Source organism: Dipteris shenzhenensis, chromosome 11, assembly GCF_047967505.1.
Source record: "Dipteris shenzhenensis isolate YYH24624 ecotype China chromosome 11, Dip_SZ_1.0, whole genome shotgun sequence".
Taxonomy (NCBI): Eukaryota; Viridiplantae; Streptophyta; class Polypodiopsida; order Gleicheniales; family Dipteridaceae; genus Dipteris; species Dipteris shenzhenensis.
Window position 1 is genome coordinate 50,419,182 of NC_141606.1, and position 288,358 is coordinate 50,707,539.

General features: G+C 42.6%; 5 protein-coding genes and 1 pseudogene across 10 annotated transcripts in view; 4 read left to right on the forward strand and 2 right to left on the reverse strand.

Moving 5' to 3' along the window:
- The first annotated feature begins 31,956 nt into the window (after window positions 1-31,956).
- Window positions 31,957-34,471, forward strand: LOC147897132 (pentatricopeptide repeat-containing protein At3g16610-like). The gene has a single exon (XM_087382070.1). The coding sequence runs from the start codon at window positions 31,979-31,981 to the stop codon at window positions 34,319-34,321; it is 2,343 nt and encodes a 780-aa protein (XP_087238196.1). The 5' UTR covers window positions 31,957-31,978; the 3' UTR covers window positions 34,322-34,471.
- A 14,721-nt stretch (window positions 34,472-49,192) lies between these two features.
- LOC147897133 (PH, RCC1 and FYVE domains-containing protein 1-like) lies at window positions 49,193-157,006 on the forward strand. Of its 6 annotated transcripts, XM_087381280.1 has the most exons (13): window positions 49,193-49,593; window positions 49,866-49,958; window positions 50,141-50,203; window positions 50,337-50,453; window positions 50,544-50,693; window positions 71,960-72,046; window positions 76,221-76,310; window positions 76,454-76,540; window positions 76,636-76,824; window positions 95,317-97,452; window positions 98,506-98,652; window positions 106,940-107,577; window positions 155,991-157,006. In XM_087381280.1, the coding sequence occupies exons 5-13, from the start codon at window positions 50,646-50,648 to the stop codon at window positions 156,127-156,129; spliced, it is 3,561 nt and encodes a 1,186-aa protein (XP_087237406.1). In that variant the 5' UTR covers window positions 49,193-49,593; window positions 49,866-49,958; window positions 50,141-50,203; window positions 50,337-50,453; window positions 50,544-50,645; the 3' UTR covers window positions 156,130-157,006. The 6 variants fall into 6 exon arrangements, with proteins under 6 accessions (XP_087237406.1, XP_087237403.1, XP_087237407.1 ...); XM_087381277.1 differs by having other exon boundaries at window positions 49,866-50,203; XM_087381281.1 differs by having other exon boundaries at window positions 49,866-50,203; window positions 50,585-50,693.
- Window positions 157,007-175,436: 18,430 nt separating this feature from the next.
- On the forward strand, window positions 175,437-180,563 carry GLDH (L-galactono-1,4-lactone dehydrogenase). Its single transcript, XM_087381475.1, has 6 exons — window positions 175,437-176,364; window positions 177,146-177,396; window positions 177,499-177,684; window positions 177,862-178,360; window positions 179,984-180,124; window positions 180,212-180,563. The coding sequence occupies exons 1-6, from the start codon at window positions 175,600-175,602 to the stop codon at window positions 180,380-180,382; spliced, it is 2,013 nt and encodes a 670-aa protein (XP_087237601.1). The 5' UTR covers window positions 175,437-175,599; the 3' UTR covers window positions 180,383-180,563.
- Window positions 180,564-224,459: 43,896 nt separating this feature from the next.
- On the reverse strand, window positions 224,460-236,291 carry LOC147897135 (Acyl-CoA N-acyltransferases (NAT) superfamily protein). The gene is made up of 6 exons (XM_087381790.1): window positions 236,136-236,291; window positions 235,920-236,010; window positions 225,519-225,651; window positions 225,225-225,294; window positions 224,970-225,030; window positions 224,460-224,761 (listed from the first exon to the last, which is right to left on the reverse strand). The coding sequence occupies exons 1-6, from the start codon at window positions 236,211-236,213 to the stop codon at window positions 224,670-224,672; spliced, it is 525 nt and encodes a 174-aa protein (XP_087237916.1). The 5' UTR covers window positions 236,214-236,291; the 3' UTR covers window positions 224,460-224,669.
- A 21,339-nt stretch (window positions 236,292-257,630) lies between these two features.
- On the reverse strand, window positions 257,631-259,347 carry LOC147897136 (serine/threonine-protein kinase OXI1-like; annotated as a pseudogene).
- A 28,853-nt stretch (window positions 259,348-288,200) lies between these two features.
- Window positions 288,201-288,358, forward strand: part of LOC147897137 (pentatricopeptide repeat-containing protein At2g39620-like) — a 4,646-nt gene continuing 4,488 nt past the window's right edge. Inside the window, exon 1 of the mRNA XM_087381951.1 lies at window positions 288,201-288,358. This exon is cut by the window's right edge and continues 411 nt beyond it. The gene's annotated coding sequence lies outside the window, so the exon portion shown is untranslated.

Here is a 288,358-nt window from a genome sequence, read left to right on the forward strand (position 1 = left end):
CTGCTGCGACATCCCAGAAATGGGATCTGGGAACAGTAGCCCATGCCATTTTGTTCAGCTTTGGTAGTAACATCAAAAGCTATGCGTACACACAGTATAGTGGCAAGCAGAGTAAGCTAGCAAGGGGCCTCTTCGAATATGCTCCCTGGAAAATAATGGTACACACTTGGAGCGCTGGCATGGAACAATTCTCATGTTCACGAATGAAGTATGAGCATGGGCAGTAGCATGTCTACCTTCTATTTTGCTCTTGGACCAGCCCCATATCATTAGATGCTAACCTCGTCTGGCCCTACAAAACCCCCGGTCTACAGTAACTCGTTTTTTGCATACTGCTTTTGCCTCGTCCTCCTTAGTTTCTATTTTTTCAACTTCGCTCCTTCTTTCCCATGGCTAACTTTAACGATGTCCAAGCGAGATCCGATGACTCCATCAACACTAGCAGCAGTGAATTTGAAAAAGGTCCCTATTTCTCCCTGCCTATGTAACACAAGTCGTGATCATGTTTTTGTGTTTCATCAATTTGTCATTTCCTCTTTCAAACTTTACATCATCCACCACCTCCCTCTACTAAAAAAATCTATCTTTTGGGCCTCCTCCTTCCATCTCACTTCCATCACCCTCACTCTCACTGCTCAATGCTCGCCTCATCTTCTGATCCATAGCCATTCTTCTAGTCTACTCTTCTCGAGCTCTTTATCCTTGATTCAATGCCATCAAATCCACCCTCCACCCATTCTTTCTTCACCAATGCACACCCATACCAGACATTGCAACTTGCAAAATAGTCCGCTCTCTCTCATTCGTTAGTTACCTGGCTAGCTATGCTAACTAGTAGCCCTGCCTCCTCTTAAGTCCTCCATGACTCCATGTGTCCCACATCCAATTTCTATCTTCTTTCTAGGCTACCGCTGGAGTACAGCTTCTACAAACACTGCTTTTGCCGATCCTACACATGCTTTGAGAGCGCTTCCGAATCCGTTTTGTTAATAATTCTTTTCAAATTTTCCTTTCTCATTGTGCAGATACAAGCCAAAAGCTGGGGACCCAAGCAGAGCCCAAAAATGCATCATGTGGAAAGCAATAGATCACGCACGACCATTTGATCATGGCTCTAGAAGCCCCAAATAACCAAGGTCGTCAACATGCACTGTAGCTCCGTTCTGCCCACATCCTTCTTTCTCACGCCCTTCTGTTGCTCACCTATTTCTGGCTGTTCTTCAATTTGTTGGAACAACTTGTGATGCATCTCTCCAAAATCCATCATTCCTATCCAAGCTTTGCGGTGTGTGCCCTCGTGTCTTTTTTTTTTACAACCAACCTTTCAAAATATCCAAATGTTGCAATGTCTTATGATAGGCTTTTTTCAAAAAAGCTCCAATTCAGAAACTGTACATAATTTAATTTGAAACTTGTAAAATTTTTCAAGTATAACGACCAATTTGCATCGTCTGAGTTTTAACTTTCCATACCAACAACCCAATTGCATTGTTGACCTACACAAACCTTCGATAGTAGACAATGAAGTAAAGAAAATCTAAATCTTGAGGTTGTTGGAGTTGCATGGAGACCATTTGGAGAGAGCAAGATGATGAAAAAGGGAGAGTGTCTATTCATGAGAGATATGCCCAATATATAGGCACAAGTTACATAGAGTAGTGACATCATATGTGAGCTCAGTAGAGCATCTAGATCCACAAATCTCTCAATCAGTTCCATGATTCTCTCAAACACACACCACACACCTAGATTCACTCAATCACACCTACTAACAAAATGAAGTAAAGAAAAACTAAATCTTGCGTGTCACACTTTCGCTATAACTACTACTAACCCATGGCATTGCTTCCTTTGATTTTTCAGTGGTCGCAAATGATAAAATTCGTGCTTTGGCTATCTACATTGTGCTTCACCTTATAAACCCACTTCCATCCAATTGCATTCTTGTCTTTAGGGAAAGGCACCAATTCCCATGTAGCATTTGCTTCCAAGCCATCCATTTCTTCATCCATGGCTTTCTCCCATTTTTCTTTTCCCATGGCTTGCTCAAAAGAAGTGGGTTCTAGTTCATGTATCACTTTGACCATATAAGCATAGTGAATGGCTATAAATCCATCATATTTTATCCTATCCACATGATACTTAACTTTGGTAGACCTACACAAAATAGGCTCACTACCAGGAGCTCTCAAAACATCCCTTGTCTTCCTTACTCTAGGTGAAACAACAGAAGGAATACCCAACTCATCATCAAGGCTCTATTCTGAGCCACTAGATTCACCATCCACATAAGAGTCACATGCATTCACATCAACCATGGGCTGATCTACTTTCTCTTTTCCCTTTCGTGGTACTTGCATACCACTATCTACATTGCTTTGAGGAGATTCTCCTAATCTCAATCTACCTATCCATGGCGAAGTATGTGAACCACTGCTAGAGGACACTACAGGTCCACTAATATTTTTTGATTGCTACTGTGAATTATGTGCAGCATTACCATTTTGTGCATCTACATCAATCAATTACATTTACTGGTTTATACCAGCTGCTCATCTCATCAAAAACAACATCTCTACTCACTGTAAACTTACGAGTAGAAGGATTATAGCATCTATACCCTTTCTGCTACAAAGAATAACCAATAAAGATGCACTTCTCAGCTTTTGGATCCAACTTGGATCTCAACTCATCTGGCACATGAACATAGGCAATGCAACCAAAAACTTTCAAATGAGAAATATCTTGTTTCCTACCACTATACCTCTCCTCTGGCGTCATGCCATGTATTGCTATAGTGTGAGTCCTGTTCATTATGTAGACTGCTGTAGCAACTGCTTCAGCCCAATAATAATGTGGCAGGTTTTTTTCATTGAGCGTGGCATGAGATACCTCTCCAATATGCTTGTTTTTTCTTTCTGCAAGTCCATTTACATAAGGATGTTATGTTATCAACCAAACCATCATCAGTGACTTTTAGAATCCTCATCCATGCAAATGACCATTGAATTTTTCACGGACGGCAATAGATGTTCGGAATTGTGCATAATCCTTTCCTAGACCATTCAAGGTCACAGAAACTAAATCATCATCTTCCACTGGCGACCCAATGGAAGCAAGTGCATCTGCAATCTTCTTCACCTTCATGTGGTAGTCATTGATGCTCATATTTTCTCTCTGCACATTATGCAAGAGTTGCATTTTCCTGGCTTGCGTATTTGTGCTGTACATTTTTGTCAAAGTATCCCATGCCTCCTTCGACGTGCTTGCATCCTGAATATGCACAATCATAGAATCTAAAATACTGATGGACAGCCAGTACATAACTTTTTTGGCTCTCTCATGCCATCCTCTAAATGCCTACAACTTCTATTGATTGGGAACATTAGGAATAACTAGTTCATGTTCAGCTCTAGTAATGAACTCCCACTAGCCTTTTCCCTTAAGGAAATTCGTTAGTCTAAACTTCCATGCTTGGAAGTTGTTCTTGTCAATCTTTTCACTGACTATCTATGAAAGAGCATTAGATGCCATAACAGAACACTGCAAAATATTCTGTCACTGCAAAAAACACAACTTCTGCATCACAATGGCAAATCTGCAAAATTGATGAAAGTGGCATTTGACCACACAGTCACTTCTAGTGACGATTTTGCATCAATAGGCAATAAGAATGATTTTGTCACTCCCAATATCTCTGTGCATAGGCATACGATGCCATTTCTGTGGCAACTTCTCACCGACCTGCAGAACTGTGGTCGCACGTCAAAAACAGGGCACCTTTATGAGTGCGTGCAGAAAACTTCCACCACCAAAATGGGCCTCGAAATGCCCTCTTGCCACATCGTGAAGGGCATCCCAATCGGAGACAATGCACTCTTGCACTTTCTAGCTATGCTACCTGCAAAGATTTGCTCCTAAACTCCAAAAAGGAAAGCAACATTGATCCTCTTACCAAGACATTGTGAACTTGGTTTGCTTTCTTGAGCTCCTTACTACGAACCGAGCTCTGATACCATGTGAAGAAAGTGGGAGAAAGTAAGGAGTCTCACTTGTAGCTTTCTCACATACACAATGGGGGAATAGACACAAAGGTGGAGGCTGAAAACAGTTTTCCTCTTCTTAGTTGTAAAAGCCAAAAGAACTCTCTCTTTTAGTACAAAAGGAATAGGTGAACCCTATATGTGGGTCTCAAACCAAACTCAGCTAACTAAGGTAGCATACTAACTGAGCCACTAACTAGAGTACATAAATATATCTGTCATCCAGCTATTATTCATGGGCGGTGTACCAATCGCATCTGCAGCTAACAAGTTGGTGACATAAATGCACAGCAGTCACCCTAGCATATCACGAGTGGAGCTCGATATCTCAACAATTCACTATTCCATCCTCGATGTTGATATTATCGGAGCAAATTTCAATTACCATGCCTATTTTTAGTCTCAGTTTCGTGTAAGCCTGATGTTTTCCATGGGTCCATATGTATTTTGATGCCCTTGTTGCATGTCTTGTGCTTATGGTCGATCGATGATAGAAAGTGTGAAACTCCTTTGGAAATTTGAAAGATGATGTCATTATGCTCGTCCTTTGTAGCATTTGTGTAAAAAAGATGTGGTGTTTCTTCTTTTTTAGGTGGAGGCCAAACATAGGCGCTGTTAAACACATCCAGCTCTTGATTTGTTTGCGTGCCAACTCGTATTTTGTTTAACATTTCCAGGAAGCGAACATTGTCTTGCCGCATCAGTTGCTCAAGCTCATAGTACCTTATTATTGTTGCCCAGCATGACCCCAGCAATGATGCTATTGCCAGTTGTTGTAAGAATAGCCATGAGTCCTTAATGGGGCTGGCCTGACAAAATTCACCACAAAAGAGGAGGTCCACTCTGCCAAAAGGCTCATTGTGCCTGTGCCTTATTTCGCACATGCATAAGTATGGTGCCCTGAGTGTGTTTGCACCAACCATTGATATTTCGTCGATGACTACTAGTTCAGCGTTTTTGTAGAGTGCGAATAGTGTTTACATCTTCTCTGCCGAAAGAACTATGTAGTTGTTTGTGAGAAGAGGCAAATGTAGGGCTACGTGTATCGTGCTTCCACCAATACCTCTTGCTGCTTTCCCTATGTAGGCTAGTAAGAGTGCTCTTGCCAATTCTGTGTCTGTTGTTTCCTTGTGTGAGTACAGCCGAATTAGTGCTTGCACTATCAACATCGCTACAAATGTTTTTCCTAACCCTGCATTCCCAGAAATGAATATTTGAAAGATTTCTTCTGGTCTGAGTCTTTTCTTTAGTAATGTGTCATCGACAATGGCGTGCTGCCCTTTGTTTGTTTGTTGGTACATTTGATAGTACGCTTTGTTTAAGAGAAGGTTGAGTGGAAGGTGTTGCAATGTTGCGGAAGTGCCCATGCCCCCCACATTTTGCATTTCATGCAGCAGGTCAAACATGTTTGCTTCAAGCACGACACTTGATACCTTTGACAAAGCTTTCGTAGTGTTGGACGAGCTCAAGATGCAGTTGTCCTTAAATTTGGCTTGTGTGTTGAACTTTTCCTTGTTCTCCATGATTATTTATTCGCACTCTGAGTACATGTCATGCCAGGTCGAGTGTAAGGGATCCAATGAGTGCTCTACACCAATGAATGTTAGGTAGATGAGGCACTTCTCTCTAGAGTGGTCCTCTGGTTTTGTATGCTTATTATAGTTGTTGAACCATATTATCTTGCTGCATCTCCTTTTTTGCATTTGCCCTCCGTTGTTGTCATACACACTTGCAAAAGTTGCTAAGCATAGGCTTTGCAATGTGGATGGTTGCTTCATGTACTTGCTAATTATATCATCAAAGAATACGTCTGTGCTTTCAGGGTCAAGAGTCTCGAGTTGTGAACATCTCTTTAGCAAGAGAGTACGCTCTTCTGTTGTGCTTGTGTTTATATAAATGAATTCTCTTGTGGCACTTGTGAGTGGTAATGAAAGGCATAGGTAAACGACTTGTTGTGTGCTGATATGCTGTGTGTTTAGTATGGCATTTTCCACTTTTCTTATCCATGTATTTGCAGGCAAATTGTTCTCCATAGTCTACCTGATTGCTTCCTTTCTCTAAGTGGTGGGTGCGGGATCCCAAATTGGCACTTTCTTTTGTTTTTAGAGCATGTTTTTATGTGCCTGTGTGTCTGAATGTCTCTTAAATGCAGAGGAAGTTGTGTAGAGTCTTTGCATATGTGGATGTCCACAAACCTCTCGACTTTGCATGCATTACTACCATTCTATGTGGGAGCTTTTGCACCCCATATCAGCCCATGGTCGTGCTGGCTACCTCTGTTCTAAAATTCTGTTATGAAAAAATAATCGGATACAGGCCCTAGATTGTTGTTGTCCTAACGCAACAAAGTTTTGAGTGCTCTAAATTTTTGGGCATAATATTGTGCTATAGTGACAGGGTTTGACCTCACCATGTTTTGTACTGTGATGCCAAAAATTGATATTTTTTATTTGGCATTGGTATTGTTTTCTTCTATGTTTGATAAGAGTTTGAGTATCACGTGATAGCCTAGCGGCTCTCACTTATTTCTATTTTCTAAGATATTGTATGGGATTGAGAGGATGAGTGGAATGGATCATTGTAAAATACCATAGGTATGAATTATAAATACCTTGGTATGGGGAGAGTTATTTCTGTATGGGATATTATGGGGTTTTTAGAAAATAGGAAGAGTGAGTCATATAAAGAGGTGGGCTCATGTCCATGTGTTCCAATAATATAGGAGAGGCCACATGCCAATGGTGTGAAAGGCATGTGGAGGAGTGTGGAGTCAAGAGGAATCCTTCTAGAATTCCTATGTGGAATAAGGAGGATGTGGACATATGGAAAAGAGAGGGTCCCTATGGGCTCCATGTGGGGAGACTCTTGACTTTCTCAATATTTTAAGAGTCTTAAGCATCTTTTGATGGGACACATTGCAAGAGTAGCCAAAAAGGACATGGGTAGCGATATACGGGCTTATGTGATTGATGGGGAAAAGAATCTACAAGCAACAATTGTAAATGGGTGAAGGAGGGTGACAAAATCTCTATAAAGGGAGCCCTCCTCTCCCTTGTTCATCATCTCTTCCACCATTAGGCCTCATGTTGCTGTAGCTCTAGTTTCCTCAAGCCTCTTCCATGAGCCTTCTCTCCCTCTTGTAGATATTCTCTTATGTAGACTCTTGAGTCCATCTCTCTCTAGTTTATTCTCTCTATGAGTAGTCTTGGAGCTTCCGCTCCCTCTTGTATGTACAAAACCTTTTCTTCTCCCTTGTGTTTGTAGTATTTTGAGTGTATTTGAGTGGATTCTCACTCTCATGGCAATGAAAGTCACTTCTTATCATTTTCCTTGAGTCTCCATTCCTTTTCTCCATTCCTATGTTCTTTCTCTCTCCATTCAAGTCTCTAAAGTAGTTCTTGTTTGGCCGCTCACTATGCACACATGGTCCATCCATTTCCAGAGCCACCATGTAATCTTCTTCCTCTCTTTGCGGCAAATTCTAGGGGTATTGGATCATTGATAATTGTGGAGCAAGTTCGCTCAGGTGAAATTAGCATGGGTGGAGGGTAGTTTTGATGATAGTTTGACCCCCTATTAGTATTTTGCTTATGACTTTCTGCTCGGTAGTCCGATTTTGATGAAACTTATATCCGTGAAAAGCTCTCTTCAAGACGCATGTTCTATGTGATTAGATCTTGAATTAGATACTACTGTAAAAAGTTATGAGTCTCTGTGTTTGATAGTCTATCTTCATGATAGTTTTTACCCCCTTTCACTAAACTATCCATATTTCTTCAACCGGTTATCTGTTTTCAATGAAACTTATATCAGTGCGAAGATCTCTTCGAGGTGCATTTATAAATTAGATGTTGAATTAGATGCTATTGTAAAAAGTTATGAGTCTTTGTGTTTAACAATCTGTTTTCATGATAGTTTTACCCCCTTTCAGTAAACTGTCCATATCTCTTTAACCGGTTATCTATTTTCAATGAAATCATATCAGCGCAAAGCTCACTTCAAGATGCATGTTCCTATGTGATTAGATCTTGAATCAAATAATCTGTAAAAAGTTATGAGTCTCTGTGTATGACTGTTCATTTCTATGGCAGTTTTTACCCCCTTGGAAGCTAAGAGGTGCGTGAAGTTTCATTACCCCCAACTTCATGTCACATCTTTTGGTGGAGACGCCGGGTATGTTTGGTATTGGATTCATCCCACCCTACTAAACGGTCTCGAGTGTACTTGATTGCATGTTATGCCTAGTATAGGCATGTGTTTTCTGATGTGATAAAGAAGATGCCTGGAAGAAGTCCATTAGAAGAGATTGCAACCCGTTTAAGAGAACTAGAAGATTGTGAAGGTGATGCTCAAGCTATTTGCATAGTCATCATGATCATATCCTTTATGTTTGTACTCTTGAATATGTTGGTTAATCGACAACGCCTTCAGCAGGCACAATGATAGATTGGGGATTGTTTCATGCACTAGCAGCTTGGTGTGAAGAAGAGTTGAGTCTTTGGGTAGTTTTTGACTATAACAGTGGAGTGGTGATTCTCAATGCTTTCAACTTCTTTTGCTATGCAAATGATGAAAAGTACAATATCTTGAAGCTGTTATGTGCACTTTCGATTGTGAGAAGGGTGATTCTTGAATGCATGTATACACAATGTTTTCATGGTGCTGGTTGGTCACTTATTTTTAAAGATTTTGTTGAGGATCACATTGTGGAGGGTTTTCAACAAGTGGTTATGCATAATAAGTTGGTCTTGGTATACTAAGGCTCTATGGGATCTTGTTTGGATCTTGTTTGGGATATTAGTTAGATCTTGGTGTTTCCTTTTTGTGTTTCATCATGGTGAAGATTCCAGTGTTTTGAGGGACCCAAGGGAAAGACCCGGAGTCTTATCTTTGGGATTTTGTTCGAGGATGTCGGCTTTCTGGATGGTCCATGAAGGATCGGGTGGAGATTTTGCCCGATTTTCTTGAGGGTGTAGCCTTGAGTTAGCATGAGGCCTTGTCAGACTCTACCAAGGAGGACTGGGACCAACAAGTGGTGGGAGCAATGAAGCAGAGATTTGGGGCAGTGGAGTCGCCAAATGCTTTGATGTTGCAGTTGGACCAGTTCTATCAAGGAGAGGGTGAGATGGTCTCTACATTGGCAATCCGAACTTTATGGACAAAGTATGAAAGGGCAACTTTGGGAGCTATGGCATCTACATCACCGGCCCCTCAAAGTCTCTCAGGGAGTCTCTCAGGGATGGAGCCTAGCAAGTGTCATTTGGCTCAAAAAAAAGTAGTCTTGTTGGGGAATATTATGTCTGAAGAAAGCCTGCAAATGGATCCTTACAAGGTTCAAGCAATCATGGCATTGCCAAGTCCTGAGAGTGTCACTGGTGTTCACAAAATTCTAGGAAAGAGCAAGTATTATCAACGCTTTTGTGATGATTTCATAGAGATAGTGCATCCCATGAACTTGTTGACAAGAAAAGGAGTTTCTTTCCAATGGGGTGTGGAGCAACAAGAGTCTTTTCAACAACTTAAGGAGGCCATGAGTGAGGGCCCAATATTGAAGCCCCCTGATTGGTCTCAAGACTTTGGACGGGAGGATCTAGGAGAAGAAAAGAAATATAAGGAGAACATTAAAGATGAAAGAGATACACCACCAATAACTTTTGTTTTGTATTTTGATGGGGCTTTTAGTCCTTCATGCCAACAAGGAGCCCATGGGATGTGCTTAATGAATTCTGAAGGTTCAGAAGTATGGGCAAGAGAACAAGAGTTTCCAGGTATCATAACTAACAATGCATCTGAGCATAATGCTTTGATTCTTGGTTTGGAAGGTTGTCTTCAAAGTCAAGTTAAAGAATTGGAAGTAAGAGGAGATTCTCAGCTTATTATAAAGCAAATGCAAGGGCATTACAAGACAAGAAGTCCTCATTTGAAGGAGCTTAGTCAAAAGGCTATGGCACTATGTAGTCAGTTTGATTTTTGCAAGTTTGTTCATATAAACAGAAAAGAAAATCAAAGGGCAAATGAGTTAGCTACTCAAGCCATTGTAGTACAAGACCGGGGGGTGGTTTCTTTGGTAGACACTGGATGGCTAGAACTGCAAGATGTTTAACAATATGTGGAAGAAGGCATGTTTCCTTGAGGGTTAACTCCACAACAGAAGTAGAGATTGGTAAGGAAGCCTTGTCCCTATACTATTGTTGATGACATTCTTTATAAATTGGGAAAAGATAAGGTGCTCTATCACGTGGTCCATCCCATGGAGACTAGGAGAATCCTAGAAATGTGTCATGAATGCTCTTGTCATTTTGCTTCAGCAAGCACATCTAGGAGAATTCTTAATGTAGGTTACTTTGCGCCACACCTCCATAAGGATGTATATGAATGGTGTCAAAGTTGTAAAGTATGCCAAAAGTTTGGAAGGCGACAGTTGATTCTTGGGCCCTTGAAGCCTATTCCAGCATATGGACCATTTGAGAAGTGGGGGTTGGACTTTGTGGGACCACTCCCTCGCCCATCTCAGGGCAAGCATTATTTATTGGTGGCCATAGATTATGCGACTCGATAGGCAGAGGCCAACGCCACAGTCAATAGCAAGGCATGCACATTTGTAAAATTTCTCTTTGATCAAATTTGTTCACGCTTTGGTTGTCCTTTGGAAATTCTCACTGATGGAGGAACCTCTTTTAGAAATGAACTAATTGAAGATGTGGTGCATAAGATAAAGATAAATCATAGCATGTCCATGCCATACTATCCCCAATGTAATGGCTTGGCTGAGAAAACAAATGGATTGTCGTGCAATTCAATGGGAAAGCTTGTAGACACCAAGAAAAGGCATTGGGATAGGCACTTGACAGAAGTTTTATGAGCTTACAAAACCACACACAAGCTAGCTATTGGGTTTACAGCATTCCAACTAGTGTATGGAATAGAAGCCATTTTGCCCATTGAATTGGAGATACATAGTCTTCGCACTACTGTTACAAGAAAAGAAGGACAGGAGGATGCCTATGCTCAATGCTTGGTACAACTAGAAGCCTTGGATGAATGCAAATTACAAGCCTTACAAGACTCGGAAGCTTCTCAAATAAGGGGCAAGGCCCATTTTTACACCAAACTACGCAAGAAGAAAGATATTGCAAAAGGAGATTTGGTAATGAGATTTGATAGCCGTCTGGACAAGCGGCTAGATAAAAAGTTTATCGACCGATGGGAGGGACCATATCAAGTCAAAAAGAAGTTCACGAATGAAACCTATCAGCTTGAGAATGTTGATGGCATGGTGATACCCGAATGCACCAATGAGTATCGCCTTAAATTCTTCTATGCTCAGCCACCTTGAGGGCTAGCAGACCCTCTCTGTCGCTAGAGAGGATCTGCTAGGGGGGGAAAGATGTGACGCCAAAATTTGATATTTTTTATTTGGCATTGGTATTGTTTTCTTCTATGTTTGATAAGAGTTTGAGTATCAAGTGATAGCCTAGCGGCTCTTACTTATTTTTATTTTCTAAGATATTGTATGGGATTGAGAGGATGAGTGGAATGGATCATTGTAAAATACCTAGGCAACAATTGTAAATGGGTGAAGGAGGGTGACAAAATCTCTATAAAAGGAGCCCTCCTCTCCCTTGTTCATTATCTCTTCCACCATTAGGCCTCATGTTGCTATAGCTCTAGCTTCCTCAAGCCTCTTCCATGAGCCTTCTCTCCCTCTTGTAGATATTCTCTTATGTAGACTCTTGAGTCCATCTCTCTCTAGTTTATTCTCTCTATGAGTAGTCTTGGAGATTCCGCTGCCTCTTGTATGTATGAAACCTCTTCTTCTCCCTTGTGTTTGTAGTATTTTGAGTGTATTTGAGTGGAGTCTCACTCTCATGGCAATGAAAGTCACTTCTTATCATTTTCCTTGAGTCTCCATTCCTTTTCTCCATTCCTATGTTCTTTCTCTCTCTATTCAAGTCTCTAAAGTAGTTCTTGTTCGGCTGCTCACTGTGCACACATGGTCCATCCATTTCTCGAGCCACCATGCAAGCTTCTTCCTCTCTTTTAGCGAATTCTAGGGGTATTGGATCGTTGATAATTATGGATCCTTGAGGGAGTAGTTCGCTCATGCGAAATTAGCATGGGTGGAGGGTAGTTTTGATGACAATTTGACCCCCTATTAGTATTTTGCTCATAACTTTCTGCTGGGTAGTTCTATTTTGAATGAAACTTATATCAGCGTGAAGCTCTCTTCAAGGCGCATGTTCCTATGTGATTAGATCTTGAATCAGATACTAATATAAGAAGTTATGAGTCTCTATGTTTGACAGTCTATTTTCATGATAGTTTTTACCCCCTTTCAGTAAACTATCCATATCTCTCCAACCGGTTATCTGTTTTCAATGAAACTTATATCAGCGCGAAGATCTCTTCAAGGGCATGTTCTTTGTGATTAGATCTTGAATCAGATGCTACTGTAAAAAGTTATGAGTCTCTGTGTTTGACAGTCTGTTTTCATCACAGTTTTACCCCCTTTCAGTAAACTGTCCATATCTCTTCAACCGGTTATCTATTTTCAATGAAACTCCTATCAGCGCGAAGCTCTCTTCAAGGCACATGCTTTTATGTGATTATATCTTGAATCAGATACTATTGTAAAAGGTTATGAGTCTCGGCGTATGACTATTTATTTCTATGACAGTTTTTATCCCCTTGGAAGCTAAGAGGTGCGTGAAGTTTCATTACCCCCAACTTCATGTCACAGTACAGCACTAGCGTCACTGTATTTTGGTTTTGCCCAGTGCCAAATGTGGTCTTGTGCAAGCATGCAACCAATGGCTCCCAGCGCTTCTCTACTGCCGAGAATGTCAAGAAGAATGTCGGTGGTCGTTGTTGTCTGAGTATGGCGAACGCATTCTGTTTTATCCTTATCTTGTAATCGGCTGATGTTCGTAAGCAAACAAAGTCACAAAACCCTATTTTTGATTGCAGCATTTGTTCTATGTTTGTGTCAACCATTGCGTCCTGAGCTCTCAACAAAATCCCTTGCAGTTGACCCTTTTGCATTATTCTGACCAAGCTGGAGGATACTATTTGTTGGACCAGGATTGTCATCGTTTTAAAGAACAAGTTTTCAATGCATAGGGCGAAACGTTGGTCCTTGTGTTTGAGTTCCCACTTGACTATGTCATGGTATATTGTTTTTCTTGTAGGGCCATAATCTCTCTTTTGCCCATAGAAAAGACACGGGAATGCCAATTCCTCGAAGTGCTTATCATAAAGTAGACCTAGTGGGGTAAAACTCTCTGATTGCAACATTCAGGGTTTTGTCTTCAAAGTCAACCGCTTGTGCTGTGTAGATGCCATGTACCAAGGTGTCAGTCCCCTCGTTCTCGTCTAGTTCGCCTTCAGCATTGTCATTAATAAATGCATCTATGCCACTCGCATTGTTTTGCATGGGATGCGTCAATTTTACGAGCAAAAACCTATGAGCAAGTTTATACAAGCGTGTTTTTCAAGAGATTTTAAAAATAGTATTTCTTTAGGAAACATGGTTTTTACACTTTTATTTTCATTAGAACTAGATCCCTTTATCATAAAAATATACAAACTAGCCACTCATTCATTTTTACATAACATAAATCTTCTTATTCATAGACATCCCTTTGTACCCTTGTTATTACCTTAAAAAAGTATTGAAAAATAATTCATTTAAGAAACGTCCCTCATAATCACTCTCAACATAATAATATTATACATAAATAATTACTTATTAAACACATTTATATCATATGGCAATATCTTTCAAGTGTTTTTATAGTATTAATAACAATATGATTATGGACATGTTTCTACAGAAGTTTAAATTACTTTAAATAAGTATTAACTTGGGCTTATATATCACTCTCATAAAATACATGTAATATTTAATACTATATATGCAAGGTTTTCCAAAATATAACCCCATAGATGTGCTCAAATGGGGTTTTCCGATCAATTTGAGTGGCTGAATGACTATATTTGGACATTGGATGTGAAAGTTATGTCACTTTTAAAAGTGCTGTCCAAGGTAGTTTCGCCAGCGAAACTACCTTGTAAGACCTTGTTCAAAGGGGTTTCGCTGGCGAAACTACCTTGATGGCTTGCTTCAATGAGTTTTCTTTGGAGAAACCCTCTCATGAAGATAGGGTGAGAGAGGTTTTTCAATGTCACCCCCTATTAAGTAAAAAGTAGTAAGAAGGATCATAAGGGAATTTTCATAGAGAAGTCTACTCTACATGTGGGTTTCTTCAAAAGCCATCCCATTATGTTCTCACCATTCCCAAAGATTCACATAAATATTCGTGTATAAAATAGGCATTCCTATAATACTTTTCATATTTCTAAGTGAAACTATGTTTTCTTCTGATCCATTTTTGTCATATTTTTGCATAGTTGGAAGCTTTTTTTTCCTTCGCTCGGACGCTCGGAAGATTTCGCTCGGAAAATGCTCGTCCCCGTTTTGCATGCTTTGGATGTGATGTGTCCATAGTTTGTTCACACGGACGTTGTTCTCCTTATACAAGGGGGTGTTTATGAGCTCAAGCAGAGTACACATGGTAATGCTCGGGTGCACCAGGCCATAGGCGTAGTTGTGGTTGTATTACAAGCAACATTTTATGGCCACAATGACCATACCACTATCATTGATGAACCGGGGTAAGACTCTATGCCTTGTTGTCATCTACGAACACGTTGACGACACTACCGTGCAGCTAGAGCTGGCCCTCGTACAACAATTGTCATATTTGCGCAACTGTTATACGTACAGATATTAGGCATTCCTCGACCTTGTTTAGAGTGGCCATTGTGCTTTTTTTTGTTGTGAGCTTTGTTAAGAGAACTAAATTTAGGTGCAAAGCCAGCATTCACGCGGCTGTAACAGAGGGAGCATAGATATGCCTCTTCAAATGTTTCCTTTCGGACCCAGAGGCTGTGTTGGTTCATAAAATCTTTGTGCTGATCTTTCGCCCACCTTAATTTGGATTTGAATGTCAAGCAACCACACCCTGCACACTAAAAACTTGGTGTGTCGTTGACTTTATCCAAGTAGCTGTGTTGTTCTGACAATGTTTTCTTGGTGTTGCATTTCCTTTTGTTGCTAGGACTTCCTTGTTGTACATTTGTGTTGGGAGCAGATGCGCTTCTTGCATGAGGCTTTCTCGGGACAGTGGCAATTGTGGATGCCTGCTGTGCCCATGTTCGGTATATCTTTCCACAAATATTTTGAAAATCGTATCTCGCATGGCCTGCTTTCACTTGAAACATGCATGCTATTGCCTTTGCTATTGCTCTGGATGTGCTTCCATCACTTGGATTAGTGCTTGCTCATCCTCGCTACTCCAAGCTTTGTAGGTGCGCTTTTGCTTTGTACTGACCATTGGTATGATTGTTGGTGGCATTCTTGTCTCATTAAGCATGATAACATGTAGCCTTTGCCTGGCTTTATGACCAATCTCAAACTCCTCAGCTATGTGTTTGCCGTTCTGTACCAGTAGTTTGAATGAAGAACCAAAAGTATGTTGGATAACTTCTAAAGTGTTGAGCACTGTTTGCAGTGTGCACCTGGTTGCCATGTCCCTAACTGAGGAGCCCTCCCCCATATTTGTGATTGTTGTAGAGGAGGCATTGCTATTCACAAGGACAGTCTATAGGCTAGAGTAGCTAGTCGTTGGTTGTAAGGACACGATACAAAGGCAAATGTCCATGTTGGTTGGGTTATTTGCCAGGAACAACTCGTCGAGCTATACATTGTGTGGTGCAATAGCGTCGTGTATGCCCATGGCGAGGAATGCTTTCGATTATTTGCTCGTTGATTAGTAGACCAGTTTGAGAAGTGTCACTCAATTGTTCATGTGGTTATTTCAAGCATGCTTGCTTCAATTCGAACCATTGGCTAAGATGTTGTACAAAATGTTATACAGGAGTTTTGGTTTCAAAAAGGGGCTAGATTGCAATGAGGTTGAGCTTTTTCATTTATTTAGATGCTTCCACTTTTTTTTTAATTCATTAATTTGACCCTACACATTTACAATATGGCTTTCAATTGCATGGAAGTAAGTTTTTTTTGCCGTACATGGAGTGTGTACAAATCAAATGAGACATTGAAATACACCAAGAAAGGCTTTTTAAAGTGTATCTATGGCATGTACAGTGGAATCTTTATTGTGTATGTCGGTATTTACAACATGTGGCTCCAGTGATGGAGTGCCAAAGGATGTTTTGCATCACGCGTGCTCGAAAAAACCATAGTGCAAGACCCAAAGGTTGAGAAAGCATGAAAATATGTACAATCAAAAGTGCAATGACATCAACCTAGGCACCCACCATGAAGTCAGTCACAAAACCTGCATTGTTCACAGTGAACTCTCCTGAGGGTTTTTTATCAAACAGCATGTTTCACCACACTATGGCTATGAAGGGCGATTCATCTTCAACACTTCATCGACATGGTTGCCACGGAGTCATATAGCAACCTGGGAACTGTCATGATCCACAACACAACCTTTCAAGGATGGGATGCAAGAGAGTGTTTGGACACTGTCGCAAGTGTAGCAAAATACGTGCAAGATCTGCTCACACTAGGGCCTCCGCAACTTCCACACTAAAACTCGACCAGAGGGGCATTGAGGCCTATAAAGTGCAAAACGCCAGCCACCTGCAAGGTAACTGAGCAAAAAAAAGTAAGAAAGGTTTTACTAGTAATTTGTTTGAGCCAAAGTATTGTTTATACCTTTTTACTGTAGCCTAGTTGTGATACTTGGTGTATAAAGGTATCTTGGCATGATGCATGTAAGTTTCCTTCCGGGATTAGTGCGAGGATGGTGAAGTCAAACACAACAAGGGCATGCCTCGCGTGCATAAAGGAAATGTTCTTCACAACATACATGACGCCTTCGTCTATGAATTCCTCGACCAGCCACGCCAATGTGTCTTCTCTCCGACACAAAAGTCAGCTACAAGGAGCGAGGTTGCTTAATACAAATTAGCCTAGTAATTTTTAGGTTCCCTAGAAGGTATTCAATGGTGTACTTACAGTCCAACGGTCTTCAGCATTTGGGTCATCAGCTATAATTATATTGGTTTAATGGAGGGCCATCTAGGTCAACCTTCACAATCACAAAAGCTATGGTAGCCATCCATGATACAAAAGACGTCTTGGTTGATTCGACATGGTTTACAGCCCATGGGACATACAATCGTATTGGTTTTTTCAGAACAAATGAGATGTCGCCTTCGAATGGTTCTCCTTTGATAATTGTCATCGTAGCATCAACACGAAGAGATAAGAAAGATGTTCCTCCTTCACCAGAGACACGCTTTGCAATGGCTGGCCCATCCACGTGGAAGAAGCTATCAATCTGGAGAAAATCTTTCAATTGTGAAACATATGCGTGAGGGACGTGCAAAGTTATGGTCTCGCAGCACTCTGGATCAGTCCCAGTCATGTCCACACGCATGAAGATAGGGTACAAGACATCTCATGCCTTAAATGTCTCGTACTTTAAAAACACCTTGCCCTCAAATGCGAAACAATACAGCACATACTCCGCGCAACACTCTGGATCAGTCATGTCCACACGCATGAAGAAAGGATACGAGATATCTCATGCCTTAAATGTCTCGTACTTTGACAACACCTTGCCCTCAAATGCGAAACAATACAGCACATACTCCGACGAGTTCATAAGCAATGCTGGCAAAGCTCCTGAACATGGAAATGGAAGATCTCTTTGAACAATCACTCCTACTTGGTGTGGCTCAATGGGGGAATAGCATGACGGCCCTGGTTGTTGAGTTGTGGCGATACCGCATGGTTTTTATGAAGCCGATGAGCTTGCTGAAAAAGGAGAAGATTGGTTTTCATGAGTGAAGGTGGAATCCTTTGAATCAAACGTTGAAAATAACTAAAGTCTCAATCTTTCTTTTTGCTGTGCCAAATAGCCATCTTAAAATGGCCATTATAGTAAGTCCAAGAAGAAAGCATTGTTATGTCGCTCTTTTGTCCATTACACACTTTGACAATACTATGTACATGCATTCTCGTTGAGTTGCTACGCTCCACTTCTCCATTGCGATTGCGCAACCACTCTTGAACCTATGGTGTGAGGATTTAATTTGCTCTTGAATCGTAGGAGATGGTGGAAGATGCTGTGCCATTTTATGGAAGCAAATAAATTCTCTTACACTCAATAAAAAATGAAATTTGCTCAGTCATTATACTTATCTCTTGTGCGCTCGCCACCCAAGTTGAGAATGTCTACACGTGTTGCCAATCGTCTTTGCCAAGATCCACAATACCAATTTTATGATGCTATCAGTATGTGAGAAAACCTTCTCGATGCTTAGTGACAAGAGCTTTTATGGCTTGTGGATGTTGTCACATATAACGTTGCTGGAGTAGAGGAGCCTCCAAGAATCAGCTTGAGGAGAGCTAGCCGTAAGCTCAAGATATGAGAAATAGCACAGAAATAAGAGGGGTAGAAATACGCTCCATGAGGACTGAGATTGAGAGGTACTTCTCCAAGAAATTCATGGAAAGAGAGCTGAAGGATTTGTCGACTGAGATTTTGAAAAGAGAGCTCCAAATGTACTTGGGAGGTTGGGAGAGTGGTAAAATTGTGAGTGAATTCTTGGGGGGCCTTAAGACTTTGATCAAACTCTTCCTCTTTGAAGAAAAACGAAAACAGAGAGCATTCTCCATTCCGTGACGATTCGTGACGCCTCTCATCTCCTTGCTTCTCCAAAGCTTCCTCCATTCCTCCTTCCATTGCTCTAGCCTCTCCAAACATCAAGCAACGATTCGGGGTGCAAAAATTTGTTTGGTTTCTCTTCCTATCACGAACAGCCGCGCGGAATCAAGGGAGAGTAGCCCATAAAATTTTGGTGACGAAATTGCTTCTAAAGCTGACTACAGGGTTTTTGGACCCTCCAAATACATTCCCCCGGTCCATTCAGGCTAATTTTGAGCACATCAGCAGGTTCAAACATGCTCTTCAAGGTGAAAACGTTGAAGAAGAAGATAAGAAGAGTCTTTTGAATGATAAGAGGATGGGAATTGCTTGATAAGTTATCAAAGTCTCTCAACAACTTATCAAAAAGAGGATGGGCATTGGTGGTGGGGTGCGTGTATTTCTCGCTCTAGGTCAAAAGAAAGTGTTAGCTATGGATCCACAATGGAACTAGTGTGGCTTATTGTGTCATTTGAAGTATCTTCGTGTTCTTCAAAGGGTGGCTCGATATCGAGCTCTATCTTGCAGCGCATCTTCAACAGGCATCCCTGCTTAGGGACTTTTTTCTGAACTGACTAATTGAAAACCACAAGCCCTAGGTCAACACGTGCATTTCTTTGACTTGGGAAATGCGATGTGAAGGTTAGTGTTTACCTTCAAAGTAAGCTTGCTCTGCTACAACGTGAAAGGCCATCTTGAGCGTCTTCTTGCTAACCTTTTTGATACTAGAATGCTTAGATAAGGAGGCATCTTTCATAAACTCTTTCGCTTCGATAAACACGATAGGAACATCGATGGTGGGAGATGGCCCTGGTGAGGTTGTTTAGAACAAACATCCTCCAAAAATTGAAACAAAACCTTGGCTAGCCAAAGCACATATTTTATCATTTGCGACCACTGAAAAATAAAAGCAAGCAATGCCATGGGTTACTAGTTACAGCGAAACTGTGACACCTCTAAAGGACGAATTGATGTAATGGGACCATATCTAGAGTCCTAAGGTCTAAGGTTGTGAGTGTGTGAACACATGGTGTACCTAGTTAGGTGTCACTAGGTGTGATTGAGTGAATCTAGGTGTGTGTTTGAGAGAATCATGGAGCTGTTTGAGAGATTTGTGGATCTCAGCTCACATATGATGTCACTAGGCATATTCTCATAAATAGACTCTCCCTTTTTCATCATCTTACTATCGAAGGTTTGTGTAGGTCAACTACGCAATTTGACTATTGAGTTAAAACTCAGACGATGCAAATTGGTCGTTATAGTTGAAAAATTTTACAAGTTTCAAATTTTATGTACAGTTTCTAAATTGGAGGTTTTTCAAAAAAAGCCTGTCATAAGACGTTGCAACGCTCGGATATTTTGAAAGGTTGGTTGTAAAAAAAACAGACAGGAGGGCGCACGCAACAAAGCTTGGACAGGAACGATGGATTTCGGAGAGATGGGTCACAAGTTGTTCCAACGAATTGAAGAACCACCAGAAATAGGTGCGCAACAGAAGGGCGTCAGAACGAAGGACATGGGCAGAACGGAGCTACAGTGCATGTTGACGACCTTGGTTATTTGGGGCTTCCAGAGCCATCATCAAATGGTCGTGTGTGATCTGTTGCTTTCCACGGGATGCATTTTTGGGCTCTGCTTGGGTCCCCAGTTTTTGGCTTGTATCTACACAAGGAGAAAGGAAAATTTGAAAATAATTATTAACATAACGGATTCGGAAGCGCTTTCAAAGCATGTGCAGGATCGGCGAAAGTAGTGTTTGTAGAAGCTGTACTCCAGCGGTAGCCTAGAAAGAAGACAGAAACCGGACGTGGGACGCATGGAGTCGTGGACGACTCAGGAGGAGGCAGAGCTACCAGTTAGCGTAGCTAGCCAGGTAACTAACGAGTGAGAGAGAGGGGACTATTTTGCAAGTTACAACGTCCGGTATGGGTGTGCGCGGATGAAGAACGAATGGGTGGAGGGTGGATTTGATGGCGATGAATCAAGGATAAAGCCTCTCGAGAAGACTAGACTGGAAGAATGGCTATGGATCAGAAGATGAGGGTGAGCACTGAGCAGTGAGAGTGAAGGCGATGGAAGTGAGACGGAAGGAGGAGGCCCATAAGACAGATTTTTTCAGTAGAGGGAGGTGGTGAATGATGCAAAGTTTGCAGTTGATTTTCTGCTGTTGTGGAAATATCGAGCAGAGAAAATCGTTAGATAATAGACTGGAGAAGGGTGAACCATTTTTGTCACTTTCCCGATGGGAAGTCGCTTTGTCGGCATCCAGGGCGGGGCTCTGCAATGCTCGTCAATCCTGCCAAAAAACTCGAACAGTTTAGTACGAAAATCAAAAGTTCTCAAAGTTTGAAAGAGGAAACGACAAATTGACGAAACGCAGAACGTGATCACGACTTGTGTTACACAGGCGGGGAGAAACAGGGACCTTTGGGCCTTTCTCAAATTCACCGCTGCTGGTGTCCATGGAGTCATCGGATTTGGCCTCGACATCGTCAAAGTTAGCCATGGGAAAGAAGGAGGGAATTCGGAAAAACAGAAACTAAGGAGGACGAGGCAAAAGCAGTATGCGGAAAGCGAGTTGTTGTAGCACCGGGGCTTTTGTAGGGCCAGACGACGTTAGCTCTACTGATATGGGACTGGTCCAAGAGCAAAATAGAAGGTAGACATGCTGCTGCCCATGCTCATGCTTCGTTCGCGAACAGGAGAATTGTTCCATGCCAGCGCTCCAAGTGTGTACCATTATTTTTCGGGGAGCATATTCGAAGAGGCCTAACGCTAGCTTACTTTGCTTGCTACAATACCGTGCATATGCATAGCTTTTGACGTTACTACCAAACCTGAACAAAATGGTGTGGGCTACTGTTCCCAGATCTCATTTCTAGGAGCGTTGACAGCAGCATCGATTACCTTGGCGGAGGATCGAAATTCTTCATTCTGCTCTGACACTTGCACGAGAGGCTGGGGGGAAGCCCAAGCGGAGACGCGGCATGTATTACGGCTCATTGAGAGAAAAGCATTGTAGTTCCTGGATCGAAAACCTCTTGAAGGGTCCAAATACCAATCTAAGATAAAGCGAAATGTGACAACAATCGGCAAATCCAAGCAGCAGAAACGAATGGCATATGAAGCCAAAGCCCGTAGGCGCCCACAACTTCGTTGATGTGAATTCGAAAGAATGAAAACACCATCCATGTTCCTTGTCTTTCAGATCGTCAAACAGATTGCCAGCATCTCACCTGCAAATGGGATTGTAACTTAGGACGATTGCCTTTGATGAAAATTATGCTAAATATGATGAAGAAGAAGACCACCTGTGCCTTCGATTCTGCATCCAATTCTCGGAAGGCTGAATTTATGTACTTGTATCGTTTGTGCAAAGAGGAAGCGTCTGGTCAAGTGACCATTCTCCTAGAGAAGGATCGCAGTGCTCTGGGATCGCAAAAGCCATAGTTAAATGACAAGCTTGAGAGCAAATACATGAACAAGCTTGCGGGCAAAGTTCTGACCAAATACCTGAACAGTGCGAGCAAGATCGGGTCGAATGAATGCAGTTGCTGCTGCGAATGTGGGTGCCGATGGATGCAGCCAAAGGATTGCAGGAAATACTGGACGAGGCGCAGGAAGAGTTTTTATAGGAATGGGTCTAGGGTTAGGGTCAAACAATAAACTCTTCTTTGACCATAACTTTTCGTGGTTAGCTCTAATCCCTCTTTTGTAAAAAAGTGAAATCATCAAAATTGCAAGCTCTAAGCATTCCTATCCATTACTTAGCCGGATTTGTTTTTTAAGTGGCTTCTTTTTAAGAAATAAAGAAAATTTCTTAAGGTAGTAACCCAAGGTTGATGCTTAGGGTTGATATGTTTGGCTAGGGTTGGAAAAAAAAAATTTACTCTCGTTGCCCAAACTCTTCCCGAGCCATAACTTTTCGTGGTTAGCTCGGATCGCTCTTTTGTAAAAGATGAAATGATCAAAATTGCAAGCTCTACTCATTTCTATCCATTACCTAGCCTAATCTGTTTTTCAAGTGGCTTCTTTTTAAGAAATAAAGAAAATTTCTTAAGGTAGTAACCCAAGATTGATGCTTGGGATTGATATGTTTGGCTAGGGTTGGAAAAAAAAATTTACTCTCCTTGCCCTTGAGTGTTATGTTCATGAAAGTTCGTAGTAGTTCGTTTTTTACACATACTTCCATAAGTTTACTCGTTACTTGAGACACTAGTCTCCCCGACAGGCAGCGCCAAATGTTGGCTCTTTTCCACGGCTTCCGTAGGAAGAGTAGGACATTCTCAGTATGCAGGGTTCGAAGGCTTTTTATCACCTACAAATATATCGATGTTGTCGATTGTAGTATAAGTGTAGCTTGGGACCTCGAGTCGTATTTCGGTGATTCTCAGTATGCAGGGTTCCAAGGCTTTTTATCACCTACAAATATATCGGTGTTGTCGATTGTAGTATAAGTGTAGCTTGGGACCTCGAGTCGTATTTCGGTGAGAGATGTAGGCTTAAGTGTGGTAAGCAAACATACTGAATGCATGTGTGAAAGCAACGTGCATCATCATGGTTGGGGTAATGAGGGCTTTCGCCTTCATCGAGGGTTGAAAGATTTAGGAGAAGTTTAAGGATTAGAGGGAGGTTCAGGGTTTAGGAAGAGGTTTCAAGGTTCAGAGAGAGGTTCAGATTTTAGGAGAGGTTCAAGGGTTAGAAGGAGGATCCAAGGTTTAGGGTAGAGCATGATGGAGAACTCGTCTCCCTCGTAAATCATGGAGGTTAAGGGTTGAGGAACTAAGGGTTTAGGGGGAGCATAGGAGTGGGAGAGGAAGAACATGTAAGAGCATGGGGGGAAAGGAGAGAGAGAAGAAGGGAGGAGGAGGAGGAGGAGGAGGGGGGGGGAGGAGGAGAGGGAGAGGATGGGTTGCAAGGTTGGAGGAGAGGGGAGGAGGAGTTGCAAGGTTAGGACATTCTTTTGGATGTGGAGTGCAAGGAAGCATGGACACTTGAGACAATTGCTTGGAATACCAAAGTAGAACTCAACACAATGCCCCAAAGAGTGTGGGCTTCATTTCATTATGGGATATTTATAAGTTGGAGATCTTCTCTCTCTACATGTAGGAATTGTAAGACATTCTCTTTCTACATGTAGAACTTGCATATAGAAGTTGCATGTTGCATGTAGAAGTTACATGTAGAACTCGCATGTTGCATGTTACATGTAGGAGTTGCATGTTGAACTTGCATGTAGGAATCGCAAGTAGGACTTGCATGTAGAACATGCATGTAGGAGTTACAAGTAGAACTTGCATGTAGGAATCGCATGTAGGACTTGCATGTAGGAGTTGCATGTAGAACTCCCATGTTGCATGTAGGAATCGTATGTAGAACTTGTATGTAGAACATGCATCTAGGATTCCTAAGAGGTATTATTTCTAGCCTTATGCAAGTACAAGTGGAGCTATGCCACTACACACACATTCTGTGCTACCTAAGTCCATGTTGGCACAGAGATAACAGAGATGAAGTAATGGCTTGCTCCCAGATCCGTGAGTACCTCGATGCTTGTACTTGGGCGTTGCAATTGGACAACCAACCTAGCTAGATCTACTCTTAATTCATTAGTCAATCCTAGGCGTTCTACTGTTGCTCTAAACAAAGCCATTTGCTTTCGTGTCTGATTTTGGCATTATGTGCCTTGGCTTCTTCTATGGCCTGGCGTTTCATCCGGGCTATCTCGACCCTGAGCTCCTTTTCCCTATGTATACCCTAGAGGGTCTATAGAGTGAGCGGGCCATAGTATCTTTTCAATTTGCTACCATTAAGGAAGCCATCCATCTCTACCGCATCTAGGGTGACGATTCTACATGCGCCTTGCAAAGTAATCTCCACTATGTGGTAGGGACCCATGCCCCTATATTTAAGTTTGCACTTGGTGTTATGGATGCTATAGAGGAGTGCTAGATCCCCCTCCTCGAGGTCCTTGTTCTTGAGGTTGCGGTAAAACCATTTTTTACACCGTGCCTTCTCCACACGAAGGCAATATGTAGCATGTAATTTCGTCTCATCTAGTCATTTAAGATCGATTAAGCGCTCCGCCAAAGCATTTTCAGTGAGCCTTTCCTTGACTGTGATGCAAAGGCTGGGCAGTACATACTCCATAGGCATAAGTGCTTTCACCCCAAAGGCTAAGCTGAAGGGGGTGGAGTTCATTACCACTTTGTAAGATGTTCGGTAGACCCACAATGTTGCAATGAGCTTGTGCTCCCAGTCAGTGTTTGCATGCACATGTGCATGATGCCATCCTTGACCATGCAATAGAGTTGGCATGCAATTAGCTGGTATGGCATTGCGTCTTTAATGAGTTTGCAGGATCTGTCCCTCTTGAGGGATTTACCCAAGGGTAACCCATTTGCCAGGTAATGGCCTATTTCGCTTGCCCATTATTATGTCAATGAGAAATAGGGAGCATCTAGGAGGTCATCCTTGACTCCCATTGGAGCTTCCCCGTTGGGAATCCTCAAGAGGTGGTATGCTAGGATGTGGGTCTTTCCTTTATGCACCGTGATTGTGAAGTCGAGAACTCCAGGAGGATCAACATACACCTTGTTATGTGTCCTGTCATGCAAGGAATTGAGATCCTTTGCAAGGGTGACATATTGCCAAGGCTCAAGCCTAGAAGTGTTGATAAGGAGGCTCTACAAACTTGCTACAATTTGGTGTTCAGAAAACAGGGTGCAGATTATGGTTAGAATGATGTCAGTGTCCCATTCATGGAATCTATTCATGTAGAACACCTCTAATTGAGAAGAGCTAGAAAGATGTTTGCCAACGGGTTGTAAAGGAGTTTTGCATGAGGTGTCTAACATTTTGACATTATCCTCGACAAGATGAAGGTGAGGCTTTCATGGATGCACCATCGGTGTCGATTTGATGGAGTAGTGGATAACACCTTGATTAAGATCTAGCCTCGAAAATAGGTACACCCAACCATGCTAAATTGATATATAGGCATTCATGGCTAATTGGTGAGGATTCTAGTATTGAAACCTAGCCTCGGATCTTGATGCGGCAAAAATGTGATTCGCATAAATATGTATTAGGTCTTGGATTTTAGACTCTAGGTCTCATTTTAGCTTCAAAGAGTTGGCCATGAATTCTTGTATTGAAGGTGAACCATCAGGTTAGCATCTTTGAAGATGAGTTTTCAAGTCTATGTCAATGAAATTTCTAGATACAAGCATAAAGATGGCCACATAGATTTGGCCTCTGATGTCACACCACATATCTTAGCCTTGAACTTGGTGGCCAGATCCTAGCTTTTTTTTGTTTATCGGGTACAAATTTTGAAATAGGCTAATGAATGGGAGTTGGTTCTAGGTATTCAGGCTCTACTAGACCTCATCATTGAATGATGACCATGGGGATGTAGCCCCTTAGCCTGAGCTACTAGTCCCATCCAGAAACTTGATAGTAGGTAGATCTTAACTACCCACTTATGTGACACACACACGTGCATCTAAGGTGGCAAAGGCTCTTAAAGAGTGATATAAATGTGGATTTGGGACTCTTGATTTAGATAGAAATGGAATTTGGAGGCCAAAGCCTAGCCCCCAAACTTGGTCTTCATCATTGGGGCCACTAACCTATCAAATTTGGCTAGCATTCGGATGTAGATTAAAGAATTGTTTCAAACCTTAGACTTGAACCTATCTTCCTAAGTTGGGTACGAACTGTGGCATCTAAAGCTTATCCTTTGATAGGGGAATAGGTTCCAAATTTGGAAGTCAATATGAAGTGTGGCATCCAAATCTTATGCTCTGATATGGCACTAGATTCTAACTCTAGAAGGCAAAATCCAACTCTTAGACTTGTACGTGTCTTCAAGAATCAACCTTCAAGGGTTGACACGTGCATATGGACCTAGATTTTTCATCATATTCAAGTCCCAAATATGACTTAGACCTAGATTTTGGGCCTTCAAATTCCAATTCATGAAACTTTGTGGATGGGCATAGCTTTGAGTGCCTTGACAATGGTTAAGGAAGCATACTTCATATCTACTGCAATGATAACTACTATGGTATGAACCATCTATAAAGATGATGCACTCCTATAGATCTAATACCTAAAGCATTTTGTACAAAGAGGTCTAGTAGCAAATCAAGGTGAAATCTTGGATTTGGAGGACCATGCAAGGGGTTGCTTCATCCCTTAAACTCTTGCCAAAGTCCCTTTGGAGTATGATGGGATGTGCAGAACTAGATCCCACTAATATGATACATAAAATTATAGATTTGACCTAGATTTTGACCCACGATGCCACCCACCTCTAGCATTGTAAAGGCCTATTTGACTACAATAAGAGAAGGGGGAATCACTATAAATGGCAACTTTGGAGAGCCAATGTCGATCTCAAATGCTCAAATCCATCATATTTCTAGAATTCCATGATACACCCATATAGCTTCCCAAATCCAAGGTTATAAGATTAGGGAATCTCATTGGTTGATGTTGAGCATAATGAGGACGATCCCAAAGATCACCTACTGCACAATTTGAACAAATGTATAGATGCATTGGGAAAAGATTTTCTTGAGTAAATGAACTATACATACCCCCAAAATTATCGAACATCCTAGGACAATATATTCCCGCTAAGTACTTGTTGTCCCCTAAGGAAAAGGATTGGAAAGGAAGCTTCCTAAATCAATCCCAAAAAAAGTCAAAAAAAGGATTTGGTAATTCAATAGCTGACCCAAAAGTAGTTGGCAATTCAAACTTTTCCATGTGATGGACAAGGTTCTTGTCATTGTTAATGCGGTCTTCCCTCACAGAGTTGCACATTTGTTGGAACATCAAATCATTTCAAAAATTAAATAAGGGTATTTTGCAACCAAGGACTGTGACACAGAATCTCACAAAAAGGACAGACAAACTCAGCTTGTGCAAGTGATTACTCTGTGCATTTTATTTCAGCTTCAGATACAATCCAATAGTATACTATATGACTTTGAGACAATGGACTATCGACTACAACAAAGTGAGACTTACACAATATGAATAGTGAACCCTTCAACTGAGCAACATGCTCCTTTTAAAGATATGCTCACTCACTCAACCAACAGTTATTCTTCAAAGCAAAACACTGGGCATACAAAGATTAAAGCCTAAAAGGTTATTTACATTAAAGGCCTCTGGTAGGTCTATGATGGTAATTCGATTTAATCTCCCATGGACTAATAGGGGTTTGATCCTTCTGACAATTCCTTCTCTTGCACTTGAAATATTTGGTAGTCCATAGATCGAATGGGATACATATAGACCTAGTCAATAGTGGCACTCACGGTGCAACAAGAAATCTTTTGAGAATGCAAAATGACTTTTAAAGGTATTGCTAAATATTTGGTAGAGGATACTCTGTTATATGGTTTGGAAGTTTGAGTATACTCCTGCTTCCCTACCAAGTGTTCTAACTTTAAGAAGTTCTGGAATTGGGAAGGTGTTCCCCCAAACTGCCTATGCATGGTGGCTAAAACCAAAACCTGTTTGGCCAAAATTGACCAGCTCCTAAGCCTCACATCAACACCTTCTCCAAGAATTTCATCCAAGGTCCCATCAAAGACTGGGGTAGCAATAGGAGCATGAATAGGAGCCATGGCAAGAGCTAGAGGAATTAGAGGTCAATGTTGTAGTGAAAGGGCTAGATTCTGGTCCCAATGCTGCATGAACCCAAATAGTATGAGCTTGTGAAAGTAGCTCGACCCAAGGTGATTTAAGTGCATTGCTACCCAAGAAAAGAGACTCAAACGATATCTCGACCATATTTGTATGTGAGAGTCTAGGGAAAAACTCAACTAAACATTGTAACAAATCAGTGTTGTGGGGGTGCGTTCTCTTAAATACCTCTTGTTTATCTGAGTCAAATCTATGAAGATAATCTCAAACTTCCATTAATAAAAGTAGTGTGTTTAATGGAAGTACAATCATGCATTCGTCTCAAAGGTAACCAGATGACCAAAACTATTGATTGTGAAACTACCACTAGGTCTAATGCCTGAAAGCAAGGACCTCACACGAAGCACATCCTCGCTATACAAGTCCAAGAAAGGTGACTCGAACCCAAACAATTTGTCAACCTATGAGCCACAAATCTGCCCTACCACATCCGAACCATCATGCATGAAAATGCATCCTTTCAAGAGAGGCACAATGGTTGCATGACTCAGGTGCCTTGCAAGTGTAACAAAAAGGTCCAAATGGATCACGGCTGACACGAACTGCTCCACAAATGCTACACTCGTACTCTACAAGTTGAGCATTCAAGTTCGTGAGAGGCGCAAGACTCCTAAAACCTGCAAGCAACAAAGAGACTGTGTTATGTTCAAGAATGGAGCTAGCCCATATAAAAGAAATCAAGCCAATTACCTTTTGCCCATAGCCAAAAGCTAAGACACTTGGCTCACAAATGCTTCCTGCAATTCATCGCACCGCTCTCCATCAGGCAGCTCCGCAAGAATAGTAGAGTCATAGAAGCCCAAGGTATTCATAAATGTCATGTATGAGCAATTTTTCATTGTGTACATAATAATACCGTCATCATTGTACTCTTGGATCAAGCATGTGGGGACATTCTTGCATTCACTAACAAATGAGAGTTGCACAAAGACCATGTGAGGTAGTTTTAAACGTCAGTCAATAAGAAATGAGAATCAAGCAAGAAGAGTTTTTACAATGGTGCAGTCTTTGTCTCATGGACCATCTACTATAATTATTTGATCAGATCCTCCCTCAGCATCCACCTTGATCATCCACCTTGATGATGCTGACAAAGCTTATAGTGCCCACTACAGTGGAGATGGTGCCCCTCCGCAAAGCAAGCATCTCTATGGTCGAAGGAATAAACAAAAATATGGAAGTCTTAGAGACGAAACTCATAGCCCCCTCAAAAGGCTCCTTCGCCTTGCCCTCTCTTGCGTGGGATGACACCTTCGATCCAATAGAAAAAGTCAAGTGCTAAGCTGTCCTTGTATTGGTCCACAAAGCTGTGTGGATGGACTAGAGTGATGGTTTGGCAATTGTTTCTATCTATGAAGTCAGCTAGAAGCCTAGTTGCGTATGTTGCGTTCTTAGCTTTGAAGGTGCCATACTTCACTAGAAGCTTCCACTCGAAATCGAAATCTATATGGGATCACATCGCTCATAAGGTCAATGTCAAGGATGGGCAAGCTATTTCCTCCCCCTATGCACTTTCCTTGACTCGGAACCGAAGCCTTGTCCTCTAAAGCTCTTGCACTATCCTCTTGGGAGTTGACTTCATGATCACCTACTGGGTTCTCGTACTCATCACATCCTCCTTACTTATGGGAAGAGGCCCTACTTGCTACAAAGAAAACAATTTGGAATTTTTTATGTTGGACGCTATAGAAGAGAGTGTAAGGCAAACCCATCTCAAAGCCCAAGAGCCCTCTAAAGCTTTACTAAATTAATTTTATGAAGCTTCATAACAAGTGTTGTGCCTTTCCAAGAGTGTATTTTTTTCCAATAATTTTGTAAAGTAGGTATCATGGTGTGGAATATGTTAGTAGGTATGTTGGTTTCAAATTGCAAATGGAAAATTATCTTTGACTATATTAAAGAGCTCTTAACAAAACTAAGACTAAGATGTTCTCAAAGTAAAGCCTTATTGCTCTTCCATAGGCAAATATAGTTTTGTTTAGAGAGGTTTTCATTTATAAATACAATTAATAAAACGAATGCAAAAAATGTGTCCATGTATTCCATTTAGGCCTTTAAAAATCAAGACACAATTCCAAGTACGTGCAAACATAAAACAAAGCCCTTCGTGGGATTTAACATTTGGGATTTACAAAACAAGCCCCATTCAATTTTTGAAAGGGAATTCGGTGAAAATTTTGTCTACGTACTTCCTAACTAGTTCCACCAGCCATCTGTTTAGAGAGGATTGGCATTGTACAATAAATTCATTCTTTACACTTGTCCATGTATCTTGCTTTATTTTTTTATTTCATATTTCTCAATGTAAGTGCAATTCTTTATATATATATATATATACATATATACATATATGACTAGATTGTGTCCTCCCCGCGCCAGTCAGTAGCGCTGGGAGCCTCACTAGCTAAATATATATGCAGCCTATAGCTCAGCAAATGTTGAACGATAGATATATACATATATATTTTTTATTTATTTAATTATAATTATATTTATATTTTTCCAAGGTGATTGAAGTGATGTTTTCTCAGCTATGTGACTAGATTGTGTCCTCCTCGCCGCAGTCAGTGGTGCTGGGGAGCCTCACTAGCTGAATATATTTGCAGCCTATAGCTCAGCAAATGTTGAACGATATAGTTCTAGTGGCAATGGATTGCTACACTGGCGGCCTCGATTTCATCAATTCCAATCGTCGCTAGATTGGATCAACCGGCTTGAAATGCAACACTTTTGGCTCGGGGAGCAAGGTATCTCCAATGTGCTCCACCGAGTGAAGTCTTTCACTTTTGTGAGGATGCAAATAAAGCTAAAGCGTCCCCTGCTGAATTTGGGACGCGGGGAGGCCCTCTTAGTACTCATGCGTGATAAGAGATTTTTTGGGTACGTTGCTACATTCATTACACGTCGCCAATTTGCCACGTGTCGTTCCTGATTTATGGCATGTAGAGTTGTATTTAATGTTTGGTTTCGTCGGTGCTGGAGAAAGTGGTCGTAGCCCAATAATGGTGACCACATAGACAACAACAACAGGACGGTGGTGGGGAAGAAGAGTTCAAGCATTTGTAATCCAACAACCATAGGCCGATAGTTTGGAAGAAGATTTCATGCATGTGAAATTTGCGAAGGAAATCTTGCTAGTGGTATTGATCTGGGAGATATCAAACTAAAGACACCACAGAGGAGGCCCATCAGGGTGCGCAGCCAAGCAGGGAGTGGAGAGACAGTCCGTCAGGACGCACGGTTCCCCATGCTCAAACCACTGGAGGAGGGCTCGGTTGAACATGCGAGTGCAGGTACTGCTGGACCGACCTCAGGTTTGAGTTTCAACCACCTACAAGCTTTGGCAACTGGTTTTCATTGTGATCATGCTGCCCAGGTAGGTTAATGACAGAGCGCTTATGCCAAGACCACTTCAAGGGTCCTTCCTTGTCGTGGGACAAACCAGGTTCTATCAAAGACATGCTTGAGAAAAAGGAGTCCCTCGGCGCTAAAGAATCCACTGGTAGGGCTCGGTGGGATTTTGAAGACCGTGGCTTGGTGGAGGGTATCAGCAATTGCAAGGCCAAAGTACAGGTGAACTCGTGTAAAGCAAAAGAACTGCATGAGAACATTGACTGGGAGATGCTGAGCTTAGAGGAGGCACTCACTTGTGTGGAGCGGATGCCCCAGCTGCCTTCTGTTGATAACTTTAAATGCGCCTTGCAGAAGTGCAGAAAGGAGAAAAACCTTTGGGCTGCTAAGCGCTTGCATGCCTACATGTGCAAAAGAGGGCTGGAAGCTCATAGATCTCTCGGGAACTACCTTGTCCCCGTGTTGGTGGAATGTGGAAGCATCGGCGATGGTTTGCATGTTTTTAACAGGTTGGTTTATCCCAACGAGTACTCATGGACTTCTCTGATTATGGGTTATATTGTACGTGGGGAATCACAGCACGCCCTCGATCTGTACCAGAAAATGCAACAGGGTTGTGTACATCCTAGCAAGCATACGTTTGTTGCCCTAGTGAAAGCTTGTGCTAAGCTGAAAGATATTAAAAGAGGCTGGGAAATACATGCTGAGGTCGCCAGAAAGGGTTTTGAAACAGACCCTTTTGTTGGCAGCAGCTTAGTAGATATGTATGCCAAGTGCGGGGTTCTTGCAAAAGCACGGAAAGTGTTTGACAAGCTTCCAGTTCGAGAAGTAGTCTCATGGACTGCACTAATTACAGGGTATGCCCAACATGGCCTTGGAGAGGAAGCTCTAAATTGTTTTGAACAGATGCAACTGGAGGGAGTGTCTCCAAATGCTGTTACGTTTGTTTCCAGCTTAAAAGCATGTGGAATCCTAGGAGCCATAGACAAGGGACAAGAAATACACATAGATATTGCCAGAAAGGGGTTGGAAAGAGATCCTTTTGTTGGCAGCACTTTGGTTGATATGTACGCCCAATGTGGCTCTCCCGCAAAAGCACAGGAAGTGTTTGATAAGCTTTCAGTTCAAGACGTAGTCTCGTGGACGGCGTTAATTGCAGGATATGCTGAACGTGGCCTTGGTGAGGAAGCGCTTAATTGTTTCAGAAAGATGCAACTGGAGGGTGTATCTCCGGATGCTGTCACGTTTTCTTGCAGCTTGAAAGCTTGTGGCAGCTTAGGAGCCTTAGATAAGGGCCGTGAAATACACACAGTGATTGCCAGACGGGGGTTGGAAATCGATCCTTTTGTTGGCAGCACTTTGGTTGATATGTATTCCAAATGTGGTTCGCCTTCAAAAGCACAGGAAGTGTTTGACAAGCTTCTAATTCGGGATGTAGTCTCATGGACTGCACTAGTGGCAGGATATGCCGAACAAGGGTTTGGTGAGGAAGCACTGAACTGTTTTGAGCAGATGCAACAAGAGGGTGTGGCTCCAAATACTGTCACATTTGTTTGCAGCTTGAAAGCTTGTGGCAGAGTAGGAGCAATGGACAAGGGCCATGATGTACATGCAGAGATTTCCAGAAAGGGGTTGGAAAGAGATCCTTGTGTTGGGAACAGCTTAGTCGACATGTATGTCAAATGTGACGGTCTTACAAAAGCACAGGAGGTGTTTGACAAGCTTCCAGTCCGAGATGTAGTCTCCTGGACTGCACTAATGACAGGGTATGCCCAACACGGCCTTGCTGAGGAAGCGCTGAACTCTTTCCAACAGATGCAACTGGAGGGTGTCTCCCCGAATGTAGTCTCGTGGACTGCACTAATTGCAGGCTATGCCCAGCTAGGAGAGAGTGAAATTGTTTTCCATATGCTTGAGAGAATGAGAGACGATGGGGTAAAGCCAGATGGGGCTACATTCCTTAATGTTCTTACGGTATGCAGTCACACTGGTCTAGTGGATAAGGGCCAGACATACTTTGAGGCCATGGGCAAAGACTACGGCATCATTCCAACAATTGAGCACCACAATTGCATTGTTGATCTCCTTAGCCGTGCAGGCCAAATAGATAAGGCGATCTCAATGGCAGAGAAGATGCCTGTCCAGCCTGACCTTGCAGTGTGGCATACTGTGCTGGGTGCTTGTCAAAAGTGGAGAAACGTGGAGCTTGGAAGTCAAGCTTTTGAACGTGCAGTGGGACTGGGTGAAAAGGACAGTGCAGCTTATATCCTGATGTCTAACATATATGCAGGTGCTCACATGCAGGAGGGTGAAAAAGCGGAGGCTACGAGAGTAAAAGACCATGCATGGAAGCAGCCAGAAGAGAGTTGGACTGAAGCTTATGGAATTGTGCGTACGTTTGAGGTGGGGATACAAGACATTCCCAAAGTAAAGATATATATGCAAAGCTAGAAGACCGTTCCCACAAAATATCTATACTTTCCCCTTGTGAGCTAACATACCTCTTATACAAGTCGTGTTGAATAATTTCACTATGCAACATCCCATTTCATTTTTGTAAGCACCTATCAGAATTGTACATGATGAGTTTATATGCTCCAATTTGAATGAAACGAAAGAAATTGGTTGCTGATTTGTTATACTCTCTGTTGAAGCAATACTCAAGTCTTGAAAAACAATGACAAAAAAGGTATCAATGGTTAGCCACCTCCTAAAGCGATCTTGACTTCCTGGTCCATTTATGCATTTCATTTTTGTAAGCTTCTATCAAAATTGCACATGATTGTGTATATGCTCCAATATTTGAAAGAAATGAAAGAAATCACTTGGTGATTTGTTATATTGTCTGTTGAAGCAATACTCAAGTCTTGAAAAACAATGACAAGAAGTATGTCAATGATTGGCCTCCTCCTAAAGCTGTCTTGACTACCTAGTCTATGAAGACTCAATAGCAGTCATGGTGCTTGAGAAAAACTCTCTCTCTCTCTCTCTCTCTCTCTCTCTCTCTCTCTTTCTCTCTCTCTCTCTCAGTTACAAATTGTGGAACTTAGGAGGTTGGACCGTGGACAAAGTCATCACACTAGAAGAGGAAATAGCTGAGACAGACATACTGATAATCTTGGAGATATGGGATTGTAAGGGGAACACATTTCCAGAAATTCAAGGATTCATAATAACATCAATCTAGAATGCAAAACACACATAGGGGGACGAGGGTTTGGTGGGATAGCATGCTACATAAGGATTACATGCGAAAAAACAGAAAAAGTTGTAAAAGAGGACCCACACAAACAATACATGTGGCTGGATATCATGGCAAAGGAGGGGAATAGCATATATATATTATTTTGCATCTCCACAATCACCCATCTACAAAAAAAACGGCAATATATCCCGAGAAGACCTCTCATGCATTTAAGGGAGGATATAGCCAGGTTCTCTAAAGATAACACAATTATTCTAGCAGGAGACTTCAATGCACGAACAAGATAAATGCAACAACGGAGGGGAGAGACCCCATATGGATGAACAAAGTGGAAGAAGATAATGAAGAAAGAAGAAGATGGAAGAGGACATTAAAGGATGCACGGGGAATCACTCATATGGGAAGGCAACTCCTCGTATTGTGTGGATGCTTTGGGTTGCAAATATGCAATGGCACAACGAATGTTCAAAACACAGGAGGGTAGAACGAATGCAGGAGGGTACACATGCAAGACAGCCCAAGGGTCAAGTGTAGGTGATTATGTGATCACAAACTCGTATGCAAAGCACATGATTGATTACATCAAGATTGAGGAGTCGTCTCTCACGTTAGACCATACAGCAATGTCTATAGGCATGATGGGGACAAGCAATGTTGTGAAAACATAGAATATTGAATCCAGTACAAAAGAGTGCATATTTATGAAAAGGAGATAGAGGTGGCAATGGCACAAGGGAAAATACCAACAAATATGTTGTTGGCAACATCACAAAAATGCTTCACTAAAAGCAAGGGAGTGCGAGGATGCCATGCAATTATTGGTACGACCAGGATTGCAAGGATGCAAATAGAGCCCGAAAAACAGCAAATCCAATAGAGGAGGAGGACAAAGCCCAAACATATAGATATGTAGTAAGACACAAGAAAAGGATATATCTTAAAAGCAAGCAGCTTGAGAGCTTTGAGGAGCTGAAACAAAACCCCATAAAGTTTTGCCAGAAACTACACGGCAACAAACCCTAAGAAAGGAAGGCAGGCACAATGGGAAGACATGATACATTTTGCCAAAAGCCTCTTTGAAAGAGATGGAGAAGAAAAGATCAACCACAACTATACTATCAAAGCAACAAATGGAATCATAACAAAGGAAGACATGGAAAACGGCCTTTAAAAACTAGCCAATGGGAAAGCTCCAGACACACAAGGGCTAGTAGCAGAGATGTCAACATGGGGAGGTGTGAAAAACAAAGAAAATGCATACAAGGTTTATGAATATGGCTCTAGAGGAAGGGTTTACATTCGATTGGCAGATAAGCAGGATTGTACCAATTTGTATGGGGGAAGATAGCAAGATGGCAAAGAATTATTGGTAAGCAGCCTAATGGAAAAGTTATATGGCACTATCCTTGAGCAAAAAATCAGCAAATAGGCAGAGGAGCAAGAAGAAGGAAGGGCACCATCCTAGGCAAGGTTCACATCCCATGTTCTCTATTCTCATCGAGTTTTTTGCAAAGATTTCTTCTACCCTCTGTATGACCCATTCTCTCACAAGAGATTAAGGTCCTCTACTATGACAATGACGGATAGTACAAGGCATAGAGCTCAATGCCTTTTGCAACCATTTTTGGAATCTAACACCAGGTTACATGCAGATATACTACATGACAGAATGGAGTCTTTGAGTGCAAGGACAGAGTGATTACAAAGTTAGCTAGATGCATGCTCGATGAGAAGGTTCCAAGACAATATTAGGCCAAAGCATGTGACATTGTTGTGTACTTGATGAATAGAAGCCCCATCGCTCTGCCCTCTATCAACCACTTGAGAGTGTTTGGATCTCTTTCTTATGCTCATGTTCCTGATGCACATATGAATAAACTTGATGAACAAGTCAATCAAGTGCATCTCCATAAGGCATATAGACTCTATGATCCATTCAAACAACAATTGATCACATTTAGGGATGTTATCATTGATGAGTCTTCGTCGTACTTTGACAATCTGACTATAGTTTTTGTTCTGCCTCAACCAGCAGTGCTAATGATATAACGGATTTCTTTGCCTACACTGTGTGATAGTGCACAATCCACGATGACCATTGAGAGAAAGGCAAAGTGAAGGTCTTTGACAGTGTGGATGCACCCTGTTGGAAATAGAGGATAGAATCACTCACACCTCACTCCCAATCTAGCTCATACAACACTCAAAGAGATGGAACGAGAGATAGCAAACTAACTCAGATATATTCTTCCACAATCGTGGGCAGACAAAAGCTCAAAGGATGAGTGTGTACAAACAGCCAAGTGAAGCTATCAAATGCTGAACCTACTCCTCTCCCTCTGCGCGCTTGCCGGTGCAATGCAATCTATGCAAGTGATGAGAAATGAGGGGGGGAGGGGGCTTTTTATAGGCCTTTGCTTGGGCTGAAGAAAACCGACCAACAGGGGGTTGGCGGCCCCTTGCTTATTGCAGTACTGACCTCAAGGCCACCTCCACCGACCAGGTTGGTTGGCTTGGGCCATGCCTATAAATAGGCCCATGTGCCTAGCACATGGGCTATTGATGCAAATCGTAGGCCCCGCCATTTCCTGCTCCATGAGTCGCATAAAAGGCCATGCCAATCTCCCTTATTACATTGGTTCCAGCTAGGTGGGTCTTTGCCCTTTTCTTCCCCTGTCCCCTATAGTCTCCCGCCCCCTTGTCCCCTGAAAACGGGGGCTCACAGGTGGGGCAATGACTTTTCTAAAACCCCCTCTCAATGACACAAGTGCGGGCCGATCCCCATGCGTCGAATGAGGTGTTCCATCTACTTCCTGGGAAGCGCCTTTGTGGAGACAGCTGAGATGTCATTGCATTGGTCGGGCAGTATATCAACTCTATGACTTCTTTGTCGATGAGTTCTCAAACAAAGTGGTAGTGGACCTCGATGTGCTTCGTCCGTGTGTGAAACACAGAATTGTTGGTGATCGCTATGCAACTCTGGTTGTCGCACATAACCACAGCCGCATCTTCTTGGGCCACATTCATGTCCTCCAAGATCCACCTAAGCCACAATGCTTCACATGCCGCTGTACAGGCAGCCCTGTACTCTGTCTCTATAAATGAAAGGGCAACCGAGGTTCACAAATTCTAGTATCTCCATATGCCTTTGGTAGGGCTGATCAACCTTATGCTTTCTCTGTAATTGTCATTCTTTCTTAGCTCTTAAAATGGTGCCATGTCTACCTATAGTTTTTTCATGACTATGCTTGACTAAAGCATGTTTGTGTATGAATAGAGAATGAAACTTGTCAAGGTTTCACTCTTTAACCCACCAACTTAATTCATATGTGTTAGAATCTTCTATCCCACCGGTCAGACAGGCGTTGACCCATCACCTTGAGCCTATGCCCATGAATTGTTGGCTTACTGTCAACCCTATGACTGTTGCCATACTTGCATCCCTCCGAGGCACCTAACCCACCGACCGTCAGTTTACATCTATCCCTGCACCCTTAGCCTTATAGTAGCTAACCCTTCAACCGTCGCCATATTGACATCCCGATGACCTGATCATCCCGCCGCCCATCGCTTTAGTGCTCACCCCATGACTGTGGGCATACCATCCTCACCCCAACCCATTAACACATGTCAATAGTCTATCCCTATGCCCATCATGCCATGCTTCTACCCCATAGCCGTCGCCTTACATCTAACCCTACGATTGTGGGGATAGCTCTAGGAATAGACCCGCTGTCAAAAAAAATTGCAAAATTAGATTTGAGGCAGAACGTACTCCGCGAAGATCTTATACATGTACTTGAGGTCTGAAAGAATTTTGTTCAAGGAACTCAAGCGCAAGGACAGTGTTTTGAACTACACTCAACTCACTTTTTGCCCTAGTTTGGGATCGGCTCCATTCCATTCCTAGCTCTCACTCAGTGTTAGGGCCTCGACATGAGGACCCCTCTAGTTCCGACAAGACAAAGAGCTTGAACGAGGAGATGCAAGACCCCGCAGTCCCGAGGGCTTCCAAAGCCCCCTACACCAACTTAGCTCCACCTAATTCTCCTATTCCTTCCTAGGCCTCTAGGTTAAGAGGTACGATATCCAACATGTTTGGACGGTTGGGCCGAACGAATTCAACAGATATGGAGTACCCTTTTGCCAATATGTCCACAGAAAGGGGAGGCCAGCAAACAACCAGCCCCTAAGCCACAGGTAGGGATTGAGGATGCCTTTGTGGACTCAGGAACCACAGTCTTCATAGGGCACCCTAACTTGGAATACATGGATGACGAAGACCCATGGGATGAGGGACTTTCGCAGGGCGGCAAAACCCTAGCCGAGGAAACGCACGCGATTTCCAAGGGGGAAACTCTTATGAACTTCTGACCTTTCAAGTGCCCCCGACATTTGCCAGCTACGTGGTCCCGCAAGCTCCACCTTACCCTCCAATTCAAGGAACCTCCACGCCCCCAGTCAGATGCTGCATTACATCCACCACAAGCACCAATGCACCCACGCCCCTAGTCATATGTCTCATTGCACCCAACGTAGCTGCAAGCACCACTGCAGCCACGCCACGTGTATGCACCAGTGCATTAACCACAACATGTCTTTCCTCGTATCCCTTTTTTCCAAGATCTTTCATACCCAGAAGTTCCTCCTCCTTTTTCACCTCTCTCACCACATGCACGATCACATTTCACCACATCTTTTGTGCCTCCATTTGTGCCTCATACCACACGCGTAGACCAGTTTCCATCTCCTACATTTTCGCCTACACCACAAATGCACAATCTATCTGCACAAGTAGATACATTCCCATCTCCTTCATTCTCGCGTGCACAAGCACCATGCACATCACATGGCATGCATGATCATGTAGCAGTGCCAACACCCATGCGGCCCATACTGCTTCAGTGATGAGACATCCGATTCACGCCTAGTGCAGCTGTGGGCATAGGCACGAAAGGAACAGTCAACATGTGTAATATTCTTGTCACTCGCTTTGAAAGGGATAAGACTTATGCATGTAAGGTGCTGAGGGTTTCTATGCTCATTGATGCATTGAAGGCCAGAGCATTGGAAGAAGCCACATGCTTGGGCGATGTCATACATCCAAGCATCATTCGAGAAATAGGTCTAGTCCATGATGATAACCCAATGATACTATTTCCGTTCTGGAATGGAAATCATTTGGAAAGATGGCTAACCTACCCAATGATACTATTTCCGTTCTGAAATGGAAATCATTTGGAAAGATGGCTAACCTACCTCGGACATGACGGAAAGGGACCATCGCCGATGTTTCACAGAGATGATGCGAAAATGCCTGCTAGAGCTCCACGGGTCCGTCGTCAGCATGTATTTGATATTTTAAGTGCACTAGTTTGCACTATTCATTACATGCACCAACACAATGTCCTGCATAATGATTTGCATGTGCAAAACATTATGCTACACTTCTCGGAGTCATCCGAGGAGGTGTATCTGGGCATTTATGATTGGGGAATGATGACCCCATGCAGCACTAGAAAGCACTATCCCGCATTACTCAGTGACAGCACTCCCATCACCTGCAATAATTTAGAAACAATAGTGTCAGTGTATAGATGTGCTAACCACCAAACGGGTTGCCTCTGGACAAGGCCCTCAAGTGGGACAGAGCCTGCAAACTCATCAAGGATGTAGCACCATATCAGCTAATTGCAGGCCAACTATACCACATGGGCAAGGATGGCATCATGCACAGGAGCATGTGCAAACGTGAATATATCGACGTGCTCGAAGAAGCCCATTTGGGGATAGCAGGCAGTCACTTTGTTGCTGACATTACAGCATGCAAAGTGTTGTAGGCAGGCCTCTGGTGGCCAACTCTCTTTGGAGATGCAACATCCTAATCAGTGAATTCATGAGCATACATAGGAAGGCAATTTCATACTACCCCAGAACAAATGGCCTAGCTGAGAGCTCGAACAAGACATGCTACAAGATTATAACTTGCACTGTTAAAGCCAGTCGTACTGATTGGGAGCACAAGCTCATTGTTGCATTGTGGGCCTACCGAACATCTTACAAAGTGGTCACGAGCTGCACCCCCTTCAGCCTAGCCTTTGGGGTGGAAGCAGTTATGCCAATGGAATATGTAGTGCCCAGCCTTCGCATCATGGTCAAGGAAAGGCTCACCGAAAATGCTTTGGCATAGTGCTTAATCGATCTCAAACGGCTAGATGAAACAAGATTTCATGCAGCCTATTACCTCTGAATGGAGAAGGTATGGCAGAAAAAATGGTTCGACCACAACCTCAAAAACAAGGACCTTGAAGAAGGAGATCTCACACTCCTCTATAGCATCCGCAACACCAAACATAAACTTAAATATAGGGGCATGGGACCCTACCGTGTAGTGGAGATTACTCCGCAAGGCTGCTCGTGAATCCGAGAGCAAGCGATAACTTCATCTCCCTTGAAGTATGCAAAGTACTATAGGTATCCCTAAACCTTACTCTGGCCTCAGTTTGTGCAATCAATAGTCAACTCTTAAGCACATTGGGGTATATGGACTTGAAACTAATGGTTGTTCATCAAAAAGTAGAGATTCATTTTTATGTTCTCCCCACAAAGGCGATAGATGAGCAGATGATATTGGGAAGGACCTGGTGCTATGCCGTGAACTGCCAAATTGATTGGAGGGCCAGAACAACAACTCTCATGGAACAGGGTCAGAACTACAGTAATTATGCTTTGTGGAGTTCATCCCACCGCCCCCATAGTACCACCACTTGTTGCAAAAGAAAAATAAAATTTAAACGAAGGCAATTCCAATGCCCGAGCAACCCCCAGCGCTTTTGGCTCCGACCCTCAAAAGGAAGTCCAGGCAAAGATAGCACAAAGTTCCAATCTCAGTAACAGCAAGGCCATGGTGCAAGCTACTCTTCCACCCCTACCTCCTACACCCAACGCCAGGTGCCCCACCCAGAAATGTCGTGAACAACAGGTATAAGAAGCCATTCTCTGTGCACGACGCCACTTTGACAGACGTCAACGGCCTTAGAGGATCGAAGCACGGGGAGGCTTCTTGGCCAGTACATTTCTTGTGCATTTTCTTCATGTTTCAGATCCTTGCATGTTGACCCCAGGAATCTATGCATCACCTAGTCCATTCACCCCATTTTTCCCTTTGCACGACACCCTTAACATCAATAGCCACCTATTTTTCCTTTTTTTTCTTTTTTCCTTTTCCCTTCTTTCCCTCTTTATCTTTTTTCCCCTCCCCCCCCTCTCTCTCTCTCTCACAAATTCTGACAACTGCTATCCCCACAGCCATCGCCCTTCTGCTATCCCCACAGCCATCGTCTTTCAGCTATCCCCACGGTCGTCACCCTTCTGCTACCCCACGGCCATCACCTTTCTGCTATCCCACCAACCCATTGCCATAGCTCCCATCCCACTGACCCACGGCCATAGATCCTATCCCAATGACCCGTCGCCTTACGCTATCCCCTAGTCATAGGCATACCAAAATCTATAAAAGGCCACCCTATCCCCCTGAGTTGTCACCTTAGCAAAAAGAGCAAAACTCTATCAAAATTTTGCCGACCCTCCTCATCTCTTTGCCCCTTCCAGCCTGCATTCCAACCCCCATTGAATGTCCATAGCCTCATCCTCCTCCACCGACTCTCTTCTCATGCAATTGCCCTCCTTTTTCCCCATGGACCCTAACAACAAATTCTTTGAATTTGAGACAGAACTCGGCCTCCACCCCCAAATCCACAACCTACTGACCCCTTTGAATTTTAGAGTACATCCTCAAGGACAAATCTGGATGCCCTCCGTGTGTTCCAGCTGAGGAACTGCAAACAGAGGAGGAAATCTCGACGCAATAGGCCTCTCAAGAAGCATCAGCAATGGCTTTGACCACCCCCTCAAAGACATCCAGGAAGCATATCCCAGCTCCAATGTAGGAGGAGTACAAGATTGTGAGGTCCTAGATGCACTCATCGCTCGGAGAAGCCTGGGTGCAACAATTCAACGGTTGCGCAATCCACTCCAGATATGCCTATGAGGGGCATGACTATACCCTCCACTACCACAACGTGGCCGCATACCAATCCCTCAAGGAGCGAGAGGTACAAGCCTCCCTGGCTCTGCCAGACCTTGGACCCATTGTGGACCGCCTTCCTTGTCACCTCGACATGAAGCTGCTCGGGAAATTCCTCCAGGCCTACAACTCAAACACCAAATCGACATCCTCCACGAGCAATGCAACCAGCACCCCGGACCTCAATGTGGACATGGTGTGTGCTGCCTGCAACCTCCCCTTCATTGCTGAAAAGTAATCCCAAAAGAAAAAACTACACGAGGCCTCTTGTAAAGGTCACCTCCCCATCTATAAGCCCCCATGATGCAACTATGGGTTAATGTAGTTAAGGGATTCTTTGCTAGAGCAACTTCACGATGTGACAAGCTATTGTATTTTAAACCAACAATCATAAAATATTATAATCTGGTTAGTATGGCAGATTCTTACTTGAAAGATGTCCTCATTCACGTAGAGTGGACGATTCGGTAAAATGTGGATATTCATCTTTTTGATAAGGCAACTTGGGGCTAGTTTGGTGGTCCAAGGTTTGGAGGGTTTCAATGCATTTAGAAGTATCAAGCTCTATGAGAGGAAGGATGTGTGGGAAGCCTACTACCAAGAATTTGATGAGCTAGGAAGATGCCAAGAACAAGCTGTGGAGATTTTATGCTCAACAAATGATGGAGGGAATTTCTAGCTTTTGGCCTACCAACACAACTTTCAATTTATTCATGGTGGCAAAGGTGTTGGAGATCAGCCTTTTCAAGAAAAGTAAAGGTTCTACACTATGACTTTACAAGATGACTTGCTTGTCCATAGGCTTAATAGATATTGAAGGTGCGAGGCTAGGGAGGAAGGGTGGAAGGAAATACTTTAAGCCATATGGAAGGGGCTACTTCCTACTTAAATCAAAGTACCACTTTGGGAAATAATGTGGCAATGGAGTGTCTTAAAGGCGAATTGAATAGGTGGTTTAATGCTTGTCTTGTGTGTCCACTATGTCATAGATTTAGAATAAGATGTGATTGATCTAGTAGTGCCCTCAAGTTAAGCCAATGTAGTTTAAGCCTAGAGATTGGATGGTTGATGTAGTGCTTATAAGAATTCAATAGAAACACAATCTGCAATGTTGCAAGCATTTGGCTTACACTGAGAGGTGCAATGATAAATCGCGTGGAAAGTCAAGATTGCCACATTATTTGGGAAGCCAAATGCCCACAGATCCTTGCAAATGAGTGTATTATCCAAATTAACCTACAAATTCCTCAATCACAAGCTGATGCTAAAAGTCTAAAATGTAATAGAATATATCAACTACATCTCCCAAAATGAAATGGAGACTCACAAATAACTTGAAAATCTTTTGGATGTTTTTGTTATAGAGTTCTCACTCAAAAGTGACTTGCAAATAGGCTCACCAGGACTAGATCCTAGTATCTCAATTCTTGTAAATGTATTGTGGAATGCAATCTTTAAAAAAAATAGTGAGATAACTTTAATTCATTCATGACAAAATATTTTATGTGGCTGGCAATGACCGTGACTAATTGATTTGCTCACTTACACTCTATATTTATTTATTTCAAAGGCCATTAGTCTGACCAAACTATTCCATTTCCCTCATTTCTCTTATGGAGAGGGGCTTTTTTTGTTTGTTTGAGGAATTCAATGAATTACTTGGCTGAAATAAGTGGATTAATTCAAGAAAATTAAGGTTTTGAGGCATGCAAGACCCAAAGGGATAGCTTCAAAACTTTACCTTGAAAGCATATTTACAAATTCTCAATCATAAGCTAGTGCTTTAAATCTAGACATGTAACAAAATATATCAACTACATCTCATGAAATGAAATGCCAACTCACAAATACCCTTGATAATATTTTGGGTGTTTCTATCATAGTGTGCTCACTCAAAATAATTTGCAAATAGGCTCAGACTTAATATAATATTGATAAAAAAAGTGGTGAAATAACTTCAATGCATGATAAAGTATTTTCAAGAGGCTCCAATGAATCTCAACTAGTTCCACCATAAATTTGCTCACTTACACTCTACATTTATATCTTTTCAAGGCCTTTAGTTTCACTAAACTATTCCATTCCCCTCATTTATCTTATGGAGAGAGGCATTTATCTTTGTTTGAGGAAATTTTTGAGGAATGCAATCACCCAAAGGGATAGCCTCAAAACTTCACCTTAAAGATTAATAGAAATAAGAGGGGAGTGCCCCCCAACCACCCCCTCGTGAATGGAGGCTATTCCTCTTCTGCTATCCACTTACCCCCCTCACCCTCTCCCTCGATCAAATCAAACCCATATAAACACCCCACACCTCCCCCCCCCTTTCCTCTCTCACTCCCTCCCTCCATGTGACATTGGACACTAGATGTTCAAAATGAGCAAGAAGTACTATCATGACCTTGGAGTGATAGTATTTAACCTTGAGCATCTTATGGTATTTCTTGCAAGAAATGAGCTGACTTATTAAGAGCTTGTCACACCACATGAAGCTATGATGAGATTGAATTGTTTTTATAGTCTTGCTTTTAACCTTTTTTTTTTAATTTTGACAAGGCAATCTATGAGGGCAACGTGCACATCATATTCAAGTTAGATGCAATAGTTTGCTTTCCACCATCCAAGACAATACAACCACCAATAAGGGCAAGAGGATCTCTGATCTAAGAGTTAATTAGAATATACATAATTAGATGTGCACAACCTCTCTAATAGATCCAAATAGTGATACTTAGGATGAAAACATGGCGATTTCAGCTTATTTATTTGTGAGAGATTGTAAATCAAATATATGATTGATGGCATGCATTATTTTTTTCATAAGAATGCTAGATGATGTATAACCTCCCCTTGGTGTTGTGAAATTGGTGTAAGTATTTTACTGTACTAGTTTGATCTTAACAAATCATATACTTACGTGGCCTTTGGTCCGTAATCTTCATTTTTTATGTTATGCCTATTAAGGTTTGGCAATTGGGGGAGTGTAGACAGGCCCATAAAGATGGTGTGCCTATTATGCAAAAGAAGGCAAACTATCCCTTACATGGCAAAATATATCAATAAGGTGAAATTAACAATTATCTTTACAGACAAGATGAAGATTTGTTAAGCTTGGCTTTGATGCTGATGATGTTTATGTTTGCATGCAAAAGGCGATGACTATTGAATCTTAAAACCCATGTAATGTGGCATGAAGAGAACAATGCTAGTTAGGGTGACATAAATGATCGCATAAATCGTTACTAGTAGGTTATAAAGCTTTTGTCTTTCAACTTTAGTGATTTTACATAAGAGCAATGTTTGGGCATACAAGGTGGTAGACCTTGTTCACGATTTCTATAAAAGTTCATATTTAGCAAATAATTCATGATGTGACCAAATTCTTTAGAAGCGAATATACAATAAGGTAATGTCACCTGATTTCATTTGGCACCTCTTAATTTAATGGTCCCATTTCTTAAGTAAAAGACGCCATCTCGCTTTACTCCACAAAAAGTAAAACCAAACATGACAAGTGAGATTCGAAACATGCATATTAGCATCATCCATGAGTGATCCCACAAATCCACGTGCATGGGAGCAAGCTTTTTCATGCAAATGTAGCTTTTAAGTGAGAAACATACATTTCAAGGGTCCCTACTAAGTTCTTGATCGACGACAAAGAACAAACCTTATAACAAATGCTACTTGGAAAGTGAGAAACATACATTTCAAATGTCCTTGCTGAGTTCTTGCTCAATGATGTAAACAAAGAGCAAAAGTTATAACAAATGCTACTTTGAAAGTGACATACTTTCATGATAATATGAACACATGCTACTTTGAAAGCGACATACTTTCATGATAATACTGACATAGGCTACTTTGAAAATGATATACTTTCAAGTTGATTTGGACATAAGAACCATCAAGTTGCATTACAAGTATCAATTAAGACCGCTCATGCATAGGGGATGCATTCAATTGTGCATAAGAGAGACATGCAATGGTGTCAACAATAATATTATACTTCTAAAATGCACAAAATGGAAGATATTAATATTCTCTAACTAGAAAATACAATAAACTTATATTCTTTTATAGTGTGGTCTTTGAAGTACTAGACTAATCCTTCCAATAATTTTACTTTATGTGAAGACCTATGCAAATTGCAAAGATGATGCAGATAAATGACCACACATACATAGACGGCCCTAGTAGGGAAGTAGGACACTTAGTTCAACCATGGTGATAGTATACTCAAGTTGTCAAGACTAGAAATCGGTATTCATACTATATTGAGAGTATATCATTCAAACACCTTTGATCCTTCTACACACATGTGCTTTAAGTATCATCCCAAATTTGTGATGTGGAAACTTTAAGAAGGCTGTGATAGAGTTATGACATGAGGATTTAATTCATGGTGCAATCCTGTTCAAGGCACGAAAAATTAAGGGAGAAGATAAAGAAATTGTGGTGCCCACATAACAAAATGGATATGGTAGGAAGTGTGTCCAAAATGGCACTTTTCAAGTAAATAACCGAGTAGAAGCCGACATGCGATTACACATGTCAGGGAAAGAGAGACCTATGAATAATGGTGCTAGACTTCAACCACTCAAAGAGCGTGCTATGCTTTCAAGGGTTGAACCTCATAATTTAAGTTACTAGGAGGAGAGGAATGCAAGGAGTGAGTGACAGTGGACAAGGTGCATGATGAGAAGGAGTTAAAAATTTAAAGAAATCATATCGAAGGAAACCATGGAAGGTCTTTCCACATAGTAGGCATTGGGGAACCTTTACACCTAGCATTGGTGCTCCATTGTGTAAAAGTAACTTTGACAGCTAAGGTTGAAAGGCTCTTCTTTTAGGGGACATGTATAAAGAGGGGATAAGAGTGTGTGTACCCATGTGTGGGATGTGCGATGGGGTGAGAGTTTATGATGACCATCAATATATTATGATCCATGGCTTTCAAGGCCACCCTCCCCTTGTTATTAGCCATCCTTCTATTGCTCAAGTCTTGTCTTTACAAATTTGTAGTAAAATGGTAAGAGTGCTCAATGAGCCTTTTAGCTCATCCAATCGAGTTGCAAATTTGTATTGAATTTCACAATAAATTTGATGACTGTGAGGATGGTCAGCTCGCTTGTAGGTGATTGGACATGCAAAGAAATCCTAGATGTGTGTTATTGTGTGTCTCTTTCCTAATGGGAGGTGCTATCCGTAATATTTCACACAATCCAGCACATAGTACCGAAAGCTATAAATTACACCATATCCTAGGCATAGCCTCATGATTGACCGTAGCAATTTGTTATAAATCTAGACAATATGATCGGAATTACTCATGAATTCTATGCTTGAGTTGCATATTGACACTTGGTTGTTGTAGCTAGCTTAAGTCTAACTAAAGTTTGCTTCTTGAGGCAACTCCTGTCATAGTTGTCGACTCTCCTAAAGGAATATGAGTTGCATACTCACATCTGGTTGCTATTGCAACTAGTTTAAGTTTAACAAAAGTTTGGTTCTCGAGGCAGCTCCTGTCCTAGTTATTAATTCTCATAAAGGAATATGAGCCGACATTGTAGGGATTACAATGATCTAATGTGGAAGGGCGAGAGTTTGTTTACAAAATCGAAGGAAACGAGAGGAGGTTTGCCCCGCACCCGCACTCACATACCCACTCACACATAGAAGGCCATTTACGAGGGGCACATCCGTGCACGGTCTGTGCTTGCTAAGGGAATCAAATGTGGGCAGCGAGAGCGGGTGGGCGAGCAGCTGCCCAACTAGTTGCCTCGGCGGAGGGAGGGCTGGGCAAATGAGAGGAGGATGTGAGGGAGTGGGAGTGTGTTGGTTTGTCGGGAGTGAAAGGCTTCCAACAAGGGGAAAAATGTTTGGGACAACGGATTTTGTAAAAAAAAAGAAAAAAAGAAAGATGGGACAACGGATTTTATGAGGAAATTTAAAAGGGGACAAAAAGATGCAATATATGGACTTGTTAATAATCATCTTCGTCTAACTCGTCCTGCTGTTCTTCTCTTCCTCATCTTCTGTTTCTTCTTCTTCTTCTTCTGTTTCTTCTTCTTCTGCTGCTGTTGCCATTTTCTCCTCCCTCTTTAGGGTTTCCTTCGTCCTTCTCTCCATTTCCAGATCTCTCCCTTCTCCATTCCTCTCCATCTCTGCTCTCCTCGCCATATCTCCATTCCTCCCTCCCCATCCTCGCTCAATTTCCCCCCTCGTTTCCCCACATGCCGCTCAATTTCCCCCCTGCTTTCCCCAAATGCCCTTGCTTCCAATTGCAGCTGCCTCCAATCATGCAGCACCCACTTTGGGGGAATTGAATGCAGACACTGCAGCTCACGCGCACACGTTTGTGGACAAGCAGTGGAGTGTAATTCGGCCAGGAGGCACATGCTTGTACCCTTTTCGAAGCGCTTGGAGCAAGTTACTTCTCGGACCCTCAGCTTTTGTTCCTCCCTGTAATTGCTTCTATGGGCGCATCGCTGCCTCAATGTGTACCGCCAATGAAACAGTTTCTCGCGTCCTTGCGTCTGTTGGCGTGCTGTTGGTGATCGAATTTGTTCTTAGCTGAAATATGCCGTACCAATGGTCGCTTTTGTGTAGGGAAATTTTTTACTGCTACGTAGAGTTGCCCTGGCAGAGCTTGTTTCTCCCTTTTCCTGATAATACAACGGTCTTTTTTTTTTTTGAAGCAGAGCGTTTATTTCCAGATGTGCGTGCACGTTTCCTTGATGCTATCCTGTGCGGCTCCAGCCCTTCCATGCCTCTCTGTTTTTGAGTAAGACAAGGTTTGGGATTTTTTAGTGGTATCCCCTCCGCAATTGTGCTCAGAGTGAGCACTGAACATCTGTCAACTATGAATGGACAATGCGGATAGCGTATGAGGATGTCATCGGACATTTAATGCGAAGGTTGAAAACTCTGAGCTTTCTGTTCATGATCGAATTGCCCTTACAATGTGGGCCTTCAGATGGGCCCGCCGCTGGGATACTGAGGCTTTAAAATGTAACGAGCTCTTTGAACCAGATTTAAGGTCTCGTAGAGTAGCCTGTCTCCCACATTCACATTTCTAAAATCGTTTGCATGAAAAAATGTTTGCAAACAAGAGACCGAATAAGGCTGATGTCAGGATCCTTACCAGCGGGGGGCTATTGTTTGTACTACAGGTGGAGGAAGCGTAGTGTTATCTCCAGTTGCTAAAGGATGGCAGACTCTAGTGAACGCCTTACTCTTTCTGGTGATCTTGGCATCGTAACTAGTTGTTGACACACAAGTGAAGACAAGTTGAGTTATCTTATTCTCTTACATGTGGATTCTCAAATTTTCAAGCAGAACAATGACCATGTTCTCTGAAGCTGGTTTTTCATCTCAAGGTCTCACTGTTTTCCGCTTCACTTTTGGAGGGGGTCTTAAGAGCATAAGTGCCTTTTTGTTTTGAGGAGCCACTCAGACAGAGCTGGATCTCAGTTGCTCGTATGGCAGAGGTTGGCCGGACAGGGACTTTTGAACGAGACATTGAACAGGTCTGATAATTTTTGGTTGTATATCCTGCATAATAATATAAAAATGCTCAGAGAATCGAGATACTACTTTTCCACAGCTTGGTTTCACATCCTAAAAGTAGAGGGTGTGCTGGAAAATGTTCTTTTGCAGGCATGATGCTTTGCACTGTGTCCCATGGTTGCTTTCTGTAATGAAGTGTACATTCGATCACTGTATACGGCACACTCTTTCTTGAAAGGGTGTATCTCGTCATTTCTGCACTATTTGGTCATTTCTTTTGTAGGATATTCCCCTGTACTCCCATTCCCTACTGGGGTCCTGGTTTGCATCAAAATTTTCCTCTTTTAGATAATTTGCATTGTTGGAACTGGTTTCTTGCTTCAGTCAAAGGTTTCGAATAAATGTGAATTTATCCTATGTGGTAAACGCTCACATTTATATGGCCAGCGGGAAGAGCTCTATAGCTCATCACTTGGTGTTTGGTAAAGCATTTGGATGACATGCACATTGTGGTGAGAACTATTTTGACCGCAGAATCATGGTCGTGGAAATTCCTGCTCACACTTTATGTTCCGAGTCCTGACTGATAGCAGAACTGGCTGGCAGCTCTCTGTTGTGTCACAACTGGGGTCTGCACTTGCTCATCGGTTGTGTGAAAAGCTAGCAATGAGCAGTGTTTTTTTTGGGACGACCCCCTGGAAAATGGAGCACCTAATCCTTACCCTTGAGAAATGATAGCCTAAAATGGGTTATCGTGCTCTAAACTTGGTGGATAACATAAGCCATAGCTTCATAAAATGCTTATTTTGATGCATGCAACTTTACTCAATGGTGCAACAAACATGATAAATATCTAAATCATGTCTACAATTTGATTTGATATGCTACATGACCCAATGTGCATTTGTCAATCAAAAGATACAGGTTTTTAAAGTTTGGCAGTTTTTGATGATAAACATAGATTTTCCAAAATAATTTGAATGCCATGGTCGCCCAACTTTTTGTGCCAAACCTAAACTAGCGCCTAATTCACCTTAAAAAAACGTTGTGCGAATGAGTAAAAAGGATATGCAGTTGTGTGAAATGCTAGGACCGACATCCAAGTGACTATGCAGCATGAGAATGCTAAGTTACTAGCAGGACGTCAAATGTATCATATCTCCTTTTTGAAAATGCATCATGACCCCTGGAAGTCCTCCTTCTTTGAGCACCAGGATGTTCGCAGGGCGCAGGGCAGCATTGCCGAAAGCACTTGGTTGAAGGCTTGGATCAGCTGAAGCTGACACGGCGAAGCCAAGTTGGGCTACTGGTTGCATAGCAACATGGTGGGGTAAAACAAAGGAGAAGGAAAGAACCTGATGAGAAGCATTTTGGAGCTGTGGTTCTGAATTTCAGGACCCGCAGGAGCATTTATCTTCAAAATTGGGCCTTATTGGGCAACCGAATCCTCCAGATAAAGCTGAGATTTACATTTAGTATGCGACTTGTTACTTGTAACTGAGCACCTGCTCCATGGATTCAACTTGAGTTCAACTTTTGCATGGTTCAGTCCTACCTTTAAGTATTCCAAAGCTTGCTGACCCTGGGGTCTCTAAGTTACTAGATAACATCACATTTATCATATCTCCTTATGAACATGCATCATGACGTCATTCATCTTCAAAATTGGGCCTTATAGGTAACCGAGTCCTCCAGATAAAGTTGAGATTCGCATTTAGTATGCTACTTGTTACAGAAACTAAGCACGTGCTGCAAAATCAAAAAGTTTGCTGCTCCATGGATTCAACCTGAGTTCATAGTTCAGGTCCCCCTGTGCGGGCAAGTATTCCAAAGCTTGCTAACCCTGTGGTCTCTAAGTGGTTTGCATACTTCAGGAAGCTGATATCTGGTGTGTAGCTCTCGCATGAGGATTTCATAGAAATAGTGTAGTTTCTCTCTGAGGCTGCACAGAAGGGGTCTGCTATTATTGGGAAAGTCCAGTTGCTTCTTTTAGTGTTGCTTGCTAAATTTAGTAAGTCTTGGTAGGGAATTACGAGTGTTTTCGAATCTCCCTGCTTTCCCACCATTAGCATTCCAAATGTGCTGCTCACTTCCTTTTTCTGCAATTTATGCTGAGCACTTTTGAAAATAACCAGTAATAGGGCACTGGTCTATTCATGAATATTGGAGTAGACACCACATCTATACTATTATAATAATGAAGAAACAATGCAAGAAGTGGTGTGAAGGGCTTGCCATGTGGTACCTCCCCCCTCAAGCCTTGCCCAACACGCTCCCACCCCCTCCCGCCCATTTTTGGATTTTTGAGAAGCTTCTGAGAAATTCTGGAGAAGGTGTGGTGGTGACACAAGAACGTTTAATGCACATGGGTTTGTTCCTCCTTCTAGTATAATCATGTTGTGCCACAGGGTCCCATACTAGTAAAGTACAATTCATGCTCTAAAAGGAGGCAATGGCAGCCTAACCCATCTGCGTCAGCTAGTATTAAAATTTTCATTATCATCACACTTTCCTGCTCATCGCTTACGAACCTTAGCATGACAACATCCACTTTCTGTTTCCTCTGTTATACTCCATTAAATAACCTGGATTGGTGAGGAGATTTGGAATGAAATTTCCCCCTTTTATGAAGAGCTGTGCTCTACCACCCATCTTATTCTATGCATTATTAAGCATGAAGAGGGTGTTCCATGCTGGCTCCCCCTGAACTCATGCCCAAGATTATATACTGCGAGTGGTTTTGTAGCTTAAGCTGATATTTTACTTAACAGAACCTTCGTGATGGTTTTTGGCGCTTAAAAGAGTTTATAAGGGAGAAAATGATGACAAGAGACTTTGGCTGAGCTATATCCTTGAAAACTTTTTCAGAAGAAATTGAAATGGCTATGAATCTGAAAGTGATACTTGATCCTTCCTCATTATCTGAAGGTTTTGATGTACCATGGATCTGTCTGAACATTTCTAAAATTTTGAATTTGTCTGCAATTAGCTAGCGCAGGCTTTCCGCAATGTCTAAAAGGCATGCCTACTGGTGCTTGAATAGGTATATGCAGAAGCGAGTGCACCTTGCTTATTCCATTGAATATCAGCTTTGATTGAGAGACTTCTGGGTGGATTCAGCTTATGGCTGTTCTGCATGTCACTGATATGATTCTCCCCATAATTGCCTTCCCAAAGCTGGGGTTGATGCCAGCTTAAGCTATTGTATGAAGGCCTCCTCGATTTCTCTTAATACACAGTTTTATCCAAAAATCTTCAGAATTTACCTGTTCTTTGAGTGACCCTGATCCACTAGTTTCTGAAGGCATCCTCTTCTAGTGATCTGCGAATGAAAAGTTCTAATTTGTCCAACTTTAATGCAACCGGGATGCTTGGTATGGTGGTAATAACCCATATAAGGGCTCAATCTGATCGGCCTATGCGGCACTCCCGCACAATGCTCTTTGGCTGCCATGATTGTTCATCCTCCGGTAATCCCTTCCATTTGATGAGGTACTCAATCACCTTTTTATGCAGTACTGTCTCTGAAACCCACAATGAGCGTAGGGATGTAGAGGATATGGCCTTCCTCATCGATGCGTGGCATGTATTGCTTCTGGCACATCCAGAGTTCACGTTGCTCTTGTCAGAGCTCACTGACCCCACCTGTGAGCTCCCAGATGGGGAGGTTAACGGGGCAGTAGATCTGTAGGTCAGGCTGGCTGGGACAGGGATGGTGAGCAACTTCTGTAGTCCTCAGAAAGAGGCGACTGCCAGCAAAGCAGGGTTGCAGATACCAGTAGGAGCAGCATATCTGGATCAGATTTGCAGCAGATGCAGGCGCCTGGAAGGCATGCATGACTGACCTGTTAACGGGGCAGTAGATCTGTAGGTCAGGCTGGCTGGGACAGGGATGGTGAGCAACTTCTGTAGTCCTCAGAAAGAGGCGACTGTCAGCAAAGCAGGGTTGCAGATACCAGTAGGAGCAGCATATCTGGAGCAGATTTGCAGCAGATGCAGGCGCCTGGAAGGCATGCAGGACTGACCTGTTAAGTCAGCGAAACTGACAGGTAGGGTCAGCCACCTGGTCGGGTCAACGTGTTGACCAAGTTGGTTGACTTCTTCACAGACCAAGTCGGCTGCATCTGGCCCAGATCTGGTCAGCTGGTTGGCTGAACTTAGTCAGCCAGGTTGGGGGCTAGATGCCCTATAAAAGGGAGGCTCTTTTCTCAGTTATGGATCCCATTGAAGCCCTCTCCACCAAGGCACGTGGGAGCATACACACGCAGCAACAACCTTCCTCTTCTCTTGAGTCTTCTGTCAGCCACACCTGGCTATGTTTACCCAGCATCAGCTGGAGGTCTTGGGCTCATCCTCGAGGAATAGACTAAGTATTTTGTGAAGTTCTTTCTGCTGCTATATGTCCTGCATATCTGTGCTACTGTGGGTTCATTTATAGCGTACCCTTGGGTGTGTTTTGAAAAGAGTTCGCGATCGTCTTCTGTTGCATACAGGTGCTACAACGAGCACTTGACCTTTGACTTGCTATTAGAGTCTCATATGCAACTCTGTAATACATGTCACGATCTGTGACGTATTCCTTTCTCTATTTCTAGACTTATGGATGGTTTGATGAATGGACACTTGTGGAAGGGTATGCCCTTTCGACGGGACACTTCCTAAGAGGCACAACCTTTGCCCTTTCGACGGGACACTTCCTAATGAGGCACAACCCTTCACAAGAGACATCCTATTGAAGAGACATTCCTATTGTAATGTACCCTCTCATCAAAGGTCACACCCTTCACAAGGGGTACACACCTCTTCATGCACATACCCTTTGGAGTACACACCTTTTCATGTGTGACTCTTCACTCTCTATATAAGAGAGGCCCAATTGTATGGATGACATCACATCCACCCTACAGACATTCAAGCAATACAATTATTCCTTGTTCTCTGCTATCTCAGTCTCCTTTCTGTTCCTTAGCACATTTCTAAATATAGTAAATCTAGGATTTCTTACAGTGGTATCAGAGCAAAATTCGCTCCTGCCTGTAGGAAATGCCCCCCACCTTCTAGCGCCGATCTGATACATCTTTTCCGCTAGAAGGATATTTCGTGCACATTGTGCATGGAAGAGATGGAGAGGATGAGCGTAAGAATTTTAAACGCCTACCCTGCCTAAAGTCATCTATGGCCTCTCCATCTCCCACACATCACAAGTTGATGTGAATGGACACGACAAAAATCGTGTCTTTTCAGGTGCTTGGGCTGTCCCAAAACCAAGGGACACACCTTTTCCACCATGGGACACACCTTTTGGTGACGAGTCGCGACTCCTCACTCACAGGACTCCGTAAGCAGTTTATACCTGCCAATGCGGACTTCCAAGCACGTTCAAAACTCCGACAGTTGGAGCAAACGGGTTCCCTGTCTTCGTACATCTCTCAGTTCACCACATTGGTGCTGGAGATTGGTGGTTTAACTGAGGATGATCGCCTTCATGCTTTCATCTCAGGCCTAAATCCCTCGTTACGCATTGATGTTCTTAAAGCAAACATCACCACCACAGATGGCGCTATTGCTTACGTAGAGCGCATTACTGATTTCCTAAACACAGGGAAGCAGAGTGCTAATCGCACACAGAACTCTCCTATGGCCAAAGGTGCTCGCCCTCAAGATAACACCAGGTTTCGAAAAAACTTCGGTAATCAAGGTCAGCGACAGTCTCAAGATCCCCAGAAGCCTCAGAAATCATTTGCTGGATTCCAACAGAAGCACTCCCCCAAGGATCGTGTTTCTTCTTCTTCACAAAGTCATTACCGACATCCCCAACATAAAGGTGTGGCCACTGACAAGAAGAACAGCTCCGGCACAAAAGGACTTTGTACCATCTGTACAGGCGACCATAGATGGTTCGATTGTCCCAAGCGACCAAAGCAAAATTCCAATATGGAACCTAGCACCTCCCAAAAAGAAGATGCTACCTCAGCACAAGACAAGAAAGGCAAAGTTGTTCGAATGGCGAATACCATCCACCTGAGCCTCGCCAGCAACCCCGAACCTTCCCTGGCCACTCAAGTACTTTGTGTTCAAGGATTGATTCGTGGAACAACGGTCACCATCTTCATCGACAGTGGCTGTTCTCATAATTTCCTAGCCAGTTCTGTGGTCGATAAACTTCGGTTGACCACCAGTCCTAGTCTCATGGACTATCAGATTGAACTCGCAAATGGAATAACTTTCTTGTGCAACACCAGGATCAAAAACTTGTCTTTTCGCATCCAACATTATACAGACAAGTTGAACTTCGACATCATGCCTCTTTCTCGGTACGATGTCATACTCGGACAACAGTGGCTATACGATTATGATCCATCAATCAGCTTTCGCAGCCATACTATCCAGTTTGTCCACCAGGGAAAACTTATTGAGCTAACTGGTTCTAGGGACTCTCCTTCAACCCCAGTTGCCTCTGCCCTACAAGTAAAGAAGTGGGTTCGTAAACGCCAAGTAAAGACTTCACTTCTGTTGGTTACGGCAGTAGAGGAGACACCAACAAAGGATCCTCCTGAATACCTCAACCAACCTTTTTTCCAGCCCTACCTGGATCTTTTTCCACAGGAATTGCCAAAGCAGCTACCACCTCGACGACCAGTGGATCACCCAATCGAACTTATTCCCGGCAGTAATCCACCGTCGAAACCTCCCTATCGGGTTTCTTACACTCAAAATGAAGAAATCCAAAGATAGGTCACCGAGCTACTCGACAAAGGTCACATTCGGCCTAGTTGCAACCCTTTCGGATCTCCTGTACTACTTGTGGAAAAAAAGAACAAGTCTATGCGCCTCTGCATCGACTACCGAGCCCTCAACAAGCTCACTATCAAAAACAAGTATCCATTGCCTCGCATCGATGACCTCTTCGATCAACTTCTACACGCAACATAATATTGATCTTCGTTCAGGTTATCATCAAATTCGCATACGAGAAGGCGATGAGTACAAGATAGCTTTTCGAACAAAGTATGGACACTATGAATGTTTGGTCATGCCTTTTGGGTTAAACAATGCCCCGGCCACATTCATGACATTAATGAACGACATCTTCAGGCCTTTCCTCGATAAGTTCGTCATCGTTTACCTCGATGACGTTTACCTCGATGACATTCTCGTTTTCAGTAGATCCCTACATGAGCACAAACAACATCTTCACCAAGTTTTTGAAGTTCTCCGCACAAATTCTCTCTACATCAACATTGAGAAGAGTGAGTTCTTCAAGACCCAACTTGAATATTTGGGACATGTTATTTCAGCTCAAGGTATCTCTGTGGATCCCAAGAAGGTCGAGGTAATAAGAAACTGGCCTACTCCTAAGAATGTTCATGATGTCCGCTCTTTTCTCGGATTGGCAAACTTCTACCATACAAAGGTCTATTAGTTTTCCGAAATCGCAGCTCCTATGTCCGAATTATTGAAAAGCACAGCAATTTTTCAGTGGCTTCCCGAAACAGAGTATAGTTTCCAACAACTCAAGCAAGCACTCACTACCACACCAGTTATGGCTATTGCTGACCCAAACCTTCCATTTGAGGTCATGACCGACGCTTCCGACATCGCTACAGGAGCAATCTTGATGCACGAAGGCAGAGTTATTGCTTTTGACAGCCATAAACATTCTGATATCCAAACCCGATACCCGGTTTATGATAAGGAGTTTCTTGCCGTTGTACATGCTTATCGCTCTTGGAAACATTATCTCATGGGAGCCGACTCTGTGGTCAAGACAGACCATCACTCTCTAAAGTATATCTTTACTCAGCGAGTCATGAACGCTCGAGATCTGAAAGACTCCGACGCTACTTGGCAGTCTGATGAAGACTTACAGCAGTACCCTGATCTTTTACAGCAGTATTTTCAGAATCTACCATGATATTTTCTACATCAGTTCATTATCTCCACCAGGGTCCTCTTTTGAGTGGGAGGGGATGTCACGATCTGTGAGGTATTCCTTTCTCTATTTCTAGACTTATGGATGGTTTGATGAATGGACACTTGTGGAAGGGTATGCCCTTTCGACGGGACACTTCCTAAGAGGCACAACCTTTGCCCTTTCGACGGGACACTTTCTAATGAGGCACAACCCTTCACAAGAGACATCCTATTGAAGAGACATTCCTATTGTAATGTACCCTCTCATCAAAGGTCACACCCTTCACAAGGGGTACACACCTCTTCATGCACATACCCTTTGGAGTACACACCTTTTCATGTGTGACTCTTCACTCTCTATATAAGAGAGGCCCAATTGTATGGATGACATCACATCCACCCTACAGACATTCAAGCAATACAATTATTCCTTGTTCTCTGCTATCTCAGTCTCCTTTCTGTTCCTTAGCACATTTCTAAATATAGTAAATCTAGGATTTCTTACAATACACCCCAAGCACTGAAGGAAGGAGACCCTCTGGTGTCATCCTGCTTCAACATGTATCCACTTGCTTGGTACTATTTCTTTTTGTTTTTCAATAGTATGCTTATTAAGAAATGAAATGTTTTCCTACTGTTTAGTTACGGACAATGGGGACTAGGTCTAGCATTTGAGGGTGGACCCCCTTGCTTGGGGTTATGGGCATTAGTGACCCACAAGAGTGATGGCCTCTCTTTGAGAGGAACATCTAGGAACCACACCCCACCTGAGTACCCAAACATGGGACCAATCAAATGCACAGATTGCATACCGACCTAGGAACCATTCAAGAGAATGTTCCCTGAGCTTTGGGTGTGGGCTTGGCAGCATGCCAAGAGTAATGGAGATACAAGATAAGACGACAAACAAATGAGCTCAGTATGGCTCAATTATGACCTTAGAGTACGTCAATAGATAGTCTAAGCTGTTAGGAACCCGTGGGTGCGATCAGAATTAAATTTTGACAACTTTGAAATTTTAGGGTTTTTGGGAGTGACGTGGCAGCTGACACGTGGCAGACTGCCACATGGAATCTGAGCTGGCAGGTCAGTCCACCTGTCCCACACATGTGGCAGCATGCATGGCAAGTGGCAGGGCATGCAGGCCAAGTGTTTGGCCCCAAATCTGGTAGATTTGGGGCAGGTTGTGGGCTGTCCTCTTTGGGACTGCAGCCCACCAAAAATCTGGGACAAGTGTCCACCTTCCACTCTAGGCCTAGGGGGGGGGCTGAGCCTATAAAAGAAGGCCTCTCCCCTTCATTCCTCACATGAAAATTTCGTCACTTTTCTTCTCCCTCCTTTTGGATGATGCAGCAGAACCTCTCCAGCTCCTTGAGTGCAGCCAGCTTCTCCCCAGGCCATTCTCTCACCTCAGCAACACTTTCTCTCTCTACAACAGCACATTCTCTCTCTACAGTTCCAGCCCCCCCTCTCCAGAAATCTGCCCCCTCTCAGCTCTTCTGGAACAGCAGCAGCATCCTCTCTCCTTCACCTAGCTTGGAGCAGCCACAGCCCCTTTCTCTCTCCTGCTGCAGTATTTCTCTCTCTACTGCAGAATTTCTCTCTCTACTGTTCCAGCCCATTTCCCTTGCAGAAATCTGCCTTTCTGTGCACCTCTGGAACAGCAGCAGGTCCTCTCTTACATCTCCTCCCTTGGGATCAGCATTGGCACTCTCTCTCTACAGCTATCACTCCATAAAAGCTTTCTCTCTCTAGCCTACAGGCTGTTTTTCTAAGCTGTTCTCATTCCAGCCCCATTTCCACACTCTCCTCACCCAAGGTAGCTTCAGAGGCATCAAGGACTTCATCTACAAAAGGGTCAAGTCACGAAGGGAGCCTGTATTGCCAGGTTTATCTCATTTACAGCACTATTTCATGTTGTTTCTACTATCTTTCTAGAAACTAGTGCTTGTCTCTAATGTTGGATGTAAGTGGTGATTGTTGCAGGCTTCTTCCTTGTGGATTGGGCAAGCCAAGAGTTGAAACCTGAGCTTGGAGTCCTCTTTTTTTTGTTGTCTACCTTGTACATATGCTCTTGAGTCTTGTATCTAGGTCCTAGGTTTTCACTGAGTTCATCAGTTTGGAAGGTGCATTGCACCTTGGTCTTGTATCTCCATTTTCAAGAATAAAGTGAGCCTGGATAAGGGGGGGGGGGGCGTCTTGGCCCCTCAAATCATATTGCATTTTCCAATGATGTCACTTTGTGTTTAAGCTGTATAAGTCTTAATTCCAGCTTAATTGCAAACTCTTAAGTTCAAGTATATGTGTTTGGCAACTCGCAATCATCTCATTCAAATGCCTCTGCAAAATCCGTTGTCTGAATTGATAGAAAGCACCGAGTAGTTTACATTGGTATCAGAGCTTGGTATCAGAGCTTAGGCAGTGGTCCTGTACTCTGTGCTTTCTCTCCTTCATTGAGTTATCTTGTCATCATGGCAGCCAATGGACCTGACCCTCCTCCTAACCTGCATGAGTTGAGTGCTCTCTTGGCAAACATTGCTCAACAGGTTCAAGTGCTGGAAAGCAGCCAAGCAGAAACTCATGACATAGGGCTCCAATCCCAAGGAAGAGGCCGTGCGAACAACACCAACTCCAACAAGGAGGGAAGATCATCCTCTTCTTCTCCTTCTCGAGGTAGACGGCGTCATCGGAGTCCATCTCCTTCGAGACGTCCACGGAGACGAAGGTATGCAAAGCATAAGGTACCTCTTGGAGATAAGCTCTTCAAGTTTACCAAGTACAAGGGAGAGGACAAGCCCGAGGTCTTGCTGGCTTGGATCCGAGACCTCGAGTATTTCTTTGAGGGGGACGAGTACGAAGACAAGGCGGAGATCCGGTTTGCCGTCCTGCACATGCAAGACCGTGCTTCACTCTGGTGGGCAGCTATGGTCAACACTGGACAGCAAGCCCACACCTGGAAGCGCTTCAAGAAGAACTTGATGAGGCACTTCCTGCCTAAGGAGTTTAAGAGAGATACAATGGTGCAGTGGGACATCCTCCGCCAACGCCAAGAAGAGAAAGTCAGTGAGTATGTTGATCGTTTTTGGGATACTTTGTTAAAAGTTCAAGCATTCAGTAGGAAGGATAAAAAAGAGCAGCAAAGGAAGTTCTTTGCTGGCCTACGGTATATTGTTCAGCATGAGGTGGACATTGCCACTCCTACTTCTCTCGAAGACACCATCAACATCGCCTTGAAGGTGGAGAAGAAACAATCTTTGTCCAACAAGCGGAATGGCAGCAACAACAAGCGAAAGTCCCAGGGAACCTCTTCCAAGGAACAAAAGGGTAAGGAGACAGCAAAGGACGCACCAAAAGAGCAAAAGTCAGCCAGCCAGCCTCCTTCGAAGAAAGCAGCCCGCACTTTCAGCTCATTGTCTCCACAATAGAAGCAAAAGTATTACTCCGAAGGGCGGTGTTTCAAGTGTGACGATCGAGGCCACAACTTCTACGAATGCCCTCAAGCTGCCAAAAACAGCAGCAACAAAGAAGCAGCCCTCAAAAAGCCAGTTTTGGTAGTCAACAAGGTGGAAGCACCTCCAAAAAAGGGAGCTATAAACGACACCCATAGTTTGTTGAAAACATGGGGTCAGGTAAAGGATCAATCCGCTTTGTTTTTGTTCGATAGTGGAGCTACTCACAACTTTATTTCTCATGAGATTGCACAGAACTTGGGGATAGCCCCAGAGGATAAAGGAGAAGCCTTGGAGGCAACTGCAGCCTTCAAGAACCAAGAAGAGAAGGTGTACCCCATCATCGGCAAGCTTCGGGTACACATCCAGGGGTACTTGGATCATCTACCCTTCATGGTGGCACCACTTCAAGGATCAGATGTAATTCTCGGCATGCCCTGGCATAAGCAAGTCAACCCCCGAATTGATTATGTGAAGAATATTCTAACCCTCCAACATAAGGGTAGAGATGTGAGCATTACAGCGGGAGTTTCAGGAAACACCATTCCTATGGTAAGTCATGCACGATCTCCCAATTTGCTTAAGAAAGGAGTATGTTCTTTTCTAGTGTTTGTACGCGATAAGCAACCAAGTGAAGAAAAGTCAGATCCTCTCACAAAAGAAAGATTAGATTTCCTTCAGGAATTCTCTAGTTGCTTCTCTCAGAAACTTCCTAGTCACCTCCCTCCTGAGAGACCAGAGGATCACAAAACTGACATAGTTCCAGGGTCTTCACCTCCAAATAGACCCCCATATAGAGTTAGTCAATCTCAACAAGATGAAATCTTCAAGCAAGTCCAAGAACTCTTGGACAAGGGATTGATCCAACCCAGTAGTTCTTCTTTTTGCTCTCCTGTCTTACTAGTCCAAAAGAAGGATAAAACCTTCAGGATGTGCATAGACTATAGAGCCTTAAACAAACAGACGGTTAAGAATCGTTTCCCAATTCCTCGTATAGACGATATCTTTGATCGTTTAGGAGGATTTGAAATTTTCAGCCGCATAGATCTTAAGAGTGGCTACCATCAGGTACGAGTTGTACCTGAGGACATTCATAAAACAGCCTTCCGAACCACATTTGGGCTGTATGAATATATGGTAATGCCATTTGGCCTTACTAATGCCCCAGCCACGTTCAATCGACTGATGGAACGGTTGTTCAGGAACTATAGACAGTTCACTGCCGTCTTCTTTGATGACATCCTCATTTTCAGCAAGAATGAGGAAGAGCATAAGGAACATCTAAAGATTGTATTTCAAATCTTAGCTGAAAATGCTCTTTACATCAATGAGAAGAAAAGTGAGTTCTTTCTTCCTGAGATTCACTATCTTGGTCACATTATCTCACGAGAAGGTGTCCGTATGGACCCAGCCAAGATACAGACAATTGTAGAGTGGCATGACTTGAAGAATGCCCATGAGGTAAGGTCTTTTCTAGGCCTATGCTCATATTACCGAAGGTTTATTTGGCATTTTGCTGAACTTGCAGCCCCTCTACATGATCTCACTAAGAAAAATCTGAAGTTCAGATGGACCCAAAAAGAAAAGGACTCTTTTAATGCTCTAAAGCATGCCCTGACTACAGCTCCTGTACTTATCATTCCTGACTTAAGGAAACCATTCCTAGTAGCAGCTGATGCCAGTGGCGATTGCCTTGGGGCTTCTCTTACCCAGGATGGTCATGCTGTGGCCTTTGAAAGCCGACGACTAAGAGATGCTGAACTTCATTATGATATCTATGAAAAAGAACTCTTAGCTGTAATTCATGCTCTCAAACTTTGGAAACATTATCTTTTAGGGATAGATTTTCTTGTAAAAACTGATCATGAAAGTCTTAAATATTTTCTAACTCAACCTCTGATCAGAGAGAGACATATGAAATGGTCTACCTTTCTGCAATCATTTCATTTTCAGATACAATATACTCCTGGAAAAGAGAATGTAGTGGCTGATGCCCTTTCTCGTAGACCACGGCTTCACCATATTTCAGTTCCCTATCATGATGAGCTAATAGCCCTCAAAGAATTCTATGAGGGAGATGCTGATTTTGCTCAGCCATGGGCACATTTGAAAGATGGAGGCACCCATCATGCCTACCACATCAGGGATGGCTATTTATTCATGGAGAACAAACTATGTATCACAAAGCAGCTTAGATCTAAAGTGATTGAGGAAAGCCATAACCCACCCTATGCTGGTCATAGGGGTATTGTGGCCACTTTTCAGCCATGGATAAATTTTTCTACTGGCCTAATATGAAAAAGGACACTGCTGCCTACATTTCAGCTTGTCTCGCATGTCAAAAAGCTAAGTATGAGAGAGGAAAACCCAAGGATTTACTTCAGCCCCTACCCATTCCTGAGAGACCATGGGAACACATCACCATGGACTTCATTACAGGAATTCCGAGGACCAATCAAAATCATGACATGATTTGGGTGATAGTAGATCGATTCAGCAAGCAAACCCACTTCATTCCTTGCAGAAAGAATCTCAAGGCACCTGAAGCTGCCCATTTATTTATTAGATACATCTTTAGACACCACGGCATGCCCAAGTCTATAGTATCAGATAGAGACTCAAAGTTCACTAGTAACTTCTGGCAGGCTTTGTTTGAGAACCTTGGAACTCTTCTAAGTTTCTCCTCAGCTTTTCATCCTCAAACGGATGGCCAAACTGAAGTTACGAATAGTACACTCTTGGATTTGCTGAAATTTTATGTGCATGACCAGCAAACCTTTTGGGAGAAATTTCCTCCTCTTGTGGAGTTTGCTTATAACAACACAATTCATTCCTCCACTGGAAAAGCTCCTTTCGAAATTGTATATGGTAGATCTTTACCAACTCCACTCATGCAAACAAAAGAGAAAATCTTTGCCGCTGATCAATTCGTGGAGGATTATGACTCTGCTTATGCCACAGTTCGAGCAGCCATTCAAAAGGCACAGGAGAAACAAAGAGCAGCTGCAAATAAAAGACGGAGGGCGTTTGCAGTGAAAGAAGGCCAATGGGTCTTATTGAAATTTGAGAAAGCCCGGTTAAAAACCAAAGTGGGCAAAAAGCGCATCTACTTCAAGCTATCCTTTCGATATTATGGTCCTTTTCAGGTGTTGCAGGTAATAAATGATGTCTCAGTCCGATTGAGACTTCCAGAGCATTGGAAGATCCACAATGTCTTCCACGTAAGCTTGGTGAAACCCTTCATTGGGGAACCACCTCAAGAGCCCACACTGGACGATGCACCTGAAGTAGAGGACACTGAGATCTTGTTGATCCCAGAGCAAATTATTTTGCATAACTTCACTACGGGACGTCGAGGCACGACTCGCAAAATGTACCTTTTGAAGTTCAGAGGGCTCCCATCCACCGATGCCCAATGGGTGGACAGAGCTACATTTCAGGAGTGTCCTGAAATCCTGGATGCTTATGAGGAAGCATTTCAGTTGCGGACAACCGAATGAAAGACCGAGGGAATGTCATCCTGCTTCAACATGTATCCACTTGCTTGGTACTATTTCTTTTTGTTTTTCAATAGTATGCTTATTAAGAAATGAAATGTTTTCCTACTGTTTAGTTACGGACAATGGGGACTAGGTCTAGCATTTGAGGGTGGACCCCCTTGCTTGGGGTTATGGGCATTAGTGACCCACAAGAGTGATGGCCTCTCTTTGAGAGGAACGTCTAGGAACCACACCCCACCTGAGTACCCAAACATGGGACCAATCAAATGCACAGATTGCATACCGACCTAGGAACCATTCAAGAGAATGTTCCCTGAGCTTTGGGTGTGGGCCTGGCAGCATGCCAAGAGTAATGGAGATACAAGATAAGACGACAAACAAATGAGCTCAGTATGGCTCAATTATGACCTTAGAGTACGTCAATAGATAGTCTAAGCTGTTAGGAACTCGTGGGTACGATCAGAATTAAATTCTGACAACTTTGAAATTTTAGGGTTTTTGGGAGTGACGTGGCAGCTGACACGTGGCAGACTGCCACATGGAATCTGAGCTGGCAGGTCAGTCCACCTGTCCCACACATGTGGCAGCATGCATGGCAAGTGGCAGGGCATGCAGGCCAAGTGTTTGGCCCCAAATCTGGTAGATTTGGGGCAGGTTGTGGGCTGTCCTCTTTGGGACTGCAGCCCACCAAAAATCTGGGACAAGTGTCCACCTTCCACTCTAGGCCTAGGGGGGGGGCTGAGCCTATAAAAGAAGGCCTCTCCCCTTCATTCCTCACATGAAAATTTCGTCACTTTTCTTCTCCCTCCTTTTGGATGATGCAGCAGAACCTCTCCAGCTCCTTGAGTGCAGCCAGCTTCTCCCCTGGCCATTCTCTCACCTCAGCAACACTTTCTCTCTCTACAACAGCACATTCTCTCTCTACAGTTCCAGCCCCTCCTCTCCATAAATCTGCCCCCTCTCAGCTCTTCTGGAACAGCAGCAGCATCCTCTCTCCTTCACCTAGCCTGGAGCAGCCACAGCCCCTTTCTCTCTCCTGCTGCAGTATTTCTCTCTCTACTGCAGAATTTCTCTCTCTACTGTTCCAGCCCATTTCCCTTGCAGAAATCTGCCTTTCTGTGCACCTCTGGAACAGCAGCAGCTCCTCTCTTACATCTCCTCCCTTGGGATCAGCATTGGCACTCTCTCTCTGCAGCTCTCACTCCATAAAAGCTTTCTATCTCTAGCCTACAGGCTGTTTTTCTAAGCTGTTCTCATTCCAGCCCCATTTCCACACTCTCCTCACCCAAGGTAGCTTCAGAGGCATCAAGGACTTCATCTACAAAAGGGTCAAGTCACGAAGGGAGCCTGTATTGTCAAGTTTATCTCATTTACAGCACTATTTCATGTTGTTTCTACTATCTTTCTAGAAACTAGTGCTTGTCTCTAATGTTGGATGTAAGTGGTGATTGTTGCAGGCTTCTTCCTTGTGGATTGGGCAAGCCAAGAGTTGAAACCTGAGCTTGGAGTCCTCTTTTTTTTGTTGTCTACCTTGTACATATGCTCTTGAGTCTTGTATCTAGGTCCCAGGTTTTCACTGAGTTCATCAGTTTGGAAGGTGCATTGCACCTTGGTCTTGTATCTCCATTTCCAAGAATAAAGTGAGCCTGGATAAGGGGGGGGGGCCGTCTTGGCCCCTCAATCATATTGCATTTTCCAATGATGTCACTTTGTGTTTAAGCTGTATAAGTCTTAATTCCAGCTTAATTGCAAACTCTTAAGTTCAAGTATATGTGTTTGGCAACTCGCAATCATCTCATTCAAATGCCTCTGCAAAATCCGTTGTCTGAATTGATAGAAAGCACCGAGTAGTTTACATCTGGAGAAAGGGGCGACTCCGTTTTCAGCAACGTACGATAATTGACACCTTCGAAAGAAGTATTCACTCACCTCCCGAGTCCTAAGCCGTTCATATCTCGTATGGCCAATAAACTACCCATACCAAGCTTTAGGGATTTGGGATAGCTTGATGGTACAAACTACCCACTTTGAAAGATGAAGATTCGGAGCCATCTTGTGAGGGTGATTTGGGAGAGTAGAGCTGAGGCCCGAAGACATCAAGAATGATATCGACGTAGTGGTGACATTAGTAAGAGATTGGGTATTGTGTGATGCAAAGGCCCTAGCCATAATCATCGGCACAAAATTAGAGTTGGTCCTCCTGCACATTCAGCTTGTGGATAAAAGTGTTTCAAGCTCGGCCATTCTGGAGGACACATATGAGATCAACAACGCAGCCAAAGTCCTCAACCTTGATTTGAATTCTTAACCTTTGAGATACTTGAGTACATTGATTTGGCCTTTTCACCCTTAGCTTGGATGAAAAGTGGCATAGTAACCCCACATAGTTTGGGACTAGATCAAGCGACCTACCAACTTCGTTGATAGTGAATGAAGTGAGATGCATTCTATTTGCTTAGCTTGGCTCCAACATCCATTGGGGTCATAGCTTCTATGTAGTTCTCCATTCTTGAAACTTTTGAGAACCTTGAGTCGTTACTTTGTGAGAAGTTGAAGATCCTTTTGCCTTCACCTCCATGTCGTAGAGGGGCCACTAGTGATGTGCTGTCAAAGCCTGGAATGTTATGCTCAAACCAAGATAACATGACCTTGGAAGGGTCGGTGTACATTTTCCTTTAGAGGACCAACTTTCTGTGGTATATTTCATTGCGCTTCAAGTATATGGTTAAAGGAACCAATGTCAAGGTCCTTGGTGAGGGAGAATTGGCACTGAATAGGTGGTCCTAAGGTCAGGGGCCTAGGTGCACTGAAATATGTGATTGCCAAGAGGCAAATGGAATTAAATGATACTCCAAGAGAGGGGTAAATGGTGTACCAAAGGATGGACCTAGGAAATGTGACATGTGGCATGCAGAACCATCTAGGGACTTGTGGGATTTGTGTATAGCTTGCGAGGTGAAAAAAGGTGAGAGATGTTTATACGTTAGCTTACTATTGCAAAGGTTGGCTGGGATATCTGAGAGATAGTTACGTTTTAGTGTTTCATTTGGTATCGGACCTCAAGGTAGTGCATCTTATGCATAGTGTGACAGAGGTTGTGTGTGATGGTCATTGTGGTTTGGAGCTGCACGTTAGATGGATGAGGGTTGATGTTCGGTTGTGATTAGTTGCAATTGGGCATGCACTTTCGTATTGACGCTGTAAAGAATTAGGCAAATAGTGCAACGATGATGCATGTCAGGAAGTTGGGAGTGCATGGATGGTTGGCTTGGTGTCTGAGTAATTGGTGACGGAATGCTAGAAAATTAACGAAGGCACTACGTTTGTAAGCGCAGAAGCACCGTTGGCGTTGTTGTCATTCATAGTCGTCCAAGCTCAGCCATCACTCTTCCATCTGGTTATTCGTCGTTCGTAGTTGTGGTGGCTTGTAGATTGTCAAATAAATGGCAGTTGAGCACAAGGAGCTTCGTGGACGTTGATTATAGAAAGGAGCTTTAGATGACGATATTTGTCATACGTAAGATGGATATGTGACCATCAAAACCACAGCATGGAATTTCGATCTGCTTATGGGATTATGATCTCCTTGTTCACAGCCCCATACGGGTTTGGCCTGGAAGCACTAATTGCGATTGAGTTGGCAGAGATTGCGATCCGCTTTGTAGAGGTTTTATAGGCTGATCACACAGCTTCGTCAATTGCAGAAGGCTTGAGTGGAATCGTCAACGATGAGTTTCTGTGGCAAACACAAAGCGGTTATACAGACGAGGCAGAGAAATTGCAACGATGAATTGAAGCAAACTTTAACAAGGAGCTTCCTTTCCTTATCTAAATTTCAGTTGGCAGTGTTATAAAATATTTGAGTTTTTACCGCAGCAATAGTTTTTTTGGGTTATTTGGGGTTGCAGGAAATTCCCTAGTACAGGGAAATTGTCGATGGTTTGCAGCTGAGATATCCGGCACATAGTAGAAGTACCTTGTGGTAAGATCAACCACACCATTGGTGGGACTTTGGATCTATCTCTTTTGTTGTGTCCATAGTTTTGGACGGAAATATATAGTTAGCTTCTGTATCTGTTTGGTTCATTGTCTATTGATGACTCTGCACATTTATGTGATGCACATTAAGTAAAGAAGTTTGTGATTCCACTCCCCCCCACACACCGTGTGAGCTCGTGGGCTATTCTATCAGTCTTGCGCTGTGCGTACCCTCTGTTGGGTCCATTTCTAACAGGTTGTGTCTGCTGCCTCCCCATCACAAGGATGCACCTAGCAACCCAAATCTTTTAATTTGTGATGCTGGCTGGCTGCCATTTGCTCTTAAACATCATTAGCGGGTATATGGAATTGATGCTACGAGGGTATCAGAGTGACCTGGTGCACTACTGAGTCGCCACCTATTTTGTAAGTTGGGGAGCCTACTTTGAAGCCTTTGCAAGGCTTAGGCTTGGAACCTATGGCTCAAATGAGCCTCAACCTCACACACACTTTACACGGCCATCTTAAGCTCTTCAGACAATGACGGGTCAAAGCATGAGACCTCAACTAGACTCTCCCCACGCAGATTTATACGCAATCCCTCTCCCTTACACACTCCTTAGTGCTCAGACTATGAGGCAATGTAAGCTTCCACGACTTGGAATCATGAGCTCTCTAGCTAGAATGCACAGCTTGGTCTCCTCTTAAGGATGGCCACTTCAAGAGAGGGATGGGCTGGAGCAACTAGCTTTGATACTAGGAGGTGTAAAACAGAGCCCCGCCTCCCCCCCCCCCTCCATTTGCCAAAAAAAAGAAGCAAAAGAAACACACTTTTTTTTTGGGGGTGAAATCCATTTGCCTTTATATTACAAAAAACAGTCCCCTAGAAGGGGACATGCATATATAAACATCAAAAGATCTTATTATATGACAAGAATGCAGGACAATCAAGATCCCGCGCATGTAGGTAGTCAAAGAAGGATTGCCACAAGGATGCTCGAAAGAAATGATACTTAGCCAAGGATGGATCACCAAAGATCCCGGTTCCACAGAGTCCAGAGTGCCCAATAAGGAACCCAAATAAAGAAAAGATCATACCCTGCATGATAGGATGAAACCAAACAATGTGAGTGCTTCTCAACGTTTTTTCCTTAATACTAGGGGGCAGCACTCCAGTTCTCTACCCATCTTAAACTTCTGGAGGCATTGATACATGCAGGAGGTTGAGACAAAGGAGCATTTCATCTTCAAGTGTCCTGTGTACCATGAGATCCGCCGGCGTTTCCAGTGCCTCTTCAGGGATAGTTATGGGATTTTGGCTCATTTCCTCTCCTACCCAAACCAGTGGTGTTTGGCAGGTTTCATTCATGAGGCACTTAGACACCGTGAGAGGATACTCCGAGCACGGAGACAGGAGCATACTTCTTCCTCGGCTGATCCCTCTCAGAGCTCTATCACGGAGTTCTTTCAGCTAGATCACATGGACCCCCACGAGACGAGGCCTCGACATGGCCGTGACCCGAAGCCTGTGACCCAACAGCTCAGACAGAGGATTGACACACAGATCACACTTGGGGACATCCCCTCCTTGTTAGGGTTGGAGCCCGACCGACGGGGGTCACAGTAGCCCTGGTCAGACGCAGAGCTATGACCAGGAGCCATGCCAGGACCGCACCTCTGAGTGGCCGACAGCACTCTATTGCTGACTTCATGCCTCCATTGCCTCATCCATCCTGATATCTTGCTGCTGCCGATGATGATGATGCTGAGATTGATATATAGTCGACCATCGACATGACTATGTTGTACTTAGGACTTAGTACTGCCATTCTGCATTTTTGCATTTTGCATTGGTATGGATGCTCGTTTAGTAGCTCCACTACCACAGCTTGTTGTATCAGGATTTTCGCAGTCTCATAGACCCATCGGTCTTCCAAAGACTTTAATAAACTTTCTTTCTTTTTTTTCTTTCTTGCACCCTCCTCCTTTATTCCAATGGAGGAGAAGACTTTTATCCTGAGTGTGGGTAAAATGATTTAGCAACAGGGGAGAATGTATAACATATTGGCTGATCTTGGAGGTTTTCAATGGAGGACATGAAGGTTAGTGTCATGTGGCACTGTATTTGTGACAGCCATAGTCAGCTTTGTCTGATTTCTAATGACATGAGTACATGATTTGGCAAAAATTGGCTATGTTTAGCAACATAAGTGCATATTCTCTTTAGAAATGCCCATTAACTTGCAGGTTCTTCTATTGTAATTGTCACAAAATGTCATTTTTAGTGATATTCTTCTTTTGAAAGTTCTGTTTGTTTTAATTTGAAATAGTTTGTTCTAGCTTCAGCTTATTTTGAGGTAAAGCATAGGCAAAGGGATGCTCAATCGCTTTAGTTGGCAACATCTATGTGTGAGTTACTGATTTCATGAATGTTTCTGGTTGAAGGCCATAACAGCATTGAAGAAAGGTGCACATTTATTGAAGTACAGTCGCAAGGGGAAGCCCAGGTTCTGTCCATGTCGGCTTTCTAATGTGAGTGTAGCACTTTCTTTTTTTGTTCGATCACACTATCATGTCATTGCTTTAAAAATGTATTCTAATGCTTGGTGGCCACAGATTTTTAAAGATGTAGGTAAGTGTACACCTGTTAATATTTTCTTATGCTTTTGGTGTATTGAAGTGATATTGAGTCTATTTTCTTCTTTTTTGGGTCACAGGGATGTGAGGATAAAGATAGTAATTTTTTACCATAGGTTATGTTCTAGTCTTATGGATGTAAATGGTTCCAGATATGGGAGGATAGATGCTAAAGACCGACAAGGGAGTCAGTACATCATAAAATTTTGATCAAGCATTGGCAGAATTGAAATGGAAACATGGCCTTTTTTCAAGGAAAGCAAACCCAATGCTGAGCTTACTTGGGAGAGGACATGGTTATGTCCAAAGAGCACCTCATAAGAAAATAAGAGCTGGATGCCATGATTTAGATATAGAAGCTGGTGGTTGGAGAAGAATTGACAAGCAAAGCAAGTTTTTAAAGATATTTAGCTCCAATTAGGCTGAGATGAGGGCATGCGGTCCTTTGGTGTGAAGAGCATGAGCACCTGGACACACTTTTAATAACTGGCTACCAAAGGACATCTTTAGTCTCCTTAAGCAGCCACTTAAATAATGGGGTTCCTATATTGACAATTTCATAAGCTCCAGGGAAAGCTATTGGAAAGTCAAAAAATGTCTTTCGTTCAAGCAATCCATATGGGTATGAAAAATGGGTCCTGATAGAAAGATAGTTCTCTAGAGCTACTCTCTGAACTTATACTCTTACACTTGGCTGCCCAATGGATCACAGTGGGTAGTTTGTAGAGCATCTCTCTCTATTAATAAGCTGCCCTGGTGTATTGTGATCCGAGGTAGATTCTATTGTCTCTTTGAGTAGAGTACTCATTTAATGTTGAGACCAGCATTGTAATGCTAGAGGTCACTAAGCATACAGGCATACACTCAGGCAACCAGTAGCTGACCAGGGAACCAGACAGCAGACGATCACATGCATCTTTACAGGAGAAGAGACCAAATTAGTGGCCATCATAGGGCATGAGATCCTAGACTCAGCACACTGAGGGAGAGGATGATGGATCGGACACATCCTCCCCTTCTACTAGTGTTATTTCTAGCATAGATGGCTTCTCAGATGAGTCAGATCGGGAGCGGTTCATTGTTACTAGATTGGCCATGCGCCATGGCTTTCAAACTTATTATTCTTTCATATGTTTTGTTCTTTAAAATTTTGTTTCATGGCACATGCGTATGAGTCATGAGACATTGTGATGCTGGATTTGGAATGTCATTATCATCAGTCATCTAATGATCTATGTTTTATCTATTTTAATTCTACTTACATGCTAGAAGTTCAAACTACCTACATGTTTTATGTTAAATTTTTATTAGCAGTATGGAAAAAATTACATGTGTTTTGACTCCCGTTCATACTACCAGTACCTATATTGGAAGTATGGGTCAACAGTGCAAAGCCTTGAACCTCAAGAAGGTGGGTAAGAAGGAAGGTGCAGTCAGCTTTCAGGAAACAGCCTGGCATATTCCTCCATGGGTCACAACAGATGAGATTGAGAATGTTGGAGGAGGGAGAATTGATCATCAAATTCAAGCATGCTAAAGTGAGACAAGAGGTCCTCAGAAAGAGTGCAAATCGAAAGGGGAACCCAATCTTCATCAATGAAGGTCTCACATTTACACAGATTTAGCAACGGAAGTAGAGTATCAAGAGGGTGATGGAGGTGTACACACTGAATCCAGAGTCACACAGTCTGGGAGATATTTACTGGAGATTGTTGGAGATCACTGCCCATATGTGAGCCCCTATATGAGGAGTACTCGGGGTGGTAGGTCAGGGTTGGCAGGGGTAGGCAGTAGAGGATTCGTAGGACTTGCACAAGCTTGAACTGAGATCTCCTTCCAAAACTTCTCACCTGCAAGCTTCCTGCATTTGTGAGTCTTCCTCAGGGCTCTGATAGCATGTTACCCAACACTCCCGCAGCGGAAGATTGTGAAAAACGTTCACCAGAAATCATACAGTGCTAACTCAAATCTCAATTCTTTTCCTATTGTGTACACCTGTGAATATAGATAGATGCAGACAGTTAATGAATCCATGCACATGAGAGTAGAAACATTAAATATGTATTGCTCCAAAGATGGACAAAACCTTGTACAAAGGTGTGCACAGTGTGCCACCCTCTAGCAGAGAAGGTACTGCCTAGATGTGGACCCCTGGCACTGCAAAATTTTTCTCCCACCTCCTCCTGGCACCTTCAAAACTCTGTCAGCCTGCATGCTCTCCAAGAGCTGACGGTGGCTGAGCAGATGCTCTTCAAACAGACTTCCTTGCTGCTCCGGGGGACAGCCAAAGGTGAGGTACTGTTGTGTTCCGTTCCTTGACCTCCTTGCTGCTTCCGTCTGCAGCCAATGGATGAGGCACGGGGGCCTTCAATGATCCTCTTCAATGCACTGCTCTTCATCCTGGAAGGTGATCTGCAGACTAGACTATTGAATCCTTGGGCCTCCCTATGCAGCCTATACTGAGGCACCTGTGGATAACTCCTGGCCTCCCTGCTGCTCTCCAAGGCAGCCTGTTGTAAGACACAAGGAATGGAGGAGAGGGCCCAAGGCTTTGACCCTTTATATAGGGCTGGAATGCCCTCATAAACAACCAACCAGGTCTGCAGACTGGCCGACCAGTCTGCAGACCAGCCTAACCAGATTGCCGACCCAAGGTCTGTTCCAGGCTGCCGTGTGACAGTCACCTGTTGGTCCAACCTGCTCTGGCACAACTCGACCTGCTACACTTCCATGACCAGCTGCTGTACATTTCGTGTGGACCTCATGTTGCTCTTTGCTGTTGCTGTCTGCAGGGCCAAAATATGGCCCTGGCAGCTGCCCTATACGCAGCCCTTGCAGGGCCTTCTGCTCCAGCCATCTGCTGATAATCTCTCAGCGTCCTGTCTGCTTCAGTATGTGCTGCTGCTGACCAGGTACAGGTTCTAGAATGACCCCGCACAGTCTATACTTTGCTGCTGCCCTGTAGGTCCTTCCAGGCAAACATATCTGCTGCTCACATGGCGGCCTACATGCTGCCCGTGTGACAGCCCTGCTGCTGTCGGATCTTCCCACATGGAAGTCTTTCTCTCTGCCCACATGGTATCCCTCTTCCCCTCTTCCCCATAAGATGCTGCTGGTGCACCCCCCAAGGATGTGGGGGCTCACAGGTGGGGAGGTGACCACGATAATCCCAACCTATCTTCCAATCATAGTTAAGCTCTAGTTAGTCCTGTCAGGGACATAAAAAGATGTGTGCGAACATGGTGAACACGTTTGAGAGAGCAAAGTTATTGCGCAAAGAACTGCAAAAAGAAAGTTACTTTCTCCTTGAAGAACCAGATTTCTGGCAATCCATATTGTAGTGGAAGATTATATACAGCACGTTTGAATGTGGGAAACCAGGATATTTAAAAGAATATATACATTCAAGCATTAGTTTTTGTACACAAATATTATTTAGAAATACTTGACATCGTTTCCCTTATAGAGATTGTTGACATTGTTTCCCTTTGAAGCATAGAGACCTTTTGGATTCGTATGATGTTTCAAGCTGAAACCGCAGAGGGGGTACTTCTCTTATTTGCAGGACCTGTTGTTTTTTGCCTCGCTAAGCATATCAAGGAAGTCAGAAAAGGCCCTCCATGATAGCCCTCCACTAGGGGGCAGTCATTCAATATCTAAGTCCCTCTTTCTTTCTTGAAGGAGTGAGCAAACAATGCGTTACATTCATGTAGCCATACTTTGCTTTCTTGAATTTTAGCAAATCTATTATCCTAAGGTGGTTGGGTGCTCAGGGATAAACTTAGGTGCTGTATTCTTATTGTTAAGTCCAGCAAGTATTTGAAGCTTCCAAAATATTAACTTGTGCCATATTTATTGGTTCTGGATATTGACAATTGAATCACATCATCATTGGATATCCTATTTTTCAGGGTGTCAGAGTAATTTAGAATGCGTTGTTTGCCTCATGTGTCTTTCTGGAACTATGTCAAAGCTTGTTAAGTGTGAGCTTTATGTATCTTGGATATTGGCATCTTCATTCTGTCTTTTTTTTTTTGGGGTGTTTGAAGTGAGAACCCTATGTTTGCAGGATGAGAAGACCTTGATATGGTTATCGGGAAAAGAAGAGATGCACTTGAGCTTGAGCTCTGTCTTCAGAATCGTTCCTGGCCAGCGCACTGTGAGACGATTTTCACACATGCTCATATCTAAATGGCTCATTTTTAATTGTAAACACAATATTTTTTGCAGGCTTCCTTGCATTGGTTATATCTTTTGCCTATCATTGTCAGGAGACTGAGATAAATCTGTTGGGATTGACAGGCGAGTTTCCAGCGGAATCCCACACCTGAGAAAGAATACCAATCTTTCTCTCTTATATACGGCCAAGATGAACAGTCACTTGATCTTGTATGTGTCTGTATATTACGTACACCATTTCAAGTCGGAAAAGTTCCAGATAGGAGTCTGATTGTTGTAAGCATTGTTTTTATGAATGGTTTCAGGTCTGCAAAGACAAAGATCAAGCAGAATTGTGGTTTGTTGGCTTAAAGGCCTTGATAAATGGTGGGCAGATGCACAGGTTATGGGTAGACACGAAGAGCAATGGGGCCATGTCATCAGATGGAAGTAGCCCTATTGGTCTTGTTCGCAAAAAGTATGCTACTGGGGTCTTTAATGGTGATGGCTTGCAGGTATACAAGCCATTTTCCTTGTCCATAGATGAAATTGAGATGTACAGTTTTTAGGTTAAATACTAAATTGGGTTGTCTAAGTAACGGAACGGTGAACTCAACAGCTTGCTTTGCAATGTTCTAACCTCATCGTTGGCAATCATGTTTTCAGCTGTACTTGGTGTAAGTTCATAGTGAACAGTGACGTGGTTGAATTGCTTTTCAATCCTGAGTTGTTTTGTGGTAATTTAACCCAAGGATTAGACAGTTTTTTAATATCACTGTTTGTTTAAGTACATGTCCGAACTGGTCATGTAAAGGGAAAACAAAACATTGCAGCTTTTTACGTGTTTTTTGTCGCCCAGAAGCTCAAAAGCCATCTACCTACTCATCATGCATCGTAGGGTCTAGTTACTATGACATTTGGGGTCACATCCCACCACCTTCATCAGCATCCAATGATTAGTGGCTAATCCGTACAACCCCAATAAAGACCTGGACCCATCGTTAATTGCAGCTGCCACCAACTTCTTTAGTGCCCGTTGAGCAAAATATGATAGTAGCTAATCCCTACTGACATGAATTGATCATATAAAATAAAGAAAATGGCAAATCACCGATGATGTAGAGCTGAAGGTGTAACTTTTTTATGTTTGCTTTTTGGCTCGTTTGTACTCTTTTAAAGTGTCTTGCCTTTTAAAAGCTATTGATAAGGGAATCTCAAAGTTTGCTTTGCAAATAGAATAAAGTTTAAGAGTTCAAAATATTTTATCAGAATGGAAAGGGGAAGAGTTGCTTTGAAACTAGAAGAAGTCCTTTTAGTGTATTGCTCAAAGTAAAGTAATCATCTTTCTAAAGAAGATGAAACTCTTCTTTGAAAATTCCATTGGAAATTTGTCATTTCTTATATGGACAAATGTTCCAATAACTCTGTTTTTATTTGCAAAAAGTTTTACTTAGAATGTCTTTTGAGAGAATTGAACCCATTTGTCAAAACTTACGCCGCTGCCTTAGTTTCTCAAAAAGATATGATCTCAAGACACCAAAGTTTTTGCAATTCTTCAGGGTTTGTTTGCAATCCAAGTATCCCTTTTCTTTGTGCTGCTTGGAAGTTTCACAAAACTCCAAAAAAACCAAGATCTATTGCAACTTCTTGTGAGACTACTTTGACATATGTCTCTAAATGGCTAAGCTATCGCTTCAAAGCCATGTTGCCTAGTGTCCATGAACTTTGGAGGCGCTTATTAAAGGAGGCAGATTTCCCCTCGCATTCAAGCTGGATTTTAAATGACTTTGTAGGAGTGATTCTTGTTGTAAAATTTTTAAATTCCTCTCTAAGCATTCAAGAAAAAGTCTCCTATTCTCCTTCAAACCTATGATTTTACTATGCTTTATACAACGATCGAGCTAGACGATCTGAAGTTTAGAATCGAAAAGCTAATGGATTAAGTTTTTAAGTTGAGATATGACAAAGATAGACGCAAAGTGCTAAAAGTTGAGAAAATAGCTTTATGTTTTGACTTTTTTTGGCTAAATAATAAAGATCATGACATTGATACTAAAAAGATGTTAAACAAAGAGAGAGTAGGAGAGACAGAGGGCTAAACATAAGTTGCAATAGATGAAGTGAGTAATACAAAAGCAGGGAAACATTTTGTCTAAGTGACAAAATCATATCCTTCGAAGACTAACCGTAGTTAGTCAACTAACTGGGGTTAGGGGAAAAAACCTCTAAAGAGGGAAAAGTGTCCCTAACCTACTTATTACATTACATTGGTCACTGCTAGAATATAATAATAATTCTAACACCCCCCTGCAGTGCCAATGTCATGTACAAGGAAATGATCAATCACCAAAAGGAGATAAGTTCAGGGCACTGCGAAATGCCTCAAACTTTTCACGTGGAAGTGCTTTGGTGAAGATGTCTGCAACATTGTCATGTGTTGACACATAGATCATACTGATCTCTCCTGCATGCAACTTCTCTCTGACATAGTGATAGTGAACCTCAATGTGCTTCGTGCGAGCATGAAACACATGACTCTTTGCCACTGCTATAGCACTCTGACTATTAGTGAGGATTGGAGAAGGACCCTCCAATAAACGATGAAGATCAGCAAACAAATGACGCAGCCAAACGCATTCAACTGTCGCTGTGAAAGCTGCCCTGTACTCAGCTTCACATGAGGAGGTAGCCACTGTAGATTGTTTCTTGCTCAACCAAGAAATGCAAGCATGTCCTAGAAAGAAACAATTCCCACTGGGACTGCCTAGTATCATAGTCTCTAGCCCAATCTGAGTCACTGTAAGCAATCTTTGGGCTGTGCATATACCTGCTCACCTGAGAAACTGAAAATTGAATATCAGGTCGTGTATTGCAGAGATAAATGCGGCATCCAACAGCCTGGCTATAGAGTGTGACATCAATTGATTCACCTGCATCATGCGTTGTAAGTTTCAGCCCCGGCTCCATGGGAGTGGACATAGGCTTGCAATCATGCATGTTGAATGTGTCCAAGAGCTTTTGAACATACTTGGACTGAGACATAACAATGCCACGTTTCTTTTGAATAAACTGGATCCCGAAATAAAAATGTAACAAGCCCAAGTCTGACATATAAAATGTAGCTTTCAATTGGACTTTGAAATCTACAATTACTTCTTCATGTGATCTGGTGAGCAGCATGTCATCTACATAATGAATGATGACCAAAATATCCCCCCCATCCTTCTGGATGTAGAGGGTGATCTCAGTTGGACTATTGTGCAGTCCCTTGCTGGTTAGAAAAGCATCAATTTTTGCATATCATGCATGTGGGGCTTGTTTTAGTCCATACAAAGCCTTATTCATCTTGCATACTTAATGTGCATTTCTTGAAATTTCAAGGCCCGGAGGTTGTTTGACATAAACCTCTTCCAACACGTCTCCATTAAGGAAAGTTGTTTTAATGTCCAATTGATGAACATTCCATTCAAAATTTGCAGCCATTGCTATAATTGACCTTATGGTGGTCATCCTAGATGTAGTAGCAAAAGTCTCCTCATATTCTATGCCCTTTTTTTGAGCATATCCTTTTGCAACCAGCCTTGCCTTGTACCGATCAATGGATCCATCTGACTTTCTTTTGACTTTAAAAACCCAACGTGTACCTATGGCATTCTTGCCTGGTGGCATATCCACGACATCCCTAGTCTGATTTTTATGAATGGACTGCAATTCATCGTGCATGGCATTCATTTAATGCACATTATCCTTTGCTTCTTTAAATGTCTCAGGCTCCTCGTCATCAAGAAGAGTACCAGCATAAGCTGATTCAATTGAAAGAGCCCCCCCTGTGTGCCTTACTGCACTACGAGTCCTGCGAGGCAATGGAGCCTCAAGCTTACTCTCCCTGAGAGTCTGAAGCAGCCAATTCGAGATTGTTTTGGCGGCGTGTATCTCTTGAATTTCTTGCCTGATAACTTCATCCACACCCTGAGGTTGTACTAAATCAGCTCGGGGCTGAATCTGTACATGTGGATCTGGCGGAGGTTGCTGTAAATTTTGAGTTTCAATGGGGGAACCAAATGCTGTAGGAAGCATCCCCTCAAACACATCATCTGAAGAGGCTGGAATCTGAGATTCAGCATGTGTATGTGCGGAATTTTCAGAGAATATAACATGTCTACTAACAAAAATCTTCCGTGTAGCAGGATTGTAGAGACGATAGCCTTTGCTTTGTGAACTATATCCCACAAAAATGCATTTGAGTGCCTTATCTGACAACTTGTGTCTAAACTCCACAGGCACGTGGGCATATGCAACACAATTAAAATCTCTGAAATGGTCCACTGAAGGCTTTCTCCCATGCCATGCCTCATAGGGAGTGATTGTCTTTAAAGCTTTTGTAGGAGACCGATTTAAAATATAGTTGGCACACATGAGGCCTTGTAGCCAAAACATGTGAGGCAACTTCTTACTTGTGAGCATGCATCTATCCATTTCCATGGGAGTGCGATTCTTCTGCTCAGCTTTGCCATTTCGTGGAGGTGTGGGCCTCAGTGTAAGCTGATGCATGATGCCTTTTTCTTAAAAAAATGTCTCAAATTCATGAGACGTATACTCCCCCCCTCGATCTGTTCGAAGTGTATGCACCTTGAGTCCTGTCTCATTCTCAACCATAGCCACAAAGTGTTTGAAATGCATAAACACTTAGGATTTTGCCTTGAGACCATGGACCCAAGTGTAGTTGGTAAAGTCATCTATGAATGTAACAAAATAGAGATAACCCGTAAAAGTAGGTGTCCTCATGGGACCGCAGACATCACTGTGAATAAGCTGTAATTTTCGTGTAGCATTCACTGCACCATCCTTTTTGAAGGGAAGTCTATGCATTTTGCCAAGAATGCAGCCTTCAGATGCATGAGGAGGAGGCGACTCCAAAGGAGGCAATGCATCAACCATATCATGCCTTTGAAGTGTCATTAAGCTACCATAGCTCATGTGCCCATACCTGGCATGCCATAACTCCGCATCTGCATCGCAACAGTGGGAGTGTTAATTGATAATGCAAGATGGGATCTTTTTTAATATAGATGAAGCTGAAAAAGACCCCGATACAAAGTGCCAGAGAACGTCAAAGCATAGTCATTTTCTTTGTCTCTGATTGCACACTTGTCATCATAAAAAACAACCTGAAATCCTCCTCTATTGAGTGAGGACACTGAAAGCAAATTCTTCTTTATCCTTGGCACATAGAGAATATCTGAAATTCTGAAATCTGTGTTACCAGTGGATGTGAGAATAATGTCTCCCACTCCACACACTGAATAAGAAGAATTATTCGCACAAGTTACCTTGTTTTTGGTGGGTGGAGAATGTAGAGATACAAACAGACTCTTCTTGGAAGTGATGTGCTTTGAAGCACCACTGTGAAAATACCAAGTATGAAGTGTCTCATCGACGCTAAAAGAGCATGCATCCTTTGAAGGATCATGACTGCAAGTCAAGAAAGCATATAGGTCATCATCATTAGTGGCTGTAATATCAGAACTATTGGCTGAAAAATCTGAAGTGCAAGATAGAAAGGCATAGTGCTCTTCAACAAAGTTGGCTGCAACATCTCCTCCATCATGAGAATGTGGAATTGAAATCTGTGCCATCAGTGGATGTGAGAATAATGTCTCCCACTCCACACAATGAATAAGAAGAATTATTCGCACAAGTTACCTTCTTCTTGGTGGGTGACGAATGCAGAGTTACAAACAGACTCTTCTTGGAAGTGATGTGCTTTGAAGCACCACTGTCAAAATACCAAGTGTGAAGTGTCTCATCAACACTAAAGGAGCATTCATCCTTTGAAGAATCGTAACTACAAGTCAAGAAAGCATATGGGTCATCATCTTTAGTGGCAATAATATCATAACTACACACCACTGAAAGATCTGAAGTGCAAGACAAAAAGGCATAGTGCTCTTCAATAAAGTTGGCTGCAACATCTCCTCCATCATGAGAATGTGGCACTGATGCATCTGACATAGCCATACCGGAATCCCTTTCTTCTCTTTGGCTATGCGCTTCTTGCACTCTCCAATATAATGACCTGGCTTCTTGCAATAATGACAGATGCCCTTCTTTTTCTGCTTATTTGTATCACCCTTTGCCTTATAAGAAAGCTGTCCAGAATCAGCTTTATGCTGATGTGTGGGCTGATTGGCATGTGGCTTTTGCTGCCCTTTACCCTTGGGCTTGAACTTGGAGAGCATAGCATGCTCCCCAGCCCGGGTTGCCATATTTCTGCGAGTTTGTTCCTCTTGTAACAGAAGTCCTACCAACTCGTGAAAAGAGAGAGGATTGCTGCCCCCCCTCAATGACAAATTCAGCGAGGTGTGGAAACCGAGATAGGACTCAAGAAGAGAGTTCAGAGTGGTGGTGATCATCTCTGAATTCGGAATGACTTCATCAATATTCAACAATTGTTCCCTGAGGTTCTGAAGCTTTGTGAGGTGAGAATTCATGGAATCTTCCTCCTCCATATGCGTATGGGAAAGTTCTCGCTTCAGAAAGGAAACCCTGGCATCATTTCTTGCTGCTGCAAACGTACTCTCTAGTATCTCCCAAGCTGCCATAGATGTCTTGCATGATCGAATATGAGGTATAATGAACATCTTGACAAAAAGAGAAATTATTGAAAGAGCTTGTGCATCTCTAGAGTCCCATCTTTTCTGCTCTGCTGTGGGAGCTCCTGGAGCACTTGCTCCAACTACTTGTGCTGCATTTGTACCTCTACTCCTACCTCTAGCTGTAGGAGTGACAGGTGTAGTCGCTGTATTTGGTCTTTGCTTCATCTCCATTGACATAATCCCAAAGATGTCTGCCAACCAAGATATTGCGAACCATGAAACTCCACAAGGAGTAGTTGGTGCGATCCAACTTATCCTCCTGTATGAGAACCCCGAACACCTCATTTGAGTTGTTCTGAGCCATTTTCACCAGATAATCTCAAAAAAAAAATACAGCAAACTGATCAAGTGAAATCCCTTCCTGGGATATAAAATGCACAAGTAAAATCTGCCCACAGTGACAAATACTGTTACAGCCTGTCAAAGGCTCAGAGTGCACTTCAACTATCTTGCAAAAGCTCTCCAAAACTGTCTGCAAAACTCCCAAAATGCTTTTACACTGCCAAATTGTATCCGAATGCCAAAAGCCCCAATTTCTTCAGGGAAATTGCATCCAAAAGAGGTCAAATTGCCTGAAAGCCCCAAAGATGCAAGAAATTGTTAGAATTATTATTATATTCTAGCAGTGACCAATGTAATGTAATAAGTAGGTTAGGGGCACTTTTCCCTCCTTTGAGGTTTTTCCCCCTAACCTCAGTTAGGTCACTAACTACGGTTAGTGAAGGAAAAGGTTTTGTCACTTAGACAAAACCTTTCCCTCTTCGTGTATTACTTCACTTCATCTATTGCAAACCGACGTTTGGCTCTCTTGCTCTCTCACTCTCCTCTTTCTGACATTTGGTATTTTAGCTTCTTGCTCCTTGCCCGCAAGCTCTTCCTGCTCCAAGCATCCTGCTCGTAGCTCTCGTGCGTACAATCTGTACGGACTGATTCCATACAGCCATATAGCAGCCCACGCTGGTGTTTGTATGCCCGTACTAGCGACGAAGCTCCAACCATACAACTTGTTGTACATCAGCTCGTGAACATGTCCGTACAACTTTTGTGGGATGTTTCGTACGTTCATACCACGCCCAGCTGCTCTGCGTCGTACTGCAGTTCCTACGCAGTACTAGTCGTGCACCGTCTGTACTTGCAGGTGTACACGTGCGCACAAGCAATCGTACAACGTCCGTATGTTGCACGGATTTCGAGTTTGTTGTCCGTACATTCGTTGTACTTGCCATCCGTACAGTACCTACGATGACTGTCCATATTGTCTTGCGTCAGCCAGCCGTACAGAGCCGTATAGTCATGTGTCAGCCAACCATACATCCATTCAGCACCAGTCGTACTTCCGTACAGAAGCAGCTCGTACAATTATTTGCCGTACAATTGTCTGGACTGTCAGTCGTGTCGTTGCTGTCCGTATAGGATACATATGTTTTCGTTGATTCCTACAATTCTATTCTAGCAGATTTTGTTTCAGAGCAGATTTTCTTTGCAGACTATTTGCAGGCAACTGTGCATTTCAATTTGGGCAGGCTGATTTGAGAAGAAAGTTGGGCATTTTGTTAAATTTGGGGCTTTTGTCAAACTGCCCCAAGTTGTGCTCAATTTCATTTTGAAGCTTGGGGCTTCTATCCATTTTTTGGCACACATTGCAAGCAAATTGCAAAGATTGTCCAAGAATTTGGGGCTTTTGTAGGAGATACTATTTGGGGTGAAACTTGGCTCAATTTCAGCTTAGAATTTGGGGCTTTTAGTTTTGCACTGCAATATCTTGCATCTTTGGGGCTTTCAGGTAATTTTCCCTCTTTTGGATGCAATTTCCCTAAAGAAATTGGGGCTTTTGGCATTCTGATGCAATTTGGCAGTGTACAGGCATTTTGGGACTGTTGTAGGCAATTTTGGACTCATTCTGAGTGACATTACAGACATTGCAGTGTTTTTTTGGAAGTTTTGGAGAGATTTGCAGGATAATTGAAGTGCATTCTGAGCCTTTGACAGGCGGTGACAGTATTTGTCACTGTGGGCATATTTTTTTCTTTGCATATTTTACTTGTGCATTTTATATCCCAGGAAGGGATTTCACTTGGTCAGTTTGCTGTATTTTTGAGATTATCTAGTGAAAATGGCTCATAACAACTCAAATGAGGTGTTCGGGGTTCTCGCACAGGCGGATAAGTTGGATGGCACCAACTACTCCTTGTGGAGTTTCATGGTTCGCAATATCTTGGTTGGTAGACATCTTTGGAATTATGTCAATGGAGATGAAGCAAGACTAGATACAACAACTACACCTGTCACTCCTACAGCTAGAGGTAGGGCTAGAGGTACAAATGCAGCACAAGTAGTTGGAGCAGGCGCTCCAGGAGCTCCCACAGCAAGCAGAAAAGATGGGACTCTAGAGATGCACAAGCTCTTTTAGTAATTTCTCTTTCTGTCAAGATGTTCATTATACCTCATATTCGGTCATGCAAGACATCTATGGCAGCTTGGGAGATACTAGAGAGTATGTTTGCAACAGCAAGAAATGATGCCAGGGTTTCCTTTCTGAAGCGAGAACTTTCCCATACGCATATGGAGGAGGAAGATTCCATGAATTCTCACCTTACAAAGCTTCAGGACCTCAGGGAACAATTGTTGAATATTGATGAAGTCATTCCGAATTCAGAGATGATCACCACCACTCTGAACTCTCTTCTTGAGTCCTATCTCGGTTTCCACACCTCGCTGAATTTGTCATTGAGGGGGGGCAGCAATCCTCTCTCTTTTCACGAGTTGGTAGGACTTCTGTTACAAGAGGAACAAACTCGCAGAAATATGGCAACCCGGGCTGGGGAGCATGCTATGCTCTCCAAGTTCAAGCCCAAGGGTAAAGGGCAGCAAAAGCCACATGCCAATCAGCCCACACATCAGCATAAAGCTGATTCTGGACAGCTTTCTTATAAGGCAAAGGGTGATACAAATAAGCAGAAAAAGAAGGGCATTTGTCATTATTGCAATAAGACAGGTCATTATATTGGAGAGTGCAAGAAGCGCATAGCCAAAGAGAAGAAAGGGATTCCGGTATGGCTGTGTCAGATGCATCAGTGCCACATTCTCATGATGGAGGAGATGTTGCAGCCAACTTTATTGAAGAGCACTATGCCTTTTTGTCTTGCACTTCAGATCTTTCAGTGGTGTGTAGTTCTGATATTATTGCCACTAAAGATGATGACCCATATGCTTTCTTGACTTGTAGTTACGATTCTTCAAAGGATGAATGCTCCTTTAGTGTTGATGAGACACTTCATACTTGGTATTTTGACAGTGGTGCTTCAAAGCACGTCACTTCCAAGAAGAGTCTGTTTGTAACTCTGCATTCGTCACCCACCAAGAAGAAGGTAACTTGTGCGAATAATTCTTCTTATTCATTGTGTGGAGTGGGAGACATTATTCTCACATCCACTGAGGGCACAGATTTCAGAATTTCAGATGTACTCTATGTGCCAGGGATAAAGAAGAATTTGCTTGGAGTGTCCTCACTCAATAGAGGAGGATTTCAGGTTGTTTTTAATGATGACAAGTGTGCAGTCAGAGACAAAGAAAATGACTATGCTGTGATGTTGTCTGGCACTTTGTATCGGGGTCTTTTTTAGCTTGATCTATATGAAAAAAGATCCCATCTTGCATTATCACTCCCACTGCTGTATTTGAAAAAAGATCCCATCTTGCATTATCGGTTAATTAGCACTTCCACTGTTGCGATGCAGAATGCGGAGTTATGGCACGCCAGGTATGGGCACATGAACTATGGCAGCTGAATGACACTTCAGAGGCATAATATGGTTGATGCATTGCCTTCCTTGGAGTCTCCTTCTCCTCATGCATGTGAAGGCTGCATTCTTGGCAAAATGCATAGACTTCCCTTCAAAAAGGATGGTGCAGTGAAAGCTACACGGAAATTATAGCTTATTCACAGTGATGTCTGCGGTCCCATGACGACACCTGCTTTTGGGGGTTATCTCTATTTTGTTACATTCATAGATGACTTTACCAACTACACTTGGGTCTATGGTCTCAAGGCAAAATTAGACGTGTTTATGCATTTCAAACACTTTGTGGCTATGGTTGAGAATGAGACAGGACTCAAGGTGCATACACTTCGAACAGATCGAGGGGGGGAGTTCACAAAGCAAAGGCTATCGTCTCTACAATCCTGCTACACGCAAGATTTTTGTTAGTAGAGATGTTATATTCTCTAAAAATTCAGCACATACACTTGCTGAATTTCAGATTCCAGCCTCTTCAGATGATGTGTTTGAGGGGATGCTTCCTATAGCATTTGGTTCCCCCATTGAAACACAGAATTTACAGCAACCTCTGCCAGATCCAACCTGAATTAGTACAACCTCAGGGTGTCGATGAAGTTGTCACGCAAGAAATTCAAGAGATACACGCAGCCAAAACAGTCTTGCATTGGTTTTTTCAGACTCTCAGGGAGAGTAAGCTTGAAGCTCCATTGCTTGGCAGGACTCGTAGTGCAGTAAGGCACATGGGGGGGGCTCTTTCAGTTGAATCAGCTTATGCAGGTACACTTCTTGATGAGGAGGAGCTTGAGACATTTGAAGAAGCAAAGGATAATGTGCATTGGATGACTGCCATGCATGATGAATTGCAGTCCATTCATAAAAATCAGAGTTGGGATGTCATGGATTTGCCACCAGGTAAGAATGCCATAGGTACACGTTGGGTTTTCAAAGTCCAAGGAAAGCCAGATGGGTCCATTGATCGGTACAAGGCAAGGCTGGTTGCAAAAGGATATGCTTAGAAAAAGGGCAGATTATGAGGAGAGTTTTGCTCCTATATCCAGAATGACCACGATCAGGTCAGTTATAGCAATGGCTGCAAATTTTGAATGGAATGTTCGTCAGTTGGACATTAAAACAACTTTCCTTAATGGAGACTTGTTGGAAGAGGTTTATGTCAAACAACCTCCGGGCTTTGAAATTTCAAGAAATGCACATCAGGTATGCAAGCTGAATAAAGCTTTGTATGGGCTGAAGCAAGCCCCACGTGCATGGTATGCCAAAATTGATGCCTTTCTAACCAGCAAGGGGCTGCACAATAGTCCAACTGAGAGCACCCTCTACATCAAGAAGGATGGGGGGGATATTTTGGTCATCATTCTTTATGTAGATGACATGCTGCTCACCGGATCAAATGAGGAAGTAACTACAGATTTCAAAGTCCAATTGAAAGCTACATTGATATGTCAGACTTGGGCTTGTTACACTTCTTTTTGGGGATCCGGATTATTCAAGAGAAACGTGGCATTGTTATGTCTCAGTCCAAGTATGTTCAAAAACTCTTAGACAGATTCAACATGCATGATTGCAAGCCTATGTCCACTCCCATGGAGCCGGGGCTGAAGCTTACGATGCATGATGCAAGTGAATCAATTGATGTCACAGTCTATAGCCAGGCTGTTGGATGCCGCATTTATCTCTGCAATACACGACCTGATATTTAGTTTTCAGTTTCTCAGGTGAGCAGGTATATGCACAGCCCAAAGATTATGCATTGACAGGTTGTAAAACCCATCTTCCGTTACTTGCAAGGTACAAAGTCTTTTGGCTTGATGTTTCCCGGGGGGGTGACTTGCAGATGCATGCTTACAGTGACTCAGATTGGGCTGGAGACTATGATACTAGGCAGTCCACCAGTGGGAATTGTTTCTTTCTAGGACATGCTTGCATTTCTTGGTTGAGCAAGAAACAATCTACAGTGGCTACCTCCTCATGTGAAGCTGAGTACAGGGTAGCTTTCACAGCGACAGTTGAATGTGTTTGGCTGCGTTGTTTGTTTGCTGATCTTCATCTTTCATTGGAGGGTCCTTCTCCGATTCTCACTAATAGTCAGAGTGCTATAGCAGTGGCAAAGAATGTTGTGTTTCATGCTCGCATGAAGCACATTGAGGGTCACTATCACTATGTCAGAGAGAAGTTGCATGCAGGAGAGATCAGTATGATCTATGTGTCAACACATGACAATGTTGCAGACATCTTCACCAAAGCACTTCCACGTGAAAAGTTTGAGGCATTTCGCAGTGCCCTGAACTTATCTCCTTTTGGTGATTGATCATTTCCTTGTACATGACATTGGCACTGCAGGGGGTTGTTAGAATTATTATTATATTATAGCGGTGACCAATGTAATGTAATAAGTAGGTTAGGGGCACTTTTCCCTCCTTTGAGGTTTTTCCCTTTAACCACAGTTAGTTCACTAACTACGGTTAGTGAAGGATAAGGTTTTGTCACTTAGACAAAACCTTTCCCTGTTCTTGTATTACTTCACTTCATCTATTGCAAACCGACGTTCAGCTCTCTTGCTCTCTCACTCTGCTCTTTTTGACATTATTGCAGTGCAAAACTAAAAGCTCCAAATTTTGAGCTGAAATTGAGCCAAATTTCACCCAAATAGTAAATCTCTTGCAGAAGCCCCAATTTCTTGGCCAATCTTTAGAATTTGCTTGCAATGTGTGCAAAAAATGAACAAAAGCCCCAAACTTGCAATGTCCCTGCAAATGATTCAGAAGTCCCAATTTCTCTGCATACAGAGATACTTGCTCAGAAGACCTGCAAATGCACTGAAAGAAGTACGGACTCCTGCAAGTGTACGGAATGCAGGGGTGTGTACGGAGACCTGTACGGTGCACTGACATCAAATGTACGGAACAATACGGCGGAACTAACTGCGGGTCAGCCGTACTGTTGTACGGCGGAATGCAGTAAGGGATCCGTACGTTGTACGGATGGCGGCGCAGATGTACGGCTATTGTACGGATTGCAGGTATGGACTGGCGACTTGAATGCAGGACCGAAGTACGGACGTCGTATAATGTACGGATGGGAGATTGCGTAGGTACAACTGTACGGACGAGCAAGTACCACTGCACTGCGGCTGATGCACAGCAGGTGTACGGAAGGTACGGGCGATGCACAGCAGGTGTACGGAAGGCGTTGCAGGTGTACGGACGGAAATCCGTACAGTCGTATGGACTGTACGGACGTGCATGAGTGGGAGCTTGCGAGCAATGGAGCAGTTGAAGCACGAGCTGTTGAGCAGGGAGCAGGTCCGGAAAGAAGACTCTGCCCTGATACCAAATGTGAAACAAAGAGAGAGTAGGAGAGACAGAGTGCTAAACATAAGTTGCAATAGATGAAGTGAGTAATACAAAAGCAGGGAAAGGTTTTGTCTAAGTGACAAAACCTTATCCTTCACTAACCGTAGTTAGTGAACTAACTGGGGTTAGGGGGAAAAACTTCTAAAGAGGGAAAAGTGTCCCTAACCTACTTATTACATGCTAGAATATAATAATAATTCTAACAAAAGAAACAATACAAAAAGGTAGTAAGTGTTGAAGATGTTTGCTCTTGGATAGATTGTCTTTTAGATAAACTTTATATCACAATATGTGATTCTTTGTTTCAACAAATTATAGGAATCCCTATGGGCACTAATTGTGCTGTCTTTTTAGCAAACTTTTATATTTTCACTTGTGAATTTGAGTTTATGCGACTTCTTATTTCTATCAGTACCTCCCTATCATTTTACATAAGCTTAGCCAAGTTAGGCGTTTTATAGATGATTTATTTGTACCTGACGTTCTTGACTTTCAAGACTTTTATGTACAAAGACGCTTGTGCTTTTGGAGAAGGAATCTATCCTGGTGACTCTTGTGAACTGAACTGCACTTTAAGAGGGGATTCTTGTGTTTTCTTAGAGCTCAGACTTTCTCAATCTACGGTAGGATTAGAGGTTGATATATATGGTAAACGTGACCAACCACAATATAGTGGTTACACATCATAAAAATGCCTCACATTTATTCAAACATTTCAGATTTGGCAAAATATGGAGTCATTTCTTCCCAATTACATAGATTTTTGCACCTTTGTACAACAACTGGGTCTTTTATCACTTAATGTATTTATTTGATTACTTTACTAATACACAAGAGGTATAATCCAAGAAAAATAATGAAAAAAGTATGCACGATCTTAGATATGAAGTCTTTTATCTATGGTGTATTGGCCTTAGGCATGTTTAGAATGATTGAACATAAGCTGAAAACAAAAAGTGGGGAGCTGGATAGCCCATTTTTCTTTTAGTTTCAAAAGAGAGTTTGATTGAGTATGCATGTGCTTTCTAAGCTAGGAATGTAATTTTGCATCTTTGTAGGAAGTGGTACATAACTGTAAGGGGTTCATATAGTTAAAAAAAAAGAAAATGGTTTAAATAATTCATTCATTCTATAAATTCTTTCTTTCATTCCTACATGAGAGAGAGAGAGAGAGAGAGAAAGAAAGAAAAATATATTAACGTCCTCGGGGGGGCCTCACGGGCCTATGGGACAAAACACACACCAACAGGATAAACACCAAACATCAGTTTTAGATTGAGAGTCTCTTGGGATTGTGTACCACACTCACAAAGTTGTTATAGGTAACTATGGTCTACTACAAAAGGTGATTAGCCTGCATTACATCAGTTTAAGACTGAGAGTCTTTGGGTTTGGATTTGAAGTCTTTCATAAGTGCTTTTCCGTCTCTATAAACAGCCCATTTTCCTTCCTTGCAGGCTCCCTTCATTTTAGTCAATTCTGTTGCTTTCATCTTGAGCTGAGTAGGATTGAGCTCCTTTGAGATCCATATTTTTGTGCCTCTCAGCTTGTTGGTTTGTTTGAGAATCTTACTTCTTGCCTTCCTATCTCATGTAAATGTACTCCACAATGTGTTGCTGGATATCAAATACATTACCTACTACCATATTAAGGTCACCTCAATTAACTTCGGGTCCATAATATGCCGTACTTCACAATGTGTCGCTAGATAGCAAATACATCAGCTACTGCGTGTTCAGGCCATCACAATTAACTTACCTTGGCTTCCAATTAATGAAGCCAAATCCAATGTGAGATCTCAAGCTCTCCAAAACACAAAAGTTGGCATTCCGATAGACTGATTTGGTGATCTGAGTGGTACTCAACCCATGTCATGAAAGGTCAATATTATCTCCATTACAATCCGAAAAGTGATGAAAGGCCACTGAGAAAAGAAACAAGTACCATCTTTTCTTCGTATGGATGTTTGATCAATATTGAGAATATTGAACTTCTCCCATTAAGTGATAGATAGCAAGCAAATTTCTCTTTTCATTTACACGAGAAAACTTGCCCATGTCCTTATGAAGCTCCACCATGTCATCCTGCAAAATCCAACCAATAACCAGTTACTCCAAGGTAAATGTTCAATTATCATTGGAGAATCGAGATCCTTGACAAAAAAGGAACTTAAATTGATGGGGCCATGGCTTAAAAATATTTGAGTTGTAGACTCTTCCAAGATGGCTTGGCTACTCATTGACAAGCACTTGATTGTTCCATTGTGCTAGTTGCTTCCACAAGGGATGTAGCATGCTAGCACTGGAGTTGCTATCGTTGCGGGACTTCTCGATGTCATTCTCAATTCTAATTTGCAAAATCCAACCAATTACCAATTATTCCAAGGTAAGTGCTCAATTATATTGGAAAATCAAGATCCTTGAGTAAGTGCTCAATTATTGTTTATTACCCCTTAGCCAGAGCAAGGTCTATAAGATGATCCAGAAGTTGATGATGAGCCCTACAACAGGAGGAGGCTCAGGGTTCTCGTTGTGTTCCATCAAGTGACGGATATCCCTTCTGAATGGCTCACGGAGGAGGAGGGGCCACACAAATCTCATTGAGATAAACAAAAACTCTTGAATGGGAAAGCCTGAGAAAGAAAGAGAACCTCCTGAATGGGGATAAGAGAATAATAAAGAGGCTCTGAGGGTCTAAGAAATGGAAGGGGGGAATGCAAGGGTCCTAGTGGGTTTATGGGAGGAAAGGAGATGAAATGCACTGCAAGGAGGCAAGGAGTGGAAGCATATAGAGTAGGGGAAGGAGAATGAGTCGCGAAGGTGTCCCTTTGATGAGAGAACACATACAAAATACAAAGGTAGCATTTTCCTAGCCACCTCCTCTACCACCGAGCCACCACACTTTGCTTTGGAAAGTTGTCTCTCTGTTTCGAAAACTCACAGCTAAGGTAGCAGGCTCCTTATTTCTATTGGGGTCCATGAAAACATACAAGAAAACCAGGAAACTTGTTGATGTGTGATACCTATGATGCAGATGTCCTCCATGCCTTTGGTGAGGATGAGCATAATTTCCAGAAGTAGCATGAGAGTGATCACTCATACATTGCAGGTGAGAGTTGTCTACTCTCAATGTGTATGCATGACGCACGTTTGATAGACTCTTAGTGCTAGCAAGCACATACAGGTAAAAGAAATTAGTTTCATTATTATCAGTCCATTGAGGGTGTTGTTGAGGTTGCAAATGCTTTATGAGTTGGACATGAAAGGTAGTGGTACTTGGCTTCACACCCTTATGATGAATATTTGCATGATACAACTCCTGATGAATGAAAGCTTCCAACATACAGCGTCCTCTTGGAGGACAGGCCATGTACATTCTAGGATGCAATGGAGAGTCTCATAAAGAAGAGGAAGGGGGATGGTATCTCGTACTACACCAGTAAACCTTACACTAAGTGAGGGAGAATAGCTATACAGTGTCAAGTGGCAGTTGCTGAATATGATTGATAGCTTTAGTTCCTCTGCTACTCTCCGTATAAAATTCCTACCCTCTAGACTCGAAGTTCTGATCTTATCAGCATTTTTCTGTACCATAATCCAATTTACAAAGAGTGCCCTATTGTACCACATAAACAAAAACCATTTGGGAAACAATGTGAATCAAAATTGACTATTCCAAGCATATCTAGTGGAATGCGTTTTTGGGAACAACATAAATCAATGTAAATCAAATTGACTATTCCAAGCATATTTAGGGGAAGGTGTTTTGGGAACAACATAAATCAATTTGACTTGTGTGTGTGTGTGTGTGTGCATGCGCGTGTGCACACACACACACACACATGTATGCTTACATGCATGTGTGCGTGAGTGTGAGTGTGGGCATGTGATTGTCTGTGCATGTGTGTGCCCCATCTCTCTCTCTCTCTCTCTCTCTCTCTCTCTCTCTCTCTCATGATAACACGAAAAATGAGCTATAATTTATTAATGTTTTCAATGCCCTATGTAAAGAAAAATTAGAATTCGACGTGGTTAGTTTGATTCATTACTAAAGCATGAAAGCGTTTAGATAATGCAATAAACCCTTTTATTCTTTCTCTCTGATGATACGTTTTAGTGGGAGATTTTTAACAAATGCAATGTAAATGCTGCTTTGGTAAAACCATATGTTTTTCTCAAGAAAGGCAAAGCAACACAATTATATATCCAATTCTTGTGCTTTGTTGCTAACGAATTCAATTTGGAATTAAACACTCATTTGTGAGTTTCAGTAAATTTTAGACTCTTCATGAGTGGATTCTGTATCTAGGGAGGAAACTAGTGCTTATAAATATATAGAAAAAAGGGGGCAAACTTCAAGAATGATTTTGACCTTGTGATGGTGAATGGATAGCTGCAAGCCTTTTTGCAAGGATTTCTTACCTTGGCAGATATGCTTAGGATGTACTGTAGATGTGATTTCTTCCGTTTTTCCGGATTAGGAACTTAAGTCCTGAGCTCAGGTTAGTTGACTTTTTTCAGTTCTATGCTTCTCCATTATAATTCTGACTCTATAAGGTTGCATCACATATGATTAAACATGCCTCTGTGCACGTAATGCTTGCAGTTTCAAGTTTTACTCAGAGAAATTGAATTTGCTTTGTGATCTAGCAAACTTTTCTACCTCAAATAAGTGTTTAGGGGAGCACTTTATCATTGATTTTATATCTATGTTGAACCTCTTCTGCCCTGTGCTATGCATGACGTGTGCATGTATGCCACAGATAAATTTATTTAGTATTGTGTTCATGTAGTCACTCACATCTATATGCTGTGCATTCATGTATTTGAATAAGCATGTATACATTGCGTTTCGACCTTTAGTTAAATACGGCCAAAGTCATGTGCTATGATGTTAGATTGCTTTTATGAGTTGGGCTATAGTTATATGGTGCATCCTTGCATATCAACAAGCATGACCTTTGCACCTTTATTAGTTACACAGACAATTTTTTCCTACTGTGTAGGTAGTTGCTGCAGGCTTTACCGGAATTAGTGTATTTATGAGCCAGTGTTTTTAACGCTTTTCCTCAATAACAATAGCTAAATGCTAATGTATCAGATTGTGAACATATTTTATCTTGGTGTTTTCTTTCACTGGGTTTTGTTTTTTAAACAAGGTGACTTGTGGTTTTTTCTAAAAACCATTGAACGTTATTTCAGGATTGTGGGAGGAACACATATGGGAGTCCTCCTCATCGCAGTTTAGAAAAGACATTTTCAACTGCCTCTGTAAATTCTACTGACTTAAGAAAGAGCTACCCGGATGGCAGTTCGATTGGAGACTCATTGAATTCTGGTGATTCAGATGTAATATCAGAGAACTTGAAAGTGCATCTGAAGGAGAATAATGTAGAGGCATTTAGAGTGAGCCTGTCAAGCATCGTAAGCGCATCCAGTCATGGGTCTGGACATGATGATGCTGATGCTTTAGGTGATGTGTATATGTGGGGTGAAGGTGTCGGAGATGGCATATTGGGTGGTGGCTCAAGCAGATCTGAGAGCAGTCTGGGTTTGAAGATGGATGCTTTGCTCCCGAAACATTTAGAATCAGCTGTTGTATTAGATGTGCACAACATTGCTTGTGGAAGCAAGCATGCTGCTCTAGTTAACAGACAAGGGGAAGTTTTCTGCTGGGGAGAGGAATATGGAGGTAGGCTTGGGCATGGTGTTGATGCAGATGTAGCTCATCCACAGTTAGTGGAGACTTTAGCAAACACCAGCATTGAGCATGTTGTTTGTGGGGAATATCACACTTGTGCTGTGACACTCAGTGGAGATCTTTATACTTGGGGCAATGGCACACGGAGTTTTGGGCTTCTTGGCCAAGGTAACGATTTCAGTCACTGGATTCCTAGAAGAGTGCATCTTTCAGAGGGGATCAGGATATCAAGCGTTTCTTGTGGTCCTTGGCATACGGCTTTAGTGACATCTGCAGGGCAACTTTTAACTTTTGGTGATGGAACATTTGGAGCCCTAGGACATGGGGACAAGGCCAGTGTCTATTTCCCTAAAGAAGTGGAATCTTTAAGGGGATTGAAAACTGTTAGGGTGGCATGTGGAGTCTGGCACACAGCAGCTGTAGTGGAGGTTATCATGGGCTACTCTGAGGCTAACAGTTGCTCTTCTGGGAAGCTTTTTAGTTGGGGTGATGGTGACAAGGGCCGCCTTGGGCATGGGGATAAAGAGCAAAAGCTTGTTCCAACATGTGTAGCTGCTCTTGTAGACAACGATTTCCGACAGGTGGCTTGTGGAGACAGCCTAACTGTTGCTCTTACGACATCAGGTCAAGTCTATACCATGGGAAGCAGTGTGTATGGCCAGTTAGGAGACCCACATGTAACTGGTCAGCATCCTCTACTAGTAGAAGGCAAGCTTTGGGAAGAGTTTGTGGAGGAAATATCCTGTGGATCACATCATGTGGCTGTGTTAACATCAAAGACAGAGGTTTATACTTGGGGAAAGGGTGCCAATGGGAGGCTTGGGCATGGTGATGTTCAAGACAGGCACACTCCAACATTAGTCGAGGTACTAAAAGACAAGCAGGTCAAAAGCATTTCGTGTGGGTCAAGCTTCACAGCTGCTGTTTGTTTGCATAAATGGCTTTCAGGAGCAGACCAATCAGTTTGTTCCGGATGTCGGTTATCTTTTGGGTTTACTCGGAAGCGACATAATTGTTACAATTGTGGGCATGTCTTCTGCCATGCATGCAGTAGCAAAAAGGCTGCTAAAGCAACATTAGCTCCCACCCCAAAAAAAACCTACCGTGTCTGTGATCCTTGCTACACAAAATTGAAGCTGGCAACAAGTTCTGGAATGGGATCCCAGGTTGGAGGACAGAAAAAAAGTAGTGCCATACAACAGTCTTTGGAGACCAAGGAGAGACCAGAGAAAACAGAATTAAAACATCTGAAGGTTCAAATGTCTTTGCCTAGGCTTCCCCTTGTTGAACAGAGTACACAGTTTGAGGAGAAATCTCCCTTGAAGCAAACAAAAAAGCCAGAGTCTCTGCGGCGTGTCTCACCTGCTCCAAGTGACACTAGTGTGAGAAACACTGGGAGTTTGCCTGCCTTTTCGGACTCGAATCCATTAGTGCACAAATATCCTGTGTCTCCTATCTCTGTTGGTCCATCAAGGAGTTTTGCATCAGTGATTTCACCTCTATCAAGGCGGTCCAGCCCCCCACGCTCTACAATTCTGAGCTCAACTCTGTCTGGACTCACTTCTTCAGACATAATTGATGAACTAAAGATAACAAACAGAAGTCTGACTCAAGAAGTTTTAACGCTGCAGGCACAGGTATTTTAACGTTTCTGCATACATTCTCAGTCATTTCAGCGAGAAAATGATTTGTTGAGGATATCGATATGGGTAGCACGAATACTTAATTTATGCGTTCCTGTTTTTTACAAAAGATTTGTCTGGATAGTTTTCCAGAATGGTCTTTTGATTTTTCATTGAAAACAGTAATGCTCTACCTCAATTGTAAGAATATGCACAAACGCTTTCTGAAAGTTTTAAACTTCATGATACTTACTGGTTAAAAGGTTCATTTGTCAGGTAGGTTTTGAAGGCAGCAATTTCTAGAGCATTGATTTTCCCGGGAGGGGGGGGGGAGTAGAGAGAAGGGGAGCCATTTGTGAAATATTGAGTGTCCAATAGAGATTAGGAAAGGGTAGTCTGAAGCTCACAAGAGGAGAGAATGCGGCAATTAGTATGAAAGTAAGTTATTATTCCCATGAAATAAACTCCCTTGTGATCAAGAAAACAAAATAAGTAATTTTGTATAGGAGAGGCCTTGCAACTCACTTGAATTTTCATCTGTGCATGCGCCTGCGTGCACTGATCTGCACTAGTCTTCTTGGTGTAAATCATGTTTTGAAATGTCTTGTATCAGTCGTAAATTATAGGCCAATAGTGACTTATCTAATGAGAGGACAAGAATACCATTTACAAATCCAAGGGTTCTTCTTTCAAGCTCAGCATTCTACTGCCAATCCTTATGTTTTGCACAACCTCTGTGAACTTACATTTTTTGTTAATTTGCAAAGGGGTTTGTTCCTTCACCCTACATGTGAATGGCATACACTTATTTGTTTTGCGCAAAGAGTAATAATTTGCCCCACGGGTTGAATCCCTTCCTCAGCATTATCAGGCCAAATCAAAGGGTTCTTCTTTCAAGCTCATCATTCAACTGCCAATCTTTATGTTTTGCATGTCTGTGAACTTACATCTTTATTAATTTGCAGAGGGTTTTGTTCCTTCACCCTGCATGTGGATGATAGGCAGTAGGAGTACAGGAAATGGCATACTTTATTTGTTTTGCACAACAACTAATCATCTGCCCTACAGGTCGAATCCCTTACTGAGCATTATCAGGCCAAAGAAGCTCAATTACAGCAGGTTACGAGTGAGCTGCATGAAGCCCATACATTGGCAGCCGATGAAGCTGCAAAATGCAAGGCTGCAAAAGAAGTTATAAAATGTCTTACATTACAGGTTCATTCCTGAATTGCAACTCACTGAATTTCAATGCTTGCCTTATTGTGATTGGTTTCTTGACTTGTGTATTATTAGGTGCTAAGCACGAGTGATCATTGTCAAACTTTATTTGACTACAGAAGACATATTTCGTAGTCAACATAAGGGAATGTGGTTGTCTGGGAATATTTTTAATCGCCTTATGAGAATACTTCCAAACTCTTTGAAAATCATAACACTTTTTATTGTCTAACTTTGCCTTACTTTCTTCTATATGCCACACAGTTCTGAAAGTGGGCTTTTAGCTCTCAATGTCCTTCCTGACATTTATATCTTTGAGTCTGTTCCTATACATTTTCTTTAAGGAACATAAAGCTAGATTTATGTTTGAAAGTCATGTAATGAGCTATGTGCTTTTATTACGTAGGAGTAGTTTATTACATATGAGCAGGAGCTGGACGTTTGTGCCAAGGGACTAATGCTACTCTTGCATGGTTGGAAAGGTCAACTTAACAATGATTCTTATCACGTTTTTTGTAGGCACACCAGTTTGAGTGCAATGAGGCTTTGTGCAATACTTACTTCATTGCTAAGTTCTGTGAGAGAGTCGTGTCAATGCCTACAAATATCACATTAAAAATTGAACATAGGACTTTGAGAAAACATCTTTAAAAAGCTACATTTTCTTATCTTGACCAATAAGGAAGGGAAAGCAAACCTTGGCATGCACAGCACAGATATTTGTGGTGTTGGCACATATATGGTTCAAATGGTGAATACATTGATCGTGCTTGCCTAAGGAAGCCATATGTTTTAGCTGATATACCTTTCTAATCATTTTATCTTTTTCCATTAGAAGGTTTCTTTTTGAATAGTCATTGTTTTGAACTTTACAAAATGCATAGGCATGCAAATCAAAATAAAAAAACTGATTTGTAGTTTAGGGTATATCATGTTGAATTGGATGCTCCAACACATTTGCATCTAAGAAAGTACAATAACAAATCCAAAAGGACAAACCAACAATCCAAACCTATCAATGAAAATGCTTAAACATTTTATAGAAAGGGTGTCTTTTCTTAGTTGGACTAGAAATCTAATTTGCAAAAGATGGTCAACAAGCTATGCCAACAATTGTACTTTTGGTTCGGTTCAGTAATACAGGAAGATGACAAAGTTGGTAAAGTTGTCTAGTGGTGCAGTTGTGCTAGTATTGGTGATAGATATATCACTTATCATTCAAAGCTTAGACATTGCCTTAGAATGACCATTGTATTGATCTATGAAATCCCAGGTATTGAAAGATAGTCTGTCTTTCCCAAAGTGTAAAGAAGTTCCTCGAAAGCTCGCTATGGTGGTTCTCATGCTACATTCAATCTTGCAATTGTTAGAGCTGTGGGTACCCACGGCCAGAAGCATAATTTCCAGTGAATTCAATCTTGCAATTGTCTGAGTCCTTACTTACTCGGAGGTGTGATTTCTAGTGATTAACCTAATTGTTTGTTGGAATAGCCATGAGAACTGGAAGGAGCTTAACATCATAAATAATTCAAAAGCCATGCGAGCAATAGGGTTCAATGAAACATTGAGATATTGAATTATTTCCCACTTGCCATCCTTGTCATTTAAAGCCATAATAGGGTGAAGAGCATCCTTTACAAGAAATGCAACCCTCGAAAAAGAATGCTCTCTAGCATAGAGGATATCATAACCGGCAAAGTGACTTGTCTTTCCGGCATACATATGCTGATTATGCTCTTGCAAAGCCACTATATGAGGTTGTGGCTCATTCACATAAGCCCACACAAGCTTCCATTTCCGAGTGTCACACAAACCTTGTACATTAATAGTCAAGCACTTGATGTGTTAGAGCACATTTAAGGATGTGTACTTATCACGGCTAGTAGTCAAGATACAATAAAGTTCTTTTTTTTCTATTCTCATAGATGATAGTACTGATATCAGTCTTTAGGAGCACGTGATTATTTACGTTTCATATCTCACAAAAGAAGGAAGAGGACCATCAGTTTGCAAGTTCATCTCGGGACCCAAACTTTGATGGTCCACCCCAATGATGCCGATGGGGATGTCGGGCTTAATTTCTGTTTGTTTTGGGACCTTATTTTTCATGAGACAATCCATACAGGCATGTCCTATGCCACAATCTCTGCAAAGTTGTTGGAAAGTAGCTGGGCTACCACGATGAGGGCACTCTGCGATCCGGTGATTTTCTCCACAACCGTAGCACTTGATTGGGGTGCGATATGTGTTGGGACGTACTTGATTTGCATAAACTGGGATTAGACCCTCTGCACCTTCTACATAGTACACTGGGTACTCTGCTTTATAGAAAGTGAAAAAAGTTACTTTGGCCCAAAGTGTTGCCCGCTTGTTGATTATGAGTTTGTAGTCCCAAGACAGCCTGAAAGCATTCTAGTTCAGTTTATGTGACTAGCGTGTTCCGTGTGCTCACAAAAGGTACAGTGCTAGGTGAAGGCCGGAGCGAGCTTGAAAACTTAGCAGATCAGGCTCAAAGCATCAAAATGCATCTGACTCATGTGCATATACTATGAATCCATTTGAGAAAATCTAGGCCAAAAGAAAATGTCAACCCACAATGACAAAATAATGGCAAATATAATGCCAATAAGAGCCAAATGCCTCAAGCATAAACACCGTCCATGGGCATAAGTATCAATAATGTCTCATCCAAAAGATCATAGCACAACCTGTGCATCCACAGCAATATGTCGACACATTCCCAGCCTGTTTGAGGCTCTTTAGTTGCTGTCCAAGATCCAGGCGTCCAGCTTCCCAAACAAAAGGTGTAACTGCATTCCCTTCCGTACAGTGGTACGGAAGGCCTGGTATTTGCGTTCGTACTACACGGCCGTACCTACGCGTTGCTTTGCTGTATTGTACGTCCGTACCTACGCGTCGCTTTGCCGTACTGCACGTCCGTACCTGCATCGCCGTACCTTTAGTTCGCCGTACAAGGTAAAAATTTCCTATGCACTACTATAAAGTGAAGAATGTGCCGGCTCTTTGCCACAGTAGCTACCACCCTATTGGAAATAAACTCTAGCAGATTTCTTTTTTTACAATGATTCTTAGCTTGTAATTACAATGCGATTTTTGATTCGAGTCAGAACCAAAGAAACTAGAAGCCCTATAAATAAATAATGATCTATCCTTGGAAAAAGGACAAGTGAAGAATATATAGATGCCTTTGTCAAAACCCCATCTATGACAACATCTTCAAAATTGCCAAGGTGGACCCAAAAACTCATCCAAGAGTCAAAGCTGAGATATAAAAGATCACGCAGTAGGTGCAAGTCCATTCTTGCACTTCAACATAAGTAACAACAATTCCATGATCCTTGTAAAGAAGATCAATTCTTGAACAACTAAAACGATTGTAGGAGAAAAAAACGATTTATCCACACCCTGAACGGAAAATTTACCAATCCATGACACTAATATTCTCCCCATTTACCTCCCGAAGCTCGCGTTTACTCTTGTTGGAATGGGATCTGGTATCGATTCTATCTTGATCTTCATAAAAGGAATTCCCATTGGAATCACTAGAGATTCCTGAAAGGACCCGTACATGACCGCTATGCACGACATGAATATTACTAACTGCTTCGAACATGGAAACAGTAATAGAGAATTGCTAGATAATGTTCAAAATTCTATTGCAATCTAGGAATATGCTCATGGTTATAATTGCCAATTGTCTGGGATTTCGCTTGGATTGAATCCGAATTTGATCTTGGAACGAAATGTCAACTTTTGATGCCTTAGACTTTAAAATGCTTATAGAAATCACTTGTGAGTTTGTGTGTAAGCCAAATATCATCAATATCAGTGATGTCTAGGTTCAAGCTTTGGCTTGGCTGTGGCAAGCTGAATTGAGATTGCTGTGATTTTGTGTTGGAAAAGTGGACAAAATTGATAAACCACTGTACAATATTGTAGGAGAAACACACATGGAATGGATCCAGAAATGGATATTGGATGAGAAAGACCCCCCCCCTTCCTTCTACCCTCCCTTCCCCCCGCCCACGTGAGAAAAAATCTCCCACCCACCCCCCAAAAAAAAACATTATCCAAGAGTGCTTGGGACAGCTGCTAGATGACCTCAGAGGGAGAAAGCAAGGAGCAACTTTATAGACACGTTGAGGGAGCAAAAGACAACCAACCCTTGGAACAACCTTTGGATGAAGGAGTCATGGTCGAATTGGAAATTGAGCTTGACGGAAGCTTGACACCTTGAGGGAGCAAGAGAGCAAGGTGGTAGCAAGAAGATGGCCTTAGCAAACTCCAATTTATGGAACTGATGGAGAAAGTGAACTGACTAGATAGATGTTCTAAGTTAGAAAAGCTACAAAAAGCATGCAAGCCAGCTTTCAAGGGAAATTAAATTAATGAACATGAATAAGGTAAAATAAATAAAATAACTAGCAAAACCTAAATTGCTTTTAATAAATAGAAGTATTCAAAGAATAAATGATTAATGTTGCATTAAAAGCTTTACCGCATGACCCTTGATTCATGCACACAACCAATTAGCTAGAGGCCTAGAACAGAAAGACTAACCCAAGATTGCTACGCTTATAACTTGAGTTAGAAAAACCTTGGTTTAAGCAACCATTTACTCATTTTTTGTACAACCACTCTAAAGTGTATGTAGATCTGGATCTCCAAATCTGCCATGCAATGATTTTTACAATGATCTCCTAAGCCAAGTCTACATAAGGAGAATGAGGTCTATGCATAGATGTAGGTATTGCATCTAGGATGATAAGAGGAGGGGCTCCTTTGTGGATCAAGATGGCCTTGTTCGAATGGACTTCCTCGTAAAACCTCTGAGGACCTGACTGTGGAAGTCAGGCTAGAGATCCCCAAGGGATGTAGCAAGTCCCTCTCCTCATCTTGGCAAGCAAGTGTGTAATGCCTCGCCATATCGTTTGGGACTCTCTACAACCCCATGTGCAATGCTAAATAGACTCTAGAGTTATGAAGCATCCTGCTATCTAGGTTGATTGCAAGTCCACGGTGTTGGAAGAGCCATAAGAACATGGATATGTGTCTCTTTCAGTAGGATCTCCAAAGTCATCCCAGAAAAAGAGCCCGCGTGGGTAGTGTAATGCCAATGGCCTTGATTGTGCTTTGTGGGTGCCATTGCGTAGGTATCCACTGTAGGTTCTGAGTATGGGGTCATCTAGTGTTTGCGACTATGTAGCAATTTGTTCATTTGATTGGTCCCATGCATGAGAACTCAGGTGGGATGTGGTTCATTCTCCCCAATGGAGTACGAGTACTTGTGGGGCACTATCGTTCATAACCTCTCTTAGAGAGGTCTACCCTCAAAGGCTAGACTCCAATCGCACAAAATGACGTGTGGAAATGTTAATCCCCATTACAAAATGTGCAATTTGTAGTTCTAAACTATAGACTATGATGGTGGAGTCTTGTTCTTACCCATAGCCACATTTGTTGGGAGTGAGAAGGACTCCTAAGGTTGGATAGGCAACAGGTTTGGGCCCTGCCTGTGGTGTGCCGATGGAAATGATTGGCCCTCTTGGGGTGTGCAATTGATAGCAAAGCATAATCTCTATCGTCGAAGGACACCAGTAGAGGATGTGACAAGTACATTGTATTCAAACATATGCTCTACTTACCATGACTATATGGGTTCTTTTATCTTCAAAGAAAAGAACCTTCTATTAATGCTTGAGAGAAAACCAACCATGCAAGTCGGCTGATCATGGAAGAAAGTAAAAAGAAGTGTTGGTTGTCCATCCTACTTCTGCAGAGCTCCTTCTGTAGGCAGTTGCTCAGCATTGAAGTGTTGGATCTTCAGGAGAGTTGCATTGATGTTGCTGCTGATCAGACTACAAGTGATAAAATACTTTTTGTGGTGATGCTGCTGGCTTTTGCCGAGACATCGCTGTCTCATATTTCTGTTACTCTGATACAACATGCATGGCCCACATCTTTTGACCATAAATCCATGTCTGTTCCATATACAGTTTCAAGCTTCCTCTTTGTGGTCTTACAATAGATTGTCATCATGCTGCAGGGTATTCTAAACCATACTTTTTTCTAATAACAGTCTGAGCTGGTTGAAGCAATTCCTCTTTTGGTTAGCTTTAGGAGATCAGTGGTGTGTGTTGGAATGGTCACCTCCCCATCTGTAAGCCCCCATATGAGGAGAGCGTGGGGGAGGGATACCTTGGGCAGGATGTGCCCCAAAAGAAGAGAGGAAGGTACCTGGCTGATCTGCAGGAGCATAAGGCGGAGCAGAGGACAGCAGCAGGGACCCAAGAGAAGAGGCCATGAGCTCACGGATGACGTCAGCAACAGTACGGAACAGTACGGAGCTGAGGCGCACACATGTGGGCAGATCAGGGAGCCAAGAAATAGCGCAGCATAGTGGGGGTCTATGGGCAGGTATACAGCCTGCAGGAGGGTCTCCAGCAGCAGCAAAGGGGAGCCTAGCAGCAGCCCAAAAGGGCCTGGCTAGGGCCCTTATATAGGGCTGGTTGGGCTGAGCCAACCAGGTCTGTCCAGTTGGCCCATTTAGGGCTGGCTGTCAGTTCATTTGAAAGGGCCTTGTTCCCTATAAAAGGAGAGGCACTTGCCTCATTTTATGATCCAGCAGCCAGCAATCCAGGAGGCAGAAAGGAGCAGCAGGAAGCCACCCTCTGGGCCTATATCCTGGAGGTGAGAGAGTGCTTGAAGGGCTGGACCTTGGCTGTCTTCTAGGGCAGCAAGGTGCTGAGATCATCATCACTTGCAGCAGCAAACAGCCAGCAGATAGGAGCAGCAGAGGAGCTTCCCTTGGGCGTATGTTCAGGAGGTGAAGGGAGCACAAGGAGCTGCAGACTAAGAGCTGAGAGAGCTGCCCACCTAGGCTGGTGCAAAGACAGCAAGGTGGAAGGGATCTGGACGGATAGTCTACAAAAGCTCGAGGTGGAGCATGCGGACTCGAGTGGAGAGATAACTGGCTGATAGGAGGACCTTGTGATATTTTGGTGGTTTCTCTATCTGGCTGGTTCATTGTCTATTGATGAGTCTACACATCTATTTTATGCACATAAGTTAAGAAGTTTGTGATTCCACATCCCACACCACACTGTGTGAGCTCCTGGGCATTACTATCAGTCTTCTGCTGTGTGTACCCTCTGTTGGCTTATTTCTAACAGTGTGGAGGCATGTTCATGGTCAATTTTCTCAAACAGACTGAGTTTAAGGAGGGCCAGCCTCTGTTACAGATAATCTGATCTATGGGGTGGCTGATACTATTCAGGTTGCTAATGAGGAAAAGAATAATGCTGCGTGTTTGGCATTGTTGCATCACATACTAGGTGTTTACAATAAATTTATTGGCTTGGCAAGCTCTTGTGATATATTGGCTGATAGAATAGGTGATGTGCAACAAGCTTGTTGATAATTACTGACTCATTTCTATTTCTGTATTCATGCGGCCTACTTGCAAGATGATGTGTCATCAAAGTATAGTTACATATGTGTTGTCATATTGGTGAGAGAACAAGTGTTGGGCAATGGGCCTGTTGATAATCACTTGAATAGGTGACATATGTGTCATCATATTGGCTGAGAAAAGTAAAATAACACTAATGTTGTTTGTATCGATAAAGACACATTGGGAATAAGGCTGGCCTTTCCATAAGTTATGAATGGATGCACACAGTTTGATATGAAGGGTCCATGGTGTTGGAGACACTGGTGACACTTGAAGTGGGAGGTACTGTTTTGTAGCAGGTTCCAATATTGAGTTGACGTAATCCTCTCTATGCATTTTGCTTGATGCCTTGCTTTCTCCTCTTGTAAATTCATGATTGCATGCATTTTGGTTAATTTATACGATGATAGTTTGGTAAGCTCCCTTTGCAAATTTAATAGTGCTTGCCTTTCTATTCTTTCCTTTTTGTATTTCTGTTTTTTTCATTCTTATTTCCTTAAAAATTGTGTGCTCAAGGATGCCATAAATATCACAAAAATTATGATCACATAGAAGAGCCTCAGAAGGAATGCTTTGTTCATGAAAAGATGCAATAAAACCCAAGCCTGAGTTATTGGGTGCCTTGATTTATTTCCATGTTGTAGTGACTCGGTAACCATTTGATTTTGGGTAAGGCACCCATGTATGCTTGAGATAGTTCATATCATCTTCTAGTTCATCACGGTCGGTATGTAAAAAAATGATACTTGAATCCTGCTTTCAAATGGGTACTTGGATAAAGGTCTGATGTGATTTCTCTGCTTGCTGCAGCTAAAAGACATGGCAGTTAAACTTCCTGCTCAGATACATGATCGCGGTGGGACCGAAGAAGCCTCCTGTCCAGTTGTTGATTTGGAAGGGGCTTCACATCAAGTGGCTCTTGAATCCCTTGGGTTACCAGAGTTGGAAGGCATTTGTTTCCATGACCAGAAGGGTGGCAACCAAACCATTCGAATTGTTCGCGATTATGAATCCAACGGTGCATCCAGCCCTTATGCAACACCCAATGGAGCTTTACACTTACCACAAAGGGTTGTTTCACAGCATGTAACGCCTAGAGTTCATACCCTAGAGACTGAAGATAGTGCAGATGTTGGAAATGGTGGATGTAAACCTGCCAACGCATGTAGAGTCTCGGATGATGTTCATGTGGATGAAAAGGGAATGGCAGCTGCAAACAATGGAACTAGAGTAGTCTTATCGCATGCAACGGTGGGATCCTTGCAGGATAGCAAAGGAACTGTAGAGGACACTGGTGCTTCAAATGGTGGAAACATCTCTCTTACAAATGGCAATCACTTAAAACAGCATGTGGAGACAGAATGGGTTGAGCAAGACGAGCCTGGAGTGTACATCACATTCACATCTTTACCAGGTGGTGGCAAAGATTTGAAGCGAGTTAGATTCAGGTCAGTAGTATAATTTTAGTAATGTGCACGCTGTTGTTCGTGTGTGTGTGTGCGCGTGTGTTGGGGCGCGCATATGTGCGTGTGTGCACACGTGGAGAGAGAGAGAGAGAGAGAGAGAGATTAACATCCACGGGAGACCTCGCGGGCCTATGGGACAAAGTGCACGGAAAAGCGAACTCATACAAGCCTCAGTGGGCTGAAGCAAAGGGTACGCTAGGACCCTTGCTGAGTACTACTAAGTACTAGTCTATGCTAACAAAATCATAATCATAATGATAATCATAATCATATCAATCAATCTATCCAGGTGCTGGGACGAAACCGAAGCCTGGTAGAAAGACCGATGGGTCTATGAGACTGAAGAAAAACCTGATACAGTGAGAAAAAGGGTGGAGCTACTAAGTGAGCATCCTAACCCATGCTAGAAAACTGTGTAGACATAGTTAGTGATATCATAGTATATGTCCAGAAAACCTAAACAGCCATCGTGGATCATCATTCTCATGTGGAGACACAGTCTGATCCAATACAATACAATAGGCATATAGAACATCAAGATACACTTGACGGCGGACTTGGCAGTGCAGTGAGGAAGCCACTAATGGATCGCTGTTTGCTATCTGGATGAGTAACCTGTCGTGTCCTCCTAGCCGCTACTCGGCGTCTGATGAGCGCCACTGTAAACCGGTCAGCTGCCTCCCCGGCTTGAAGAGAGAGGAGATGTCAGTGAGTGTGATCTGTGAAGGACAAATTGATGTATGTGTATGTGTGTGCCTATAGGCTAGGAGTCCTATGCAAGGAGTGTGTGAGTGTAGGTGTGCTAGAAGGTTCTAGTGACTTGGCAGTTAGGTATGTCAGGTTGGTGTGATGTGTGGATTTGGAGTGATCATAGGAGGTGACTGATTGAGATAATCATGGAGATGATTGTGGCCACATCTGGGATCTACCAACATGGAGGCAGTTGCCTATATATGTAACCACTCATGAATAAAGAAGTGTTCATTGTGATTTATCTTTGCCTCATTGTTCAATCCATGAACCAACATGTGGTATTAGAGCCATACTTCTCTCCTTAGTGCCTAGGAAGAGAACTCACGAGATTCTTTGAAGATTCTTCTTCTTCCCCAATTGTTCTTCATGCTTCCCTCTTCTATCTCGACATTGGGAAGTCGAATTCTTCTCATCCAACCGATGGATTGAGAAACCCTTATAGCTGGAGCTTCCCCATGCCTAGGCGACCTCTCTGACCGGAGGGATCTCCCAAATTCATCTCCGATCTCCCGTGCCGACACTATCTTTTCCTGCTGATGATTCGATTGGTTCAGCCTGCACACGAAAAATTTGGCTAATTCCTTCAAGCGACAGTTGGGCGACGCCTAGAGCAGACTGCTGTCCAAATCTGAGCCAAAATGGTCCATTAATTGAGGAGAAAACACAGAAAAACCAGTCGGATTTGCAGCAGCTCTCACCAATGACCTGGCGCAACATTTCGCCCTTTCTTGGCTGAGGATAATCCCTGGTTTGTGAGCTTTCTTTTTTCTGTAAAAACCCTTTGAATGCTGCTACTGATTGTTCGAATTTTGCTCTCCAATCTTCCACTGTTTCTGCAAGCCTATTTTGACAGTTTTGACTTGTTAATGCTTGACTAGTCAACCAAACAATTCGGGCTTTTGCTGTTGACTGATTGTTTACTGTGCATTCACTTTGACTGAGCACTATAAGAGAGCAGACACTGCCCTACATATTGGCTAAGACCCTCTCATAAAGATGCAAAGTGATATATATGCATTATAGATTTTGGTGCTACACTTGGAACTCACTCAAGATGACGTAGTGGCTGTTTTCCTTCAAAGTATGAATGCAATGATTCTTATTTATGAGTATCATGTGATGAACTTCAAGCAAGCCAAAGATGATCATATTGATGCAAAGGATTGTGACAATGTTATTGTTTCAAAGTATGTGCTCTTTTGGAATACCTATGAAATGATGGACAAATGTTTTGCACTTTTGAAGTGGAACATGCTTTCACTGATGCTCTTGGTGCTACTATTGAAAAAGGGATATTTACTCTCTTTACATTTAAATTCCATTCCAACTCAATTGGCAAATGTCAAAATGTACATCGATGAAATTATCAACATTGAAGAAGATGCCATGAAGGACAAGATGAAGTTAAAGACCTTGCGGGAAAAGTATCCAAGCAACAAAAAGTATGAAGTCTACTGTGATGATATGATTGTCATCAATAAGGGATATTTTATCCAGGGGGGCATTGGCCCTACATTTTAGATTAAGATTGAGTGTTAGGTCAATAATGGTTCTCTGCCATGGATAGTCCATCCTTAAACGATTGTTAGTCTTTTGTTTGAGTTTTTTTCTTGTTGGACTCATGGGGATTTCCATACATAGTCATTGTCTATCTCCTAGTTGTAAACCAAGAATCCTAGAAGTGAGTCACAGGTTGGGGCCATGTGTGTTGCCACATGATGGTGGGCAAGCCATGGAGGATCCCATGTACAATTGTTGAAGGATGAGGTCATCAATTTGTGGGGGGGGAATGAAGGACAAATTGATGTATGTGTGTGTGTGTGCCTATGGGCTAGGAGTCCTATGCAAGGAGTGTGTGAGTGTAGGTGTGCTAGAAGGTTCTAGTGACTTGGCAGTTAGGTATGTCAGGTTGGTGTGATGTGTGGATTTGGAGTGATCATAGGAGGTGACTGATTGAGATAGTCATGGAGATGCCTATATATGTAACCACTCATGCATTAAGAAGTGTTCATTGTGATTCATCTTTGCCTCATTGTTCAATCCATGAACGAACACTCTGTGTGTCTGTCCTCTGCTTGGTGTGTCGCGTCTCGGTCTCAGGATTTGCGTCTCCTGCTAACCGTGACAACAACATGCTTTGCCTGGAAGAACTGTGTGATTGTACTCTGGGATGGGCCGGGCACGGTCTCCTGCTCCTGTCTCCTCGATCTGATAAGATGATCTCTATGTCGGACCACATCGTGAATAAAAGCTGCCAGGCATCTTTGGTCTGGGTATAGGAGTAGTCTGGAGAGGCCGTCGAACCCGTCTCTCAAAAGGCAATGGTATCGTCCACAAACCTCATAGTAGACTGGGCAACGGAAAATAAAGTGCTCCTTTGACTCCACCTCATGGCGCTCACACAATGTGGAGATGCGACTCTCCCTGGGTATCCCCTTTGCACGCTCGCTCTCGATACGAAGCCGGTGCGATGACACATGTAACTTTCCAAGGGCAATCTTGAGTGAATGTGGTAGGTGGATTTGGGTGTATCCTGGTGGAATGATGAAACCCTCTATTGAAATGTGCAAGCAGTGGTCCCGATAGAAGCTGAGCTCACAGGGAGCTTTGTATGTGCTATCCATGTTCTGAATGTTTGTACCTGTAGGAGATCCTCCGGATGATTGTAGGGCATCTCTTGGTGGTTCTAGTGATGTCCTATAGGCCATGGTATGTGCCTTGAAGGCATAAATATAGGCACTTATAGTGTTAGTGCCTTTTAGGCCACATAGGACACTTAGTCCTATGTGACACCTAGGACACTTAGTCCTAGGTCTAGGTACAAGTACCTTGTACTCTCTTTTTCTATTACACTAGTTAACGTGACGGCTAAGACGTCTGCAACTCTTTGCAACCTGCACTCTCTCTTTCATTTGATCCTACAGTGGTATCAGAGCTAGGTTCAACCTACCTGTCTTCCTGCCCTCGGACTCCCTGCTGTACCTATCCGTACTGGGTTCCGTACCTGCGTCATAAAGAACCGTACCTGACATCGTACTTGCATAGTAAAACTCCCGTATCTGCGTCACCGTATGTTGGACTCTGTACACAGTACTTGTTACGTACCTGCATTGTACTTGTCCGTTCCGTACTAGAGCCAACGTACCTGCGTCGCCGTGCAGATCAGTACTTGCATCGTTGTACTGTCTGTACTGATTGTCGTACTACACTACATACATCTCCCGTACGTGCACGTGGGAGCCTCCGTACAATTGCCATACTTTAGGGTTCCGTACAACGTCCACTGTACTTCTTTCGTACGACCGTAGAGCCATACACCGTACATCGTACGGTGTACTTGGTATGTACAGTCATTGTAAATTGTACTTGAGCTGTCCGTACAGCTAGTACTTCTTTCGAGATCTCCGTACAGGTTTTGCATGTACAAGGTCATATTCAGGACATTGGTAATTTTTGGGGCTTCCAATTCTTTTCACCTTCTTTGGTTGGAATTTCTTGCAAGTAACATTGGGGCTTTGGAGTTTGGTCTGCAATCTCTTGTTTGTTTGCAGTACATTGGGTCAGATTGCATGACATTGAGTCACTTTTGCAGGACATTGAGTCAGATTATCATACATTGGGTCACATTTGCAAAAATTTCAGCAAATTTTGGGGCTTTTCTGCATTTGCCCTCTTTTTGGCCCTTTTGCCCTCATTAAATTTGGGGCTTTTGCCAGATTTGCTATTTTTGCAGTGAACATTTCCTGCCACAGTCACATTTGGGTCAGATCTGCATTTGGCTCTTGATTTGGGTTGGAAATTTGCTGATATTTGCTGTCATTTTTTGGACAGCCAGCTCTTTGCAGTGATAGCCTTGAGGCTTTTGGGTTTTCAGGTCTTTTTCAAGGTATAACATTTGCTATGGCTCGGAACAATCAAGATCTATTTGGTGTTCTTCGTGAAGATGATAAGTTGGATGGCACCAACTATCCGATGTCGTCTTATCTCATGAGACATATTCTTGTTGCAAAGCATTTGTGGAATATTGTTTCCGGGTTGATCTGAGGCCAGCCAATGCTACAGTGCTTGCCTCTACTGCTGGTCCCTTTGTAGGGGGTACTCCTCTTGATGCCTCATCCTCTAGCACTTCTGCTGCTGCTCTTCCAACTCAGGAACAGTCAAGATGGGATGCAAGAGATGCAAATGCACATTCATGTATTGCTTTATCATGCAAGAGAATCATTATTCCACACATCCGGTCTTGCAGGACAGCAAATGATGCTTGGGATAAATTGGCTTCTCTCTATTAGATTCGCAATGAAGCTCTTGTTGCATATTTGAGAAGGCAATTACAGGAAGTCAGTATGCATGAAGGTGACTCTATGGATGCATACCTTATAAAGGTCAAGGACCTCATGGAACAACTTGCGAACATTCATGAGGTGGTGCCAAATACACAGCTTGTTAGTACCACATTGAGTGGATTGCCAGATACATATCAAGGGTTTGCTACAACCCTTCGATTAGTGGCCATGGGTAATCCAGACCACTATTCTTTTGATCAGCTAGTTACTTTGCTTTCGCAGGAAGAGCAAAGTCGAGCTAATAGACAAGCCATTATTCCTGATCATGCATTTGCTTCACAGCAGATGGCAAATGTTGTACCTCAAACTCACACAGCTTCAAAACATGTTTGTGAGGGTTGTCTTTTGGGTAAGATGCATCGGTTTGCTTTTCAAAAGAATTGTCCAAAACTTTCACAAAGGAAATTGCAGCTAGTGCACAGTGATGTCTGTGGCCCAATGAGGACAAATGCCATTGGGGGGTACGAATATTTCATGACTCTCATTGATGATTTTGTTGGAAACGAGCAAGCTGAGCAAAATGGAGACAAGAAGATGGACACAAATGAAGAACTGTCTCATAGAATGAAGAGAAATGAGGGCCATATGTAGGCTACCTCTACATCCATACTGACATCATAGATGACCTCATACCAAAGGCCACCAAGCTCCTAGAATCTCTCCCCTATCCTCTAGAAGCATCTAGCTCCACCTAACACACCTAACTACCCCTCTAGCACACACATAGGATCACAAGTGTGCCTATGGAGAGGCAGGACATTGACAAACCCCAACAAACCCCCCCTCAAGGGACTGCTGCCTCAAGCTATGTCAAGGATACAGCTAGCACAAGGTGTCACATGCCATCTCATGGTGGTCATGGATTTATCACTGGCTAGGATCTCAAGCTAGCAAGGGTTCCCATGGGTGTAAGGTATACAGAGTGGGGAACACAACCCCCCCACTGGTTATCTCCCTTGCATGTACAAACAAAATGTCTGCAAGAGGTACCATGAGGGCAAAAAACAAACCCCCCCCTAATGGTTATCTCCCATGCATGTACAAACACAAGTCTGCAGGAGGTACCAAGGGGACAACACATACTCACATGGACTACATCATAGGTGACTAGAGGTGAGGACAAAGAATTCACAGTTTATTACAATCATTTTGGAGGACTATCCAGGCAGAGTACCTTGACAACTAGGGGAGATACAAGTGGAGCTTAAAAAAAAACATACTCATCATTTCCTGGATGATGTGGGCTTGACAAGAAGCCTCTTCTTGTAGCAAAGCAAAATATCCATGTCAAGGCAAGGTCTTACCACATGGGCAGTGTCTAGTGCCTTATAAGATGGTACCATGATAAAAGAAGTAAAACAAGTGGATGTGAAAATCATATCCTTCGAGAGAACAATTATCTTGTCATCTCCATAGTTGTGTAGAGAAGCATATCTTAGGTATGTGACCTTCATCTTTTTCTTGTACTTGGAGTCAAATGAAGGTGCCATGAGAGGGTAGATCTCTGTCAAACTTTGACCACAATTTTTTAATGCATATGCTTGTAGTTTAGCGCTGCTTCAACTCGCGGGGACCCAGGCCGGGCTACAAATATTGATAAGGAATGGACTTCTTCCAGCAACCCGCTGTCGAGGGCGGAACGGATCATGAGCTCCCAAAGCCGCTGAAGAGGGCCAAAGAATCACAAGGTGTGGTTACGGTGCAGCAGGCCTTTTTTCCTTTCGACAATGGTAGAACAAATCAACCAATGACTTCAACGAGCGGAAGGAGCAATACTGAATCGGCTGTGATATTTCAGAAGGATGAGATGGAACAGCTGATCAAAATCCAGAGTGAGATTCGCCTGTCTACTTCACCGTTAGCGTAGACCTCCCGGTGTGAAAGAACGCTTGCAGCTTGCTGAAGTCGATCTTATGGACTACTGTAGTCTGTAGGAGCTGTTCGCAGGCTGTGACGGAATTTTTTACATGCCCTCTCCGAACTATGACATAAATGGGAACCGAGACTACCTGGCTGAAATTATTGATAACGAGGCCAGGGGCGTGCTTAACCTCGTGGAGGCTTGTGCCAATACATCATCCGTGAAGAAACTCGTCCTCACCTCGTGCTTATCATCTGTTATGTGGAACAAGCAATACTATTCTACTGGTGTTGTCCTTGACGAGAGAAATTGGAGCGATTTAGACTTCTGCAGAAAGGAGAAGATGTGGTCTGCGTTATGCAAGACACTGGCGGAGAAGGCTGCTTGGGCTTGTGGTTGCTGCTGCTGCTTTTTACCGAAGAGGCCTCCGAAAAGGCAAGGAGGACGAGGAGGGGGGAGACGCCATAGCTGAGGGTCGCGAGCTCTGATGAGCAAAAGACGATGCAAAGAGTGAGAGTGAGCAACGGGGGAGAGGAGAAGATGATGATGAGGTGGTGGGATCAGGCTCAAGGAGGCTGGTACTGCTCTAATACCATGTTGGAAACGAGCAAGCTGAGCAAAATGGAGACAAGAAGATGGACACAAATGAAGAACTGTCTCATAGAATGAAGAGAAATGAGGGCCATATGTAGGCTACCTCTACATCCATACTGACATCATAGATGACCTCATACCAAAGGCCACCAAGCTCCTAGAATCTCTCCCCTATCCTCTAGAAGCATCTAGCTCCACCTAACACACCTAACTACCCCTCTAGCACACACATAGGATCACAAGTGTGCCTATGGAGAGGCAGGACATTGACAAACCCCAACAGATTTCACAAGATATTGCTGGATATATCCTTTAAAAGCCAAATCTGAAGTTTTCTTATGTTTTCAGAGGTGGCTGAATATGGTTGAGAATGAATCAGGATGCAAGCTTGTCACCCTCAACACAGATAGGGGGGGAGAGTATATGTCTAAGGAGTTTGATGCATTTCTGTCTTCACGGGGCATTATTCACTCATGCACTACTCCTTACCGTCCTCAGCAGAATCCTGTTTTTGAAAGGAAAAACAGGTCCACAATGGAGATGGCCAAAATTTTTTGGGCAAAGACTTGGCCTTAAGGATGCATCTGGCCTGACAGGAAGAGGCAAGGATTCCAAGCCTATGGGCAAGCCAAAATCTGCACATAGCAGCTGCAATTCCTCCCATGCATCGAAAAATACAGCAGATAAGTCAAAGAAGAAAAGATGCAACTATTGTCGCAAGCCTGGACATGACATTTCAGAATGCAGGAAGCGTATTGCTTCAGAGAAAAAGAAAGCAGGATTGACAGTTAATGCCTCACATGCTATTGAATCCCATAAGCCAGCAGATGCTTCACATGCACATGCTCTCCAGGATGATTGGGCATTGGCTGTCCATTGCTCATTTGACCCCTCCAAAGCTGATGCACTCTTTACTGCTAATGATGCTCAGTCTTGGTATTTTGATAGTGGTGCTTCCAAGCACATCACATCTTGCAGACAGTTGTTTCATTCTTTAGCTGATGCACCTTGAGGGGGGACTGTCACATGTGCTAATAATGCTTCATATGTTGTAAAAGGATGTGCAGCTCACATCTATTTCAAGTCATCCTGTCACTTTGACAAATGTTCTCTTTGTGCCTGGAATTGACGTCAACTTGATCTCAATTTCAGCAATTGCTACTTCAAGTTTATGATCTTCGTGATGACAATGCCATAGTTCTCACTGGCACCTTGCAAAAGGGGCTTTATCACCTTGATCATCACTCAACTACACTTTCTACTGAAGCATTTGCTATTTCAGATTCACAGCTTGCTGAAACTCATCTTTGGCATGAGAGAATGGGTCATCTCAATTATAGAGCTCTTGCAAAGCTACATTCACAGCAGATGGCAAATGATGTACATCAAGCTCACACAGTTTCAAAACATGTGTGTGAGGGTTGTCCTTTGGGTAAGATGCATCGGTTTCCTTTTCAAAAGAATTGTCTAAAACTTTCACAAAGGAAATTGCAGCTAGTGCACAGTGATGTCTGTGCCCGAATGAGGACGAATGCCATTGGGGGGTACAAATATTTTATGACACTCATTGATGATTTCACAAGATATTATTGGATATATCCTTTAAAAGCCAAATCTGAAGTTTTCTTATGCTTTCAGAGGTGGCTGAATATGGTTGAGAATGAATCAGGATGCAAGCTTGCCACCCTCAACACAGATAGGGGGGAAGAGTATATGTCTAAGGAGTTTGATGCATTTTTGTTATTCAGTCATGTACTACTCCTTACACTCCTCAGCAGAATCCTGTTTCTGAAAGGTAAAACAGGTCCACAATGGAGATGGCCAGATGCATGCTTAAGGCCAAGTCTTTGCCCAATAAATTTTGGCTTGATGCAGTGATGGGTGCCAACTATGTGCTGAATAGATCACCTACACGGGCATTGAAGACTGTTACACCTTATGAAGCATGGAAAGGCAGCAAGCCTCCACTTTCACACCTGAGAGTTTTTGGGTCTCTTGCATATGTTCATGTACCATCTCAGTTGAGACATAAGCTTGAAGACAAGGCAATCAAATGCATATTTATTGGTTACAGCAAGGAGAGCAGAGGCGATCGGTTATATCAACCAAATACTGGGAAGATTATTGTCAGTAAAGATGTAATCTTTGCTGAACATTCAGCTTCTCCTCTTGTGGACTACAAAGCTAAGCCAGATGGTGACATGTTTGATGCCTTTGAATCTTGGTTACCTCTACCATCATTAGAAGAGGACTTTGACCAGCAACATGAGCCTCCTGCAGGCCCTCCAATAGCAATGATCAGCCACTACCCGATGCTGATTTACAGGTTTCTCTTCCAGCACAAAATGATCCCACTATTCATGATGCAGTCATAGAAGAAAGAGCTGTCAATAGACAGCAAAGGCAAGTTCCCAGATGGCTTCTTGATACATTGAGGGACAGCAAACAAGATCAGCCTTTTGCTGCCCGGACAAGATCAGGGAATAGACAGATGCATGGTCACTTTCTTGAGTTTGCACTCCTTGCTAGAGCTTGCAATGAAGAGCCATTGTGCCATAAAGATGCTTTTGACAGCAAAGAGTGGATGGATGCAATGAAAGCTGAGTTACAATCCATTGCCAAAAATGACACATGGGAATTAGTAGATCTCCCTCCCGGCAAGCATGCCATTTGTACCCGATGGGTCTACAAATTAAAAAGAAAATCTGATGGCAGTATAGATCGCCACAAAGCCCGTCTTGTTGCAGAAGGGTATGCCCAACAACAAGGCATTGACTTTGAGGAGACCTTTGCTCCCACATCAAGGAGTACTACCATTAGATGTGTCATTGCCATTGCAGCCCATCATCATTGGCAAGTGCACCAGCTTGACATCAAAACTGCTTTTCTTCATGGGGATCTGCAGGAAGAAGTCTAGGCCACCCAACCTCCTTGCTTTGAGGTTGTTAATTCTGAAAACAAGGTATGCCGGCTGAGAAAAGACTTTTATGGTTTGAAGCAGGCACCCAGGGCATGGTATGCCAAAATTCATGCACACTTACTATCTCTTGGTTTTTAGAATAGCCCCACAGAACCCACTCTTTATGTCCGAGGGAGTGGATCTGATTTTTTAGTGCTGATTTTATATGTGGATGATATGCTCATCACGGGCCCAGATACTCAGCATATTTCAGCTTTCAAGGTTGATTTGCAGCAGGTTTTTGAAATGTCAGACATGGGAAAGCTCCACTATTATTTGGGTATTCAGTTTGCTCATGTTGAGGGGGGTATCATGATGTCACAATCCAAGTATATTGGACAGCTCCTTGATCGTTTTTAGTTCGAGGATTGCAAGCCAATTTCTACTCCAGTGGACCCTGGCTTCAAATTCTCAGCTCATGATGGGAGCCCACCATGTGATATCACTCTTTATCAATAGGCTGTTGGACGCCTTATTTATTTATGTCACACCAGACCTGACTTACAATATGTAGTATCTCAGCTCAGCAGATTCATGCACATGCCTAGTTCTTCACAGCATTGGCAGGCAATGAAGAGAGTCTTCAAATTTCTTAGAGGCACTCAGGATTTAGCCCTCTTCCATGGTGATCAGGGTTCACTTACCATGCATGCTTACACGGATAGTGATTGGGTAGGTTGTTCAGACACCAGAGTGTCGCATACTGGCAATTGTTTTTTGCTTGGCAATTCATGTATCTCTTTGCTTAGCAAGAAGCAACCAACAGTTGCCACATCTAGCTGTGAGGCTGAGTACAGGGCAGCTTTCACTGCTATAGTAGGGTGTGTTTGGCTTCGACACTTACTTACAGATCTTGGTATTCGCCAGACATCCTCCACTATGGTCTACACTGATAGCCAGAGTGCTTTGGCCATTGCGCGTAACCCAGTGTTTCATGCGCGTACCAAGCATATTGAAGTTGACTATCATTATGTTCGGGAGTAGTTGTCAGTAGGAGACATAGAGTTCTCCTATCTTGCCAGAGAGGACAACATAGCAGATATGTTTACAAAGGCACTTCCTCGTCCCAAGTTCGAAGTCTTCCGACAGGCTTTACACTTGGTTTCCTTTGTTACATGATCTGTCATTGCTTGTACATTCATAGGTGGCTATATCCTTTTGGATGAACATGTGCCACCATGATCAGAAAATACCAGGTATTCTGAGACATTTTCAGAATACTTCAGCCCATCCCATGGAGGGGGGTTTGTAGGCCATCTCCTAGTGGTTCTAGTGATGCCCTATAAGCCATGGTATGTGCCTTGTAGGCATAAATATAGGCACTTATAGTGTTAGTGCCTTTTAGGCCACATAGGACACTTAGTCCTATGTGACACCTAGGACACCTACCTGCACTCTCTCTTTCATTTTTGTAGGCCATCTCTCTGTGGTTCTAGTGATGCCCTATAGGCCATGGTATGTGCCTTGTAGGCATAAATGTAGGCACTTATAGTGTAAGTGCCTTTTAGGCCACATAGGACACTTAGTCCTAGGTCTAGGTACAAGTACCTTGTACTCTCTTTTTCTATTACACTAGTTGACGTGACGGCTAAGATGTGTGCAACTCTTTGCAACCTGCACTCTCTCTTTCATTCGATCCTACAATGATTGGGTTGAATTCATTGCCCCGGAACGAGACAAATGGAGCGTCAATGCTGGATTGGAAGGGTGGCAGCCTATCTATATGAAAACCCAATCTCTCAAACCACCCGCATGTGCGTGCGTACCAACATCTGTGATTACCCTGAGCTGCAAGTGCTATAGAAGATGCTAGTGCCAGCCAAGGTAGCCTGCGTCGCCCTGTGGTACATGAGCCGTATGCGTGCACTCGATATAGATAAGTGATAGTCTGGAATGCTAGATATAACTGCAGAGGAGATACCTCGAACTCAGCTTGGATGATCTGATGAGGGACAAATGGCTTGCTGCGTATCATCCGTGAGAGTAGGAGAACCTGTAATCTCTCCACTTGAGCCCACTATGTGTCGGAGAGGTCCGGTCAAGTGCTACTGTGCATGCCCGCAGGCCGGACCAAGGAGTCAAAAAGGAGAACCTTGGTCCGCGGGTCCCAAAGTGAGAGTGGAAACTCTGTCTCTCCAGTCAGGTCAGGGAAGCGTAACCTCTACTCGGTCTCATTGTGAAGATAGGTCCTGAAAACAAGACCCCCCCAAGTATGTGTAGGATGAAACAATCTCAACTGGTGCCCCGTCAAAAGTAAACTGCTCTCTGTGTGCGGCTGCTCTGGAGATGTTGAAGATCATAACCTTGGTTTTACCTAGGTTGACCCTCAAGTCATGAGACTCACAAAAAGCCAATAGTGCATCTAAATGTCTCTGGAGCCCCTCAGCGGACGAGGATAATAGCACCACATCATCAGCATCCAGAAGGATTTGGAGCAAGTAACTGGCGAGAGAAAAACCAGCACCTCCCAGTGTCCTCATAAAAGACTCAAGCTCGTTTATGTAGAGGCCAAACAAGGTTGGGGAGAGAGAGAGAGAGATGTACTACCGTCTTCGGGAGGCCTTGCGGGCCTAGGAGACAAAGTACAATCATAGAAAGAAAGAAAGACATATTATATATATATGAACGTCTTCGGGAGGCCTCACTGTCATATGGGACAAAGTACATCAAGAGAGAAACTCATACAAGCCTTTGTGGGCTGAAGCAGAGGTCACACTAGGGCCCTTACTGAGTGGGTATACTAAACTAAAGAGCTCAAGAGCTCGAACTTGAAAATTAAAGGCTGAGAACTGAGAATTGAGTCTTAGAAACCAAAGCCCGGTGCCGTGGCGGCTTTTTGGTGGCCTTGTAAAGATATCCTAGATCTGCGTCTGTCACTGTGGCGGCGGACGTGGTCTCCTCGACCTTTGTAACAATAATCCGATGGGCTATGTCTAGAGTGGCGCATCGTCTCTAGCGGTCTCCTCCAAGAAGAGTTGGTTAGATCGAACCTCAATTGTGCAAGCTATGGTTACTCTCCTTGTCGCGTGTGGCCTCTGCGTCTCTAGCTTGATTGGTGTCGTGTCGCCCCTCCCCACTGACCCACATTATCCTTATGTCAGCTAGCTTCTCCTCCTCCACCCCACTATGTCGTGGAGCTGACTCAAATGCATAAAAATCCGTATCATGTCACTCTGCTTGGTCTAACTCAATCTCATGTGGTGCAGTCGCCTCCTGCTGCTGTCTGATCTGTCGCAGTAGCATTTCTCTATGTCATTGCATCTGAATTAGATAGAGCCCAATGCTGACCTGGTCATGGAAGTGGATTAGTCGTGAGAGTGGGTTGAAGCCGTATCGTGATATCGTCCTCGAATCTCATAATAGACTGGGAAGACACATAAGAAATGCTCCTCTATCTCAACCTCCCCTAACATCCATAACTTGCAGGTCCGCTTCTCTCTGGTATGCCCGCAGCGCTCCTTGAATCCTCACAGTTGATGGACGAGACCCGCATGTGTCCAATGGCAATCCTCAGTGCATGTGAGATTCCTCTGTCCTCAAGAGACTGGGGTCTGATGATAAGTCCATCATTTGATACTCTCAAGAAGTGATCACAATAAAAGCGGATTTTGGTGGGGAACTCCTAGTGCCCCCCCCCCCCCCCCCTTCAAGTCCGAGACGTATGAAGCTAGAGCTGTATGATATGGTTAATCTCATCTTGAGGGACCAGCTGGGGTGGTGCATCCATGCTATACTGAAAGGGGAGAAGCAGGTCCATCTGGAGAATTGTGATTGGTAAAACCAAGTGGATACGCATGCATACCACACAATACCAACCCCGCTTGCTGCTAACTGTCTGGATGTGGGGTAAGGCCCAAACCCTGTGGAGGAATGCCACTGTCTGAAAAATGGCGTCAACTTGGAGAGGTGTCATGGCGAACTCTCCCTGTACTATCGGGTGGGGGACTGAGGGCTTCCTGCATTGTGCTCGTCTTTCTCCAAGCCTACATGTTCCTCCTCCTCCTCCTCCTTCTCTTGCTACTGCATGCCTACATTTTGCTTGTCTAGCTCCATGCCTACATTCTCCTCCTCCTCCTCCTCCTCCTCCTCCTCCTCCTCCTCCTATTGCATGCCTACATGCCTGCATTCTATTCCTCCTCCATGCCTACTGCTCTAGATCTCCATTCTACTCCTCCTCCATTCTTGCTACTCCATGCCTACATTATGCTCCCTCTCCATGGTTTTTGCTCCACATCTCCTCCTTCCTCCTTTGCATTCCTACCTTACCTTGCATCAGGGCCTCCCGAGCTCTCCCTTCACTCTATGACTACATCCAAATCATCCTTAACATTCCCTTGAATTTTAAAGGCTAAATCATTGTGTGTGTGTGTGTGTGAGAGAGAGAGAGAGAGAGAGAGAGAGAGAGAGAGAGTTTATTAAAGTCTTCGGAAGACCGATGGGTCTATGAAACTGTGAAAATCCTGGTACAAGCGAGCTGTGAGGGTGGAGCTACTAAACGAGCATCCACACCAATGCAGAATGCAAAAAAATGCAGAATGGTAGTACTAAGTACAACATAGTCATGTCGGTGGTCGACTACATATCAGTCACATCATCATCATCATCATCATCATCATCATCAAGACATCAGGGGTGGATGAGGCACTGGAAGCATGAAGTCAGTGATAGAGTGCTGTTGACCCCTCAAGGGTGCGGTCCTGTGACATCTCCTAGTCATAGCTCTACGCCTAACAAGGGCTATAGTAACCCTTGTCGGCCGGGCTCCAATGCGAAACATGGAGGGGATATCCCCAAGTGTAATGTATGCTTCCATCCTCTGTCTGAGCTGTCGAGTCACTAGCTCTGGGTCCCAATTATGTCGAGGTCTCGTCTCAGGGAAGTCCAGGTGATATGGCTGAAAGAACTCCGTCATAGAGCTCTGAGAGGATCTACCAAGGAGTCAAAGAGCAGCCCCTTGGTCCATGGATCCTGAAAGTGCGAGCGGAAGCATTGCCTCTTTAGTCTGGCCAATGAAGCAAATCCTCTGCCCAGGCGTGCCTGCATCCCGGGTCTCATAGTGAAGATGGGTCCGGAGAAGACAACCCCAAGATACATGTAAGATGAAACTATCTCAACAGGTGACCCATCAAACGTGAATTGCTCGTGGCGCATGACGGCTCGAGATGTATTGAAGATCATAACCTTGGTTTTACCTAGGTTGACCTTCAAATCATGAGACTCACAAAAAGGTTGCAGTGCATCAAGGTGTCTCTGGAGTGCCTCTGCGGAGGAAGACAGAAGAGCCATGTCATCGGCATAAAGCAATATCCGGATCAACGTGCCAGCAAGAGAGCAACCATGCCCTCCTTGTGTCTACATCACTCTCTCGAGCTCGTCTATGTAAAGGCCAAACAGGGTAGGTGATAAAGGACACCCCTGTTTGACCCCAATAGTGCTTGTGATCTTCGGAAGACTGAAGGGCTACAATGACCCCTGTCAATTGAGCCGGAATATCCCCAAGTGTAATCTATGCGTCAATCTTGTGTCTGAGCTGTCGTGTCGTTGGCTTTGAATCTCGATCATGTTCGGGCCTTGTAGTATGGGGGTCCACATGCTTTGGCTGGAAGAACTCCGTGATCGAGCTCTGAGAAGGGTCTACTAAGGCAGAGGTCTACTCTTGTCTCCGAGCCTGAAGTAGATGCTCGTGCTGCTTGAATGCGTCATGGATGAAAGCCGCCAAGCATCGTTGGTCTGGATGGGAGAGAAACCGAGACAACACTGCCTCATGGATGAAAACCACCAAGCGTCTCTGGTCTGGATGGGAGAAAGAAAGAAAGAAAGAAAGTTTATTAAAGTCTTTGGAAGACCGATGGGTCTATGAGATTGTGAAAAACCTGATACAATGAGCTGTGGTAGTGGAGCTACTAAACGAGCATCCACACCAATGCAAAATGCAAAAAATGCAAAATGGCAGTACTAATTCCTAAGTACAACATAGTCATAGTGATAGTTGACTATATATATTAATCTCCACATCATCATTGACATCATCATAATCATCATCAGCATCATCAGCAGCAGCAACAGGACATCAGGATGGATGAGGCTGTGGAAGTGGAGGCATGAGGCCAGCAATAGAGGGCTGTCGGCCCCTCAAGGGTGCAGTCCTGGTATGCCTCTTGGTCGTAGCTCTGTGTCTAACCAAGCCACTGTGACCCTGGTCGGTTGGGCTCCGACCCTAAACAAGGAGGGGATGTCCCCAAGTATGATCTGCGTGTCAACCCTCTGTCTGAGTTGTCGGGTCACAGGCTCCAGGTCACTGTCATGTCGAGGTCTCGTCTCGTGGGGGTCTATGTGATCTGGTTGAAAGAACTCCGTGATAGAGCTCTGAGAGGTATTAGTCGAGAAAGAAGTCTGCTCCTATCCGCGTGCTCGGAGTATCCTCTCGCAGTGTCTGAGCACCTCATGAATGAAATCAGCCAAACACCGCTGGTCTGGGTAGGAGAGGAAACATGCCAAAACCCCATAACTATCTCTGAAGAGGCAGTAGAAACGCCCTCGGATCTCATAGTAAACAGGACATCTGAAGATGAAATGCTTCTTTGTCTCAACCTCCTGCATGTCACACAGTGTGCGTATGCTCCTCTCCGTGGGTAACCGCTTTGCTCTGCTGCTCTCGATACGAAGTCTGTGTTAAGAGACCCGGAACTGCCCAAGAGAGATCCTCAGCGAGTAGGGTAGGTGAATCTGCGTGTATTCTGGTGGATCAATGAAACCCTCCGCTGTGATATTTAAGAAGTGATCTCTGTAGATGCCGAGCTTCACTGGAAGATCACTTGGGCCCAACCAAGTCCGGAATGTGTGTAGCTGTACTAGATCCTGAGGGATAACCTGGTTGACCTCGTGTGATAGGAGGGGAGAGAAATCGAGACAACACCCAAGAACTGTCTCTGAAGAGGTAGTAGAAGCGTCCTCGGATCTCATAGTAGGCTAGGCACCTAAAAATGTAATGCTTCTTCGACTCGACCTTCTGTATGTCACATAATGTGCATATGCGTCTCGGGGTAGACACTCTGCCGTGCCACTCTCAATGCGCAGTCTATGTGAAGAGACCCGAAACTGCCCAATAGAGATCCTCAATGAGTGGGGTAAGTGGATCTTTGTGTATCCTGGTGGGTCAATGAAGCCCTCCTCTGTGATATGTAAACAATGATTCTGTAGAAGCTGAGCTTAAGTGGAAGCTGTGCATATGCGTCTCTCTCGGGGTAGACCCTCTGCCCTGCCACTCTCAATGCGCAGTCTATGTGAAGAGACCCGAAACTGCCCAATAGAGATCCTCAATGAGTGGGGTAAGTGGATCTGTGTGTAGCCTGGTGGGTCAATGAAGCCCTCCTCTGTGATACGTAAACAATGATTCTGTAGAAGCTGAGCTTCAGTGGAAGCTCGCTTGGTCCCAACCAGGTCGGAAATGTGTGTAGCTGTAAGAGATCCTTGCGGATGATCTAGTTGACCTCATGTGACAGGAGAGGAGAGAACGGTGCGTCAATGTTGTACTGGAAGGGAGGGAGTCTGTCCATGTGGATCTCCAATCGCTCAAACCATCTCTCTATGCGTGCATACGAGCATCTCTGGTCGTTTAATGCTGATAGTGCCATAGACGAGGACAATGCTTGCCAAGGTAATGTGTTGTGCCCAGAAGTGCAATCCTCGTACCGCTTGATCCAGTATATATATATATATAGAGAGAGAGAGAGAGAGAGAGAGAGAGAGAGAGAGAGAGAGATGTATTAAGGTCCGTGGGAGGCCTTGTAGGCCTTTGGGACAAAGGGTGCAAAAAAAGTAGACTCTTACAAGCCTCAGTGGGCTAGAGCAAAGGGTGCACTAGGGCCCTTGCTGAGCACTAATCTATGCTAGCAAAATTGTGAGTATTTGGGGAGAGAGAGAGAGAGAGAGCAAGAGAGTGAGCTTGAGAGCTGAAAGCTTGATAGCTTGGTTGCAATAGAAGAGTGTGAGAGTGTACAACTGAAAGAGTTAGAGATAAGGTTTTGTCCTAGTGACAAAACCTTAGTAGTCACTAACCATAGTTAGTGAACTAACTGCGGTTAGGGGGAAAAACCTCTTAAAGAGGGAAAAGTGCCCCTAACTAGCTTATTAAATTGCATTGGTCACTGCTGAATTATATCTATAATTCTAACACCCCCCTACAGTGCCAATGTCATGTACAAGGCTAATCAATCACCAAACGGATATAAGTTCAGGGCACTGCGAAATGCCTCAAACTTTTCACGTGGTAGTGCTTTGGTGAAAATATCTGCAACGTTGTCATGTGTGGACACAAAGATCATACTGATCTCTCCTGCATGCAACTTCTCTCTGACGTAGTGATAGTGAACCTCAATGTGCTTCGTGCGAGCATGAAACACTGGATTCTTTGCCACTGCAATGGCACTCTGACTATCAGTGAGAATTGGAGAAGGACCCTCCAAAGACAGATGAAGATCAGCATATAGACGTCGCAGCCAGACACATTCAACTGTTGCTGTGAAAGCTGCCCTGTACTCAGCTTCACATGATGAGGTAGCCATTGTAGATTGTTTCTTGCTTAGCCAGGAAATGCAAGATTTACCCAAAAAGAAACAATTGCCACTAGTGGACTGCCTAGTGTCATAATCACCAGCCCAGTCTGAATCACTGTAGGCATGAATCTGCAAGTCACCCCCCCTGGGAAATAACAAGCCAAAAGACTTCGTGCCCTGCAAATAACGGAAGATGCGCTTAACTGCCTGCCAATGCATAGTTTTTGGGCTGTGCATGTACCTGCTCACCTGAGATATTGCAAACTGAATATCAGGTCTAGTGTTGCAGAGATATATGAGGCATCCAACAGCCTGACTGTAAGATGTGGCATCAACTGATTCTCCTGCATCATGCATTGTGAGTTTCAGCCCCGGCTCCATGGGAGTGGCTATGGGCTTACAATCATGCATGTTAAATCTGTCCAAGAGTTTCTGCACATACTTGGACTGAGATATATAACAGTGCCACGTCTCTCTTGAGAGAACTGGATCCCCAAATAAAAGTGAAGCAGCCCCAAATGTGACATGTCAAAGGTGGTCTGCAAATCAGCTTTGAAATCTGCAATTTTATCTTCATTGGACCCTGTGAGCAGTAAGTCATCGACATAAAGAAGGATGACTAAAATTTCCCCCCCATCCATCTTGATGTAGAGGGTGCTCTCAGTAGGACTATTGTGCAGCCCGTTGCTGGTCAAAAAGGCATGAATCTTGGCATACCATGCACGAGGAGCCTGTTTCAGCCCATACAAAGCTTTGTTTAGCTTGCATACCTGAAGTGCATTTGCTGTAATTTCAAAGCCTGGAGGTTGTTTGACATACACCTCTTCCAGCAAGTCTCCATTTAAGAAGGCTGTTTTTATGTCCAACTGATGACCATTCCACTCAAAATGTGCAGCCATTGCAATAACAGATCGAATGGTGGTCATCCGGGATGTAGGAGCAAATGTCTCCTCATAATCTATGCCCTTTTTATGAGCATAGCCTTTAGCAACCAACCTTGCCTTGTATCTTTCAATGGAGCCATCGGGCTTCCGTTTCACCTTGAAAACCCATCGTGTGCCAATGGCATGTTTACCTGGTGGCAAGTCTACAACATCCCAAGTCTGATTTTTTTTAATGGACTGCAACTCATCGTGCATGGCATTCATCCAATGCACATTGTCCTTTGCTTCTTTGAATGTTGCAGGCTCCTCTTCATCAAGAAGAGTACCTGCATATGCTGATTCCACTGAATTAGCACCTTCCATGTGCCTTGCTGCACTGCGAGTCCTGCTAGGTAATGGAGCATCAATCTTGCCAGTTTGGGACTGTTTTTGCTGCATGTATGTCTGCAATTTCTTGCTGCACCACCTGTTCCACTGCCCGTGGAGGTGGCAAGACATCCTGTGGCTGAACTGAAGCATCGGGAGGTGCCTGTAAATTCTGATTTGCATCAGAAATATCAGTAGGGGAACCCAAGGCAATGGGTAGCAACCCCTCAAAAACATCCTCTGAAGAAGAAGGCATATGAAATTCAGCCTGAGTGTGAGCTGAATTTTCTGCAAATATCACATCTCTACTGACAATGATCTTGCGTGTAGCAGGATTGTAGAGACGGTACCCCTTGCTTTCTGCACTGTACCCAACAAATATGCACTTAATTGCCTTATCTGACAACTTGTGCCTAAATTCAACTGGCACATGAGCATATGCAAGGCATCCAAAGACTCGGAAATGATCCACTGAAGGCTTTCTTCCATTCCAGACCTCATAGGGAGTTTTTGTTTTCAAAGCCTTAGTGGGAGCCCGATTTAAAATGTAGTTGGCACACATCAGACCTTCAAGCCAGAATTTGTGAGGCATGTGTTTGCTTTTCAGCATACATCTGTCCATCTCCATAAGAGTTCTATTTTTCCTCTCAGCTTTGCCATTTTGCTGAGGGGTCAGCCTCACTGTGAGCTCATGCACAATACCCTTGCCTTTCAGAAAAGCATCAAAATCTGCAGACAAGTATTCCCCACCTCTATCTGTGCGCAATGTCTGTATCTTGAGTTTGGTTTCATTTTCAACCATGGCTGAAAAGTGTTTAAACACCATGAACACTTCTGATTTGCGCTTCAGCCCAAAGACCCAAGTGAAATTGGAGTAATCATCAATAAAGGTAACAAAGTAGAGATGACCACCCAATGATGGAGTCCTCATGGGACCACAGACCTCACTGTGTATAAGCTGTAATTTGCGTACAGCTTTAACTGAACCATCCTTTTTGAAGGGGAATCTATGCATCTTGCCTAAAATGCACCCTTCACAGGCATGTGGAGGAGGTATCTCAAGAGGTGGCAATGTATCAACCATAGAGTGCTTCTGAAGTGTCATCAAGCTGTTGTAATGCATGTGGCCATATCGAGCATGCCATAATTCTGCATTTTGCATGGCAGCAGTAGGGGTAGAAACTGCAAGAGCATGGGCTGCTCTTTTCTAAAAAAGATCAAGCTGAAAAAGCCCACGCAGCAGAGTACCAGATAATCTTAAGGCATAATCATTTTCCCTGTCTCGGACAGCACATTTGTCATCCTCAAAGATGACCTGAAATCCAGCTCTGTTAAGAGTGGACACTGAAAGAAGATTCTTGGTGATACCAGGCACTCATAAGACATCTGAAAGTCTGAAAACTGAGCCATCAATGGCAGTAAGCTCAACTTCTCCTGTGCCACGTACTGAATATGACGAGTCATTGGCACAAGTGACTTTCTTACAAAAGTGCTGCAAAACACTTCAAGAAAGGCAATATGAACTGAAAACTCCAAAATTGCTCTCCCAACACAAAAGCCCCAAAATAGGCCCGAAATTGCAACCGGAAAGGGGCAAATTGATTAAAAGCCCCAAATGTTGCAAGAATTGCGCTATGTCTGCAAAAGCCTTAAATTTCACTGTGAAATTGCAGTGTAATTACAAAATCTCCAAATTCTTCAAGAAATTGTACTGTAAAACTGAAAGCCCCAAATTTCGAGCTTGAAATTGCAACCAGAAAGGGGCAAATTTACTAAAAGCCCCAAACTTGCAATTTCTGAACAAAAGCCCCAAATTTCAGACCAAATCTGCAGATCTGTCTGCAATGTTTGCTTCACAAGTAACTGTGAACCTGAAAATACCCAAATGACTGCAGATGTCTGCTGGTACAATGAGTACAGATGAGCAGATTCGGGATGTACGTAGAAGTACTGATGTACGGTGCAGTTATGTATGACGAACTGTACTAAAGCAGGACCTGTACGAAAACAGGTAGGATGACCTGTTGTACGGTGTGTACGCGCAGGTATGGCAGTAGCAGGTACAACAGGTACAGCGCTCATACGGAAGGTATGGCGACGAATTGTACGGTCGCTGGTACGGACGGCGATTCGTACGGTCGCAGGTACGGACGGGGCAGGCGTACGACGTAGACACGTACGTGCCTTCAGGCTGTACGGCGACAAATGTGCAGTACGTGCTGCACGGTGCTGGTCTTGCTGTACGGTCAGGTGCGAGCAGTTCTTGCTGTACGGTCAGATGCAGGTACAAGCAGATATGGCAAACTGATTGCAGGTATTCTGGTACGGCGTCAGCGCAAATACGTAGGTGCTGGAGTAGAATGTCCGTATGGACCTGTATGGAATGTACGGCACTGTACGAGCGACGAGATTGCAACTGACGAAAGTACAAGCAGCAAAAGAGAGCTCGTAGGAGCTAGAGTCCGGGAGCAGAGAGCAGGTCCTCGAGCACGATCTGCTCTGATACCAAATGTGAGTATTTGGGGGGAGAGAGAGAGAGAGAGAGAGAGAGAGAGAGAGAGAACAAGAGAGAGTGAGCTTGAGAGCTGAAAGCTTGATAGCTTGGTTGCAATAGAAGAGTGTGAGAGTGTACAACTGAAAGAGTTAGAGATAAGGTTTTGTCCTAGTGACAAAACCTTAGTAGTCACTAACCATAGTTAGTGAACTAACTGCGGTTAGGGGGAAATACCTCTTAAAGAGGGAAAAGTGCCCCTAACTAGCTTATTAAATTACATTGGTCACTGCTGAATTATATCTATAATTCTAACAAAAATCATAACCATAACCAGTCAAGCACAAGCTGAATCAAGTCGATCTTAGAGCTGGGACTTAGAAACCGAAGCCTAGAACAGTGATGGTTCTCTGGTGAGCTGTGAAAATATATTGTATCTGTGTCTGTCAAGCCATCTCGCGCTGTGGCGTGGGGCGCGCTCTCCTCGATCTCTAAACTCTCTGGGCTATGTCTAGGGTGACCCCTCGTCTCTGTCAGTTTCCCATGAGGAAAGCTGTGATAGTCCGACTTCAATAGAATGTGCTCTGGTAATTCTCTGTCTCGTGTGTGATCTCTACGTCCCTCTCTCAGTGGCACCTTGTTGGCTCTCTCTGCTGGTCTAGACCGCCCTCACATTAGCTAGCCCCTCCTCCGCTACTCCACTGTGTCTTGGAGCTGACTCACATGTATGGAAGTCTGTGAGGCATCGCCGTGATCGGACAACCTCCATGTCTTGTGGTCTAGGTGCCTTCTGCTGCTCTCTGATCCGTCGCAGGAGTGTCTCCTTGTGCCGGCACGTCTCCATTAGAGAGAGCCCAATACAAACCTGGTCATGGAAATGGATCAGTTGTAATAGTGGACCGAAGCTATTCCCCTCTAGGTAGAGACAGTGGTAGTGTCCCCGTATCTCATAATAGGCTGGGCAAATACAGAGAAAAGGCTCCTCTGTCTCAACCGCCTCCAGCGTACATAGCATGCAATTCCTCTGCTCTCTCGGTAGACTTGCAGCTCTCACTGCCTCAATCCTCAGCTGATGGGATGAAACACACATCTGTCCAATGGCAATCCTCAGTGCATGTGAGATTCGTATGTCCTCGAGGTAGTGGGGTTTGATGATGAATCCCTCCTCCGACACTCTCAGGAAGTGCTCGCGATGGAACTGGATCTTGGTAGGGAACTCCTGGTCCCCTCCCCAAGTCCGAGATGTGTGGAGTTGGAGGAGATCTAACTGTATGATACGATTGATCTCATCTCGTGGGATTGACTCAGGAGACACGTCCGTGCTGTACTGAAAGGGAGGAAGTCTGTCCATCTTGATATCGTGACTCGCAAGTCAGGTGGATATACGTGCATACCATGTGGCTGCCCTGCCCTCTGCTAGTCGTTTGGATGACTCTAGGGCCAGCCTCGAAAGTCCCCAGTGAGGGAAGTCCCAACTTTGTGGATGAAAGTCACTGTCTGAAAGATGGCATTAACTTGAAGAGATGTCATGGTGAATTCTGCCTGTACTATCTCATGTGGAACTGAGGGCTTACACCGAATCATCGTGGACCCCATGATCACCTATATCCACTCAAATTTCCTCCACTTTGCCTTCGGGAGATCACATCCCCAGAAGGGCGTTGCATACATGGCAGTTGGCCGCACTTGTGTATCGAAAAGCCAGCCCTTCGTTGGTGGATCTTGGAAGTTTGCCTGGAAGCACTGTCGCTCTAGTTGAGCCAAAGCACTCCGCCCCTGTGTGAGTTGTGCCTGGGCTTCATGGGTCATCGTGAAGAGGGGTCTTGTGAAGACTGCTCCCAAATACATGTAGGGGCTACGAAAGACCAAAGAGTCTATGAGATCGAAAGAAAGCAGATACAATAGTAGGGCCACTAAAATGGGCTCCTCTACCCAAGGTTGATGCTTGTGATGAGAAATAAAAAGAGTACAGCATGCTATCGCTTGCGAGAGGAAGTCAACGCCGAGGACAATCCCCAGATCGTCTATCAGGTCACCCGTCCCTGAGTGATTGGACTTGTGTATGCTGTTTGAGACAGAGAGAGAGAAAGAAAGAAAGAAAGACGTATTAACATCCTCGGGAGGCCTCGCGGGCCTATGGGACAAAGTGCACAAAAAGAAGACTCATACAAGCCCCAATGGGCTGGAGCAAAGGGCACGCTAGTGCCCTTGCTGAGTACTAATCTATGCTGATCTACTGAGCTAGTCCCTGCTATGAGTGATGGAGTTTATGGTTTTCAATCTTATGAGTGACTATCGGGAGATTGAAATTGCACTATATCGTGTTTTTAGAGGATGAGTTTGGGATGAGTTTGGGAATGTTCCTGGATTCATCTAGGTATATGCTTTTGCCATATTAGCGGACATGCAAATTTCACCTTGTGAACTTTTCGTCCAAGTTGCAGCTTGCTGGTATTGCAATAATTCTTTCCATCTTAAATGGTGCGTTGCCCTATCAGCTAGATTTAGATTTAGATGCTCGTTTGGGAGAGACTAAAATGAAATCGTTTAGACTTCACAAGCAGTTGTAGCTTGAATGAAAAGATTTGGACTACTTTTTGATTAGCCTTCTCCTTTAGTGCTAGCCTTCGTCATGGCTGAGTTTGCCCTTCATCTCCGGAGTGCCGACAGAAACTCAGTACAAAGACTTTGTATAAATGGATGCTCAAGTATGTGGGTGTGTGGATTTGTATGTGTGAGAGCATACTTTTATACTATGGTCTACACCCACTGTTGGGCGTTGATGACGTCAGTGGGGATGTCATAGTAGCTAGTCCTTGCTATGCATGATGGAGTTTATGGTTTTCAATCTTATGAGTGACTATCGTGAGATTGAAATTGCACTATGTTGTGTTTTTAGAGGATGAGTTTGGGAATGTCCCTGGATTCATCTAGGTATATGCTTCTGTTGTATTAGCGGACATGCAAATTTCACCTTGTGAAGTTTTCGTCCAAGTTGCAGCCTACTGGTATTGCGATAATTCTTTCTATCTTAAATGGTGTGTTGCCCTATCAGCTAGATTTAGATTTAGATGCTTGTTTGGGAGAGACTAAAATGAAATCGTTTAGACTTCACAAGGAGTTGTAGCTTGAATGAAGAGATTTGGATTACTTTTTTATTAGCCTTCTCCTTTAGTGCTAGCCTTCGTCATGGCTGAGTTTGCGCTTCACCTTCGGAGTGCCGACAGAAACTCAGTATGAAGACTTTGTATAAATGGATGCTCAAGTATGTGTGGGTGTGTGGATTTGTATGTGTGAGAGCATACTTTTATACTATGGTCTACACCCACTGTTGGGCGTTGATGACGTCAGTGGGGATGTCATAGTAGCTAGTCCCTCCTATGCGTGATGGAGTTTATGGTTTTCAATTGAGATTGAAACTGCACTTTGTTGTGTTTTTAGAGAGTGAGTTTGGGAATGTTTCTGGATTCATCTAGGTATATGCTTCTGCCGTATTAGCGGACATGCAAATTTCACCTTGTGAAGTTTTCGTCCAAGTTGCGGCCTGCTGGTATTGCAATAATTCTTTCTATCTTAAATAGTGCGTTGCCCTATTAGCTAGATTTAGATTTAGATGCTCATTTGGGATAGACTAAAATGAAATCGTTTAGACTTCACAAGCAGTTGTAGCTTGAATGAAGAGATTTGGACTACTTTTTGATTAGCCTTCTCCTTTAGTGCTAGCCTTCGTCATGGCTGAGTTTGCCCTTCACCTCCGGAGTGCCGACAGAAACTGAGTACGAAGACTTTGTATAAATGGATGCTCAGGTGTGTGTGGGTGTGTGGATTTGTATGTGTGAGAGCATACTTTTATACTATGGTCTACACCCATTGTTGGGCGCTGATGATGTAAGTGGGGATGTCATAGTAGCTAGTCCCTGCTATGCGTGATGGAGTTTATGGTTTTCGATCTTATGAGTGACTATCGTGAGATTGAAACTGCACTATGTTGTGTTTTTAGAGGATGAGTTTGGGAATGTTCCTGGATTCATCTAGGTATATGATCTATTGAGATCAAGAGCCCTAGCAAAATCAGAATCAATCAATCAAGTACAAGCTGAAACCAATCCAATCAATCTCAGAGCTGGGACTTAGAATCCTAAGCCCAGCGCAGTAGTGGTTCTGTGGTGAGCTGTGAAGATGATCTCGGATTTGCGCCTGTCAAGTTGTCTCACGTTGTGCTGGGCAACTCAGTCTCCTCTATCTTTGAACTCTATGAGCTATGTCCAGAGTTTGCCCCTCGCCTCTGTCGATCTCCCTTGAGGAAAGTTGTAATAGGTTGGACCTCAATAGAATGTGCTCTGGGCACTTTCTGTCTCGCACGTGGTCTGTGCGTCCTTCTCTTGGCAGCACCATGTCGGCTTTCTCTGCTAATCTAGGCTGCTCTCATGTCAGCTTGCTCCTCCTCTACTCCGTTGTGTCCTGCAACTGACTCAAATGTAGTATAGAAGTCTGTGACGCGTTGCGCGCGGTCAGTCTCTATATCATGTGGCCTAGACGCCTCCTGCTGTTCTTTGATCTGTCGTAGTAGTGTCTCCCTGTGGCAGCGCATCTCCATCGTGTAGAGCCCAATGCAGACCTGGTCATGGAAGTGGCTCAGTTGTGAGAGTGGACTGAAGCCGCTCCCCTCCAAGTAGAGACAATGTTAGCATCCCCCGATGGGCAGGCACAAAGAAAATGCTACTCTTTCTCAACCACCCCCAATGTGCATAATATGTAGATCCGATGCTCTCTGAGTATACATGTAGCTCTCCCTGCCTCAATTCTCAGCTGATGGGACGAAACCTGCATCCGCCAATGGGATCCTTAGTGCATGTGAGACTCCTCTATCCTCAAGATACTGGGGTCTGATGATGAATCCCTCCTTCGATAATCTCAGGAAGTGGTCATGATAGAAGTGGATCTTGGTGGGGAGCTCCTAGTCCCCCCCCCCAAAGTCTAAGATGTATGGAGCTGGAGGAGATCTAACCGTATGATACGGTTGATCTGTTCTCGTGGGATCGACTTAGGAGACACGTCCATGTTGTACTAAAAGGAGGGAAGTCTACCCATCTAGATACCATGCCTGGCAAGCCATGCTGATATACTTGCATACCATGTGTCTGCTCCGCTCTTTGCTAGTTGTGTGGATGACTCCACGGCTAGGATCGGAAGTCTCCAGTGAGGGAAGTCCCAAACTCTGTGGATGAATGTAACTGTCTGAAAGATGGCATCAACCTGGAGGTGTCATGGTGAACTCTGCTTGTACTATCTCATGTGGGACTAAGGGCTTACTCCGAATCATCCTAGATCCCATAATCACCTGTAGCCGCTCAAATTTCCTCCACTCAGTCTTCGAGAGATCACCTCCCCAAAAGGGTGCTGCATACATGGTAGTCGGCCGCACTAAAGTGTCGAAGAGCGAGCCCTTTGGAGAGAGAAAGAAAGAAAGAAAGAAAAATTAACGTCCATGGGAGGCCTCACTAGCCTATGGGACAGAGTGCAAACTACACCAAAGGGAAAAGCCTAATACAAGCCACAAAGGACTGGAGCAAAGGGTGCGCTAAGGCCCTTGTTGAGTACTATGCTGAAATAAAGAGCTAAAAAGCTCAAGCAAAATCAAGTACAAAACATGTCATATCTATCATATCATGTACTATTTGAGAGAGAGAGAGAGAGAGAGAGAGAGAGAGAGAGAGAGAGAGTTTATTAAAGTCTTCGGAAGACCGATGGGTCTATGAGACTGTGAAAATCCTGATACAACGAGCTGTGGTAGTGGAGCTACTAAACGAGCGTCCATACCAATGCAAAATGCAAAATGCCAAAAATGCAGAATGGCAGTACTAAGTCCTAAGTACAACATAGTGATGTCGGTGGTCGACTATATATCAATCTCAGCATCATCATCAATATCATCATCATCCCCAGCAACAACAAGATATCAGGATGGATGAGGCAGTGGAGGCATGAAGTCGGCAATAGAGTGCTGTCGGCCACTCAGAGGTGTGGTCTTGGCACGTCTCTTGGTTGTAGCTCTACGTCTAACCAGGGTTACTGTGACCCCCGTCGGTCGGGCTCCAACTCTAAACAAGGAGGGGATGTCTCCAAGTGTGATCTGTGTGTCGACCCTCTGTCTGAGCTGTCGGGTCACGGGTTCCGGGTCACGGTCATGTCGAGGCCTCGTCTTGTTGGGGTCCATGTGATCTAGCTGAAAGAACTCCGTGATAGAGCTCTGAGAGGGATCAACTGAGGAAAAAGTCTGCTCCTATCTCCGCGCTCGGAGTATCCTCTCGCAATGTCTAAGTGCCTCATGAATGAAACCTGCCAAACATCGTTGGTCTGGGTAGGAGAGGAAATGGGCTAAAATCCCATAACTATCTTTGAAGAGGCGGTGGAAACTTCCTCGGATCTCATAGTACACAGGACACCTGAAGATGAAATGCTCCTTTGTCTTAACCTCCTGTATGTCACATAGTGTGCATATGCGCCGCTCCCTGGGTAGTCGCTCTGCTCTGCCGCTCTCGATGTGAAGTCTGTGTGAAGAGACCCGGAACTGCCCAAGAGAGATCCTCATGGAGTGGGGTAGGTGAATCTGTGTGTATTCTGGTGGGTCAATGAAACCCTCCGCTGTGATATGTAAGAAGTGATCTCTGTAGAAGCTAAGCTTCACTGTGAGTTCACTCGGTTCCAACCAGGTCCGAAAAGTGTGTAGGTGTCCGAAAAGTGTGTAGGTGTAGTAGATCCTCACGGATAACGTGGTTGACCTCGTGTGATAAGAGGGGAGAGAACGGAGCATCCATGCTATACTGGAAGGGAGATAGTCTATCCATGTGGAGCCCCAGTTGCTCAAACCATGCATACCAGCACCTTTGATCTCCTCCTGCTGCAAGTGCCATAGAAGAGGATAAAGCTATCCATGGTAGCCTGCTACGCCTCGAGGTATAATCCCCATATTCCCTAACTCGGTACAGATATGTGATGGCCTGAAATGCAGCATCTAGCTGTAAAGGGGGTGACCCAGCCTGAATGATCTGGTGAGGAACGGATGACTTACCACGAAGCATCCGTGATAGCATGAGAACTTGTAGCCGCTCCACACGGGCCCACTCTGTATCCGACAAGTCTGGTCCCCAACAAGGACTGCCGTACATCCCCGCTGGGCGAGCCAAGGAGTCAAAAAGCAACCCCTTGGTGCGTGGATCCTGAAAGTGTGAGCGGAAGCACCGCCTCTCTAGCCTGGCCAATGAGGCATACCCTCTAGTCAAGCATGCTTGCATCGTGGGTCTCATAGTGAAGCTCGGTCCGGAGAAGCACTGTCTCAAGCTCGTCAATGTAGAGGCCAAACAAGGTAGGTGACAAAGGACACCCTTGTTTGACCCCGATGGTACTCATGATCTCGTCTGTCCACCCGGATCCTACCTGAACTCTGCCAGAAACTCTCTCGTAAAGTGTCATGGCAGCCCAAATGATCTCCTGGTCATAACCTAAGTCCTGTAGGCGCTGTATGAGGCGGGCTCTCGGGACTGTGTCAAATGCCTTGCGAAAATCCACAAAGCAACAATAAACCCTCTGCTTCCGTGATCTCGCCTCCTCGATGATACGGTTCCATGATCACGTCGGAATCCGGCTTGTCTTGTTGCTCTGAGTCCTCGACACTCTGCAAGTCTGCTAACCTCGGAGTCAAGTACTGATGCATAAATCTTGGACATGACATGTCCAATCATAATGGTCCTGTGGTTCTCCGGGCTCATGGGATCCCCTGCCTTGTGGATGGGTGCGATAGTGTTAATGGTCCAAGTGTGTGGAAATCCCAAACAAACCGCTTCATTAAAAAGCTTTGCTAAGATCGGGGCTAGGAGGTTAATCCCATATGCAATGAATTCAGTACATAGTCCCTCATGATCCTTCGCTCGGCCATTATGAAGTTTCATTACAGCATCCTTTACCCCTCCTCTAGTGAAGACGGTGAAGGATGTGGGACGAGGCATGTGTGAGAGGCTAGGGACTGGCTGATTTGGGATGTCATAAAGTGTGCGTGCATAATCAAACCAGATCTGGGTGTCAGTGAGTGGCGGAGGGGACCATCCTTCTAGAAATCTCCGCTAGAAGTCCTTAGAGTTATAACTAAACAAAATGTTCAGTAGCTCCTCGTTTCGACGAACGAAGTCTAGTTTCTTCCTTCGTACCAGTCTACGGTATTCACGTAGCGTATTTGGTGCGCTCGGAAGATTGTTTTTGGTTTCGAATCTGAGTTGACGGCGTAAGGCCTTACATCATCATCGTACCAACTATTACATGGTACGGTTCCAAGGAGTGGTGGGCGGGTGGAGCGGGTGGTATGGGGAAAGGCGTGAATGGCAGCCTCGTGTAGTGAGCGGGTGACAAGGGCAGCACGATCCTCTAAAAGGGGTATGAAGTCAATATAAGCGAGAAGTATGTACAGACGGCCAGAGTAAGAAGGTGAGTGATCCCGATTAAAGCGTATATCGTGGTAGGTGGAGTAAGCACTGAGTGGGGTGGAAGGTGCTGTGCGAAGGGAGGTGGAGATGCGAAAGAAAAGGTATGTGTGATCAGCCCCTGGGGGGAGAGGTGCTACAGTGAAGTCAGTAATGCGAGATGTGAAGACAGGGGATCCCATGATGTAGTCAACAACACTGGAGCCCCCCCCATGTGGAAAGCATGTGAAACCACCTGAAGCGGGCCATCTGTCAAGACCATTATAGATAATGAGATCATGTATTCTGCCTAGGTCTAATAGGGCTTGCCAATAGGATGAAAGTGGACCTCGCCTATCAGCCGAAACCCGTAGCATACCTGCCTCCTCAAGGTCAACATCTGCCAGTGGAGTGGAATCATCTCTGAAATCAAGAAGTGGTACCTGACGGGTCCTTGTCCTCGCGTTGAAGTCCCCCACTAGAAGGACTTCTCCGCGGCCAGAAAAGTCAACAATGGACTGATAAAGGGCAGCAAATGGGGATGTCTCATCATCACCTCGAATATCTCTGGCAAAGTGGGAGGTCTCCGGGGGGAAGTAGCAAACTGCGACAAAGAGATCCTGGCTATCCATGTGTCGTATCCGGATCCAAAGAAATCTGGAATGTGTATCTCTCTGCTCTACTAAAATGATCCCCCGAAGCGTGGATCTGAAAAGGACTGCAACTCCACCTGAGCCTCGAACTCCTCCTGTACCCCTCGTCTCATCTCTGTAGGCAGACTCCCATGTCCGAGAAGTTCCTTGGTTCTGACCATAAGGTACCATTACAGTTCCAAATGGTGCAGGACAGGGTCTCGGATATCTGAGTCTCATAGGCCCCGCTTTCCTATGTAGGGGAGGGGGCAGGTGTCCTACGGGGGCCTGTAAGAAGTCGTCCCTCTCGTACCACTACCCACTTTCCCTCCTTTCGGGCCTGATCCCGCTGCTGCAGCAAAGAGCGCCTGTCAACCTGTAGAGGTGTGAGATCCTCATCCATAGAGATCGCTGGCTTATCTCGAAGGACTGACCTGCGTCGTAGAGCTGAAAGTCGTGCCTGAGTGTCATGAAATCGTATGCTCAGGGGTTGCTCTCGGTTGGGATCTCTCCCCACCCGCCATGCCCTCTCTATCCTGTGCTCAGCCACACCCAGGGTAGCGGTCACGAACGCAGTCGCATCTACCATCGGTGTAGCCTCAGTGCATGGGATCCCGCGTACTCTGATGTTGAGAGCCTTACTGGCTCTCTGCTGCTGCTCCATGAGGGTAGCCGAAACGGTGACCCTTGCGAGTTCCCATTTGGCCACGTCAACCCATTTGGAAGTCTCCTCAATAGCAGATTGCATGCTCGCAATCTGTGCCTCGACCACCGGGGTACTCCCTGGGACAGTGTGTATGGCTGTTACCTCCTGTCGGAGCTGCATGATATCGTGTCTGAGTCCCTGAATAAGACCCGCCTGCTCCTGAATGGCCCTAGCCTGCTCTTGTATGATGCGGCTCTGCTCCTGGTTGAAGCGGACCTGCTCCCGTGCGAAGCGAGCCAGCTCCATCTCACGCTCACGAAAATTATGTATCTCCGTGAGTAGGGTCTCACGGGCCTCTGGTGTGTCAGTCCACCCATGTCCATGCTGAAACTGTGGTGAGTGTGGCATGAAAGAGTGGGACTGAGTCCGAAAACTGGACGGTGGCTGAGTGAGGAACGGAGGTGACAGTGGAATGGGTGAGGCAGTCCCAACGGGGTGTGGGTGGATGGGCTGACTGAGAGGGAGAGGGGAGAGTGAAGCGTAATGCGGCACAGTGTATGACACCTCGGAAGTAGGTGTCATAAGCTGTGTGAGAGCTGTAATAGGAGAAGAGGGAAAGGGAACAACAACCGGCGCCATGGGCATGAGTATGTCACTGATCGTAGATGTAGATGAAGCTGAGACTGGAACTAGAGCTGGGCCTGAAGCGGTGACTGAAGTCGAAGTAGAGATAGAGATAGAGATAGAGGGAGCTGAGGTTGGAGCTGAAAACGAAACTGACATTGTAGTGGGAGTTGAGGTTGAGGTTGAGGTAGAGATAGATGCTGAAGAAGCTGAGGCGGGTCCTAACTTTGCCTTGCTGTTTACCCTGAGTCCACTTCGGTTGTAACGTGTGTTCACATCCTCCAAATTCAGTTGTGTCGTTTGCTTTTTTTTGTTGTTGTTATTTTCGTCTGTCTTGGCTTTGTCTCCCATTCTCTTGGGGTGCGGGTGCAAATCGTAGTGTTAATGTTCAACCGGGAGCGGGAGCACCAGTTCCCCCCCCATAATGGGAGGCACGTCCAGTGCGAGGTGGTGGAGAGGTAGTGCGGAAGCCTGAAGTGGAGAGAGAGAGAGAGTGTATTATTGTCCACTAAAGGCCAAAATGGGCCCATGGGACATCAAGAACTCTGCATACAAGATAGCACAAAATCAACGTGCCACAAAGAAGAGGCATCGTCGAATATCATCTAAGTGCTACGCAATACAATGCAAGTGAAAGTACATAATGTCAAATCTGAGCCTAAATACAAAGTAAACTAGATGCAAGGAAACCGTCCTTGGGTGCAAAATGGGGGGATGAGTACAATATGCCAATGCAAAGATACAAGTCCAGGTGTCACGGAGTCTGAGAACCAAAATAATACTGGAAATCCTGTCCATCGACTTTGCCTCCTGCTATGAGAGTACAAATCTGAGCAAAGGTGAGGTGAGTGGCTGGTGGGGCGAGATCTCCATGAGTAAGTCTCCTCCGAAAAGCTGCCATCATCCTGGATCGTCTAGAGATGAAGCGGCGAGTACGTCCCCTATGTAACAAGATCCTGCGGTGTCTACAAACCATCTCATATGTACATCCACAGGGTGGAGGCATGTGTCCTGTGTGAGCTCTGACCTCCTCGTGCTCCTCCTGGTCTCTGTCCTCTGGTATAGCGTGTGCCTAAGCTCTATCAGGCTGGGCTCTATCACGCTCCGGTCTGTGCTGATGGTCTGTGAGGTAGTCTCGTCGAAGCATAGTGGCCTCCCTGACATAAAGAGCTAGGCAATGCTGATCCTCGTAGTCCATCACTCGTGAGAGAGGTCCAAAGCCATCTGTGAAGAGACAGTGGAATCTACCTCTGAGCTCATAATATAGCGGGCATTTGCAAATGAAGTGCTCCTCTGACTCCACCTCTCCCATGGTGCAACAAGGGCAGATCCTGGTCTCTCGGCCTGGTCGCCGTCCATCCTCCATGCGTCGCATCCTACCAGCCTCTATCGCGAGCTGATGCGAAGAGACTCTAAGCTGGCCAAGGGCAATCCTCAGTGAGTGGGACATGTGGATAGTTGTATAGCCTGGTGGAATGACAAATCCATCCTCTGAGATCCGAAGGAAGTGGTCACGATATGTGGCCATCTTCGTCGGAAGCTGCGTGGGATAAATCCAAGTGCGATACGTATGAAGCTGCAGCAAGTCTACTCTCGTGACCTGGCTAAGCTCGTGGTGAGTCAACTCGGGATGAGGGGCATCTATGCTGTATCGGAAGGGAGGCAGTCTATCCATGTCTAGTCCAAGAGATGTGAGCGACCTAGTGAGTCTGAAGTACCAGCAGTATCGGGCCCTAGATCATGCCAGCTCCATAGAAGATGCAAGTGCTAACCATTGCAACCGAGCTCTGCCAGCTGATGAGTCTCCAAACTCCCTAACCCTGTGCAAATACATGACCGACTGAAACGCTGCATCCAATGCAAGGGGAGTAGCTCCAAACTCTGCTAGCATGATCTCGTGCGGAACTGTAGCCTTGGCCCTAATGAGCCGAGAGAACATGATGATCTGTAACCTCTCTACTCGTCTCCAATCTGCAGCGCCGAGGTCTCCTGCCCAGAAAGGAGCTGCATACATCGCAGCTGGTCTCACCAATGTATCAAAAAGCAAGGATTTCGTATCGGGATGCTGAAACTGGGACTGAAATCACTAACGCTCAAGATGAGCCAAGGAAGCATACCCTTTACTAATCCTATCTCGTGCTGCATATGTCGTGGTGAAGACCGGTCCCCTGAAAACTGCCCCCAAATAAGTGTACTCTCTAACAAGCTCAATGGGCTGTCCGTCATAAGTGAAGCAAAACTCATCTGTGCTGTAAATACGATCAGAGGTGTTGAAAACCATAACCTTGGTCTTGCCAAGGTTTACGGTCAACCCCCTGTCCTGGCAAAACCTGTGGAGTGCCTCAATATGTGGCTGGAGGCCCTGAGCAGTAGAGGAAATGAGAACCACATCGTCCGCATATAGGAGGATAGGAATGGAGGATCCTGAGAGAGTAGAGCCCACACCGCCTGTCATCTGTACAAACATCTCTAGCTCATCAATATATAATCCAAAGAGAGTAGGAGAGAGCGGGCAACCCTGCTTCACCCCAATCGTGCTGCATACCTCCTCTAAGAGCCCCTCACGTGTCCGAACCCGACCAGTGACCCTCTCATACAAAGCCATGATAGCCCACTGTATCTCTCCATTGAAGCCCATCTGGCGAATCCTCTGAAACAATCTGAATCGCGGAACTGTGTCAAATGCCTTCCTGAAGTCCACGAAGCAACAATAAAGCCGTTGCCTTCGTGACTTCGCCTCCTCTACCAGTGCCCTGAGTGTGAGGATGTGGTCAAGTGTCGAATGATCCCAGCGAAATCCAGCCTGCCCTCTGGCTCTGAGTCCTGTCGTCTCGGCCATAACTGATGCATAGCTCTTGGCCATAACGTGGCCAATCATGATGGTCGTGTAATTCGACGGCTCCATAGGGTCCCCCGACTTGTGGATAGGTACTATGGTATTGCCTAACCAGGACTGTGGTAGGCCTGTACAAACAGACTCATTGAAGAGACGGGAAAGAACAAAATCTAAGGCATCAATCCCATGGATTACATACTCCGCTTGCAATCCATCATGATCCTTAGCTCTCCCGTTCTTCAATCGGTGGACTGCTGCACGGACATTCTCTGGTGTGAAGAGACTAGATGAAGCTGGCCTAGGGGAATGGGATAAATCGATGGCTGGCTGATCTGGAACATCGTATAGAGCTGAAGTGTATGCAGACCAGACACGTGGATCTGTGAGGGGGCTCTGAGACTTTGAGCGGAGGAATTTTCTCCAGAATTCCTTGGAGTCACAGCTGAAAAGCAAGCTTCTCAGCTCCTCCTCATTCCGGGCTAGAAATTGGCGTTTCTTGCACCTAACCAACCACTTGTAGTCTCTCTTGCTTAAGGCAAGGAGGGGAGACTTCTCCTTGGTCTCAAGGTGAAGTTTCCTGCGGAGTTCCTTACACTCCTCGTCATACCAACCGTTGCAAGGAACAAGACCAACCGGTGGGGGACTAGACGAATGACATGTGGCAGGGAACGACATGTGAGCGGCAGAAACGAGTGAAGTATGTACAAGTTCCCACCGGTCTTGCGTGGATGGTAGAGCATCTAATAGATGAGGACGGAGTAGGCGGCTGAGGTTCTGGCTATATACATCATCGAACTGGTGGTCGAAATGAACCTCATAATAGGGTTGGCGGTCATGATAACGAGGGGGGGGTGGGTCATGGGAGACATGAGTCAAAGTAAAGTGGATGAGTGCATGGTCGGCAGAGGGCATGAAGGGGCTAACAGTAAGGCTATGGATGGAAGGGACTAGAGTTGGGGGACCTATGATGTAGTCGATCACACTAGTACCACGCCCAGAAGCAGAAGAGAATGTAGGCATGGAAGACTGTGGCCACCTGGACAAGCCGTTATAAATGACCATACTGTGCGAGGTGAGGAGCTCCAGTAACTGACGTCCCTGATCTGTGGGCTGTACTGTGCAGTCTGATGAAGTCCGACAGAGGCTATCATCGTGAAATGCTGGGAGTATGACCGGATCCTCCATGAAGTCATAAGTGAGGGCCTGTCTGTCTGAGGTCCTCGCGTTGAAGTCTCCTAAAAGGATGACTTCTCCGCGATGTGAAAAATCCGCAATGTCCGCTGAGAGATCCTCAAATATGGACTGGCGTGGTCCAGTGGAAGAATAGATCGACTGCGCCGGGGGGAAGTAGCAAGCTGCAATAAAAAGATCTCGCTGAGGGGCTCTGCGGCGGATGCGTACCCACAAGAATCGGGCATGTGAATCCGCTCTCTCCACTGTGATGATCCGATCGAGATGCTCTCTGTACAAAATGGCCTTTCCTCCAGATCCTCTCACTCCAAATGTTCGAGTGTGCTGCCTGAAGGCAGATCTCCATGTATACCCTGTCACTCGTGGCAAAGGTCTCTCTGGACTCTCGTGTGTCTTCGTGAAAAAGATGATATCTCTCCCAAAGAATGCCCCCCGTAGATTGCCTGGCTGTGTTGTAAAAGAACCATTGCAGTTCCATACAGCGATGCGTAGACTTCTAACAGGTGGTGTGTCCCATGGGCCCTGTCCCGTCAAGCGGTCGGAGCAGGAGGTGGAGGTGGGGCTATATCTGCTGGTCTGCCATCTCTAAGCACTGTGGGAGCACGCCTCAAGGTGCCTGTGATGAGTCTGCCATCCCTGATCACTGCCCACTTGCCCTGAGCTCGGGCTGCATCTCTTTGAGGCATGAGCGCCTTACGCTCCTCAACCTGTATCTGAGTCAGATCCTCGTCCATGGAAATCTGTGGGTGGTCTCTGAGTGTCCCTCTCCTCCTGAGGGCAGCTAGACGTGCCTGGGCGTCTCTGAATCTGATAATGAGGGGCTGCTCTCTAGTACGATCCCTCCCGACTCTATATGCTCCTACTATGCCATGATCCTGTACTCCCAATGTCTGAGAGACAAAGGTCACAGCCTGTGTCATTGTGGACTCTGTCGCCGAGGGCAAGATACCACGAATGCGAATGTTGAGGGCCTTTGTGGCCCTCTGCTGTGACTCGGCCAATGTAGCTGATACAGTCGATCTCTGAGGCTGTGATGGCTGACGGCGGACGACATCCACCCACTCTGTGGCTCTCTGGACCTCTGTCTGAAGGGAGGTCAAACGCTCCTCAACCGCTGCTACTGCTGTAGTGGGAGATGTGTGTCTGTGCTGAACGCGAGTCTCGATCTGCTGCACTCGCTCTGTGTGTCCATGAATCTCTCCAGCAAGAGTCCTATGAGTCGCCTGTAAGACCTGAAGATCTGTCCTAATAGACAAGATCTCCCGATCCTGCTGTGTCACTCGATCAGCAAGAGATGCAACCTGAGCTGTAAGTAGAGCAATGGTCTCGTCCTTCCTGTGAAGCATCTGAAGGGCAGCTCGGAGGTGGGTCTCAAAGTGCTGAAGCTCTGGTAGGATGTGGCGGCAAGGACAAACAGTGCAAGGCATGGAAGGAGAAAGAGAGGGAGAAAGGGGGGAAACCGGTAAGGTGGGTAGCGGGGATGAAGGAGAAGGCTGGAAAGGGGGAGAGAAAGCGGGTACCGGGGATGGAGAGGAGGGGATGGGTAAAGTCTGTAGAGAGGATGAGGAGAGAGAGAGAGAGAGAGATGATGGTGTGATGTGATATGACTATATGAAAGTCAGCTTGAGACCCCTCACGATCTATGGGACTAAAAACCTGTATTAACTAATAGTGGTTCTTTTACATCTGAAAATTGAAAAGAAATCTTTACAAAACTTGCTATGTTGTGAGTATTTGCTTAGCTAGTTGGTGTGCTAGCCTAGGACTTTGTTGAGGTGTCCCCAAAACTTCCTTTAGGTAGCCTCCTGACTGTTTGGCTGGTTGTTCCAAGAGGGTTTAGGTTGTTAGTGCTCCTGCTATTTTTCATCTTATGTGTGCATAGGCTCAAGATTGTAGCGGCACATGCTGCCCATTCTCTCTCCCCTGTGAGGCAAATTTTGCAGATTCTTTCTTCTCTTGGGCTTGGGTCTTGCCCACCGGCACCCCTTTCCACCTATTGGTCATGGGAGCTGGTTCTTATTTTGTAGATTAAATGCCTTTTGAGCATTGACATATCCTCCCTGAGGTATTTTTGCATTTCACATATTTCCATTGGATTTGTTTTTGTTTGTAGAGCTGCATTTTCGCCCTTGGGCCTTGCCATATTTTCTGTAGCATTTTCGGCATGACCAAAATTCCAATTTTCCCCATATCTTCTGGGATATCAGCAGCCTGTATGCCCCATCCATTTCCCCCCTCCCTGTGTGAAACCCCGAAGGCTTGTAAAACCTCTCGCTCTGGAAAGACAGCAATTATAATTTCATTTATGAAACCTCCTTCGTAAAATACAGTAAAGACACTATCATTTGCTCTCCCTCTCTCCCTCTCTCAACAAATACACTAGGGCCAGGACAATCGTCGGGCTGGAACCCCCCCCCCCCCCCCAAAAAGGTTTTTATTCATCAGAGAGGAAATGGAGTACATGGTTCAGCGTGGAAGCTGTTCATACAAAATTCAAACGTGAATGAATATACATGAGCTCTTAGGCTCTCTTTCTTGGCAACAAGCCACTTGTCAAACTCTACATTACTTTCCTAATTACATGCCACTAAGGGCAACTCTGGAGTCTTCGAAGCACTTGGTCATGCGAACCGCCTCCTAGACTCTTGTTAGGCTCCATTGCGCTTAGGAAAATCACTCTTCCTAGTACCTGCAACAATTAATTAAAGCGCACCATCATGGTACCTATTAATTGTTAGTGCTTTGCATGCAAATAACACACTGTGGACTAATTCTAGTCACGGTGGGCGTCCCCACTGAACACATGCGCACACATAACAAATATAAAAAAATATATTTATTCTCTGGTTGACCGGAGTCAACACTCTTGATTATAATTAAGAGGCTTTGACCAAGGGTCAAGGCGCCTTAATTATAGTCAAGTCTCTCCAATCGAAGTTGGCACAACTCTCCAACCGAAGTTGGCACATCTTGGTTAACTGTAGTTAACCCTCTTGGCGTATGCCAAGTCTCGTTGATCGAAGTCAACACTCTCTGACTGTAGTCAGCTCTGTGGTTCTCTGGGTAACCGTAGTTAACCCTCTTGGTAATAAACCAAGTCTCCTCGATTGAAGTCAGGTTTACTTGACCAGAGTCAAGTATCTTTGATCGTAGTGAATTCTTTGACCATTAAAAGAACTCTCTGACCATAATTAACACATATGAAAACTCTTTAATTATGATCAAATAAATGATCAACTGTACTTTGACTTAGGATATTTACATCGTGCTGACATCCCTTCGGCTTCTATTCAGTTGACCTCAACTGAAAAGCTTCTTTGTAAACATCCAAAAGCTATGGATGATCGGACAACATGTCTTCATCCATCCACTTAGCGTCTAATGCCGTATAATTCTTGAATTTTATAAGATACCTGTAAAACTCCTTGCCCTGAGGGCCTTTGCGTACAGTATGGTACACAATCTGCTCTAGCTGAAGGACCTCCTCCAGCTCATCCACTTCTGGTGGATCCTCTTATACTGGCTCTGTAGGCTCTGGCCCTTGGAATTTCTTTAGAAGACTCACATGGAATGCATTGTGAATCCTCCAATGCTCTGGCAATGCTAACCTGTATGCAACCTCATTTATTCTTTCTGTAATCCTGAAAGGGCCATAGTACCTGGGAGATAACTTTGCATACACTTTCTGTTTGCCTTTAAACTTACGGAGCCTAGCTTTCTCGAACTTCAAAAGTACTCAATCCCCTTCCTTGAGATCTAACTATCTCCTATGCTTATCTGCAGCTCTTTTATGTTTCTCTTGAGACCTTTCGATTGCTGTCCGGACTTGGCTATAAGTTGTCTGGAGGTCTCTCACAAACTGATCAGCTGCAACTATTTCGTCCTTGGTCCTCAGGATAGGTGGCAGAATCACCTTTCCATAGATGACTACAAAGGGGGCTTTCCTTGTAGAGCTGTGTACTGTATTATTGTAAGCAAACTCTACCAATGGTAGGTACTTTTCCCATTCTGAACCTTGGTCACCCACGTAGCATTTCAGCATATCCAATGCTGTAGAATTTGCTACTTCACTTTGACCATCTGTCTGGGGATGGAAAGAAGAAGAAAAATTCAGATTCGTTCCCATATTATCAAATAAAGCTCTCCAGAATAGACTGGTCATTTGGGGATCTCGATCACTGACAATGGACTTAGACATACCATGGTGCTTAAAGATCTGTGCCATGAAAAGCTTAGCCATATGGTCTGCCTTTATGGTTTTGCAAGCCGGAATGAAATGAGCTTGCTTGCTGAATCTATCAATGATAGTCCAAATCCCATCATTCCTTGACTTTGATCTTGGCAAATAAAAAATGAAGTCCATTGTAATACTTTCCCATGGTGCCTGAGGCACGGGAAGAGGCATAAGTAGGCCAGGTGCCTTCCGTCTATAATACTTCACTTTCTGAGGCGTAAGACATTCAGTAACAAATTGATGTATATCTTTCCGCATCCCTGGCCAAAAGAAATACCTCTCTAGTGCTAGAGTTGTTGCTGTAATTCCTCTATGTCCAGCATAGGGAGGTGCATGGCATTCCTCCAAAATCTTTTTCCTCATCTCTTGGGTGATGCATAGGCAGTCATCTTTCATTAGATACCCATCTTTCAGGGAATAGTGACTGGTGGACTGCCCCTCTTGCATTTGCTGTAAAATCTTGCCAAAATCTGCATCATTAGCATATTGCTCCCTCATGCTCTGGGACTGCTTCCTGTTGGAGATAAGTGCACACTAAGTGTACTATTTCCTAGTCTAAGTCTAAGTCTAGTCTTTATGTCTTGAGTGTGTGCCATGTGGCACTTCTACAATTATCCCATAAACACTCTTGCATTATGTCTTGTACTTTGGCCCATATATTCAATGGGTCACATCATTCTAATCTATCTGTCTAGCTTGTGTCTTGTCTACACTCTTCTCAAGGTATTTCTTATCTTTCAGTCTTGTCATCTCATTTCCATTTCCAGTTTCTAGTTCTAGTTCTTTTTCCATATTCCAACATGGTATCAGAGCTAGGTTGATCCCTCTTCTCCCTCTTCTCTCCCCTCAAGTCTGTCTTCTCTCAGAACTCTCCCCCGCTGCAGTCTGCCTTTTTCTCAGATCTGTGTGTTCCTGCTCCAGATCTGCGCCAGATCTGCGCTCCAGATCTGCGCATCATTTCTGCCAGATCTGAGCGCCAGATCTGCGCAGAACCTGCTGTCATCGACAGATCTGCGCACCGCCCCTCTTCTCCACGCTGCTGACCCTGCTGCCGCTGTAGATCTGCTCGCCATCCCTCTTCCAGATCTGCGCACCATTGCGCTGCAGATCTGCGCACCATTGCGCTGTAGATCTGCGCTCTGCTCTCCGTACGACCGCCGTACGCCGCCGTACGCCGTCTTCGTCAGCGTCCGTACAGTCCGTACAGTCCGTACGACTGTACGGAATCTGTACCTGCACCCGTTGTCCCAGTTCAGGTGGCCTCTACTGCTGCAGATCTGTCTGCCATTTCTGCCCTGACTTTTTGAAGCTGCTGCCCGTACCTTTTCTGTTCGAAATAAAGGAGGAGCTGAAGTTTTTTTTATCTCTGCCCAACCTGCATTCAGTTCTGCATTCAGTTCTTGCTAAGGTACTGTACATTGTCTCTTTCAGTTTGCTGAGCAGTCTTTGTTAATCCTCATATCTGCAAACTGCTGGTTCCTCCTGCTTCGATGGGCTGTCATATGCTATGGCCCTGACAAAGTGGTGAGAGAACTGGCTTCTAGGATCTCTTCTTCTCATTTATTTCTACAATATTGTAAGGGAATAGACACTGCCCTTGCATCCTAGCAAGAGGTAAGACCTTCCCACATGGCATCCTCCTCTCATTCTCTCATGTCTATCGACAAATTCAATGGGTCCAATTTTCATACTTGGCAGATCAAACTCAAGTGCCATCTTATGAAAGAAGGCCTTTGGGACATTGTTCACCGTGATGCCCCCGAAGGTCCATCTGAGCAAATTGTTACTGCCAAGAACGACAAAGCCTATGCTATCATATTGCTTGGCCTTGGAGATGATTACATTCATCACATCTCCGACATACAGTCTACTCCTCAAGCATGGATCACTCTGGATACTCTTTTTGGAGCCCGATCTAAAAACTCTAAAATTGCACTTATGATCTCACTCTTTGATCTACATATGCAGGAAGGAGCTACTATAGCCTCTCATGTTAATTATCTTCGCAGTCTTATGGTTCAGCTTGCGTCAGTCAAGTCTCCCATCTCCGAAGATATTGCTATTGCCGTGCTTCTCAAAAGCTTACCTGACTCCTATGCTACTCTTGTCACTACCTTCAAGTATCATAATAATCCTTCTCTTGAGGGTATCATCAATGCTCTCCAAGAGGAAGAAAGAACTCAACAATGCAAGGTAACTGACACTGCCTTTTTAGCAAAGAAAGGCAGTTCTAAGGTAAGAAAGCCTTGCACCCATTGTGGGAAGACTAATCATCTGGAGAAGGACTGTTTCAAGGCTCATCCATGCACCATTTGTGGCCGTGATAATCACCGGGAGAGGGACTGCTACTCCAAAACCTCTACATCAGCTCCTGGATCTACCTCAGCCCATGTTGCTGCAACATCTCCATCAGCTGATCCTGCTGTTCCTTCCTTACATGATGAAAAATGGGCTTTCTGATTACTTCTATGTTTTGTCTACCACCTTGACCACCGATGATGTAGGTCAAGGGGTTCTAATGTCTTGGTCTTTCTATTTGTCTACAGTCAGTCTTCTGTCTATCTAGTCTTGTCTGTCTGTCTATTTGTCTATCAATCTGACTATGTTTTAGATCCATCTTGTCCCTACCCTTGTGGACCCATATGAGGATATCACTTGAGGAGGGGTGTCTCAGGATCTTTTGTCTGTCATGTCTTCTATCTTGTCTCTCAGTCTATCAATCTTTATGTCTGTCCTCTAGTCTTGTCTTTCTTACTCCTAGTGTCCACTTAAGGAGGGTGTTGGAGATAAGTGCACACTAAGTGTACTATTTCCTAGTCTAAGTCTAAGTCTAGTCTTTATGTCTTGAGTGTGTGCCATGTGGCACTTCTACAATTATCCCATAAACACTCTTGCATTATGTCTTGTACTTTGGCCCATATATTCAATGGGTCACATCATTCTAATCTATCTGTCTAGCTTGTGTCTTGTCTACACTCTTCTCAAGGTATTTCTTATCTTTCAGTCTTGTCATCTCATTTCCATTTCCAGTTTCTAGTTCTAGTTCTTTTTCCATATTCCAACACTTCCACCATTGGCCTCGATGGTACTTGTGGCTTTTTCTGCTCCTTAGAACCCGAAGGCTTCTCAGGCACTGGGCAGCCATATGCCCCTCTTTCCCACATTTAAAGCATTTCCCATCTCTGCGGAATTCAGCTATCTATTCAGGAGTGAATGGGGATTTGCCTTTATATGACTTTGAAAACTGAGTACCCCTCGGCTTCTGAGGCTGAAACCCTTTCTTTTCAACCTTGGGATACTCTTTCTTTTCTGATTTTGAAAAATCAGTTTTCTTTCTTTCAGCACGTCCTGCATGCAAGGATAGTACCATGGATGGATCTTGTAACGGTACAAGACTAGCTACTGAAGCTGAATGCATAAGGTCTTGAATGTTCTTTGCCCCCAAAGCATTCACTACTGCCTGAATTCTTGGACTGAGACCTGCTCTGTACTTTCTCATTTAGGTTCCATTGGAGATCTTTTTGAAAGGTGCAACCTGCAAATAAGCATCCCAAAACTTCTGGTTGTACACATCCACTGTATCTCCTGCATCCATATGCAAACCGTCCCAATCTTGAAGAACATGATCTCTAAACTGTTTAGGCATAGAGTGCTCGTAGAAGGCTTGCTTGAAGTCCTTCCACCTCTTTGGGGCTGACCCATCTGTGGTCTGTGCACTCCACCGTGCACTAGCTGTCGCTGTCAAGTGTAGACTGACCATTCTTAACTTGGAGGATTCTGAAAACTTTTCTGTACCGAATGCAGCATCAAATTGCTGATGAACTGCAATGCTTTGTCTGTATGACCATATTGTCCATTATAGGTCATAAACTTGACAGATTTACCTCCCTCTTTGAATTCCTTGGTCTCTCTGAAAGACTTACTCTTCCTAGACTTCTTGTGTTTCCTTCTTTTCTTGGATGGTTTATCTGATAAAGAAGAAGATACAGAAGTTGAGCTCGAGGTAGACGGTGAAGGACTGGGAGATCGGTGATGATGCCTTGATCTCTTCCTGCTATGAGACTATCCCCTATGAGATCTCTCTCTCTCGGGCTGTACACGAGAGTGTGCCTCTGGCATTGGCACATCATAAGCTGCATTAGGCATATTTTATGCTTGAAACAAATGCTGAGCTCTTGGATCCCTTCTGAGATTTTTCATCTCCTGCATATGAGTGCGTACCATCTGCTCAAATTCTTGCTGAGTTTGTTGCACACTTCTCTGTCTTGGATGTGCATCCCTATCTTGTGAATCCCACTGGATAGGTGATTGAGCCATTTTCTTACAACTCGTTTGAGATCTGCAAGTTTCTCACACACTGTGTATGCAACTGATGCACGCAACCTTTGCTTTTCAAAGAGAAAAATTACCTCAACAAGAGGTGTCTTGCATTCACAATGCTAGTACCGGGCTGTCAACTCAAGGCATATACCCACAAGGTTGCCAAGGCATCAACAACTATATTGCCCCTTTTCTGGCTGCTGCAAAAAGCACTGAGTATGCATCTGATTCCCTTTTTCCTGAGCACAAAGGCATGCATTCCTTTTTTTATGCAAATCTCTGATTTTTGCTTTTTTTATGCTTATGCTTATGCATGAGCATATGTCTCCTTCTCCTTCTCCTTCTCCTCTTTTCCTCCTTTAGTAAATAATGTCTCTAACAGACAAAGAAAACTGTCAGTAATTCTGCTCTGTCAGACTGTTTTTTTTTTTGACAGTAACTAGATTTGTAACCGGCTAGTTACACTAACTGGACTGACTTTTTTTTTTCTGGTCTGGTTAGTTGAGCAGGCCAGTTAGTCTGTAACTGAGAGTAACTAAATACAGTTGAGTAGACCAAGCTTACACCAACCAGTTTGGTTTGGTTGGCCCACTTACTGAACCTCTAACTAGAGTCCAACAAACCAGGGTTAGTCTAGCCACTAGTTTGCCATCTCAGCAGTCCAGCTGGCTGCCACATCAGCAGCTGACATGTCTGCCATGTGTCAGTGCCATGTCAGCTTCCTGTCAGCCCTGCCATGTCAGCACCTACCACGTGTCCTGCCTACATGGACTGCCACGTGTCACACAAGCATGCACCGCCACGTCATCTGCTGAGCTGGGTGTGCAACGTCACACGTCAGTGCTTGAGCGGGGTGCCTTCCCAAATCTTCACGTGCCTTCACATAGATATGTGGATAATATGCTGCTCATAGGCACAAGTGAAGAGGAAATTGCAGATTTCAAGAACGACCTTGAAGCTTCATTCAAGATGTCTATTCTGGGGCAATTACACTATTATTTGGGCATTCAGTTTATGCAATCAGATGAATTACGATACCAGACACTCCACCAATTGAAGTTGTTTCTTTATTGGTAATTGATGCATTTCTTTGTTGAGCAAGAAACAATCCACTTTGGCAGCATCATCTCATGAACTTGAATATATGGCAGCCTTCACAACTAAACTAGAATGTGTATGGCTCAGAAGATTGATGGTAGATCTTCGTGGTGGTTTGCAACCATCTGCACCCATACTCACTGATAGGGAGAGTGCTATTGCATTGGCATAAGATTCTATGTTTCATGCATGCACAAGGCACATTGAGATACACTATCGTTTATGTTAGGGAGATTGCATGCAAGAGAGATCAGTTTGATTTTTGTCCTACGCATCAAAATGTTGCAGATCTTTCCACCAAGGTTCGATAGTTTTTAGGAGTTTCAGAAATGGTGATATGGAGCATGGCGGGAAACGATGTTTCAGAGTTTTGGCTACCGGAAGAAACGGTGGAAACAGAGTTTCGGATTTTAAGGTTGCGAATGTATATATATTTTACATAAATATATCATTAGTGAAGTCAGAAAATGCTGGCTGTGTAGGGGCAGTGAACTAGGAGCTTGCAGAGGCTGCAAGCAGGATGCAACAGCCTGTTTTTAGGCCAAGAAGACGCCTATATATGCATGAGGAGAGCGGGTGGGGCAGGGGTGCAGAAAATGGGCCGAAGGTGGCAGGAAAATGAAACGCAGGCGCCGCACAAGAGAAAATAATGGCAAGAAAAACGGAGGCCCAAAACAGCGTTTTGCTTTTTCAGAAATGTTGCCGAAACGGTTTTCCGTGGAAGGTTCTATTCGAAGAAAAGTTTGAAGCTTTCCGCAAAGCTTTCGGCTTACTGCCATTTGGTGATTGAGATGACTCCTAGTACACCAGGAGGATGTCACTGCAGGGGGTGTTGGAAATATACTGTAATGCTTAAGGCAATTGCTAATGTACTAATTAGTTAGGAGGGTTAGGGGTACTTTATGGTCTAAGGTCTTGCCCCTTAACCACAATTAGTGATTGGTTTAGGTTTGTATGAGTTTTAATCCTAGTCTGGGTTTAACATAGGGTGTAAGGTTTTGTCATGTTGACAGTCCCTTGTATCTTCATTCTTGCAACTTATTTTCAGCAGAGGCTCCACCATCTCCATCTCTCACAATCTTCTCTTAGGGTCATGTCATATCTTGTCTATGAATTTATGTCACAAGCTCTAAGAAGTAATAATTTTATTTATAAATGTTTGTTGGATCTATCCTCCATATTACTTTCATCGCTCAGTGCCTGCCTTGTACTGTTCTTGTGTTTGATTGGTTTCATTGCCTTGCAAGGGAGTCTATTCAGTGTCTATTCTTGAGGGGTTTCAAGCCATATTATTTGCTTCCTTCGGTACCATGTTAAATGCTTTCTTTAAGTCTATGAAACAACGTTAGAGTGCATTGTTTTCACCCGTTTTCCTCTCTGTTATTGCTTTTATTGTGTCTAGATGGTCAGCTGTGGAATGCTTTGGTCTGCAACCTGCTTTTGTTTGTCCTCCAGCACCACTGCTTTTAATGTGTGTGCTGTTTCCACATTTGAGTTTGTCATATATTCAGTTAACCCAGGTCTAACATATTTGCATACTTGTTTTTGGTTGCAGCCGCAGGAAATTCAGTGAAAAGCAGGCTGAACATTGGTGGGCAGAAAACCGTGGTCGGGTATATGAACAGTACAATGTCCGGGGGGTGAATAATTTTCCTTCAGGAGCTCCAGTAGCACACAGGTCAGGCGATTCTTGAGTGACATTAATGTTTTCTTAACATTTTGAGAAGCAGCCATGTTTCAGAGGTCAGGCATTGCTCGAGTACTGTTACTTTCATTAGCATTTTGAGAAGCGGCCATGATATCTATGCTTGATGCAACTGGTCCAAAGACTGGTTTCATTGACAAGAATTGGGAGTCAAAAGGTGAAAATTAATCTGCGAATGTGGAATTGGATCTGAGCTGAATATTTTATGCTCGGTGAAGCTGGATTTGTAAGGTTTTGGTGGGATGTTGGATAGCTGCGTCCGACTGAAGTTGGCGTCTTCCAAGGGGTTGTACTCGTAACTGTATAACTACTCTCTCTTACGGGTCACAAAGCAACAAAATTGTATTATGAGGGAGCTTGATATATACAAGCGATTCCACATTTATGGAGGGTTGGCAGACCTGGCACAGATTTGCAAAGAAGCGTACTAGGAAATGTGCACCGCTGCCGATTGGGTCCCATTTATATGTACAATATAATCTCATTAATAGCTTTTGTAACTTACGGGATGGTGAGAAGCAAGCCATTATTTCTTTGTCAATAAAATATGGATCTGACCAATTGTCATCTTCCATTCCCACACCGACATCGGTTTCTTTGTAGCTCCGAGAGTGGGCCTTTGCAGTAAAAGGCCTCCTAAGAACATGGGATGGGCAGGATGATGTTGTAACATGTTGTAATGGTACAAATCTTTATGTGATTTGCACCTGAATCTAGTCAAGACGGTTAGGGAAGAAGCATCAAATATGGGCTAAGGGCCTCTAAACATCAGCCATAATGCATTGGCAATGTGTCTACATCAACATTTAAAGTTCAATTCGATGACCTCAAATTTCAGTACTGAAATGATTGTTTTTTAGAGATGTAGCCATTTTATGTAGGGTTAAGGATTTCCACTGTGACTAATTCTCCTATTCTCTAGCTCTATTGCCTTTAATAATGGCTACTACGCTCCATGGATGTTCTTGTTGGGGGAGAATGTTTTCCATCCCAATGGTTCCCTCTGACGATTGCTTTACCCCATGGTTCCATCAACCCTCGTGATATGTATTGAACTCACTTCAATGACACCCCGTTTGGAGCTTATTTGGGCTTGAACTTGTGTAAAACCTTAACGAATAGGGCCTTTTTACGGAGAAGTATCCATTTTTAAGGGTTTCCAGGTGTTCACAGTCCCATATTGTATTTGTTGGGTCCAATGGCTCTAGTATGATGTAAAGGGGAGAATTGAACTTTCTTTGAATACTCTATTGCATAGCAACAGACTCCATGAAGGTGCATGACTACATCTCTTGTCCTTGTGTAGGACCTCTGGTTGCCACATTTATTTATAGGAAGGATACCCCTTCATTTTTCCATACTTTCATCTTCTTTTCTTTTTATCTTTCTTTTTCATCACTCTTAATACAAAATTTCCTTCTTTTTATCACTCTTATTACAAAATTTCATCACAATAACATATCGCTCTTTACAATATTATAAAGCAATATTGGCTACCTTTTGTTCCATCATTCATATGTAAAGTTTTGCTTGTCTCTTTCTAACATGTTCCTCACGCAACTTTTTGCGCACAGGTAGCTAAAAAAGTTTTCCTTGCTTGTATTGCTCTATGACATGTTAGATGTTGGGATGGATGATATTGATGTGCACATATTTGTGTTGACTTCACTTATCACAATCCCTCAAATACGGGCACTTGCTGCTTGATTAGTTAATTTGATACAATGACTTTACTTGGGCATGATGATCAATCTAGCGATTGTAAATCTTGGTGCGTTGTTGCTTGAAAGTTGAACGTTGCCATAAAATTATGATAGATGCTAACATTAGTTGGTAGATATTCAAGGGGGATCACTAGGAGTAGATATGCTTGCACATTGATCAACTTGGAGGGTGTGCTTCAAGAAAAGTAAAGGTAAGAAGAGGGAGCAAAAGCATGCAGGGACTTAACTGTTATCGTTGCCATAAGATTAGATGTAACGATTCTATACATCCAATCGGCGGATGCCAACAACTGCCTAAAAGACACAACATTGGCGAAGTGAACAGGGAGGAAAAAGATTTGATAAGGGAGTGAGATCAAAATTATCAAGGATTAGATTGTTGCTATAGGTCAAATGGTCAATTAGTTAGCATTGTGTTAGTGTGGATAGAACTTCCCTAGAGCTTTACCAAAAAACATGATCATAGGTAAAGTGTCGTATTGTTAAGTTTTTTGTCGAAATGGCGATAGAACGCTATTGCTTCTAGCCTTGATAAGTCTTATGGAGCTTATTGCTTATAGCCTTGCCAAGTCATACAGAGCTTATCGCTTCTAGTCTTGCCACGTGTTGTTCTCCTTAATCCATTTGTGGCTTCCATCTTTGTCACTTTCTTGAGGTTGCAAAAGTGGTTCCTTTCTAACTTTGCCAAATAGCTTTTGAGCTTGTGGGAATAGGTGCCCCTAACATTCAAAAAATCATATTAATTAATTAGTTGCGGGAGGGGAGGAGAGGGGAGTGGTATATGATGACAAAATATTTAAGCATAAAGGGTGGAGGAGGGGCAATAATTACTCACATGGGGAAGGGGGAGAGCTTGAATTAAATAAAAGAGGGGGGGGCATTAAAGAGGGAGGTACTTGCAGATTGGGGAGGGGGGGACCACTTATGAAGGGCATTAAAGAGGAAAGGACATCCCAAAGGGAGAGGGGAATGAGGGAGGATTTATAATACTATTATAAGGAAAGAGGACTTAATAGCCTAGTGGTAGGGCTCACGCTCGAGGAAAAGAAGGTTTTGAGGAAAATAAGGTTTTGGGTTCAGTCTTGGTATTGGCTTCTTGAACGTTTGGGGAAGCCCCCCTTGGACATTGTCTTTGCATAAAATAAAATAAGCTATGGAGAGACATAGTTTAATTAATGCATGAATAAATTAAGCTAGAGAGAAAAGCTAAGCCATAGATAAACATAACTTAATTAACCCTCCATGCACCAAAAACTAATTAATTAATTGAATTTGGTAAGAGAGTGGTTGCAAGGAATAAAGTCATAAACGAAGCCTACCTATGCAAAAACATTATGATATTACTACCACCAAGCTAGCTTGGATTGCTTGTATGTACTTAACATTTTTGGGCCTTTAGTTGGCTCAAGATGCATGCCTAATGAAGCACTTTTTGCCCAAAAGGAGAGCCATCCATCCATTTTAGATGTCATCCTTTTTCTTTTTAATAGATAGTACTAGACCAACTTGTGGATATGCCATCAGATCTAGAGGGTCCAATACAATTGAACCACATCTACTTCGTACCTGCAAAACCATCTCATCATTTTGTTTCAATATCAACGCTAGATCTAAGATGCACTTTAGTTCTTGATGGTTTTTAAACAATATTGACACGTGCATGAACAATCGAAGCACAAATATTGTCGCCATCAGTGGGGTTCTCTTCCACCTTAATCTTTCTCATGTGACATGAATAGCTCTTTTCAATCATGGTGGCTTCCAAAACAATAATTGTAGGAAATCAAATGTGCAAACCATGCCTAACCCATTCACTATTCCATTTGTTAATGAAATTTGTATTGTCAAAAGGTAAAAGCTATATTCCTTTATAGATTAGTAAAGTGCTTATAATTAGATCTAGACTATTAAGAAAGATAAGCAAAATATGGTGTTTATCATCAAATGGGCAGCATAAACATGTAAGGTGATGTCATTCGGGCTATGAATGCCACATCAATATTTCAAAAGTTACGGTCGAAGCCTTAGATACTACTTGACCAAGTTCATGGCAATATTCAGCAACCAATTCAATGTATACATTCCATATTCAGCAACCAATTCAGTGTATATACTTTTGCCAATACTATCAACAACTTATGTGTATAAATGATTGACACTCATCTCTTATGTCTTCATAAAGCCTTTAAGTTATACAAAAAAAAAATTATTTCCTCAAACCTAAGAAAACGTTCCTTTTGTGTGATACTGCTTGCTTGGAAACACATTTTTAAAGGGGGCATAATGGCTAAACATCCAAGATTGAAGCCATTGAAGAGATTCCCAAAGCTAATCAATTTTCATGATAAACATAAGTCATTCATTATGTCCATCAGCTTATATCAACAATTCATTGAGGAATTTTATGAAGTTGTTAATACACTCTATGAATTAACCAGGAAAGGAACCTAGTTGTTCTAGACTTTGAAATGCGCATAAGCATTCTAAGAGCTTAAAGGTTGAGCTATGAAGTCATTGATTTTGTTGAATCACGATGGAACATCATTTTCCTTATTCATGTGGTTCCTCGACATGTTCCATCGAGACTATATTCACATGATTAGAAGGAAGGTTAAATTACCCCATCTACTATGCTAGTAGAATGTAAAGACCACCCAAGTTCAATCATAGCACCAACGAGCATGAAGGACTTTGTATGGTTTAAAGGATGCAAAAGTTTAGCATTATCTACTTGGGATCCCATTGTAGTTCCTCAAGCTTTGCTCTATGTATTCAACAAAATGATTGTCTAATGGTTGTTTATAGATGGACACTAGTATTGCAAGAGTTCAATTTTAAGATAATGCATAAGCCTGTAAACTCAATGTGGGCAAGATTGCCTATCTTTAGCCTATGGCACAATCCAATCCAATCAAGGTATACCACTGGTAATACCATAACGGAAGCTCCCCAAGATGCTACGGTGGACACTTTTGGTAAGATGTAAAGGGTTCGAAGGTAATGCATGCCAATTTATGGTGGATCACCTTGTTCAAATATGAAACCAAGTTTGCAAACAATGTGACGTCTGCCAAACAATGGGACAAACTTACTGTGAAATCACATGCCGTCTCCAATCGAGTAGGCAATGGGAAGCATTCCAACATTAGGACCTTGACTTCATGCCACCCTACAATTGAGTAAGCCACCTAGCTCAAAAAAAGTATATTGTTGGCGCAATGAGTGTCAATGTAGAAGCGGGTGAAAACCCAAATCCTAGACCTCCATAGCTCCTAACTTCGGCTCAACTAGACCCCAGTCTCCCACACCTTCAACCACAGCCTCACAACTTAGGGAGTCACTCCAATTTCAGGCAAAGGTTTGATTTGTATGATCTCAACTTCGTTAACCACTTTGCATCTACATTAGGAGCGCACAAAGTAACCCAATTCCCACCTCAACGGTGAATCACATGAGGCCCCATGTTCAGATCTATGAGGGAGATCCATCCTTTGTTGGAACTTTCAAGCCCAAGGTACCTAGCTATTGGTCGTCGAGTCCTAAGATGTTGGGAGATGAACTTGAACACAATGAAAGACAAAGGTGGGGGGATACAACTAACTCCTAAGTTTATAAGAAAATATCAAATTTACCATTTAAAAATTTTATCCTCCCTTGTGAATCGGTATGATTCTGCTAAGCTGCCATTCTGGGGGAAACCCTTTCTCTATGGCCATATTCATAAGCCTGGTGAGAATTTTCTTTGTCTTCTCTCCTTCCCATGTGAGCTTCTCCACTACTAGCCCTTAATGTGTTTCGAGCCTTCCCATTTGCTAGCTTTTTCATCCCCTTCCCTACGTCTTCTTCCATTATGATGTTGTTTGTTGCTGCTTTGATGGCAAAGTCAGGATTTAATATCTCTTCCCCTTCCCTTTCATAGAGATATTTGATGAACTTTATGATGTCTTCCCATGTCGCTTTCCTCTCCCAAGGTTTGTTGCCATGCAATTTTTGAAATAACTTCCTAGAGTTTTTTTAAAGCTTTCAAGCTGCTTTTGCTTTTTTAAATAAAATTTCTCACCACTTGTTTGTATGTGCGAGTTTTATTCTTTCTCGATTGTCTCTGCTATTTTCGAGGCTCTATTTGCATTTTTGCACTCCTAGTCATGCCAGTGATTGCATGGCTATCCAAATGCGTTTTGCATATGGAATAAGGGGGATTTTGTGTTGAATGATACTTGGTGGGATCCCCTTCAAATATCTATATTCCTAGGTGAATACATATTTACATTCTCTGAAGAACACTTTAGCTTCCTTGCAGAATTGTTGGAGACTTCTTCATTGATCTTGATCAACTCTAGTTCTTTGCTCTCTTTCATGTAGTGAAAAGCTTGCACACTACTACAAAACTAAGTAGAAATGGTAGCCTAAAAGTGTCATTTCTACATTGTTAAATGGCTCTTTCTTACCGCCATTCCACATATACCATTTTTAAGAAATGGCAACCAAAAGTGCCATATATTTTTGCCATTTTTACATCTGGAATGGAAACCAAATGTGCCATATATTTTTGACATTTTTACATATGAAATGGCAACTAAATGTGCCATATAGTTTTGCCATTTTTACGTCTAAAATGGCAACCAAAAGTGCCATATATTTTTGCCATTTTTACATATGAAATGGCAACCAAAAGTGCCATATAGTTTTGTCCTTTCTACACTTTTAATGAATTTAAACTATTTTTAATAATTTAAAGCTAAGAAATAGGTAAGTTTTTAAATGAAGATTCTTTGAAAAAGAAAATACTAGAGTAAGATGCTATTTCAAAATGGTGCTTAGAAATGAGAGAAGGAAGAGAAATGAGAGAATGCAAAACGTATAATAGTTGGATGGGAGAAAAAAGACTTTTTAAGTGAAAGTATAGTGCCATAAAATAAACTTTTGATTTGGGAGGGATATTTTCAAAAAGTAAACTTTCCATTTGGGAAGTATTTTTTAGCAAAGTCCAAAAAGGGAAAAAATTCCAAACTTAATGAAATATGTGTATAATACTAACCTAATACTCATTCTTAATTTTTATTAGTATATATATAAAAGCATATTTAATTTTAAATAAATTTATAAATATTAAAATTGAAAAGAAAAGTGAATAAAATTTAAGGCAACTAAATTTTACTATTTGAGGATAATTAAATGCTATTACATTTTTCAATCTTTCAATTTAAAAATTTTTTAAAAAGAGAAAATTTTAACTATTTATTTTTTGCACCACATATATTTTAATCCTAATTTAAACACTTAACCGAATACTAACTAATGTATTTGAACTAAAATATGTCTAAATTACTAAGTAAATTTTATTTTGCTTACTATGTATTTTATTTAGGTTCAATATATTCTAAGCTAACTAATCTACTTTAAATAGAAATCTAATATGTAATAATTTAAATGTATTTTAATTTAATAAATCTAAACTACGCTAATCTAAAACTTATTATTAGTATGAATCTAATACTAAGTATTTAAAATATTGTGTCAATTAAATAGAAATTTAATTATACTTAGTAAGTGAATAAAATTTAAGGCAACTTGAATGTTAAGTTATTGTGTTGGCTCCGAAATCAGCTGCTTGAAACTCGATCGCGAGTAACTATCAACTTTGGCTCGACCAATTCTCTTTCACCAACCACGTCCTCACTGAAATTAGAGGGAGAAGCTAATTAGGTTTGGTACCATGTAGAGAAAGTGAAGCACAAAGGAAGAGAGAAGCTCACCAAGGGTAGAAGCTCTAGAACAAGAGAAAGCTGGCAGAGGAAATGTGAATCTATCCAAGTATTGGACTTCATTCCACACCACACACTTCACATGTGTATACTTATACATAAATTTGGATTAGGGTATTCATCCCCACATCCAGATGCACATCTCATTACCTTACCTCACATGCTTAGCCAAACCACTCACTGATGCACCCATGTCTTACTTCTATTAGATGGATACATTCCAACACTACTTAGGGTCAAAAAATATAACGTGACTAACTCATCCAAAAACTCAACCTCTAAATGAGGTTAGGGGGAAAAACCTTAAGGGAAAAATTGCTCTTAACCATTAATACAATGGCCACTACATTAGGAACTTCCATGCACAATGGCTTCTCACCCCCCTCTGTACCCAAGCTGCAGTCCCTACCCCATGGCTGCACCCTACACCCCAGTGCCCTATGCCTATGCCTAGGGCCCCACTTGTACAACTATTACGGCCCAACCCGCCACAAATGCTCGTTCTAGGACCAAGTGGGCCAAGACTCAATAATTCAATGCCTAGATGACCCACGATCTTTTACAATGCACTCTTAGGTTGCCTAACTATGACATGCTACTGGCAACTCCTCCTGCACCGTAAACAATACTCACAAATGACATATATGAGGATCCTTGTGCAAGAACTAGGAAGGGTGGCCGTAGCGCCAACCTTTGTTGGACGGGACATAGTGCTTCAAGGAGCAAACCAACCACCATCTCCAAGCTCATCCACTAAATTTCTAGGAGAGGGGATCCTGTATTCCATGTAGAGAGGTTCGAGAAAAGTTGTGAGACCTTTGGGGATAAAGATTACTTTGATAAGGTCAATACATCGCGCTGAGCCTCGATGGTAAGGTAGGGCTATGATCACCAAAGAGAAAATCAATAGGGAAATGCTTTGAAAAGAATTTATAGTGGGGTTCGCCCCACTGGTCCTAGATGGAGCCCTGTCAACCAATTGTATGAGGCAAAGCAAAAGGACCACAAGACCATACGAGATTATATTGCGAGGATCAAACATTTGAACTCCCAATGCAAGCCTCACAAGAGGATGAGAACGATTGTTGCCATGCTTCCTCATTGGGCTAAGGGATGCCAAGCGTCATGAGCATCTTTTCACCCTAAAACCCACGTCATTCAAGTTGTGCAGCAAGACTGCTATGCTCTTAGATGACAATATGAAGGACAAGGCTCAAATAGAAAAGTTGCAAGTGGCTTCATCCAATGTCTCCCACACGGATGAAATCATTGGTACAAGTGATGCCAAGGAGGCAAATCCACTTGCCAAGGGAGCAAACATAGATGAGGTGGCCACCGATCTCTTGAACTGAGTAGCTTAAGAACTTAAGGGAAGATTGACAAGGGAAGGACCAAGCAATCCTCACTTGTCCCTTAGAAGAGATAACGTGTGGTGTGATCTCTACATGGGCAAGCACCCAACAAATGTATGCCCCCACCTTAGGGCAAGGCTGGCACTGTACTGTGCTCATTGTGCTACATGGGGAGATCATGAGACATCTTAGTGTTGATATCCTAAGGTTATGCCCAAGCCAATGTATCAGCAAAGGTAGCCCCTGACCTTACCCGCACCACCGAATCAGTTTAATAAGGGAAAACTAGCTATTCAAGGAGCCCCCTCTGCCAACAAAGGGAAATATAGTTGAAAACCTCCCATTGCCACCACCTGTTTTAGGCCCTCAACCTTGGTAGGATCTAGATTATGCCCCTTCAATAATTGACTCCTTACCATACGAGAGACCCTTATACCAGTCCAGCCAAATAAGCCATTATATCATGCAAGACGAACAATACATCATAGTGTACCAAACGGCTCTCACCAAGCAATGAGCCTGGGATATGATTTCCTTGACCTACAGGTTGGCTATCCAATGCTATACCTGTCAAGGGCCACACCGAGCTGGTGAGTTTTTATCATTATGACCAGGTGCATTCTTTAATATAAATGGAATCACCTTGCTGGAGTATCCACCCCATTTGGTGATGAAGATTGTCTTTTCTTGGTCCTATGACTTGGTTGGACCCACTATATCTATCCATGACTGATATATAGGATTCCACATATTCGTATTGAGAGGAGATGTTGGAATATCTCCATGTAATAGAAGCTGCATGTGTGAGTTTCTTGGCTAAGCATGAGGTAAGCCAATGAGGTATGAGTGTAGATTTGGGGATGAGGAAACTAATACAAATTTATGTATAATTCCAAAATACATGTGAAGGTTGTATTTTGAAATAATGTATAGATTGATTTGTCCACAAGATGGTGCAATTTCAACTATGAGAAAACTCCAACTTGTACACAATGATGTTTGGAGTCCAATGAGGGCAAAATCTCCTAGAGGCTATCTTTGTTTTGTTACTTTCATAGATGAATTCGTGAGATCAACACCCTGTTTGGAGATCGAACGAAGATACAAAAGCTTGTGGGAACACTTGTGGGAAAAGAAATGCGTTGGTTCACTCCATATTAAGTTGGCCACTTTCACAGTTATGATGAGCTGAAGAAGGCAGCATTTCTAGAGTCTTTGAAAGGAGAAGACTCCCACTGATGTCCAAAAGAAATTAAGAGAATTGAATAGAAAAACCTATCTTTTTTCGAGAGAAAGTAGAAAAACATATATGCTGAAGACTATGCTCAAAATTTTTTTGAATTTAAATGCAAGATTGGCCCAAGAAAAAAGATTGATGTATAGTCTAGCGGTGACTCACATGTCGTGGGGATCTTGGAAGAATGCCATCGAAGCCTCTAGTCTCGAATAACTCCTTGTGGGAGCTTCATATGCACAAGTCTCACGCTTATGTCACCCAAGCATCTACCAGATTGTGTGCAAGTGATTCCACAAGGGAGAAAGGAGGGAGGGGGGAGGAAAAGGGAGAGGGAAGAAGGGAGTGAGGGCAAGAGGAAGGAGAGAATGGGGGAGGGGGATAGTAGCAATCACAAGACAACTGATCAAGAGAAAATAAGAAGACTTAATGCAAGAAAATGTAGAGAAAGAGAGAGCTTCTATACCCATAACTTGCAAGTACACAATGAAGGCCAAAGTCAACTTTTGGCCTTATACATTCCACCTTTTGAAGGGAGGGCTAACCCTTGTACTCTCATGTTCCCCTCTCATTCTCATATTACTTGAAACGACGACTGGTGGGATAGAGCTAAAGCAACAACCGGTGGGATAGCAAGTTGGTGGGATAGAGTTAAGGCATCGGGTCAACGCTTGTTTACCTAGTGGGATAGAGCTAAGGTAATGACCGACGAGATAGCAGGTCGACGGGATAGAGCTAAGGTGCCAGGTCAATGCTTGTTTGACTGACGGGATAGCTGACTGACAATAATTAATTAGGGTGGCGGTTAGGTACTTACATGTGTTAGGTCATGGGGATAGGGCTAAGCCGATGGGTCGTGGGGATAGGAACTTGCAATTTTGCTGATTGGTTTTTTATGATTTTGAAGTTTTTGTTCAAGTTTTTTTGTGACAGAAGGATGCTAAACTACCTAGTCTACCTACTCTATGCAAAAAACAAGAAATAAAAACAACATTTGAATGCAAAATGAGAGAAACCACTTCCATTTTCAGCATGATTCATCATTCTTGGTTGTTTTTTGTGAGTTTTGACACCATACACTCCTTAGCAATCTTCCAAACTATCTTCCTACCAACTCAACACTAAAAAACATAAAAAGCAAGCCTCAAATGATCCAAAATGCTTTCCAACAAAAAATTATAGCTTCTTTTTTCTTCAAAAACTCACACTTCTTCACTGATTCCACTCCTACAACTCCACTAACAAAGCTCCAAGTTAAGCTTGAAACAATGTGAAATAGGTAGATGACGAGAGAAGGCAAGTGCAATGCAAAAGCATACTTTGAACTCCCTGGCAATGGCGCCAAAGATGTGTGGTCTCAATGGTGACGCACGTGTCATGGGGATCTTGAAGGAATGCTGATGGAGCCTCGACTCCAAGCTACTCCTCGTGAGAGAAATGCAAAGCACGAGCCATCTGCAAGTGTCACTCAAGTGGCTCTCGAATTGTTGCAATGTGTTTCCACGAGAGAAAGAGGGAAAGGGGAGATGGGAGAAGGAGGGAAAGGGGAAATGGGAGAAGAGAGGGTGAAGAGGAGAATGAATGAGAATGGAGTGGCAAACACAAAGGCACTACAAGAGAACACCCAAAAACGCTCTTGGAAGAGAAGAGGGAGCTTGTATTCTAAACATGTGCATCCACAATGAAGACCAAAGTTAGCCACTTGGCCTTTTATACATGTCACCTTTTGAAGGGAGGGCCAACCCTAGTCTCTTTATACTCCCTTCTCATTCTTTTACCATCCTCTTGGGCCCAAAGGCACAATCCTAACTCTATGAACTTGCCACTATCCATCAAATGACAACACTAACCAATGGTGGCATATTGTTAACCAATGAGTTAATAGAAATACAAAGCGCATGTTAACACTTGATATGCCGATCACAGTAGAGCTAGTTGCACACGTTTTCAAATTGCCGTTAATTCCAGATTCACCTAGTAAAGCTCCTGGTATATATCCAGATGTAGTTTACCTAAATTTCCCTGCACATTTTGCGGGTCACTCACTTTCAAATTCAAGCTAAGGAAGATCGACTTGCTATCGGTTCTTGCATAATACCGATTCTATCAAAAGCAAACATGAAGATGTTTGTGCAAACAAAATACGTGGCACTCCTAAACAAGATCAAGCAATGGCTTGTTTCTATAAGAATACCTTTTGCACAAATAAGAGAACTTGATAGCGGAAGTGAGAGAGGGAGAGAGAGAGGAGTGCTCACGATATAGCTACCTCTACACTAAGTGTATTGACAATGAACATGAAGATATACATGTGAACCCCTTAGGATTAGGGTTAGGGTTTGCCCCTATGCCCTATGTGGATAGTGTAATTTATACTATCTTTAACACCCTCTCTTAAATTGCACTGGGTAAGTAGAGAGTGCATGTATAAGACCTTTTTGTGGATTTCGTTTGCTGCATATGCTAGCATCCAAAACTGAAAAGAAAACTGAAAAGCAATCAAAGAAGTATGTGTGTATGTGAGCACAATGACTACATAGCGGAAGCTTGTACAACGAGTTGAACTTACGACCCTGTACATAATGTGGATTTCCCCCTCTTAAGTTGTGGATCATCCTTCGCCTTTGGGAATAATACCCAGAAGATGGGCCAAAAGGAAGAGGAAGGAAATATGCAGAAGGTAAAGTCCACCTAGATCGAAGACTCGTTGATCGAATGATGACTGCGTGAAGAACGATATGTATGGCTACGTGCTAAACATGTCAAAGCTGAACATGTAATAAGTCACCGTGGACTGTGCAGTTGCTGTCTAGAAGAGGCATTTGAATGTGAGGCTAGTCGATGTAGTGATGGAGAAGGAATCTGATAGGTTGTGACATACGAGAGTGTCACCAACCCAAAAGGATTGACAACATGTGCGAGGTATGCTACAGTAATGTAATCTCTATTGAATGATGCGGGGTTGAAGAAGACAGCGTAGTCGGTGTGGACAGAGCATTCCAGGGGCTGAAAATATGGGGCCAAAGGTGCAGGTATGATATCCTGCCATGTTGAATAAGAGGCCTGTAGAATTGACAAGTTATGGCAACCTGTCAAACTTGTGTGCTCAACTGTCATGAGCTGAAGGTCCGCGTCTGAAGTGTGCATGGCTAAACATCCATCGGCATAGGATGTAACATCTGTCATAGGTGAATTGAGAAGGAGGTGAGGCCTAGAAGCCTGAAATACAACTAAAAAATCAAAAGATGTCTCTGAGGCATATGTGGTGCCGAATGTTGCTGAAGGGACATCTATAGTCGTGGACCCAACCACTAATTTGCATCAAGTATGGATTGTATACAACAACCATAAGTACATGCCAAAATAGTGAGTCTCCTCAGGTTGCGCTATGGCTGAACTTGATAATGCCCATTGCACTGGGGAAGGACCGCACTGATGCATACGTATCCTCGTGTTGAGGAATGATCTGCTCATCGACGAAAGTGGTGGTGGTGATAATTGGATCCAAGGATGCAATGTAGCATGGCCGAGCCGATGCTGGAATGTCTTGAAGACTGATCTATTGATCTGTACTACTCATGGAAACTGTGTCCAAGGAGATGATGTGCTCCGTATCAGAGGTGAAAGCATCAGTAATGGATGCTGAAATGGAATCACCTGAGGAGCGGAATGTGCTGGGGCATAAATCTCTACATGCAGTAGAAGATGTGAGTGCTTCGTACTAAGGACTTACTTGCTGAATAATTGCATGATCAGTGATAAACTCCTGCTGAGTATTTGCATATGATGTGATAGTAGATGGAGTCGGATCCATGCATGAATGTGATGGCTGTATATCACTAGAATTAGCCTGTGCTGATGTAGATGGGACTGCCACATACTGAGGGCTTATCGTCAAATATGCCTTGTGCTGAGGGCTTACTATTGAATGTGCCTCATGCTGAGGGCTTATCGAGAAGTGTGCCTCGTGTTGAGGGCTTACCAAAAAATGTGCATGATCAGAAACTACGGGTTGATCCATGCTAACATGTGAAGTATCGACATCTACATCTGATCTATCAAGGCCAATGAGGCTCAAGTCTGCATCATACCTGTGGCAATAAATGGTCAAAGAAGGTTCTCTTTCCACTCATAGATCTCGTCCGGAGTAATGACTGCTATATCATCAACTGTGTGATGAGAATAACTCCACGTTGGAGGCGGTCTGGTGCTTTGTGCAAGAGGCTTACACTAGAAGTGGTGACTTCTCTGGACATTGTTGAAGATTGGAGGCGCTCTTGTGGAAGTTTGAGAGTCGTGATGAGCGCTCTGTTTGCTGTAGAAGACATTTCTTGTCCATCGTAGAGTCGAAATGCATAGAGAAGGCTAGGTTGTAGCCGAGAGACTAGATTTCTCTCCAAAGGTAAAATGACTCTCAAAACGAGACCTTAGAGAACCTCACACCTTACAAAACCTCAAACTCTCTAAATCCTTCCCTAGAGAATACAGTAAATCCCTCCCAATGAACATAGAGAATGAAAGAAAACTGAAATGAGCATAAGTCTCTCTCCATAGCTCGGAATGATGATCTTTCTGAAGAAGATCAAAGAGGAGAAGATGCTCTACAAGAAGAGCTATAGAAATGAAGAAGATGCCTGAGAATGAGGGCTTATGCCTTGACGGAACAAGGTATTACACCTTGATGAAGCAAGGGCTTTTGCTCTCTCTGACGAAAATCTCTCTCATGATGGAAGATGCCTCAAGGAGGAGGGCTTGACACTCATGAAGGAAGTGGAGCACCATCGGCTCTGATACCATGATAGCAGAAGTGAGAGAGGGAGAGAGAGAGGAGTGCACATGATATAGCTACCTGTACACTAAGTGTATTGACAATGAGCATGAAGATATACATGTGAACTCCTTAGGGTTAGGGTTTACCCCTATGCCCTATGTGGATAGTACAATTTACACTATCTTCAACAGAACTAATGAACGAAGGCCAATATGTACTACATGGTAGTGTAGTAAATGTGTTTGATGACGTCGATCGAGCACAACGTGCACTTCCTTGCTTCCTAACGAACAATGGAATTGTCAATGTTGCTCTAAAACGAAGGCTTCAATACTCTCACAATTACATGAGTGGCACAGTATGACCCACAATGAGAATGTATGCAATGTATGAGCTTCTATGAAGCCCAGTATACATGGAAAACAACAAACAAGTATACCCTCTTTGGATGGAGCACATACACAATTTGAAAAGCAAGAACAAGAAGAATGATTTGAAGATGCTACTGAGATGGAAGCAAACACACATGACGATATGCATACAGACACATTGATCCATGGCATATACACAAGCCAACAAGTTAAAGATTTTGAGGACAATCCAATAGCTATTGCTCCCTCAGAAGGTTTCTCACCTCTGATTATATTCAAAGACAAACATTGTGAAGAGCTAGCATTTCCAACTTTGTTTTATGGCCATCCTCGAGCCTACAATATACCCATTGGCACAAACTACCAAGGCATAGTGAAATGGGAACTAATGAATATCAACAACAGATGATTTACACTTAATGTTGAGAATCTATTCTTTAAGACGATGAAGATTTTACAGACTATAAGGAATAACTCAAGAAGAATGTCTTCACAATGGTAAGATAGCTCGTCCCTCCGAGTTTCTTCATCACATTCTCTGTAAGGAAACATTTGTACCCCTTAATCAACTTCTTGTACTCATTGTGGAATGAAACAAGAAGGGAAGACCAATTATGTGATCAGGTCACACCACGACATTATCCACTTTGACCCAATAAGTATTGCACAATACTACCTGCATAGATCTCAAGCAATAAAAACTCTACTGAAGAACGATCCAAATATTCTGGGACCTGTTAAAGACTTTTTCATCATAAAATTCCAAAACAGAGGAAGCCAGCATGACCATGGATTGTTGTGGGCATTGACATATGGGGTACTATGTGATGATGATGTCGAAGCATTTGTGGACAAATACATCACCACAGACAATTCGCAATTGGCTTTGCCACATAAGGACATACAAACTCACAAACATAGGAAAACTTGTTGGAAAAGGAAAACATCATGCCGATTTAACTTCCCCAAACCATCGATGAGAAAAAACAATGACACTTAGATCCCTACCAGTTTCTACGTCCACACAAACATATAAGGAGAAGTTCAAACAAATCACTATGTTCTAAGCAGACGAAATGGCATTAACACTCACACTGAACTCATTCTTTGAAAAATAAGAATGTTCAAACATGAGTACATCCTTGTAATATGTGCTAATATTTCAAAACCCAATGTTTTCTTGCAAAGAAAACCGAGAGACATGTATACAAATAATTTCAACCCCGTTTTATCAAAACTTTGGGGGGCAGTTATGGACATCCAATTCATTCTAAACCCACATGGAGCTGTATCTTATTGCACATCTTACATCACAAAGATATAAGGAGACAAATGAGGCAATCCAACAAGCCTTGAAAGAAAGCTTGCAAACACAAGCACTAGCAAACGAACGAATCCGGGAGGTCGGCAATACAATCTTGAATACACAACACATAAGTGCACAACAAGCAATGTACCTTTGCTTATCACTGCCACTAAACAGTGCAACAAGAGAGTTTGTTTACATCAACACCAACACTTGGGGCGTCAATCCCTCTAGCAAGAAAACCTATCAAAATCTTGAGTATGAGTTGAATTTAACGATATGCCATGAGTGGAATTTATTCAAATTAGTGTGGTTGTGTTCTACACTAAAGAGCTTCAAATATGTCCTTACATCTTGAAATTTGGGTAACACATGAAAAAGTTACATTAATTTGAAACGAGATGGGTTTTCATATTTTAATTATTTTTTATTTTACCCCCCCTCATCCAAAGGACCCCCCCCCCCTTGGGCCTCACATACTATGAAAAATATGTACGAATCTTAAAATCTTGCATATTTTTCAAGGTATATACCTTATATTTTATGGGAGGGGGGACATGAAATGTTCATATTTTTCCCTTGCATATTTGATTTTTAAAAAGAAAATCCATGCATATTATATATTGACCTTGTCCCCCCATACGAAGGATTTCAAATGAGAGTAGTAACATATAACATATTGAGTTGGTGCCCCAGGCACCAACACACCAGTATAAGAACATTGTTGTTGCAAAGAAGAAAAGACATGGAGAAAATGGAACCTAACATCACAAACAAGACATAATTAATACATACACGAAGCAACCAACAACACTAAAAGAGATTTGCTTGGCTAATTTTGCAAGCCAATATACAACCACAAAAATAGAACACCAAAAGGGTAGCGATACAACAACTATAACAAATCCAAAGACCCTGAAAACCACTACGGGGAACTATGCCTGCTCTTTTTACCATTCATTGGGAAAGAGCATTCCTTGACAGTTATCTGGCACGACATGTATGCAAACACCCAACACCACACCGTGTACGAGCAAATCAGTAGTAGACAAATTTGAGCTCACCTTCAAAATGAACATGGAGCTGAAAGTGAATCATCGTCAAGACACCCCAAAATGCAATATCAACATCATATTCAATGACTTATACTACAACAAAATCCGACAACTAAATTTAGATTAACGTCAAATCTTAGAAGACATAATGCTCAAAAAAAGAATACAACCTGAATGTCCATTCCATTTATTCATGTCTGGGAATGTTGGCCCAGGCAAAACATTTACTTTATTTGTGATTGTGCAAGTACTTCGAGTTAAAACAGGCAATGCAACAAGAAAAAAACTTCTTCCTCACAAAACTAAACAAAATAGAGTAGGTATTCTCAATCAGAAGCAGACATACAAGAACTAAACATGCCATTCAAGAGAGACCCAAAACTCTGCATATAGTCTTCACAAATGCTGCAAAGGAGAAACATAAGAGCTACAATTTTGAAACACTACAGACAACACCCCACATTCTAGCAGCACAAGACATCAGACACAAAACATGTAGCAAAACAATAGCAATACCTGAAAAGCCACATTTAACGAGAGCAGGATTGCACAATGAGATATACTTGATATATAGAATGATTGTCAAAATTTGTTCTTGAAACTTGGACGTATCAAATGGAATTGTCAACAGTGTAGATGGAATATTCAAACACAGTGACATGAATATGAAACACATGTCATCTGGATAGAGTTTTTCAACAAGAAAATGAGACCACAAACAAGGGCACAAAACAAGGACCTTTACAATACCACAATACCTACGACCTAGACTCCAATACTACAAATCAAAAGAGAATTCCAAATAGGCAAAAACCATCTAAACACTGTTTGCAGGAATACAACCCGCATCACCTTGAACCATACACCATTCTCAAGGACTTACAATGGAATACCTTGCATTTGACCCATCCAACATTAAAACACATGGATTAACATACATAGCACTCTCTCACATGAAGGACCCTGCAAACCTTTACTTGCTATCACACAAACATATCAAGGTAGACAAACTAGTACTTGATGAGATCCAACGTCTAACAAACGAATGCCAGTGGACATTTGAGCATGTTCAGTTCCATATGCAAGACACGAAAATCTTCAACATACAAAGCCTGAACCCAAGATCATTAACTACACACAAAAAAGACATCCTCAATATCATGTAAGCAGCATGGGTTCTTTGCCTTCAAGAGACACACATGAGAAAAAAAACAAATTTCGAGATCTAGGGCTTTCAATCAATATCATCAACATTCGGGGTTGGTATAACAACTTACATCAAGAATGATATACACATCATACAATCACAAGAGATCTTTACCCAAGGAGCAGAGTGCCCACTCACAATTCTCCAAATCGAAAACCTTCCAAACAAAGCAATATTGAATGTTTACAAGTCGCCAAAAGCAAAAACTACACATCTCTGCAACGCTCTGCAACAAATGTTACAGGCCTTTACTCCATGCATTGCAACATATACATATATACTAGTTGACTTCAACATTGATTATCTCTCCCCAAAAACTAGGTGCCTTCATATCAAACAACAATTTCAAACAAATCATCAACACACCAACAACAATACATGCGAACCAATTACATATACTGGTCCGATCACTCACGATTATAGGCAGTAATAAAAACAGAACATAAAGTGTGAAGCTTGCATTGCACAATTGGTAAACACAATTACATCCAAACAAAACCTGGGCAAACATAATTACATCCAAACATTGATTCTACCTTTTGCACGAGACAGATCTGTGAGATCTCAGGAAGCTTTCCTTGAAAGGTTTTGGGTTTACGGGGTTTGGGTTTTTGAACTTTTTTCATCTTCTTCGTCTTCGCCATCGCCATCGCCATCGCCATCGCCAAGAGGCCATGAAACCATCCACAACGCTCAACAAGAAGGCCTTCTTGCACACCGCCATCCCTACCAAATGCCGCTCCTTCTTCAACCGCCAATCGCTCTCAGACTCCTCGCATCCACAGATTCTCGATCCTCTATCCAGACCTCCTAGCCAAGAGCATGGTACTTTCGCAATTTGGCGAAGACTCCTTCACAGACCTGGTACTGTTGCCAACGTTTCTCATACTCCATTGGCTTTCCGTAGTGTTTTGCGAGCTCCTGCATGCCGAATCGGAACAACACGAGCTTTCTCGTCGACGGCAGCTGCTTCATCTTTACCTCCAGGAGTTGCAAAATTCATTGGGAATGTAGTGCTTGTAATTGGGTGTGGAGTGGCAACGTATTATTGTTTTCCATACCCGGAGAAGCAAAAGGCTCTCGAGGAAGAACATGTCGTGACCAATTGGAGTGGGACGCATGAAGCTAAAACCAAAGTTTATATTCAGCCGGAGTCGTTACAGGAGTTGGAGGCAGCAGTGAAGTTCGCCAACACCAGGAAACAGAAACTTAGGCCAGTCGGATCCGGGCTTTCGCCCAATGGCATCGGCTTATGCGAAGATGGGATGGTGAACTTAGCTCTGATGGATAATATTCTGAACATTGACAAGGAGAAGAACCAGGTGACAGTCCAAGCTGGCGCAAGGGTAGAACAAGTGGTCGAAGCTTTGCGGCCGCATGGTCTCACGTTACAGAATTTCGCATCAATCAGAGAGCAGCAAATTGGCGGCTTTATACAGGTAAGGATGTCTGTAAGAATTTGATTTGAATTTTGACTTTTTGTGCGCAAAAAGAAGGGGTAATAGGAGGGTGTATCATGGCACATCCGCTTTGTACGACATACATAAATACCTTTTCAGGCTCAAAACGATAGGGCCTTTTCTCGCAGCAGTACAATTTGCTCGAATCTCCCTCAATGTTACAAAGGAATTTTATCCGGTTCACAAATATGTGGCTTCTTTAGAGACCAGCCTGATTTGCCTTGGGCAACAAAGATTTATTGTTAAATATTTATTATATATCAGATATCCTTATAATATGAGAGTTAGACGGCAGTTTATGCTTGGGTACTGATGAGACCAGAAGAGCTGCTTTGCTCGTCGGTTGTGCTGCTCAAATTTGTTGGAGTAGAAATATTTTCAGTCATCGTAACCTGGGGGAAATCAAGACAACTTTTCCACTTTATCTTGTACGTTGTGTTTTTAGAATTAAACAGCAATATAGGCTTAGGTTCTTTACCTAGGGGTTTATATGTAAAGGCATGCTTGTTGTGAGTTTATCGAAATACATTGGCATCTCCACCAAGTGGATGTACTAAGGTGTTGCTTCTCACCCATGAAATTGTTCTCAGTCCTGCTCAGCACTGCCCCCCCCTCCGTGCCATTCCGTTCAGCCTCGCTAGTCCCCACCCTATCCCGTTCTAATCCTTAACATGGAGTCTAGCATGGCAGTGACGTGATGTTTCTAATCCTCTTGATTTTTGTAGTTCTCTTTGAAACACGAGCTCTTCTTGTTTTTTAGGTTGGTGCTCATGGTACTGGAGCAGCCTTGCCTCCTGTCGATGAGCAAGTGGTGAGCTTAAAGATGGTTACCCCTGGCAAAGGAACCTTGGACCTTTCTGCCCAAAGTGATCCGGAGCTTTTCTACCTTGCCCGCTGTGGTCTTGGCACTCTTGGAGTGGTTGCTGAAGTCACCTTGCAATGTGTACCAGTACAAAAATTGCTGGAGCATACTTTTGTCTCTAACAAAAAGGAAATCCATAAAAAACACAAGTAAGAGGAGTCTGGCAGGAGGAGGTAAATATTTAATTTTGTGCAGCAACTGTATCAAATAGCACAAATTCATCTTTAACTTGGTTTTCTGGGATTTCACAGGAAATGGTTGCAGGAGAACAAACATTTGAGATACATGTGGATTCCAGATACTGATGCTGTGGTGGTTGTACAATGTAATCCTTTGGCTGAAGGAAAAGAGCCACCTAAGTTTAAGTCAAAGTATAGTGATGATGAACGATTAAAACATGTGCGGTCTTTTTACAAAGAAGCTGCACTGAAGTACAGGTTTGTGAGTTTTTAGTGTTTGACAGTTCAAAGGGATTTAAAGTTAATAGAACTTGCGAACGTTTTAATGTTATTGGTGGTGCAGTATGAAGCTTATGCACCATTTTAGTGGCAGCAGTCGTTATGCATGGTTGATGTCTCAATCTTATGTGATGTGGTGGTTTGCTGTGATTATAGAGCAGCTGAACAAGATAGTGTACAGAAGGTTGATGAGCGTGGGCAATCACCAGCTGGTTATGCAGCAGCTGATGAATTGGCTATTAAAAGTACAGAACCTGTTAGCTTTCTTTCTGATGCAGAATTGCAAGAATTATCTTTCACAGAGCTCCGGGATAAGTTAATTGCTATGGATCCTTTAAATCGCGATCACATTATGCGTGTGAACAAAGTTGAAGCAGAATATTGGAGACGCTGTGAAGGGTATAGGATGGGCTGGAGTGATGAAATACTTGGATTTGATTGTGGTGGGCAGCAGTGGGTTTCTGAAGTTTGTTTTCCGACTGGCTCATTTAAGAAGCCTGACTCCAGAGATTTAAGCTATATGGAGAGGTTGCTGGATCTGATAAAGAAAGAAGGCATACCAGCCCCTGCACCGATTGAGCAGCGCTGGACATCTAGTAGCAGAAGTCCATTAAGCACTGCTTCCAGCCCATCAGAAGATGCACTTTTCTCCTGGGTAAGTGCAGGATTAGCTTATTGGCCAGATTATGATTTTGGTTTTATAGGGGATCTGTTTGTTTTTCACAAAATACGTTGTAGTACTATCATGCCATTCTAGAATAGGTGATGGAAATGTGCTGTAGATGGCATCCTTGTGTAAATACCTTACATATCCTATTTCAGTTCTTCAGATGGTTGGTTGTGTTCAAGTTTGAAATTCACCTGTGTAGAGGTAGCACCGAACATTAGGTGTATCTATGGAGGTGTCTAGAAAGAGCTTGACAGTTTGACGTCTTTATTTGCTTGAATCCTTGGATCTGGATGTTGGATTTGGCTCACTGGTATATGAATATGGTTGTTGGCTTCAATAACTTGAAGATTGGAAACTCTTTGTTTTGCTGTCGTCTTCTATCCAGGCTGGTTTTCTTTCACTGTGAGGAAATTTGCCTAGACCACTTATAGTATGCTCTAGGGCACTGAAAAAAGTAAAGAGGCCGAATGTTGCAGTCTGCATCTCAGGCTTCCAGCTCACTACCTACAGCAATCCTGGAGCAAACGCAAGAAACCACTGTGAGGGGTATAGAACGAGCAGATTCCTCAATCTGTGAGAGTGTAAAATTGCTTCCAGATTCCTCAATCTGTGAGAGTGTAAAATTGCTTCCAGGCGAAGTTTTGCAAAAACGTGCATGCTGCTGTGAGGTCGTCCATGAACCTTCTTGGCCTTACTCCCAAATCAAGGGTAGGGCATAGCAAAGTCAGTCTAAGTGGCTAATCCTCTCCTGCAATAGCCTGACCCTTAGGCGACCTGATCTGGTCCCTAATTGCATCTTTCATTAGGCCTCTGCCTATATAAGCCCCTTTTTCAGGCCTTTTATCCCTCCATGGATGGGCAGCCGTATATGCTGCCCATATGGCAGATGACGTGTTATCCATTGGTGGGCAGCGATGTGGCAGTCCCTTATGGACTCCACACCCCAATACATAGGCTGCATGCAATGCCCATGTGACCTCTGCATTCAGCCCTTCAACAAATCCAAGCAAATCCAAGGAGGACAGCTGGGATCGAGCCAGGAGCTCACAATTGGGGCAGTGACCCTCAAATCTCTGACACCATCAACAAACCCTAAGTTCACATGTCCTCCTGCTAGACACACTGCAGCTTCTTCCCTGATTACATACTGAAGTATCATCTCTTACCTTGTCTCACCATTGACAGACAGTTCCAGCTCCTCTGGAGGAGTTCCCTGGTCCAAACTCCTTGCTTCTGGTCCTGGGTCTCATCCAGAGGAACACATCTGGAGGTGTGCCTTTGGTCCCAACCATGTGCCTGTAGTCTTGGATCTCATGCAGAAGGTTTTCTGCCTCATGGTCATCCCAGACAGGCACTTATGCCATTGGTGTGTAGAGAATGTTGCAAATGGCCTTTACCTATCAGCTGGAACCTTTGCTGTGATAGTCCTCTAAGGTCAGCATAGTATCCAGGAATTGGTGTAGTTGTCTTGCAGATTATCAAGTGCTTGACATGTACTGCTATGAGAACTGAAGTAATTAAACAGTGGCTTTCTTTGAGAGTGGGAGATTGGCAAGCTTGTGTGCAAAGATACTAAGTGGGGATTTTAAATACCTTTCCTTTGTCCAGGTTGGAATTATCATGTATCTTCCTACGTCTGAGGAGGAACAGAGGGCTGCTATTACAAATTGCTTTATGGGCTATCGGCAAGCAGCTCAAAAGCAGCTCTGGGATGCTTATGCAGCATTCGAACACTGGGCAAAGATTGAGGTAATCTAATCATTAATATTGCTTCATTTACTATCTCATATCAAATCACTTTGTGCAGAAGGGATCAATGGTTTCATTTTGCTGAAGGTTCCTGAAGATGAAGAGAGTGCGGGCTGGATACGAGACAGATTGAGAAAGCGCTTTCCAGTAGAGGCGTTTAACAAAGCTAGAAGGGAGCTTGATCCCAATTGCATCCTTTCCAATCATGCCATAGACAATCTTTTCCCTTTAGCTATGGTGGAAGCTTCTGCTATGTAAATCTGTTCTTAAAACATGTAGGAAAATTGTAGTTTTCAAACTTTTTGATAAGTGCCACTGAATCCATAGTACTTACCTATCTGGCTTGCTTATGGGACCCTGTAAGGAGCCATTCAATATTTACACTGGATTTGATTAAAAATGTGGGTAAGATTTCGTTGTACATAGTAATTTTGAATCATGCTGCAAGCTCTCTGACAGTGTACATTTAATTTATGGGGTTTGGCATGTTCTGTTTTCATTACTTGGACATCTCATGTGGCAGAGAGCAATTGTATTATGTGAAGAATCGGTCCCTTCATTTTCTCTATGCTCCTCTCTTTCCTTGAGCTAATTAGTCTCTATCTTGCATATTTTAGATCCTGTATGACGTGCTCCATGTGTGTCAGGCTCCTGCAGGATACACTATCATCACAATGAATACTAGCTAGTATAACCGTAGTATAGTAATGGCTCTCATGGGCCAATTAGTTCAGGCACCTCTATGGCTTTTCCGATCAAGGGCTAGCGAAGACCGGCATGAGTTTTTTGGCAGTGCTTTTTGGTGCATTTCGGGCATAAGAATGCATGAGACCTTTCTAAGGGGTGGGTTTAGACCAGTTGCCTGCCCATGGAGGAAATAGAATTGCAAGATGGCTTCCAAGCCTGGTGGTTCACACCACCTTGCAGTCATTAGGTTGCTAATTTATGTCACCAACATGTGATTGGTCTGGAGATGGAATCACCCAATCATGTAGCAGTTGGAGGAGATGGCCATGGAGTGGGCATCCTTCATGGGCAGGACACAAATCTTTTGTGCCAGTGTCCGGGCCCCGTCCCTCCTATTGGGCTAACTAGGACAGCAGCCCTTCACACCACCTTTTGGAGTATGGCAGGCAGGTGGTGTGAAGCCAGCCTGGTGGTTCACACCACCTTGCAGTCATCAGGTTGCTAATTTATGTCACCAACATGTGATTGGTCAATCATGTAGCAGTTGGAGGAGATGGCCATGAAGTGGGCATCTTTCATGGGCAGGACACAAATCTTTTGTGCCAGTGTTCGGGCCGCGTCCCTCCTATTGGGCTAACTAGGACAGCAGCCCTTCACACGACCTTTTGGAGTATGGCAGGCAGGTGGTGTGAACCCAGCCTGAGGATACATACATCTAACGGTTAAACATTTTGTACTTGATTTTTAGAGTTTTAATGCCTAATTGTGCTTTTAGTTACTTGCAAATTAACATAGTAGGCTCTTCCATTTGCATGTAATTTAACATTTTAAAACCTTATTGCTGTCTTGTGGGTCTTTGCATTGATATTTTGGACATCAATGATCGTGAGTAATATCATGACTACGCAAGACAATGTTGGACTACGTGCTACAAAGATGCATGAAAGGGAAACTGCATCCAAGTTTTGGAGTCTAGGACCTGTGTGTAAGAAAGTAAATTGAACTCATCATATAACATTCCAGCTCCTAGTGAATTTTCATCGTCTTCCCAATGTGCACATTGAAAGTCTAAGATTTTAGATGTAGACGTCACGTGGGAATTTTCAAAAGTTTATTAGTCAACACCCTTTTTAGTTATCGCTAATCTTGAAACAATTATGTGAAATTGTGATTTTATGTTTCTTTAAATATATTATAGTATATCGTGTTCTCTTCTACTCAGACAAGCTTTTGGACAAACAAAGGACTTGGTGTCTCATTAATTTTGCTACGATTGCTTTGGGTTTACTGTACGAGGGAGAAAGGAAGGAGAGAGGATTTTTTGTTTTTTGCAAGGAAAACGATAAAGTGTCAAGAAAATACGTGCATACCTTTGAGGTGTAGTCTGATGGTGTGATGGATGAAGGTAGCTTCCTTTTTTCTTATCTTTGCTCTTCTTTTCTTGTTTTTCTCTTCTCTTCTCTTTTTGCTATTTCTCTTAGTTTCCCTTTTGCCTTTATAGTCTTTGTAAATAGTCTATTTTTAAAAAATATTGTGCATGATATTAATGTCTTCTTTAAAAAATGTTATGGCAAAGAGTTCCCGCAAAGATCCCACGTCTCCCTTTTTTGCTATTCCATTCTTGCATAAATCCTATGTCTCCAGTACTATTTGTTTCTTTCTTATTGTAGTATGAAGTACTGCTACCAACACCTTGGAGAATAAAGATTGCTCGACAGTGGCATCAAAGCCCCTAGGGATTGGCACAAGTTTACCTCATGAAAATGAAGGTGACTTTAGGACCTAGCTAGAGGAGGAAGGAGATCTATTTAGACATATCAAGGATGAAAGCTCCTTTGCAAGAATGGAGGCACTCAAGTTCATAGAGGTTGAAAGTGTTTAACTTTCACTTCATCCTTTGGTGGGCTTTACACATGCCTTTTCCCAACTGCAAGACGAATAGAGAATTAGATGAGACCAATTACGTGATTTAAAACTTCAAGATGCAGAGGCATTTGGAGACAACATTGAATGCAATGATCCACATTTTACTGCATTAGAATTTGATAAACTTGAGGTTTGGTTCACTTCCCTCTCCAGGACAATCTCTCCATCTTGAAAGATATCTCATTGTATAGTTTCTGCATCCTCATGATCAATGAGTATTCTCCTTGGTCGACCTCTAGTCTGACGATATTCAGGCCTATGGCTTCTCCCCTCCTCAACATCCATCACTATTTTAGGTTTTCTTTCTTTGCCGACCTTTTCCCTATCACCCTCCAACTATGTCCTATTGTGATACATCAAGGTTCCGGCAATGGTCTCCTTCACAATATGTACTGCTTTAGCTGGTGTGTATGCTCTTGCTTGGTTTGCCCTCTTTGCAAGCATGGCCAAGCTTGGCCCCGAACCTTTGTGCTTTCCCCTTTCATGAGTGTATTGCTTTGCACTTTGGATCAATGCATTGGGAAGGTCAGATACAGCCGCATCATATAAATTGATTTTCCCCTTCAAACCCTCTCCATCTTGCCAACTATGATGCTTGCTACATATTTGTTTTTGGAGTGCACCTTGTATCAGCATTACCAAATGACCTCTAATGGGGGGAAGATAAATACAATATGAATCTTGATGCACCTTGAATCAACATTATCAGTGACCACCTGTATTAGGGGAATAAAAATTCAACAACTTGAATTACAAGGGAAAAAACAATATTAAAATATATGAGATGTTACTGCTCCCTCAAATTCTCCCCAATGGTGGATGCTCACATTCCACCAACTTAGCAAGGTTTTCGTATTTCATAGTTGTGTTTGGCTTACCGTTTCGTCCTGCCACCAAACCGGGTTTCCTAACATAGCTTTTTAGCATCTTCTTTTTTTGTGGCTATCCTCCATTGCTTACACATGTCCTTGTGTTCATGTTGATGCTCCTTTTCAATGTATGCCTATGTATTATGAATTAGGCTTTGCTCCCAATGAAATAGGCATGATTGCTCTCATCCATGCACCCATTGTCTGCACCCCATTAAATACACGTCACATAGCCCACCAATATGCTTGAGATTCATCGGCCATAAATCCAAAGAAATCTACTTCTTTATTCCCTGATCATACCATCAATTCATTTAGCATCTGCCAAAAAATAATTTGTGCTTCTGCATCTTCCTCTTTCATTTTACATGTGGCTAAGGTGAGTAGCTCCTACAAGCTTCACAATGACAAAGAAACATTTAATGCTGGGACTGACTAACTAACAAAGAAACATCGAATGCTGAGACTAACTGACTAACACCACTAACTACATTGAAACAAGCACCTAGTATAAGAAAAGCTCAAAGCACTAACCTTGAATCATATATATGATAGGCTAATGTGGTCCAACCAACTACTCGTCTAGCATGGTCAAACATGACCCAAGCACATTTCAAATCACCATTCCCACATTGATTCATGAGATTCACCAAATCACCATTCCCATATTGATTCATGTGATTCATGCGATTCACTAAATCCAATCTGGAATCTGGTCCTTTTGTTGACATTTAAATATGAAGTAGTGATCTTCCTCAAACCCTTGCCCCAAAAATCCAATTGCAATGGAAAGGATCATACATCGACTTTCTCTTTAACTCTCTAAGATGCTATCCAAGCCACCACCTCCTAGCAATGCTTTCTCCTTGCTTTTCCAATCATTCTTTACAAGCTGCATCAATAACTACATTAATTAAGTACCACTTCAAAAAAAATAAATACTTCAAATATTATATTCTAGATTTCACCTTTTATGCTAGCTTTAATGAAGTACCACAAAAAATAAATACTTCAAATATTGTATGCTAGCTTTTACTTTTTAGTTTGTGCTAATGGCGACAGCACGTCCAAGAAGTTACAAAGTTCCAAGTCTCCAAAAAAGTCATCCTCTTTGCAAGAGGAGCTCATTTCTTGGATTCGATCTTTTGTTATATCCATTTGAACTTTATGTGAGCTAGCACTCCTATCTATCTTTATGGATCCTCCACTAGTGCATGCACATTTTTCATGTTTTGTCTAGATGCTCCCATTTGGACCTCATGCATGTGAACACCACACATGTATCATCAATCTTGTGAAGGAGAGTTCCCTTATCATAGCAAATTCAAATACCCCTGCACAATAAGAGACTTGAACAACTCCATTGAAAAAGCAACATGGCTTGTGACAGCCCTTATCCATATGTGACCATCTTACTTTTTCTCCATCCCCTCCATTCTTGTGCCTTGGCTTAATGGTGGTAGTAGCTCAAACACAAAGTCAGCATTATTGGTTCTAGAAATCTCTTCCACTTGAAAAGATTTTTATGACTTGATGGTGGTGGTAGCTCAAACACACAATCACCATTATAGTGGAGTTTTATGGTCAAAAAATTGTTGCTTGCAAAGAATTTACAGGGACATGTCAGTGGGGATGAGCAGAATTTGAAACATATCCGGGGTCTATTGCTGTTGTCCTTATTCCAAAGTGTAGGATGGACTCAAGGTCATCATGAGGTGGGCTAACATTGTGATGCTTCAAGGATGGTGCCATGAATCAGGCATGTACTTGCTGGTCTTGAACCCTTCGTCATGCAAGTCTAACCACTCTAGAGGGCAAGCTCAAGATTTCAAGCCCTACGATGGCTGCTACTCACAGTCCTACAAAGAAGTGTCAGCATGTGCCTTGTGTCCTCTGACATAAAGAGAGGAATACAACTAGCTTCTAATAGTCAATGAATCGGCTCACGTCCTCTAGACAGAGGCATCTCAATAGCACATGCTCACTATCCTCAAATAACAGTGATGCCATGTGGCCTCAACTCCTCCCCCCGTCTCAAAACAACACCTGTGGGATGATCTCCAAAGCTATCCCCTAGCTATATGTACAAAGTGCAATAGGTATATCTATGTGTATCTCGATACCTAGATAGGCTTACCCTTGTTGCCTTTCCATTTGCAAGGAAGGCCTTGTCGCCACCATTTCCTCATCTTGGGCTTCATCTTGGAGTAGTAAAGGACGAAGCTCCTCAAACATCATCAAACTAGTCCATTGCCCTACTTCACAATTGTGACAAACCCCTTGAAGCCTTTGGGAAGAGAGCTAAGTACTAGCATGGCCAACTAGCTTGTGTCCACCTTGTGACCAATTGCAGCCAGCTGGTCATGTGTCTAATCCCCATCCTACATCCTCATAGTGAACACTTGATTCTCGAGGAAAAGGATGTGTGATGTATTGTTTGCCTCTTAAAGATCCTTCATCCAGGCCTTTGCCGCCCGTATCTGCAAGCTAGATGTGGGGTTTGACCATGTTTGTAGTGGTGCCAATTATCATGGAGAGCCCCCACATCTCTTTGTGTCCAATCTCACACTGGTACTAGATCTGTTGGTGTTACAACTCTTATTGTCAAATACGTCGTGCCCTTGGGCTTCACCTCGATCCTTCGGTGATCTCCCAGATCACCGAGCGACTGCATATCTTTACCTTCCAGATGGGATAGTTGCACCCATCCAATTTCCCACTTTCTCCAAACTTGGGAATAGGAATGTGTGAAGCCATTTGCATGCACCTGTGAAAGACTTGACAATCTCTAAACTGAGTGCAACACTAAAACAAAAAACTGAATTTACAGCACCTCACTGAAATGGAGTCTCCTTGCTAGAGGGATGCCTTTAATCAATTTTTTTCGAGCAAATCAAGAGGGTACCTCCTTTGGCTCTGATACCATGTTAGAGTTAAAGGGTCTACTAAATAGTAACCCTGTGCAGCAAAATGTTTTTCAAACTCTCACTGATCTCTCACACAAAGTAGGTGCACACACATGCTGAAATCTCACTCAGAGAAGTACAGTAGGAAAGAGAGGAAGAAGAACTCAGACCAGCTTGGTTGCCGCGTCCAATCTGTACCTGTTGCTGTCCTACTGCTAGACCTATAAATAGGACCTGGAAGTGCTCTTATGGCCTATTACCATCCTGTCACACAGTCCTGATATATGCTGCTCCGCAGTGTTGCTACTCAGTATAGTTTTGAATGCATCTCCATCCTGATCTCCACTCTAGGAAAGCGTACCTACCCAGGATCATGAAGCCGTTCTCCACCTCATATGGGGGCTCACAGTTGGAGTATTGATCATTCCTCTAACAGTCTCACACACAAATGTTAATAAAGTTAATTTGGATATTCAAGGATATAAAAATACGCTTAAATTTCAAATTATGCATCTTGACAGGACTGATGCCACTATCCTCAACTAACAGTGATGCCATGTGGCCTCAACTCTCCCCCCGTCTTAAAACAAAACCTGTGGGATGATCCCCAAAGCTATCCCCTAGCTATATGTACAAAGTGCAATAGGTATATCTATGTGTATCTCGGTACCTAGATAGGCTTACCGCTACTGCCTTTCCATTTGCAAGGAAGGCCTTGTCGCCACCATTTCCATTGGGCAGCTTCTCTTGGGCTTCATCTTGGAGTAGTAAAGGACGAAGCTCCTCAAACGTCATCAAACTAGTCCATTGCCCTACTTCACAATTGTGACAAACCCCTTGAAGCCTTTGGGAAAAGAGCTGAGTACTAGCATGGCCGACTAGCTTGTGTCCACCTTGTGACCAATTGCAGCCAGCTGGTCATGTGTCTGATCCCCATCCTACATCCTCATAGTGAATAGTCGATTCTCAAGGAAAAGGATGTGTGATGTATTGTTTGCCTCTTAAAGATCCTTCATCCAGGCCTCTGCTGCCCATATCTGCAAGCTAGATGTGGGGTTTGACCACGTCTGTAGTGGTGCCAATTATCATGGAGAGTGCCCCCACATCTCTTTGTGTCCAATCTCACACTGGTACTAGATCTGCTGGTGTTACAACTTTTGTTTTCAAATACGTTGTGCCCTTGGGCTTCACCTCGATCCTTTGGTGATCTCGCAGATCACCAAGTGACTGCATATCTTTACCTTCCAGATGGGATAGTTGCACCCATCCAATTTCCCACTTTCTCCAAACTTGGGAATAGGAATGTGTGAAGCCATTTGCACGCACTTGTGAAAGACTTGACAATCTCTAAACTGAGTGCAACACTGAAACAAAAAACTGAATTTACAGCAGCTCACTGAAATGGAGTCTCCTTGCTGGAGGGATGCCTTCAATCAGTTTGGTCAAGCACATCAAGAGGGTACCTCCTGTGGTTCTGATACCATGTTAGAGTTAAAGGGTCTACTAAACAGTAACCCTATGCAACAGAATGTTTTTCAAACTCTCACTGATCTCTCACACAAAGTAGGTGCACACACATGCTGAAACCTCACTCAGAGAAGTACAACAGGAAAGAGAGGAAGAAGAACTCAGACCAACCTGGTTGTCGTGTCCAATCTGTACCTAATGCTGTCCTACTGCTAGGCCTATAAATAGGCCTTGGAAGTGCTCTTATGCCTATTACCATGCTGTTACACAGTCCTGATATGCTGCTCCACAGTGTTGCTACTCAGTACAGTTCTGGATGCATCTCCACTCTCCACTCTAGGTAAGCCTACCTACCCAGCATCATGAAGCCATTCTCCACCTCATATGGGGGCTCATAGTTGGATTAGTGACCATTCCTCTAGCAGTCTCACGCACAAATGTTAATAAAGTTAATTTGGATATTCAAGGATATAAAAATACTCTTAAATTTCAAATTATGCATCTTGACAGAAAGGGGCCTAGTTGAGGTTTCATCGTTGATGATGACCATCCTATAGTTTCAACACCAATACTTAGCATTGCTCAACAAGCACCAAATGTTGGTCAGAGTAGCAATGCTTTCCAACAAGCCCACTCTTATGGTGCCCCCAATAGGCCCACTCTTATGGTGCCCGTCTAACCTAGGTGTAGGAAAGCTCCTCCTCATTCCTAGCTACTATTCTACAAGCTTGAAACCATACAAAGTCAATGCACCATATAGCTCAATGCACATATACCTAGAACAACGACCACCCAAGATGTTGATATGGCGTGTTAGCCATTTTAACACTAATACCTAAATGAAAATTGCTATATACTAAATGCAAAGTTCTATATCCCAAGCTCAAATTGCTACATAAAATACTATGTGCAAGATACAAAATCATAGATTCCTAAATGCAAAGTACCATGTGCAAAATGCAAAATGCTATGTTTTATATCACAAACTCACTAAGTGCAAAATGCAAAATACTAAGTGTAAAATGCAAAATGATATGAACCCAAGGAAGGGTACGTTCCTTGATCTTATAATTTTTGGAGAGGAAATGTGCCGACTCTCCCCCCACATGAATGTGTGGTTAAGTTTATTAATTTATGTATTCAATAAAAAGTGCTATGTGCTAAATTAAAAAATGCTAGTTGCTCAATGCTATGTGCTAAATGCAAAATACTATGTACAAAATACGAAATCATACAGTTCTAAAAACAAAGTACCATGTGCAAAATAAAAAGTGATATGTTCTATATCCCAAACTCAAATTGCTACATACTATATGCAAAATACTATGTGCAAAATGCAAAATGATATGAACCCAAGGAAGGGCACGTTCCTTGGTCCTATAATTTTTGGAGAGGAAATGTGCCGACTCTCCCCCACACGAATGTGTGGTTAAGTTTATTTGTTTATGTGTTGGAGACAAAGTACTATATGCTAAATGCAAAAATGCTAGTTGATTAATGCTTAGTGCTAATTCTAAATGAAAAATGCTATGTACGAAATTTAGAGTGCTATATCTCAAATTCAAATTGCCACCAAATATATACAAAGTGATAAATGAAAACTCCTATCCCCCATTTTCAAATAGCTACAAAATATATGCATAAAAAATATATGCTAAACACAAAGTCCTATGTGCAAAAAGAAAGAGCTATTTACCATGTTTTATATTTGAAATGCTATATGCTAAATTCAAATTCCTATATGCTATATTCAAATTGTTATCAACATAAACTAGAGACGTTATAAATTTTGAGTGAAAAATATAAAGTGTTAACAACCTTGATATTTTGTTTGCAGATTATTCAAATTTGTGAATTTCAAGTCATTTTTAAGACTCTCATCCACAAGGGGAAAATAAAGTAGGCGCTTCTACTTCAACATATAATTTACTTTACAAATATGAAAAGGTTACTTATTGAAAGGAGAGAACTTGCTTCCTACATTAGCATAGAAAACAAGAAAAGATGATTACCACCGAGTTTCTCTTCATGGCTAGTCATTGATAAATTTCTAAAAGAATGGAACTAAATCACTTCTCAATATATTTCAAAGATGCAATATTGTGTATATTGTGGTAGAATAGAATTTAACACAGGTTCTTTTACAAAGTTAAAATCGGTAATATCACTACTAGAATCAAGTATAACACCATATGACTCATCCAATACGTTCATAAGTTTGCATGTAGAAAATGGCCTAGGACATAGATAAAAAATGGCTTGTAAAGCATGCATAGATAGTCCATTCAAAAAGTTGTACTTGATTCCCTATGATCCAGACTATTTACAGAATGTATTAGGTGCGGACATATTTCAAATGCAAATGCCTTCTATAAGCGATATATCCCTAATCGTTTCTAAAGGTATTACATCTTTAGCAACAGGTATACTACAAAGGAGATCGATGTTGGATAATCCACTAATATGTTGGAATCGCCAACAAAGATTCTATAGAAACTCAACAAACTTACTATCAATAACAAAACATGTTCTAGCGTTTAACTCTAGAACAAACCCCATATTAAAAAAATACTTAACAATAGCCAACCTAGCAAATGGACAAGGTTTCTTCTAGCTACTTTTTAGACTCAAGTGGGAGTCCCTAGAAAACAAGTAAGTGAGGATAAACTAGGCATGATCTGTGCTATAATCATTATTTCTTTTTTTTACCTCATGGAAGGAGGGCTTAACACACATGAAGGGAGTGAGTACCATCGGCTCTGATACCATGATAGAGGAAGTGAGAGAGGAATGCACACGATATAGCTACCTGTACACTAAGTTTATTGACAATGAACATGAAGATATACCTATGAACCCCTTAGGGTTAGGGTTTTCCCCTAGGCCCTATGTGGATAATGCAATTTACACTATCTTTAACAAGTCAACACCCATACCTAAACACAAGACAAGACACAGACATTGTCACCTATGGTTGCTTGCTAAAGGTAATGAAACTCCTCCATGGTGTCATGTAAAGAATAAAAGGCATCTTTAAAGTGCAATTTCTGACAAGATCTAAAGTAGATGATTGCATCTTCTGGCACTTGCACCTATACTTCCAGCTCCCTTGCAAGATTTATAATTTCCTCCACTACAAGTTCAATGAGCTATGTCCAATAGGTCTCCTTGCATATGTATTTGTGGAACTCCTTGTTATCCCTAGGCATCTCCTACTAGTATTTTTAAAAGCTCTTTCTTCCTTCCATTCAAAGAAGGCAAATTTAAGTTTTCATACAAGTATAGAGAAGGTGGTATAGGAAAAAGCTTCCTTTGTGAGAGTTTTCCATTTGAGAGAGTGAAATCCCTTGTTCCATCAAGGCATACAAGCCCTTGCTCAGTCAAGGCGCAAGTCCTCTCTTTGAGGCATCTCCATTCTATCTCTAACTCTCCGCATAGAGCTCCTCTCCATCTCCAACTTGGTTCAAGAAGCTCGCCATTCTGAGCTATGGACATTGAGATATATTGATTTTAATATTGAGGCTCCTTATGGAGTTTCTCATACACTTTGTTCTCTGAGATTGTTCAATTTATGAGTGTGTTGAGAGAGTCATAGTGATAACTGCAAGAATTTAATGGCTTGTGTGGTAGTCCAAATGGTGTCTTAAATCATCGTGCAAGCTCCCATTTTGTCCGTGCCAACCCACCTTGATATCTGAGGTGCAAATTGTTATACCATTCATGACCTTCAGTTTCCCATTGGATCTGATGAGGGTCCCTTGATGCTACTTGGAGTCCTTTCACAAAAGCCACTATCATATAATAATGAACCTTTTTTGGCCAGAATACAGAAATATTATGCCCATGAAAAAATCAATGCCAGACCGTAGCACCCGTCCAATAACCACATTTTTAACCGTGCTTACTAACTTGCAAGATAAACAGTCATATCCTCTAGTTTCCCTTTTGTAATTACTTTAATAGTCATGGGGACAACCCATTCCTAACAAGAGGCTAGTGGCAAGTTTATTAAAATAGTAAGGAATAAAAAGGGGCTACTGCCATCTCCTAGTTTATGGTTAGGGCTATGAAAGGGTTGCATTCCTTCATACTCCTTATGACACAAACTATAATACTCTTCTTTTAAGCTAATTTTATATATTCCATCTCGTATGCCACTTCCTTTGCCATATGAAAGGTTCCTAGTAAATTTCACAATCCAGTTTATCCATTATTACATATTAGCAAATACATTTATAAGACTCCCCTAAAAAAGAGTTTCTAAGAGGTAACAATAATCAGTTGTACTATGCTTAAGTAGGCTTCTCAAAGCCCCACTTATATCCTCACCTTCCACGTAAGGATATATACCATAACATATATCCAATCATCTACAGTAGGTAGGCAGTATTTTGAAATATCCCCTTTATCAAAGTCCCAAGGATGACAGTAGCAAAATTTTGTGACCCATCACATGTCCGCTTTTCATCTAAGTTGGACAAGGGGATGGGAAATGTGTGTGTGTGTGTGTATGTGTGTGTGTCGTGCATGTGTGCATGTGTGCATGCATGCATGCATGTGCATGTGCGTGTGCACGCACATGTGCATGCTTGTATGTGCGCGAGATGTGTTGTGCGTGTGCACATATGTGCATGTTATATTGTACTGTACTCTTTGTGCACGTGTGGAAGACAAGACAATGACCCCTTTTGCATATTGAAAAGACAAAAGAGTTAATGTAAAGGATAGAAATAGAACATTATAGAATTAAGGAAGAGTTTGAGTCTGTAGGTAAAGCACCTACGAAATTGCATAGAAACTATATAAGAGATTTGATAAGAAATGACAATAATGTTTTTGCAAAAAACATTGGAGCTTGGTAAAGTCCTAATAAGCATCTCTTTTATGAAGAGGAGAGTTTGCATACCTGCCACCATCCAACAATAAAACATTGTAAGAACCAGCTTAACTTTAATTAGGAAGACAGGTGTCATAAACACATCTCTTTTATTAAAGAGGAGAGTCTACATACCTACCACAATCCAACAAGAAAACATTCTAAGAACCAACTTAACATTAATTGGGAAGACAGGTGTCATAAACACCCCTCCCTTTTTATCAGGGTCACAATAAAATAGTGGCTTAAACACACAAACACTCGATGTGGACTTTAAATGTGTTAAAAAAGGGCCTAGAGGAAATTTGAAAAATTTGAAAAAGGATTTAAAATGTTAGTTTTAAAAAATTAATAAAAATAATTGGGGGAAATCAAGTGAAATTAGGGAAAATTATGGGGAAGCAAGAGTAAAAAATAGGGAAGAAAATTGGAGAAAATTGGTTAAAGATGCAAGGGGGGGGGAGAGAGAGAGAGAGAGAGAGAGAGATTTAGAGCTTTAAGAAAGAAATTAAAAAACAACTAGGAGGAATTATGAAAAATTAGGGAGTGCTTGTGAGATAGGAGGATGAATTAGAAAAAATAGGAAAAGGAAAAATTAAGAAATTAAGTGGATGCAAAAGAAAACGGAGAATAGTAAGTGTGTGTGTGTGTGTGTGCATGTGTGTGTGTGTACCAGTAGGATACCACATACTAGGTGAGACAATAGGTCATCACCTAGTGTAATGATTTATTGTCTACCCGACAAGGAATAGTAATGTTTTAGAAGTGTCATAGAAGTAGTGGAAAAAGAGTAAGAGAAGTGCTTGAGTAAGACATGCAATTTTGGAGCAATGGGAGCTATTGGTTTTGTAAGTAACCATGGGAAAAAAGAGTTTACATGATAGCGATAACAGGGATGGAGTGGAATAATTTGGGAATTGTTTGGGGTAGAAGACCTCTTAGAAACAAGAAAAAACCAAGAGAAAAAGAAAATTACTCGGCGAGCAATAAAGTCAGTCAAAAGGCAGCGCCATGATGACTTAAATGTAATAAGTGCAACCATCCAAAGGTTCTTGGGATGAGGTAGAAGGAGTCAAAATAGGGTTGTTGAGAGCTTCTGATTGGAGCAAAACATCCCATGAAAATTTTTGATAGGAAAATAGGACACAAGTTAGAGAAAAGAGTCAAGAAGCCAAAAAAGGCCTTAATGACTTAAGTGTACTATGTGCAACTATCCAAAGTTGATTGCAAGGGAAAGGACATGTGTCACGAAGACAAGATAACAACACCTTTTGCATATTGAAAAGACAAAAGAGTTAGTATAAAGGATAGAAAGAGAACATTATAGAAATAAGGAAGAGTTTGAGTATGTAGGTAAAGCACCTACAAAGTTGCATAAAAAGTATATAAGAGCTTTGGTAAGAAATGACAATAATGTTTTTGCTAAAAATGTTTTTGCAAAAAAAATTGGAGCTTGGTGAAGTCCGGATCAACATCTCTTTTATTGAAGAGGAGAGTTTGCATACCTACTACCATCCAACAAGAAAACATGGTAAGAACTAGCTTAAGTTTAATTGGGAAGACGTGTCATAAACATCCCCACCTTGTTATCAAGGTCACAATAAAATAATGGCTTAAACACACACTCAAACAGGTCAATGTGGACTTTAAATGTGTAAAAAAAGGTGTGGGGGTTAAAGGTCATTGTGCCTTTACCCCGGTTATGTACAATACTCAAACACATATATAAATGAATGAAAAAGAAGATTAAGGTGGTTTTGTACCCACCAAAACTTATGTGGCTCTCTGTTTCTCTCTCTCCCTCTTCCGTTCTTGCTTCCGTTGAGAGCACTCTCAACTGGTATCAGAGCCCGGCTGATCTAGCTGAGCGTGTGTGAATGCTTGGAAGCTCAGCAACTCTGTGGGAGAAAGGAGAAGCTCTGTGGGAAGCTTTGTGGGTGATTTTACTTGCATTTGAGTGTGTAGAGACCTTGGAGGAACCTTTGGAAAAGTCACTTTGGTTTTGCGAAGTGGTTTTGAGAGCCTATTAAGTGTTTTCAAAGAAAAAGTCGTTTTTTGAGCTTTTCCCTGTTCCATTCGATGACAGAGACTCTGTATTGACTTGTAGAGGCAACTATTGCTTGCTTTTGGTGTCCACTTCACTTCAAGAGCTTGGAAACACCTTCATTCTTGAATCTGGGATCATTTCATTGGATTTCTGACTCACTGTGTCAGTTTCTGCGTTTTTTTGCCCGGGTGTTGGAACTCAAGTTTGGAGCAACCATTTGCAAATCTGTCAATTCCGGTGGACTCAGGAGGTCCTAAAACTTCTATGTTGCTCATCATTTGCACTCCGATGGAATTTACAAATAGCTCTGTTTCCAAAAACGTTTTTCAGTCCGTGTGTTGGACCCAGTGATTAAGACCACGGTTTCCAAAACCGTCTGTCCCATTGCGTTTCGGATGCCCAAAAACCCCTACCTATCAGTTCTTACACGATTCGGTGGAGGATTTTCAGAGTTATAGATCTCTGTGTATTCGATTTCGTCTCTCTGTTATGCATTTTTCATTCTAAGGTTTTGAAACCTTAGATTTATGCCACATGGCAGTGGATAAGTGTTGACTCCCATTTCTCACTCATCGGTTGGGATTTTGGAGTTCCGACAGAAGAGAGATATTTACAGATTTTCTTGCTGAGTCCGATTATGCAATGGCGCCCATGTTTTGAGGCATCTCAGGTTGTATTTTCAGAAGCGGTCATTACCATGGGACTATGATTTCTTGAGCATACCTTATGCAGATCACTCTGGTTGTAGTTTGAGTAGTTGTGCGCTCATTCGTGGTGTGCATTGGGTTGTAGTGGATGATTTATAGGCCATTTGGATGCATTGCGGTCCTTATTAGATGCGCTGATAGGCCCAAATTGCCTTGTGGGACGCTATTTTTATGGACGCTTTGCACATGGATGCTATTTTATGTTGAGGGATAGCTTTGACACATTGCAGGTGATGCACTGATAGTGCTATGCTCTCTTGGATGAGATATTATTAATGCATATGCCAGTGGATGGTGTTTCTGCTTGAGTCATTTGGCACTTATTGGCATTTTGGATTGCCATTGCAGTTGGCATTTTCTTTTGGGCCAGATTTGCTCATATGGATGCATAGTATATGCACATGAGTCAGATGCTTTGAGACATGAGTTTTGGTGATATTTTACTCTATTGTGACATACACATTTGGGTGCACCTGGTATTTGGTGTGATTCTCTCTTGTAGGCACTAGGCATCATGGCATCCTCTTCCATGTCTAAAAAGGAGTTTTTTAGCATTAAAAAGTTTGATGGGACAAACTTTTCTTTGTGGAAAGAATAAATAAGGGATGTGCTTATTCAAAAGAAGTAGATTAAACCCTTAGCAGGGATTGAAGCTAAGCCTACAAATATGTCTGAGGATGATTGGAATGAGTTGGATGCATTAACAAAATCTACTATTAGACTTCATCTTGCAGAGTCAGTTTATTTCACAGTTGTAAATGAGCAGACTACGGAAGATTTGTGGAAGAAATTGTGTGCCACTTATGAAAAGGAAACTGCCTCTAATAAAGTTTACCTCATGAAGAGGTTGTTTGAGCTGTAGATGAAGGAAGGGGTCTCCATTGCTTCTCACTTAAATGAATTCAATATTATTTTCAGCCAGCTTCAGGCTCAGAAGATGAATTTTGATGTGGAGACTAAGGCAATATTTCTCTTATGTTCATTGCCATCCTCATGGGATACATTCCGTATAGCTGTCAATAACTCTGCACCTGGTGGAGTACTGAAATTTGATGATGTTGTGGGTAGCTTGTTGGCCGAGGAGATTAGACGGAAGTCTATAGACGGCAATAAGCAGGATGCAGCCTTAAATGTGCAAAGGGGCAGATCACAGTTCCGGGGGAAGTCCCAAGAAAGAGGGAAGTCTCGTAGCAAATCCAGGGCACGGAACATTGAGTGTTACCACTATGGCAAGAAGGGCCATATGAAAAAGGATTGCTACAAGCTGAAAAGAGAGCAAAAGGATAAGAAAAAGAATGCAAATTGGGGTGCAAATCAAAAGGAAGAGAGTCCAAGGGAGGACAAAGGAAAAGTGAAGATCGAGGAGATCAATGCAGTCACACATGATAGTGACAATGACGTTCTCTTCATGTCTAGTTTATTTGCAGAGTTGCTTACCACTTCAGAGGATGCATATTCCCAGGATTGGATTTTGGATTCTGGTGCTTCATTCCATGTTACTCCCCATAGGGAATGGTTCTCCACTTATGACAGTGGAAAGACAGGTTGTGTGCATCTTGGAACTGACTATGCATGTGACATAGTGGGAGTAGGTGACATAAAGTTTTCTTTTGCAAATGGGTCTGCATTTATTTTGAAATATGTGAGACATGTGCTTAAGTTGACCAAGAGTCTTATTTCAGTGGGTCAGCTAGATGATGCTGGTTTTAACACCACTTTTGGCTTTCAGAGTTGGAAAATTCAGAAGGGCTCTATGCTTTTTGCCAGGGGTGCCATGTGTGGGACTTTGTATCCCTTACATATATCAGGGGTATTTGATCATGTTGTTACAATAACCGAGCAGCCAAGCACTTCTTTGTGGCATTGCAGGTTGGGGCACATGAGCCAGAATGGAATGAAACTCTTATGCCATTTGGGTTATGTACCGCATTTGAGTTTCTCTGATTTTGAATTTTGTGAGCACTGTCTCTATGGGAAGCAGACTAAATCAGCCCATAAAAGAAGGGGAAAGAAAGAGTTTGAAAAGCTTGATTTGGTGCATTCAGACGTATGTGGTCCCATGCCTACACGGTCATTAGGTGGGGCTGAATACTATGTGATATTCATTGATGATGCAACTAGGAAAGTGTGGGCTTATGCTATAGCTCGGAAGAGTGATGTGTTCCAGGTATTTTAGAAATGGCTGGCCTTGGTTGAGAATTAGTCAGGTAGAATGCTTAAATGCCTACGGACTGACAATGGTGGAGAGTATCTCTCTCATGACTTTCAGCATTTCTGTGATATACATGGGATTAAGAGGGAGCTCACATCCCCTCATACTCCAAAGCAAAATCCAGTTGCAGAAATGATGAACCATACCATTCAAGAAAGGCTACAATGCATGCTTTCCAATGCAAGTCTTTCTGGTGGTTTTTGGGCTGAGGCAATGAAGACTGCAGTGCATGTGATCAATAGATCACCTAGTAAGAGTTTGGATGGTGGTATTCCTAAAGAGGCATGGAGTGGCAAGAAGCCCTCTTACTCTCATTTGTGTATATTTGGGTGTGAGGCATATGCACATGTGCCAAAAGAGCTTCGAAAGAAGCTAGATCCTAAGTCTAGGAAATGCATCTTTCTGGGTTATGGTGAAAGTGGAGAGATGGGCTATCGTCTCTGGGATCCAAAAGCAAAGAAGATCATATGCAGCCATGATGTAGTCTTCAATGAGAAGAAGATGCATAAGGCACCCATGAGGGATGTGGAAATGAGGAGAATCACTTTCCAGGATGTGAATCCACCTACATATCTTGATAGACAGCAAGTTGTCCATGCACCAAATGTGCAAGAAATGGTACCACCAAGTACTCCCACATGTATACAATCAAGGTAGATGATGGATCATCTATTGGTGGAAATGATGAGCCAAATGTGGCTGATATATAGGTGGGACAGCAAGCTGAAATTCCCTTGAGAAGATCATCTAGAGTGTCTAGACCGCCTGATAGGTTTGTTCCAGGGGTAGACTATGTGATGCTTACCAATTGCGGGGAGCTTTCTTGCTACAGAGAGGCTATGATGTGCGAGGATCAATGCAAGTGGGAGTATGCTATGCAATCAGAGATGAGTTCACTTATGAAGAATAAGACTTGGGACTTGGTTTCTTTGCCACATGGAAAGAAAGCATTGCCATGTAAATGGGTCTACAAAATGAAGGTCACAGGTGATGATGTGCCTAGGTACAAGGCCCGTTTGGTCGCTAAAGGGTTCAAGCAAGAGAAGGGTGTGGACTTTGATGAGATATTCTCTCCAGTTGTGAAGATGACCACACTTAGATGCATGCTTGGACTAGTGGCATCAAAGGATATGGAGCTTATGCAGATGGATGTCAAGACAACTTTCTTGCATGGGGATTTGCATGAGGAAATTTGCATGGTGTAGCCGGAAGGCTTTGAAGAAAAGGGCAAAGAGCATTTAGTTTGTGAGCTGAAGAAGAGTCTCTATGGTCTTAAGCAAGCGCCTAGAGAATGGTATCAGAAGTTTGATGCTTTCATTCGGTCCCAGGGTTTTAGAAGGAGTGAAATTGATCACTGTCTCTACACTAAAAGTGCTAAGGATAATAGCCTGATAATATTGGCACTATATGTGGATGATATGGTATTGGCTAGCAAGAATACTTATGAGCTAGATGCATTAAAGGCCAAGTTGCATGAGGCCTTGGATATGAAGGATTTGGGACTTGCAGGCCATGTTCTTGGTATGCGCATCACGCGTGATCAGAGTAGGAAACTCCTTTGGCTTTCACAAAAAGAGTATGTTACAAAAGTATTGCAGCATTTCAATATGGAGGGGGGGAAGGCAATGAGTACTCCATTGCCTCCATATGTGAAACTGAGTCATATAGATAGTCCCAAATCAGATGAGGAAAGGGCCATGATGGCCAAGGTTCCTTATGCATCAGCAGTTGGGAGTCTTATGTATGCTTTGATAGCTACTAGACCAGACATTGCATTTGCAGTGGGAGTTGTTAGCTGGTATATGGCTAATCCAGAAAAGAGGCATTGGGAGGCAGTTAAGTGCATCATGAGGTACATGAAGGGTACCAAGAAGATGTGCATCCGCTTTGGTAGAGGAGACATGCGTGTACTTGGGTATATAGATTCAGACTATGCAGGGCATGTGGATAGTAGGAGATCCACTTCTGGTTATGTGCTCACCTTTGCAGGTGGTGCAATGTCATGGATGTCTCGTGCACAGAAGTGCATTGCTTTGCCTACCACAAAGGCTGAGTATGTTGCAGCCACAGAGGGTTGCAAGGAGGCTATATGGCTTGATCGGCTAGTGGGAGATTTGGGGATTCATATAGGTGTCCTGACATTGCATAGTGATTCCATGAGTGCTATTCAGCTAGCACGAAATCCGGTCTTTCATGCAAAGACCAAACACATTGAGGTCAAGTACCATTTCATCAGGGAGGTACTTGAGGACAAGCGCATAGAGGTTGTCAAGGTTCATATAGATGATAACCCTGCATATATGCTGACAAAGAGTCTACCTAGTCAGCGGTTTAAGTATTGTCGTGTATTGATGGGCATTGGATAGTATGCTCACTGGTTGTTCTCCCTTAAAGGCACATTGTCCTTTAAGTGGGAGGTTGTGGGGGTTAAAGGTTACTGTGTCTTTACCCCGGTTATGTACAATACTCAAACACATATATAAATGAATGAAAAACAAGATTAGGGTGGTTCTGCACCCACCAAAACTTGTGTGGCTCTCTGTTTCTCTCTCTCCCTCTTCCGTTCTTGCTTCCGTTGAGAGCACTCTCAAAAGGGCCTAGAGAGAATTTGAAAATTTTAAAAAATGATCTAAAAGGTTAGTTTTCAAAAATTAATAAAAGTAATTGGGAAGGGAGTCAAGAAGCTAAGAAGGCCTTAATGACTTAAGTATACTATGTGCAACTGTCCAGAGTTGCAAGGGAAAGGACATGTGTATGGAAGACTTGACAACACCCCTTTGCATAGTGAAAGACTTGACAACAACCATTTGCATAGTGAAAATACAAAAGAACAAAGCTAGACAATGAAATAGAACTATTTGCATTAAAGGAAAAGTTTGTACGAGTCGGTGAACCCCTATTAACAAAAGAAAACCAGCAATGGGCCATTTTGTAAAAATGACTGTGTAAATTGCATAGAAGTTGAGCTTGGATAAGTCCTAGCAAGCATTACTTTTATTGTATTTTTTAAGTTTCACTTTGTCTCTCACCTTATTGATTGCATTCCTCTTAGGCTTCTACAATTATTCTATAGTCATTTTTTCTTTGTCCAATTTTGACATCTACGTAGTTCAAGGGTGACTCACATGTCATGGGAATCTTGTAGGGGCCCATCTAGCTCTAAGGCACAATCCTAGCTCTACAGATTTGCCACTGTCCACCATCAAGTGACATTACCACACTTGGTAATGGCATATTGTTAACCAAATCAGTTAGCATGCCCCCCTTCCTATTCTTGTTCTAGTCCCATGGTTCTCAATCTAGTCCCATGGATTGTGCAAAAGTCATGGTTGTTGGAGTTTTGTCGATGAAGATCATTCCCTATGCATTTGTGTGAGCTTTTCTTGTTTACAATGCTTCATAGGTCATCAATGGATCTTGTGTTCTAGAATCACTATTGGAAGTATTGATTAAGTGATTCTATTATTATTGGCACCTCATGGCATGGGTGACTAAAGTGGCTAGACATTGGATGGAGTGATTTGAGTTGAGTACTTGTTATCTTTTAAAGAAAGAAGAAGAAAAATCTAAGGTGTAAGTTAGTAACAAGAAGGTGTTAGTAGGGGTTGATGTAAAATACCAGTGGCATTAGTGTTAGCGGAGTATGTAACAATTATTATCATGCTTCTTCTAAAGTCCCATATTTGATTTGAGTGGTACTTATATTGGATTATCATAATACCATGTCTTTGACATGCAATGTTTGTAAGTCCAAAGTTGTGCATGGCATTTTGTCTTGCTTTTCTACATAGAAGCTCTTTCAAAATCCATATTTATGGATAACATTACATACAAGGTTTTGCTTGGAAGTTTTTTGAGTCCAATAAGGTTGTGGCACAATCTAGAGCTCTATTTGTATGAGCCGTCAAATTTAGTGGAGTTTGACAATACAACATACAAACTCCTAAAATGAGGACTATGGTTGAAGAGGTTGAGAGCATCATGGCTTTTAGGAAAGTTCTCTAAGTTAAAACTGATATTACATTTGGAGGCTCAAATGGTTGATTGGGTACTAGTGTTAAGTAGCAAAAAGAGAAAGAAAAAGAAAAATACAAAAATAAAGAGAGAAGGGAGATTTGGAGCTAGCTAATGAAGGGTGAGGTTAGTAAATGAAAGTGAAAAAAGGTTTAAGGATCATCCAGACCCATTTTTATGTCATTAAATTCACCCTGCAATTAAACTCATCCCATGGAGCTATTGGTGTATGACCTCTTGTTGTTCCATAAGTGGAGAGGTGCCTTGGGACATACATGTCTTTGACTCGCCCTAAACCTTGGTGTAGTATTAAGGGTCGCATATTGTTTATTGGTGAGGAGTTTCTTTCCATGGTAGCAACATTTTGTTAAGGTCACCAGTATCTTCTGTCGTGGCAAGTTCTTATGGATCTACTCCATTATGAGGAGTAGGTTATTGTGGCTCTACTACTATGTAGTTGGACTAAATGCCGCATCATGGGGAATCCCATCAAGGCCTTGAACTATCATTGCCTTGCCATTCACAGAACTTGCATTACATAGACCTTGCAGTAGGTTCTTGTGTCACTACTACATTTTTAGGACCAACTTCTTATGGTTCTACCTTTTTCAAGGTAGGTTCTTATGGTTCTTCTCTCCAATCCTTGCCTTGATGTTTCAAAATTGCTAGGCCTGAATTTGATGGTTGTGTCTACTTTGTTGATAATGATGATTTTAGAGGCTTTGGCTTGCATTCTTTCTTCTGCTCTTTATTGAGCACATTGTCGTTGCTGCTTGAAAATAATGGAGGTGATCTCGTTATACCTAGTACCTTGGGTACCAAATATAATTGAGATAGGAGCCATTTGGTAGATGGGAACATTATAGGCCATCTTGCATAACATAATGACACATATAGTTGGAGTGATTCATAGTATTGTTGTATTGATAGTAATCACTCCCACTATGATTGTGATCCAATTATTCCCAATTAGTTCCTCCACTAAGACTTGGTTCATAGGAGTGATTCGTGGTAGAGGTGGTTGAGGTCCAAGTATATGGGTAGGGAAAAAATGGGAGATGTTGAGACCTAAATTTCCCTTAATTGGTAGGAGCGGCCCCTTGTATTGCCAACTATCCCTAGTTGGACAAAAGTTGGAGGCATCGACAATGTCATTGGGGACCCATGGTCTTAGGATATTGACATTGTGATGTCTCATAATTCCCCCATCATGCCTAATGGCCCCAATAGAGTTCTGGACTTGCCCTAAGGTGAGGGCACTCATGGGTAGGATGGTTCCCTGTACATATCCCACACCACACACTATCATGTCTCAGAAATAGATGAGGGTTGCTATGGGGTCTTCCCTTATTGCTCCCCCTTTTAACTATTGGCTTAGCTAATTTGACAAGTTGGTACCCAAGTCCTCCTTATTTATGTCTTTAGTAGTCATGGTGGCTTTGGCTTCACCCAAACTTGTGGCCTTCAAAGTTTGTGATGCCTTAGATGAGGTGGATGAAGGCTTTAGACTTTGAGCCTTTTCCTTCATATTATCTCCTAGACGTATTGTAATCTTGCTACACAGCTCAAACAACATGGGATTCATTGCAAATAGATGATCATGAAGGTTAGAATCCCATAGACCTATGAGGAAGCATGGTAATAGTTGTGCATCACTCATACTCTCATGAGGTTCACATCATGAGTCGAAGTGTTTAATCTTGGCAATGTAGTCTCTAAGAGACTCTATTTCCTTTTGCTTGACCTCATACAACAGGTTAATAGGACTTCATTTCAGTTTGATTGGGGCAAACCCTACTATGAATTCCTTGTGCAAGGTCTTCTAGTTGATCTTCTCCTCGGGCTTCAAGGATATAAACCACTAACCTACCTTGCCATCAAGACTCAAACCAAAAGCATTGACCTTGTCTAAATCACAGATCTCACTCACAGATTTTAAAAATCTACCTGGGAGACTAGGTCTCCTTCTCCTAAGAACTTGGTGAATAACTTGGATATCATGACGGGTTTACTTCTGGAAGGGTTTTGGTCTCTTCTTGTAAATATTGGAGGCATGGCCTCCCTTCCTAGTGCTTGCACTAGGATCCTCATTGCCTCAATGGTAAGTACTGTTTGTGAAGTAGGTAGAGCTTGAGGATATGGTGACCTACTCTATAATTTGGTGGTCTCGGTGGAGGGTTCCATGTATTTGGTGGCTGTACAAATGTATGATTTTGGGAATCTGACCCACTAGACATATGCATTGTGACTTGGGGTTCATTGGGCCTAACAAGTTAGGTTGGAGGTCCTTTGGGAAGTGGCATGTTCACACCAACCATAGGCATATAATGGGGAGTCACACCCGCCATAGGCCTATAAGGGGCATTCACTGGGTATGGCATACCTCGCATGTGGTAGAGAATGATGGAACTTCTGATGTGGGGACTCCTATTTGTGGACATTCTAGGTCACTCCTTTGTCCTCTTTGTTTTGGCATTTGCAACTCTTTGGGGATTTTGGAGCCAAATTCACTCCTATATGGCTAGCTTCCATCAGAGAATGGATATGGTGGTGGTTAATTGCTAGTAGATGCCATGGGACTTGGTTCCCTAATCGCTTCTGACATCGACACTTGGATTGAGACTTGAGATTCTATCAACACTCTATTTTGCCAAGTAAATGTGTCTAACATGTTTGTGGATTCAATTAATCCAAGCCTACCAATCATGTTGGAAAAGGTTTCCCTTAATCTAGTTGCAATAGAAGGGGTGGGAGACTAAGGATCATTAGAGTTGGAGTTTGGAGCCACTAAGGCTCTAACATTGAAGGGTTCTCCCATGCCTACATCTAGGCTCATGTACTCTTTTGAGATGGACAAGTCACCTTGTGGTAGTCCATGCACGGCGTAAGAATTGATTTTTGAGCTTGCTAAAGTTAAGGATGTAGAGCTAGGTGTGTAAGTCGATAAATATCCTCAGGCTTAAGGTAGCTCCTAGGACTCTTCTTGATCTCAAGTGCACGTGTTATTCGATGTGGGTGAGGCCCTAATTCTAGGTTGATTCCACTTCGACATGGGGTCAAGGGGCCAACCTTTAGTTTTAAGGAAATAATTTAGTGTGGTCAAAGCTAACCCAACATGGTCAAAGATAACCCAATGTGTAGTGGGTTATAATTCAACATGCATTGGGCTAAGGTGAACCTAACGTGGTGCTAATTCAACATGCACTGAGTTACTAACTCAATGTGCACTGGTGGGTTAATAATTTAGCATGCCTTGGGTTAATAATTTAGCATTTTGGTAATTCAACGAGGCACTGAATTAGGACTAACTCAGCATTGACTTTTGTAATTCAACATCGACTTTGCTAATTCAATGTGCATTGGGTTAGGAGTTGAATCCTATTTTGGATCAGCTTTGGTGCATTAATTACACCAGATGGTAGATCCACTAGAGAAGAAAATACAATGCCAAAGCACACTTGGAACTCCCTAGTAACGGCCCCAAAAATGTGTAGAATGTTGGTGACTCATGTGTCATGGGGATCTTGCAGGAACACTGATGGAGTACTACTCCAAGCTACTCTAGGTTGAGAGCAATGCATGCAAATCCACTAGCCACTCTAGCAACTCTTAGCTTGTTGCAATCATGAATCCATAAGGAAAAGAAGAGGAAGGGGAGAGGGAAGTGGAGAAGGGAGACAAGGAGAAGAAGGGAAGAGGAGAAGAGAACATGGCATTCATGAAAGTCACTATGAGGGAACAAGAGACAACTCCATAGAGAATAAAGAGAGACTGTATTGGAATGTGTGCAACCAACAAGTGAAGACTAAAGTCAACTTTTGGCATTTTTTACATGCCACCTTTTAAAGGGATGGCCAACCCTATTCTCTTTATACCACTCTCTTTCCACATTCTTTTACAATCATCTTGGGCCCATCCCGCTCCAAGGGCACAATCCTAGATCTATGCACTTGCCACTATCCAATCAAGCAACCAGTGGTGGCATATTGTTAACCAAATCTGCTAGCAACCTCTCTTCCTCATATCTCTTAGTGAGCTCTTCTTGAAACCATGGTGACATTGGTAAACTACAACATGCCGGTGGACTCCTTGCTTGAGAATAGACATCAAGACCCAAATTGAATTACCTTGAATACAAGGATCTCCATGGGTAGATTGTACCATGGGTTGCATCACATTCTACTTTCTCTCAAGAGCTTTAGCTCTATCTTCTTATTTTCTTTATCACCAAAATATCTCATCAATGTGCTCTTGTTTGACTGATCACATTTTTATGTCAAGAAGACCTCATGTGCGAGTTTGTTTGGCACATGGATTCTAGCCAACCTAAAAGCAATGCATGAAAATGAGAAATTCAGATGACATGAGATTACATTAAGTACATTGACACTACCCATTCAATATGAGTAGTGGTAACTCACCTCTTCATCATCTCAGTAAGACTAAGTAGCACGCCCCCTCTTGGGCTTTCTCAAATTCAAGAATTTGACAAGACACTCGCACATATGGCATGAGTACAGAACACCGTCTGTTACTAACATTGGAGAGAATGTCAGGCAGCATAATTAAAGATTTATCTTGAACTACCTACGATCTCAAATCAATTAGTTAGTCAAAGTATATCTAGGGCACAACATGATTTTAACTCCCAGGATGTGCTCCAATAGCTGAACTAATGTCAAGACTTTCCCATCGCACCTGGCACCTATAGACACAAACTTTCCTGCTCTTTCTAATAGCCGTTTTTTTTCTTCACCTATCATAGAGGGTGGTAGCATACACTGCACAAATCAAATCAACTTTCTTGAGATTCAAAACATATAAATTCCAGTAGTAGTAGCTAAAATAATTATTGGAAAGAACTCACCATTCCTTATCTGCTCCATCCATGCTTTGCATTTATGATTGCTATCCCAAATAACAAACTTCTTTTTGCTCAAATGCCTCCATTCCATAGTGTCATGAAGCTTTGCCTCAAGCTACTCATTGACCTCCCTCCAGTGATTCCCCCATGGCTCTCAATCCTCTCCTATAATTTCCATTTATGATTCCCCTAGTATTTTTATGGATGCTTGTTTGACAATACCCCATCGTTTCAAACTTTGAGGCAAGCAAAGAAACATTATGACCCCCACTATCCTTATGGCATGAGAAGCCTGCATAGAGGTATAGGGAGGGGGGGTTGGCTTGCTTGAGTTCACAACAAAGGATTGAATGACATCTTGCAAGATGTAACTTTAATCTCCTTTCCATACCTTTGTAGACCCTTTCCTTGAGGACGTAACAAATCCTTATCACCTCCACTATCTCGATGGTCCCCATATTCTAGAATAAAATCCAAAGGCTAAGCCTCACCTATTGGATGTATTGTTTCCTAGGAAATGGTACTAGCCATCCTAGTTCTTGCAAAAGATAGCTTATTTGTAGTATCCTATCCTCCCTCTTCCCTAGTAGCTTGTTTTTTTGATTGTAGAAGGTATCTACTTGACAAAGACATGATCCTTAAAAACATGATAGCACATGCTAGAACTCTCAAGCCAAGACCCAAGTGCAAGTTCAAACTCAAAGAAAAGTAGTACAATAGATTTATCACAAATATAACTCAAGAATATATTGAAGGCATTATTTTGTAAGCAACATGCTGACTCTTCAAGTTAAAAAAAGGCAAGCCTGTGGCCATGCTTTTAACTTTTGAGAAGCAATGGTCCATACCCTTAAAGATTTGGTCACACAACACGCCTTTCAGTATTATTTTCCTCTCATATCTAGCACTGCCTGGAACATAAAGATAGTGTTGAGAAAACTATCATAAAAAAATGTGAGGCTCTAGTTAATGACTATATGGTAGAATGTGGTGAAGCAATCTATAAAATGGAAAGGTCTTTTTGTTTTTCTTGACGAAACTTGATGAGTACAATACACGTTTTGTTGCTCTTTTCCTCTCATTTCTAGACCACAAACATATCTTGGCTATAAGTAGCAATGACTCTAGACTGCTCAAAAGGTTTTTTCTTTTATGACACAATAATGATCATGCTAATTCTCATTGCAAGTTACATTTTTGTTAGATCTTATACATGCAAAGCACTATTGGAAGCGTGAGTGACTATATGTTGCACAATGTGCATTGTCCCATTGTCATTGTGAGGCAACCTAAAGCACTCCATGCAGATCTACTGTCTAACCATTTTGCATGTCAAGGATAATTGTGATAGTAGTTGATGACTCTAAGGAGGTAAGGTCCTAGCTTCCTAACTCTTCGCCCCATCCTTCTTACCAAAACTCCAAGATTTATTTTTTCCAGACCAACAAGAAGTGGGGATAGAAGTCAACCATAGAAAACTAGAACTTTTTCAACACTTTGCTCATGATTTTCAACTTGCAACCTCTAGTCTAGTGGAACATACATAGATAAGAGAAACACTCAACCATGACAACCATGCTCCATTGAGCTGTGATGTGGGTTTGCATATTCACATAATCACGTGAATTTTCTTGTGATTACGTGTTGTGATGACATATTTCATGCAATCACAGGCACAATCACGCCTTTGCGCTATTAGATGGCCCTAACCTAGAAACCACATATATACCAGCAGTAGTATCAATACTACTGGCGGTAGTCTTTTAACGATGGTAGTATTTATACTACCATCGGTAGTTTAACACAATACTACCTGTGGTAATACTTTCCATAATATTATTACCTCCAGTGGTAGCAATATTCCTGCTATAAGTCATGTTGCTACAGGCAGTAATTGACATACTACCACCATTAGTACTAGTATTACCGATGGTAATACACAAATTACCACTAGTAATACTACCGTGGCCCAAGATATATGCCAACCGTTGGGCTCATTTTCACCAAAAGTGGAGTGAGAAGAGGTAAAAAGCCTCCTCTCTCCAAGTCTTGGCTGAGGGGCCCGATCTAGGAAGTGGTTCCTAGTCCCACGTCCTAAACAGGATGGGGGGATAGTTGGAACCATGACCTAGATCCAGGTTTCCTTGGATCTCCACATAAAGGGGGGATCGTTTTGTCAAAATTTTTAAGAATTTACATAGCATTTGTTGCAAGCATGCATTGAAAGAATCATTTGTGCATTGAAAGTTATTAGCTTTTAGGAAATCTTTAAATTTTTACATCAATGCATGATAATTCATTTGCATTTCATGTAATTTAAAAAAAAAAAGAATGCATAGGGTGGGAGTTATTGTTAGCCTACCTATGACTATTGTGTGGCAAATGTAGCTCTTTGCTAATGTCAAGCAATTAAGATTTTCGCACACATAGTAAGACTTGCTCAAGCATGGTGGCCTCAACCGTACTGCTAGCACTAAGCAAAAAATAGGGGAATAGCTAAGTAAGGGCGAGCACAAGAGAGTGATGAGAAGCATTCGAGATGCCTTTTTTGTTAGGATATGCAACATGGAGGAGAGTGAGAGCATGTCTAGTCTATAGGGAGTTAGCACTATGAAGAGGAGGATTCTTCATGATGCTAAGAGCAGTTTACAGTCTGAAGGTCATGATGACCTTGCCAGTCGGGTGCAATGGGAGACAGATGCCATGCTTTGGGTTGACAGCTTTAGAGACCTAATTCAATGAAGCATGCAATGTAGACCCTACTCTTGCACAAGAGTTTGATGTCTTCAAGTTAACATAATGGATAGTTGTATGGGCCAAGCACAAGAGTAGGGTCCTTGCATTAGATCGTCGTGTCATAGTGGCTAAGAGCTACGACAAGAAGGCTGCAATAACTTATGGGCGAGCTATGTCCCTAGCTATAGGTGAAGAGTAGCTAGCCTCTACATCCTCTCAACCATTGAGAGGTGATGAGGCTCAAAGGACACATGTGGTTAGTAACATAGATCGAGTGTCACACTTGCCATATGTCACAGAGATGGAGATACAAGTTGGCAAGAAAATTGGCTTAGGAACCTATGGTACTATATTTAAAGTGCGATTGGTAGGAGGTGCAAGGTTGCCATATCACATGGAATATGCTAGAAAGAAGTACAAGGGAAATACTGGGATGCGTACATGAGAAGCAAGGAGAGAAAAAACTATGTAGATTTTACAACCAATCCTTGTATGTGTGATCGTAGCAACCCAAGAAGAGCCAGTGTGGACCATCACACCATACTTTAATGGCAGTAACCTATTGTAGTGCCTTCAGATTCTTCCAATGGACTAGGGCAATTACTTCCACCATGTTCTAAGGGGAGGAGTGGATTTGATGACACAGCAACCGAGGGAGTCCAAGCTACATTGGAGAAGGAAGATATTGCCCGAATCAATGTCTTTTGTGAGAATCTCCTCCATATCTCCATGCACTTGTGCATGGCTTAGCAAGGCTGCATGTTGGAAGATGGATGCACATAGACCTACACCCAAGGAATATCTTGTTGGATTTTGTTGAAAAGTCTAGATGCCAAGTAGGCATCATAGACTGGAGGATGGCCATGGACTTCTCGAAGAGTCGAAAGGCATTCAAGCATTTGAAGAAGCAATCTTTGGAGATAGATGCCAACTTTGCTCAGCAAGTTCAAGGAGAGAGGAAGAGCATGGGCAAAAAAAATGGCTTGCACCCAAGCTACAAGAGGTAGCATTAAGAGGCAGATATACATGCCATGCAGATACGTATGCATTGGGATGGATCATTGTTGAGATGATTCAAATTTTTTGAAGATGCCTAGATTTACCTTGAAGATGATCGTAAAATGCCTCCTTCTGATGTCATTAATGCCATTAAGCATCATGCAAAAGAACAAATGATGCATCACATTGCCACTTCGAGAGACCAGTGATATCTTAAAGAGAGTAGAATGTGAGGGATAATTGGCTATGAGGCCTATGAAGAGATGAGCCTTGCACTTACGCTTGCAACATAAGCCACCTTTTTGGTCTTGTAATATTTTTTGAACCCTATGTGTCAAACTTGTTGTAATGAAATTCTTGTTCAAAAATAAAAGTTAATTAGTACCATTCGACGTTAATAAATATTGCAACATGTATATTTTGTTAAATTAAAGTAATTTTGTTATAACTTATTTTGCATAGCATATCTAACAGTTTGCATCTTGTATGGGATATGTAACATCTTCATCTTGCATCGAGCATATTGCATGTGACATTTGCATCCTACTGATGTAGAAGAACAATAGAGGGAGGTGGAAGCATCCCAACTCAAGCTTTGGACTAGCACTGGAGATGGAAGATTACAAATATATATCAAGGTATATGGGAAGGCACCACACCATAATAAAGTGGTGATGTTCTTTGCGAAATTCTTGTACGCGCACTTCATAAAGGGTATCCAAGTGGACTTCTCATCTTATAAGGACAAGTGTACGCATGGTCATAATAAAGTGATGATGACCCAGTCTCAATTGTCTAGGGCATTGGAGGGTGCACATGGACCACTGGAGCAACAAGTGACGTAGCTTCATGAAGAGAACATCGCCTGGTTTCAATCAAGTCCAACGCCAGGAAACCGAAAGACCACAAACTAAGCTGGAGCTGTAGAATGAGATTATAGCTCTACATACCCAGCTAAAGATCCTGGAGGACCTCAACACATGGTTGCAACAAGAGGCCCACGATGCACGTGCAGCATTGATCATGGAGATGTGAGCATGGAGGTGCGGTTAGCTATTTGTCGGCATCCATTTTCTCAACCATATGCCATGCAACCCTTCCCTCCGATAGCCTAGACAATTGTTTGTGCCCAATATGCCAATGTTTGTTAGTAGATAACTCAACTAGCTATTATGCTTTGCCTTGTGGCCATAAATTTCATATTTATTGTCAAGTAGATTACTTGCCGACTAGATCTACTTGTCCAATTTGTAAATCCTAACTATCAATGGCATTGTACATGGTGTTGGGCTTAGGACAACTATATCCAAGACCATGATTTTCACCTCTTTACAATGTATACATTCTCTATGATGGAATATATGACTTTGTTTCAAATTATATGTTCTTTCAAGTTTATATGGTTGCAATTATGAATGAATAAAGTAGTAAAGTAATTAAAATTAACAAGCTCTCTCTCTCTCTCTCTCTCTCTCTCTCTCTCTCTCTCTCTCTCTCTCTCAATTAAAACTTATCTCAAAAGGCATCCAAAAAGAATGTTACCAAAGGCAAGAAATATCACTTTGCATATGCTTCTTCCACACATCATTGCATAGGCTTCTATTACATATGATGGTGAGTGGTATGCCAGTTGGCATGCTCTTGAGCAAATGAACCTAGTCAAGAGCACTACAATTGGCATTACTACCCAGAGGCCTATGCAAGGGTGACACAAAAGAATCAAATCTTCAAATTCCAAACCTTAAATACAAGACATTTACAATGCATGATGAGACAATACCATAAGTCTACCACACATCGACAACATGTGACGAGACAATACCATACATTGAAAATTTTTTATCCCACCCTAAACCTGTGACCTACAATTAAAAAAAATCAACACATTTAGAATACAATGAGATATTCAAAGCCCACTATTAGCATTGTTGCCATCATTGCCACAATTCATGAGTCACTATCCTCATCATGTTTGTCATCAATGTCCTCATCTTCAGACCCATGTGGAAGGTGAATATTTCGTTCATCTTCATCCTCCTCATCGCTATCCTCCTGTGATGTCACATCATCAATCCCTTCCTCATCCTCTTCTTGGGGTTCTAGGATCTGCAACAACGATGGAACTACTTCAGGTTGGATAGTTGGATAGCTCAGGTGGGATATCGTAGGTCCATTTTGGAACTTTCTCCTCATATCCCACATCTCCTAATGTTTCTAGCATTTTATGATTGGCATAGATGTACAATAGCTTCTCAACATGATCCTCTAGAAGTCTATTTCATAAAGTACTATGAATGTACTTATAATGACTCTAGTTTCTTTCTGAGCCTGAGTTTGAGCATGTCTGAGAAAGAACCCTCATTGCAATCGGGTGTAGAAGCTCACACGTGCCACCATTCATCATGCACCATTTCCAAGCAGATGTAGTTTCTTCCAATGCAAACATCGCTCAATGCAAACAACCCTTCCTAGCATCGATACTTGGCTAACTCATTACAACACTTTGCAAACTCATAGTTTTGGGGATAATGATTGTTGTACGACCTTATGAAAGTCATGCATAACAATTGGGATCTCTTTGGGCTTCAAATTTCCACCACTTGGGGTCTAAAAGGTACCCAACACTATGCAAGGGATTGTGAGCTTGCTCCCATCAGAGGCCTAAATAATTGCCACAATTCCTTGCATTTTGTAGCATTAAATGGTCTTCTCTCATTCTCTTGGCCTGGGCAAGTAAGGGGATCTCTCACAACAATAAGAGCTTGCTCAATACACTCCAACACTGCATCCATACTTTTCTGATTATTGGAGCCTTTGAGTCCAAATCCCTAAGCACATGTAATACAAGTTTCATAACATTAGCAACATCCTAAAACCATTTCCATAATATAGGGGATCCCAATGTTTCATTCAGGTCATGCATTTTCTCCTTTGTTTCCCTATCGGTCAACTCTGACATCCATCATTCAAATGCATCACAATGAAATGACTCTATAAGAAAACTCCTATTCTTCACCAAGGCTTGCAAAGTGTAGAAGTATGTGGCAAATCTCATGGTTGTTGGTAATTGCAACATGCTAGAACCATCATGAGACATACAGATTGCTTCGAGACGTTGCTTCGAGATGTTGCTTCTATCGTATTAACTTCACAATGTCTCAAGCCTCACAAACAATCTCTTTGAACCATGGCACTTGTTTATACCAATCTTTCAATGCAAGATTTAAAGTATGTGTACAACACGCAGATGCATATAGATTGCTATACTCCCTTTGCAATATTCTACTTGCATTTTTACAACTCTTGGCATTATCCATGACAACTTGCACAACCTTTTCAAGGCCTAACTCTCTTATAACCTTTGATAATATGCCACCCATATATGTCCCCGACTTCTTTACATGTGAGGCATCAATTGACATGTGTGGAAGGCCTCCCCACATGGCGATATAACCATCACATTCAATAAAGCATGGCATTTTATGCTTGTCCACCCGTATGAGACAATTGTGCATCCGGTGTTATGCAATTGCTCAAAAATGATATGATTTATGTGATCTTTCTCTTCTACATATGCTTTGTCTAACAATGATGTGTGCAATCTGTGGTATGAAGGGGGGATTAAAGCCTAGTCCATAGTTAGCAATGCAATTCCATGTAGCTCTCACATCATCGTTATCGACCATACTTAGTGAATATCCTAACCGCAAGGTTGATCTACTTAGTACATACTGTGCATTCTCCAAATCTTGAATCTAGATGCTCTCAACTATCATGGGTTACCTAAAGTTAGGAGTCATGGTCACTGATCTAGCTTCACACGTTATAGGTGGAGATCTACCTTGCATATTAGTGTCCACACTAGGAGTTCTCACATGGGATCCTACAAAACTTGTACTTCTGTCATCATAGTGTGTGCTTACAAACCCTACTCCACTTATGCCTTGACTTTCCCAAATTGTTCTTCTTTGGAATTTTCCAAAAGATTGCAACTTCTCTATCAAGGTGCAATCTGCAGTAGCTCCTGGGGCCATACAACACTAAATGCTCTTTCGTGAGTCACCAAGCAAGTGACCCCTTATGCAAGGTGCTCCCCTTGATTTTTGTATTCCACAATACTTGCATTTCTACTCAATGTAGTCACGAACATTAATGACAAAGTTCCATTCTAGACCATGTGACTTACATTTTTTCCCCTCTGCATGTGGAATACCTCTTTGATAGTGACACTTGCATAAATCCTCTCCCCGTATCTGGGTTAACATGCTCACAAGGTGGATCAAGCATTGGGGTAGTGTCCATTTCAACATTGGGATCCTCTTCTGCAACTCATTATTCAACCCCCGAAACATTATCAGGCATATGAATACTAGCATGGGCATGATGACTCGATGCATCACAATTTGCCTAATCACAACTCGTCTTGAATATTGTGGATCAGCATTTCTAGTTTCATGAATTTTTTATTATGCATTCGTAGTCACAACACGTGCCCTGTTTCTACTCAAATCATTGCCATCTCATCTCCCCCTTCTCTCCATGCCTTAGCTTAAGACTCACTAACAATCGCATTCATTGGCACTCATGATCATGGTCCACAAGTTCCCCAAGATGCAAGGAGTCAGAGTATAGACCACTCTCAAGGACACACGATAAACACTCGTACCCACGAGCCCTCCCATTCGTGGTCTACAATTTCCCCAAAACCCAAGGAATCAAAGTAGTGAACCACACCCACAAGTATAATGAATGTTGACTCACCCTCCCCCACTCAGCCTTACTTCTATTCAGATCCAAATCGTGGTTCACTTTCTTTCCCAACTTACTAAAGGGCTTATTGGGATATGAACCACAGTAGCATCAAATGACAAGCCTCTATTACTAATATATAGTGCCAGGATGTGTGGGAAACTGTGAATCTACAAGCCACAATACCACTGGTACTTAAGCTACTACTGGCAGTAATATGAAAAACACCACTAGTAATATCGTATTACTGATGGTTATAATACCGGTGGTAATAAATAATCATCGGTATTAGTTATATTACTATCGGTAATGTTCATATTACTGCTGATTATATGAATACTATCGACAGTGGTTTTACCCGATTTCTCGGTGATTTTTTTCGATAAGCAACGTGATCACGTTGTTTTCATGCTACTTTAAAGCGTAATTAACGAATGCTAATAACCCATTAATGCAAATATGAAAATGTGAACGTAATCCTTGGTTGTGACCTTCTTAAAGAAATGCATTGATAATATCATACTACATGACACAACAAATAGCAAAAAAATGTAGCTCAGTGAAAATTTGCATTGATATTTTGAGACATATATTCTTGCTCTAGGTAGCCACATAGTGGATTTCACCCGATGAATGATATATGGTGGCTCACTTGGGTGAAAGGGTCTAGCTCCAAGGCAAATTTTATTGCCTATAGCCAGAGCCATAGGTTGGGTTTCGGCCATAGCGATAGGTTGGGTTTCGGCCATAGCCATGCTCTACTGGACCCAAACCAAAAACTTTTCCTTGGGCCCACAAATAACCAAAATTCTTGAGAAAACAAGCTTTCTTAGCCTTTGTTTTGGCCTATGGCTGGAGCCATAGGCTAGTATCCGATGAAACCCAATAATAAAAACCGCCCCTCATCAAAGCACCATTAAAAACAAGCCTATAAGGCAAACTTTTTTCCCTCTAGCTAGAGCCATAGGCTGGGTTTTGGCCACTAAATCCTAGCTTGTAGCTCTTGCTAGAGTCAAATTCGATTGCCTTAGAGGCTTTGGAAGCATTGTTCAAAGATGCTAATGAAGTGATGAACAAGGAGAGGAAACAATGCACACTGAGAGGATAAGGAAGTGATGAAGGAGGAGAGTACGAGGAAGAGTTGCTTACCCAGATAGGAAAATGATGAGGAGAGGATGACTTTGATGATGAGGAGAGGCAGATAATGACTTGTGAGAGCATGACGAGGAGGATGAGGAGATGGACTCAACGCTTGACATTAAAGCCACAAATAGCTAAACATGCATTAAATCACTAAATCGGATTAGAAACGTTAATGCATGGGGCAAACTTAGTAGACTTTAGAAACAACTTTCTTCCTTTTCATATTTCGACAATTCTATCCTCCTTTTCTATAGCATCTTGCAACTTGCCTTCAACTTTGTTGTGCATTGCCCCTTGTTTACTCCTTATGTCGAAGCACATCACTATAGAATTTGAGGATAACAGAGCACTCCCAATAAAAGTTCCTATGACTAAAGGGATGTGTATCATTCCCATTGCCTTCTTAGAATGCCAAGTAGCAACAAATTTTAAGTTTCTTGGGCTCAATGTAATGATTCAAAGTGATAGTGCTCTCACCACCACAACATATTAATCAAGTGACAGTGTAATTATTCAAAGTGAAAGTGCCCCCACTACTCTCCAATTACATTGTTTGATAGTAGTCTTATAGAAACATACATAGTCGATAGTAGTCTTATAGACAAGTGGTAGTGTAATGATTCAAAGTGACAGTGCTTCCACTACTCTCTCATTACATTGTTGATAGTAGTCTTATAGAAACGTACATGGTTGATAGTAGTCTAGAAACATAAGTGGAACAACTTGCAAACAACGCACGCTCAATGGGGGACAACTTTGTGGACTTGGTTCAATCAAGTGAAGATGAAGAGTTTGATCTCACACCACCAACATGTGACAATGCTGTTCATAATAATCCAAGCAAATTGGATGCTATAGAAAGTGTCCAAACGATCTGGGGCAATCAAGTGAAGGTGAAGGCATTGATCCCACACCACCATTTTCGGACCATACTGCTCACAACAATCCAATAACTAGATCCGGGCAGGTAGTTGTATTGAGCTAGAATATATATGTATGAATTTAGTGCTATTTCTTTAAAAAAAATTAATAATATTTTCCATTTTGTCTTAATTTTTACAGTGAATTTATAATTTAGATTTATGTAAAATTGCAATTTGAGAAGTATTAATTATGATATCAAGAAGAGCACTATAATAGTAGAAATATTTGAAATACACTACAATATTATTATAAGACTAACAATACATGAAAATTTATCTAGTATACTTTTAAAAAAAAAATTTAAGAGTTTTTATAAATGCAGTTATATGTTACTAAAAACGTGATGGTTTTAAAAGCATGAATTAATAATAGTTCATACATGAATTATTTTATGTGTTTTGAAAAAAAGTTGTAATGCTTTGAAAATGGAAAGAATTGAGTAATATATGCTGTGAATTAATAGTCATTCAAGAGTATGACTTAACTATAGTTTGAAATAGGAAGTCCTTTACATGTATTGAAAATGGGCTTCTACTTAAATATACTAGATTATGTCTCTATTTTTGAGAAAGTAAAATTTTTTTGTAGATGTTGGATTTCCACTGAGGTTATTGTAGCCATATGTTGAGTCGGTTGTGTTGAGTTCTCTTATGAATTTATCTTTGAGTGTATTTGCTTTGCATTTTAAGTTTGTGGTAGCTAGGATTTCTGTTTTGAAGTTCGAGTGGAACGGTTTGTACCTATTAACATCATGTTTCATTTTTAATGGATGTTTGGTTTGGTGTTGTGCTATCCATTTTTCAAGATTACTAGTTTGTCCAAATATCATTTTTCTGTAGCAATACATAGAATAGAATATACGTAATATGGTCCTTTTGTTTCTTTTCCTTTGTCTTCTTCGTGATTTCCTATTTGAAATAGTAAAATGAAGTACAATGAGTTTTTTTATGTGCGCTAAAAAATGAAGTTTGTATGTATTCTAAGATATGGAGTCAAGAATATACCTGTAGGGTGCTGAAATATATTGTTCTTTGGTGGAGTCGGGAAAAACTCAAAATGTTCGCCATATGCTTCTTTTGCAAAATTCAAATCAATAATGGAAGTTATACCTTCTATGGTAAATGGCAACTCTTTTGCTTTTTTTGATCATCTGTTTGGAACATGTTGTTGAACTCTACTAGTATGACATTTCCAGTCTTACGATCTATTTTGAGGAGTTCGGCTAAGCTTACATTGTAGCCAAAGTGTAGAAGTTCAAGGCAATAAGCTGAAATTCCTTCTGAGTGCTTATCTATTATTGCTTGTGCTTCTGTTCTCAACATCATTGGAGTAATGATATCGTCCTCTTTTGTGATTTTTTGAATTATGTACTTAGTTAGACCTGCATTATGTTTGAATTGATATTATGCATATGTTTTTTTTTTAAATATGTAAAGTTTAATAATTTTTTATAAATTAAATGTTTTTACTAACCGTTAGCTCTCATTTCTTTGTCTCCATGTTCTACCTTCCATTGTTGTACTTCATGTTGATTGTTATCCATGAAATTCCTAAGGTCTTGCAGTGTGTTCCATCTATAAATGTATTCATTTGGTTCCTTTCCAACCATGTTTGCTAGACGCATTTGAGCTGTATACAAGAAATAATTTTGTCCCTTTGTTCTTTTTATTGATTTTTCTTGACCTTGTTGAGCCAATCGGGCCTTACTTTTAAATTGATTAAATATCTACGAAATAGTAATCTATTATAAATTTGAATATAAACTAATGTGAAGAAATACTACAATGTGTAATATTGAAAATGTACCTCATCTGATGTTGCCATATTTTATTATTGGCTGTTCTTCAAAAAAGTATTTGATAGATCCTGCATATTAGTTAGTATATCAAAAGTTTCTTTTGTCTTATATTGATGAATATTTAATAAAAGGATTTTCTATTGATTACTTATTTTTTTAAGTTTATGGAAGCATTGGAATGAAGTCAGATGGATTGATTTTATTTAAGATTCTTAAGTTGTTTCGAGTGGTGACGCGTGAAAGCATGGCATATGTTAGGCCTAGTGCAAATGATTTTTGTATTACTACAAGAGCCTTTCCTTTGAGTGTGCATCCTTGTGACTTGTGTCTTGTAATTGCATATGCCAGTGTGGAATGAAGTGAACCAATCTTGAGCTTCATAAAAAGGAAAGGGGAAAATGTAAAAAGCTAAAATAAATAGAGGGTGGGAGGAGGATAGAAAAAATACATCTTTACTTAAATTAGGAGAGGAGGAAAATTAAGTGGGAGAACCAGGAAAAATGAAAAGTGGAATTGAAGTATTAGGATTAATAAGAGGAAGAAAAATTAATGGAAAAGATGGGGACATGGGGGGATTTGGCATAGAATCATAACTAAATATGATTAGGAAGAGGATTAAAGTAGGGTTAGGTTTACGATTTAAATTAAAATGTGAAATAGAAGGATGTATGGTGAGGGAATTTTAGTGGATTGGTAGGTTATTTAAAAATTGGGTGATACAATAAAGGAATGCGGTAAATTGAAAACTGAGAGGGAAAAGCAAGGAAAGAGGAGGACAAAAGGTTAATAGTGATGAGGGAAAAATTAAAGGAGGGTTTGGGGATTTTATACCTATAGAGACCTATACAGAAGGGGAAAATAGATATAGACAGATCTATAGAGAGGAGGGGGGAAACATTTTTGAGAGATCTATAGAGAGGGAGGGAAAACTTAGGGTTAAAGCATTTATATAGAAAGAAATTTGAAAAAATTACAAAGGGCCATCCATTATTAAGAAAAGAAAAAAGGGGGGAGGGGGAGGGGAAATATTGGGAAAATAAGTTTAAATGCAATGAAGAAAAGGGTAAGTAATGTAAGGATATAGGAGGAGTGTAAAATAATAATTAGAATTAGGGGGGGGGGGGGGGTTGTTTTAGTAAGTATGCCTAAAGAAATGACTGAACTTGAGAATCCATGGTTCAGAAGACAAGTGTGGGAAGAGAAGATGGCATCGACTGCTGGTGATAGTGTGGTGGCGCCTAAGGACCGAAACATGATGAATCTATAGATTTTGGGGAGCGAAAAAGAACACTTGAGTTTTGATGGGCACGAGGCAGTGAGCAGAGGTAATAGGTAGTGAAGTGCAGAACGTGGGAGCGGGCACAAAAAAAGAGTACTCACGAAGCATGCACAGCGAAAAGAGAGCAGCTAGTACGATGAGTGCAAGTAGAGGGCTAGAGAGACATGTGAGGTAGTACAGGAGGCAAGGGACATATAAATAGCCTAAGTGTGTGAGTAGCCGGGGTCAGTGAACCTCCAGGGGGTCGGGCAATGGAAACAGAAGGGCAAGCAATGCGAAAGTCGAGGAGCTAGCACCCACGTGGCGGCGGGATTTTTTTGGGGGGAGGCGAGGGAGGGGGAGATTGAGTAACCAAGGGGTTAGTAAAGGAGAGTTTGTGTAACCAAGCAAAGGTTAAGTACAAAAAAGGGTAAAAGAGTGAAAAGGAAAGAAATAGTGTTTTATTAAGAAGAAAAACAGAAAGAAAAATTTTAGGTTAAGAAAAACCACATAAATAAGAGCGAAAAAATATGAAAAGTTTAGAACTTAAAAACAAAAATAAATTAAAGAATAAAATCTTCGTGACATGAAATTAGTAGAATAAAAATTTTGGTAAGATAATAGTAAGCAATAAAAGTAAAAAAAGAAAATAATAATAATAAATAGAAAGAAAGTCTTACATTAGAACTAGGAAAAAGTTGAGTATAAATTAGGTTAAGGAGAGAAGTGAAAAAAAAAATACTTTAAGAAAAATAGATAGAATTAGGAAATAATTAAGAGAATTCAAAAATTATTTAAAAAATAAAAGAAAATTAGGAAAAAATAGAAAAGAATAGAAAAAATTAGAAGAAAAGTATAAAAATTTAAGAAAATCCATACTCAGCACCTTCGGGGCTGCTGTTTTGTATGAAGTTTTTCAAGCATTAATAGAAGGTTCCTTTCTTTGAAAAAATAAATAAATAAAAATAAAAAATTAGGAAATTTAGAGGAAATATAAGAAGCTAGAGTAGGGAAAAGAGAGGGGATAAGTTGGGAAAGGGAGAGGCTTTAGTAAAAATTAGGTAAAAGAGGAGGAAGAAGGGTAGAGAGAGTGGGGGAAATTTTTGAGAGAGAGAGAGGAAAGGTAGTTTAACAAAATGGTTTTCATGGATTATAAAGGAGAGAAAAGTAATTTGCAAGGACAAAAGAGAAAATGAGAATTGTGTGTGTGTGTACCCACCTTTGTCCCAGTAGGATATAACACAATAGGTGAGACAGTAGATCATCACTTAGTGTGATGACCTACTAGTAGTCTACCCGAATAGGTCAAGAAGTGTTGAGAAGTGCAATTTTAAGGAATAAAAAATATGTACTTCAGTAAGGTAGGTGTGGAAGAAATTTGATTAAGTTGAGGTCTTAGTAATAGCAATATCAAGCAAGGAGAGGAACGTGGCCAATTCTGATAATTGGCTTTGAAGAGTCTTTAAAAAGGTAAAAATATAAAGGTAAGTGGAATAAAATAATGTTGCTCATAAAAGCAATGAAAAGATTCAAAAGGCCAAGGACTATGATGACTTAAATGTATTGTTTGGGAGACAGGAGCGAGAGTCAGAAGTAGGTTGTTGGAGATATGGATTGGAGTGTGACATTCCATGAATATTTCGATAAGAACAAGAGAAGAATTAGAAAAACTTTTAAATAAAAAACTAATAATAAATAACACGTTTAAAGAATGAAGTCAAGAAGCCAAGAAGTCCTTAATGACTTAAGTGTACTATGTGTAACCGTCCGAAGTTTCAAGAGAAAGGACATGTGTGTAAGACTTGACAACAACCCTTTGCATAGTGAAAAGACAAAAGAGCAAAGCTAGATAATGAAATAGAACTTATTGCATTAAAGAAAGAGTTTGTACAAGTCAATGAACCCCTATTAATAAAAGAAAATCAGTAGTGGACCATTTTGTAAAAATGACTATGTAAACTGCATAGAAGTTGAGCTTGGATAAGTCCTAGCAAGCATCACTTTTATTGAAGAGAGGAATCTACAAACCTGGCACCATGTAACAATAAAACATAATAAGAACTAGCTTAGCTTAGGTTGAAAAGACAGATTTCACAAACACCCCTCCCTTGTTATCGAGGTCACAATAAATTAGAAGCTTTTACTAAGAACTTAAATCGCTCGATGTAGTATTAAAAGTGCAACAAGACGTGTTTATAAATTATGAAATTAACTGAACCAGTCTTGAGCTTCATAAAAAGGTAAGGAAAATTTGTAAAAAACTAAAATAAATGAAGGGTGGAAACAGGATAGAAAAAATACATCTTTACTTAAATTAGGAGAGGAGGAAAGTTAAGTGAGAGAACTAGGAAAAATGAAAGGTGGAAGTGAAATATTAGGATTAATAAGAGAGAAAAATTTGTGACAAAGATGGAGACATGGGGGGTTTGACCTAGAATCATAACTAAATATGACAAGGCTAGGATTAGGTTTATGGTTTAAATTAAAATGTAAAAAAAGGATGTATGGTGAGGGAATTTGAGTGGACTAATATATTTATTTAAAAATTGGATGATACAAGAAAGGAATGCGGTAAATGAGAGGAAAAAGCAAGAAAAGAGGAGGACAAAATGTCAATAGTAAAAAAATAAAGGAGGATGTGGGGATTTTATATCTATAAAAACATATAGAGAAGGAAATTTAGATATAGAGAGATCTATGGAGAGGGGGGGGGGGATTTTTTTGAGAGATCTATAGAGGGAGGAAAAACTTAGGGTTAAAGCATTTATATAGAAAGAAAATTTAAAATTTTATAAAGGACCATCCATATATTATGAAAAGAAATAAAGCGAGAAGGGAGGGAGGGCACGAGGCGCAAGGGGGTCGAATTATCCAAAAATAAGATTACATGAAATGAATAAAAGGGCAAGTAATATAAGGATATAGGAGTGTAAGAGAATAATTAGAATATATATATAGAGAGAGAGAGGGGAGGGGGGATTGTTTTAGTAAGTATGCCTGAAGAAATGACTGAACCTAAGAATCCATGGTTCAAGAGACAAGTGTAGGGAGAGAAGGCGACGTTGACCGTTGCTGACAATGTGGTGGCGCCCAAGGACCGCGACACAGTGAATTCACAAATTTCGAGGAGCAAAAAAGAATCACCAGAGTGTTGAGTTTTGACGAGCACGTGGCAATGAGCAGAGGTTATAGGTAGTGAAGCACAGAACGTGGGAGCGGGAGCGAGAAAAGAATGCTGACGAAGAGTGCAGAGCGAGAAGTTAGCATCTAGTACAACGGGCAGAAGCAAAGGTCTAGAGAGGTAGGTAGTACAAGGAGGCGAGGGACATATAAATAACCGGAGTGTGAGTAGTCGAGGTCAGTGAACCTTTAGGGGATCGGGCAATGGAAACAAAAGGACACACAATGCAAAAGTCGAGCTAGCGCACATATGGAGTTGAAATTCAAACAAATAAGTGCAAAAAAATAAGAAAATTTTAGAACTTAAAAAGAAAAATTAATTAAAGAGTAAAATTTTGGTGAGGTAATATTAGCATAATAAAATTTTTTGTGAGATAATAGTAAGAGGTGAAAGTAAATAAAGGAAACAATAATAATAAATAGGGAGGAAGTCTTACATTAGAACTAGGGAAAAAGTGAGGATAAATTAGGTTAGGGAGAGAAGTGAAAAAAAGATATATACTTTAAGAAAAATAGGAAGAATTAGGAAATAATTAGGGAAATTAGGAAATAATGAAAAAAATACAAGAAGTTTAGAAAGAAATAAGGGAGAGTAAAAAAAATTAGGAGAAAATTATTTAAAAATATGAAAATTTAGGGGGAATATAAGGAGCTAGAGTAGGGAAAAGAGAGGGGATAAGTTGGGAAAGGGAGAGGCTTTAGGGGAAATTAGGTTAAAGAGGAGAAAGAAGGGTATCGAGAGAGTGGGGGAAATTTTTGAGAGAGGGAGAGGGGAAATTAGGTGAAAGAGGAGAAAGAAGGGTATCGAGAGAGTGGGGGTGAAATTTTTAAGAGAGGGAGAGGGGAAAGGTAGTTTTAAAAAGGGTTTTTAGAGGATTATAAAGGAAATAAAAGTAACTTGCAAGGACAAAAGAGAAAATGAGAATTGTGTGTGTGTGTGTGTGCGCGTGTGCATGCGTTGTGGTAGAGCAGGTTCTCTCGTAGGCTCTCCTCTATGAAAATGCTTTTCTTCAATTTACATTTATTTAACGTCAACCTTATGACATATTAGAAAATAGAATCTCTCCTAGCAAGATTTTAGTAATGGGGCACTCAAGAATTGAAGATGGCTAATATGATACTAGTCAAATTAATCCTGTTACTAAGTCCATTCAATTTGTACAGCACAGCCAGCAAATACTGACTAGTCATACTCCAGCTCTTCAGGAGTCACTGGCTTCTTCAAAGGTATGATAGATTTTTTATCAACATCTCTTGGTAACGCTTTCCTCATGTCTGCCAGAACATAAAAGAGTTATAACCAGAAAGCCGTACATATACAGACACATCATTGAACACATCTCACAATGTACAGACGCATCAAAGACACTAAGGCTAGTTAGCCAGATTCAGCTCTGCTCAAGTGATACACCGGCAGATCTAAAGTAATCCAATCAATCTTTTAAAAAAGCACTTTGAAACTACAAGCTGTGTCTAAACTTACCTAGGCCATCTTCTTCACCTGAATAGTATCTCAAGACCCGTCTATATATTACATAACCTAGCTGCAATCATGTAGTCACAAAAAAGAAGTACAATTCATCAATCCAAAAAAAGAGATGCATCCTTGTTGAAAGAAATCTAGATCTCAAATACTATATTGTCTAGCCCAAGAAATATTTACATTGTTAAATACCTAGTTGTGGATCATTACAGGCCCAAAGAGGTAGCACCTTGACAAATTCTAGAATTTACGAACCTTTTCATACATCTTTATGGCTGGAGCATTGGAGGCTCTTACGAACAAGTCAACAAAGAATGCATTATACCTGCAATTGAAGGTTCGACCAATTGGTCATGATTATTTTCGTGCACAGCAAGAAAATTGTGCAAGCACATCAAGCTTGATGTACACCAAATTTCTTCAACTTCATAGCAACAAAGTCCAAGAAGTAGTTTCTTCAGAAGAAGGGTTCAAACTTAAACCGTCAAACTTAAACCATCCAGCTAATACAAGATTGATCATCCCATGTGTGAAAGAAGAATGTCCTACGTCTTTTCACTTATATTTTCCAGCAGATTCATCAGCTTCTTAGCAAGTTGCTGCCTCCGGTACTCAGGTGCTACTGTTACTGCTGTAACATGGCCATGCCACGATTCTCCTTGTCCTTCGACCTTCCCCATAACTAAAGAAAACATCAATAAAACAGTTAAAATATCAAGCTTGGAACAGTGTCATAGGCATTCACATTTACAATTATTGAGAATTTGTCAAATGTGTTAAACACACAACTTTCTCCCTTGTTCCCCAATGGTGTTCATAGTTCTTCCTCCCCTTACAGTAGACATCAAATGGACACGTCAGTGTTTCCGTGCAGATGCAGTTACTTGGTCGTGTTAGTGGCAAACCACCCACGAGCAAGGTGTCCAGCTTGGTGGTAATCCTGAATCCTCTGGAAATGTTCCATGAAAACCTCAAGAAGCAAATCCTGCCATCACACTATATCCTCAAGACCAATTCATAGGTATCATGCAGGATAGGAACATGACTGTCAGTCACTATAGCACTCGAATTGCCATCAAAATTTGCGATAAAGGGAAAGTTGGTGTTAGTTGGAGGTTAATTTTTTAAAAATGCGAGGGGATGTTGCGGCTTTGCAAGAGCTAAAATGGAGCACTTTAAAGAGACCTACATAAGTCTACCTCCCACTTTTGTACGAAACCACACACCTATACCCAGCTTTTATCCTAACTGACCTCTTCCATTCAACTGCCTCCATCCACCTCTAGCACAATTCACAGCACACACAGCTGCGAGACCATTGTTCCCATCCACAACCTTCTTTACCTCCCTATTGTGCTGTGATTTGGGGTTTCCATTTTCTTGGGGTGTAAACTCCCTTTCAGATTTTCTGGCATTAAGAAGGCTAGATCATGGACAGGTGTACTCTCTGTACAGTGTCGAAGGCCTTCAAAAATTCTACAAAGCAAGAGTAGACTTTCTAAGATTGTGACTCTGCCGATTCTCTATCACGAAACGGTAAAAATTTGGGTTTATGTGGAAAGGTTGTGCTGAAACCTTAACTGACCTACTTTCTCTGCTAGAGCCTCAATGTGTGCCACTAGTATAGCCCAAAGGCCTTCGCCATAACATGGCAAGTCACATTAGTCCTTCCCTTACTTGAGGCCATGGTTCCCTTGTCCTCTGTCTCAATGTCCACAGTTGAGGTTCTTTATTTGCATTCCTTAAACTCTCTTTACTCAAGAGCAGGTTCATTACTGACATGCTTCTTCATTGACCTGCAGTCTAGATCAAGCAAAATGGAAATCATACTACCAAAATCCTGTGAGAAGTGCAGTGAACCGAATGCTGTACACTGAGATGAGAAGAATGGGCGAGAGGGGCCCTATGTATCAATCCACCCCCTGCCCTAGATAACCGATTGGAGGGAAGGGATCTGGCCGACCAGCCAAGGCGGGTCCACCAACCTGCTGGTCGGAGGGTTGGGGGCCTGGCTGACCCCCCCAACCAAGGCACCACCTAGGTGCCATGTAGGCGGCCTGGTGGCGGCCATAGAAGGGATCTGGGGGGGTAAAACAGCCCCATACCCCCCAGCATCATCTGCGGCAGACCTGGCAGCGTCCTGGCCTGGTATGGGCATAGGTGCAGGTGAGAACAGCCCCGCACCCCTCCGTACTCCCCTCCAAATAGTTGTGGACTGAGCAGCCCCCATAGCACTCCCCCTCTACCTCTCCTAGGCAGGCAAACCCACAAGCACCAAGGCCCTCGCTCTATGATACAGGAGATGTCACCTCTAACAACCCCTCTCAGCTCTTGGATCATGGATCACCCTGAGGGAGCTGGAATGGTCTCCAAGCAGTTGTTGTGCCAAGGGCTTGATGAAGAGGTCCGCCTTCTTGTCCTCCGTCTTGCAGTAGGTAAGCTGGATCACATCAACGAGCACCTTCTCCCGGACATCATGGTACTGGATCCCAATATGCTTGGTCCGTGTGTGAAACCAATGATTGTCACTGTGAATGACGGTTGGGGACGTCTGTGAAAACCCAATCTCCCCAAGTAAACGGTAGAGCCAAACGGCCTCACAAATAGCGGAACAAGCAGCACGGTGTTCAACATCGGTCGGAGATAAGACTACAATGGGTTGCCTTTTACCGCTCCAGGTGATAGCTGCTGAGCTGAGGGTAAAGCAACAACTAGTGGTCGAACAACGAGTGTCTGACTCTCCTCCCCATTCTAAATCACTCCAACCAAGTAGCTGGATCCTGGGCTGCTGCCCTGACTGATAGAATAACCCTCGATTGCGAGAACCGTGAAGGTACCGGAGGATCCTCATACAAGCATCCCAGTGAGTCTCCTTAGGTGTCTGCATGAATGAACACAATAATCAAACCCAGTAGCACAAATCCAATCGGGTACTAAGGAGCCAGATCAATGATCAGTGAGACACCACGACACTCTCTCATGTGAAAAGCTTCGAGAAGCTCCTGAGTATACCGCTTCTGTGACACAAAGTAGCCTTCTTGGCCCTACCAGATATCCAATCCCAAGAAGGAGTGCAAGAGCCCAAGATCCGTCATCTCAAAGGCCTGAGAAAGGGCAGCCTTTGTCTCAAATATATGGGCTACGTGACCACCTGTAATGAACAAGTCATCCACATACAAAATGATAAGAGAAGGCCGTCCTGTCAGAAATGTACAATTTTGGATCAGCTCAAGACCTCCAAAAGCGTTTCTGTACAAAAAACTCATCTATCTTTTGGTTCCAGGATTGGAGAGCTTGCTTGAGCCAATGCAAAGCTTTCTTCAACCGGTAAACCATCCCTGTGACTTGGTAAAGCCCGGCAATTGTTCTACATAGATATCTTCCTTCATATCACCATTGAGAAAGGCAGATTTGACATCCATCTGGTAAATCGGCCATTGGTCATGAGCAGCAACCACTAACATTGTCCGAAGAGTGGCCATGACAGTAGGAGCAAAGGTGTCATCATAATCGATCCCTGGTCGCTATGAGTATCCTTTGGCCACAAGACGAGCTTTATGTTTATCCGCAGTTCACAAAGGTCTACGTGGACCAACTCCAGAGAAACAGAGGCCCGCGATAAGGCCTGCTTCGAAAACGCGTCCCGGTGTGCTTCCCTCGAATACAAGAACGGCACTAACCATGCTTACTACCCACATCAGGTAGACCAAGGACCATCTGTTCCCGGCCAGCTCGACGTAGTGCTTCGACATTTAGGTGACCAAAATGGAAATGCCACAGGTCACCTTGAAGGGAGGACGTGATCGAGCAAAGCGTGGATAGGGTACAAATCCCATGATTCACCGTACCAATCTGAACTATCTAGCCAGTAGCTTATCCCTGACCTTCACAAAGTGTTCATCAAACATGACAATGGCACCAAGTCGGCAAGTCTCATAAACAAACAGCAGATGAAAACCAAGGGAGGAAACAAACAATACCCTGGAAGAGTGAATCCCTCCTTTGCCGTCGGGGATAATGTCGAGACTGCCTTCACCACGAACTTTGATGACAGAAATGTCGCCAATATAAACATCTCCCCCCAAAATCATAAAATCCTTCAGTTCAACTGGAGATGGGCTCATGTTATGGGATGCCCCACTGTCGACGATCCAGGTCTTGGAATCTATAGCTTGAAGGGCCACCACCCCCTCTCCAACAAAGGAAGCCAGAGAATCAATATTCTCAATTGGAACAAAGGCAGGAGTAATGGTTACAAAAGAGGTCCGGTGTCCTTGATTCTTTCCTTGCTACCAAGCTGCCAAAGCGTCCGAGCCACCCCCATGGGAGAAACTTTGAAACCTCTCCTTCTGATCTAGCACCATCGGTACCAATTCTTCCCAAGTCAATGTGTTCATCCTGCCACTAGTGATCAATGACGAATAGAAGGCAGAATACTGAGAAGTCAACTGAGAGAGCAATGTAATGGCCATATCTTCATAGGAAATCTCCTTCCCCGCCTGAAGAATCTAATGTTGAAGTTCTTGAAGCTTATTGATATGCTCCCACATTGATGAAGACTTCGCAGGATCCAACACCTGCATCTGAACTTCGAGAGAAGCCCTCTTCATGGGAGAAACCCCGTTATATAAGGATGCCAGATACTTTTGGCTACCATCATATGCTTTACATGATTTATAATTTGAGTACAGTTCAGAAAAACGTACCCTTGTGTTCACTCTATCCCAGAGCTGAGCCAATTCTTGGCTTCCTTCTAATCTAGGATTCCTAAATTCTCTGCAAGGGGGTCTGGCCGTTTCACACCCACCAGAATGAATTTTGCTTAGTCATGGGACAGCAATACGGACTCCATCATGGCACGCCAAACACCATAGTTGTTCCCATCCAGTTGACAATCTACAGGGAACGTGGGTAATACCAGAATCGTCACCTTATTCTCTAACAAAGAAGCCCTTTGGACAGGAGTGGAATGAACGGAGAAGTCGGGGGGAAGGGTAAGAGAAGGGGTATGAAGGAAAAAAGGAGGGGAGAGCAAAAGAAAGGCAGAGAGGCTTGGAAAAAACTCTTCCTTTCCTCGATCTAGCCTTCACACACACCACCTCTCAGACGTGAAAACACCCTTCAAAGTAGACGCCCCTGTACCTTCTTATTCTCCTCTTCAAACAGCTCCAAAATGCCGCCCAAAATCCTTCGTAGCTTGCTGGTTCCAAGCCCTCTCCACAGCACAGGTCTTCTTAGCTCACCATTGGCTCTGATACCATGTGAGACATGCAGCAGAACTGAACAACAATGGGGGCAGAGAGAGAGAGAGAGAGAGAGAGAGGGGGGGAGGGGGGGGAGGGGACCTCAATTGCAATGTGAACCGGTTGCTGCACACTAAGATGAGAAGAATGGGGGAGGGGGAGGGGGAGAGGAAGAGGGGCCCTATATATAGCCCCCCCCCTGCCCTAGATAGCCGACTGGAGGGAGGGGATCTGGCCGACCCAAGGCGGGTCTACTGACCTGCTGGTCAGTGGCCTCACTGACCCCCCAACCGAGGCGCCATGTAGGTGAATGACCAAACAGAGGGTACGCACAGCGGAAGACTTATAGTAATGCCCAGGAGCTCACACAGTGTGGTGTGGGTGTGGAATCACAAACTTCTTCAACTTATGTGCATAAAATAGGTGTGCAGACTCATCAATAGACAATGAACCAGCCAGATATAGAAGACACCAAAACTCATATATTTCCGTCCAAAACTATGGACACAATACAAAAGAGATAGATCCAAAGTCCCGCCAATGGTGTGGTCCTCTAATCTAACCACAAGGTCCTTCTCCTATCTGCCGGCTATCTCTAGACTCGAGTCCACGTGCTCCACCTCGAGTGTCTGTAGACTTTCCGTCCAGAACGATCCTCTCCACCTTGCTGTCTGGAAACCAGCCTAGGTGGGCTGCCACTCAAGCTCAGTCTGCAGCTCCTTCAGGGTCACCTTCATCTTCTGTGTATAGGCCCAAGGCTTGCCTTCTTGCTGCTCCTGTCTGCTGTCAGAGGGCTGCTCCAAAGAATGTGATACGCCTTGCTGCCCTAGAAGACAGCCAAGGTCCAGCCTCTAGGAACTCAGTCTGCAGCTCACCTTCAACTCTCCTTCACCCCCAGTGTGAGGCCCAAGGGAGTGGCTCCTGGCTGCTCCTATCTGCTCCTGCTTTTGCTGAACTGTTGGATGATAAATGAGGGCTGGAGGCCCTCCTTTTATAGGCCCAGGGGCCTGTCATAAAAACCGACCAGCCAGCTTCATACTGGCCGACCAGTCTGCTGCTCGTCCAGCCCTTTAAGGGCTCACAAAACTAGGGCCCTTTGGCCCACACTTCTAGGGCCTTTAGGCCCTCCAATCTAGGCAAGGGCCCAGCCTATATAAGGGCCCTAGCCAGGCCCTTTTGGGCTGCTGCTAGGCTGCCCTTTGCTGCTGCTAGAGACCCTATTGCAGGCTGTACTCCTGCCCATAGCCTCTGCCATCTGCCCTGTATCTTTCTTCATGCAGGCGCCTTCCTGCTGCAGCATCCTTGCCTCCTGCCAGGCCTTCACCAGCCCCACACACCGTACCCTTCAGTACTGCTGCGCCGTCTGTCCTTGCTGGAAATCCCTGCGCAATCAGGCTGCTGCAGGTCCCTGATGTCCACGTGTCTGCCCTGTACATCAGGAGCTCCACGACTTGCCAGGTATCCTTCTTGCTTTGTGTGAGGTGCTGCCCATGTGGCAGTCCCCCTCCCTTTCTCTTCTCTGGGCATCTTCTGCCCTAGGTCTCCCTCCCCCAAGCTCTCCTCATTTGGGGGCTTACAGATGGGGAGGTGACCTTTCCAACAGCCTGGTGGCAGCCATAGAAGGGACCCATGGCAGCCTCTTGGCCTGGTACAGGCATGGGAGCAGATGAGAGCAGCCCCGCACCCCTCCGTACTCCCCTCCAAATAGTTTGTGGACTGAGCAGCCCCCATAGCACTCCCCCTCTACCTCTCCTAGGCAGGCAAACCCACAAGCAAGGCCCTCACTCAACCTCTCATGGGTGGACAGACCCACAACCAAGGCCCTCACTCTATGATACAGGAGATGTCACCTCTAACAAATCCATATCCATATTAAGCGAGTATTTTCACTGTATCCTCATATTCACCTGGTAAACTGGATAGGAGGAGGATTTTGAAAGCATCATCTTCTACTTTGGCACCTAAATCCCTTAGTTGGCTTAAGATTTCCTGCCTCTTAGTTAGATGCAAAATTCGCGATACACCAACTTCTCAGTTCCTGATTGAATACTAGCTTCAAATATTTTATTCTGAATCCAACGCACCTCACCTAGACTATTTATGGAAACAAAAGAAACACCAACACGACAAAGCAAAATACAGGAATACCCGATGTAAAACAAATTCCTTTCCTTGATGAAATCATGAAGAGAAGATGCCATATTAGCTGAGTGAGAAACAAATCTCCTGTAGTAAAAGCATAGAAAAAACTGCATGCACTGTTTTTCTGACCGTTCTGAAAGCACGTTCAGCTTCTCAAGAACCATTGGAACTTCTCCTAAAAGAACACTGTGATCTAAAAAGCTCATCTCTAATATGAAGAAATCATTCTTCCTGGCATTTACACAAAGCTGAGTTTCCTTGACTAGATTGAAACCAATCCTCACATGCTCACAATGTTCCTCCTCAATCTCACTAAACACATGATGTACATGCCTCTCTAGAAGATCAAAACCAACAAAGCAGTTTAAAGTCACACAAGGTTAAAACCTAAAATCCATCACACAAAGCAGGGACTAGCTAAATGGTGTGCCCATCAATGCCATCAGTTTCTAAACATGGTTCTACACACAAACTTATGCTGTCTCTCTCTCTCTCTCTCTCTCTCTCTCTCTCAAACACACATACACATGGGCATTTATATATACAAAGGTCTTTCTAATTGAGGTTCTGTCCGTACTTTAAAAAAGCACTTGTAAACGGACCATCTTTCTATTTAGGGAACTGGCAGATATTCACGACACTTGTGTAGTCCGATAAGCTCACTATTGGCCCTGCAGGCTGCAATGTAGTAGATAGAGATCAAATCGATATCAGCAATTCCAGTGATCCAAGCAATTAGAGAGAATGTTCACCACTTCTCTCATGTAGATTTTGGGATAAAATGCCTCTTTCGGTTCTAGAAGATGTGAAAATAAAGCTTCAAGTTTAGGAGCCCTCTCATCTGGATATACCAAAAGCATAAAAACTACTACCCAAAGAAACATATACCTTGGTAAGACTAGAATAAGTCCAATCATACAAATTTAGAATTTTTGTTGTTCTAAAGATAAAAAATCTACAAAGAAAATAAACGAGAAAATGAAAGAGAAGAAAAAAGAGGTAAACAAAAACTTTTATGAAAAACAAAAGGAAGACATACATAGTAAGCAAAGCAACACTTATGTCGTCATCAGTGCCCAAGCGTAAGTAGCTATACTGGGTTTCTAAAGACCCGCGGAGTCTCTTGGGCAAACTACTACCCAAAGAAACAACTTTATTAACTTGGAAAAGCTAAGGTCGTGGTCTCCTTATGAAAATAGGAGAATTAGTCGCTCTAGGAAGGCAATAGAGGTGCTACACCCTAATTTCATAATAAAGCAAATCAAATGAAAGTATAAATAGCAAATCCAATAGACATTACAAGCCTATAGGTATTCCATGATGCACAAGTATTGGCTTTGGACTCCCTCATGGTAGGAGTGTTGGAAATAGAGGATAGAATCACTCACACCTCACTTCCTATCTAGCTTAAATGCCAAGGAAATCTCTGAAACAGGGGTAAACAACCAGGGAGGAGTATATATTCAATGAATGCCTTACTCAATGAACACATAGAAGGCACTTGCAAGCCAAGCCTTGCAGAGATGGTCCCGTCTCTCAGCAGTCGTCCGAGAGCTTGACATCCCACACTCCCATATGGCGTGTAAGGTGTAGATCATATCCTGCCAAATGGCAACCAAGGTGGCTGCCAGGAGGCAAATGGCGGCCTCCCATCATCAGGCTACAACGGCGACCCAAATGTTCCGAGCAGCTATGTTGGGCACCGTCTCCCATATACTTCTTTTGGTGAAGAAACGGAACATTACAGAGGAGGAGTCATCGTATCTTGTACCTCAATCTGGAAGACCCTCTGTCCCAAGATCCTGTAAGTTGGAACTTCGTGTGATAGAGTCAATGAGAAGGCATGAACCAACTACTTCAGCCATGCTGCATACCCCAAGTGAAGTCCCTCTACATTCTCTACACAATGGCTACGATCCGGAGGGCTCCCTGCCATATCCTCTGTGTGTGGGATCATCTTGAGATCACTATCCATGCACCAGTAGCACCTCCCATCCACGCGCTTCTGCTCCACCCATGGGCCAACGGGCAACCCTCTAGAAGAAATATGTGATCTTTCGTGGCCAACAGCTAGTCCACAAATGCAGCAAAAATCTAGAGATGACCTCTTGGGGCACTTGTTGCTCCATCTAGTGCTGTGCTCTCGAAAGAGCCCAAGCAACCGCCTCCAGCTAGAGACCACAACCTATGCGTGACTTGTATGATGAGAAGGGCACCTTAACACACCTCCCCTTGAGAAGACGAAAACCAATCACCTAGATCCCATTGCACGTCTCAAAGGGCCCAGCCTTGCCACAATCAAAGACGTGTCATGCCACCACGACCCATTTTGACTCGAAATGATCGACGTTGGGTCGATGGTCCAGTCCTTTCCCAAGCAACCCACTACCCTAATCCTATACCACACGAGCAAGTCCATAGTCTCATCCAGCTCTGGGTTTCCCTCTGTCTCTGGCTAAAGAAGGCCTCAGAGCCCCACTCTCTAAAACCTGGAGCGGAAGAGATCTGAGGGCTCCATGCAAAAACTAGATCCTAAGGGGCACCGCGGTCATGGAGAACTGTCCACACCAACATGGGGCATCTGAGGCTCTGTGTAAACCATCCCTCCAGGCTCCGAGATGGTGGAGTCTGACCCTAACATCCAAAGGCTTGCCCCTCTCAGGTGAGAGCGGGCTGGTGGGCTTGCCCACAAAACCTATTGCGCCCAACCAATGTCCGTCCACTGCCCCAGCATGAAGCCCTTCTGAACAGGGGATCAAGCCGAGCTGTCACTGTACAGCTGGTCCGATTGATGGAGGGCCGACGCTGGTCCAACTGGATGCAGGGCCGACTGCCAATGTCTGCTGCATCTTCTGTTTGGTTGCATGAACGCACGTACTGCTTGGTGCTGCTGTCCTGGCCCCCTGTCTAAGCTCTGCACCAAGTCCGACTTTCAATTCCAAAGGCAAGTCGTACTGGACCTGTGATCTAAATCCCAAATTCAATGTATTGTGATTCCACTTTACCAGACTGTGTCAGCAACAATGCAGTAGACTGAGCAGACAGACACATCATGAAACATCAAACGTGAAGGCCTTTCATCATCAATTGCTGTGAGGTGTGAGAGCTGCAGAAACCAATCAAAACTACTGTTCCGAACACTCTCAAAGCTGGATGAGAAGTTCGTAGAAGTTTGGAAAAAAAATTTCGCATTAATTTTTTTAAAAGGATGAAAAAAATATGTTACTCAGAATAAGCCTTCGTAAAGAGTACAATTAACCTCTCCGCAAAGTGCCATGGTATGTAAACACACAAAATCAAGAACTTCAATGCACAAAGGCATCCAACTTCTTCAATACGGCATTGATGCAAGGCAAGTTCATCATTTGACAATCTAAAGCTCTGAGCACTTTAATCCACAAAACATAAGGCAAGGCCCTAAAATGGAAATGCCCGGCAGAAAACCGTGAAACTTCAATTATCTTCAACCTAAAAGTTATTTTTGGGGTCAAATAATATCGAAGAGATGCATAAGACTTCTTTTGCATGCACAGCACAAGTTTAAAAAAGAAACACAACTACTTACTGTAACCCATGACACGATTGCCTGGCCCTTCCGCAACGTGAAAAAAGTCCGGCCATCTTGCCAGGTATGTTAGATAAAAAGACATATTGAACTGCAATCATGGCAGGAGGAAACAGAATAAGCTACGTTTTCCCACGGAACGCAGACGAACCGACTTGGAAAATACAATAAGACTAGATAGCAAAAGCTTAGAAAGGTAGTGGACGAGGGATTTACGGTTTCGGTGAGGTGGTCAAGGTTAACAGAGCTGAATCGCAGCAAATCTTCACAGCAGAAACGCCTGATGGTCGTCATTCTTTCTTTCCACGGTTGAGAATCAAAATTTGAGACAAATAAGGTAAACGGTTCAATTCATTTTTGAAATCCCAACAAAATTTGGGAATTACTGTATTTCTCGTCGCCACGTGTCTGGACAAGAGATCAGCCATGTGGCGAGTCTTTCCCGCATGCACTCCGCCAAGTGTCGACATTGCAAAGGGGGCTGACGTGCCCATCACTTGCGTGCCCCTCATGTTCTCCTGCCCCCATTCCCGGTGGACTCTGAGCCAGAACGCGTCCATGCTTGCTGCATTTGTCGGATGCCTGTCGTTGTCTCCCAGACGAGGTTTCGCCAAATCGTTTTATTGCGAGGATTTCGAGCCATTTGTTTGACTCCCCGATGGCGTTTTGGACGAGGTTTCGGACTCAATACCCGATGGGTGCCTTGTAGTTTATGGTAAGCTATGGCAGCTGTTCATCTTTCTATTTCGAGTTCCACGACGCTTCCGATTCGACCTGCACACAGGGTAAGTACTTACACGCTTGATGCATGGAGAGAAGGTTAGGCTTATGTCAACGGTCTTCCTGTATCTGTGTTTCGTTTTAAGGGAGCAGTTCAAGGGAATCGACTTTGAAGGGGAGCCGATTAAGGGCTATGACTGTATCTTCGAAAGGGGGCATTTTACTGTGCATCTTTTTAAGGGTCCTTCACTTGAAGTACACATTCGTTTGTAAATCTTCATTTGTTGAGTTTGGGATTGTAGCATGCATTCGGAAGAGGGCAAGACAAATCGTGGAATAAACATCGCATTAGCAAAAATAGCAAGATAAACTCGTCCAAGAAATAAGACATAGTCCATGTCTTCACATCTGAGTCATACAAAATGGCCCTTTTCAGGATGGGCTACACTCGACCATGTGTTGCTGTCCAAAACAGGTCGATAAAAAGTTCCCTATTCACTGTAGGTAGCCTTCGAGTCATAGTCTCCAATGTTATTCCCTGCACACATACCCTTCATGTTCCATGGGTCGGTGTACATGGCGCCATTGGGATTTCCATAAGCCCATGGATCGGAGGTGTGAACATTAGCCCACGAATTTCCACTCAAACCATGGAAACGGTTTGCCTCTACCCACTCCACCCCATCTGCAGGTGCACTCAGACCATACGTGCTTAGGCTTTCACTCCCTACGGTCACCTCGGTGTTTGGGGGGCATTTGTAGTGGGTCTCAGGCAATGTCCCCCCCCAAATCTCATATGCAAATGGCACCCTTCTACATAGGCCGGAAGATTGGTCTAGTGTAGAGAAACTTCACATAGCATTTCAGAAGTAGAATTGACGGCGGTTGGCCTGTGAGGGGTTGCTCGCTGGAGTCAGAATCATTGGAGATCTCTCTTGTACCTCCCTTAAAACTCATGCCCTCACTCGGGCTTAAATATCTGCCTTGTTCTCTCTCTTCCCCTTTTTGCACTCCCCGTTCAATCCTTTCTTGGTGGAAGCTACCTTGGCATTAGCCTTTGCAAGTCTCTTTACCTCAACCTCTTGTCTCTTTGATGCTTTGTCCCGCTCAACTTGCTCTTTTTTCTCGGCCCATAGCTTCAGGATAGATGAAGTCATCCTGAGTCAAGATTTGTGGCTCAGAGAAGTCTATGTAAGGCTTAGACTTCCTTGGCACTTGCTTGCGAAGTGTCTCCCTTGGCACGGGAAGAAACGTGGTGAACTCCTCGGGAACCCCCTCAACCTGAATGGCATTTCCTTCAGCCTCCTCCATGCCGTCTTCCGAAAGATCCATGAAGTAACGAGGGCCTTCCTCGATGAAAGGATCCAACTAATCCTCTACATCCCCCTCTCCTGCAGTAAATGTAGGAACCGATGAGGGAGCCATGGAGGGTATTCCTGAGTCATCAACAACCTTTGCACATTCTAGAATGGATGAGGGAACCATGGAGGCTTTTCCTGAGTCATCAACAGCATTTGCTAATTCTAGAACTGATGAGGGAACCACAGACGGTATTCCTGAGTCCATTTCAACATCTTGTTGGCATTGACTGAGATGTAGTATGGCTACAGCAGCATCATTGTCGTCATTCTCCACAACAATAATACGTTTTGATGGCTCGTATGCCTTATTCAAGGCAGTGGGGTCCAAAGGCCAAATTCCGGTTGCTCAAAAGCCAGATTTGATGTTCTTCGTTTCACGGTTGGTAATGCCAGGAGATTTCAGCTGAACAGTAGGGGTTGGATTCCCTCCAGAGCCCCCCATTGGGAAAGCTTTTTCATCACCGCAGATTTGCGTAGAAATTTCTGGAGGAGGCTCTGCCCTTCACGGTGTGGCGAGAGGGCAGTATATGCTACGGGAGAGGGTAGTATATGCTACGAGAGAAGGCGAGAGAAGCCCTCGGTGACTTTATTTTTCTGATTCGAGGCCATTTCGGGGCCCGTTTTGGAGGCAGAAGCTCTTCGCAAGCACTGAGAAAAAGGCCCTGTTTTTGCTATGCGACCACTGCTCTACAGGTCGGTGAAAAGTTGCCACAAAAATTGCATCGTATGCCTATGCGCAAAGATATTGGGAGTTACAGAATCATCCTTATTGCCTGTTCATGCAAAATCGTCACTAGGAAGTGACTGTGTGGTCAAATACCACTTTCATTAGTTTTGCAGATTTGCCCTTGTGAGGCAGAAGCTGTGTTTTTTGCAGTGACAGAATATTTTGCAATGTTCTATAACGGCGTCTGATTCTCTTTCACAGATTGTCACTGAAAAGCTTGACAAGAACAACTTCCAAGCATGGAAGTTTAGAATGACGAATTTCCTTATGGGAAAAGGCTATTGGGAGTTCATTACAGGAAATGAAGAAGAACCAGTTCTTCCTAATGTTCCCAATCAACAGGAAATGCAGGCATTTAAAGGATGGCATGAGAGAGCCAGAAAAGTTATGTACTGGCTATCTATCAGTATTTCAAATTCTATGATTGTGCATATTCAGGATGCAAGTACGCCAAAGGAGGCATGGGATACTTTGGCAGAAATGTACAGCACAAATACGCAAGCCAAGAAAATGCAACTCAAGCAAGAGTTGCACAATGTGCAGAGAGAAAATATGAGCATCAATGACTACCACATGAAGGTGAAGAAAATTGCAGATGCACTTGCTTCCATTGGGTCGCCAGTGGAAGATGATGATTTAGTTTCTGTGACCTTGAATGGTCTAGGAAAGGATTATGCACAGTTCCGGACATCCATTGCCATCCATGAAAAATTTCCTGATTTTAAGGCAAGATTAGTTATCAAGGGGTATGCACAGACATATGGCATTGATTATGAAGAAACATTCAGTCCGGTTGCAAGGATGGCAACCGTAAGAGCAGTCATTGCTATGGCTGCATCCAAGGGATGGTCTTTACATCAGATGGATGTAAAGAATGCCTTCTTGCATGGTGATCTACAAGAAGAGGTCTTTATGGAGCAGCCACCAGGTTATGTTCATGCTATTCATCCTGAGTTTGTTTGCAGGTTGAAGAAAGCCTTGTATGGCTTGAAGCAAGCACCTAGAGCATGGTCTGACAAGATAGGACAGTATCTTGTCACTATTGGCTTTCAGATTTCCAAGGCAAATTTCTCACTTTATGTAAGAAAAACAGAGAAAGGTATTATGCTGCTTGTCAATTATGTTGATGATTTGATGATCACAGGCCGTCTTCCGAAAGATCCATGAAGTAACGAGGGCCTTCCTCGATGAAAGGATCCAACTAATCCTCTACATCCCCCTCTCCTGCAGTAAATGTAGGAACCGATGAGGGAACCATGGACGGTATTCCTGAGTCATCAACAACATTTGCACATTTTAGAATGGATGAGGGAACCATGGAGGCTTTTCCTGAGTCATCAACAGCATTTGCTAATTCTGGAACTGATGAGGGAGCCATGGAGGGTATTCCCGAGTCATCAACAACCTTTGCACATTCTAGAATGGATGAGGGAACCATGGAGGCTTTTCCTGAGTCATCAATAGCATTTGCTAATTCTAGAACTGATGAGGGAACCACAGACGGTATTCCTGAGTCCATTTCAACATCTTGTTGGCATTGACTGAGATGTAGTATGGCTACAGCAGCATCATTGTCGTCATTCTCCACAACAATAATACGTTTTGATGGCTCGTATGCCTTATTCAAGGCAGTGGGGTCCAAAGGCCAAATTCCGGTTGCTCAAAAGCCAGATTTGATGTTCTTCGTTTCACGGTTGGTAATGCCAAGAGATTTCAGCTGAACAGTAGGGGTTGGATTCCCTCCAGAGCCCCCCATTGGGAAAGCTTTTTCATCACCGCAGATTTGTGTAGAAATTTCTGGAGGAGGCTCTGGAAATCCCTTAGAAATAGAAAGATCACTCTTTTCTTTTGGCTTTCTATTCATGGAGGGATTGCAGTGAACCTGTGGAGATCACGATTTGGGGCTGATCCCACTTGTCCTCGTTGTCATTCTGCAGAGGAGTCAGTGCGACATTGCCTTTGGGACTGCAGTCAAGCGAGGACTGTTTGGAAAGGGGTTGCTCGGATACTCAGCATCTTTCACACTTCCCCTTTCTTCATGACTTGGGGCTCAGTTACATGGTTATCTCTTACCAGGACCCAGATGTTTTATTCTCTATGCAAGCCATGCGGAGGCTTCTTGAGACAATGCCAGCCAACCCAGTTTTGCATACTTCCTTGCCTTTGTTCTTGCACATCTAGCCTTGTCTCTGAGTCTTGAAATGTGTCTTGAAAGGCTTGTAGATAGCAACATCTAGTGGTTGCAATTTATGGCTAGTGTGGGAGGGAAGAGTGACCATGTCTAGGCCCATTTCTGCGGCCTGGATGATAGCATCAAGAGAAATGTGGGACTTGCACCCATCCAACACGAGAATATGTTGATTTGTGGGGCTCATGGTCCCCACGGAGTTTTGAAAGTGCTTTAACCATAGGTTAAAAATCTGAGCAATCATCCAGGCCTTGGGTTGAATGGCCATGCAACTGTTGGCTTCGCACTCCCTCAAGTAATTCCTTGCCTTGCAGTTCCCTCTGAAGATGTACAAGTTTGGAATGGTTTCACCTACTGCATTGACACAGCACATAACCACTCTTGGGCTCTCAGAATCAAGCCTTTCGCATCCCTACTACCTTTCTTGGCCAGAACATGCATTCCTCCTACCCTTCCTGCTTGGCAGCCACTCTCATCACAATTCCAAATGTGATCAGCATAGCAGTGAAGTTATGCTTATCGTACAATGAAGCAAGCTTGTCAAAGAACTTACCCACTAGTTATGGGTTAAGGTGTTGAGATATCGAGCTCCACTCGTGATATGCCAGGGTGACCGTTGTGCATTTATGTCACCAACTTGTTAGCTGTAGATGCGGTTGGTACATCGCCCATGAATAATAGCTGGATGATAGCTATCCTTATGTACTCTAGTTCGTGGCTCAGTTAGTATGCCACCTTAGTTAGCTGAGTTTGGTTTGAGACCCACATATAGGGTTCTTCTATTTCTTTGTACTAGAGTTCTTTTGGCTTTCACAACTAAGAAGAGGAAAGCTATTTTTAGCCTCCACCTTTGTGTGTATTCCCCCATTGTGTATGTGAGAAAGCCGCAAGTGAGACTCCTTCCTTCTCTCCCACTATCTTCACATGGTATCAGAGCCTGGTTTGTGGTAAGGAGCTCAAGAAAGCAAACCAAGTTCGTGGTGTCCTAGTAAGAGGACCAGTGTTGCTTTCCTCTTTCGAGTTTGGGAGCAAATCTCTGCAGGTAGCATAGCCGGAAAGTGCAAGAGTGCATTGTCTCAGATTGAGACGCCCTTCACGGTGTGGCGAGAGGGCAGTATATGCTACGGGAGAGGGCAGTATATGCTACGGGAGAAGGGGGGAGAAGCCCTCGGTGACTTTATTTTTTTGATTCGAGGCCCGTTTTGGAGGCAGAAGCTCTTCGCAAGCACTGAGAAAAAGGCCCTATTTTTGCTGTGCGACCACTGCTCTGCAGGTCAGTGAAAAGTTGCCGCAGAAATTGCATCGTATGCCTATGTGCAGAGATATTGGGAGTTACAGAATCATCCTTATTGCCTGTTCATGCAAAATCGTCACTAGGAAGTGACTGTGTGGTCAAATACCACTTTCATTAGTTTTGCAGATTTGCCCTTGTGAGGCAGAAGCTGTGTTTTTTGTAGTGACAGAATATTTTGCAATGTTCTATAATGGCGTCTGATTCTCTTTCACAGATTGTCACTGAAAAGCTTGACAAGAACAACTTCCAAGCATGGAAGTTTAGAATGACGAATTTCCTTATGGGAAAAGGCTATTGGGAGTTCATTATAGGAAATGAAGAAGAACCAGTTCTTCCTAATGTTCCCAATCAACAGGAAATGCAGGCATTTAAAGGATGGCATGAGAGAGCCAGAAAAGTTATGTACTGGCTGTTTATCAGTATTTCAAATTCTATGATTGTGCATATTCAGGATGCAAGTACGCCAAAGGAGGCATGGGATACTTTGGCAGAAATGTACAGCACAAATACGCAAGCCAGGAAAATGCAGCTCAAGCAAGAGTTGCACAATGTGCAGAGAGAAAATATGAGCATCAATGAGCATTAATGACTACCACATGAAGGTGAAGAAAATTGCAGATGCACTTGCTTCCATTGGGTCGCCAATGGAAGATGATGATTTAGTTTCTGTGACCTTGAATGGTCTAGGAAAGGATTATGCACAGTTCCGGACATCCATTGCCATCCATGAAAAATTTCATGATTTTGAGGAGTTGTTTGCTCTTCTAATTTCTGAAGAGTAGAGATTTCCTTCATTTATGTTGATGATTTGATCATCACAGGTGATAGTGATGAAGATATCCTTCATGTGAAAATGCTATTGAAGCAGAAGTTTGAGATGAAGGATTTGGGAGAGTTGTGTTATTTCTTGGGCATTGAGGCGATTAGATCACCAAGTGGGATACGGCTCTTGCAGAGGCAGTATGGATTGGACATGCTGTCCAAATATGGGATAACAGGCTGTAAGCCTATTTCAGTTCCTTTGGAGCAGAATGTGAAGCTGAGTGTAGATGTAGGTGAGCTTCTGGAAGACCCTACTATGTACATGCGCATAGTAGGAAGTCTGATTTATATGACTATTACCAAGCCAGATTTGAGCTATGCTGTTGGATTGGTAAGTCAGTTTATGCAGGCTCCAAGGAAACCGCATTTGGATGCAGCTAGATGCATACTCAGGTATGTGAAGTCCACATTGCAGTATGGACTATTTTATGAGATTGGGGTCCAGATACAGTTGCATGGATACACTAATGCCGATTGGGCTAGTAGTATTTCTGATAAACGATCTACCAGTGGATATGTGTTCTCTTTTGGAGTGCTGCAGTCACTTGGAGAAGCAAGAAACAACCTACAGTTGCCTTGTCAAGCACAGAGGCTGAGTACAGGGGTGCAGCAATGGCTGCATGTGAGGTAGCTTGGTTGCATAAGCTACTTTATGATATGCATCAGTCTACAGATGGGCCAGTTATTGTGACAACATGAGTAGTATACACTTGGCAAATAACCTAGTCTATCATGCTAGAACAAAGCACATTGAGATGCATTATCACTATGTGCGGGAGAAGGTTTTACTAGGTCTTATTGATCTAGTTTATGTCAGCACAGAGGATTAGGTAGCTGACATATTCACGAAGGCATTGGGTGCAGAGAAGCTGCGCAAGTTCAGAGACCTGCTTGGTGTGTAGGAATTGGGATTGAGCTCTAGGGGGAGTGTTGAGATATCAAGCTCCACTCGTGATATGCCAGGGTGACCGTTGTGCATTTATGTCACCGACTTGTTAGCTGCAGATGCGGTTGGTACATCGCCCATGAATAATAGCTAGATGACAGCTATCCTTATGTACTCTAGTTCGTGGCTCAGTTAGTATGCCACCTTAGTTAGCTGAGTTTGGTTTGAGACCCACATATAGGGTTCTTCTATTTCTTTGTACTAGAGTTCTTTTGGCTTTCACAACTAAGAAGAGGAAAACTGTTTTCAGCCTCCACCTTTGTGTGGATTCCCCCATTGTGTATGTGAGAAAGCCGCAAGTGAGACTCCTTCCTTCTCTCCCACTATCTTCACATAAGGTTCACTGCTCGATCCCTATCTAGTCACCGAGCCACTCTCAGCACAAGGTCGGGGTTCCTATGGTGAAATCCTCTCCACCAACCCCTGCTAGGAATGCCTTCCAAAAAGGGGGTGTGCCTTAACTTGCAAATTTCAGCCACCTTCACTTTGAGATCATGAAGTGTGAGAGGTTGAGTGGCATCTGAATGGTGATCAGTTTCTAATCTGCATTGCTAAGCACAGGGTCAGGGCCTCTCCTCTGAGTTTGTGTTCTGCCATCCAACCAATTAGCAAGCGAAGATGGGCCCATGCCATACTTGTGGGCAGCTGCTCTCAATGACAATGTTCCTGCTTCAACCTCCCCCATCGCATTGCGCATGTCATCAACAGTCCATCATCGAGTCTCTCTTGTGGGGGGTTGCTCTTTCCTAGCCATGGCTGACCCTATCTGGCTCTTTCTCAGGGGTTGTTTGGCACTGACTCTCTTGGAACGAGGACCAGTGAGAACTGATCGTTTGGTTCTAGCTGCTCCCTTGGCTTCTTTAGTCCGAGCCATTTCCTCGCACGTCTGCAAGTCAAAGAACAAATGCTGATAGTTAGAGTATAACGAGACACTACGTTTGAGAAGCATACAATCTAAAAAAGGCAGATTGAGGATTGAGTGGAAGGGACTAAGTGGAAGTGACCCTCGAGGGAAACAAATGGAGGCGTGTAGATGTGCAGAGGAAGGGACTGACGTGTGTCTTGTGGTATTGAAATAGGTGCAAACTCCAAAGACATGCTCCAACTCTGGGCATGAATTTCTTTGGGATGGACGAGTAGGTACTTTGACGTGCATGTGTTGATTGGAAGTGCAAGCAGGTGCACACTCCAATGGAAGGATGGTATTCTGGCAGGCAATACCGAATGACTAAGGTAGAGGCTTGGAGCTCCACTTTAGTAAGGTGAGGCTCCCACGTTCCCAACTGTCATTTTGAAATTCGATTATGATAGCTAAATCCCACTAATTTTCCCTCCCTTATTCAAATTAAGCTAATTTTCCCTCCCTTATTCAAATTAAGCTCCACTTAATGCGAAAGTTTGATTTCTAATCTTTGATCTCCACCTTAGTTGTGGGATCAACGGTGTGGATGTGATTGTGGAACCAAGGATCCGCCCCCTTGCATCTAATTAGTGTTTTCAAATTGGTTGGGATCTAGGTGGGATTGATGGCGATGTGTGGGGATGGAGGACACACACAAGGACTCTAAGGATGAGTGCAAGTGCTCTAGCTCTTGGACAAATTGGACCAACACACAGATGGGCGCACACCAGAACCTGCATCGTGTGGAGGCAGTTGACGAACAGGAGAAGAAGGCATGCCCCCGATCGTCGAGCTATTGGACGGAGGAGGTCTGGTACCCACACAGCTACCACGCCATCTGTTCCACTGGTATAGAAACACGTCCGAAAGGAGCCCAAAGGTCAGACGCCAAGCACCAGAGGTCGCACAATAGCTTCACTAACTCGAGCATCACTCTGCATTGGGAGAGGCAATGCACGAGTAGAAGCGCACCTCCGAACTAGGGAATCCCTTTACTCGAGCACTTTTTTTGCTTTAGTCCGTGATGGGGGATGGTAGTACAGAAATGCAGAGGGGCAGTAGATGCACATCTTTGTGTCACTCTGCACATGCTTTCATTATTGTTCGAGCTCCCGTTCATTTGTGTTCGATAGAGTGTCCGGATTCAATTTGGCATTCGTGAATTGAACCGTTTACCTTACAACATCTTTTTTTGAAGGGCTGAGGTTTGTGCGTGATGATTGAAAACCCATCTACCATAATTTATAAGGGTCTTTAGAGAGCCAACTAGTGCCAATTGTTGGGGCATCTCAAAAAATGGAACAGGATGATGGCGAGACCTTATAGAGACACATCATCCACCTGAGCACTCCGGCATCACCTAAAAAATGGCCGGGTGGGCAAGGAGTCGGATTCTATTGGCCCAAGAGACGACCATTGGCTAGCAATAGTGGTGGGTAGTTGAATATGAGCATCCATGGGTAGCCAACATGGATGCTAAGATTTTGGGCCCTATGTGGCAGCTAGGTAGGATGGAAGGAGGAGCTTATAGCTAGTAGTGTGTAATGCCTTGAGTGCCCACCACGGGTGTACCTTGAGTGTGTAAAGACCCTAAGTTAACAATCGAGTTAAGGGGTTTCTCTTTTTCCACATGCTAGGTGCTTGATGCTTTTAGCCTATATTTATTGTCGCTTTTTTAGCATCGCCCCGCTAGGGGCAAAATATAGCAATGAGAAAGTTTTCCCTTCTAAAGCAAACTTTCCTCTCTCTCCTACCGAATCAACTTAAACCACATTGGCACTTCAAGATCAATTCCACACACCTTTAGATACCCTAGTCACTTGGAAGCAAAATACGTGTGTCAGAGACATTGCCAACGTTCTCCTTCCTATAGTGTATGCTTTTTGTGGACGTTTCTAATGTTGTGTTGCTTATGTCATCAAAATAGATCAACCAACCTTTTTGAAATAAGCCCTATCAACTAAAGCACGTGATTCCACATGTGGTGTTTGTGGTGCTTGTGTTGTCTATAGTAAGCGTGCAGATGGGAATTGTTGTGACCAAGTATATGTTTTCCTTTATGGTGTGGGTCATTCTCATGTAAAATTTCCCTATGATTTAGCTATGGAGCTTTGAAGAATCTTAATTTCTATGGTTTTTGAGGCATTGGTTATGCTCTAAAGTCATTTGATTGAGCAACACTTTGCAAGCAATTATTAAGAACCTATTTGTAACCATCATTTCCTTCATCTTTGAGTCTCTTTGAAAAAGGGCAGTGCTCTCGACACCTTGTGCCTCGTGTTTATTATCTCCCTTGAAAACAAAAGGCCTTGATAGGCTGTATCCATACCCCCTTGTAGGTCTATAGATGGCTTATGACTTATCTTACTCATTGGTGTCCTTACCCTATGCATATTAATGACTCCACAACCTATATCTATATTAAGAGTACCTTGACCCTAGCAGTTAGCCATATTTTTCTTGTGGGTTAATCGCAGTGATAGAATGGCATCCAAATAAAGAAGAGCAAAGGTGGAGGTATCAAAAAAATTCAAGGTAGTTTCTATCTAAAAATTGGTCCTCTATGCGATATGTCCATCAAAGAATCCCTTATAGCTCAATTTATTCATTGCAAAGCACTACTGAAAAAGAAGCCTCTATAACTTAATTTATTCATTGCAAAACACTACTAACAACTGTCAATCCGTGAGAATCAATCAATCATCTATTGTATACATAATTATCTCAAGAAAGAATGTTAAGAGAGAACCTAGCATCGCTTTAACTAATGCACTTAGACTCAAGCCAAATTTTGTCTCAAGTGCACAAATGTTAGATTTTTTTACCTTACAATATTTTTAGTTACATAGCTTTTCACTGTTTAATGCTATCAATTTGAAGACATTGCAATAAGGTCTGAATGCCCCAAGGAGAACATGGTAGTTACAGATGGTGATGGCAAGAGCTTTTAGCACCCACATAGATTGAATACATTCAGGTATATAAAGATGTCCTCAAACCAAAAGCATTAATTGATCATTACACTATATCACCTTCAAGTATGACTACAACATTGTTAGGTCTTGGTGATAATTTGGTAGAGATGGATCTCATGCAAGCCTTGCAAATCTCATAGACCCACTTATCTCAATTTCTTCAATCATGGACGATATAAAACGATGCCTTTCCTACATGTTGTGACCATAAACTTGAATAGTTTTTAACTTTTCCTATGTTGGGATGTCACCAAAAGCTAGGGCATATGTGAATTTTGTGTGGATTACCCTTGCCATTAAATTGGTTCTTACCTCACTTTTGTTGCCATTGTTTCACGACACATTGAGAGCTACCCATCAAGGCCCTATATTAGGCTTGTCAATGTTCATGATTCATAAAGATGGTGCTAGAGGGATGATCCTTTTTTAATTTGAGGTTGTTGGGTCCATTTACCACAAACTATACAGTCCATCAAAATGCTCTTGACTTACCAACGAGTTATGTAAGATAGTTGATGGCACGTAAGCAAAGCCCTCCCTAATGCCAAGGAAACTTATGACTGGGAGACAAAATATGGATAAGCAAGTTGTGTGTGTGTGTACGTGCAAAAAAAAATGTGTGTGTGTGTGCGTCCACGCCATTCATGTGCAGGAGAGTAGGCTTCTCATTCTCTATAGCTACCTATCCTCAATGGATTGAGATTTGCAATACTGTTGGGCCATTTCTTTGTCTCATTGGGCTGTTCTACCGTCTGATGTTCCCCTAGGCTTTTGGCATTTTTATGTGGTTTTTTCATTTGGCTTTCTACCTAGCTTTTGGCTTTTCTACATAGCTGCGTGTACGGTTTTTCTCTTCCTTGCTTGGTGTTTCCTTTCTCGAGTTCATGGATGGCGGTCTCTTGTCTATGCAGTGCTTCACCTTTTACGTTGGAATTTTTTCTTCTAACGTTCCCTTTGTTTGTAGCATCATTGCCATCTATTCTGCAGTAAATTGCAACCAAGAATCTTTTTTGGATGGATCGATGCCTATAGTTTTGTTTTAGGATGACACACTATGGATATGCTTTTCCTCTATGTGAGCTTGATGATGCTTTACTTTCTTTAGGTGCAAGGAAATTCTAGGACAGGGCAGCCTTGCACTAGGATTCTTTCATGCCTATTGGGATCAACTAAAAAATCCGATCCTTCACACAGGTAATCATTGTTGGGAGATTTAATTCCTCCCATCGTCATGCTAGTAAAGTTGGTCTTAGAAAAGTAAGTGTGTGAAAGTTAATTATGTTGGTAAGTATTTATCTAGTCATGTAATATGTATGCAAACAACTTGTAAGTCCCCAATTAAGATGACCCCTCAAGTATAGGGGTAAGAACAAACTTTGAGTTTGTAACTTTTTCCTTTTTGAGAGAATCTTGATACAAGTGATTATAGTGAAATAAATGGTGGACAAAGGAATATGAAAAAAATATTTAGCCTATGCTCTATAAATACTCCAATGTTGAGACATGCTACGTACATCCATCCCAAAACACCCAACATAGTTTGAACCTCATGGTGTGCATGGGTCTAAATAAGTGTCGTAAGTCTTGATTCCTTATCATAGTCAAGAGTAATACCAATACATCATTGAAGAAAAAAGAAGAGCAAAGTCTTGATAAAATAAAAGAAAGTGATATATTAAGAACTGTTACAATTTTTTAGATTTGTAGGGATGTTGGTCTAGCGCGTGTTGCATGATGACATTAATTGATAGTACCTCCTTTGAATGTGGCTAGAACAAGAAAATGATACTTTACAAATACACATGCTCATTGTTTAGACTAACCATTGGTAGAACCTAGCCCTTTTAAAAAAGGAATGTAGTATATAGTTTAAGGCATAAAAAAGTTAAGTAGAGGAAAAACGCATCATCCTTGCCACTTATCTTACAATTAATAATTTAGGACTTAGTGAAGTAACCTCATACATCTCCATAGTTTAAAGTGGCATTTGTGTATCATGGAGAACAAAAGTACATGAGAGGAAAATTATAATCCTGAAGGCCAGATTCTAGTGCTAGCCATTGTCATGATGCTCAATCCATTGTGGGATTGGATTAAACCTTTTCCATAGTGCTAGATATCATCCATAGGTTGGTGGTGATCAATGTTAAGAGGTGGGAGCTACTAGCTATTAATATTTAATTGGAGAGGATGAACCAAGTCGTAGACTTCTATTGTAATCTAGGTCCCTTTTTTCCTAATCAATGTAATAAAGGGTGATAAATAGCATTCTAGACTGCCATTACATGGAGATTAGCTAAGAGTAAATGCCTCACACAAGCCCTTAGATGTACATCTTCATCCAACAATTGAAAATAGGCAACGAATGCATGCTATCTAACAGCTCCAAAGAGATGCCTATTGCCTAATTTGCCTCCCTCTTGCAAATTAGAACATTACCTCCATGTGTCATTCCCAAGGCCTTTCATTTCCTTAAATCTTTATTTATTTACATTTTTAAACTAATATTTTTTAAATGCTTTTTGTTTAAATTTTAAATACTTTTTAAATAGTCCTTTTTAAAATACTTTTCATTTAATTCTTATTTCTTTTTGGAGGCCTTAGGGGGAGAGAGATAGAGATAAGAACACCAAATATGAAAATCTAAGTAAATATATTTGCATATGCATGAGTGTGTGTGTGTGCATGCATGCGTGCGTCCGTGCGTAGATATATATATATATATATATATATATATAGAGAGAGAGAGAGAGAGAGAGAGAGAGAGAGAGAGAGAGAGAGAGAGAGAGAGAGCAATATATGAGGTATCACATGGCACTCAAAGGGCAGTGCAATGTGGCACCCATCATTGAGAGATGGATGTGATGGCTCTCTTTGGACTTACTTTGCTGGATCAAAGTGAAAAGGGCAAGCACAAGATGCACATTCATTTCATCATTGATTGGAGATCAAACCTTACACCTTCAAGTATCATGGAAGCATGTGGTATGTGATCCATGTTGCCATCACTATTGCTCCATGGCATTTTGATGCAACTGGAAAGTATGTATTCCCTTTAGCATAATAGTCTATACCGTAAGGCTAAACAACAATACCTACCAAATACATAATCATGTCTTCTCTATATCTTTATCTCTATATTCCTTAGTTGTGAGGTTGCACTGAAAGGGTAGCACCATGTGGCACCCCTCCTTGCAGCCTATTGTCTATATCTCTATTTCTTCTCTACATGCCTTATTTATGAGGTTGCACTCGAAAGGGCACTGAATGGATAATATTATGGTAATTCACAATCTCAACCCATGTGAGGAGCCCTAGCAAGTTTGATTAGGTCCAGGTCCTTGATGTCCTCAATGTGTGTGCATGCATGCGTGCATGCCTCTATGTGTGTGTGTGTGTGTGTGTGTGTGTGTGTTTGTGTTTAGATTTAATAGTCCCATCCAATAAATGAGCCATACAATTAATTCCACTATTTGGATAAAAAGTTATATATGAGACAAGTACAAAAATGACATCTAAGTTGGGAATTGCAAAAAATTGAGGGTTTGCAAAAAAATCCAAAATTGAGAATCTATAATCATATTGAGTTTGAAATAGGAACACAAGATTGGAAAAGGGTGTCGAATCCATCAGGTAGTCCAGGTTCCAAGGTCAAGGTCCACTTACCTGCCGCCATCCAAATAAACCATGCATTAGAACAACATATATGGGTACTAGGTAGACAGGTAATGCGTGTGCACCCTGGCTTGTTATTGCTTTACCTAGAAACTTAAGACAACCATCAAGATTCTACTGTAAAAAGGTATATGCATATGTTAAGATTAAAAACATGTCATCACCATGGAGGGTAGTCCACAACCATGTTTTAATGAGTAGGGGTTTTAATCCACACCCATGCATAATAGTCAAGGACCATAACACCATCAATAATCTAAGAAGTTGGAAACAAAATTGCTATGGTCAAACAATAATTACATAGGCAAATAAATATAAAAGCAGCTTAATGATGTGGGTAATCCAGTATCTCAATGATTCATGATGGTATCCATTAAAAAACTTGAACATTTTATTATAAAGCCAATAGGGTAATTAGCAAGGTAACCACGAAACTAATTGCACTTTGTACAATAATTCCAATAGGGTATGGAGAGAAAAAAAAGCTAGCACAAAATCATTAGAATACAAGAAAGAAATCCTAAGAGACTGTAATTTACCGTAAAGAAAAACGGTAAATATTAAAGTATATGATGATGATGACAAGGGTAAATCAAACCAAGATTAGTAAAAAAAGATGGAAAAATAAAAGATTGAATAAAATGCAATTAGGAAAATAAACAAAGAAGAAAAACTTAGGAAAAGAAATAATTACTTAAATAATCAAATGATTAGATGGTAGAAGTGTAAAGAAACTAAGCAAATTGCATTAATTTATATAAAGAATTTGAAAGAAAAAGGACCCACATAAGCTATTTGAAACCATAATTGATAGGATAAAAGGAAATAAACTGAATATAAAAAGAAGTAAAAATTTAAAAGGAACACATTAACTTGAGAAATTTTTAAAAACAATTAAAAAAAAAATACATGCATTTGTAGATCTCTAAGAAAGAAAATAAAACTAACCAATGAAAGAAATAAGTTAAATACATCCAACGAGTAAAAAGGAACCTTGGACTTTTTGATAAGTGAGAAAAATATAAAAGGTTAAAACAATGACATAAACAAGGCTAGCAAAAAATTGGAAAAGCAAGAGAGCACTTAAAGCAAAGTTATATATATATATATATATATATATGACATAAATGATAAGTATTAAAAATGTTATAAAGCAAAAAATATAAGAAAAGAGGGGTAACAATTAACGTGTGGCAATTTTGTAAGGGAGAATACAATGAAGTTGATCGCAGGGAGAAGGAAGTCATGTAAAGCGATACGAGGAAGGAATTTGAAGATAAGGGCACAAGGTGGAAACCTAAGTAATGTGTATAGCAGTGTAGCTGCTGAAATTGCCATAGAAGTGCATGAGAAGGCCAAGAGGTGAAGAGGAAGAGCAACGAGAAGGGGAGTCGCCAAGCTATAAAGAAGGGGAGACCACAGGAGAGCCTTATATAGACAACTTGGTGAGAGAAGGTCGGATCAGGGGGTGGAGAAACTGCCATGAATGTGGGCGGTGCAATAATGTGGGCGTGAAAATGACCAAGCAAGCAAAGGGAAGAAGAAACCTTGAGCGAGGTAGACATGGCATTTCAAGAACCACGACGTGCATGGGGATTGAAGAAAGAAGGTAAACATAAAGGACAACTGATACACTTTACCATTCCCAAAAATAGAAAGGTAAGAACTTAGCTATAGCATTCGTTGTTAGGCTAAGAAAAACTCTAGGTGTGAAAGCAATCACAATAAGACCTTGGACACATAATCTATATCTTGAGGGAATCATGTCGACCAATGGGGCCAAACAAAGTTTAGCAATTGCAAATCAACTCAGTCCTAACTTACAACAAGCTAGGGGAGGACTATTAAAAGGCTCTTAATAGAATAAGCTCGTAAATGAGATTGGTAAAAGGGAGGAGGGCCATAACTTTACTTTGAAAAATAAGGGGAGAACATTAATAAAAATAAAACTAAGGGGGAAGGGAGAGATTATTAGGGCAGTACATAAGGGTGGGGAAAATAAAGAAAGGAAAAAAACTTAATAAATTATTAGGCGGTACTTAATGGTGGGGGGGAAAATTATTGTGTATTATTAGAATGTGTGTGTGTGTGTGTGTGTTCATATTTAATACTCCCATCAAAGTAGAGCCATATAGTTAATCCCATCATCAGGATTAAGTGAATAAAAGCACCTAAAATGGATAAAATAGAAGTCAGACCTTTACATCAAAAGAATCTAATGAAATATTATTCATTCAGGGGATTAAATCATGCAAAACCTAAGATGTGGGATAACAAACTAGTCGATCTTAACCAAATTTGGAATACAAAGTTTAAATGCTGAATCTTTCTGACAATCCAAGAGAAACTACGTGTTTGCTTGAGTGTAGACATTTTTGGTAAGGTTCGAGGACTTTTTTGTATATGGGTATCTTGCATGACCCATAACTTATGCATTGCTCAATGGAATTCAGTAAACTTTGTCTTCAAATTGTAGTACACATTCCAAATTTGACCATGAGAGCCTTAAATTATGGAATAAGGATTTGCAACCAGACCATTAAAGCATTATAATTGCTATGTTGTTGCATGTGAAGCATGCATCCTGAAGACTATAGGATATAGCAATTTATTCAAAAACATAAAAATTTTGTTCTATACATACATTCAACCAAGTAATCATTCTGAAGTACACTACGTACGCTTATCCTCAACCCAAGGACACACCTAAATGAGATCATTATGCATGGGTTAATGGGCCTCCAATGTTGTGCTAAAGTGATGCATACCCATTTGAGGGCACGCTCCATAACTTTCTTTTGATTTGTTGAAAACCAAAGCGGATTGAAAAATTGGAATCCAAACTATTGGGACTAGTGCATGGTGGTCTTAAAATAGTTGTTGGTATTGGTATCTAGATTCAAGTTGGAAAAGTGCATTTTGTGCATGTGCAAATATATTTTAATAAATCCAACACTATTTACAAATTTGAATTGTTTCTTTTTCCATGCACTTGCTTGCTATATGGCTCATAAGCATGCCAAAGGTCATTACAATTAATAATACACAGCATCAAACCCGATAGCGTGCCCTTTGGCCTATTAGTGTTTTGAAGCATTTTAGGCCACATTGCACTTGTTTGGGACATCCAATTCTGTTGATGTCAGAGGGGGAAAAACCGACAGCTGAAATTTTGCTACTCCCACGAATTTTGAATTTTCACACCTCTTGCCCATCAAATCTTGGAAGATTAAGTACTTGCAACCTGCCCCCATCCTGCAAATGCCTTGCAACCCGCACACACCTCGACGTGACCTTGAGCATACTTTGGTTTGCCATTGTCTTCTTTCAGGTAAGTTGTCTTCTATTCTTTGCTTGCCTCACCAGCTAGCTTCTTTGGGTGGACTGATTGTGGCCATGGCATCAATGGCAACATGCAACTCGCCATGGCTTGCAAGAGAAGCATACAGAGGTTGCGAGGTAGGAAAGCCGAAAACCCAGGTCAAGGAACAAGGAACAGAGTGCGGTCAAGGAAAGTGTTGGCACGGTATCGAATTGGCAACAGAAGATACTTTTGCAACATCTGCAAAGGGAGAAACAACGAGAACAAAGAAGAGTCCTTTTGCAGTGCAGCAGCAAGAAGTAGTTGTAGATGCATGCATTCGATCATTGCCATCAGAGCGAAGAACACGAGCTGTGGTGTCACGATTGGTCGGAGCATTCGAGGTAACAACATCAGGCCATTCAGGTGATTACTAGTCTCGAGTCTTCACAAGCTTTAGCCTGCACCCTAAAGTTCATAGAGTAACAACACTACCAACACCTCGAGAGATGCATGCCCAAGAGGCGATGCTCTCTAACCTAAGAAATGGCTTACAGAAGGCAAAAGGGGTGCACAGCTTAGATCAACTAGCTACAAAGAGGGCGACATTAGCTATGTTGGTGTCCCCTGAAACAAAGGAGAAACGGCTTGGGTGTACAATGTCAAAGATGTTGTCAATCAGAAGGACCAATGTGGCTCCAATGGTTGAACATAGAGTAGAAACAATGCACGATCATCCTGATCTGAGAAGTCTATGGGCTTCAATAGAATGCAAGAAAAGGAGAGACAGCCTAAGTGCATAGTCATTGCTACATTGACGGCATTTTGGCCTGAAAATACTAGAATTTCTCCAAATAGAAAGGACATCTGTAATAAGTGGATGGGATGCAAGGTGTTTGAGGAGCACATCATACACATGCTAGATACAACGCAGGTCAGTCGTGCCTAAACTAGCCCGGTGGTCGTTTTGTGATTGAGCTTTGGGATAGTTTACTTGTTTCATTTCTTAAACTAGGCTTAGACTAAATGTGATTGTCCTAAACCAGCCCGATGGTTGGAACATCATGCAACCCTGGGCTGGTTCAGCTCAATTGCCAGTAATGGGATTGTCCTGAACCAATGTGGTTGAACAGACATTAGTTGTCCAGCCTGGTGGCATGGTTGAGCAAAAATTAACAACAATATATTTCGCAATATATTGTTATTTTACTAAACCAGCCCGATGGTTGGAACATCATGCAACCGTGGCTGCTTCAGCTCAATCACCAATTATGTGATTGTCTTGAACCAGCATGGTCGAATAGACATTAGTTATTGACCAGCCCGGTGGTTGAAATTATTGTGTTTCTTAGTACTTAAATTCATTAAATTTAATTTCCTACCATTCGGGTCATATACTACTGTTAAATTGTGGAATTCAGAAATGAAAAGTAATATATTGTTATTTTCTAATGGTAAAATTCAGAAATGAAAAGCAATATACTTGTTATTGTCTAATATGTGAAGTTGAGACCATCAGGCTAAACCATCATGGTGGTTGAAACTATGACAGTGTGCTAAACCATCCCGGTGGTTGAAATTGTGACTGTCCTAAACCCGGATCCATTTTATTACCCGCGTCCTCAGGTTATGGCTTATTATGCAAGCACGTAGCTAGGTTGCCATGTCTTTAGTCCAGTGGCTATGGAACTTGTGTCATGCTAGTCGATCCTACTATAAAGCCTTGGCACCATACAATTTTTGCTCAGTTCCCAGGTAGCTTGTATCCACCATTTTTTTGAATAGAGATATGTGGCATGCTTCTAAGAAGATCACTCTTTGATAGAATCAGCTTGTAATCTGAGCATTGACCCATTCATTGGGATTGAAACTAAGTGGAGGCAAATGGCTATCAAGGTAACATGGGACTTCCAGAATGTATTCCAATGTTTTGCAAAAGATAGCACTTAGGCAAAGGAAGCGATCAATGTTGCTACGCATTATTTTCTCATGCTACTGAAGTGCTCGGATCATTATGCCTTGGATATTCCATTCTACACCAGAATATGGTTCGATCATTGGCCAATTAATGGTGTGATCTTCATCCAAAGTGTGTATGTTGGCTTCCCATTTTTTACATCGTGGAAGTGCATAGAACTTGGGATGGGTTCTGAGACATGGAGGTGCACATAGGTACTCTTTCAAGAAGATTACATCAAAGAGCTTGGGATGGCGCCAATCAGGTTGTGGATCCAACTTGCTTATCCAGCCTTCACTAATTTGACATTAATGAAGGTTGGTAGGAAAGTTGTCTAGGGTCCATCCACCTCGAGTTTTCATATCAGGATATTTGCCCCAAAATTCCTTGATGGGGTTACTGGGAAGTGGTATCTCATCAAAATCATACCCATCATTGGAACTTGGCACGGGAGTGTGAATTGGATATTCTGGATCCTAATATTCAAAATCAAATACTGTGTCATTTTCTGCTGATGGATGCACAAGTAGTATTGGAGGTGATGACGGGGTAGGGAGAGAATCTGGGGACATGGGGGAGAAATATGGGAGAGTATTAGTTGTGGAAGGGGGAGCAGAGGGGAGGGGGGGAAGAATTGGGCAAATGGTTTGAATAGCTTGGTAATCCTCGAGGGTAGGATTAGCAAGGGAAGGGAAGAAGCTAGGTGTGAGGGATTCATAAGTTTGTGACTATTGGGTTAGTTGAAAATGGTGAGAGGCATGAGCAAAGAGACGATGCAGGGAATAGATGTTAGGATGGAGCTCAGGGAAGGTTAAGAGGGTGGTAGCAGCAAGGGTAAGTGAGGTTATGAGGTTGGCAGCCTCAATTCTGGATCCTTTACAAGGAGTTTCTTGATCAAGTCGTTGAAAGGAGATCAAGATGGCAGTTCAAGTTCCTTGCATAAGATGTTATAAAACGTTTCTTTTCTGTTTGTACCTTTAAAAGGTGTCCTCCCGTAGACCATCTCATACAGAAATATCCCCAATGTCCACCAATCCACAGAAAACCCATGTCCATTGCCCCATAATACCTCTGGTGCAACATACTCCTCAGTACCCACAAAGGAATTAGATCGGCAAAGAGATATATTCCCTTTTTTCTGTTTCGATCTTTTTCGCCATGCATGGAATGGGAGACGAAATTTTCGGGTACCTGGTCGCAAAGAGGAAGAATCATCAGTTTGCAAGTTTCTACCTGACGTCGATTGCTGTGAATCGTTTTCCTCTTTTCTTGGCGATGTGCTGAAGCATGAAATTATAGACCCCCATGATCTCTTATGTTGTCCCTTCTCGATTGGTTTGCTCTCAACCACCAACGAAAGATCAAAATCAGTGAGCATTATATGGCCATTTTTCTGCACTAAAATGTTCTCTGGCTTCAAATCCCTGTAGATGATTCCCCGATCATGAAGATACTCCAATGCCAATACTACTTCTGTTGCATAGAATCTGCACAACAGGAAATCAGAAACATTATTAGAACGCTGATCAGGGAACGGTCGCTTCTTATCTGTTAGAAAATAGATGAGCCTAATGGTCTCTCTCTCTCTCTCTCTCTCTGTGGCAAAAAACCAGCGATAACCTTGAGGGGAGGACTACCCATGAGGCATACATATGCAATGAAAGCATCCATCTTGAGTGCTATAAACCCGGCATATGTAGTATTAACTAGAAAAGAATTCGAGGGGTCCCTATGGAATGTTCCCATTTGATTATTGGATGAGCGGATATGATCCTGATTTGGAGTTGCTTCCATTGGATAAGCACGCGTGCGTTGAGGTGATCTTCCACTTGTAGAGCAGCGACAAGCTCTTGGTACACCACCATTGTGGATGGTAGTGGGGCTTCATTGGTGTTGTCTTCCATTGCCTCATTGTTATGCACTAGCAATTGGAGTTCAAGCTTGGAGATGATTATCTTTTGGGAGTGCATCTCATTCATTTTTTCTTTGTACTTCTGGTAGATGGTTGTATATGCCTCCTTAAACTTTCTCATTTGCAAGGTGACCTTTGCCTGTTGAGGCATGTCTTTTGTGGTATTGGACCATTGGTCCAAGACTTGTGCTTGTGAAGTGCTGGCCTCTTTAGCAATAGCAAGTTGGTCCTTTAAGATTCTACATTCCCTTGTAAGCTCGTCAATGTTGAAGGCACATACTGCCAAAGATTGTTTCATGTCTTCAAGCTTGTCTTTGCAATCCTAGAGCTCTTCTTCTTTGTGAATTAGAGTGAGTCGATCTTGTGCCACTACCTCTGTCTACTGAGCATGTGCAAAGGTCAAGGAGTTATAGTAGGTCTGTAGGATTGCCGTTGCTTGTACTGCTACTATTAGTTGTGTTTGACTTTGGTGGAGGTTGGAGATCACATCCCTCACTACCTTCTCTTGAGCTTGGAGAGCTTGGTTCATGCACACTTCTTCTACCTCCTTCTCATCTATCTGCACCTGAAGTGCCTTGACTTCTATGGTGATTGCTTGGAATTGATCTTCAATTTCTGTTGCATTCTGTCTATCCAATTCTCTTTGCATATTCCTCCTTGGCCAAGCTAGTGAATAGTTCGGACATTTGGATCATTTGGCTAGCTTAATGTTGGAAAATGATAGATGGTGATGAGGACTGGTGATATTGCTGATATAACTGGTGCCCATGTAGCCATCCTGATGATTCTGTAGTACTTGTGGGAGGTTGTTCCAATGGTATATCAGTCACTTGTGTACAATTGTAATACTATTGATGTGGCACTAGCTCCCCTTGTGGCTCATCGACTGGCATGGCGTCGACGGGTAGTTCTAGTGCTAATGTAGCCTCAGGCTCTAGTGCTGATCTTTCCTCAGGTTTGGTTGCTGCTGTTGTTGGAGATATATCGATTGCAGTTGCGCATTGAGCTGTAGCATCTTGTGGGGCAATTCCTCAATTCTAACCTCCAGAATAGGTATTTCTTCTAAGGCATCTGCACTTGCCAATGTGATTGTAGGAGAAGTTGGTGATGGCTCCCATACTAGTGAGAAGGGAATGTCTAACTCCTCAATTGGTTTTGGTGATTGGGGCAAAGTCTTTCCTCATTCTTGTAGCTCTTTTTTGATGATAATGGCCATTAAGTGTGGAATTTTACATTTTTGGGGTGATGAACCATCTAGTTTTTTTGTAAACAAGATGAGTAAGTGCTGGCTCCAGTCTTTCTTTAGCTTCCTACTCAGCAAAACAAATGTGTGGAGTGGAAGGGATTGATTCTTGCCACACTTAACTCCTAGGATTATGGATAGGAATTGTGCTGCTTCCCTGAGGTGATGGTTAAGGATGGTGCGAAGTAATATGCCATCCCTATGGATCAGTGTGCCCTTGGTGAGAAGAGGCTGTACTTTGAGAAATTTTGCATCGGTAGGCCATGTAGGGTATTTGGCACATTGTGTTGGGAGTGAGATATCCCTTTGAATGACTGTATTGTCGAGGATAATGTTGAGTGGGCTCTTATGTATAGTGATGGTACCGTACTTGCCAACCTGTGCATTGCTAGAGTGGTAAGAATGGAGAAAGTCCCTGATGTATGCGGTCATTCTAGGACTGTCCTCCAAGGATTTGAGGCTCTCATGCAAACTACCTAGACCCCTTTGCTCTAAGTAAGATGTTGCTTCCTTGGAAAGAGCATAAGTCGACGTAGGCAGCCAAACGAGTTCCAGTGGACTGGGCCCCATCAATGGTTCTGTAGGCTGGTGGTGACCAGGGTGGCATTTGTTCTTCTTGGTCATGCATTGAATCCTCCTTGGAGCTATCATTTTGGACCAGAAATGCCTGTGGTCACCGTGGTTGAGAGGATGTAGATGGCTGCGAACTGTAGAGGGGGTCTCGTGGTTGATGCAGTGGGCTCTTTCTGCGCATCCTCTTTAGTGGCGGCATTTTTTTTGAACCTGCATCCATGTGCATGTGGTGTACCATTGATCATTAGATTAGCTGGCATGCAGGTATGACCTTTGTGTGTGGTTGTGAGAGATCTTATTTTTATACATGCTTTGAGAGTGTGGAATGAAAGTGTGTGGCATAATTATTCATGAAATCATCTATGTGTCTAAGCGAAAGTGTTAGATATCAATGCTCCACTCTCATGTAACTACGTGGGAACTAGCTAACTCTACTTGTAAGCCCCCCCATATGAGGAGAAGGCATTTGAGTAGCTATGTTATCCGGCAAGTCTTGGTTTGGACACCAGATGGGGGCCATGTGTGGCCTGATGGCTGGATGGCTTCAGATAGAGTTGGCACACTACCAACTAGGCTACATGCAAGTGCAGGAAGGCATCCCATGACTGACCACACTGAGGTTAGACGGAGCATTTCCTGGGGCAGCCCCCACTCTCGGGTTGCGGGGCTCGTTTGGAGCCCCAGATGATCCCGGATGGCTCTGGGCCGAACGAAAACCGTAGGTCAGTTGCTCTATTTTGTGCCACGGTTCTAACGTGTGGTCGGTGGCCTATTTCGAGACCGACCTCCAATTGGTCGTTTTAGGCCAATTGGGTCGGTCTCCCAATTGGGTTTAACCGACTACGATTGGTGGCTATATAAGAGCAAGCCCGTGAAGCCCATATTCATCATTAGCTACAGCAACCCTGATTCCTTAGCATCCAACCTCCGTCCTCTACTGTTTCCAGCATGCCATCGAAGCTTCTCACACAGGAGCGCACGGTTGGGAGGCACGACTGGGAGGCAGCGCCATCTATTGTATCAGTTTTACAATAATCAAATTTTTGATTCTCTATACTATCTGCTTTTCTCTCTTACATACGAGATCCTGTTATCTGTTGAGCACAGACATTGTATTGTTTTCTTACATGGTATCAGAGCAAGGGCTCTAGCAAAAAGATTTGGTAGTGTGTTTTTGTTTGCGAGTAGATTGTGAGAGATGGCCCAGCCCGCAAGACTACGAATCCCACCGTTCGGCGAAAGTGGAAAGTTGGACGGCACTAACTATCCACTTTGGAAGTTCAAGATGAAGACCATCCTAAGTGCATATGAGCTTTGGGATACTGCTACTGGGGTGGACGTGAAGCTGGTTGCAAGACCGGCGGATCCATAGCCAAAGCAGGACAATAGATAGTACCAATTGAGAATCAGATTCTCATGTGGATAAGAAGAAATGCAGATGCGCTATGTTCTATTGTCTGCAGTGTAAGTGATTTTGTCATGGCGTTAATTCAACATGTCACCATAGTGGAGGAGGCATGGACGGTCTTGAAAAATTAGTACGAGACTATGAATTAGATGCGAATTCAAAATCTTGAGACTCCGGGAATGAGAAACTATCTGAGTCTGAAACAGCAGAGAAGTTCATCACCAGGGTGAAGAATCTGCGCGATCAGATGACTGCAATTGGCATTACCATCACCAGTGAGAATCTAGCACGAAGGTGCATACGGATTCTCCCACCAAAGTACAATGGTCTTGTTACGATGCTGAATACGCAGAATAGAAATCCGCCCCTCAACTTTGAAAAATTTCAACGCGATGATTTTGGAGGAGGAGATGCGTTAAAAGATGAGGATTGGAGAAGATTCGGCTTTCTCAGCTGGATCAAAGAAAGCTAAGTGTAAGGACTCTAGTAACCCATCTTCTTCTGATGATAAAAAGAGAAAGAAGAAGATCAAATGCTTCTATTGCAACAAGGCAGGGCACAAGCAGAATGAGTGCTGAAAGAAGATTGCAGATAAGAAGAATGGAGTAAAGAAAGAGTCCAACAACAATGCACAGGCAGTACCAGTAGAGCTGTTCATAGCAATTGAGGAGATTTGCACGGAGGTAGTTCATGTACCTGTGGATGAACCTTGGATTATTGACAGTGGTGCATCGTGCCACATGACCAGTTGGAAGGATTGGTATACCTCTTTACATCCAGTAGGGAATGACATCCTGGTAGCAGTCAGCAATGATGCAAAATGTCTAGCAAAAGGAAAAGGTACGATTGCTCTCAAGTCAGATGGAGTTGTAAAACTGTTGTCCGATGTTCTTTATGTGCCAGATATCAAGAGGAACTTGTTGTCCATTTCTGCGATCATGGATCAGGACCTCAAAGTTCATTCGATAAGAATGGCACATAGATTTTGGATCTTCAAGGGAAGGTCATTGGTAAAGGTACACGGCACAACAACATCTACGAACTCTCAACTTTCAATGTTCGAGCCAATGTGAGCAACACTAAGTTATGGCATGAGAGGTTTGGTCATGTAAACCTTAGTTCTTTAAAGGAGATGCATAAAAGTGGAATGATTGTAGACCTACCAGAAATTACAGATTTGCCTGATGTATGTGAAGCTTGCATGATGGGCAAGCAGCATCGGTAGCCCTTTCCTAAAGAGGCCAGCAAGGCAAAGGCTCCTCTAGAGCTCATTCACACGGACCTCTGCGAAAAGATGTAGACGGAAGCTTTGGGTGGTTCCTACTACTTCATGATGCTGATCGATGACTACAGTAGAAGGATATGGATATACTTCTTGAAGAATAAAGATGAGACTTTTAGTAAGTTCAAAGAATGGCATGTAATGGTCAAGAAAGAAACAGGGAGGAAGGTGAAGAAGTTGAGATCAGACAGAGGTGGTGAGTTCACATCAAGTGAATTCGAAAGTTACTACAAAAGTCACGGGATCAAGAGGTAGAGACCCCCACCACATACATCACAACAAGATGGAGTAGCAGAGCGCAAGATGCACGTCATCTTTGAAATGGGTAGGAGTATGATGAAAGGGAAAGATTTGCCAAAGACTTTCTGGGCTGAAGCATGTAACACGGCAGTTTACATTCTGAATCATAGCTACACAAAGGCTATGAATGGGATGACTCCACTGCAGGTCTTTTCTGGTAAGAAACCTTCAGCTACACATTTCAGAGTTTTTGGATGTGACTGTTTTGTGCATGTTCCTGATGCTAACAGGACCAAATGGGAACCGAAGAGCCGGAAGTGTATTTTATTGGGCTATAGTGAAGAGGCGAAGGGTTACCGTCTCTATAATCCTATTACCAAGAAGGTAATAGTAAGTTGTGATGTGGTCTTCTCAGAACAGCCGCATCAATTGGAGGAGGATGCTTCCTTCCCAGACAACCAAGACCAGAATATCCATCCAGTACAACCACCAACAGTAGACCGAACTCCCCCAATGGTGCTTGGGAGGATTCAAGATAAAGAAGAGGAAGAAGAGCCTGCAAAAACACAACGGCAACGGCCATTCCCGAAGTGGGCAAAGTAGCTTTTGAACAGCAGAGAACCTCTAGCCATTGAGGAGGAATCATCTGAACACCGCCGGTCTAAGAGATTAGAGGAGCAAAGAAGGGCGTAAGAACACTTGGTCAACTACGCTTTGATGATAGAGGTGATCCATGCTGAAGAACCCAAGTGTCTTGAAGAGGCACAGGGTGATGATAGGTGGATGGAGGCTATGCAATCAGAGTATGGCTCCATAATGAAGAACAACACTTGGGACCTTGTGGATCGACCACCAAAACGTAAGGTCATCGGCACCAAGTGGGTGTACAAGACCAAGTACAAGTCTGATGGCACATTGGATAAGTATAAGGCTCGGCTCACGGCAAAAGGATTTGCATAGGTACATGGTTTTGATTATTAGGATACTTTTGCTCCCACAGCTCGACTAACCACAATTCACACTGTTTTGGCTTTCGCAGCACAGGAAAGTTGGCCCGTGTTTCAGATGGATGTAAAATCCGCCTTTCTGAATGGAGATCTCAAGGAGGAGGTATACGTGGAACAACCACCAGGTTTTGTGATCCCCAGTTTAGAAGGTAAAGTTTGTAAACTGAAGAAGGCACTTTACAGGCTAAAACAAGCCCCACGAGCGTGGTACCAGTGGATTGATGCCTACTTTCTGCAAAATAGGTTCAGGATGAGCCCATCTGATGGAAATTTGTATATCTACAGAGAAGGAGGCAGGTGTATGATCATGGTCCTTTATGTGGACGACCTTGTCATAATAGGGAATCATGAAGAAAAGATCTCGCAGACAAAGCAGTTGCTAGGAAGAGAGTTTGAAATGATAGACCTCGGACTGATGCATTTCTGTTTGAAGTTTTGCAAGAGCCAAAACAGATCTTCGTCTCACAACTGAAGTATGCTGGAGAGATATTGAAGGCATTTGTCATGGCTGAGTGCAAGACAGTTGGCACCCCTATGGAGGTTGACATGAAGCTCTCAAATGAGGATTGATCACCATTGGTGGATGAAGCGAAGTACAAAAGGCTTGTGGGCACTTTGATTTACTTGTGCAACATGCGGCCGGACATCAGTTTTGCGACTGGTGTACTATGTAGGTTTTCCAATAAGCCTCGAGAGAACCATTGGAGGGCAGGGATGTAGGTGCTGAAATACATCAAAGGCACACTTGATTATGGCAACACCTATACCAAGGGCAACATCTTGATCGGATTCTGTGACTCGGATTGGGCAGGAGACATGGATAGCAGAAGATTAGTGATAGGTTACTGTTTCTCACTTGGATTTGGAGCTGTGTCATGGGTCAGCAAGAAGTAGCCTATAGTTGCTCTTTCTTCTATCGAGGCTGAGTACAAATCAGCATGTTTTGCTTCTTGTGAGGAGTGTGGTTGAGGAGGATTTTAGGGGACATGGGTGCAGTGCAGGACAAGCCTACGCAGTTATCATGTGACAATCAGAGTTACATGGCAATTGCAAAGAAACCTGTGTTCCATGCTCGCACAAAACACATTGAGATTCAATATCACTTTGTACACGAGCTCATCATGGATGGAGAGGTCGACTTGGTGTACTGTCCGACTACAAAGAATGCTGCGGACATCTTCACGAAGGCTCTGGGAAGAGACTTGCTGGAGAGGCATCTTCATTGACTTGGCATTGGGCCGAAAAAGTAGTTCACTTACGGGTGGACATTGAGGGGGGGTGTTAGATATCAATGCTCCACTCTCGTGTAACTACGGGGGAACCAACTAACTCTACTTATAAGCCCCCCCATATGAGGAGAAGGCATTTGAGTAGCTCGGTTATCCGGTAGGTCCTGGTTTGGACACCAGATGGGGGCCATGTGTGGCCTAATGGCTGGATAGCTTTAGCTAGAGTTGGCACACTGCCAACTAGGCTACATGCAAGTGTGGGAAGGCATCCCATGACTGACCGCACTGAGGGTAGATGGAGCATTTCCTGAGGCAACCCACTCTCGGGTTGCAGGGCCCGTTTGGAGCCCCAGATGATTGGCTCTGGGCCGAATGAGAACGGTAGGTCAGTTGCTCTATTTTGTGCCACGATTCTAACGTGTGGTCGGTGGCCTATTTTGGGATTGACCTCCAGTCGGACGTTTTGGGCTGACTGGGTCGGTCTCCCAATTGGGTCTAACCGACTACGACTGGTGGCTATATAAGAGCAAGCCCATGAAGCCCATATTCATCACTGGCTATAGCAACCCTGATTCCTTAGCATCCAACCTCCATCCTCTACTGTTTCTAGCACACCATCGAAGCTTCTCACACAGGAGCACACGGCTAGGAGGCAGCGCCATCTATTGTATCAGTTTTACAGTAATCAAATTTTTGATTCTCCATACTATCTGCTTTTCTCTCTTGCATATGAGATCCTGTTATCTGTTGAGCACATACATTGTATTGTTTTCTTACAGAAAGCCTGTGAGTGCATGTGACCTGGTAGCTAGGTAGGGACTAACTATATGCTTTTTTATTTTTTGCGGGGATTTCATAGGGTACCTAGAACTTAGGCATCACTTTTGAGCCCTAGGTTAAAATCGATTGATGCTACCTATATGTGCAAAGACGTACATATGTAAGTGAGTGCTCATGATACAATCTAATCCTAACTAAGGAAGACTTGGGTTTCCCAAATCTTCACTTTTGTTGGGGATGGCTTGCGTGTTGAAGTAATAGCACTTCAGTCGGCTCCCGTTTATTGTTGTGCTGAATTGGACTCCATCCAATGTTTCTAGCAGCATAGCTCCGATGGGATTCGTATTTCTTACTCGGTAGGGTCCTTGACCTAGATACTGCAGTTTCCCCTTGTGTACTTTGGCATTGTATAACAGGACCAAGTCACCTTCCTTGATGTCTTTAGCTTTAAGATTTCTGTCAAACCATGCCTTTCTTCTACATTTTTCTATTGTCATGGCATGGTAGTCTTGTCTTTGTATGCTTCTCCAACTGATAGAGTCTTTCTTTCAAGGATTCATGGTCTCCCATGCATTCCTGTACTGCTATGCATAGGCTTGGTATTACAAATTCTAGTGGGACCATAGCTTCAAGGCCGTACACCAATTGAAAAGGTGTATTCCTTGTACTGACCTTGAGTGTGATTTTGTATGCCCATAAGGTTGCATTCAGTTTCTCTGCCCAATTAGAACACTATGGTTCTACTACCTTGGTGAGGATAATGCATAATATTTTGTTGGTGGATTTGGCCTGTCCATTCCCTTGGGGTTAGTAGGGTGTGATTTTTCTATGGATTACCATAAAGCCAGATAAGAGTTCTTGGATTACCTCATTGACAAAATGTGTGCCTCTATCCGACACAATTTCAATGGTGCATCCGAATCAGGTGATCACATTTTCGTATAAGAATCTTGATGTGCTTCTGGCATGTGCCTTTCTGACTGCTTTAGCTTCAGCCCATTTTGTAAAGTAATCAGTGGCCACAATGATGTAGCATGCCTATGTTCCTTTTGCTGCTGGATGGATGGGACCCACATAGTCAATCCCCCATTTTTCAAATGGTTTTTGTGCAACAACTGTTGTTAGGGGATTGAAGTCTTTGTGTTGTGGTTTAGTAGTCCGTTGGCATACATCATAGCCTTTTACATATTCATAGGCATTTGCCCATAGTGTTGGCCACCAGTAGCCTGTGAGGAGGACTTTTCTTGCTGTGGCTTCCCCTTAGAAGTGTCCTCCTGCAATGCCTTCATGGACTTCACTCAGGATTGGCATGATCTCATGAGGCATGACACATCTTCAATACTTGGTCCTTGCCCATCTTGTACAGTTCTCCTGTAATGAGTTGATAGGGTGCAGCATTTAAAATTAGTTTTCTGGCATCTACTACTTTCATTTCAGGGGGCGGTCTTCCTACCATTAAGTACCTGATGATATCTCCACACCAATCTAGAATAGCATCTATCTGAAATAGTGTGGCATCTGGCAAGTCATCTTCTACTCCAGTGGCTTCTTCTCCTCTCCCGACTTGACATGAGACATGTGATTAGCAATGTAGTGTTGGGCACCTTTGCGGACCACTATTTTGAAGTTGAATTCTTGAAGCAAGAGGAGCCATTCGATTATTCTTCCTATTGTACACGAACGGTTCACAAGATAAAGTAATGCTTGATGGTCAGTGTAGAAGACAAAATCATTTGCCAGTAGATAGTGCCAAAATTTCTTAACACTATACACCATTGCTAGCGCTTCTCTTTTTGTGGTGGTATAGTTGATCTCTGCATCATTGAGTTGTCGACTGGCGAAGTAGAATGGGTAGTCTTTCTTATGTTCACCAGGTTGACAAAGAACACTCCCAATTGCATACTTGGATCCATGAGTATGAACATTAAAATTGATATCCCAATTGGGAGATATAAGGATGGGTGCTGTGATTAGGCGCCACTTTAAAAGCTTAAAGGCTTGGTCGCACTCTTCTATCCATAAGAATTCCACTAATATGTAAAGTGGTCTAGCTATCATGGCATACCACAATATAAACCTTCTATAATAGCCAGCATGTCCCATAAAGACCTGTAGACCTTTGGAATTTGTAGGAAGAGGCAATTCCATGATGATTTTGATTTTGTCCATGTCAGTTGCAATCCCATGTTGAGAAACGATGTGTCCCAAAACAACTCTGTGGGTGACCATGAACTGGCATTTTGTTGGATTTAGGGAGATGCCATACTCCCTGCATTTGATTAATACTGCTTCAAGACATTTGAAGTGGTCTTTTTTGTGTGAATGGATGCACAAATCATCCAAGAACACCTGTAAAACTTATTGAGAAATGACTTGAAAGCTGTGACATGACTCGTTGGAATGTGGCCGAGGCATTACAAAGGCCAAATGGCATGACTCTATATGCAAAAATACCCCATTCTGTAGCAAATGCTATTTTTGATTGGTCTTTAGGAGCAATTTGCACTTATTTCTCTCTCTCTCTCTCTCTCTCTCTCTCTCTCTCTCTTCGTTGATTTGCTTTGTGCAACTCTATCATGGTAGTAGAGCTTACACTTTCTTTTGAATGAATATTTCATATTCTTTCAGTAGAACATGAATGAATGACAGTTAATATAATGCATTCTTGAACGTGTTTTTAAAAGGATATGTATTGTTTTCGATAAAATGTGTATTGCATACTCAAATTAATTTTTTTGCAATTTATTTTTGGCAATTTCAAAAGCATGGTGCGCGGCAAGATTTGGTCATATGTGACGGAGATACAAAAACTACATGCCTCGGTCTCTTTCGTGAATTGTAAATATTATATGGACACAAGTTCACAGGTGGTTCTACTCACATCAAGCAACATTTTCTTGGAATAGGCAGTGATGTTGAAGCTTGCACATGCACCCCATCTGATGTTCTTCCATTACGCAAATTGTATTTAGAGAAAGTGAAGAAAGTGGTTAATCCAAACCTGATAAGGAATTGTCCAAATCAACAAGATGTGAGCATTGAGGTTGATGAGCCGGTTGAAGGAGAAGCACCAATAAATACGAGGAGTGTATCCATACATGAAGGTGATGTAGATTTGCTAGCAAGCGGGTCACAGGTGAGTTTTGATGCGACTAATTCCTATCGGGTAAAGAAGAGAAAAAAGGGAGAACAATCTTCTATGGAGGATGGATTTCTTCGGCAACAAGTGCATGAAGAGCACTTAAGATGGACAGAAGCATTTGTTAAAAATGGTATACCATTCAATGACATGAGAGATGAGACGTTTCGTAATTCCTATCATGTGCTTATTAAGATTTATTTTTCCAGATTATAATAAAATGTGTACAGATAATCTTGATAGAGTCAAACAAACTGTGGTGGACTTCTTAAAAAAAAAGATATTGGATTTTATTTCTACATATGGGTGCACTCTTGCTTTTGATGGATGGACTAGCAAGCAGGCCAGACCCTTGATAAATGTAATGTGCATTACTCCTAAGGGAACTATGTTTTTAGAGAGTATTGATACGTCTCTAAAAGAAAAAACTTCAGCATATATTGTAAAAATATATGAAAGAGCAATTCATAAAGTTGGTGGCATTGAAAATGTTACTACATTAGTAACAATAGATAATGCATCGAATTACAAGACCGCGGGTGAGATGGTCATGGCAAAGTATCCCACTCTGACATGGGTGCCATGTGGCACTCATACTCTCAACTTATTATTGAAGGATATTGGACAATTGCCATTTGTGCAACCAGTACTGCAAGATGCTAATGCCATAGTGAGTTTTATAAAGAGTCATCAATACTTGCATGCAGTATTTAGAGAGCACTCTATGAAGCAACTAAGGCAATTTTGTCAAACTAGATTTGCCACTTCTTTTCTAGTTCTTGCTAGGTTGTTGGAAGTGCGTCAAGCTTTAGTCGAGACTGTTGTTGTTGATAGATGATGGGTGAATTGGCATTAGAAAAAGTTGCAGTACACAATACCAGGCTCTAAATGTGTGCATCTTGTAGAATCATTTCTATTTTGGAAAAATGTAGAAAGAATAAAAGAAGGTGTGGAGCCATTTGTAACAGTATTGAGGATGGTCGACACTGATGCCTTGGTTATGGGTAAAGTGTATTGGAAGATGTCAGAAGCAATACGACAAGTAAAAGAATTCGTGTGCTTTGCACCTAGGGAAAAGCAGCAAGTGGTATATTTGGCTGATAAGAGTGGAAGCAAATGCACACCCCTTTGCATGGACCTACGTTTGTAGTACATCCACAATATCAAATGCATGCTCAATCACAGAATCTTGAAGTCATAAGTAACTTTTGAGAGGTTTGTAAAAACTTGCTTCCGGGAGATCAAGGCAAACTGGCCTACCAACAACGAGTGAGGTATATGAATTGCAAAGGATCTTTTGGAAATCCTTGGAATCTTGATGCTATTAAGATGACTATTGCACCTACTTGGTGGAAGGAATATGGTGGAGAGACATTGGAGTTACAACATGTTGCAACTCGTGTGCTCTCTGTTGTTGCATCATCGGGTGCATGTGAGTGAAATTGGAGTGCATATGATTTTATTCATTCTAAGAGATGCAATCGCTTAAAGCCATCAAGAGCTATAGATTTGTATTTTGCTTTGGAAATCTACGATTGTTGAAAGGATTTAATGTTGCAACTAGGGCAGCAAGTGAAGCCGCTGTAATGAGAATTGCTGGACAACGATTGACTAATTAGTTGCTGAGGGTGCATTCAACGAAGAGTTGAATGCAATATAGAGTATTGTATGTTACACATGAGGGGATGGATAGGAGAATATGATAACTGATAGAAGTGGTGGATGAAGCTCTAATTATATAGGATGGTATGTTGGTATGTTGTATGTGAGGGGATGGATGGGAGAATATGTCAAGCGATGGAAGAGCACATATGCTCGTATCCATCTTGTCTCCTTTCGTACTTGAAAGCTAGAACCTTGTGGGCTACAAGCGATGTTGTGTTGTAATTATTGAGATTGTGGATGATTTTGGTATACATAGCTAGAGCCAACCTTGTAACTTGCAAATACTTTCAAGGCAACTTCGAAAGCAACATTAGAAAGTTGGAAAGAATAATTGAATATCACAATCCACTGAAACCACTTAAATCATTTATACCACTTATTCCACTTAAATCACTCAAATCACTTATACCACTTAGTTCACTTCATTCACATTAACTCAAGATGTGCTGATAGTGACGGTATTAACATTAAAGTTCTAAATTGTTTTCTAGTATCTCCTCTAAGAACATTAATGGTGGGATATTTTGACCAAATATTAATAACTTTTCATTCGTAGTATCTCCTCTAATAACTATCAGATTCATTCTAAGACTCATCTTTCATCCTTTTTTAGTAGTGTCTCCTAACCAATGGAGCTCTTCAAAGTTAATGCTTTTGTATTTTTTTGCAAAACTCTACCGTATGATCCACATCTGCCATTCCCTAAGTGCTTGGTCCTGCACCCTGCGAATCTATATTAGTGAGGTCCTCAAAATCAAACGTGTCAGTATCCTCAGCTGCATCCAAATCTCCAAAGGTATGCCTGTAGCATGCAAGCTCAGTCTCCAATGTCTATACGCATGCTTGCAAGTCCTCGATCTCTTTGGCTTGTGATGCAACGTGATCTTGTAACTCCTCAGTAGTAACACACTATTGAGGGAGAGGTATGGCAGATGTGGCTAAGTCAACAAGATCACTGTGTGCGTGGGGAGTTAGCACGTGAGGTCTCTGAGACACGAGCTCTCTGTTCTCTGTTCTTGATCGCTTGTGCTCTGCAGGACGTCCCTTTCTTGTTCCTGACAAGTGATGCTTGTTGTTCCAATCCACATGTCGATGCAAGATGTCATAGACATACACCTACTGAATGAAAAACATGGGTATTTGCTGGTTGTTGGGGATGCTCCCTTCCACCTCTATGAATCGTTGGAGAAGGATGTGGGCATGGGTTTTGTGCCGCAAGTCTGACAACTTGGGCTGTGCATATTTATTCCTAGCATTTCTTGAACGAAGAAACAAGGTGTTTCTTACGAACTCCAATGGGCATAGCCTCTATACTTGTCAAAGAGAGAGCGGGTTGCCTTGCATGGTATCATCATCCACTAGACTAGTAGCGAAAATACCTAGTCCCTCTCTGCCAACATCTCTCTTTGTGCATGTAAGATAGCTTGAGCCTCGACGTGATTTAGCTAGTCTGCTAAATTAGCCTCTTGAGGTACAAAAGCAGCTTGTGGGCCCTCTTGAAGTGGAGGTTGCTCTGGTTGGGGAGGATCCTATGGGAGAACATTCTCTAAGTTCTCTCCCTCCATGCTCATACTTAACCTAAAAAATGACAACAAGATATAATTAATTTATAACCATAAACAATATTAAACAATTAAATTCAAATGGATACTTATTGCATCATTCACCTATACAAACAATATTTAAACATTTATTGTCGCATCATTTATCATATTTTAAAATTAGACCATCATTTTTATCGCATCATTCACTTATACAAATAATATTTAAACATTAATTATTGCATCATTTATCATATTGTAAAATTGGATCATCATTTTTATCGCATCATTCACTTGTACAAATAATATTTAAACATTACTTATCGCATCATTTATCATCTCATTGTAAATATACAAACTTGAACAATGAAGTGGATCCAGACTTGGATGATATACAAAAATAACAATGTTACAAGTATTTTGTGAAGAGAGTGGGAGAGAGGTAAAGAGTCTCACTTGTAGCTTTCTCACATACACAATGGGGGAATACACACAAAGGTGGAGGATAAAAAACAGTTTTCCTCTTCTTAGTTGTGTAAACCAAAAGAACTCTCTCTCTTAGTACAAAAGGAATAAATGAACCCAATATGTGGGTCTCAAACCAAACTCAGCTAACCTAGGTGGCATACTAACTGAGCCACTAAATAGAGTACATAAAGATAGCTGTCATCCAGCTATTATTCATGGGTGGTGTACCAACCGCATCTGCAGCTAACAAGTCGGTGACATAAATGCACAACGGTCACCTTGGCATATCACGAGTGGGAGCTTGATATCTCAACACTCCCCCTCGAGCTCAATCCCAATTCCTGCACACCAAGTAGGTCTCTGAACTTGCGCAGCTTCTTTGCATCCAATGCCTTCGTGAATATATCGACTACCTGATCCTCTGTGCTGACATAAACTAGATCAATAAGACCTACTAGAACCTTCTCCCGCACATGGTGGTAATGCACCTCAATGTGCTTTGTTCTAGCATGATAGACTGGGTTATTTTCCAAGTGTATACTGCTCATGTTGTCACAATAAATGACAACCGACCCATCTGTAGATTGATGCATATCATAAAGCAGCTTATGCAACCAAGTTGCCTCACATGCAATCATTGCTGCACCCCTGTATTTAGCCCCTGTGCTCGACAAGGCAACTGTAGGCTGTTTCTTGCTGCTCCAAGTGATTGCAGCACCCCCAAAAGAAAACACATATCCACTGGTAGATCATCTATCAGAAATACTACTAGCCCAATCAGCATCAGTGTATCCATGCAACTGTATCTAAACCCCAGTCTCATAAAATAGACCATACTGCAATGTGGACTTCACATACCTCAGTATGCATCTAGCCGCATCCAAATGTGATTTCCTTGGAGCCTGCATAAACTGACTTACCAACCCACCCAACCGTATAGCTCAAATCTAGCCTAGTAATAGTCATATAAATCAAACTTCCTACTATGCATTTGTACATAGTAGGGTCTTCCAGAAGCTCACCTGCATCTGAACTCAGCTTCACATTCTGCTCCAAAGGAACTGAAATAGGCTTACATCCTGTCATCCCATATTTGGACAGCATGTCCAATCCATACTGCCTCTGCAAAAGCCATATCCCACTTGTGGATCTAATCACCTCAATGCCCAAGAAGTAACGCAGCTCTCCCAAATCCTTCATCTCAAACTTCTGCTACAATAGCATTTTCACATGAGGGATATCTTCATCACTATCACCTGTGATGATCAAATCATCAACATAAATGACAAGCAACATAATACCTTTCTCTGTTTTTCTCACATAAAGTGAGAAATCTACCGTAGAAATCTGAAAACCAATAGTGACAAGATACTATCCTATCTTGTCAGACCATGCTATGGGTGCTTGCTTCAAGCCATACAAGGCTTTCTTCAACCTGCAAACAAACTCAAGATGAACAGCATACACATAACCTAGTGGCTGCTCCATATAGACCTCTTCTTGCAAATCACCATGCAAGAAGGCATTCTTTACATCCATCTGATGTAAAGACCATCCCTTTGATGCAGCCATAGCAATGGTTGCTCTTACAGTTGCCATCCTTGTAACTGAACTGAATGTTTCTTCATAATCAATGCCATATGTCTATGCATACCACTTGACAACTAATCTTGCCTTGTATCTACTCACAGAAACATTTGCATTGTGCTTCACCTTATAAACCCACTTGCAGCCAATTGCATTCTTATCTTTAGGCAAAGGCACCAATTCCCATGTAGCATTTGCTTCCAAGGCATCCATTTCTTCATCCATGGCTTTCTTCCATTTTTCTTTTCCTATGTCTTGCTCAAAAGAATTGGGTTCTGGTTCTTGTATCACTTTGACCATATAGGCATAGTGAATGGCTGTAAATCCATCATATTTCAGCCTATCCACAAGATACTTGACTCTAGTAGACTTGCACAAAATAGGTTCACTAGTAGGTGCTCTCAAAACATCCCTTGTCTTCCTTACTCCAGGTGTAACAATAGAAGGAATACCCAACTCATCATCAAGGCTCTACTCTGAGCCAATTCTGAGCCACTAGATTCACCATCCACATAAGAATGACCTGCATTCACATCAACCATGGGCTGATCTACTTTCTCTTTTCCTTTTCGTGATACTTGCATACCACTATCTGCATTGCTTTGAGGAGATTCTCCTAATCTCAATCTGCCTGTCCATGGCAAAGTATGTGAACCACTGCTAGAGGACACTACAGGTCCACTAATATTTTGTGATTGCTACTGTGAATTCTGTGCAACATTACCATTTTGTGCATCTACATCATCAATCACATTTACTAGTTTATTCCAGCTGCTCATCTCATCAAAGGCAACATCTTTGCTCACTGTAAACTTACGAGTAGAAGGATTATAGCATCTATACCCTTTATGTTATAGAGAATATCTAAAGATGCACTTCTCGGCTTTTGGATCTCAACTCATCTTGCACATGAACATAGGCAATGCAACCAAAAACTTTCAAATGAGAAATATCTGGTTTCCTACTAGTATACCTCTCCTCTGGCGTCATGCCATGTATTGGTGCAGTGGGAGTCCTGTTCATTATGTAGACTGCTGTAGCAACTGCTTCAGCCCAATAAAATATGGCAGGTCTTTTTCATTGAGCATGGCATGAGATACTTCTCCAATATGCCTGTTTTTCCTTTCTGCAAGTCCATTTTGCTGTGGGGTATGACTGCATGAATATTGTTGCTTTATGCCATGCTCCTGCAGGAACCTTGCAAACTCATTTGAGAGGTACTCTCCCCCTCCATCTGACCTTAGGCATTTTATTTACAAGCCTGTCTCTTTTTCAACCATAGCTTTAAAAGCTTTGAAATGCCCAAGCACTTCACTTTTCTTTTTCATAAAATACACCCAAACTTTTCTGCTGTAGTCATCAATAAAAGTGACAAAATAATGACAGTCTCTAATAGATGCAGCCTTAGTAGTCCACACATCAGAGTGGATTAATTCCAATGGCCTCTTACTCTCTTGAACATGTCTAGGAAATGGTTTCCTTGCCTGTTTTCCAAATTGACAGGCTTCACATACCTTATGCATTTCTGCAACCTTGAACTTAGGCAATCCTGCAACAATATTTTGGGCTTGCATTAATTTAAGTCACTGCACATTAACATGACCAATGCGTTTATGCCAAATATCAATATCTGCAACTACACTGGTCCCATGTGCAAAATTGTTGCACTCAATTCAGGCATGTCCGCATCCAACGTAAACATCCTGCCCTTCTTCTTCCCTTTTGCTATCAAGCGACCTTTATTTTTCATATCCTCACAAAGCATCCATGAGGATTAAATCTGACCTGCAAGCCCTGCTCAACCATTTGACCAATAGAAACCAGGTCCTTGGTGATGTTTGGGACATGAAATACATCAGACAGGTATTTCTTTTTCCCATCCTACATAGACAAAGGAATTTTACCAATCTACACAATAGAATGTGTAGTATCATCACCCATCTCCACAAATCTTGGTTTTTCCATTTTCCTTGCATCGTGCATCCATTCTGCATGACCTGTCATGTGGTTTGATGCACTTGAGTCAACATACCTTTCCTAGACCATTCAAGGTCACAGAAACTAAATCATCATCTTCCACTGGTGACCCAATGGAAGCAAGTGCATCCGCAATCTTCTTCACCTTCATGTGGTAGTCATTGATGCTCATATTTTCTCTCTGCACATTATGCAACTCCTACTTGAGGTGCATTTTCCTGGCTTGCATATTTGTGCTGTACATTTTTGTCAAAGTATCCCACGCCTCCTTCGGTGTGCTTGCATCCTGAATATGCACAATCATAGAATCTGAAATACTGATAGACAGCCAGTACATAACTTTTCTGGCTCTCTCATGCCATCCTTTAAATTCTTGTAACTCCTGTTGATTGGGAGCATTAGGAATCACTGGTTCTTGTTTAGCTCCAGTAATGAACTCCCAATAGCCTTTTCCCTTAAGGAAATTCATCATTCTAAACTTCCATTCTTGGAAGTTGTTCTTGTCAAGCTTTTCAGTGACTATCTGTGAAAGAGCATCAGACGCCATTACAAAACACTATGAAAATATTCTGTCACTGCAAAAAACACAACTTCTGTCTCACAAGGGGAGATCTGCAAAACTGACAAAAGTGGTATTTGACCACACAGTCACTTCCTAGTGACGATTTTGCATCAACAGGCAATAAGAATGATTCTGTCACTCCCAATATCTCTGCGCATAGGCATACGATGCAATTTCTGTGGTAACTTTTCACCAACCTATAGAACAATGGTTGCACAGCCAAAACAAGGCACTTTTTTGAGTGCCTGTGAAAAACTTCCACCACCAAAATGGGCCTCGATACGGCCTCGAATCAAAAAAATAATGTCACTCAGGGCTTTGCCCTAACCCGTAGCATATACTACCCTCTCAGTACACTGCAAAGGGCGTCTCAATCTGAGACAAGGCACTCTTGCACTTTTCGGCTGTGCTACCTGCAGAGATTTAATCCTAAACTCAAAAAAGGAAAGCAACACTGATCCTCTTACCAAGACATTGCGAACTTGGTTTGCTTCCTTGAGCTCCTTACCATGAACCGAGCTCTGATACCATGTGAAGAGAGTGGGAGAGAGGTAAGGAGTCTCACTTGCAGCTTTCTCACATACACAATGGGGGAATACACATAAAGGTGGAGGCTGAAAAATAGTTTTCCTCTTCTTAGTTGTGTAAACCAAAAGAACTCTCTCTCTTAGTACAAAAGGAATAGATGAACCCTATATGTGGGTCTCAAACCAAACTCTGCTAACCTAGGTGGCATACTAACTGAGCCACTAACTAGAGTACATAAAGATAGTTGTCATCTAGCTATTATTCATGGGTGGTGTACCAACCGCATCTGCAGCTAACAAGTCGGTGACATAAATGCACAACGGTCACCCTGGCATATCATGAGAGGAGCTCGATATCTCAACATATTCATGATTGGTCACTCATATTACAAATTGTCCAAAAAAGACTCAATCATTTGCTAGTCTAAGTCCTTGGTTCGGACTGAGCTGTATACCACATCTAGGAGCAATGTAAAAAACCCCACAAAAATCAGTAGTACTTGGACGTCTATTCAGTTCGGCTAACTTTCCTTGAATGGCAAATCGTCATAGATGCCCGATTAGAGCTTATGTGGATCTCGTACTTGGCAATGGTGCACAAATGTCTAAGATCTTCAAGATGTGATGAGACATAGCGTACATATCTTGTGCAACATCAAAAGGTGGGGGATTGGTGTAGAGGCACTCTGGAGCAACGTGATGAAATCTTGCAATGGAACTCCACACAGTGTTGGGGCTATCAGTGAGTAATGCGGGATAGTGCTTCCTAGTGTTGCATGGGGTCATCATTCCCTAATCACAAATGCCCAGATACACTTCCTCGGATGACTTCGAGAAGTGTAGCATAATGTTTTATGCATGCAAATCATTATACAAGACATTGTGTTTGTGCATGTAATGAATAGTTCAAACTAGTGTACTTAAAATATCAAATACATGCTGACGGACCCGTGGAGCTCTAGAGAGCAAGCATTTTTGCATCATCTTTGTGAAACACCGAAGATGGTCGCTTTTCGTCATGTCCGAGGTAGGTAAGCCATCTTTCCAAATGATTTCCATTCCAGAATGGAAATAATATCATTGGGTTATCATCATGGACTAGACCTATTGCTCGAATGATGCTCGAATGTACGACATCACCCAAGCACGTGGCTTCTTCCAAGGCTCTGGCCTTCAATGCATCAGTGGGCACAGAAAAGCCTCAGCACCTTACATGCATAAATCTTATGCGGATCAAAGGGAGCGACAAGAATATTGCACATGTTGACTGTTCCGCGTGTGCCTGTGCCTATAGCCACACTAGGCGTGAATCGAATGTCTCATTGCTGAAGCATTATCGGCTACATGGGTCTTGCCACTGCTACATGATCACGCAAGCCATGTGATGTGCGTGGTGCTTGTGCAGGCGAGAATGAAGGAGATGGAAATGTATCTACTTGTGCAGATAGATTCTGCATTCTTGATGCAGGCGAGTATGCAAGAGATGGAACTGGTCTGCATGTGCAGTAGGAGGCACAAATGGAGAAGCAAAAGATGTGGCAAAATGTGGGCATGCATGTGGTGGTAGATGTGGATTGGGAGGAGGAACTTCTTCTGGGTATGGAAGAACTTGGGAAAAAGGGATACGGGGAAAGACATGCTGTGGTTGATGAATTGGTGCATATGTGTGGCATGGGTGTAGTGGTGCTTGTGGCTGTGTTGGGTGGAATGTGGCATGTGACTGGGGACGTGGGTGCAATGGTGCTTGTGGCTGCATTGGGTGGAATGCAGCATGTGACCAGGGACGTAGGTGCATTGGTGCTTGTGGTTGCACTGAGTGCAATGCGGCATGTGACTGGGGGCATGGGTGCATCGGTGCTTGTGGTTGCGGTTGTGCTTGGTGGTGTGGTGCATTGATGGAAGGGAGGTCGAGGGTAGCTCCTTTGCCTTTGAAACCTCGCCACACATTCTTGATGTAAGTGACCCTGGCATCTACAATAGGACCCTCCCACTTCGTGTCACAGGAGTTTATGTCTCGATCTATTTGACCGAGGCATCGTTGACCCTCCAACACGAAGTGGTGCAAATACTAGTCTATAGATTCTACTATAAATACATATGGAAATCGGTCATGCAAGGTCCTCCCTCCATGCTTTGCCATTGTCCTCACCAAATTCTGTACACAGCTTTCACCATTTTGGAAAGCCATCTCAATGTTGTCCTGATCGACATTCATTAAGAAGTGTACATTGTCATTTTTCAGCACCTTCCTTTGAATCTTAGTGAGATCAGCTTGCTGACACTTCCTCTTCTCACCTGCATGAGCCATCTCATATGCAGTAAGCTGCAACACAGAATTCAAAAAAGAATTTAGTGCCAGGTGCAATAAGAAACTCATTAAGCCATAACAATTAACAATGCAAGCAATTTAATAAATTACCTAGATATAACCTCTTGATCACATCATGTAATAGACTACAGAAAATCAAAACACAAAAAATAACCATGTAACCTGCACAAAAAATGACTAGGTATAACCCTAACTGTGGACTTCACCATCTAACACTAGGCTTCAACTGCAACATAGAACTATCAAGGGATAGTTGAGTGCCAGACTAAGTGTCTAAGAGCACATTGCATGATATCTAACTCAGACTGCAACACACAACTATTGAGGGACAATTGAGTGCCGGACTAAGTGTCTAAGAGCACATCGCATGATATCTAACTTAGACTGCAACACACAACTATCAAAGGATAGTTGAGTGCTAGACTAAGTGTCTAAGAGCACATCGCATGATATTTAACTTAGACTGCAACACACAACTATCAAGGGATAGTTGAGTGCCAGACTAAATGTGCTTAAAAACATCTCTAAACTTAGACTGTAACACACAACTCTCAAGGGAGAGATGAGTGAAAAAATAAGCATCTATGAAAACATCACTAAGCTTGGACTGCAACACACAACTCTCTTAAGAGAGATGAGTGCCAGCTCAATGCCAGCCTAAGAGTTCCTACAAACAAACATTTTTATACAAACTGAGACTGTAACACATAAATCTCTTAAGAGAGATAAGTGCCAGACTTAGGTAAAAAAAATTTATTTATATTAAAATTGAAACTTCAACACACGACAAAAACAGACACACAACTCTCGAAAGAGAGATGAGTGCCAGCCTGTCTACACACTAAAATACAATACAAAATAAACATTAAATAATTTAAAAAGACTACAACACAACTCTCCTAAGAGAGATGAGTGCCAGTCCTAAACAAAACAAAACAAAAGAAACATTAATTACTAAATGAAAGACTGCAACACAAGCAAGGGTGTAGTAAGGTACCTATGAAGAGAGCTGGTAGGTATAGAAGCAAGTAGGAGGTAGCAGGTAAGCAAGTAGGAGGTAGTAGGGCTGGCAAGCAAGTGGCTGAGGTGGCAAGGAAGACAGGTGGATGTATTAATACGAATACCAAAAATGGCAATGGCTGCAAGTTTATACTATGTTTATTCATACGAATAAATTGGGTTATTCGTACGAATAGCCAGTTATTTGTACAAATAGGTTATTCGTACGAATAAAATAGCAAAAAATGTTTGAAACGTTTTAAATAGTTAAAAACGCGTATTTGAGCATTTTTTCGAATTAAAAAAAAACGCCTGAATTACTTTAACTTAGGAGACTGCATCTTCTCCTCTGCTCATCTTTTGCTCACCCACTCATCTTCAGCATGCCTAGTACTAGCCCCCCTCGATGCTCTGTGATCCCAATAATATTTGCCTTCTCATATAAGGTGATTGCGTTGCACTCACCTGGAGTAGAAATGCTAGCACTAGTGGAGACCCTTTGTTCGCACAGGCGATTCCCCACACATCTGAATGTCATCACCTTAGATAACATGCTCACAGAGGGCCTCTTTATCGCTGTGTTGTATGGGTTCCCCCTAGATGTCGATGAAGGCCTCAACATTTTCAGAGCAGAGTACTCTCGACTTGTTGGGGGGGCCATAATCTGAGTCCTGGCAATGTGCATTGTCTTTGGCCTCTCCATCATATCCTCCTTTGGCTCCCTAAAAATTTTTAATGCAACAAGCTAGACTGGTGGAAAACTGAGTTGTACAAATTTCCTCTTACTCAAACGAGGCTGTCAGCAATGGTTGGATGTAATCTTTTGGGCTCTCATCAATCTTTTGGCTCACTGGATGTAATGTTTTGGTCTCTAAGGCATTTATGTAATCTCTTTTTGTTCAATTTGAGGCTCTCAGTAAGCACTGTTGTTAACTTTTATATTTGTATTTGAATGGTTATGGCCGCTATCTGTAATCTTTTGTTTAAGGCTCTTAGCAATTGCCGAGTTTTTATAAATGTAAGATCCTCTATTCAATATAAGTTGATAATTTTTATATATAGCCTGTTATTGGACGTAAATGTACATTGTAATCTCCTTTGCTCAATTTCACTTGATAAATTATAATTTTGCCATTATTTATATTTACTGCAACAAGGACTAAAATACTAGGAAAGAAGGACTATAATTTCCTTGGTTTATGACCAAAATAGCACTAAAATAACTCCAATGACCCCACTGTTGTGGTTGCATGTAGATACATCTAGAAAAATACAATTAAACTTTCAAAAAATGCAATTGACGATATGGCCCTTGAGGGGTCCTCCCCTCTAGGGGCAAGGGCCATATCTACATGCATTATACAATTGCACTGAGGCGATGCTCAGAATGATAGATTGCATCTCATTATTATGCCAAAAACTAGCGCGGTGGTCTCTCTAAGCCAACCTATGATTTACATGGGCTGCGGGCAAAGAAGCGGCAAAAGGCTGCATGATGATAGGTGGTAAGGCAGAGACTGCACTATGGCGGTGTTCAGAATGATAGATTACGTCTAATTATTACAACAAGAACCAGCACGGTGGTCTCTCCAAGCCAACCTTCAATTTTAATGATCTGCATGGGTGCGTGTCCAGTGACAGGTGGCAAAGCTACAACAAAAGGCTGCACAATGATAAGTGATCAAGCGGCGTAGGCCAGAGGCTGCGCTATGCAAAGCAGTGCAGAGATGCCATGTGTCGAGCTATGCGATGGAATCTACTTTGGAAGCTACACAATGACCTTCTTAAGTGCCCGAAATTTGGCATCAAGCTTCATAGTAGCTACACAAGAACCCATTAGACCAACCGCGCCACACATAGTGAAAGTCACACAAGAACCTTCCAATGAAAATGATGAATTATTTTCAGTGGCAATTTTATCAAAAGCAACTTGGGCTCAACACAAACCTAAGATCTTTGAGACACTACAGCCCACTTTATTATGGTGATACAATGAAGTTTGGACATGCAAGAGATTGCAATCGACAAAGGCCACAAGAATCAAGAAGTCATTATGATGGCACCACTCACCTGTGGATACCTAGGTGTCATAAACATAGCAGCCCATCTTCTCTTGCTTGCCTCACAGATGAATTCATTCCTCTTTAGCCACAATAGTCAGAGGAGAGACCTAAAAGGTTTGAGTCTATAACACCAACAACAGAGAATACATCGACACTTAGACAATTTAAAAAGATTCAGTTTGCCACTACCTTATTGGGATATAAGAAATTACCATGCAAAGCCCTCAATGAAATATAATCCATAAAATGGATTTCAAAAAAACTTCAATGCAGAGAAGTAAGACAAAATGTCATGCACAACTCCAGACCTTGAAACATGGCATGTCAAATACATAGTCGGAAGAGAATCCAATAAAAGTCCCACTCAAAGCAAATATGGGACTTACGGAGGAGCATTAGAATTCACCATACTGACTCCACTAACACTACTAGGATCTAGCATTAGAATACACTATCCTGACTCTGGTAACACTAACACTACTAGGAAGCTATCTACTACGAGTGCATCTGAGAATTGTAGGATCCATTCCCATGGTATTTATTCAGTTTCACTTGCCATTAATACACCTTAGATTTTTCTTTTTTCTTCCTTTTTCTTTGAGAGGTCACAAGGATTCACCTCCAATCCATGTACCCAATGTCTTACAATTGCAATCAGCCACACCATGCCATACCAATTATAGTGAAATCCGATACTACTAGATGAAATATCCATCCACATCACAACAAAGGATCCAGTGAGGATGTAGTGCGAATGGGAAAATTTCGCACGAGTGCACACAAGGAATGATCTTCAACCACAATGCTCCAACAACAATTCCCTTTGCATGATCCAAGGGACTGGATTGAGAACAGGAAAGGGGGCCATGTTAACTACATTAGTTGTTGGTGGCAATGCCATGTGATCCATAGTGGCAAGTCTGTAGAGCTAGGAGGGTGCCAGTGTTCCTTGGAGCCAAATGTGCCCAAGATGGTTGTAAACAATGAGGAAAGAGAGTAGTATAAAGGGAATAGGGTTGGCCCTCCCTCAAAAGGTGGCATGCATAAAAGGCCAAATGGTTGACTTTGCTCTTCACTTGTTGGTTGCATATTACATTGGAGTACAAGCTCTCCTCCTCCTCTTTGGACTTGTCTCTTGTTCCCTCATAGCGCCTTTTGTGAATGCCATGTTCTCTTCTCCTCTTCCCATCTTTTTCTCCTCGTCTTCCCATCTTCTTCTCCTCCTCTCCCTTCCCTCTTCTTCTCCCCTTCTTCTCCTTATGAATTCATGATTTCAACAAGCAGGGAGTCGCTAGAGTGACACTAGTGGACGGCATATGAATACATTGCTCTCAACTCAGAGTAGCTAGGAGGAGTACTTCATTGGCATTCCTGTAAGATCCCTATGACACACATGAGTCACTTCCAGACTAAACAATACATAATCAGGAAAGTAGAGTGATGGTAAAATTTTAGATGCAAACATTTCAAATGGAAGATTATTTTTAAAATCAACCAAGCGTGCAAGAAGTTGTAAGTATGAAAGCATTAGAAGATGAGAAAGAAAGAGGATCAACTTGGAGAATATCAGGAGTTATGAATGCAAGGAGGTGCATAGTAAAAAACTTGGGAAAATTCAACGTGCTACAACTAGAAAATTATAGCAATTAATTACCCATAAGAAATTGTGAAATTGGGTACATCAAGACTATAGATCTCTTACCCATATTTCATCATTGGAAAATCTTATAAACTTAATGTACTTAGGGTCAACATAAGCGGGGAACACAATGTAGGCTCTTTCCCACGGCTTCCGCAGGAAGAGCAGGGTATTCTTAGTATGCAGGGTTCCAAGGCTTTTTGTCACCTACAAATATATTGGGGTTGTCGTTTGTAGTATACGTGTAGCTTAGGACCTCGAGTCGTATTCCAGTGAGAGATGTAGGCTTAAGTGTGGTAAGCAAACATAGTGCATGCATGTGTGAAAGGAACGTGCATCATCATGGTTGAGGTAATGAAGGATTTCGCCTTCATTGGGGGTTATAGGGTTTAGGAGGAGTTTAACGGTTAGAGGGAGGTTTTAGGTTTAGAAGGAGGTTCCAAGGTTTAGAAGGAGGTTTTAGGTTTAGAAGGAGGTTCCAGAGTTTAGAAGAGGTTCCAAGGTTAGAAGGAGGATCCAAGGTTCAGGGTAGAGTACATGGTGGAGAACTCGTCTCCCTCGTAGATCATGGAGGTTTAAGGGTTGAGGAACTAAGGGTTTAGGGGGAGCATAGGAGTGGGAGAGGAAGAAGGTGTAAGAGCATGGGGGAAAGGAGGGAGAGAAGAAGGGAGGAGGAGGAGGAGCTGGAGGGAGAAGGAGGAGCAGAAGGGAGAAGGGAGCAGGAGGAGGAAGGAGGAGAGGGAGAGGATGGGTTGCAAGGTTAGAGGAGTTGTAAGGTTAGGACATGCTTTCAGACGTGGAGTGCAAGGAAGCATGGACACTTGAGACAATTGCTTTGAATACCAAAGTAGATCTCAACACAATGCCCCAAAGAGTGTGGGCTTCATTCTATTATGGGGTATTTATACAAGTTGGAGAGCTTCTCTCTCTGCATGTAGGAATTGTAAGACATTCTCTCTCTACATTTAGAACTTGCATATAGAAGTTGCATGTAGGAGTTGCACGTGGAGTTGCATGTAGAACTCACATGTTGCATGTTGCATGTAGAACTCGCATGTAGAACATGCATGTAGGACTTGCATGTAGAACTTGCATGTAGAACATGCATGCAGGAGTTGCATGCAAGCCTTGCATGTAGGAATCACATGTAGAACTCGCATGTAGAACCCCATGTAGAACATACATGTAGGACTTGCATGTAGGAGTTGCAAGTAGAACTTGCAACAAGTAGAAGTTGCATGTAGGAGTTGCATGTAGAACTCGCATGTAGGAATCGCAAGTAGAACTTGCATGTTGAGGATTCCTAAGAGAGATTATTCCTAGCCTTATGCAAGTACAAGCGAAGCTTTGCCGCTACTCTACACACACATTTTGTACTACCTAAGTCCATGTTGGCACAAAGACAACATACTCCCAGATCCATTTTATTACCCGTCTTTGGGTTATGGCTTATTATGAGCACGTACCTAGGTTGCCATGCATGCAGTCCAGTGGCTGTGGAACTTGTGTCGTGCCAGTCGATCCTGCTGTAAAGCCTTGGTACCATACAATTTTTGCTCAGAGCCTGTATAAACCATTTGTTCAAACAGAGATACGTGGTGTGCTTCTAAGAAGATGACTCTTTGATAGAGTCAGCTTGTAATCTGAGCATCGACCCGTTCATTGGGATTGAAATTGAGTGATGGCAAATGGCTATTAAGGAAACATGGGACCTCCAGAATGTATTCCAATGTTTTGCAGAAGATAGCACTTAGGTGAAGGAAGCAATCAATGTTGTCGCGCATTATTTGTTCATGCCGTTGAAGTGCTCAGATCATTGTGCCTTGGATATTCCATTCTACACCAGAGTATCGTTCGATCATTGGCCAATTAATGGTGCGATCTTCATCCAAAGTATGTATGTTGGCTTCTCATTTTTTACGTTGTGGAACTACATAGAACTTGGGATGGGTTCTGAGACATTGAGGTGCATGTAAGTACTCTTTCAAGAAGATTACACCAAAGAGCTTGGGACGGCGCCAATCAAGTTGTGGATCCAACTTGCTTATCCAATCTTCACTAATTTGACGCTGACGAAGGTTGGTAGGGAAGTTGTCCAGGGTCCATCCACCTCTAGTTTTCATATTAGGATATTTGCTCCAAAATTCCTTGATGGGGTTATTGGGAAGTGGTATCTCATCAAAATCATACCCATCATTGGAACTTAGCATGGGAGTACAAATTGGATTCTCCGAATCCTGATATTCAAAATCAAATACTGTGTCATTTTTTGCTGATGGCAGCACAAGTAGTGTCGGAGGTAATGACGGGGCAGGGAGAGAATCTGGGGACATGGGGGAGAAATATGGAAGAGTATTAGTTGTGGAAGGGGGAGCAGAGGGGAGGGAGGGAAGAACTGGGCAAATGGTTTGAGCAGCTTAGTAATCCTCGAGGGTAGGATTAGCAAGGGAAGGGAAGAAGCTAGGTGTGAGAGGTTTGTAAGTTTGTGACTGTTGGGTTAGTTGAAAATGGTGAGAGGCATGAGCAAAGAGACGATGGAGGGAATAGATGTTAGGATGGAGCTCGGGGAAGGTTAAGAGGGTGGTAGTAGCAAGGGTAAGTGAGGTTATGAGGTTGGCACATAGACGACATAGCCAACCTGTGCATTGTTGGAGTGGTAAGAATGAAGAAAGTCCCTGATGTATGTGGTCATTGTAGGACTTTTCTCCAAGGATTTTAGGCTTTCATACAAACTTCCCAGACCCCTTTTCTGTAAGTAAGATGTTGTTTCCTTGGAAAGAGCATAAGTCGATGTAGGTGGCCACACAAGTTCCAATGACTAGGCCCTGTCAATGGTTGTGTAGGCCGGTGGTGACTGGGGTGGCATTTGTTTTTTTTGGTCATGCACTGAATCTTCCTTAGAGCTATCGCTCTGGACGACAAATGCCTATGGTCACCGTGGTTGAGAGGATGTAGATGGCTACAAACTTTGAAGGGGGTCTTGTGGTTGAGGTGGTGGGCTCTTTCTGCGCATCCTCTTTAGTGGCGGCATTTTTTCTGAACCTGAACGCTCTCTAAGTCTTTCTCGATGTAACGGGATTGTTGAGGATGAATGGATGGTGGGTGGATGGCTAGGTTATTGCTGCGAGATGGGCTCGAAGTAACTCACCTTTCGCGTCCTGACTCCGATTCAGGAGTTTCTTGAACCGTTGCGACGGGCACGCATGTTCTTCGAGGCTAGGGCAGTGGATGCCTAAGGGAAGACTCCAGGCGGGAGGTATTCAGTCTGAAGCCAGCATGGGTATTGACTAAGGGAAAGGTGCGGTACCTTGGATTCTTGGACCAGATCTCTCCTGCCAGTCCTCATACAAGACAACTAGAATCCAGACATTTTGGGAAATTGCACGGGAGCCCAGTGATTGC

Coding starts and splice junctions, on each gene's coding strand:
- LOC147897132 (XM_087382070.1), top strand. CDS start 31,979: ATGCTTGAGAAAAAGGAGTCCCTCGGCGCTAAAGAATCCACTGGTAGG.
- LOC147897133 (XM_087381277.1), top strand. CDS start 50,646: ATGGCAGAGGTTGGCCGGACAGGGACTTTTGAACGAGACATTGAACAG. Junction 72,047..76,220: donor GTCCATGTCGGCTTTCTAAT/GTGAGTGTAGCA, acceptor CTATGTTTGCAG/GATGAGAAGACCTTGATATG. Junction 76,311..76,453: donor TCGTTCCTGGCCAGCGCACT/GTGAGACGATTT, acceptor TGGGATTGACAG/GCGAGTTTCCAGCGGAATCC.
- GLDH (XM_087381475.1), top strand. CDS start 175,600: ATGAAACCATCCACAACGCTCAACAAGAAGGCCTTCTTGCACACCGCC. Junction 178,361..179,983: donor AAGATGCACTTTTCTCCTGG/GTAAGTGCAGGA, acceptor TCCTTTGTCCAG/GTTGGAATTATCATGTATCT. Junction 180,125..180,211: donor AACACTGGGCAAAGATTGAG/GTAATCTAATCA, acceptor ATTTTGCTGAAG/GTTCCTGAAGATGAAGAGAG.
- LOC147897135 (XM_087381790.1), bottom strand. CDS start 236,213: ATGACGACCATCAGGCGTTTCTGCTGTGAAGATTTGCTGCGATTCAGC. Junction 236,011..236,135: donor TTGACCACCTCACCGAAACC/GTAAATCCCTCG, acceptor CCATGATTGCAG/TTCAATATGTCTTTTTATCT. Junction 225,295..225,518: donor GAAAATATAAGTGAAAAGAC/GTAGGACATTCT, acceptor CTTCAATTGCAG/GTATAATGCATTCTTTGTTG.